This window comes from Chiloscyllium plagiosum, unplaced genomic scaffold (assembly GCF_037043375.1).
Source record: "Chiloscyllium plagiosum isolate Xiang-an unplaced genomic scaffold, Cpla_swu_hap1 HiC_scaffold_9, whole genome shotgun sequence".
In the NCBI taxonomy this organism is placed as follows: Eukaryota; Metazoa; Chordata; class Chondrichthyes; order Orectolobiformes; family Hemiscylliidae; genus Chiloscyllium; species Chiloscyllium plagiosum.
In genome coordinates this window covers 5,071,766-5,360,123 of record NW_028270147.1, presented here as the reverse complement: position 1 = coordinate 5,360,123, position 288,358 = coordinate 5,071,766, and the positions used below count along the sequence as shown (strand labels likewise).

The 288,358-nt window shown below is 45.7% G+C and overlaps 1 protein-coding gene and 1 pseudogene across 2 annotated transcripts; one reads left to right on the top strand and one right to left on the bottom strand.

The window, feature by feature from the left end:
- Positions 1-101,484: 101,484 nt before the first annotated feature.
- Positions 101,485-271,687, bottom strand: syde2 (synapse defective 1, Rho GTPase, homolog 2 (C. elegans)). 2 transcript variants are annotated; one of them, XM_043698583.2, is made up of 7 exons: positions 269,833-271,687; positions 252,201-252,905; positions 196,476-197,584; positions 171,010-171,136; positions 143,730-143,911; positions 119,621-119,852; positions 101,485-105,166 (listed from the first exon to the last, which is right to left on the bottom strand). In XM_043698583.2, exons 1-7 carry the CDS (start codon positions 271,637-271,639, stop codon positions 104,667-104,669), a joined length of 4,662 nt encoding a protein of 1,553 aa, XP_043554518.2. In that variant the 5' UTR covers positions 271,640-271,687; the 3' UTR covers positions 101,485-104,666. The 2 variants fall into 2 exon arrangements, with proteins under 2 accessions (XP_043554518.2, XP_043554517.2); XM_043698582.2 differs by having other exon boundaries at positions 196,476-197,587; positions 269,833-271,685.
- On the top strand, positions 111,886-114,016 carry LOC148149077 (uncharacterized; annotated as a pseudogene).
- Positions 271,688-288,358: the final 16,671 nt, after the last annotated feature.

Here is a 288,358-nt window from a genome sequence, read left to right as displayed (position 1 = left end):
ATGATGTAGGGTCAGTGTGGCGATGGATGATGTAGGGTCAGTGTGGTGATAGATGATGTAGGGTCAGTGTGGCGATGGATGATGTAGGGTCAGTGTGGCGATGGACGATATAGGGTCAGTGTGGCGATGGATGATGTAGGGTCAGTGTGGTGATGGATGATGTAGGGTCAGTGTGGCGATGGACGATATAGGGTCAGTGTGGCGATGGATGATGTAGGGTCAGTGTGGCAATGGATGATGCAGGGTCAGTGTGGCGATGGATGATGTAGGGTCAATGTGGCAATGGATGATGCAGGGTCAGTGAGGCAATGGATGATGCAGGGTCAGTGTGGCGATGGATGATGCAGGGTCAGTGTGATGACGGATGATGCAGGGTCAGTGTGGTGATGGATGATGCAGGGTCAGTGTGGCGATGGACGATGCAGGGTCAGTGTGGAGATGGATGATGCAGGGTGAGTGTGGCGATGGACGATGCAGGGTCAGTGTGGTGATGGATGATGCAGGGTCAGTGTGGCGATGGATGATGTAGGGTCAGTGTGGTGATGGATGATGTAGGGTCAGTGTGGCGATGGATGATGTAGGGTCAGTGTGGCGATGGACGATATAGGGTCAGTGTGGCGATGGATGATGTAGGGTCAGTGTGGTGATGGATGATGTAGGGTCAGTGTGGCGATGGATGATGTAGGGTCAGTGTGGTGATGGATGTTGTAGGGTCAGTGTGGCGATGGATGATGTAGGGTCAGTGTGGCGATGGACGATATAGGGTCAGTGTGGTGATGGATGATGTAGGGTCAGTGTGGCGATGGATGATGTAGGGTCAGTGTGGTGATGGATGATGTAGGGTCAGTGTGGTGATGGATGATGTAGGGTCAGTGTGGCGATGGACAATACCGGGTCAGTGTGGCGATGGATGATGTAGGGTCAGTGTGGCAATGGATGATGCAGGGTCAGTGTGGCGATGGATGATGTAGGGTCAATGTGGCAATGGATGATGCAGGGTCAGTGAGGCAATGGATGATGCAGGGTCAGTGTGGCGATGGATGATGCAGGGTCAGTGTGATGATGGACGATGCAGGGTCAGTGTGGCGATGGACGATACAGGGTCAGTGTGGTGATGGATGATGCAGGGTCAGTGTGGCGATGGATGATGTAGGGTCAGTGTGGTGATGGATGATGCAGGGTCAGTGTGGCGATGGACGATATAGTGTCAGTGTGGTGATGGATGATGTAGGGTCAGTGTGGCGATGGATGATGTAGGGTCAGTGTGGCGATGGACGATATAGGGTCAGTGTGGCGATGGATGATGTAGGGTCAGTGTGGTGATCGATGATGTAGGGTCAGTGTGGCGATGGACGATATAGGGACAGTGTGGCGATGGATGATGTAGGGTCAGTGTGGCAATGGATGATGCACGGTCAGTGTGGCGATGGATGATGCAGGGTCAGTGTGGCGATGGACGATGCAGGGTCAGTGTGGCGATGGATGATGTCGGGTCAGTGTGGCGATGGACGATGCAGGGTCAGTGTGGCGAAGGACGATGCAGGGTCAGTGTGGCGATGGATGATGCAGGGTCAGTGTGGCGATGGATGATGCAGGGTCAGTGTGGCAATGGATGATGCAGGGTCAGTGTGGCGAAGGACGATGCAGGGTCAGTGTGGCGATGGATGATGCAGGGTCAGTGTGGTGATGGATGATGCACGGTCAGTGTGGCAATGGATGATGCAGGATCAGTGTGGCGAAGGACGATGCAGGGTCAGTGTGGCGATGGATGATGCAGGGTCAGTGTGGCGATGGACGATGCAGGGTCAGTGTGGCGATGGATGATGTAGGGTCAGTGTGGCGATGGATGATGGAGGGTCAGTGTGGCGATGGATGATGCAGGGTCAGTGTGGCGATGGATGATGCAGGGTCAGTGTGGCGATGGACGATGCAGGGTCAGTGTGGCGATGGATGATGTAGGGTCAGTGTGGCGATGGATGATGCAGGGTCAGTGTGGTGATGGACGATGCAGGGTCAGTGTGGCGATGGATGATGCAGGGTCAGTGTGGCGATGGACGATGCAGGGTCAGTGTGGCGATGGACGATATAGGGTCAGTGTGGCGATGGATGATGCAGGGTCAGTGTGGTGATGGACGATGCAGGGTCAGTGTGGCAATAGATGATGTAGGGTCAGTGTGGCGATGGATGATGCAGGGTCAGTGTGGCGTTGGATGATGCAGGGTCAGTGTGGCGATGGATGATGCACGGTCAGTGAGGCAATGGATGATGCAGGGACAGTGTGGCGAAGAACGATGCAGGGTCAGTGTGGTGATGGACGATGCAGGGTCAGTGTGGCGATGGATGATGCAGGGTCAGTGTGGCGATGGATGATGCAGGGTCAGTGTGGCGATGGATGATGCAGGGTCAGTGTGGCAATGGATGATGCAGGGTCAGTGTGGCGATGGATGATGCAGGGTCAGTGTGGCGATGGATGATGCAGGGTCAGTGTGGCGATGGATTATGTAGGGTCAGTGTGGCGATAGACGATATACTGTCAGTGTGGTGATGGATGATGTAGGGTCAGTGTGGCGATGGATGATGTAGGGTCATTGTGGCGATGGATGATGTAGGGTCAGTGTGGCGATAGACGATATAGGGTCTGTGTGGTGATGGATGATGTAGGGTCAGTGTGGCGATGGATGATGTAGGGTCAGTGTGGCGATGGACGATGTAGGGTCAGTGTGGTGATGGATGATGCATGGTCAGAGTGGTAATGGATGATGTAGGGTCAGTGTGGCGATAGACGATATAGGGTCAGTGTGGTGATGGATGATGTAGGGTCAGTGTGGCGATGGATGATGTAGGGTCAGTGTGGCGATGGATGATGTAGGGTCAGTGTGGCGATAGACGATATAGGGTCAGTGTGGCGATGGATGATGTAGGGTCAGTGTGGTGATGGATGATGCTGGGTCAGTGTGGCGATGGATGATGCAGGGTCAGTGTGGCAATAGATAATGCAGCGTCAGTGTGGCGATGGACGATGTAGGGTCAGTGTGGCGATGGATGATGTCGGGACAGTGTGGCGATGGATGATGCAGGGTCAGTGTGCCGATGGACGATGCAGGGTCAGTGTGATGATGGACGATGCAGGGTCAGTGTGGTGATGGATGATGCAGGGTCAGTGTGGTGATGGATGATGCAGGGTCAGTGTGATGATGGATGTTGCAGGGTCAGTGTGGCGATGGACGATGCAGGGTCAGTGTGGCGATGGACGATGTAGGGTCAGTGTGGCGATGGACGATGCATGGTCAGTGTGGTGATGGATGATGCAGGGTCAGTGTGGTGATGGATGATGCAGGGTCAGTGTGATGATGGATGATGCAGGGTCAGTGTAATGATGGATGATGCCGGGTCAGTGTGGTGATGGTTGATGCAGGGTCAGAGTGATGATGGATGATGCAGGGTCAGTGTGGCGATGGACGATGCAGGGTCAGTGTGGCGATGGATGATGCAGGGTCAGTGTAATGATGGATGATGCCGGGTCAGTGTGGTGATGGTTGATGCAGGGTCAGAGTGATGATGGATGATGCAGGGTCAGTGTGGCGATGGACGATGCAGGGTCAGTGTGGCGATGGATGATGTAGGGTCAGTCTGGCGATGTACGATGCATGGTCAGTGTGGCGATGGATGATGCAGGGTCAGTGTGGTGATGGATGATGCAGGGTCAGTGTGATGATGGATGATGCAGGGTCAGTGTGGCAATGGATGATGCAGGGTCAGTGTGATGATGGATGATGCAGGGTCAGTGTGGCGATGGATGATGCAGGGTCAGTGTGATGATGGATGATGCAGGGTCAGTGTGGCAATGGATGATGTTGGGTCAGTGTGGCGATGGACTATGCAGGGTCAGTGTGGCGATGGATGATGCAGGTTCATTGTGCCGATGGATGATGTAGGGTCAGTGTGGCGATGGACGATGCAGGGTCAGTGTGGCGATGGATGATGCAGGGTCAGTGTGGTGATGGATGATGCAGGGTCAGTGTGCCGATGGATGATGTAGGGTCAGTGTGGTGATGGATGATGCAGGGTCAGTGTGCCGATGGATGATGTAGGGTCAGTGTGGCGATGGACGATGCAGGGTCAGTGTGGTGATGGATGATGCAGGGTCAGAGTGGCAATGGATGATGTAGGGTCAGTGTGGTGATGGATGATGCAGGGTCAGTGTGGCGATGGATGATGCAGGGTCAGTGTGGCGATGGATGATGTAGGGTCAGTGTGGCGATGGATGATGTAGGGTCAGTGTGGTGATGGATGATGTAGGGTCAGTGTGGCGATGGATGATGCAGGGTCAGTGTGGCGATGGATGATGTAGGACCAGTGTGGCGATGGATGATGTAGGGTCAGTGTGGTGATGGACGATGCAGGGTCAGTGTGGCGATGGATGATGTAGGGCCAGTGTGGCGATGGATGATGTAGGGTCAGTGTGGCGATGGATGATGCAGGGTCAGTGTGGCGATGGATTATGTAGGGTCAGTGTGGCGATGGATGATGTAGGGCCAGTGTGGCGATGGATGATGTAGGGTCAGTGTGGCCTTGGATGATGTAGGGTCAGTGTGGCAATAGATGATGCAGGGTCAGTGTGGTGATGGATGATGTAGGGTCAGTGTGGCGATGGACGATGTAGGGTCAGTGTGGCAATGGATGATGTAGGGTCAGTGTGGCTATGGATGATGCAGGTTCAGTGTGGCAATGGATGATGTAGGGTCAGTGTGGCTATGGATGATGCAGGGTCAGTGTGGCTATGGACGATATAGGGTCAGTGTGGCGATGGATGATGTAAGGTCAGTGTGGCTATGGACGACATAGGGTCAGTGTGGCGATGGATGATGCAGGGTCAGTGTGGCGATGGATGATGTAGGGTCAGTGTGGCGATGGACGATGTAGGGTCAGTGTGGCGATGGATGATGTAGGGTCAGTGTGGCGATGGATGATGTAGGGTCAGTGTGGTGATAGATGATGTAGGGTCAGTGTGGCGATGGATGATGTAGGGTCAGTGTGGCGATGGACGATATAGGGTCAGTGTGGCGATGGATGATGTAGGGTCAGTGTGGTGATGGATGATGTAGGGTCAGTGTGGCGATGGACGATATAGGGTCAGTGTGGCGATGGATGATGTAGGGTCAGTGTGGCAATGGATGATGCAGGGTCAGTGTGGCGATGGATGATGTAGGGTCAATGTGGCAATGGATGATGCAGGGTCAGTGAGGCAATGGATGATGCAGGGTCAGTGTGGCGATGGATGATGCAGGGTCAGTGTGATGACGGATGATGCAGGGTCAGTGTGGTGATGGATGATGCAGGGTCAGTGTGGCGATGGACGATGCAGGGTCAGTGTGGAGATGGATGATGCAGGGTGAGTGTGGCGATGGACGATGCAGGGTCAGTGTGGTGATGGATGATGCAGGGTCAGTGTGGCGATGGATGATGTAGGGTCAGTGTGGTGATGGATGATGTAGGGTCAGTGTGGCGATGGATGATGTAGGGTCAGTGTGGCGATGGACGATATAGGGTCAGTGTGGCGATGGATGATGTAGGGTCAGTGTGGTGATGGATGATGTAGGGTCAGTGTGGCGATGGATGATGTAGGGTCAGTGTGGTGATGGATGATGTAGGGTCAGTGTGGCGATGGATGATGTAGGGTCAGTGTGGCGATGGACGATATAGGGTCAGTGTGGCGATGGATGATGTAGGGTCAGTGTGGTGATGGATGATGTAGGGTCAGTGTGGCGATGGACAATACCGGGTCAGTGTGGCGATGGATGATGTAGGGTCAGTGTGGCGATGGACGATATAGGGTCAGTGTGGCGATGGATGATGTAGGGTCAGTGTGGTGATGGATGATGTAGGGTCAGTGTGGCGATGGATGATGTAGGGTCAGTGTGGTGATGGATGATGTAGGGTCAGTGTGGCGATGGATGATGTAGGGTCAGTGTGGCGATGGACGATATAGGGTCAGTGTGGCGATGGATGATGTAGGGTCAGTGTGGTGATGGATGATGTAGGGTCAGTGTGGCGATGGACAATACCGGGTCAGTGTGGCGATGGATGATGTAGGGTCAGTGTGGCAATGGATGATGCAGGGTCAGTGTGGCGATGGATGATGTAGGGTCAATGTGGCAATGGATGATGCAGGGTCAGTGAGGCAATGGATGATGCAGGGTCAGTGTGGCGATGGATGATGCAGGGTCAGTGTGATGATGGACGATGCAGGGTCAGTGTGGAGATGGATGATGCAGGGTGAGTGTGGCGATGGACGATACAGGGTCAGTGTGGTGATGGATGATGCAGGGTCAGTGTGGCGATGGATGATGTAGGGTCAGTGTGGCGATGGATGATGCAGGGTCAGTGTGGCGATGGACGATACAGGGTCAGTGTGGTGATGGATGATGCAGGGTCAGTGTGGCGATGGATGATGTAGGGTCAGTGTGGTGATGGATGATGCAGGGTCAGTGTGGCGATGGACGATATAGTGTCAGTGTGGTGATGGATGATGTAGGGTCAGTGTGGCGATGGATGATGTAGGGTCAGTGTGGCGATGGACGATATAGGGTCAGTGTGGCGATGGATGATGTAGGGTCAGTGTGGTGATCGATGATGTAGGGTCAGTGTGGCGATGGACGATATAGGGACAGTGTGGCGATGGATGATGTAGGGTCAGTGTGGCAATGGATGATGCACGGTCAGTGTGGCGATGGATGATGCAGGGTCAGTGTGGCGATGGACGATGCAGGGTCAGTGTGGCGATGGATGATGTCGGGTCAGTGTGGCGATGGACGATGCAGGGTCAGTGTGGCGAAGGACGATGCAGGGTCAGTGTGGCGATGGATGATGCAGGGTCAGTGTGGCAATGGATGATGCAGGGTCAGTGTGGCGAAGGACGATGCAGGGTCAGTGTGGCGATGGATGATGCAGGGTCAGTGTGGTGATGGATGATGCACGGTCAGTGTGGCAATGGATGATGCAGGATCAGTGTGGCGAAGGACGATGCAGGGTCAGTGTGGCGATGGATGATGCAGGGTCAGTGTGGCGATGGACGATGCAGGGTCAGTGTGGCGATGGATGATGTAGGGTCAGTGTGGCGATGGATGATGGAGGGTCAGTGTGGCGATGGATGATGCAGGGTCAGTGTGGCGATGGATGATGCAGGGTCAGTGTGGCGATGGACGATGCAGGGTCAGTGTGGCGATGGATGATGTAGGGTCAGTGTGGCGATGGATGATGCAGGGTCAGTGTGGTGATGGACGATGCAGGGTCAGTGTGGCGATGGATGATGCAGGGTCAGTGTGGCGATGGACGATGCAGGGTCAGTGTGGCGATGGACGATATAGGGTCAGTGTGGCGATGGATGATGCAGGGTCAGTGTGGTGATGGACGATGCAGGGTCAGTGTGGCAATAGATGATGTAGGGTCAGTGTGGCGATGGATGATGCAGGGTCAGTGTGGCGTTGGATGATGCAGGGTCAGTGTGGCGATGGATGATGCACGGTCAGTGAGGCAATGGATGATGCAGGGACAGTGTGGCGAAGAACGATGCAGGGTCAGTGTGGTGATGGACGATGCAGGGTCAGTGTGGCGATGGATGATGCAGGGTCAGTGTGGCGATGGATGATGCAGGGTCAGTGTGGTGATGGATGATGCACGGTCAGTGTGGCAATGGATGATGCAGGGTCAGTATGGCGAAGGACGATGCAGCGTCAGTGTGGCGATGGATGATGCAGCGTCAGTGTGGCGATGGACGATGCAGGGTCAGTGTGGCGATGGATGATGTAGGGTGAGTGTGGCGATGGATGATGCAGGGTCAGTGTGGCGATGGATGATGCAGGGTCATTGTGGCGATGGATGATTCAGGGTCAGTGTGGCGATCGACGATGCAGGGTCAGTGTGGCGATGGATGATGCAGGGTCAGTGTGGCGATGGATGATGCAGGGTCAGTGTGGCGATGGATGATGCAGGGTCAGTGTGGCAATGGATGATGCAGGGTCAGTGTGGCGATGGATGATGCAGGGTCAGTGTGGCGATGGATGATGCAGGGTCAGTGTGGCGATGGATTATGTAGGGTCAGTGTGGCGATAGACGATATACTGTCAGTGTGGTGATGGATGATGTAGGGTCAGTGTGGCGATGGATGATGTAGGGTCATTGTGGCGATGGATGATGTAGGGTCAGTGTGGCGATAGACGATATAGGGTCAGTGTGGTGATGGATGATGTAGGGTCAGTGTGGCGATGGATGATGTAGGGTCAGTGTGGCGATGGACGATGTAGGGTCAGTGTGGTGATGGATGATGCATGGTCAGAGTGGCAATGGATGATGTAGGGTCAGTGTGGCGATAGACGATATAGGGTCAGTGTGGTGATGGATGATGTAGGGTCAGTGTGGCGATGGATGATGTAGGGTCAGTGTGGCGATGGATGATGTAGGGTCAGTGTGGCGATAGACGATATAGGGTCAGTGTGGCGATGGATGATGTAGGGTCAGTGTGGTGATGGATGATGCTGGGTCAGTGTGGCGATGGATGATGCAGGGTCAGTGTGGCAATAGATGATGCAGCGTCAGTGTGGCGATGGACGATGTAGGGTCAGTGTGGCGATGGATGATGTCGGGACAGTGTGGCGATGGATGATGCAGGGTCAGTGTGCCGATGGACGATGCAGGGTCAGTGTGATGATGGACGATGCAGGGTCAGTGTTGTGATGGATGATGCAGGGTCAGAGTGGCGATGGACGATGCATGGTCAGTGTGGCGATGGATGATGCAGGGTCAGTGTGGTGATGGATGAAACAGGGTCAGTGTGATGATGGATGATGCAGGGTCAGTGTGATGATGGATGATGCAGGGTCAGTGTGGTGATGGATGATGCAGGGTCAGTGTGATGATGGATGTTGCAGGGTCAGTGTGGTGATGGACGATGCAGGGTCAGTGTGGCGATGGATGATGTAGGGTCAGTGTGGCGATGGACGATGCATGGTCAGTGTGGCGATGGTTGATGCAGGGTCAGTGTGGCGATGGACGATGCAGGGTCAGTGTGGCGATGGATGATGCAGGGTCAGTGTGGCGATGGATGATGTCGGCTCAGTGTGGAGATGGATGATGTAGGGTCAGTGTGGCGATGGACGATATAGGGTCAGTGTGGCGATGGATGATGTAGGGTCAGTGTGGCGATGGACGATATAGGGTCAGTGTGGCGATGGATGATGTAGGGTCAGTGTGGTGATCGATGATGTAGGGTCAGTGTGGCGATGGACGATTTTGGGACAGTGTGGCGATGGATGATGTAGGGTCAGTGTGGCAATGGATGATGCACGGTCAGTGTGGCGATGGATGATGCAGGGTCAGTGTGGCGATGGACGATGCAGGGTCAGTGTGGCGATGGATGATGTCGGGTCAGTGTGGCGATGGACGATGCAGGGTCAGTGTGGCGAAGGACGATGCAGGGTCAGTGTGGCGATGGATGATGCAGGGTCAGTGTGGCGATGGATGATGCAGGGTCAGTGTGGCAATGGATGATGCAGGGTCAGTGTGGCGAAGGACGATGCAGGGTCAGTGTGGCGATGGATGGTGCAGGGTCAGTGTGGTGATGGATGATGCACGGTCAGTGTGGCAATGGATGATGCAGGATCAGTGTGGCGAAGGACGATGCAGGGTCAGTGTGGCGATGGATGATGCAGGGTCAGTGTGGCGATGGACGATGCAGGGTCAGTGTGGCGATGGATGATGTAGGGTCAGTGTGGCGATGGATGATGGAGGGTCAGTGTGGCGATGGATGATGCAGGGTCAGTGTGGCGATGGATGATGCAGGGTCAGTGTGGCGATGGACGATGCAGGGTCAGTGTGGCGATGGATGATGTAGGGTCAGTGTGGCGATGGATGATGCAGGGTCAGTGTGGTGATGGACGATGCAGGGTCAGTGTGGCGATGGATGATGCAGGGTCAGTGTGGCGATGGACGATGCAGGGTCAGTGTGGCGATGGACGATATAGGGTCAGTGTGGCGATGGATGATGCAGGGTCAGTGTGGTGATGGACGATGCAGGGTCAGTGTGGCAATAGATGATGTAGGGTCAGTGTGGCGATGGATGATGCAGGGTCAGTGTGGCGTTGGATGATGCAGGGTCAGTGTGGCGATGGATGATGCACGGTCAGTGAGGCAATGGATGATGCAGGGACAGTGTGGCGAAGAACGATGCAGGGTCAGTGTGGTGATGGACGATGCAGGGTCAGTGTGGCGATGGATGATGCAGGGTCAGTGTGGCGATGGATGATGCAGGGTCAGTGTGGTGATGGATGATGCACGGTCAGTGTGGCAATGGATGATGCAGGGTCAGTATGGCGAAGGACGATGCAGCGTCAGTGTGGCGATGGATGATGCAGCGTCAGTGTGGCGATGGACGATGCAGGGTCAGTGTGGCGATGGATGATGTAGGGTGAGTGTGGCGATGGATGATGCAGGGTCAGTGTGGCGATGGATGATGCAGGGTCATTGTGGCGATGGATGATTCAGGGTCAGTGTGGCGATCGACGATGCAGGGTCAGTGTGGCGATGGATGATGCAGGGTCAGTGTGGCGATGGATGATGCAGGGTCAGTGTGGCGATGGATGATGCAGGGTCAGTGTGGCAATGGATGATGCAGGGTCAGTGTGGCGATGGATGATGCAGGGTCAGTGTGGCGATGGATGATGCAGGGTCAGTGTGGCGATGGATTATGTAGGGTCAGTGTGGCGATAGACGATATACTGTCAGTGTGGTGATGGATGATGTAGGGTCAGTGTGGCGATGGATGATGTAGGGTCATTGTGGCGATGGATGATGTAGGGTCAGTGTGGCGATAGACGATATAGGGTCAGTGTGGTGATGGATGATGTAGGGTCAGTGTGGCGATGGATGATGTAGGGTCAGTGTGGCGATGGACGATGTAGGGTCAGTGTGGTGATGGATGATGCATGGTCAGAGTGGCAATGGATGATGTAGGGTCAGTGTGGCGATAGACGATATAGGGTCAGTGTGGTGATGGATGATGTAGGGTCAGTGTGGCGATGGATGATGTAGGGTCAGTGTGGCGATGGATGATGTAGGGTCAGTGTGGCGATAGACGATATAGGGTCAGTGTGGCGATGGATGATGTAGGGTCAGTGTGGTGATGGATGATGCTGGGTCAGTGTGGCGATGGATGATGCAGGGTCAGTGTGGCAATAGATGATGCAGCGTCAGTGTGGCGATGGACGATGTAGGGTCAGTGTGGCGATGGATGATGTCGGGACAGTGTGGCGATGGATGATGCAGGGTCAGTGTGCCGATGGACGATGCAGGGTCAGTGTGATGATGGACGATGCAGGGTCAGTGTTGTGATGGATGATGCAGGGTCAGAGTGGCGATGGACGATGCATGGTCAGTGTGGCGATGGATGATGCAGGGTCAGTGTGGTGATGGATGAAACAGGGTCAGTGTGATGATGGATGATGCAGGGTCAGTGTGATGATGGATGATGCAGGGTCAGTGTGGTGATGGATGATGCAGGGTCAGTGTGATGATGGATGTTGCAGGGTCAGTGTGGTGATGGACGATGCAGGGTCAGTGTGGCGATGGATGATGTAGGGTCAGTGTGGCGATGGACGATGCATGGTCAGTGTGGCGATGGTTGATGCAGGGTCAGTGTGGCGATGGACGATGCAGGGTCAGTGTGGCGATGGATGATGCAGGGTCAGTGTGGCGATGGATGATGCAGGGTCAGTGTGGCGATGGACGATGCAGGGTCAGTGTGGCGATGGATGATGTAGGGTCAGTGTGGCGATGGATGATGCAGGGTCAGTGTGGTGATGGACGATGCAGGGTCAGTGTGGCGATGGATGATGCAGGGTCAGTGTGGCGATGGACGATGCAGGGTCAGTGTGGCGATGGACGATGTAGGGTCAGTGTGGCGATGGATGATGCAGGGTCAGTGTGGTGATGGACGATGCAGGGTCAGTGTGGCAATAGATGATGTAGGGTCAGTGTGGCGATGGACGATGCAGGGTCAGTGTGGCGTTGGATGATGCAGGGTCAGTGTGGCGATGGATGATGCAGGGTCAGTGTGGCGAAGAACGATGCAGGGTCAGTGTGGTGATGGACGATGCAGGGTCAGTGTGGCGATGGATGATGCAGGGTCAGTGTGGCGATGGATGATGCAGGGTCAGTGTGGCGATGGACAATGCAGGATCAGTGTGGTGATGGACGATGCAGGGTCAGTGTGGCGATGGATGATGCAGGGTCAGTGTGGCGATGGACAATGCAGGATCAGTGTGGCAATGGATGATGCAGGGTCAGTGTGGCGATGGATGATGCAGGGTCAGTGTGGCGATGGATGATGTAGGGTGAGTGTGGCGATGGATGATGCAGGGTCAGTGTGGCGATGGATGATGCAGGGTCATTGTGGCGATCGACGATGCAGGGTCAGTGTGGCAATCGATGATGCAGGGTCAGTGTGGCGATGGATGATGCAGGGTCAGTGTGGCGATGGATGTTGCAGGGTCAGTGTGGCGATGGATGATGCAGGGTCAGTGTGGCAATGGATGATGCAGGGTCAGTGTGGCGATGGATGATGCAGGGTCAGTGTGGCGATGGATGATGCAGGGTCAGTGTGGCGATGGATTATGTAGGGTCAGTGTGGCGATAGACGATATACTGTCAGTGTGGTGATGGATGATGTAGGGTCAGTGTGGCGATGGATGATGTAGGGTCATTGTGGCGATGGATGATGTAGGGTCAGTGTGGCGATAGACGATATAGGGTCAGTGTGGTGATGGATGATGTAGGGTCAGTGTGGCGATGGATGATGTAGGGTCAGTGTGGCGATGGACGATGTAGGGTCAGTGTGGTGATGGATGATGCATGGTCAGAGTGGCAATGGATGATGTAGGGTCAGTGTGGCGATAGACGATATAGGGTCAGTGTGGTGATGGATGATGTAGGGTCAGTGTGGCGATGGATGATGTAGGGTCAGTGTGGCGATGGATGATGTAGGGTCAGTGTGGCGATAGACAATATAGGGTCAGTGTGGCGATGGATGATGTAGGGTCAGTGTGGTGATGATGATGCTGGGTCAGTGTGGCGATGGATGATGCAGGGTCAGTGTGGCAATAGATGATGCAGCGTCAGTGTGGCGATGGACGATGTAGGGTCAGTGTGGCGATGGATGATGTCGGGACAGTGTGGCGATGGATGATGCAGGGTCAGTGTGCCGATGGACGATGCAGGGTCAGTGTGATGATGGACGATGCAGGGTCAGTGTGGTGATGGATGATGCAGGGTCAGAGTGGCGATGGACGATGCATGGTCAGTGTGGCGATGGATGATGCAGGGTCAGTGTGGTGATGGATGAAACAGGGTCAGTGTGATGATGGATGATGCAGGGTCAGTGTGATGATGGATGATGCAGGGTCAGTGTGGTGATGGATGATGCAGGGTCAGTGTGATGATGGATGTTGCAGGGTCAGTGTGGTGATGGACGATGCAGGGTCAGTGTGGCGATGGATGATGTAGAGTCAGTGTGGCGATGGACGATGCATGGTCAGTGTGGCGATGGATGATGCAGGGTCAGTGTGGTGATGGATGATGCAGGGTCAGTGTGATGATGGATGATGCAGGGTCAGTGTGATGATGGATGATGCCGGGTCAGTGTGGTGATGGTTGATGCAAGGTCAGAGTGATGATGGATGATGCAGGGTCAGTGTGGCGATGGACGATGCAGGGTCAGTGTGGCGATGGATGATGCAGGGTCAGTGTGGTGATGGATGATGCAGGGTCAGTGTGATGATGGATGATGCAGGGTCAGTGTAATGATGGATGATGCAGGGTCAGTGTGGCAATGGATGATGTAGGGTCAGTGTGGCGATGGACTATGCAGAGTCAGTGTGGCGATGGATGATGCAGGGTCAGTGTAATGATGGATGATGCAGGGTCAGTGTGGCAATGGATGATGTAGGGTCAGTGTGGCGATGGACTATGCAGGGTCAGTGTGGCGATGGATGATGCAGGTTCATTGTGCCGATGGATGATGTAGGGTCAGTGTGGCGATGGATGATGCAGGGTCAGTGTGGCGATGGATGATACAGGGTCAGTGTGGTGATGGATGATGCAGGGTCAGTGTGCCGATGGATGATGTAGGGTCAGTGTGGTGATGGATGATGCAGGGTCAGTGTGCCGATGGATGATGTAGGGTCAGTGTGGCGATGGACGATGCAGGGTCAGTGTGGTGATGGATGATGCAGGGTCAGAGTGGCAATGGATGATGTAGGGTCAGTGTGGTGATGGATGATGCAGGGTCAGTGTGGCGATGGATGATGCAGGGTCAGTGTGGCGATGGATGATGTAGGGTCAGTGTGGCGATGGATGATGTAGGGTCAGTGTGGCGATGGATGACGTAGGGTCAGTGTGGCGATGGATGATGCAGGGTCAGTGTGGCGATGGATGATGTAGGACCAGTGTGGCGATGGATGATGTAGGGTCAGTGTGGTGATGGACGATGCAGGGTCAGTGTGGCGATGGATGATGTAGGGCCAGTGTGGCGATGGATGATGTAGGGTCAGTGTGGCGATGGATGATGCAGGGTCAGTGTGGCGATGGATGATGCAGGGTCAGTGTGGCGATGGATGATGTAGGGCCAGTGTGGCGATGGATGATGTAGGGTCAGTGTGGCGATGGATGATGTAGGGTCAGTGTGGCGATGGATGATGTAGGGTCAGTGTGGCAATAGATGATGCAGGGTCAGTGTGGTGATGGATGATGTAGGGTCAGTGTGGCGATGGACGATGCAGGGTCAGTGTGGTGATGGATGATGTAGGGTCAGTGTGGCGATGGACGATGTAGGGTCAGTGTGGCGATGGACGATGTAGGGTCAGTGTGGCGATGGATGATGCAGGGTCACTGTGGCGATGGGTGATGTAGGGCCAGTGTGGCGATGGATGTTGCAGGGTCAGTGTGGCGATGGATGATGCAGGGTCAGTGTGGCGATGGATGATGTAGGGTCAGTGTGCAGATGGATGATGTAGGGTCAGTGTGGCGAAGGACGATGCAGGGTCAGTGTGGCGATGGCTAATGCAGGGTCAGTGTGGCGATGGATGATGTCGGGTCAGTGTGGCAATGGATGATGCAGGGTCAGTGTGGCGATGGACGATGCATGGTCAGTGTGGTGATGGATGATGCAGGGCCAGTGTGGCGATGGATGATGCACGGTCAGTGTGGCGATGGATGATGCAGGGCCAGTGTGGCGATGGATGATGCACGGTCAGTGCGGCGATGGATGATGTAGGGTCAGTGTGGCGATGGATGATGCACGGTCAGTGTGGCGATGGATGATGCAGGGCCAGTGTGGCGATGGATGATGCTCGGTCAGTGTGGTGATGGATGATGCAGGGCCAGTGTGGCGATGGATGATGCACGGTCAGTGTGGCGATGGATGATGTAGGGTCAGTGTGGCGATGGATGATGCAGGGTCAGTGTGGCAATGGATGATGCAGGGTCAGTGTGGCGATGGATGATGCACGGTCAGTGTGGCGATGGATGATGCAGGGTCAGTGTGGCGATGGATGATGCACGGTCAGTGTGGCGATGGATGATGCAGGGTCAGTGTGGCGATGGATGATGCAGGGTCAGTGTGGCAATGGATGATGCAGGGTCAGTGTGGTGATGGATGATGCAGGGCCAGTGTGGCGATGGATGATGCACGGTCAGTGTGGTGATGGATGATGCAGGGCCAGTGTGGCGATGGATGATGCACGGTCAGTGTGGCGATGGATGATGTAGGGTCAGTGTGGCGATGGATGATGCACGGTCAGTGTGGCGATGGATGATGCAGGGTCAGTGTGGCGATGGATGATGCACGGTCAGTGTGGCGATGGATGATGCAGGGCCAGTGTGGCGATGGATGATGCACGGTCAGTGTGGTGATGGATGATGCAGGGCCAGTGTGGCGATGGATGATGCACGGTCAGTGTGGCGATGGATGATGTAGGGTCAGTGTGGCGATGGATGATGCACGGTCAGTGTGGCGATGGATGATGCAGGGTCAGTGTGGCAATGGATGATGCAGGGTCAGTGTGGCGATGGATGATGCACGGTCAGTGTGGCGATGGATGATGCAGGGTCAGTGTGGCGATGGATGATGCACGGTCAGTGTGGCGATGGATGATGCAGGGTCAGTGTGGCAATGGATGATGCAGGGTCAGTGTGGCGATGGATGATGCACGGTCAGTGTGGCGATGGATGATGCAGGGTCAGTGTGGCGATGGATGATGCACGGTCAGTGTAGCGATGGATGATGCAGGGTCAGTGTGGCAATGGATGATGCAGGGTCAGCGTGGCGATGGATGATGCACGGTCAGTGTGGCGATGGATGATGCACGGTCAGTGTGGCGATGGATGATGCAGGGTCAGTGTGGCGATGGATGATGTAGGGTCAGTGTGGCAATAGATGATGCAGGGTCAGTGTGGTGATGGATGATGTAGGGTCAGTGTGGCGATGGACGATGCAGGGTCAGTGTGGCGATGGATGATGTAGGGTCAGTGTGGCGATGGACGATGTAGGGTCAGTGTGGCGATGGACGATGTAGGGTCAGTGTGGCGATGGATGATGCAGGGTCACTGTGGCGATGGGTGATGTAGGGCCAGTGTGGCGATGGATGATGCAGCGTCAGTGTGGCGATGGATGATGCAGGGTCAGTGTGGCGATGGATGATGTAGGGTCAGTGTGCAGATGGATGATGTAGGGTCAGTGTGGCGAAGGACGATGCAGGGTCAGTGTGGCGATGGCTAATGCAGGGTCAGTGTGGCGATGGATGATGTCGGGTCAGTGTGGCAATGGACGATGCAGGGTCAGTGTGGCGATGGACGATGCATGGTCAGTGTGGTGATGGATGATGCAGGGCCAGTGTGGCGATGGATGATGCACGGTCAGTGTGGCGATGGATGATGCAGGGCCAGTGTGGCGATGGATGATGCACGGTCAGTGCGGCGATGGATGATGTAGGGTCAGTGTGGCGATGGATGATGCACGGTCAGTGTGGCGATGGATGATGCAGGGCCAGTGTGGCGATGGATGATGCTCGGTCAGTGTGGCGATGGATGATGCAGGGCCAGTGTGGCGATGGATGATGCACGGTCAGTGCGGCGATGGATGATGTAGGGTCAGTGTGGCGATGGATGATGCACGGTCAGTGTGGCGATGGATGATGCAGGGCCAGTGTGGCGATGGATGATGCTCGGTCAGTGTGGTGATGGATGATGCAGGGCCATTGTGGCGATGGATGATGCACGGTCAGTGTGGCGATGGATGATGTAGGGTCAGTGTGGCGATGGATGATGCACGGTCAGTGTGGCGATGGATGATGCAGGGTCAGTGTGGCAATGGATGATGCAGCGTCAGTGTGGCGATGGATGATGCACGGTCAGTGTGGCGATGGATGATGCAGGGTCAGTGTGGCGATGGATGATGCAGTGTCAGTGTGGCGATGGATGATGTAGTGTCAGTGTGGCGATGGATGATGCACGGTCAGTGTGGCGATGGATGATGCAGGGTCAGTGTGGCGATGGATGATGCACGGTCAGTGTGGCGATGGATGATGCAGGGTCAGTGTGGCAATGGATGATGCAGGGTCAGTGTGGCGATGGATGATGCACGGTCAGTGTGGCGATGGATGATGCAGGGCCAGTGTGGCGATGGATGATGCTCGGTCAGTGTGGTGATGGATGATGCAGGGCCAGTGTGGCGATGGATGATGCACGGTCAGTGTGGCGATGGATGATGTAGGGTCAGTGTGGCGATGGATGATGCACGGTCAGTGTGGCGATGGATGATGCAGGGTCAGTGTGGCAATGGATGATGCAGGGTCAGTGTGGCGATGGATGATGCACGGTCAGTGTGGCGATGGATGATGCAGGGTCAGTGTGGCGATGGATGATGCACGGTCAGTGTGGCGATGGATGATGCAGGGTCAGTGTGGCGATGGATGATGCAGGGTCAGTGTGGCAATGGATGATGCAGGGTCAGTCTGGCGATGGATGATGCACGGTCAGTGTGGTGATGGATGATGCAGGGCCAGTGTGGCGATGGATGATGCACGGTCAGTGTGGCGATGGATGATGTAGGGTCAGTGTGGCGATGGATGATGCACGGTCAGTGTGGCGATGGATGATGCAGGGTCAGTGTGGCAATGGATGATGCAGTGTCAGTGTGGCGATGGATGATGCACGGTCAGTGTGGCGATGGATGATGCAGGGTCAGTGTGGCGATGGATGATGCACGGTCAGTGTGGCGATGGATGATGCAGGGTCAGTGTGGCGATGGATGATGCACGGTCAGTGTGGCGATGGATGATGCAGGGTCAGTGTGGCGATGGATGATGCACGGTCAGTGTGGCGATGGATGATGCAGGGTCAGTGTGGCAATGGATGATGCAGGGTCAGCGTGGCGATGGATGATGCACGGTCAGTGTGGCGATGGATGATGCAGGGTCAGTGTGGCGATGGATGATGTAGGGTCAGTGTGGCAATAGATGATGCAGGGTTAGTGTGGTGATGGATGATGTAGGGTCAGTGTGGCGATGGACGATGCAGGGTCAGTGTGGTGATGGATGATGTAGGGTCAGTGTGGCGATGGACGATGTAGGGTCAGTGTGGCGATGGACGATGTAGGGTCAGTGTGGCGATGGATGATGCAGGGTCACTGTGGCGATGGGTGATGTAGGGCCAGTGTGGCGATGGATGATGCAGGGTCAGTGTGGCGATGGATGATGTAGGGTCAGTGTGGCGATGGATGATGTAGGGTCAGTGTGCAGATGGATGATGTAGGGTCAGTGTGGCGAAGGACGATGCAGGGTCAGTGTGGCGATGGCTAATGCAGGGTCAGTGTGGCGATGGATGATGTCGGGTCAGTGTGGCAATGGATGATGCAGGGTCAGTGTGGCGATGGACGATGCTTGGTCAGTGTGGTGATGGATGATGCAGGGCCAGTGTGGCGATGGATGATGCACGGTCAGTGTGGCGATGGATGATGCAGGGCCAGTGTGGCGATGGATGATGCTCGGTCAGTGTGGTGATGGATGATGCAGGGCCAGTGTGGCGATGGATGATGCACGGTCAGTGTGGCGATGGATGATGTAGGGTCAGTGTGGCGATGGATGATGCACGGTCAGTGTGGCGATGGATGATGCAGGGTCAGTGTGGCAATGGATGATGCAGGGTCAGTGTGGCGATGGATGATGCACGGTCAGTGTGACGATGGATGATGCAGGGTCAGTGTGGCGATGGATGATGCACGGTCAGTGTGGCGATGGATGATGCAGGGTCAGTGTGGCGATGGATGATGCAGGGTCAGTGTGGCAATGGATGATGCAGGGTCAGTGTGGCGATGGATGATGCACGGTCAGTGTGGTGATGGATGATGCAGGGCCAGTGTGGCGATGGATGATGCACGGTCAGTGTGGCGATGGATGATGTAGGGTCAGTGTGGCGATGGATGATGCACGGTCAGTGTGGCGATGGATGATGCAGGGTCAGTGTGGCAATGGATGATGCAGGGTCAGTGTGGCGATGGATGATGCACGGTCAGTGTGGCGATGGATGATGCAGGGTCAGTGTGGCGATGGATGATGCACGGTCAGTGTGGCGATGGATGATGCAGGGTCAGTGTGGCAATGGATGATGCAGGGTCAGTGTGGCGATGGATGATGCACGGTCAGTGTGGCGATGGATGATGCAGGGTCAGTGTGGCGATGGATGATGCACGGTCAGTGTGGCGATGGATGATGCAGGGTCAGTGTGGCAATGGATGATGCAGGGTCAGCGTGGCGATGGATGATGCACGGTCAGTGTGGCGATGGATGATGCAGGGTCAGTGTGGCGATGGATGATGTAGGGTCAGTGTGGCGACGGATGATGTAGGGTCAGTGTGGCGATGGAGGATGCAGGCTCAGTGTGGTGATGGACGATGCAGGGTCAGTGTGATGATGGGTATTGCAGGGTCAGTGTGATGATGGGTGTTGCAGGGTCAGTGTGGCAATGGATGATGCAGGGTCAGTGTGGCGATGGACGATGCAGGGTCAGTGTGGCGATGGATGATGCAGGGTCAGTGTGATGATGGACGATGCAGGGTCAGTGTGGCGATGGACGATGCAGGGTCAGTGTGGCGATGGATGATGCATGGTCAGTGTGATGATGGACGATGCAGGGTCAGTGTGGCAATGGAAGATGCAGGGTCAGTGTGGCGATGGATGATGCAGGGTCAGTGTGGCGATGGATGATGCAGGGTCAGTGTGGCGTTGGATGATGTAGGGTCAGTGTGGTGATGGACGATGCAGGTTCAGTGTGGCAATAGATGATGCAGGGTCAGTGTGGCGATGGATGATGCAGGGTCAGTGTGGCGATGGATGATGCAGGGTCATTGTGGCGATGGATGATGCAGGGTCAGTGTGGCAATGGATGATGCAGGGTCAGTGTGGTGATGGACGATGCAGGGTCAGTGTGGTGATGGATGATGCAGGGTCAGTGTGGTGATGGATGATGCAGGGTCAGTGAGGCAATGGATGATGCAGGGTCAGTGTGGCGATGGATGATGCAGCGTCAGTGTGGCGATGGATGATGCAGGGTCAGTGTGGCGATGGATGATGCAGGGTCAGTGTGGTGATGGATGATGCAGGGTCAGTGAGGCGATGGATGATGCAGGGTTAGTGTGGCGATGGATGATGCAGGGTCAGTGTGGCGATGGATGATGCAGGGTCAGTGTGGCGATGGATGATGCAGGGTCAGTGTGGCGATGGATGATGCAGGGTCAGTGTGGCGATGGATGATGCAGGGTCAGTGAGGTGATGGATGATGCAGGGTCAGTGTGGCGTTGGATGATGTAGCGTCAGTGTGGCGATGGATGATGTAGCGTCAGTGTGGTAATGGACGATGCAGGTTCAGTGTGGCAATAGATGATGCAGGGTCAGTGTGATGATGGACGATGCAGGGTCGGTGTGGTGATGGATGATGTTGGGTGAGTGTAGCGATGGATGATGCAGGGTCAGTGAGGCAATGGATGATGCAGGGTCAGTGTGGCGATGGATGATGCAGGGTCAGTGTGGTGATGGATGATGCAGGGTCAGTGTGGCGATGGATGATGCAGGGTCAGTGTGGCGTTGGATGATGTAGGGTCAGTGTGGTGATGGACGATGCAGGGTCAGTGTGGCGATGGATGATGCAGGGTCAGTGTGGTGATGGATGATGCAGGGTCAGTGTGGCGATGGATGATGCAGGGTCAGTGTGGCGATGGATGATGCAGGGTCAGTGTGGTGATGGATGATGCAGGGTCAGTGTGGCGATGGATGATGCAGGGTCAGTGTGGCGTTGGATGATGTAGGGTCAGTGTGGTGATGGACGATGCAGGTTCAGTGTGGCAATAGATGATGCAGGGTCAGTGTGATGATGGATGATGTAGGGTCGGTGTGGTGATGGATGATGCAGGGTCAGTGTGATGATGGATGATGCAGGGTCAGTGTGGCAATAGATGATGCAGGGTCGGTGTGGTGATGGATGATGCAGGGTCAGTGTGATGATGGATGATGCAGGGTCAGTGTGGCAATAGATGATGCAGGGTCAGTGTGGTGATGGATGATGCAGGGTCAGTGTGGCGATGGATGATGCAGGGACAGTGTGGCGATGGACGATGTAGGGTCAGTGTGGCAATGGACGATGTAGGGTCAGCGTGGCGATGGATGATGCACGGTCAGTGTGGCGATGGATGATGCAGGGTCAGTGTGGCGATGGATGATGCACGGTCAGTGTGGCGATGGATGATGCAGGGTCAGTGTGGCAATGGATGATGCAGGGTCAGCGTGGCGATGGATGATGCACGGTCAGTGTGGCGATGGATGATGCAGGGTCAGTGTGGCGATGGATGATGCAGGGTCAGTGTGGCAATAGATGATGCAGCGTCAGTGTGCCGATGGATGATGCAGGGCCAGTGTGGTGATGGATGATGCAGGGTCAGTGTGATGATGGATGATGCAGGGTCAGTGTGGTGATGGATGATGCAGGGTCAGTGTGATGATGGATGTTGCAGGGTCAGTGTGGTGATGGACGATGCAGGGTCAGTGTGGCGATGGATGATGTAGAGTCAGTGTGGCGATGGACGATGCATGGTCAGTGTGGCGATGGATGATGCAGGGTCAGTGTGGTGATGGATGATGCAGGGTCAGTGTGATGATGGATGATGCAGGGTCAGTGTGATGATGGATGATGCCGGGTCAGTGTGGTGATGGTTGATGCAAGGTCAGAGTGATGATGGATGATGCAGGGTCAGTGTGGCGATGGACGATGCAGGGTCAGTGTGGCGATGGATGATGCAGGGTCAGTGTGGTGATGGATGATGCAGGGTCAGTGTGATGATGGATGATGCAGGGTCAGTGTAATGATGGATGATGCAGGGTCAGTGTGGCAATGGATGATGTAGGGTCAGTGTGGCGATGGACTATGCAGAGTCAGTGTGGCGATGGATGATGCAGGGTCAGTGTAATGATGGATGATGCAGGGTCAGTGTGGCAATGGATGATGTAGGGTCAGTGTGGCGATGGACTATGCAGGGTCAGTGTGGCGATGGATGATGCAGGTTCATTGTGCCGATGGATGATGTAGGGTCAGTGTGGCGATGGATGATGCAGGGTCAGTGTGGCGATGGATGATACAGGGTCAGTGTGGTGATGGATGATGCAGGGTCAGTGTGCCGATGGATGATGTAGGGTCAGTGTGGTGATGGATGATGCAGGGTCAGTGTGCCGATGGATGATGTAGGGTCAGTGTGGCGATGGACGATGCAGGGTCAGTGTGGTGATGGATGATGCAGGGTCAGAGTGGCAATGGATGATGTAGGGTCAGTGTGGTGATGGATGATGCAGGGTCAGTGTGGCGATGGATGATGCAGGGTCAGTGTGGCGATGGATGATGTAGGGTCAGTGTGGCGATGGATGATGTAGGGTCAGTGTGGCGATGGATGACGTAGGGTCAGTGTGGCGATGGATGATGCAGGGTCAGTGTGGCGATGGATGATGTAGGACCAGTGTGGCGATGGATGATGTAGGGTCAGTGTGGTGATGGACGATGCAGGGTCAGTGTGGCGATGGATGATGTAGGGCCAGTGTGGCGATGGATGATGTAGGGTCAGTGTGGCGATGGATGATGCAGGGTCAGTGTGGCGATGGATGATGCAGGGTCAGTGTGGCGATGGATGATGTAGGGCCAGTGTGGCGATGGATGATGTAGGGTCAGTGTGGCGATGGATGATGTAGGGTCAGTGTGGCGTTGGATGATGTAGGGTCAGTGTGGCAATAGATGATGCAGGGTCAGTGTGGTGATGGATGATGTAGGGTCAGTGTGGCGATGGACGATGCAGGGTCAGTGTGGTGATGGATGATGTAGGGTCAGTGTGGCGATGGACGATGTAGGGTCAGTGTGGCGATGGACGATGTAGGGTCAGTGTGGCGATGGATGATGCAGGGTCACTGTGGCGATGGGTGATGTAGGGCCAGTGTGGCGATGGATGTTGCAGGGTCAGTGTGGCGATGGATGATGCAGGGTCAGTGTGGCGATGGATGATGTAGGGTCAGTGTGCAGATGGATGATGTAGGGTCAGTGTGGCGAAGGACGATGCAGGGTCAGTGTGGCGATGGCTAATGCAGGGTCAGTGTGGCGATGGATGATGTCGGGTCAGTGTGGCAATGGATGATGCAGGGTCAGTGTGGCGATGGACGATGCATGGTCAGTGTGGTGATGGATGATGCAGGGCCAGTGTGGCGATGGATGATGCACGGTCAGTGTGGCGATGGATGATGCAGGGCCAGTGTGGCGATGGATGATGCACGGTCAGTGCGGCGATGGATGATGTAGGGTCAGTGTGGCGATGGATGATGCACGGTCAGTGTGGCGATGGATGATGCAGGGCCAGTGTGGCGATGGATGATGCTCGGTCAGTGTGGTGATGGATGATGCAGGGCCAGTGTGGCGATGGATGATGCACGGTCAGTGTGGCGATGGATGATGTAGGGTCAGTGTGGCGATGGATGATGCAGGGTCAGTGTGGCAATGGATGATGCAGGGTCAGTGTGGCGATGGATGATGCACGGTCAGTGTGGCGATGGATGATGCAGGGTCAGTGTGGCGATGGATGATGCACGGTCAGTGTGGCGATGGATGATGCAGGGTCAGTGTGGCGATGGATGATGCAGGGTCAGTGTGGCAATGGATGATGCAGGGTCAGTGTGGTGATGGATGATGCAGGGCCAGTGTGGCGATGGATGATGCACGGTCAGTGTGGTGATGGATGATGCAGGGCCAGTGTGGCGATGGATGATGCACGGTCAGTGTGGCGATGGATGATGTAGGGTCAGTGTGGCGATGGATGATGCACGGTCAGTGTGGCGATGGATGATGCAGGGTCAGTGTGGCGATGGATGATGCACGGTCAGTGTGGCGATGGATGATGCAGGGCCAGTGTGGCGATGGATGATGCACGGTCAGTGTGGTGATGGATGATGCAGGGCCAGTGTGGCGATGGATGATGCACGGTCAGTGTGGCGATGGATGATGTAGGGTCAGTGTGGCGATGGATGATGCACGGTCAGTGTGGCGATGGATGATGCAGGGTCAGTGTGGCAATGGATGATGCAGGGTCAGTGTGGCGATGGATGATGCACGGTCAGTGTGGCGATGGATGATGCAGGGTCAGTGTGGCGATGGATGATGCACGGTCAGTGTGGCGATGGATGATGCAGGGTCAGTGTGGCAATGGATGATGCAGGGTCAGTGTGGCGATGGATGATGCACGGTCAGTGTGGCGATGGATGATGCAGGGTCAGTGTGGCGATGGATGATGCACGGTCAGTGTAGCGATGGATGATGCAGGGTCAGTGTGGCAATGGATGATGCAGGGTCAGCGTGGCGATGGATGATGCACGGTCAGTGTGGCGATGGATGATGCAGGGTCAGTGTGGCGATGGATGATGTAGGGTCAGTGTGGCAATAGATGATGCAGGGTCAGTGTGGTGATGGATGATGTAGGGTCAGTGTGGCGATGGACGATGCAGGGTCAGTGTGGTGATGGATGATGTAGGGTCAGTGTGGCGATGGACGATGTAGGGTCAGTGTGGCGATGGACGATGTAGGGTCAGTGTGGCGATGGATGATGCAGGGTCACTGTGGCGATGGGTGATGTAGGGCCAGTGTGGCGATGGATGATGCAGCGTCAGTGTGGCGATGGATGATGCAGGGTCAGTGTGGCGATGGATGATGTAGGGTCAGTGTGCAGATGGATGATGTAGGGTCAGTGTGGCGAAGGACGATGCAGGGTCAGTGTGGCGATGGCTAATGCAGGGTCAGTGTGGCGATGGATGATGTCGGGTCAGTGTGGCAATGGATGATGCAGGGTCAGTGTGGCGATGGACGATGCATGGTCAGTGTGGTGATGGATGATGCAGGGCCAGTGTGGCGATGGATGATGCACGGTCAGTGTGGCGATGGATGATGCAGGGCCAGTGTGGCGATGGATGATGCACGGTCAGTGCGGCGATGGATGATGTAGGGTCAGTGTGGCGATGGATGATGCACGGTCAGTGTGGCGATGGATGATGCAGGGCCAGTGTGGCGATGGATGATGCTCGGTCAGTGTGGTGATGGATGATGCAGGGCCAGTGTGGCGATGGATGATGCACGGTCAGTGTGGCGATGGATGATGTAGGGTCAGTGTGGCGATGGATGATGCACGGTCAGTGTGGCGATGGATGATGCAGGGTCAGTGTGGCAATGGATGATGCAGCGTCAGTGTGGCGATGGATGATGCACGGTCAGTGTGGCGATGGATGATGCAGGGTCAGTGTGGCGATGGATGATGCAGGGTCAGTGTGGCGATGGATGATGTAGTGTCAGTGTGGCGATGGATGATGCACGGTCAGTGTGGCGATGGATGATGCAGGGTCAGTGTGGCGATGGATGATGCACGGTCAGTGTGGCGATGGATGATGCAGGGTCAGTGTGGCAATGGATGATGCAGGGTCAGTGTGGCGATGGATGATGCACGGTCAGTGTGGCGATGGATGATGCAGGGCCAGTGTGGCGATGGATGATGCTCGGTCAGTGTGGTGATGGATGATGCAGGGCCAGTGTGGCGATGGATGATGCACGGTCAGTGTGGCGATGGATGATGTAGGGTCAGTGTGGCGATGGATGATGCACGGTCAGTGTGGCGATGGATGATGCAGGGTCAGTGTGGCAATGGATGATGCAGGGTCAGTGTGGCGATGGATGATGCACGGTCAGTGTGGCGATGGATGATGCAGGGTCAGTGTGGCGATGGATGATGCACGGTCAGTGTGGCGATGGATGATGCAGGGTCAGTGTGGCGATGGATGATGCAGGGTCAGTGTGGCAATGGATGATGCAGGGTCAGTCTGGCGATGGATGATGCACGGTCAGTGTGGTGATGGATGATGCAGGGCCAGTGTGGCGATGGATGATGCACGGTCAGTGTGGCGATGGATGATGTAGGGTCAGTGTGGCGATGGATGATGCACGGTCAGTGTGGCGATGGATGATGCAGGGTCAGTGTGGCAATGGATGATGCAGTGTCAGTGTGGCGATGGATGATGCACGGTCAGTGTGGCGATGGATGATGCAGGGTCAGTGTGGCGATGGATGATGCACGGTCAGTGTGGCGATGGATGATGCAGGGTCAGTGTGGCGATGGATGATGCACGGTCAGTGTGGCGATGGATGATGCAGGGTCAGTGTGGCGATGGATGATGCACGGTCAGTGTGGCGATGGATGATGCAGGGTCAGTGTGGCAATGGATGATGCAGGGTCAGCGTGGCGATGGATGATGCACGGTCAGTGTGGCGATGGATGATGCAGGGTCAGTGTGGCGATGGATGATGTAGGGTCAGTGTGGCAATAGATGATGCAGGGTTAGTGTGGTGATGGATGATGTAGGGTCAGTGTGGCGATGGACGATGCAGGGTCAGTGTGGTGATGGATGATGTAGGGTCAGTGTGGCGATGGACGATGTAGGGTCAGTGTGGCGATGGACGATGTAGGGTCAGTGTGGCGATGGATGATGCAGGGTCACTGTGGCGATGGGTGATGTAGGGCCAGTGTGGCGATGGATGATGCAGGGTCAGTGTGGCGATGGATGATGTAGGGTCAGTGTGGCGATGGATGATGTAGGGTCAGTGTGCAGATGGATGATGTAGGGTCAGTGTGGCGAAGGACGATGCAGGGTCAGTGTGGCGATGGATGATGTCGGGTCAGTGTGGCAATGGATGATGCAGGGTCAGTGTGGCGATGGACGATGCTTGGTCAGTGTGGTGATGGATGATGCAGGGCCAGTGTGGCGATGGATGATGCACGGTCAGTGTGGCGATGGATGATGCAGGGCCAGTGTGGCGATGGATGATGCTCGGTCAGTGTGGTGATGGATGATGCAGGGCCAGTGTGGCGATGGATGATGCACGGTCAGTGTGGCGATGGATGATGTAGGGTCAGTGTGGCGATGGATGATGCACGGTCAGTGTGGCGATGGATGATGCAGGGTCAGTGTGGCAATGGATGATGCAGGGTCAGTGTGGCGATGGATGATGCACGGTCAGTGTGACGATGGATGATGCAGGGTCAGTGTGGCGATGGATGATGCACGGTCAGTGTGGCGATGGATGATGCAGGGTCAGTGTGGCGATGGATGATGCAGGGTCAGTGTGGCAATGGATGATGCAGGGTCAGTGTGGCGATGGATGATGCACGGTCAGTGTGGTGATGGATGATGCAGGGCCAGTGTGGCGATGGATGATGCACGGTCAGTGTGGCGATGGATGATGTAGGGTCAGTGTGGCGATGGATGATGCACGGTCAGTGTGGCGATGGATGATGCAGGGTCAGTGTGGCAATGGATGATGCAGGGTCAGTGTGGCGATGGATGATGCACGGTCAGTGTGGCGATGGATGATGCAGGGTCAGTGTGGCGATGGATGATGCACGGTCAGTGTGGCGATGGATGATGCAGGGTCAGTGTGGCAATGGATGATGCAGGGTCAGTGTGGCGATGGATGATGCACGGTCAGTGTGGCGATGGATGATGCAGGGTCAGTGTGGCGATGGATGATGCACGGTCAGTGTGGCGATGGATGATGCAGGGTCAGTGTGGCAATGGATGATGCAGGGTCAGCGTGGCGATGGATGATGCACGGTCAGTGTGGCGATGGATGATGCAGGGTCAGTGTGGCGATGGATGATGTAGGGTCAGTGTGGCGACGGATGATGTAGGGTCAGTGTGGCGATGGATGATGCAGGCTCAGTGTGGTGATGGACGATGCAGGGTCAGTGTGATGATGGGTATTGCAGGGTCAGTGTGATGATGGGTGTTGCAGGGTCAGTGTGGCAATGGATGATGCAGGGTCAGTGTGGCGATGGACGATGCAGGGTCAGTGTGGCGATGGATGATGCAGGGTCAGTGTGATGATGGACGATGCAGGGTCAGTGTGGCGATGGACGATGCAGGGTCAGTGTGGCGATGGATGATGCAGGGTCAGTGTGATGATGGACGATGCAGGGTCAGTGTGGCAATGGAAGATGCAGGGTCAGTGTGGCGATGGATGATGCAGGGTCAGTGTGGCGATGGATGATGCAGGGTCAGTGTGGCGTTGGATGATGTAGGGTCAGTGTGGTGATGGACGATGCAGGTTCAGTGTGGCAATAGATGATGCAGGGTCAGTGTGGCGATGGATGATGCAGGGTCAGTGTGGCGATGGATGATGCAGGGTCATTGTGGCGATGGATGATGCAGGGTCAGTGTGGCAATGGATGATGCAGGGTCAGTGTGGTGATGGACGATGCAGGGTCAGTGTGGTGATGGATGATGCAGGGTCAGTGTGGTGATGGATGATGCAGGGTCAGTGAGGCAATGGATGATGCAGGGTCAGTGTGGCGATGGATGATGCAGCGTCAGTGTGGCGATGGATGATGCAGGGTCAGTGTGGCGATGGATGATGCAGGGTCAGTGTGGTGATGGATGATGCAGGGTCAGTGAGGCGATGGATGATGCAGGGTTAGTGTGGCGATGGATGATGCAGGGTCAGTGTGGCGATGGATGATGCAGGGTCAGTGTGGCGATGGATGATGCAGGGTCAGTGTGGCGATGGATGATGCAGGGTCAGTGTGGCGATGGATGATGCAGGGTCAGTGAGGTGATGGATGATGCAGGGTCAGTGTGGCGATGGATGATGTAGGGTCAGTGTGGCGTTGGATGATGTAGCGTCAGTGTGGTAATGGACGATGCAGGTTCAGTGTGGCAATAGATGATGCAGGGTCAGTGTGATGATGGACGATGCAGGGTCGGTGTGGTGATGGATGATGTTGGGTGAGTGTAGCGATGGATGATGCAGGGTCAGTGAGGCAATGGATGATGCAGGGTCAGTGTGGCGATGGATGATGCAGGGTCAGTGTGGTGATGGATGATGCAGGGTCAGTGTGGCGATGGATGATGCAGGGTCAGTGTGGCGTTGGATGATGTAGGGTCAGTGTGGTGATGGACGATGCAGGGTCAGTGTGGCGATGGATGATGCAGGGTCAGTGTGGTGATGGATGATGCAGGGTCAGTGTGGCGATGGATGATGCAGGGTCAGTGTGGCGATGGATGATGCAGGGTCAGTGTGGTGATGGATGATGCAGGGTCAGTGTGGCGATGGATGATGCAGGGTCAGTGTGGCGTTGGATGATGTAGGGTCAGTGTGGTGATGGACGATGCAGGTTCAGTGTGGCAATAGATGATGCAGGGTCAGTGTGATGATGGATGATGTAGGGTCGGTGTGGTGATGGATGATGCAGGGTCAGTGTGATGATGGATGATGCAGGGTCAGTGTGGCAATAGATGATGCAGGGTCGGTGTGGTGATGGATGATGCAGGGTCAGTGTGATGATGGATGATGCAGGGTCAGTGTGGCAATAGATGATGCAGGGTCAGTGTGGTGATGGATGATGCAGGGTCAGTGTGGCGATGGATGATGCAGGGACAGTGTGGCGATGGACGATGTAGGGTCAGTGTGGCAATGGACGATGTAGGTTCAGTGTGGCAATGGATGATGTAGGGTCAGCGTGGCGATGGATGATGCACGGTCAGTGTGGCGATGGATGATGCAGGGTCAGTGTGGCGATGGATGATGCACGGTCAGTGTGGCGATGGATGATGCAGGGTCAGTGTGGCAATGGATGATGCAGGGTCAGCGTGGCGATGGATGATGCACGGTCAGTGTGGCGATGGATGATGCAGGGTCAGTGTGGCGATGGATGATGCAGGGTCAGTGTGGCAATAGATGATGCAGCGTCAGTGTGCCGATGGATGATGCAGGCTCAGTGTGGTGATGGACGATGCAGGGTCAGTGTGATGATGGGTATTGCAGGGTCAGTGTGATGATGGGTGATGCAGGGTCAGTGTGGCAATGGATGATGCAGGGTCAGTGTGGCGATGGACGATGCAGGGTCAGTGTGGCGATGGATGATGCAGGGTCAGTGTGATGATGGACGATGCAGGGTCAGTGTGGCGATGGACGATGCAGGGTCAGTGTGGCGATGGATGATGCAGGGTCAGTGTGATGATGGACGATGCAGGGTCAGTGTGGCAATGGAAGATGCAGGGTCAGTGTGGCGATGGATGATGCAGGGTCAGTGTGGCGATGGATGATGCAGGGTCAGTGTGGCGTTGGATGATGTAGGGTCAGTGTGGTGATGGACGATGCAGGTTCAGTGTGGCAATAGATGATGCAGGGTCAGTGTGGCGATGGATGATGCAGGGTCAGTGTGGCGATGGATGATGCAGGGTCATTGTGGCGATGGATGATGCAGAGTCAGTGTGGCAATGGATGATGCAGGGTCAGTGTGGTGATGGACGATGCAGGGTCAGTGTGGTGATGGATGATGCAGGGTCAGTGTGGTGATGGATGATGCAGGGTCAGTGAGGCAATGGATGATGCAGGGTCAGTGTGGCGATGGATGATGCAGCGTCAGTGTGGCGATGGATGATGCAGGGTCAGTGTGGCGATGGATGATGCAGGGTCAGTGTGGTGATGGATGATGCAGGGTCAGTGAGGCGATGGATGATGCAGGGTTAGTGTGGCGATGGATGATGCAGGGTCAGTGTGGCGATGGATGATGCAGGGTCAGTGTGGCGATGGATGATGCAGGGTCAGTGTGGCGATGGATGATGCAGGGTCAGTTGTTGCGATGGATGATGCAGGGTCAGTGTGGCGATGGATGATGCAGGGTCAGTGTGGCGATGGATGATGCAGGGTCAGTGAGGTGATGGATGATGCAGGGTCAGTGTGGCGATGGATGATGTAGGGTCAGTGTGGCGTTGGATGATGTAGCGTCAGTGTGGTAATGGACGATGCAGGTTCAGTGTGGCAATAGATGATGCAGGGTCAGTGTGATGATGGACGATGCAGGGTCAGTGTGGTGATGGATGATGTTGGGTGAGGGTGGCGATGGATGATGCAGGGTCAGTGAGGCAATGGATGATGCAGGGTCAGTGTGGCGATGGATGATGCAGGGTCAGTGTGGCGATGGATGATGCAGGGTCAGTGTGGCGATGGATGATGCAGGGTCAGTGTGGTGATGGATGATGCAGGGTCAGTGAGGCGATGGATGATGCAGGGTCAGTGTGGCGATGGATGATGCAGGGTCAGTGTGGCGATGGATGATGCAGGGTCAGTGTGGCGATGGATGATGCAGGGTCTGTGTGGCGATGGATGATGCAGGGTCAGTGTGGCGATGGATGATGCAGGGTCAGTGTGGTGATGGATGATGCAGGGTCAGTGTGGCGATGGATGATGCAGGGTCAGTGTGGCGTTGGATGATGTAGGGTCAGTGTGGTGATGGACGATGCAGGTTCAGTGTGGCAATAGATGATGCAGGGTCAGTGTGATGATGGATGATGTAGGGTCGGTGTGGTGATGGATGATGCAGGGTCAGTGTGATGATGGATGATGCAGGGTCAGTGTGGCAATAGATGATGCAGGGTCAGTGTGGTGATGGATGATGCAGGGTCAGTGTGGCGATGGATGAAGCAGGGACAGTGTGGCGATGGATGATGTAGGGTCTGTGTGGCAATGGACGATGTAGGGTCGGTTTGGCAATGGATGATGTAGGGTCAGTGTGGCGATGGCCGATGTAGGGTCAGTGTGGTGATGAATGATGTTGGGTCAGTGTGGCAATGGATGATGCAGGGTCAGTGTGGCGATGGACGATGTAGGGTCAGTGTGGCAATGGATGATGTAGGGTCAGTGTGGCTATGGATGATGCAGGGTCAGTGTGGCTATGGACGATATAGGGTCAGTGTGGCGATGGATGATGTAAGGTCAGTGTGGCTATGGACGATATAGGGTCAGTGTGGCGATGGATGATGCAGGGTCAGTGTGGCGATGGACGATGTAGGGTCAGTGAGGCAATGGATGATGCAGGGTCAGTGTGGCAATGGATGATGTAGGGTCAGTGTGGCGATGGACGATGTAGGGTCAGTGTGGAGTTGGATGATGCAGGGTCAGTGTGGCGATGGACGATATAGGGTCAGTGTGGTGATGGATGATGTAGGGTCAGTGTGGTGATGGATGATGAAGGGTCCGTGTGGTGATGGATGATGTAGGGTCAGTGTGGCAATGGATGATGTAGGGTCAGTGTGGCGATGGACGATATAGTGTCAGTGTGGCGATGGATGATGTAGGGTCAGTGTGGTGATGGATGATGTAGGGTCAGTGTGGCGATGGACGATATAGGGTCAGTGTGGCGATGGATGATGTAGGGTCAGTGTGGCGATGGATGATGTAGGGTCAGTGTGGCAATGGATGATGCAGGGTCAGTGTGGCGATGGATGATGTCGGGTCAATGTGGCAATGGATGATGCAGGGTCAGTGAGGCAATGGATGATGCAGGGTCAGTGTGGCGATGGATGATGCAGGGTCAGTGTGGAGATGGATGATGCAGGTTGAGTGTGCCGATGGACGATGCAGGGTCAGTGTGATGCTGGACGATGCAGGTTCAGTGTGGTGATGGATGATGCAGGGTCAGTGTGGCGATGGACGATGCAGGGTCAGTGTGATGATGGACGATGCAGGGTCAGTGTGGTGATGGATGATGCAGGGTCAGTGTGGTGATGGACGATGCATGGTCAGTGTGGCAATGGATGATGCAGGGTCAGTGTGGTGATGGATGAAACAGGGTCAGTGTGATGATGGATGATGCAGGGTCAGTGTGATGATGGTTGATGCAGGGTCAGTGTGGCGATGGACGATGCAGGGTCAGTGTGGCGATGGATGATGTCGGGTCAGTGTGGCAATGGACGATGCAGGGTCAGTGTGGCGAAGGACGATGCAGGGTCAGTGTGGCGATGGATGATGCAGGGTCAGTGTGGCGATGGATGATGCAGGGTCAGTGTGGCAATGGATGATGCAGGGTCAGTGTGGCGAAGGACGATGCAGGGTCAGTGTGGCGATGGATGATGCAGGGTCAGTGTGGTGATGGATGATGCGCGGTCAGTGTGGCGATGGATGATGCAGGGTCAGTGTGGCGAAGGACGATGCAGGGTCAGTGTGGCGATGGATGATGCAGGGTCAGTGTGGCGATGGACGATGCAGGGTCAGTGTGGCGATGGATGATGCAGGGTCAGTGTGGCGATGGATGATGCAGGGTCATTGTGGCGATGGATGATTCAGGGTCAGTGTGGCGATCGACGATGCAGGGTCAGTGTGGCAATCGATGATGTAGGGTCAGTGTGGTGATGGATGATGCTGGGTCAGTGTGCCGATGGACGATGTAGGGTCCGTGTGGCGATGGATGATGCAGGGTCAGTGTGGCAATAGATGATGCAGCGTCAGTGTGCCGATGGACGATGTAGGGTCAGTGTGGCGATGGATGATGTCGGGACAGTGTGGCGATGGATGATGCAGGGTCAGTGTGGCGATGGATGATGTAGGGTCAGTGAGGTGATGGATGATGCAGGGTCAGTGTGGCGATGGATGATGCAGGGTCAGTGTGGCGTTGGATGATGTAGCGTCAGTGTGGTAATGGACGATGCAGGTTCAGTGTGGCAATAGATGATGCAGGGTCAGTGTGATGATGGACGATGCAGGGTCAGTGTGGTGATGGATGATGTTGGGTGAGTGTGGCGATGGATGATGCAGGGTCAGTGAGGCAATGGATGATGCAGGGTCAGTGTGGCGATGGATGATGCAGGGTCAGTGTGGCGATGGATGATGCAGGGTCAGTGTGGCGATGGATGATGCAGGGTCAGTGTGGTGATGGATGATGCAGGGTCAGTGAGGCGATGGATGATGCAGGGTTAGTGTGGCGATGGATGATGCAGGGTCAGTGTGGCGATGGATGATGCAGGGTCAGTGTGGCGATGGATGATGCAGGGTCAGTGTGGCGATGGATGATGCAGGGTCAGTGTGGCGATGGATGATGCAGGGTCAGTGTGGTGATGGATGATGCAGGGTCAGTGTGGCGATGGATGATGCAGGGTCAGTGTGGCGTTGGATGATGTAGGGTCAGTGTGGTGATGGACGATGCAGGTTCAGTGTGGCAATAGATGATGCAGGGTCAGTGTGATGATGGATGATGTAGGGTCGGTGTGGTGATGGATGATGCAGGGTCAGTGTGATGATGGATGAGGCAGGGTCAGTGTGGCAATAGATGATGCAGGGTCAGTGTGGTGATGGATGATGCAGGGTCAGTGTGGCGATGGATGATGCAGGGACAGTGTGGCGATGGACGATGTAGGGTCAGTGTGGCAATGGACGATGTAGGGTCGGTTTGGCAATGGATGATGTAGGGTCAGTGTGGCGATGGACGATGTAGGGTCAGTGTGGTGATGAATGATGTAGGGTCAGTGTGGCAATGGATGATGCAGGGTCAGTGTGGCGATGGACGATGTAGGGTCAGTGTGGCAATGGATGATGTAGGGTCAGTGTGGCTATGGATGATGCAGGGTCAGTGTGGCTATGGACGATATAGGGTCAGTGTGGAGTTGGATGATGCAGGGTCAGTGTGGCGATGGACGATATAGGGTCAGTGTGGTGATGGATGATGTAGGGTCAGTGTGGCGATGGACGATGTAGGGTCAGTGTGGAGTTGGATGATGCAGGGTCAGTGTGGCGATGGACGATATAGGGTCAGTGTGGTGATGGATGATGTAGGGTCAGTGTGGCAATGGATGATGTAGGGTCAGTGTGGCGATGGACGATATAGTTTCAGTGTGGCGATGGATGATGTAGGGTCAGTGTGGTGATGGATGATGTAGGGTCAGTGTGGCGATGGACGATATAGGGTCAGTGTGGCGATGGATGATGTAGGGTCAGTGTGGCGATGGATGATGTAGGGTCAGTGTGGCAATGGATGATGCAGGGTCAGTGTGGCGATGGATGATGTCGGGTCAATGTGGCAATGGATGATGCAGGGTCAGTGAGGCAATGGATGATGCAGGGTCAGTGTGGCGATGGATGATGCAGGGTCAGTGTGGAGATGGATGATGCAGGGTGAGTGTGCCGATGGACGATGCAGGGTCAGTGTGATGCTGGACGATGCAGGGTCAGTGTGGTGATGGATGATGCAGGGTCAGTGTGGCGATGGACGATGCATGGTCAGTGTGGCGATGGATGATGCAGGGTCAGTGTGGTGATGGATGATGCAGGGTCAGTGTGATGATGGATGATGCAGGGTCAGTGTGGTGATGGATGATGCAGGGTCAGTGTGATGATGGATGATGCAGGGTCAGTGTGGCGATGGACGATGCAGGGTCAGTGTGGCGATGGATGATGTAGGGTCAGTGTGGCGATGGATGATGCAGGGTCAGTGTGATGATGGATGATGCAGGGTCAGTGTGGCGATGGATGATGCAGGGTCAGTGTGGCGATGGATGATGTAGGGTCAGTGTGGCGATGGATGATGCAGGGTCAGTGTGCCGATGGACGATGCAGGGTCAGTGTGATGATGGACGATGCAGGGTCAGTGTGGTGATGGATGATGCAGGGTCAGAGTGGCGATGGACGATGCATGGCCAGTGTGGCGATGGATGATGTCGGGACAGTGTGGCGATGGATGATGCAGGTGTCAGTGTGGCGATGGACGATGCAGGGTCAGTGTGATGATGGACGATGCAGGGTCAGTGTGCCGATGGACGATGTAGGGTCAGTGTGGCAATAGATGATGTCGGGACAGTGTGGCGATGGATGATGCAGGTGTCAGTGTGGCGATGGACGATGCAGGGTCAGTGTGATGATGGACGATGCAGGGTCAGTGTGGTGATGGATGATGCAGGGTCAGTGTGGCGATGGACGATGCATGGTCAGTGTGGCGATGGATGATGCAGGGTCAGTGTGGTGATGGATGAAACAGGGTCAGTGTGATGATGGATGATGCAGGGTCAGTGTGATGATGGTTGATGCAGGGTCAGTGTGGCGATGGACGATGCAGGGTCAGTGTGGCGATGGATGATGTCGGGTCAGTGTGGCAATGGACAATGCAGGGTCAGTGTGGCGAAGGACGATGCAGGGTCAGTGTGGCGATGGATGATGCAGGGTCAGTGTGGCGATGGATGATGCAGGGTCAGTGTGGCAATGGATGATGCAGGGTCAGTGTGGCGAAGGACGATGCAGGGTCAGTGTGGCGATGGATGATGCAGGGTCAGTGTGGTGATGGATGATGCGCGGTCAGTGTGGCGATGGATGATGCAGGGTCAGTGTGGTGAAGGACGATGCAGGGCCAGTGAGGCGATGGATGATGCAGGGTCAGTGTGGCGATGGACGATGCAGGGTCAGTGTGGCGATGGATGATGCAGGGTCAGTGTGGCGATGGATGATGCAGGGTCATTGTGGCGATGGATGATTCAGGGTCAGTGTGGCGATCGACGATGCAGGGTCAGTGTGGCAATCGATGATGTAGGGTCAGTGTGGTGATGGATGATGCTGGGTCAGTGTGGCGATGGATGATGCAGGGTCAGTGTGCCGATGGACGATGTAGGGTCCGTGTGGCGATGGATGATGCAGGGTCAGTGTGGCGATGGATGATGCAGGGTCAGTGTGGCAATAGATTATGCAGCGTCAGTGTGCCGATGGACGATGTAGGGTCAGTGTGGCGATGGATGATGCAGGGTCAGTGTGGCGATGGATGATGTAGGGTCAGTGTGATGATGGACGATGCAGGGTCAGTGTGGTGATGGATGATGCAGGGTCAGTGTGGCGATGGACGATGCATGGTCAGTGTGGCGATGGATGATGCAGGGTCAGTGTGGTGATGGATGAAACAGGGTCAGTGTGATGATGGATGATGCAGGGTCAGTGTGATGATGGATGATGCAGGGTCAGTGTGGTGATGGATGATGCAGGGTCAGTGTGATGATGGATGATGCAGGGTCAGTGTGGCGATGGACGATGCAGGGTCAGTGTGGCGATGGATGATGTAGGGTCAGTGTGACGATGTACGATGCATGGTCAGTGTGGCGATGGATGATGCAGGGTCAGTGTGGTGATGGATGATGCAGGGTCAGTGTGATGATGGATGATGCAGGGTCAGTGTGGTGATGGTTGATGCAGGGTCAGAGTGATGATGGATGATGCAGGGTCAGTGTGGCGATGGGCGATGCAGGGTCAGTGTGGCGATGGATGATGTAGGGTCAGTGTGATGATGGATGATGCAGGGTCAGTGTGATGATGGATGATGCAGGGTCAGTGTGATGATGGATGATGCAGGGTCAGTGTGGCGATGGATGATGCAGGGTCAGTGTGGCAATAGATGATGCAGCGTCAGTGTGCCGATGGACGATGTAGGGTCAGTGTGGCGATGGATGATGTCGGGACAGTGTGGCGATGGATGATGCAGGTGTCAGTGTAGCGATGGACGATGCAGGGTCAGTGTGATGATGGACGATGCAGGGTCAGTGTGGTGATGGATGATGCAGGGTCAGTGTGGCGATGGACGATGCAGGGTCAGTGTGGTGATGGACGATGCAGGGTCAGTGTGATGATGGATGATGCAGGGTCAGTGTGGCGATGGACGATGCATGGTCAGTGTGGTGATGGATGATGCAGAGTCAGTGTGATGATGGATGATGCAGGGTCAGTGTGGCAATGGACGATGCAGGGTCAGTGTGGCGATGGATGATGTCGGGTCAGTGTGGCAATGGACGATGCAGGGTCAGTGTGGCGAAGGACGATGCAGGGTCAGTGTCGCGATGGATGACGCAGGGTCAGTGTGGCGATGGATGATGCAGGGTCAGTGTGGCAATGGATGATGCAGGGTCAGTGTGGCGAAGGACGATGCAGGGTCAGTGTGGCGATGGATGATGCAGGGTCAGTGTGGCGATGGACGATGCAGGGTCAGTGTGGCGATGGACGATGCAGGGTCAGTGTGGCGATGGATGATGTAGGGTCAGTGTGGCGATGGATGATGCAGAGTCAGTGTGGCGATGGATGATGCAGGGTCAGTGTGGCAATAAATGATGCAGCGTCAGTGTGCCGATGGACGATGTAGGGTCAGTGTGGCGATGGATGATGTCGGGACAGTGTGGCGATGGATGATGCAGGTGTCAGTGTGATGATGGACGATGCAGGGTCAGTGTGGTGATGGATGATGCAGGGTCAGTGTGATGATGGACGATGCAGGGTCAGTGTGGTGATGGATGATGCAGGGTCAGTGTGGCGATGGACGATGCATGGTCAGTGTGGTGATGGATGATGCAGGGTCAGTGTGATGATGGATGATGGAGGGTCAGTGTGGCGATGGACGATGCATGGTCAGTGTGGTGATGGATGATGCAGGGTCAGTGTGATGATGGATGATGCAGGGTCAGTGTGGCAATGGATGATGCAGGTTCAGTGTGATGATGGATGATGCAGGGTCAGTGTGGCGATGGACGATGCAGGGTCAGTGTGACGATGGATGATGTCGGGTCAGTGTGGCAATGGACGATGCAGGGTCAGTGTGGCGAAGGACGATGCAGGGTCAGTGTGGCGATGGATGACGCAGGGTCAGTGTGGCGATGGATGATGCAGGGTCAGTGTGGCAATGGATGATGCAGGGTCAGTGTGGCGAAGGACGATGCAGGGTCAGTGTGGCGATGGATGATGCAGGGTCAGTGTGGCGATGGACGATGCAGGGTCAGTGTGGCGATGGATGATGTAGGGTCAGTGTGGCGATGGATGATGCAGGGTCAGTGTGGTGATGGACGATGCAGGGTCAGTGTGGCGATGGATGATGCAGGGTCAGTGTGGCGATGGATGATGCGGGGTCAGTGTGGCGATGGACGTTGCAGGGTCAGTGTGGCGATGGATGATGTAGGGTCAGTGTGGCGATGGATGATGCAGGGTCAGTGTGGTGATGGACGATGCAGGGTCAGTGTGGCGATGGATGATGCAGGGTCAGTGTGGCGATGGACGATGCAGGGTCAGTGTGGCGATGGATGATGCAGGGTCAGTGTGGCGATGGACGATGCAGGGTCAGTGTGGCGATGGACGATGTAGGGTCAGTGTGGCGATGGATGATGCAGGGTCAGTGTGGTGATGGACGATGCAGGGTCAGTGTGGCAATAGATGATGCAGGGTCAGTGTGGCGATGGATGATGCAGGGTCAGTGTGGCGATGGATGATGCACGGTCAGTGTGGCAATGGATGATGCAGGGTCAGTGTGGTGATGGACGATGCAGGGTCAGTGTGGCGATGGATGATGCACGGTCAGTGTGGCGATGGATGATGCAGGGTCAGTGTGGTGATGGATGATGCACGGTCAGTGTGGCAATGGATGATGCAGGGTCAGTGTGGCGAAGGACGATGCAGGGTCAGTGTGGCAATGGATGATGCAGGGTCAGTGTGGCGATGGACGATGCAGGGTCAGTGTGGTGATGGACGATGCAGGGTCAGTGTGGCGGTGGATGATGTAGGGTGAGTGTGGCGATGGATGATGCAGGGTCAGTGTGGCGATGGATGATGCAGGGTCAGTGTGGCGATGGATGATGTAGGGTCAGTGTGGCGATAGACGATATAGTGTCAGTGTGGTGATGGATGATGTAGGGTCAGTGTGGCGATGGATGATGTAGGGTCAGTGTGGCGATAGTCGATATAGGGTCAGTGTGGTGATGGATAATGTAGGGTCAGTGTGGCGATGGATGATGTAGGGTCAGTGTGGCGATGGACGATGTAGGGTCAGTGTGGTGATGGATGATGCATGGTCAGAGTGGCAATGGATGATGTAGGGTCAGTGTGGCGATAGACGATATAGGGTCAGTGTGGTGATGGATGATGTAGGGTCAGTGTGGCGATGGATGATGTAGGGTCAGTGTGGCGATGGATGATGTAGGGTCAGTGTGGCGATAGACGATATAGGGTCAGTGTGGTGATGGATGATGTAGGGTCAGTGTGGCGATGGATGATGCACGGTCAGTGTGGCGATATATGATGTAGGGTCAGTGTGGCGATGGATGATGCACGGTCAGTGTGGCGATATATGATGTAGGGTCAGTGTGCCGATGGATGATGTAGGGTCTGTGTGGCGATGGATGATGTAGGGTCAGTGTGGTGATGGATGATGCTGGGTCAGTGTGGCGATGGATGATGCAGGGTCAGTGTGCCGATGGACGATGTAGGGTCCGTGTGGCGATGGATGATGCAGGGTCAGTGAGGTGATGGATGATGCAGGGTCAGTGTGGCAATAGATGATGCAGCGTCAGTGTGCCGATGGACGATGTAGGGACAGTGTGGCGATGGATGATGTCGGGACAGTGTGGCGATGGATGATGCAGGTGTCAGTGTGGCGATGGACGATGCAGGGTCAGTGTGATGATGGATGATGTAGGGTCAGTGTGATGATGGACGATGCTGGGTCAGTGTGGTGATGGATAATGCAGGGTCAGTGTGGCGATGGACGATGCATGGTCACTGTGGCGATGGATGATGCAGGGTCAGTGTGGTGATGGATGAAACAGGGTCAGTGTGATGATGGATGATGCAGGGTCAGTGTGATGATGGATGATGCAGGGTCAGTGTGGCGATGGACGATGCAGGGTCAGTGTGGCGATGGATGATGTCGGGTCAGTGTGGCAATGGACGATGCAGGGTCAGTGTGGCGAAGGACAATGCAGGGTCAGTGTGGCGATGGATGATGCAGGGTCAGTGTGGCGATGGATGATGCAGGGTCAGTGTGGCAATGGATGATGCAGGGTCAGTGTGGCGAAGGACGATGCAGGGTCAGTGTGGCGATGGATGATGCAGGGTCAGTGTGGTGATGGATGATGCAGGGTCAGTGTGGCGATGGATGATGCAGGGTCAGTGTGGCGAAGGACGATGCAGGGTCAGTGTGGCGATGGATGATGCAGGGTCAGTGTGGCGATGGATGATGCAGGGTCAGTGTGGCGATGGATGATGCAGGGTCATTGTGGCGATGGATGATTCAGGGTCAGTGTGGCGATCGACGATGCAGGGTCAGTGTAGCAATCGATGATGCAGGGTCAGTGTGGCGATGGATGATGCAGGGTCAGTGTGGCGATGGATGATGCAGGGTCAGTGTGGCGATGGATGATGCAGGGTCAGTGTTGCAATGGATGATGCAGGGTCAGTTAGGCGATGGATGATGCAGGGTCACGGTGACGATGGATGATGCAGGGTCAGTGTGGTGATGGATGATGTAGGATCAGTGTGGCGATAGACGATATAGTGTCAGTGTGGTGATGGATGATGTAGGGTCAGTGTGGCGATGGATGATGTAGGGTCAGTATGGCGATGGATGATGTAGGGTCAGTGTGGCGATAGACGATATAGGGTCAGTGTGCTGATGGATGATGTAGGGTCAGTGTGGCGATGGATGATGTAGGGTCACTGTGGCGATGGACGATGTAGGGTCAGTGTGGTGATGGATGATGCATGGTCAGAGTGGCAATGGATGATGTAGGGTCAGTGTGGCGATAGACGATATAGGGTCAGTGTGGTGATGGATGATGTAGGATCAGTGTGGCGATGGATGATGTAGGGTCAGTGTGGCGATGGATGATGTAGGGTCAGTGTGGCGATAGACGATATAGGGTCAGTGTGGTGATGGATGATGTAGGGTCAGTGTGGCGATGGATGATGTAGGGTCAGTGTGGCGATGGACGATGTAGGGTCAGTGTGGTGATGGATGATGCATGGTCAGAGTGGCAATGGATGATGTAGGGTCAGTGTGGCGATGGATGATGTAGGGTCAGTGTGGCGATATATGATGTAGGGTCAGTGTGCCGATGGATGATGTAGGGTCAGTGTGGCGATGGATGATGTAGGGTCAGTGTGGTGATGGATGATGCTGGGTCAGTGTGGCGATGGATGATGCAGGGTCAGTGTGCCGATGGACGATGTAGGGTCCGTGTGGCGATGGATGATGCAGGGTCAGTGTGGCGATGGATGATGCAGGGTCAGTGTGGCAATAGATGATGCAGCGTCAGTGTGCTGATGGACGATGTAGGGTCAGTGTGGCGATGGATGATGTCGGGACAGTGTGGCGATGGATGATGCAGGGTCAGTGTGGCGATGGATGATGTAGGGTCAGTGTGACGATGGACGATGCAGGGTCAGTGTGGTGATGGATGATGCAGGGTCAGTGTGGCGATGGACGATGCATGGTCAGTGTGGCGATGGATGATGCAGGGTCAGTGTGGTGATGGATGAAACAGGGTCAGTGTGATGATGGATGATGCAGGGTCAGTGTGATGATGGATGATGCAGGGTCAGTGTGGTGATGGATGATGCAGGGTCAGTGTGATGATGGATGATGCAGGGTCAGTGTGGCGATGGACGATGCAGGGTCAGTGTGGCGATGGATGATGTAGGGTCAGTGTGACGATGTACGATGCAGGGTCAGTGTGGCGATGGATGATGCAGGGTCAGTGTGATGATGGATGATGCAGGGTCAGTGTGATGATGGATGATGCAGGGTCAGTGTGGTGATGGTTGATGCAGGGTCAGAGTGATGATGGATGATGCAGGGTCAGTGTGGCGATGGACGATGCAGGGTCAGTGTGGCGATGGATGATGTAGGGTCAGTGTGGCGATGGACGATGCATGGTCAGTGTGGCGATGGATGATGCAGGGTCAGTGTGGTGATGGATGATGCAGGGTCAGTGTGATGATGGATGATGCAGGGTCAGTGTGGCAATGGATGATGCAGGGTCAGTGTGATGATGGATGATGCAGGGTCAGTGTGGCAATGGATGATGTAGGGTCAGTGTGGCGATGGACGATGCAGGGTCAGTGTGGCGATGGACGATGCAGGGTCAGTGTGGCGATGGATGATGTAGGGTCAGTGTGGCGATGGATGATGCAGAGTCAGTGTGGCGATGGATGATGCAGGGTCAGTGTGGCAATAAATGATGCAGCGTCAGTGTGCCGATGGACGATGTAGGGTCAGTGTGGCGATGGATGATGTCGGGACAGTGTGGCGATGGATGATGCAGGTGTCAGTGTGATGATGGACGATGCAGGGTCAGTGTGGTGATGGATGATGCAGGGTCAGTGTGATGATGGACGATGCAGGGTCAGTGTGGTGATGGATGATGCAGGGTCAGTGTGGCGATGGACGATGCATGGTCAGTGTGGTGATGGATGATGCAGGGTCAGTGTGATGATGGATGATGGAGGGTCAGTGTGGCGATGGACGATGCATGGTCAGTGTGGTGATGGATGATGCAGGGTCAGTGTGGCAATGGATGATGCAGGTTCAGTGTGATGATGGATGATGCAGGGTCAGTGTGGCGATGGACGATGCAGGGTCAGTGTGACGATGGATGATGTCGGGTCAGTGTGGCAATGGACGATGCAGGGTCAGTGTGGCGAAGGACGATGCAGGGTCAGTGTGGCGATGGATGACGCAGGGTCAGTGTGGCGATGGATGATGCAGGGTCAGTGTGGCAATGGATGATGCAGGGTCAGTGTGGCGAAGGACGATGCAGGGTCAGTGTGGCGATGGATGATGCAGGGTCAGTGTGGCGATGGACGATGCAGGGTCAGTGTGGCGATGGATGATGTAGGGTCAGTGTGGCGATGGATGATGCAGGGTCAGTGTGGTGATGGACGATGCAGGGTCAGTGTGGCGATGGATGATGCAGGGTCAGTGTGGCGATGGATGATGCGGGGTCAGTGTGGCGATGGACGTTGCAGGGTCAGTGTGGCGATGGATGATGTAGGGTCAGTGTGGCGATGGATGATGCAGGGTCAGTGTGGTGATGGACGATGCAGGGTCAGTGTGGCGATGGATGATGCAGGGTCAGTGTGGCGATGGACGATGCAGGGTCAGTGTGGCGATGGACGATGTAGGGTCAGTGTGGCGATGGATGATTGCGGGTCAGTGTGGTGATGGACGATGCAGGGTCAGTGTGGCAATAGATGATGCAGGGTCAGTGTGGCGATGGATGATGCAGGGTCAGTGTGGCGATGGATGATGCACGGTCAGTGTGGCAATGGATGATGCAGGGTCAGTGTGGTGATGGACGATGCAGGGTCAGTGTGGCGATGGATGATGCACGGTCAGTGTGGCGATGGATGATGCAGGGTCAGTGTGGTGATGGATGATGCACGGTCAGTGTGGCAATGGATGATGCAGGGTCAGTGTGGCGAAGGACGATGCAGGGTCAGTGCGGCAATGGATGATGCAGGGTCAGTGTGGCGATGGACGATGCAGGGTCAGTGTGGTGATGGACGATGCAGGGTCAGTGTGGCGGTGGATGATGTAGGGTGAGTGTGGCGATGGATGATGCAGGGTCAGTGTGGCGATGGATGATGCAGGGTCAGTGTGGCGATGGATGATGTAGGGTCAGTGTGGCGATAGACGATATAGTGTCAGTGTGGTGATGGATGATGTAGGGTCAGTGTGGCGATGGATGATGTAGGGTCAGTGTGGCGATAGTCGATATAGGGTCAGTGTGGTGATGGATAATGTAGGGTCAGTGTGGCGATGGATGATGTAGGGTCAGTGTGGCGATGGATGATGCACGGTCAGTGTGGCGATATATGATGTAGGGTCAGTGTGGCGATGGATGATGCACGGTCAGTGTGGCGATATATGATGTAGGGTCAGTGTGCCGATGGATGATGTAGGGTCTGTGTGGCGATGGATGATGTAGTGTCAGTGTGGTGATGGATGATGTAGGGTCAGTGTGGCGATGGACGATGTAGGGTCAGTGTGGCGATGGATGATGTAGGGTCAGTGTGGCGATAGACGATATAGGGTCAGTGTGGTGATGGATGATGTAGGGTCAGTGTGGCGATGGATGATGCACGGTCAGTGTGGCGATATATGATGTAGGGTCAGTGTGGCGATGGATGATGCACGGTCAGTGTGGCGATATATGATGTAGGGTCAGTGTGCCGATGGATGATGTAGGGTCTGTGTGGCGATGGATGATGTAGGGTCAGTGTGGTGATGGATGATGCTGGGTCAGTGTGGCGATGGATGATGCAGGGTCAGTGTGCCGATGGACGATGTAGGGTCCGTGTGGCGATGGATGATGCAGGGTCAGTGAGGTGATGGATGATGCAGGGTCAGTGTGGCAATAGATGATGCAGCGTCAGTGTGCCGATGGACGACGTAGGGTCAGTGTGGCGATGGATGATGTCGGGACAGTGTGGCGATGGATGATGCAGGTGTCAGTGTGGCGATGGACGATGCAGGGTCAGTGTGATGATGGATGATGTAGGGTCAGTGTGATGATGGACGATGCTGGGTCAGTGTGGTGATGGATAATGCAGGGTCAGTGTGGCGATGGACGATGCATGGTCACTGTGGCGATGGATGATGCAGGGTCAGTGTGGTGATGGATGAAACAGGGTCAGTGTGATGATGGATGATGCAGGGTCAGTGTGATGATGGATGATGCAGGGTCAGTGTGGCGATGGACGATGCAGGGTCAGTGTGGCGATGGATGATGTCGGGTCAGTGTGGCAATGGACGATGCAGGGTCAGTGTGGCGAAGGACAATGCAGGGTCAGTGTGGCGATGGATGATGCAGGGTCAGTGTGGCGATGGATGATGCAGGGTCAGTGTGGCAATGGATGATGCAGGGTCAGTGTGGCGAAGGACGATGCAGGGTCAGTGTGGCGATGGATGATGCAGGGTCAGTGTGGTGATGGATGATGCAGGGTCAGTGTGGCGATGGATGATGCAGGGTCAGTGTGGCGAAGGACGATGCAGGGTCAGTGTGGCGATGGATGATGCAGGGTCAGTGTGGCGATGGATGATGCAGGGTCAGTGTGGCGATGGATGATGCAGGGTCATTGTGGCGATGGATGATTCAGGGTCAGTGTGGCGATCGACGATGCAGGGTCAGTGTAGCAATCGATGATGCAGGGTCAGTGTGGCGATGGATGATGCAGGGTCAGTGTGGCGATGGATGATGCAGGGTCAGTGTGGCGATGGATGATGCAGGGTCAGTGTTGCAATGGATGATGCAGGGTCAGTTAGGCGATGGATGATGCAGGGTCACGGTGACGATGGATGATGCAGGGTCAGTGTGGTGATGGATGATGTAGGATCAGTGTGGCGATAGACGATATAGTGTCAGTGTGGTGATGGATGATGTAGGGTCAGTGTGGCGATGGATGATGTAGGGTCAGTATGGCGATGGATGATGTAGGGTCAGTGTGGCGATAGACGATATAGGGTCAGTGTGCTGATGGATGATGTAGGGTCAGTGTGGCGATGGATGATGTAGGGTCACTGTGGCGATGGACGATGTAGGGTCAGTGTGGTGATGGATGATGCATGGTCAGAGTGGCAATGGATGATGTAGGGTCAGTGTGGCGATAGACGATATAGGGTCAGTGTGGTGATGGATGATGTAGGATCAGTGTGGCGATGGATGATGTAGGGTCAGTGTGGCGATGGATGATGTAGGGTCAGTGTGGCGATAGACGATATAGGGTCAGTGTGGTGATGGATGATGTAGGGTCAGTGTGGCGATGGATGATGTAGGGTCAGTGTGGCGATGGACGATGTAGGGTCAGTGTGGTGATGGATGATGCATGGTCAGAGTGGCAATGGATGATGTAGGGTCAGTGTGGCGATGGATGATGTAGGGTCAGTGTGGCGATGGATGATGTAGGGTCAGTGTGGCGATAGACGATATAGGGTCAGTGTGGTGATGGATGATGTAGGGTCAGTGTGGCGATGGATGATGTAGGGTCAGTGTGGCGATGGATGATGTAGGGTCAGTGTGGCGATGGATGATGTAGGGTCAGTGAGGCGATAGACGATATAGGGTCAGTGTGGTGATGGATGATGTAGGGTCAGTGTGGCGATGGATGATGTAGGGTCAGTGTGGCGATGGATGATGTAGGGTCAGTGTGGTGATGGATGATGTAGGGTCAGTGTGGCGATGGATGATGCACGGTCAGTGTGGCGATATATGATGTAGGGTCAGTGTGCCGATGGATGATGTAGGGTCAGTGTGGCGATGGATGATGTAGGGTCAGTGTGGTGATGGATGATGCTGGGTCAGTGTGGCGATGGATGATGCAGGGTCAGTGTGCCGATGGACGATGTAGGGTCCGTGTGGCGATGGATGATGCAGGGTCAGTGTGGCGATGGATGATGCAGGGTCAGTGTGGCAATAGATGATGCAGCGTCAGTGTGCTGATGGACGATGTAGGGTCAGTGTGGTGATGGATGATGTCGGGACAGTGTGGCGATGGATGATGCAGGGTCAGTGTGGCGATGGATGATGTAGGGTCAGTGTGACGATGGACGATGCAGGGTCAGTGTGGTGATGGATGATGCAGGGTCAGTGTGGCGATGGACGATGCATGGTCAGTGTGGCGATGGATGGTGCAGGGTCAGTGTGACGATGTACGATGCAGGGTCAGTGTGGCGATGGATGATGCAGGGTCAGTGTGATGATGGATGATGCAGGGTCAGTGTGATGATGGATGATGCAGGGTCAGTGTGGTGATGGTTGATGCAGGGTCAGAGTGATGATGGATGATGCAGGGTCAGTGTGGCGATGGACGATGCAGGGTCAGTGTGGCGATGGATGATGTAGGGTCAGTGTGGCGATGGACGATGCATGGTCAGTGTGGCGATGGATGATGCAGGGTCAGTGTGGTGATGGATGATGCAGGGTCAGTGTGATGATGGATGATGCAGGGTCAGTGTGGCAATGGATGATGCAGGGTCAGTGTGATGATGGATGATGCAGGGTCAGTGTGGCGATGGATGATGCAGGGTCAGTGTGATGATGGATGATGCAGGGTCAGTGTGGCAATGGATGATGTAGGGTCAGTGTGGCGATGGACGATGCAGGGTCAGTGTGGCGATGGATGATGCAGGGTCATTGTGCCGATGGATGATGTAGGTTCAGTGTGGCGATGGACGATGCAGGGTCAGTGTGGCGATGGATGATGCAGGGTCAGTGTGGCGATGGATGATGTAGGGTCAGTGTGGCGATGGATGATGTAGGGTCAGTGTGGCGATGGATGATGCAGGGTCAGTGTGGCGATGGATGATGTAGGGTCAGTGTGATGATGGATGATGTAGGGTCAGTGTGGCGATGGACGATACAGGGTCAGTGTGGCGATGGATGATGTAGGGTCAGTGTGGCGATAGACGATATAGGGTCAGTGTGGTGATGGATGATGTAGGGTCAGTGTGGTGATCGATGATGTAGGGACAGTGTGGCAATGGACGATATAGGGTCAGTGTGGCGATGGATGATGTAGGGTCAGTGTGGCAATGGATGATGCACGGTCAGTGTGGCAATGGATGATGGAGGGTCAGTGTGGCGATGGATGATGGAGGGTCAGTGTGGCGATGGATGATGTAGGGTCAACGTGGCAATGGATGATGCAGGGTCAGTGAGGCAATGGATGATGCAGGGTCAGTGTGGCAATGGATGATGCAGGGTCAGTGTGATGATGGATGATGCAGGGTCAGTGTGGTGATGGATGATGCAGGGTCAGTGTGGCGATGGACGATGCAGGGTCAGTGTGGTGATGGATGATGTAGGGTCAGTGTGGCGATGGACGATATAGGGTCGGTGTGGCGATGGATGATGTAGTGTCAGTGTGGCGATGGATGATGCAGGGTCAGTGTGGCGATGGATGATGCAGGGTCAGTGTGGTGATGGATGATGCACGGTCAGTGTGGCAATGGATGATGTAGGGTCAGTGTGGCGATGGATGATGCAGGGTCAGTGTGGCGATGGATGATGCAGGGTCAGTGTGGCGATGGACGATGCAGGGTCAGTGTGGCGATGGACGTTGCAGGGTCAGTGTGGCGATGGATGATGTAGGGTCAGTGTGGCGATGGACGATGCAGGGTCAGTGTGGTGATGGACGATGCAGGGTCAGTGTGGCGATGGATGATGCAGGGTCAGTGTGGCGATGGACGATGCAGGGTCAGTGTGGCGATGGATGATGTAGGGTCAGTGTGGCGATGGATGATGCAGGGTCAGTGTGGTGATGGACGATGCAGGGTCAGTGTGGCGATGGATGATGCAGGGTCAGTGTGGCGATGGACGATGCAGGGTCAGTGTGGCGAAGGACGATGTAGGGTCAGTGTGGCGATGGATGATGCAGGGTCAGTGTGGTGATGGACGATGCAGGGTCAGTGTGGCAATAGATGATGCAGGGTCAGTGTGGCGATGGATGATGCAGGGTCAGTGTGGCGATGGATGATGCAGGTTCAGTGTGGCGATGGATGATGCACGGTCAGTGTGGCAATGGATGATGCAGGGTCAGTGTGGCAAAGGACGATGCAGGGTCAGTGTGGTGATGGACGATGCAGGATCAGTGTGGCGATGGATGATGCAGGGTCAGTGTGGCGATGGATGATGCAGGGTCAGTGTGGTGATGGATGATGCACGGTCAGTGTGGCAATGGATGATGCAGGGTCAGTGTGGCGAAGGACGATGCAGGGTCAGTGTGGCGATGGATGATTCAGGGTCAGTGTGGCGATGGACGATGCAGGGTCAGTGTGGCGATGGATGATGTAGGGTGAGTGTGGCGATGGATGATGCAGGGTCAGTGTGGCGATGGATGATGCAGGGTCAGTGTGCCGATGGATGATTCAGGGTCAGTGTGGCGATCGACGATGCAGGGTCAGTGTGGCGATCGATGATGCAGGGTCAGTGTGGCGATGGATGATGCAGGGTCAGTGTGGCAATGGATGATGCAGGGTCAGTGTGGCGATGGATGATGCAGGGTCAGTGTGGCGATGGATGATGCAGGGTCAGTGTGGCGATGGATGATGTAGGGTCAGTGTGGCGATGGATGATGTAGGGTCAGTGTGGTGATGGATGATGTAGGGTCAGTGTGGCGATGGATGATGTAGGGTCAGTGTGATGATGGATGATGCAGGGTCAGTGTGGCGATGGATGATGCAGGGTCAGTGTGATGATGGATGATGCAGGGTCAGTGTGGCAATGGATGATGTAGGGTCAGTGTGGCGATGGACGATGCAGGGTCAGTGTGGTGATGGATGATGCAGGATCATTGTGCCGATGGATGATGTAGGGTCAGTGTGGCGATGGACGATGCAGGGTCAGTGTGGCGATGGATGATGCAGGGTCAGTGTGGCGATGGATGATGTAGGGTCAGTGTGGCGATGGATGATGTAGGGTCAGTGTGGCGATGGATGATGCAGGGTCAGTGTGGCGATGGATGATGTAGGGTCAGTGTGGTGATGGATGATGTAGGGTCAGTGTGGCGATGGACGATACAGGGTCAGTGTGGCGATGGATGATGTAGGGTCAGTGTGGCGATGGACGATATAGGGTCAGTGTGGCGATGGATGATGTAGGGTCAGTGTGGTGATCGATGATGTAGGGACAGTGTGGCAATGGACGATATAGGGTCAGTGTGGCGATGGATGATGTAGGGTCAGTGTGGCAATGGATGATGCACGGTCAGTGTGGCAATGGATGATGGAGGGTCAGTGTGGCGATGGATGATGTAGGGTCAACGTGGCAATGGATGATGCAGGGTCAGTGAGGCAATGGATGATGCAGGGTCAGTGTGGCAATGGATGATGCAGGGTCAGTGTGATGATGGATGATGCAGGGTCAGTGTGGTGATGGATGATGCAGGGTCAGTGTGGCGATGGACGATGCAGGGTCAGCGTGGTGATGGATGATGTAGGGTCAGTGTGGCGATGGACGATATAGGGTCGGTGTGGCGATGGATGATGTAGTGTCAGTGTGGCGATGGATGATGCAGGGTCAGTGTGGCGATGGATGATGCAGGGTCAGTGTGGTGATGGATGATGCACGGTCAGTGTGGCAATGGATGATGCAGGGTCAGTGTGGCGAAGGACGATGCAGGGTCAGTGTGGCGATGGATGATGCAGGGTCAGTGTGGCGATGGACGATGCAGGGTCAGTGTGGCGATGGACGATGCAGGGTCAGTGTGGCGATGGATGATGCAGGGTCAGTGTGGCGATGGACGATGCAGGGTCAGTGTGGTGATGGACGATGCAGGGTCAGTGTGGCGATGGATGATGCAGGGTCAGTGTGGCGATGGATGATGCAGGGTCAGTGTGGCGATGGACGATGCAGGGTCAGTGTGGCGATGGATGATGTAGGGTCAGTGTGGCGATGGATGATGCAGGGTCAGTGTGGTGATGGACGATGCAGGGTCAGTGTGGCGATGGATGATGCAGGGTCAGTGTGGCGATGGACGATGCAGGGTCAGTGTGGCGATGGACGATGTAGGGTCAGTGTGGCGATGGATGATGCAGGGTCAGTGTGGTGATGGACGATGCAGGGTCAGTGTGGCAATAGATGATGCAGGGTCAGTGTGGCGATGGATGATGCAGGGTCAGTGTGGCGATGGATGATGCAGGTTCAGTGTGGCGATGGATGATGCACGGTCAGTGTGGCAATGGATGATGCAGGGTCAGTGTGGCGAAGGACGATGCAGGGTCAGTGTGGTGATGGACGATGCAGGATCAGTGTGGCGATGGATGATGCAGGGTCAGTGTGGCGATGGATGATGCAGGGTCAGTGTGGTGATGGATGATGCACGGTCAGTGTGGCAATGGATGATGCAGGGTCAGTGTGGCGAAGGACGATGCAGGGTCAGTGTGGCGATGGATGATGCAGTGTCAGTGTGGCGAAGGACGATGCAGGGTCAGTGTGGCGATGGATGATGTAGGGTGAGTGTGGCGATGGATGATGCAGGGTCAGTGTGGCGATGGATGATGCAGGGTCACTGTGGCGATGGATGATTCAGGGTCAGTGTGGCGATCGACGATGCAGGGTCAGTGTGGCGATCGATGATGCAGGGTCAGTGTGGCGATGGATGATGCAGGGTCAGTGTGGCAATGGATGATGCAGGGTCAGTGTGGCGATGGATGATGCAGGGTCAGTGTGGCGATGGATGATGCAGGGTCAGTGTGGCGATGGATGATAGGGTCAGTGTGGCGATGGATGATGTAGGGTCAGTGTGGTGATGGATGATGTAGGGTCAGTGTGGCGATGGATGATGTAGGGTCAGTGTGGCGATGGATGATGTAGGGTCAGTGTGGCGATAGACGATATAGGGTCAGTGTGGTGATGGATGATGTAGGGTCAGTGTGGCGATGGATGATGTAGGGTCAGTGTGGCGATGGACGATGTAGGGTCAGTGTGGTGATGGATGATGCAGGGTCAGTGTGATGATGGATGATGCAGGGTCAGTGTGATGATGGATGATGCAGGGTCAGTGTGGTGATGGTTGATGCAGGGTCAGAGTGATGATGGATGATGCAGGGTCAGTGTGGCGATGGACGATGCAGGGTCCGTGTGGTGATGGATGATGTAGGGTCAGTGTGGCGATGGACGATGCATGGTCAGTGTGGCGATGGATGATGCAGGGTCAGTGTGGTGATGGATGATGCAGGGTCAGTGTGATGATGGATGATGCAGGGTCAGTGTGGCAATGGATGATGCAGGGTCAGTGTGATGATGGATGATGCAGGGTCAGTGTGGCGATGGATGATGCAGGGTCAGTGTGATGATGGATGATGCAGGGTCAGTGTGGCAATGGTTGATGTAGGGTCAGTGTGGCGATGGACGATGCAGGGTCAGTGTGGCGATGGATGATGCAGGGTCATTGTACCGATGGATGATGCAGGGTCAGTGTGCCGATGGATGATGTAGGGTCAGTGTGGTGATGGATGATGCAGGGTCAGTGTGCCGATGGATGATGTAGGGTCAGTGTGGCGATGGACGATGCAGGGTCAGTGTGGTGATGGATGATGCAGGGTCAGAGTGGCAATGGATGATGTAGGGTCAGTGTGGTGATGGATGATGCAGGGTCAGTGTGGCGATGGATGATGCAGGGTCAGTGTGGCGATGGATGATGTAGGGTCAGTGTGGCGATGGATGATGTAGGGTCAGTGTGGTGATGGATGATGCAGGGTCAGAGTGGCAATGGATGATGTAGGGTCAGTGTGGTGATGGATGATGCAGGGTCAGTGTGGCGATGGATGATGCAGGGTCAGTGTGGCGATGGATGATGCAGGGTCAGTGTGCCGATGGATGATGTAGGGCCAGTGTGGCGATGGATGATGTAGGGTCAGTGTGGCGATGGACGATGCAGGGTCAGTGGGGCGATGGATGATGTAGGGCCAGTGTGGCGATGGATGATGTAGGGTCAGTGTGGCGATGGATGATGCAGGGTCAGTGTGGCGATGGATGATGCAGGGTCAGTGTGTCGATGTGTGATGTAGGGCCAGTGTGGCGATGGATGATGTAGGGTCAGTGTGGCGATGGATGATGTAGGGTCAGTGTGGCGATGGATGATGTAGGGTCAGTGTGGCAATAGATGATGCAGGGTCAGTGTGGTGATGGATGATGTTGGGTCAGTGTGGCGATGGACGATGCAGGGTCAGTGTGGCGATGGATGATGCAGGGTCAGTGTGGCGATGGATGATGCAGTGTCAGTGTGGTGATGGATGATGCAGGGTCAGTGTGGCGATGGAAGATGTAGGGTCAGTGTGGCGATGGATGATGTAGGGTCAGTGTGGCGATAGACGATATAGGGTCAGTGTGGTGATGGATGATGTAGGGTCAGTGTGGCGATGGGTGATGCAGGGTCAGTGTGGCGATGGGTGATGCAGGGTCAGTGTGGCGATATATGATGTAGGGTCAGTGTGCCGATGGATGATGTAGGGTCAGTGTGGCGATGGATGATGCAGGGTCAGTGTGGTGATGGATGATGCTGGGTCAGTGTGGCGATGGATGATGCAGGGTCAGTGTGCCGATGGATGATGTAGGGTCAGTGTGGCGATGGATGATGCAGGGTCAGTGTGGCGATGGATGATGCAGGGTCAGTGTGGCAATAGATGATGCAGCGTCAGTGTGCCGATGGATGATGTAGGGTCAGTGTGGCGATGGATGATGTCGGGTCAGTGTGGCGATGGATGATGCAGGGTCAGTGTGGCGATGGATGATGTAGGGCCAGTGTGGCGATGGATGATGTAGGGTCAGTGTGGCGATGGATGATGTAGGGTCAGTGTGGCAATAGATGATGCAGGGTCAGTGTGGTGATGGATGATGTAGGGTCAGTGTGGCGATGGACGATGCAGGGTCAGTGTGGCGATGGATGATGTAGGGTCAGTGTGGCGATGGATGATGTAGGATGAGTGTGGCGATGGACGATGTAGGGTCAGTGTGGCGATGGATGATGCAGGGTCAGTGTGGCGATGGATGATGCAGGGTCAGTGTGGCGATGGATGATGCAGGGTCAGTGTGGTGATGGATGATGCAGGGTCAGTGTGGCGATGGATGATGTAGGGTCAGTGTAGCGATGGATGATGTAGGGTCAGTGTGGCGATAGACGATATAGGGTCAGTGTGGCGATGGATGATGTAGGGACAGTGTGGCGATGGATGATGCAGGGTCAGTGTGCCGATGGACGATGCAGGGTCAGTGTGATGATGGACGATGCAGGGTCAGTGTGGTGATGGATGATGGAGAGTCAGTGTGACGATGGACGATGCATGGTCAGTGTGGCGATGGATGATGCAGGGTCAGTGTGGCGATGGATGATGTAGGGTCAGTGTGGCAATGGATGATGCAGGGTCAGTGTGGCGATGGATGATGTCGGGTCAATGTGGCAATGGATGATGCAGGGTCAGTGAGGCAATGGATGATGCAGGGTCAGTGTGGCGATGGATGATGCAGGGTCAGTGTGGAGATGGATGATGCAGGGTGAGTGTGCCGATGGACGATGCAGGGTCAGTGTGATGCTGGACGATGCAGGGTCAGTGTGGTGATGGATGATGCAGGGTCAGTGTGGCGATGGACGATGCATGGTCAGTGTGGCGATGGATGATGCAGGGTCAGTGTGGTGATGGATGATGCAGGGTCAGTGTGATGATGGATGATGCAGGGTCAGTGTGGTGATGGATGATGCAGGGTCAGTGTGATGATGGATGATGCAGGGTCAGTGTGGTGTTGGATGATGCAGGGTCAGTGTGGCGATGGATGATGCAGGGTCAGTGTGATGATGGACGATGCAGGGTCAGTGTGGTGATGGATGATGCAGGGTCAGTATGGCGATGGACGATGCAGGGTCAGTGTGGAGATGGATGATGCAGGGTGAGTGTGGCGATGGACGATGCAGGGTCAGTGTGGTGATGGATGATGCAGGGTCAGTGTGGCGATGGATGATGTAGTGTCAGTGTGGCGATGGATGATGTCGGGTCAGTGTGGCGATGGATGATGTAGGGTCAGTGTGGTGATGGATGATGTAGGGTCAGTGTGGCGATGGACGATATAGGGTCAGTGTGGCGATGGATGATGTAGGGTCAGTGTTGCGATGGGCGATATAGGGTCAGTGTGGCGATGGATGATGTAGGGTCAGTGTGGTGATCGATGATGTAGGGTCAGTGTGGCGATGGACGATATAGGGTCAGTGTGGCGATGGATGATGTAGGGTCAGTGTGGCAATGGATGATGCAGGGTCAGTGAGGCAATGGATGATGCAGGGTCAGTGTGGCAATGGATGATGCAGGGTCAGTGTGATGATGGATGATGCAGGGTCAGTGTGGTGATGGATGATGCAGGTTCAGTGTGGCGATGGACGATGCAGGGTCAGTGTGGTGATGGATGATGTAGGGTCAGTGTGGCGATGGACGATATAGGGTCAGTGTGGCGATGGATGATGTAGGGTCAGTGTGGCGATGGATGATGCAGGGTCAGTGTGGCGATGGATGATGCAGGGTCAGTGTGGTGATGGACGATGCACGGTCAGTGTGGCAATGGATGATGCAGGGTCAGTGTGGCGAAGGACGATGCAGGGTCAGTGTGGCGATGGATGATGCAGGGTCAGTGTGGCGATGGACGATGCAGGGTCAGTGTGGCAATGGACGATGCAGGGTCAGTGTGGCGATGGATGATGTAGGGTCAGTGTGGCGATGGACGATGCAGGGTCAGTGTGGTGATGGACGATGCAGGGTCAGTGTGGCGATGGATGATGCAGGGTCAGTGTGGCGATGGACGATGCAGGGTCAGTGTGGCGATGGATGATGTAGGGTCAGTGTGGCGATGGATGATGCAGGGTCAGTGTGGCGATGGATGATGCACGGTCAGTGTGGCAATGGATGATGCAGGGTCAGTGTGGCGAAGGACGATGCATGGTCAGTGTGGCGATGGACGATGCAGGGTCAGTGTGGCGATGGATGATGCAGGGTCAGTGTGGCGATGGATGATGCAGGGTCAGTGTGGTGATGGATGATGCACGGTCAGTGTGGCAATGGATGATGCAGGGTCAGTGTGGCGAAGGACGATGCAGGGTCAGTGTGGCGATGGATGTTGCAGGGTCAGTGTGGCGATGGCCGATGCTGGGTCAGTGTGGCGATGGATGATGTAGGGTGAGTGTGGCGATGGATGATGCAGGGTGAGTGTGGCGATGGATGATGCAGGGTCATTGTGGCGATGGATGATTCAGGGTCAGTGTGGCGATCGACGATGCAGGGTCAGTGTGGCGATGGATGATGCAGGGTCAGTGTGGCGATGGATGATGCAGGGTCAGTGTGGCGATGGATGATGCAGGGTCAGTGTGGCGATGGATGATGCAGGGTCAGTGTGGCGATGGATGATGCAGGGTCAGTGTGGCGATGGATGATGTAGGGTCAGTGTGGCGATAGATGATATAGTGTCAGTGTGGCGATGGATGATGTAGGGTCAGTGTGGCGATGGATGATGTAGGGTCAGTGTGGCGATAGACGATATAGGGTCAGTGTGGTGATGGATGATGTAGGGTCAGTGTGGCGATGGATGATGTAGGGTCAGTGTGGCGATGGACGATGTAGGGTCAGTGTGGTGATGGATGATGCATGGTCAGAGTGGCAATGGATGATGTAGGGTCAGTGTGGCGATAGACGATATAGGGTCAGTGTGGTGATGGATGATGTAGGGTCAGTGTGGCGATGGATGATGTAGGGTCAGTGTGGCGATGGATGATGTAGGGTCAGTGTGGCGATAGACGATATAGGGTCAGTGTGGTGATGGATGATGTAGGGTCAGTGTGGCGATGGATGATGCACGGTCAGTGTGGCGATATATGATGTAGGGTCAGTGTGCCGATGGATGATGTAGGGTCAGTGTGGTGATGGATGATGCTGGGTCAGTGTGGCAATGGATGATGCAGGGTCAGTGTGGCGATGGACGATGTAGGGTCAGTGTGGCGATGGATGATGCAGGGTCAGTGTGGCGATGGATGATGCAGGGTCAGTGTGGCAATAGATGATGCAGCGTCAGTGTGCCGATGGACGATGTAGGGTCAGTGTGGCGATGGATGATGTAGGGACAGTGTGGCGATGGATGATGCAGGGTCAGTGTGCCGATGGACGATGCAGGGTCAGTGTGATGATGGACGATGCAGGGTCAGTGTGGTGATGGATGATGCAGGGTCAGTGTGGCGATGGACGATGCATGGTCAGTGTGGCGATGGATGATGCAGGGTCAGTGTGGTGATGGAAGATGCAGGGTCAGTGTGATGATGGATGATGCAGGGTCAGTGTGATGATGGACGATGCAGTGTTAGTGTGGCGATGGATGATGCAGGGTCAGTGTGGCGATGGATGATGCAGGGTCAGTGTGGTGATGGATGATGCACGGTCAGTGTGGTAATGGATGATGCAGGGTCAGTGTGGCGATGGACGATGCAGGGTCAGTGTGGCGATGGATGATGCAGGGTCAGTGTGGCGATGGACGATGTAGGGTCAGTGTGGCGATGGATGATGTAGGGTGAGTGTGGCGATGGATGATGCAGGGTCAGTGTGGCGATGGATGATGCAGTGTCATTGTGGCGATGGATGATTCAGGGTCAGTGTGGCGATCGACGATGCAGGGTCAGTGTGGCAATCGATGATGCAGGGTCAGTGTGGCGATGGACGATGCAGGGTCAGTGTGGCGATGGATGATGCAGGGTCAGTGTGGCGATGGATGATGCAGGGTCAGTGTGGCGATGGATGATGCAGGGTCAGTGTGGCGATGGATGAGGCACGGTCAGTGTGGCAATGGATGATGCAGGGTCAGTGTGGCGAAGGATGATGTAGGGTGAGTGTGGCGATGGATGATGCAGGGTCAGTGTGGCGATGGACGATGCAGGGTCAGTGTGGCGAATGATGATGTAGGGTCAGTGTGGCGATGGATGATGTAGGGTCAGTGTGGCGATAGACGATATAGGGTCAGTGTGGTGATGGATGATGTAGGGTCAGTGTGGCGATGGATGATGCACGGTCAGTGTGGCGATATATGATGTAGGGTCAGTGTGCCGATGGATGATGTAGGGTCAGTGTGGCGATGGATGATGTAGGGTCAGTGTGGTGATGGATGATGCTGGGTCAGTGTGGCGATGGATGATGCAGGGTCAGTGTGCCGATGGACGATGTAGGGTCCGTGTGGCGATGGATGATGCAGGGTCAGTGTGGCGATGGATGATGCAGGGTCAGTGTGGCAATAGATGATGCAGCGTCAGTGTGCCGATGGACGATGTAGGGTCAGTGTGGCGATGGATGATGTCGGGTCAGTGTGCCGATGGACGATGCAGGGTCAGTGTGATGATGGACGATGCAGGGTCAGTGTGGTGATGGATGATGCAGGGTCAGTGTGGCGATGGACGATGCATGGTCAGTGTGGCGATGGATGATGCAGGGTCAGTGTGGTGATGGATGAAACAGGGTCAGTGTGATGATCGATGATGCAGGGTCAGTGTGATGATGGATGATGCAGGGTCAGTGTGGTGATGGATGATGCAGGGTCAGTGTGATGATGGATGATGCAGGGTCAGTGTGGCGATGGACGATGCAGGGTCAGTGTGGCGATGGATGATGTAGGGTCAGTGTGGCGATGGACGATGCATGGTCAGTGTGGCGATGGATGATGTAGGGTCAGTGTGGCGATGGACGATGCAGGGTCAGTGTGGCGATGGACGATGCAGGGTCAGTGTGGTGATGGATGATGCAGGGCCAGTGTGATGATGGACGATGCAGGGTCAGTGTGGCGATGGACGATGCAGGGTCAGTGTGGCGATGGATGATGTAGGGTCAGTGTGGCGATGGATGATGCAGGTTCAGTGTGGCGATGGATGATGTAGGGTCAGTGTGGCGATGGATGATGCAGGGTCAGTGTGGCGATGGATGATGCAGGGTCAGTGTGGCAATAGATGATGCAGCGTCAGTGTGCCGATGGACGATGTAGGGTCAGTGTGGCGATGGATGATGTAGGGACAGTGTGGCGATGGATGATGCAGGGTCAGTGTGCCGATGGACGATGCAGGGTCAGTGTGATGATGGACGATGCAGGGTCAGTGTGGTGATGGATGATGCAGGGTCAGTGTGGCGATGGACGATGCATGGTCAGTGTGGCGATGGATGATGCAGGGTCAGTGTGGTGATGGAAGATGCAGGGTCAGTGTGATGATGGATGATGCAGGGTCAGTGTGATGATGGACGATGCAGTGTTAGTGTGGCGATGGATGATGCAGGGTCAGTGTGGCGATGGATGATGCAGGGTCAGTGTGGTGATGGATGATGCACGGTCAGTGTGGTAATGGATGATGCAGGGTCAGTGTGGCGATGGACGATGCAGGGTCAGTGTGGCGATGGATGATGCAGGGTCAGTGTGGCGATGGACGATGTAGGGTCAGTGTGGCGATGGATGATGTAGGGTGAGTGTGGCGATGGATGATGCAGGGTCAGTGTGGCGATGGATGATGCAGTGTCATTGTGGCGATGGATGATTCAGGGTCAGTGTGGCGATCGACGATGCAGGGTCAGTGTGGCAATCGATGATGCAGGGTCAGTGTGGCGATGGACGATGCAGGGTCAGTGTGGCGATGGATGATGCAGGGTCAGTGTGGCGATGGATGATGCAGGGTCAGTGTGGCGATGGATGATGCAGGGTCAGTGTGGCGATGGATGAGGCACGGTCAGTGTGGCAATGGATGATGCAGGGTCAGTGTGGCGAAGGATGATGTAGGGTGAGTGTGGCGATGGATGATGCAGGGTCAGTGTGGCGATGGACGATGCAGGGTCAGTGTGGCGAATGATGATGTAGGGTCAGTGTGGCGATGGATGATGTAGGGTCAGTGTGGCGATAGACGATATAGGGTCAGTGTGGTGATGGATGATGTAGGGTCAGTGTGGCGATGGATGATGCACGGTCAGTGTGGCGATATATGATGTAGGGTCAGTGTGCCGATGGATGATGTAGGGTCAGTGTGGCGATGGATGATGTAGGGTCAGTGTGGTGATGGATGATGCTGGGTCAGTGTGGCGATGGATGATGCAGGGTCAGTGTGCCGATGGACGATGTAGGGTCCGTGTGGCGATGGATGATGCAGGGTCAGTGTGGCGATGGATGATGCAGGGTCAGTGTGGCAATAGATGATGCAGCGTCAGTGTGCCGATGGACGATGTAGGGTCAGTGTGGCGATGGATGATGTCGGGTCAGTGTGCCGATGGACGATGCAGGGTCAGTGTGATGATGGACGATGCAGGGTCAGTGTGGTGATGGATGATGCAGGGTCAGTGTGGCGATGGACGATGCATGGTCAGTGTGGCGATGGATGATGCAGGGTCAGTGTGGTGATGGATGAAACAGGGTCAGTGTGATGATCGATGATGCAGGGTCAGTGTGATGATGGATGATGCAGGGTCAGTGTGGTGATGGATGATGCAGGGTCAGTGTGATGATGGATGATGCAGGGTCAGTGTGGCGATGGACGATGCAGGGTCAGTGTGGCGATGGATGATGTAGGGTCAGTGTGGCGATGGACGATGCATGGTCAGTGTGGCGATGGATGATGTAGGGTCAGTGTGGCGATGGACGATGCAGGGTCAGTGTGGCGATGGACGATGCAGGGTCAGTGTGGTGATGGATGATGCAGGGCCAGTGTGATGATGGACGATGCAGGGTCAGTGTGGCGATGGACGATGCAGGGTCAGTGTGGCGATGGATGATGTAGGGTCAGTGTGGCGATGGATGATGCAGGTTCAGTGTGGCGATGGATGATGTAGGGTCAGTGTGGCGATGGACGATGCAGGGTCAGTGTGGCGATGGATGATGTTGGGTCAGTGTGGCGACGGATGATGTAGGGTCAGTGTGGCAATAGATGATGCAGGGTCAGTGTGGCGATGGACGATGCAGGGTCAGTGTGGCGATGGATGATGTAGGGTCAGGCTAAATATAAGGCTAAGCTAGTTTGTAATATAAATGAAAGTTGCACAAGTTTTTTTTCGATATCTAACAGGTAAGAGACAGAGAAGAGTGGCCATTAAACCACTGGAAATGAGGCTGGAGAAGTAGTATTGGGGAACAAAGAATTGGCAGCGGAACTGAATAGGTACTTGGCATCAGTTTTCACAGGCAAGACACCAGTAGCATCCCAGAACTTTAAGAGAGTCAGGGGGGGTCAGAAGTGAGTGTAATGACCGTCACTAAGGTAAAGGTACTGGAGAAACTGAATGGTCTGACTATACCCAGGTGTCCTGAAAGAGATAGCTGAGAGGATTGGGGTGGTATTGGTGATGATCTTTGAGGAGTGACCGGAGTCAGGGAAGGTCCCAGAGGACCTCTGTCGTAGGAGCTCAGTGACATTCCCACTGTCCTGCTATCCCTGAGACATTTAAAAGGGGAACGAGATAGGCTGCATCATCCATTGAGTTTATCTCTTGTCATATTGTTTTCTGTGGAATACCTTTATTACAACAATCACATGTCAGCAATTTTTGATTTGTTGGAGTTTGGTTATGGGATGTGAACGTTACTGACCCTACATCATCCATCGCCACACTGACCCTGCATCGTCCATCACCACACTGACCCTGCATCATCCATCGCCACACTGACCCTGCATCATCCATCGCCACACTGACCCTGCATCGTCCATCGCCACACTGACCCTGCATCGTCCATCGCCACACTGACCCTGCATCATCCATCGCCACACTGACCCTGCATCATCCATCGCCACACTGACCCTGCATCGTCCATCGCCACACTGACCCTGCATCGTCCATCGCCACACTGACCCTGCATCGTCCATCGCCACACTGACCCTGCATCATCCATCGCCACACTGACCCTGCATCATCCATCGCCACACTGACCCTGCATCGTCCATCACCACACTGACCCTGCATCGTCCATCGCCACACTGACCCTGCATCGTCCATCACCACACTGACCCTGCATCGTCCATCGCCACACTGACCCTACATCGTCCATCACCACACTGACCCTGCATCGTCCATCGCCACAGTGACCCTGCAACTTTCATTTATATTACAAGCTAGCTTAGCCTTATATTTCATTTTCGCCCCCTTATGCTTTTTTTAGGTGTCCTCAGCTGGTTTGTAAAGGCTTCCCACAAATGTTCTTTAGGGAAGGAAACTGCCATCCTTACCTGGTCTGGCCTACATGTGACTCCAGACACGTAGCAATGTAGTTAACTCTTAACTATTCTCTGGGCAATTGGGGATAGCCAATAAATTCTGGCCGAGCCAGTGATGTGCTCATCCCATGAACAAATTAAAATTAAACTCTTCATCACGTTCTAGGCCTTTATTCCTTTTGCTCTAATGCTATCCCTGACTCCCTTTGTCAGCCACGGTTGCCTCATCTTCCCCTTAGTATGTTTCTTCTTTCTTGGGATGAATTTCATTGGGTTCACTAATGTCCTTTAGTGAAGCAAATCTGCCACCTTTGCCTGGTCTGGCCTCTATGTGACTCCCGACCTCCAGCGACGCGGTTGACTCTTAACTGCCCTCTGACATTGCCCAAGTGAGACCCCTATCTGAGAGTAAGGACATGCAAGGACACTTGGTTCAGTTGGTTATATCTTTCTTGCTAACTCAAGGGAGCTTGCAATGGAGTCTGACACCTCAGTCCCCCTGCAACCAGCAACATTCTCCCACACTGTCCACCACTCCACTGACTTTAGAGTCATCTGCACACTCACTAACCCATCCACCTATGCCTGTGTCTAAGTCATTTATAAAAATGAAAAACAGCAGTGGTCCCAAAACAGATCCTTGTGACACACCACTAGTAACCAGACTCCATGCTGAATACTTTCCATCAACTACCACTTGCTGCCTTCTCTCAGAAAGCCAGTTTCTAATCCAAACTGCTAAATCACCCTCAATGAGATGTATGAGATTATTAAAGGATTGGATACTCTGGAGGCAGGAAGCATGTTTCCGCTGATGGGTGAGTCCCAAACCAGAGGACACAGCTTAAAAATAAGGGGTAGACCACTTAGAACAGAGTAGAGGAGAAACTTCTTCACCCAGAGAGTGGTGAGTGTATGGAATGCTCTGCCCCAGAAGGCTGTGGAGGCCAAGTCTCTGGATACTTTCAAGAAAGAGTTGGATAGAGCTCTTAAGGATAGTGGGATCAAGGGTTATGGGGATAAGGCAGGAACAGGATACTGATTGAGGATGATCAGCCATGATCATAATGAATGGTGGTACTGGCTCGAAGGGCAAAATGGCCTACTCTTGCACCTATTGTCTATTGTCATCCTATGTCTCTGCATTTTCTCCAACAGCCTACCATGTGGAACCTTATCAAAGGCTTTACCGAAATCCATGTATACCACGTCAACTGCCCTACCCTCATTCCACATGCTTGGTTACCTTCTCAAAAAACTCAATGAGGTTTGTGAGCCTACTGCCCTTCTTGAACAAGGGCACAACATTTGCAATAATCCAGTCCTCTGGTACTAAATCTGTCGACAATGATGATGCAAAGATCAAAGCCAAAGACTCCACCTTCTCCTCCCTAGCTTCCCAGAGAATTCTCAAAAAAATCTTACCTGGCACAGGGGACTTATCTACTTTCACACTTTCGAGGATTGGTAACACCTCTCTTTACTAATCTCAATCCTTTCTAGTCTAAAAGCCCGTATGTTAATCTTCTCTTCTACAATATTCTCCTTTTCCTGAGGGAAAACAGAAGAGAAACGTTTGTTTAGCACCTCCCCGATCTCCACAGGGTCCACACACAACTTCCCACTTCTGTCTTTGACTGGTCCTATTCCTACCCTCGTCATCCTTTTATTCCTCACACACCTATAGAAAGCTTTAGGGTTCTCCTTTATTCTACCTGCTAAAGACTGCTCATGTCCCCTCCTTGCTCTTCTTAACTCTCTCATTAAATCTTTCCTAGTTAATCTGTAACTCTCCATCGCCTCATCTGAACCATCTTGTCTCAACATCACATAAGCCTCCTTCTTCTGCTTAACAGGAGATACAATTTCTTTAGTAAACCATGGTTCCCTTAACTTATTACTTCCTCCCTGCCTGACAGGGACATACCTATGAAGGACACCAAATTCCTCAAACGAGCTCCACATTTTGATTGTCCCCATCCCCTGCATTTTGCTACACCATTCTATGCCTCCTAAGTCCTGACTAATTGCATTATAATTGCCCTTTCCCCATCTATAACTCTTGCCCTGTGGCATGTACCTATCCCTTTCTATCGCTAAACTAAATGTAACTGAATTATGGTCACTCTCTCCAAAGTGCTCACCTCCCACAAAATCAAACACCTGGCCTGGTTCATTACCAAGCACTAGATCCATTGTGGCCTCCCCTCTTGTTGGCCCTTCAACATACTGTGTCAGGAAACCCTCCTGCACACATTGGACAAAAACTGATCCATCTGACATACTAGAGTTATAGCATTCCTGAAGAAGGGCCTGTGCCCGAAACGTCGAATCTCCTGTTCCCTGGATGCTGCCTGACCTGCTGTGCTGTTCCAGCAATAAAGTTTCAACTTATAGCATTTCCAGTCAATGTTGAGGAAATTAAAGTCCCCCATAATGACCACTCTGTTTCTTTCACTCGTACCCAGAATAATTTTGCATCTCCCTGGAACTCTGCTTAGACCTATTGAAAAAACTCCCAGCAATGTGACCTCTCCTCTCCTGTTTCTAACCTCAGACCACACTACCTCACTCGATGAGTCCTTGTCAAAAGTTCTTTCAGCAACCGTTATACCGTCCTAGACTAACAAAGCCACACCTCCCCCTCTTTTACTGCTTTGTCTGCTCTTAATGAAAGACCTAAACCCTGGAACCTGCAACATTCACTCCTGACCTTGCTCTATCCATGTCTCCAAAATGGCCACAACATCAAAGTCCCAGGTACCTATCCATGCTGCAAGCTCACCTACCTTATTCTGGATACTCCTGGCGTTGAAGTGGACACACTTCAAGCCAGCTTGCTGTCTCCCAGCACATTCCTGTGTACCTGAAATCCTGTCTATGCCCTCCCTACTCTCATCCTCCTGTGTACTGGAAAAACACCTCAGGTTCCCATCCCCCTGCTGAGCTAGTTTAAACCCACCCGAATAGCACCAGCAAATTTCCCATCCAGGATATTAGTACCCCTCTGGTTCAAGTGAAAACTGTCCTATTTGTAGAGATCCCACCTTCCCCAGAATGACCCCCAGTTATCGAAGTACCTGAAACCCTCCCTCCTGCACCATCCTTGCAGCCACGTGTTCAGCGGATATCTCTCCCTATTCCTTGCCTCACTATCACATGGCACGGGCAACAAATCAGAGATAACAACTCTGTTTGTGCTAGCTCTCAGCTTCCACCCTATCTTCCTGAAATCCTGCCTTACATCCCTATCCCTCTTTCTACCTATGTCATTGGTACCTACATGGACAATGACTTGAGGCTGGTCACCCTCTCCCATCAGGACCCCAAAGATACGATCTGAGACATCTCGGACCCTGGCACCTGGGAGGCAACGCACCAACCGTGAGTCTCATTTGCTCCCAAAAAACCTTCTATCTGAGCCTCTAACTATTGTGTCCCCAATGACTAACACTCTCCTCCTTTCCCTTCTTCCCTTCTGTGCAACAGGGACAGGCTCTGTTCCAGAGATCTGGGCCCCACTGAATACCCCTGGGTAAGTCGTCCCCCTCAACAGTATCAAATGGTATACTTATTTTTCAGGGGAATGACCACAGGGGATCCCTGCACTGACTGTTCCCCGCCCACCCCTCCCCCCCCCCATCTCGAACAGTCACCCAGCTTTCTTCATGCCTAGGACTAACTACTTCCCTGTAACTCCTATCTATCACAGTCTCTGAGCCTCTGCCTCCCGAATGGTCCAAAGTTCACCCAGCTCCCGCTCCAGTTCCCTAACACGGTCTTGGAGGAGCGAGAGTTGGGTGCACTTCCTGCAGATGGACTTGGATGGGACACTAATGGCGTCCCTCACCTCAAACATCATGCAGGAGGACCATTCAGTTGTTGAGAACAGAAGGCTGTGGTGGCCAGGTTGCTGAGTGAATACACGACAGAGTTTGATGTAGTTTTAGATTTTAACCATGTCAAGGGGTAAGCTGTGAAAGTGGGAAAATGGCCTTTAGGTAGATGGCAAGCCATGGTCATAGAGATTGATGGTGTCAGCTAAATGGGCTGAATGGCCTATTCCTGCTTCTCGTGTCTAAAATGTATCCAGAGATTGGGCGGCACGGTGGCACAGTGGTTAGCACTGTTGCCTCACAGCACCAGAGATCCGGGTTCAATTCCCGCCTCAGGTGACTGACTGTGTGGAGTTTGCACATTCTCCCCGTGTCTGCGTGGGTTTCCTCCGGGTGCTCCGGTTTCCTCCCACAATCCAAAAAGTGTGCAGGTTAGGTGAATTGGCCATGTTAAATTGCCCGTAGTGTTAGGTGAAGGGGTAAATGTAGGGGAATGGGTCTGGGTGGGTTACGCTTCGGCGGGTCGGTGTGGACTTGTTGGGCCGAAGGGCCTGTTTCCACACTGTAAGTAATCTAATCTAATCTAATCTAATCTAATCTAATCTAAAAAGCAATGCATAATTCTCCAGACAGTTTGTGTACCTGCAACTTTTTAGGTTATTGGGAGCCTAACTTTCTCAGGCCACTAAGGGATTTTGAGTGTTTCCTAACGTCGAATAGCATTCAACATATAAGGAACAGCTCTGTACCATCCATCAGCCAAAGGTGTGGCAGAAAGGGCAGTCCAAATGTTGAAGGGAGCTGTAGAGAAACAGCCTACAGCATCACTAGGTAGCAAATGGTCCCAAAACCTCTTTGATTATGGGATCATCCCTCATGTAACTACAGGGATAGTGCCAGCCTCTTATCCATGCCGGACCATTCCCGAGTGCCTACACCTGAAGTAATTTGTCTCTCTGAGGCTAATAGGGGACTCCATACCAGGTTGAAACTGTTGCTCCCGGACTGGGAGCAGGTTGGGGAGGGGGTGGGAGGGATATTGTGGGGAGGTGAAATGGTAATGCCAGACGCAAGACTTCTCTAAGCAAGAGAGCCAATTTATTTCAGGGGATGAGGTAGGAACCCCGGGAATGGCCCTGCATGGGTAAGAGGCATGGTCGACATGAGGTAAGGTGCAGTCACATATAAAGTTTGGGTAGGTGCGACAGTCCTGAAAAAGCATGTGGATCACATGAAAGCTGCAAACCGTGCAGGAGTAAAACATTCCCGGTTCCTCAACTGCCTTTCCGACTGTTTTGGAACCCGTGAGTTCTCCCTCTCGGTAAAGCATTGAAGATACTCGGAATCTGAGATGGACACAGTGGATGTTGCTGCCTCAATGCCTTTGCCGCCTTAGGAGGAGAGTAAATTTCTTCCAAGACACTCAGCCAGCTGATGAAGGAGCAGCGCTCCCAAAGCTAATTCATCCAAATAAACCTGTTGGACTATAACCTGGTGTTGTGTGATTTTTAACTTTGACTGTATGAGAGGCAGAGTTCGAGAAACCTGACCCGGTGCTAGAACGTTCCAGAAGGAGCTATATAAAAAAACAAATTTGTTTCTGTTCTTGGACTCAGAGGGAGAGGGATATAGAGATTGTAACGGGGTCAGCTGTGTAGACATATGAGTTCCCTGATTGGGGCTGTAAATCTGGTCCAATCAGGGAGCCCTGGCTGACAGATATAAGCAGGAGTGTGCACAGGGCTATGCTATCATAAGATATGTGACTGATAGTAGCCTGGGTGTGTGCAACAGCAGTTTTGTTTTGGGTGGTCACTGTATGTACTGTCCATCTTTTGGCAATGGTGGTTCAGAAGAATGGTCATGAATTTACTGCCTTTTGATCAGTCTCGTACAGGAGAATCTTGGGTGCGAGTCTGTTTGAGAACAAAGTCCTGTGTGTAACTGAAACTGAGAATATTAGTTGCAATTGCACTAAAATAAACAATAAAGTTCTGATTTTGGAAATAAAAAAACAAACAGGAATGTCTCTGTTCACTGAGAGCTGGCTCCGAGGGAGCTGGATCAGTATTAAGGACTTTCCCCGTGTAAATAAAGGGTGTCTTGGTCATATGATACCGGCCTCTGGGGAGTTATTTCAGAGGACGGTAGCACTAGTAAAGCTGGTGATTTTCATATGGACGTTTCTTAAAAGGGTCTAAGTGAACCAGGTGGGTTTTTACAATGAGAAATGATTGTTATAATGGCCACCATTATTGAGACTAGGTTTACATTTCCAGATCTGAAGAAGGGCTCATGCCCAAAGCATCGATTCTCCTGCTCCTTGGATGCTGCCTGACCTGCTGCGCTTTTCCAGCAACACATTTTCAACGACATTTCCAGATCTCCCATGATGGGATTTCAACCTATGGAACCCTCCCCCAACCTGAACATTAATCTGAGCATCTGCAACGAATCCACATTTCCACTCCGCCACAGTCTCCCCATGTTTACATGTCTGCAAGTTATTATCATACCATTGATATCATAGCCACATGCCTTCACCTTGTGTCATAGCCACTGCGGGCGCAGGGAGCAAACTGAAGCTGAGATATAACAGCAGCCACCAGCCGGGAAGGGAAATTGAATCAGTGGTTTCTTGGGGCCAAATATCTAAGGGCAGAGCTGCACAATAATAAACACAGACACAGGCCTGTGTTGCAGCTGGAATTGTTAAGCTCCATAGTGGAAATAATCTGAAATCCCTATGATGTGCAAGCAGGCCATTTGACCCATCAAGTCCACACTGACCCTCCAAAGAGCATCCCACCCAACTCCTGTAACCCTGTATTTCCCATGGTTAACCCACCCAGCCTGCATATCCCTGGGCACTATGGACAATTTAGCATGGCCAATCCACCCTAACCTGCACAGCTTTGGACTGTGGGAGACACGGGAGAATGTACAAACCCCACACAGACAGTCACCTGAGGGTGGAATTAAACCCAGATCCTTAGCATTGTGAGGCAGCAGTGCTAACCACTGAGCCACCGTGCCATCCTAATCACCTACACATCTCACTGAGGTGCAATGGGAGGGAAAGTGAGGAGGGACCTGATTGAGGTTTATAAAATCACGAAGGGTATAGACAGGGTGGGTAGAGACAAGCTTTTTCCCAGGGTGAAGGTTTCAATAACGAGAGGTCATGTTTTCAAGGTGAGAGGTGGAAAGTTTCAGGGGGATACACGCGGCAAGTACTTCACACAGAGGGTGGTGGGCGTTTGGAATGCATGAGTAGGTGGGGAGTAGAGGGATAGAGATGCTTAGGAATTGAGCGACAGGTTTAGACAGTACATTTGGATCGGCTCAGGCTTGTTTCTAACCCAGGTCATTAAAGCTGCTCCGTCAATCAACTGAATTGTGGCTGGTCACGAAATCAACTTTATTTACCCACCTTGGCTGAATAAACTGCGACAACATTGCTCCATTGAAACCTTTTAATGTTTTTATTGCAACTCTCTGTTCACCCTCAGTAGCATTTCAGAGAATTTCAGCTCCACTCCCGTCCGCATTGAGAGGTTTCTCCCCTCTCTCAGCTCTTACCCCAGCCTCTTGTTTCTAAAGCTCCTCGACACTCCATCTCCCCTCCCTGTCCCCCGAGATTCCAGAGGAAACAACTTTACTCAATCCTGATCCTGTCCTGTGCTACCTTCATCACCCATCATCAAATCAGGCATTGAAACAGTTCTGGGCTACATATGGTTAAACAATTTTGTGATATTGTACCACTGCATATCTCTTGTATACCTCACATGTTTTAGTTTTAGCTACTGCATATTTACAGATCGGAACGTTAGGGATTAAATAGCTTTCATTGTGAAATTGTATCTGTCGTGTCCCCACACATCAGTCATCTATAATGTCCTTTTCTGCATGTCACAATTTGTCCTTGAGTCTGAACTCTCAGTACCTGGGACAGAGCTGTTAAACAAATTTACGGGCTGTATATCAATCATTTATATAAGGGTTATCAAACTGTTGCTCATAATTCAGATCAGCTGAGGAACACAACTGGGTCAGAACTGAGTAACTCCAAACAAAATGAAATGGGGATCTTCCTGCAATCAAATAATCCACGCTTTCTCCCCAGAGAGAGGGTTAGAGTGACTGTCAATTCACAAACAATGACAATTAAGTTAAAAATCACACAACACCAGGTTATAGTCCAACAGGTTTAATTGGAAGCACACTAGCTTTCGGAGCGACGCTCCTTCATCAGGTGATAGTCACCTGATCACCTGATCAACGAGCGATGCTCCGAAAGCTAGTGTGCTTCCAATTAAACCTGTTGGACTATAATCTGGTGTTGTGTGATTTTTAACGTTGTACACCCCAGTCCAACACCGGCATCTCCAAATAATGACAATTAATGTTGACTTGACCTCAGGACTAACTACAATGAGTTCATCACAGGGAGAATATTTCCAATGAACACTGAAGCTCAACAGGATAGATAATGCTACACTAGCTGCCAGCTCTGAAGAAAAACTTCCCTTCACACAGGATTTTTCACAATTTCAGAACATCCCAAACTGCTTTCCATGAGCTCGGTCAAGTCCTCGCTCTCCTGAGGGATTGTAGCAGCAAATTTGCAAACAGCAACAGCCCAATCATCTGCTTTCATAGTGGAAGGAGGGACAGACATGGGGAGAACTCCCTAACATTTCAAACTTTCATTATGGGATCAGTTACCACCAGGTAAAGAACAGCCAGGGTCTCGATTTGAGGTTTCATGTATAAAACAAGCTTTGGACAGTGCGGCACTCCCTCAGTACTGACCCTCCAACAGTGTGGCACTCCCTCAGTACTGACCCTCCAACAGTGTGACACTCCCTCAGTACTGACCCTCCAACAGTGTGGCACTCCCTCAGTATTGACCCTCCAACAGTGTGGCACTCCCTCAGTACTGACCCTCCAACAGTGCAGCACTCCCTCAGTACTGACCCTCCAACAGTGTGGCACTCCCTCAGTACTGACCCTCCAACAGTGTGGCACTCCCTCAGTACTGACCCTCCAACAGTGTGGCACTCCCTCAGTATTGACCCTCCAACAGTGTGGCACTCCCTCAGTACTGACCCTCCAACAGTGCAGCACTCCCTCAGTACTGACCCTCCAACAGTGCAGCACTCCCTCAGTACTGACCCTCCAACAGTGCGGCACTCCCTCAGTACTGACCCTCCAACAGTGCGGCACTCCCTCAGTATTGACCTTCCAACAGTGTGGCACTCCCTCAGTACTGACCATCCAACAGTGCAGCACTCCCTCAGTACTGACACTCCAACAGTGTGGCACTCCCTCAGTACTGACCCTCCAACAGTGCGGCACTCCCTCAGTATTGACCCTCCAACAGTGTGGCACTCCCTCAGTACTGACCATCAAACAGTGCAGCACTCCCTCAGTACTGACCCTCCAACAGTGTGGCACTCCCTCAGTACTGACCATCAGACAGTGCAGCACTCCCTCAGTACTGACCCTCCAAGAGTGTGGCACTCCCTCAGTACTGACCCTCCAACAGTGCAGCACTCCCTCAGTACTGACCCTCCAACAGTGTGGCACTCCCTCAGTACGGACCCTCCAACAGTGCGACACTCCCTCAGTATTGACCCTCCAACAGTGTGGCACTCCCTCAGTACTGACCATCAGACAGTGCAGCACTCCCTCAGTACTGATCCTCCAACAGTGTGGCACTCCCTCAGTACTGACCATCAGACAGTGCAGCACTCCCTCAGTACTGACCCTCCAACAGTGTGGCACTCCCTCAGTACTGACCATCAGACACTGCAGCACTCCCTCAGTACTGACCCTCCAACAGTGTGGCACTCCCTCAGTATTGACCATCAGACAGTGCAGCACTCCCTCAGTACTGACCCTCCAGCAGTGCGGCACTCCCTCAGTACTGACCATCAGACACTGCAGCACTCCCTCAGTACTGACCCTCCAGCAGTGCGGCACTCCCTCAGTACTGACCCTCCAACAGTGTGGCACTCCCTCAGTATTGAACCTCCAACAGTGTGGCACTCCCTCAGTACTGACCATCAGACAGTGCAGCACTCCCTCAGTACTGACCATCAGACACTGCAGCACTCCCTCAGTACTGACACTCTGATAGTGCAGCACTCCCTCAGTACTGACCCTCCAGCAGTGCAGCACTCCCTCAGTACTGACCATCAGACAGTGCAGCACTCCCTCAGTACTGACCCTCCAACAGTGTGGCACTCCCTCAGTACTGACCATCAGACACTGCAGCACTCCCTCAGTACTGACCCTCCAAGAGTGTGGCACTCCCTCAGTACTGACCATCAGACACTGCAGCACTCCCTCAGTACTGACACTCTGATAGTGCAGCACTCCCTCAGTACTGACCCTCCAACAGTGTGGCACTCACACAGTACTGACCCTCCAAGAGTGTGGCACTCCCTCAGTACTGACCATCAGACAGTGCAGCACTCCCTCAGTACTGACCCTCCAACAGTGTGGCACTCCCTCAGTACTGACCCTCCAACAGTGCAGCACTCCCTCAGTACTGACCCTCCAACAGTGTGGCACTCCCTCAGTACTGACCATCAGACTGTGCAGCACCTCCTCAGTACTGACCCTCCAACAGTGTGGCACTCCCTCAGTACTGACCATCAGACAGTGCAGCACTCCCTCAGTACTGACCCTCCAACAGTGTGGCACTCCCTCAGTACTGACCATCAGACACTGCAGCACTCCCTCAGTACTGACACTCTGACAGTGCAGCACTCCCTCAGTACTGTTCCTCCAACAGTGTGGCACTCCCTCAGTACTGACCATCAGACACTGTAGCACTCCCTCAGTACTGACACTCAGACAGTGCAGCACTCCCTCAGTATTGACTCTCCAACAGTGCGGCACTCCCTCAGTACTGACCATCCGATAGTGCTGCAGTCCCTCAGTACTGACCCTCAGACAGTGCAGCACTCTCTCAATACTGACCCACTAACAGTGCCGCACTCCCTCAGTACTGACCATCAGACAGTGCAGCATTCCCTCAACAACAGTTACATGGACAGTCACCCGAGGCTGGAATTGAACCTGGGTCCCTGGTGCAGTGCTAACCACTGAGCCACTTTGGCCAATTAGCTCCATTGATCAGCGCAGCAGGTCAGGCAGCATCCAGGGAACAGGAGAATCGACGTTTCGGGCATAAGCCCTTCTTCAGGAAGAAGGGCTATGCCCGAAACGTCGATTCTCTTGTTCCCTGGATGCTGCCTGACCTGCTGCGCTATTCCAGCAACACGTTTTCAGCTCTGATCTCCAGCATCTGCAGACCTCACTTTCTCCTCTAGCTCCATTGATCAGCTGGAAAGCTGGCAGTCTGACCTTGACCCATCCCAGTAAACAAATACTAACCAGCTCCAGACTGACCATCATCAGGCCTTGCTAGACCTGACTGTCCTGGTTTCACTTGCTCCATCATTGGAGGTCACTCACTCATCTGGTTTACTCTAAGCTCTGGAATTGGTTTCCACGACTCTCAAACTTACAGTGTGGAAACAGGCCCTTCGGCCCAACAAGTCCACACCGACCTGCTGAAGCGCAACCCACCCAGACTCATTCCCCTACATTTACCCCTTCATCTAACACTACGGACAATTTAGCATGGCCAATTCACCTGACCTGCACATCTTTGGACTGTGGGAGGAAACCGGAGCACCCGGAGGAAACCCACGCAGACACGGGGAGAATGTGCAAACTCCACACAGTCAGTCGCCTGAGGCAGGAATTGAACCTGACGCTGTGAGGCAGCAGTGCAAATCACTGTACCACTGTGCTATCCGTCATTTTCGGAGACAAGGCTGGAAGTGGAATATGGGGTTTGGGGGCAGAGGTTTTGAGTTGAAGGATGAACAGGAATCGTCTCATTTGGAGAATGGGTGCACTGCAGAGGTGGAAGCTAAACGCCTTTCTGAAGGGACAGGATACAGATTGGAAGTTATATTGGAGGCAGAGGATTTGCACAGACCCCAAAAGAACTTCATAATGAGATGCCACAGATCTGAATCTTCTCTTCTTAGATGCTGTGTGACCTGCTGAGTTAGTCAATGCTTTAGTTTTCGATTAACAATAGACATCAAAGCAAGGTAGCAGCTTTATAAACAAAAAACTGTGAATACTGGAAATCTGAAACGGGTTCAGCTGGTGAGTCACATGGGACACGTGTCTGAGGGAGAGCACACTGTAACCGCAGTCATCGTATCCCAGTAATGGGGAAGTACAAGGAACAAGTTAACATGAGGATAATGGGGCTCCAGCCAGGGGGAGGTGACACTAACAAAACTGACAAGATAAACTCGGAAAGGACAAAGGGTGATCTTTACACGGGGTGATGGGGTGAGGACATTTTCAGATACAGGATAGGTGCATTCTAATAAGGCTAAAAGGTAAGTGAATCAAAATTAGTGGGGGGGGGGGGAAATCGGGGGATACAATGAAACTGAAACAATACAAGGATGCTGGGTGCAGTCTCCAAGTCAGAACCAGGACAAATATAATCATTTGATAGGGTAGGTGAACAGGAGAACGTGTATCTGGCAAGAAATGAGTATGAATCTGAATGGCAATTCACACCATTTGACCTCCAGGGAAATGGCCTGGGGTAGAGGGTGGAGTAAGGGAACCCAGTGTCCAGCTGGCAGTGAGGAACCCCATACCTGACTGCCTCCGTGCCCCCTCATCTTAGCCCGGGCTGAAACAGTTCTCCCCGTTTTGAAAGGCCTACTCCGAACATGTCCTCTCAATTAAACCTTCCCCTGCCCCCCTTAGCAGCCACTGCTTTAGTCCTTTGTCGAACACCTTGAGACTTTTATCTACATGAGAAAGGAGCTGTAAAACTGCAAAAACTTGCTGACAATCTGTCCTCAGTCACTCGTTCACAATCACTGATTCAACCAGCTGTTTAACTCCCTTTCTAGAAAAAAACTAAATCTGTTTAAATTGTCTGCAATCTGTAGTACTTCTGTTAATCATAAAAGTAAGTAACATTTGCCCAGCATTAACAGCATTGTCAAGTGAATTGTTTCTGCTTTTTGTTTAATAGCTGCAGCTGCAGATTCACTTTGTAATGGAGTTAATGACAAATGGAAGATGCAAGGCCATCTGCTTGGAGCTCACTATTGAAACAGATGTGGAACGTTTGTTTTACATGGGCTATAGAGACAGGGTAGGTGCAAATAAATTTCCCCAAACATTCAGTTCACACAATGATTATTGTCCTGTTGTTTGGGAGAGCAAACCTGGAGATTGATATCATCTAAACGGTGAAGGGAGAATTCTCGGTGTGGGCACAGTGTTGATCAGCAAGGCAATGCTTTGTTTTCTGTTGTGCCAGGTGAAGATCAGCAGCCACAAGGTGATCAGGATCCACTTATTTTTGCCACCTATTACATCCTCAGTCAGTGCAATGAGACCAAATTAGATTCAGTAGAATTGTTTTTGCATGCATATGAATCAAAACAGGAACAAGCGATGAAAGGAGGGAGGCTATCAGAGTTCCTTTGTACTCTGTTAGGACCAGGTTCCAGGTGAAGAGAGAATGGGAAGCCTTCAGAAATGAGATAACAAGAGTCCAGAGACAGTATATTCCTGTCAGGGTGAAAGGGAAGGCTGGTAGGTGTAGGGAATACTGGATGATTAAAGGAATTGAGGATTTGGTTAAGAAAAAGGAGGCATATGTCAGGTATAGACAAGATAGCTCGAGTGACTCCTTAGAAGAGTATAAAGGCTGTAGGAGTATACTTAAGAGGGAAATCAGGAGGGCAAAAAGGGGACATGAGATATCTTTGGCAAATAGAGTTAAGGAGAATTCAAAGGGTTTTTACAAATACATTAAGGACAAAAGGGTAACTAGGGAGAGAATAGGGCCCCTCAAAGATCAGCAAGGCGGCCTTTGTGTAGAGCCGCAGGAGATGGGGGAGATATTAAACGAGTATTTTGTATCAGTGTTTACTGTGGAAAAGGACATGGAAGATATAGAATGCAGGGAAATTAGATTAGATTAGATTACATTACAGTGTGGAAACAGGCCCTTCGGCCCAACAAGTCCACACCGCCCCGCTAAAGCGCAACCCACCCATATCCCTACATTTACCCCTTACCTAACACTACGGGCAATTTAGCATGGCCAATTCACCTGACCCGCACATCTTTGGACTGTGGGAGGAAACCGGAGCACGCGGAGGAAACCAACGCAGACACGGGGAGAATGTGCAAACTCCACACAGTCAGTCGCCTGAGGCGGGAATTGAACCCGGGTCTCTGGCGCTGTGAGGCAGCAGTGCTAACCACTGTGCCACCGTGCCGCCCACAAATAGCTGGTGACATCTTGAAAAAATGTCCATATTACAAAGGAGGAAGTGCTAGGTGTCTTGAAACACATAAAAGTGGATAAAGCCCCAGGACCTGATCAGGTATATCTTCGATAGTGTGAGGACTGCAGATGCTGGAGAGTCAGAGTCGAAATGTGTGGTGCTGGAAAAGCTCAGCCGATCAGGCAGCATTTGAGGAGCAGGAGAGTTGATGTTTCAGGCATACGCCTTTCATGAGAATGTGGAGGGGGGAAGGGGGCTGAGAGATACATCGGGGGGTGGGGTTGGGGGCAAGGTAGCTGGGAGGGCAATGGGTAGATACAGGTGGGGGGTGATGGTGATACGTCAGAGCGGAGAATGTTGTGCATAGGTGGAAAGAAAGATTGACAGATAGGACAGTTCAAGAGGGTGGTAACAAGTTTGGAGGGTTTGATCTGGATTGAGATGCAGGGAGGGGAGATGAAGAAACTGGTGAAGTCGATATTGATGCTGTGTGGTTGGAGCGTCCCAAGGTGGAAGATGAGGCATTCTTCCTCCAGGCATTAGGTGGCTAGGATTTGGCAGTGGAGGAGACCCAGGACTTGCATGCCCTTGGCAGAGTGGGAGGGGGAGTTGAAGTTGTCATCCACAGGGCACAAACAAAGCCATTATCCTCCAACCTATCACCATCACTCCCCCCAACCTGCATCTACCTATCGCCTTCCCAGCCATCTCAACCCCAACCTCACCCCCCTATTTATCTCTCAGCCCCCTTCCCCTATCCACATTCTGATGAAAGGCATATGCCTGAAACATTGATTCTCCTGCTCCTCGGATGCTGCCTGACCTGCTGTGCTTTTCCAGCACCACACTTTTCAACTCTGGCCCTCCAGCATCTGCAGTCCTCACTCTCTTCATAATGGATCGAATGGCCTACGTCTGCATCTGCATTTTATGGAGTTAACTCCTTTTCTTCTGCGATACGGTTCTGCTCTTCCAGTGCTGTCTTAACAAAGAAAGAATCTGCATTTTAGGCTCATCCATGTCTTCAGGATGTCCCTAACCAAAAGGGAGAGAATAATTAAAGAACACAAAATGTAGCCAAGTCACGTGGCATTTGGGGAGAGGGAAACCGAGCTGATGTTTCAGAACCTTTATGAAGGATCAGAGGGCCGAAATGCTAACTTTCTCACTTCACGATTGCTGGTCGTGATACTACGTCCCACTTTAAGGCGCTGAGATAACATTGTAATGTCAACCTGAGAATAACACAAATCAAACATTTCTCAAGTTGAATTTCATTGTGTTATTGGGAAATGTACACAAGGTCCTGAAAGTGTGAAGGATCAGTCACTCTATTTGTGGAGGGGTAAGTGAGAGTCAGACACTGATGGAGTTCCACTGTTCCTTCTCTGAACAGTATCAGAGATCGTTCATGTCCATGTGAGCAGTCATGACGTAGACTTGCTTCAAGGACTCATTCACCAGTCAGTACCTTTCTGACACTACAACAGGCAGTCAGTTTCGAGTGTCAGGGAGAAAGTGAGGACTGCAGATGCTGGAGATCAGAGCTGAAAAATGTGTTGCTGGAAAAACGCAGCAGGTCAGGCAGCATCCAAGGAGCAGGAGAATCGATGTTTCGGGCATAAGCCCTTCTTCAGGAATCATTTCTGAAGAAGGGCTTATGCCTGAAATGTTGATTCTCCTGCTCCTTGGATGCTGCCTGACCTGCTGCACTTTTCCAGCAACACATTTTTCAGTTTCGAGCGCCAGCCTGGATTACATGCTCAAGTCCTGGAGAAAGCCTCCAACAGGTTGGGGCTCCACTCACTGGAATTTAGATTAGATTAGATTCCCTACAGTGTGGAACAGGCCCTTCGGCCCAACCAGTCCACACCAACCCAGACCCATTTCCCTCTGACTAATGCGCCTAACACTATGGGCAATTTAGCACGGCCAGTTCACCTGGCCTGCACATCTTTAGATTGTGGGAGTAAACCGGAGCACCCAGAGGAAACCCACGCAGACACGGGGAGAACGTGCAAACTCCACACAGACAGTTGCCCGAGGCTGGAATTGAACCTGGGACCCTGGTGCTGTGAGGCAGCAGTGCTAACCATTGAGCCACTGTGCCACCCCAAAGAATGAGAGGTGACCTCATTGAAACATAGCGGATTCTTAAAGGGTTTGAGAGAGTCAATGCTGAGAGGATATTTCCCGTCATGGGAGAGTCTAGGACCAGAGGATATAGTCTCAGAATAAAGGGGCACGAATTTCAGACGGAGATGAGGAGGAATTTCTTCCCTCAGAGGGTTATGAATCTTTGGAACATCTTGCCACAGAGAGCTGTGGGGGCAGAGCCCTTGTGTATATTTAAGGCTGACAGAGATAATAGAGGTATCAAGGGTTCTGGGAAAGGGCAGGAAAGTGGATGTGAGGAATGTTGGATCAGCCATGATCCTATTGAATGGCAGAGCAGGCTTGAAAGGCAGAACGGCCTACTCCTGTTCCTATTTCTTCTCGCCAAACACACGACTCAGAGTAAGACAGCTAGGAGGGGACCAATAATAATTTAGAATTGTGACATTGGAAAGAGGATTTACTTGGGCTTGGAAAGCTCACATTGAAGGTTTGGTAGGACATCCTCAGTGGTGTTATGTCACAGTGACTATATCTGAACACTACAGTGTTTGTAACCCCTCTTCCTGGTGGTAAACATTTGTGCATTCCTTTGAGGGTACATCATGCATCTTCTTGCTTGTTAAGACAACTTTGCAGCAGTAATTGGGTTGCGTACTTGGTGTGCGGACGTGCCAATCTGCAGTTGGATCAAGTACAAAATCAATTGCACAGCGGGTGGTTTGTTAAAAGAGCTATTAAAAATTATTACAGCTCATGGTTCCTAACAGACACTGACAGTGATTGTCTGAGTAAGACTGAAGGAGGTAGTGGATATAGATGCCATTCTCATCATTTTAATCCCGTAGTTCAGCAGTGTTACTCTGAGAGGAAGATCGCTGTTGTATTATTCCTGAAGAAGGGCCTGTGCCCGAAACGTCGAATCTCCTGTTCCCTGGATGCTGCCTGACCTGCTGTGCTGTTCCAGCAATAAAGTTTCAACTTTGATCTCCAGCATCTGCAGACCTCACTTTCTCCTCGCTGTTGTATTATACATTAATGAAATAGGGTTTAAAGTAAGGCTCACTGGACTTGCGGCCCGTGCTACAGAGGTAATAGAAACCCCAGAAACTGAGCAACGTTATGGCCAGGTGAGGAGGGGGAAATTACCTTTCCTCCTATTGAAGTCAGTTGTGAATTTTCTTTTAGCATGCAGTTATCACACTGTAATTGCAAGTGATTAACAAGATCAAAATTAAGGAACCAAATTCTAAGGGTTTCTACAGTGAAAGAGAAATTTTGCTACCTAATAACCTCAAAAAAAACTTTTAGAAGTCAAACACAAGTGGAGGCAACGAGTTTAAAAAGAGACCTTTTCTGGCACAAACTGGAATAAATTACTTTTTTTTAGGAAAAAGAATCTCCATTCCTTGGAATAGTTAGATTTTAACCTTGAGACCAGTTGTTTATTGATTCAGTCAGGGAAGCAATGGCCTTGCAGTGATATGGTTTATGGTTTATAGAAGCAAATTAAACCTTAACGTGGGAGGGTTGATCAGTAAGCTCCCAGATGATACAAAAATTGGTGAGGTGGTAAATCGTGAACAGGATAGCTTTAAACTGCAGAAGGATACAGATAAGATGGTCAGACGGCCTGGTCAGGCGGCGTGTTCATATGGCCTGGTCAGATGGGATGGTCAGTAGCAAATGGAATGCAATGCAGATAAATGTGAGATGATGCACTCGTGCAGGACCAACAAGGCAAGGGATCCTGGGAAACACTGAGGATTAGAGGGACCTTGGTATCCGTCCACCGGTCCCTGTAGGAATTAGGGCAGATGGACAAGTCATTAAAAAGACATAGAGGGTACTTGCCTTTCTTAGTTGAGGCAGAGAGTTTAAAAACAGGGAGATTATGCTGGAACTGAACAAAACTCTGCTGTAGATCACATGACTCGCATGCAGATCCTGTAACTCAGAAACAAAAGCAAAAATTGTGGAACAGCTCAGCAGGTCTGGCAGCATCAGTGAAGAGAAATCAGAGTGAATGTTTTGGGTCCTCAGAATGGTTTTGACTCTTCTTGGACCCAGGTTCAAGTCTCACCATGGAAGGTTAAAAAAATCTGGAATTAAGAGTGGCAGCCATGAAACCTTTGTTAAATGTTGCCAAAATCCCACTTGGTTCATTAACGTCCTTTAGGGAAGGAAACTGCCATCCTTACCTGGTCTGACCTACATGTGACTCCAGACCCACAGCAATGTGGTTGATTGTTAACTTCCCTCTGGTCAATTAGGGATGGGCAATAAATGCTGGCCTAGCCAGTGAATAATTTTATTCTGTAGTAGTGGCAATGTTGTAGCTCTCAGAGAATGGCTCTCGTGACAAGTTGCTTTTTCACTATATACTAATAGGATAACAGAACATAGATCATAGAACATTGTGCTGACCTGTGGAACCAATCTGAAGCCCATCTATCCTACACTATTCCATTTTCATCCTTATGTTTATCCCTTAAAGTTGGTGAGTCTACTACTGTTGCAGACAGGGTGTTCCATGCCCTTGTCTGAGTAATGTTCCATGTCTGAGTAAAGAAACTCTCTCTGACATCTGTCCTATATCTATCACCTCTCAACTTAAAGCTCTGTCCCCTCGTGCTCGCCGTCACCATCCGAGGAAAAAAGCTCTCCCTATCCACCCTATCTAACCCTCTGATTATCTTATATATCTCAATTAAGTCACCTATCAATCTTCTCTCTAATGAAAACAGCGTCAAGTCCCTCAGCATCTCCTCATAAGACCTTTCCTCCACACCAGGCAACATCCTGGTAAATTGCCTCTGAACCCTTTCCAAAGCTTCCACATTCTTCTTATAATGCGGTGACCAGAACTGTACTTCAAGTGCGGCCACACCAGAGTTTTGTACAGCTGCAGCATGACCTCATGGCTCCGAAACTCAATCCCCCTACCAATAAAAGCAAACACACCATATGGCTTCTTAACAATCCTATCAACCTGGGTGGAAACTTTCAGGGATCTATGTACATGGACACCGATGTCTCTTTGCTCATCTACACTACCAAGAATCTTACTATTAGCCCAGTACTCTGCATTCCTGTTACTCCTTCCAAAGTGAATCACCTCACATTTTTCCACATCAACTTCCATCTGCCACCTCTCAGCCCAGCTCTGCAGTTAATCTATGTCCCTCTGTAACCTGTAACATCCTTCAGTTCTATCCACCGATATTAATATCATCTGCAAACTAACTATCCCATCCTTCCACGTCCTCATCCAGGTCACTTATAAAAATGACAAACAGCAGTGACCCCCAAAACAGATCCTTGTGGTACACCACTAGTAACTGGACTCCAGGATGAACATTTCCCCTCAACCACTACCCTGTCTTCTTACAGTTTGCCAATTTCTGATCCAAATCACCCTCAATTCCATGCCTCCATATTTTGTGCAATAGCCTAGCATGGGAAACCTTATCAAACCATCAGGGACAGTGGGGAGAAAGGTTTGCAGTGTCTTAGATGTGATCAGCCCGATTTAACTTGCTTTCTCTGCTTTGCTGTAAGAAGGATTACACCCAAAACATCGGCTTCTCCACCTCCTGATGCTGCCTGCCTTGCTGTGTTCCCCCAGCCTCCTGCCTGTCCGTCCTGATGCTGCCTGCCTTGCTGTGTTCCCCCAGCCTCCTGCCTGTCCCTCCTGATGCTGCCTGCCTTGCTGTGTTCCCCCAGCCTCCTGCCTGTCCCTCCTGATGCTGCCTGCCTTGCTGTGTTCCCCCAGCCTCCTGCCTGTCCGTCCTGATGCTGCCTGCCTTGCTGTGTTCCCCCAGCCTCCTGCCTGTCCCTCCTGATGCTGCCTGCCTTGCTGTGTTCCCCCAGCCTCCTGCCTGTCCCTCCTGATGCTGCCTGCCTTGCTGTGTTCCCCCAGCCTCCTGCCTGTCCCTCCTGATGCTGCCTGCCTTGCTGTGTTCCCCCAGCCTCCTGCCTGTCCCTCCTGATGCTGCCTGCCTTGCTGTGTTCCTCCAGCCTCCTGCCTGTCCCTCCTGATGCTGCCTGCCTTGCTGTGTTCCCCCAGCCTCCTGCCTGTCCGTCCTGATGCTGCCTGCCTTGCTGTGTTCCCCCAGCCTCCTGCCTGTCCCTCCTGATGCTGCCTGCCTTGCTGTGTTCCCCCAGCCTCCTGCCTGTCCCTCCTGATGCTGCCTGCCTTGCTGTGTTCCCCCAGCCTCCTGCCTGTCCGTCCTGATGCTGCCTGCCTTGCTGTGTTCCCCCAGCCTCCTGCCTGTCCCTCCTGATGCTGCCTGGCTTGCTGTGTTCCCACAGCCTCCTGCCTGTCCGTCCTGATGCTGCCTGGCTTGCTGTGTTCCCCCAGCCTCCTGCCTGTCCGTCCTGATGCTGCCTGCCTTGCTGTGTTCCCCCAGCCTCCTGCCTGTCCGTCCTGATGCTGCCTGCCTTGCTGTGTTCCCCCAGCCTCCTGCCTGTCCGTCCTGATGCTGCCTGGCTTGCTGTGTTCCCCCAGCCTCCTGCCTGTCCGTCCTGATGCTACCTGCCTTGCTGTGTTCCCCCAGCCTCCTGCCTGTCCGTCCTGATGCTGCCTGGCTTGCTGTGTTCCCCCAGCCTCCTGCCTGTCCGTCCTGATGCTACCTGCCTTGCTGTGTTCCCCCAGCCTCCTGCCTGTCCGTCCTGATGCTGCCTGCCTTGCTGTGTTCCCCCAGCCTCCTGCCTGTCCGTCCTGATGCTGCCTGGCTTGCTGTGTTCCCCCAGCCTCCTGCCTGTCCCTCCTGATGCTGCCTGCCTTGCTGTGTTCCCCCAGCCTCCTGCCTGTCCCTCCTGATGCTGCCTGGCTTGCTGTGTTCTCCCAGCCTCCTGCCTGTCCCTCCTGATGCTGCCTGCCTTGCTGTGTTCCCCCAGCCTCCTGCCTGTCCGTCCTGATGCTGCCTGGCTTGCTGTGTTCCCCCAGCCTCCTGCCTGTCCGTCCTGATGCTGCCTGCCTTGCTGTGTTCCCCCAGCCTCCTGCCTGTCCCTCCTGATGCTGCCTGGCTTGCTGTGTTCCCCCAGCCTCCTGCCTGTCCGTCCTGATGCTGCCTGCCTTGCTGTGTTCCCCCAGCCTCCTGCCTGTCCGTCCTGATGCTGCCTGCCTTGCTGTGTTCCCCCAGCCTCCTGCCTGTCCCTCCTGATGCTGCCTGCCTTGCTGTGTTCCCTCAGCCTCCTGCCTGTCCCTCCTGATGCTGCCTGCCTTGCTGTGTTCCCTCAGCCTCCTGCCTGTCCCTCCTGATGCTGCCTGTCTTGCTGTGTTCCCTCAGCCTCCTGCCTGTCCCTCCTGATGCTGCCTGCCTTGCTGTGTTCTCCCAGCCTCCTGCCTGTCCCTCCTGATGCTGCCTGCCTTGCTGTGTTCCCCCAGCCTCCTGCCTGTCCGTCCTGATGCTGCCTGCCTTGCTGTGTTCTCCCAGCCTCCTGCCTGTCCCTCCTGATGCTGCCTGTCTTGCTGTGTTCCCCCAGCCTCCTGCCTGTCCCTCCTGATGCTGCCTGGCTTGCTGTGTTCCCCCAGCCTCCTGCCTGTCCCTCCTGATGCTGCCTGGCTGGCTGTGTTCTCCCAGCCTCCTGCCTGTCCCTCCTGATGCTGCCTGGCTGGCTGTGTTTCCCAGCCTCCTGCCTGTCCCTCCTGATGCTGCCTGGCTGGCTGTGTTCTCCCAGCCTCCTGCCTGTCCCTACTGATGCTGCCTGGCTTGCTGTGTTCTCCCAGCCTCCTGCCTGTCCCTACTGATGCTGCCTGGCTTGCTGTGTTCCCCCAGGATCCTGCCTGTCCCTCCTGATGCTGCCTGCCTTGCTGTGTTCCCACAGCCTCCTGCCTGTCCCTCCTGATGCTGCCTGGCTTGCTGTGTTCCCCCAGCCTCCTGCCTGTCCCTCCTGATGCTGCCTGCCTTGCTGTGTTCCCCCAGCCTCCTGCCTGTCCCTCCTGATGCTGCCTGCCTTGCTGTGTTCCCCCAGCCTCCTGCCTGTCCCTCCTGATGCTGCCTGCCTTGCTGTGTTCCCACAGCCTCCTGCCTGTCCCTCCTGATGCTGCCTGGCTTGCTGTGTTCCCCCAGCCTCCTGCCTGTCCGTCCTGATGCTGCCTGCCTTGCTGTGTTCCCACAGCCTCCTGCCTGTCCCTCCTGATGCTGCCTGCCTTGCTGTGTTCCCCCAGCCTCCTGCCTGTCCCTCCTGATGCTGCCTGGCTTGCTGTGTTCCCCCAGCCTCCTGCCTGTCCCTACTGATGCTGCCTTGCTTGCTGTGTTCCCCCAGCCTCCTGCCTGTCCCTCCTGATGCTGCCTGCCTTGCTGTGTTCCCCTAGCCTCCTGCCTGTCCCTCCTGATGCTGCCTGGCTGGCTGTGTTCCCCCAGCCTCCTGCCTGTCCCTCCTGATGCTGCCTGGCTGGCTGTGTTCCCCCAGCCTCCTGCCTGTCCCTCCTGATGCTGCCTGGCTGGCTGTGTTCCCCCAGCCTCCTGCCTGTCCCTCCTGATGCTGCCTGCCTTGCTGTGTTCCCCCAGCCTCCTGCCTGTCCCTCCTGATGCTGCCTGCCTTGCTGTGTTCCCCCAGCCTCCTGCCTGTCTACTTTGGATTCCAGCATCTGCAGTTTTTTTGGTCTCGAACCTTGCTGCTCCCTCAGCAGCTGTTGATATGGGTCCATTTGTGTATTCCTGAGTCTGCTCCATTTACCTTCAAAGTTGACAGTCACTGGCAGCTCAATGTGTTCCTCTCATCATTGCAATTTGACAAACAGGAGATGTGAGTTTTACTGACACTGACTCCGCTAGTAGCAATCTTTCGATGTCACTGTTATCTCAGCAATCAGGCTTCATTTATTGTATATGGGTTGTCTTCATTCGTCTCAAGCTGTGCAGCTACAGTCTTATATTTGTATTTGCCGTTTGCATTGAGAAACCTTCCACAGATGCCAAAGTTAGCTGTGCGAAGGTAAGCCTACTGCACATTAACCCGGAAGTTTCTTACTTTCTCTTCAAACAAAATGACACACTTCACCCTAACATCTTCAACGCACATTAAGATTCAACCCATCTCCCTTCCATTTTCAGCACACAGGAGATCAGCTGCTCCGATATGTTTATCTATAATCGCTCTCAGGATGCGGGTATCACCAGCAAGGCTGGTACCTGTGGTGGTAAGGAGTTGGTGCAGCAGCTTTTTGAATAGCTGTTGTCCATGTACTGAAGGTGCTGCCACAGAGTGCTCTGCCAAGGATTGAAGCAGCAATCCTGCAGGAATGGGGTTGTATGTCCGAGTTGAGGTATGGTGTCACCTTGGGAGGTGAAAGCGTTTACCCTCCAAGTCATGCATCAGTCTGCCTTGCAACCATATCACCGCTCATTCAATATTTCAGAGTTAAAGCCCTGGAACTTGCTACCCAAAAGCATTGCAGCAGCTCACCACCACTTTCTCAACAGCAATTAGGGAAAGGATGGACAATATATTCATGCAGGTACAGATCTGCCAATTCCTGCTGTTCACGCAAGTTGTAAGGTTGGTCAGTGACACACAAGATGACTTGGTGCAATGAATCCACGGAATGGTTACAGCCCAGGAGGAATCCATTCAGCCCATCGTGCCTGTACCAATTCTATTACTGAGCACCAATCTCCAGCATTTTCCTCAAATCGTTGCACTCCTTTTCAATCTAAAAAAAAATCCGATATCCTGCAGACTGCATACAATGTAGCCATGGTAACACTTATGGAGGAGAGGTGGTGCATTATTACTGGAGGAAACAATCTTGTTTTGGTTGATATTGAGCTTTTGAGTATTCAGGACACAGCTGCATTCATCCCCACAAGCAGAGAATACTCCGGGCTCTTGTGGAGACTTCCATGGGTCAGGAATGGGCCCAGATTATCCTGCTCAACTTACCATGATGTTTGTGTGGCTGCATTTTGGATGAATGGTCTTCCCAAGGTGGGGGCGTTGACAGTGGGGGGGTTGACGGTGGGGGCGTTGACAGTGGGGGGGGTTGACGGTGAGGGTGGTTGACGATGGGGGGGGTTGACGGTGGGGGAGTTGACAGTGGGGGGGTTGACGGTGGGGGGGGTTGACGGTGGGGGGGTTGACGGTGGGGGGGTTGACAGTGGGGGGGGTTGACGGTGGGGGGGTTGACGGTGGGGGGGGTTGACGGTGGGGGGTTGGCAGTGGGGAGGTTTGACAGTGGGGGGGTAACGGTGGGGGGGTTGACAGTGAAGGGGGTTGATGGTGGGGGGTTGACAGTGGGGGGTTGACAGTGGGAGGGTTGACGGTGGGGGGGTTGACGGTGGAGGGGGTTGACGGTGGGGGGGGTTGACAGTGGGGGGGTTGACAGTGGCGGGGGTTGATGGTGGGGGGTTGACAGTGGGTGGGTTGACAGTGGGGGGGGTTGACAGTGGGGGGGGGTTGACAGTGGGGGGGGGTGGGGTTGACGGTGGGGGTGCCACCGATGGTTTTGGTTATTGAATGTTAGGAGATCAGTGTTTTAGGAAAATGGTCCCTCTCAGTCATTGAATGGCATACTTGTCACTAATCAATCCATCGCAGGATACTGTCCAGATCTTGCTTCATATAGGCAAGGCGTTTTCTCCAGTCTTTTATACAATGTGGACATTGTGACCATGTTGTTGCCCATCTATAGTTTCTCTTACGAAGGTAGTGATGAGCCACTGTGTATCTGTGGTCCATTTGTTGTCGGTGCATCCAGTGTTACTAAGTGAGTTCCAGGATTTTGACCCAACGACAGTGTGGGAATGGGGATACATTTCAGGTCAGGATGGTGAGTGGCTTGGAGGGAAACTTGCAGGGGGTGGTGTCCCCATGCATCTGCTGCCTCTCACTGTATCACAGAATCATAGAGTTCAGAAGAGGCCCTTCAGTCGATTGAGGCTGCACCAACAAAAATAAACACTAAATTATCTAATTGATTTATTGTCATGTGTACTGGAGTACAGTGAAAAGCTTTGTTTACGAGCTGTACAAGCAGATTGTAGGAAGCAAGGACATGCAGATAGTAGGGTGACCAAAAAAAACTTCGACAAAGGCAAATACAGATAACATCGCACAAGGTGTGCACTGGGCAAGTTCAGCATTATTTGAAGTTAGAGTGTGTTCATCAGGTTAATAACGGCTGGTAAGAAGCTGTTCCTGAACCTGCTGGTGCATGTGTTCAACTTTCTGAATCTTGTGCCTGACAGAAGAGGTTGTAGGAGAGCATTACTGGGGTTGGAGGGGTCTTTGATGATGTTGGCAGCCTTTCCGCATTGAGCTGTGTAAATGGAGTCCATGGATGGAAGATTGGCTTCTGTGATGGTCTGGGCTGTGCACACAACCCTCTGTAGACTCTGGAAACAACAAATGCTGGAGATCACAGCGGGTCAGGCAGCATCCATGGAGAGACAGCAAGCTACCATTTCAACGAGGTAAAAACAATGGCTGCAGATGCTGGAAACCAGATTCTGGATCAGTGGTGCTGGAAGAGCACAGCAATTCAGGCAGCATCCGAGGACAGGCAAAATCGATGTTTCGGGCAAAAGCCCTTCATCAGGAATAAAGGCAGAGAGCCTGAAGCGTGGAGAGATAAGCTAGAGGAGGGTGGGGGTGGGGAGAGAGTAGCATAGAGTACAATAGGTCAGTGGGGAAGGAGATGAAGGTGATAGGTCAGGGAGGAGAGGGTGGAGTGGATAGGTGGAAAAGGAGCTGGGCAGGTCGGACAAGTCCGGACAGGTCAGGGGATCGAGTTGCTGGAGGTTAGAAGCTAGATGAGGTGGGGGAAGGGGAAATGAGGAAACTGTTGAAATCCACATTGATGCCCTGGGGTTGAAGTGTTCCGAGGCGGAAGATGAGGCGTTCTTCCTCCAGGCGTCTGGTGGTGAGGGAGCGGCGGTGGAGGAGGCCCAGCACCTCCATATCCTCGGCAGAGTGGGAGGGGGAGTTGAAATGTTGAGCCACTGGGCGATTTGGTTGATTGGTGCGGGTGTCTCGGAGATGTTCCCTAAAGCGCTCTGCTAGGAGGCGCCCAGTCTCCCCAATGTAGAGGAGACCGCATCTGGAGCAACGGATACAATAGATGATATTAGTGGATGTGCAGGTAAAACTTTGATGGATGTGGAAAGCTCCTTTGGGGCCTTGGATAGAGGTGAGGGAGGAGGTGTGGGCGCAGGTTTTACAGTTCCTGCGGTGGCAGGGGAAAGTGCCAGGATGGGAGGGTGGGTCGTAGGGGGGCGTGAACCTGACCAGGTAGTCACGGAGGGAACGGTCTTTGCGGAAGGCGGAGAGAGGTGGGGAGGGAAATATATCCCTGGTGGTGGGGTCTGTTTGGAGGTGGCGGAAATGTTGGCGGATGATTTGGTTTATGCGAAGGTTGGTAGGGTGGAAGGTGAGCACCAGGGGCGTTCTGTCCTTGTTGCGGTTGGAGGGGTTGGGTCTGAGGGCGGAGGTGCGGGATGTGGATGAGATGCGTTGGAGGGCATCTTTAACTATGTGGGAAGGGAAATTGCGGTCTCTAAAGAAGGAGGCCATCTGGTGTGTTCTATGGTGGAACCGCTCCTCCTGGGAGCAGATACGGCGGAGGCGGAGGAATTGGGAATACGGGATGGCATTTTTGCAAGAGGTAGGGTGGGAAGAGGTGTAATCCAGGTAGCTGTGGGAGTCGGTGGGTTTGTAGAAGTTGTCAGTGTCAAGTCGGTCGTCACTGATGGAGATGGAGAGGTCCAGGAAGGGGAGGGAGGTGTCAGAGATGGTCCAGGTAAATTTAAGGTCAGGGTGGAATGTGTTGGTGAAGTTGATGAATTGCTCAACCTCCTCGCGGGAGCACGAGGTGGCGCCAATGCAGTCATCAATGTAGCGGAGGAAGAGGTGGGGAGTGGTGCCGGTGTAATTACGGAAGATCAACTTCTCTACGTAGCCAACAAAGAGACAGGCATAGCTGGGGTCCATACGTGTGCCCATGGCTACCCCTTTGGTCTGGAGGAAGTGGGAGGATTCAAAGGAGAAATTGTTAAGGGTGAGGACCAGTTCGGCCAAACGAATGAGAGTGTCGGTGGAGGGGTACTGTTGGGAACGTCTGGAGAGGAAAAAACGGAGGGCTTGGAGGCCCTGGTCATGGCGGATGGAGGTGTAGAGGGATTGGATATCCATGGTGAAGATGAGGCGTTGGGGGCCGGGGAAACGGAAGTCTTGGAGGAGGTGGAGGGCGTGGGTGGTGTCTCGAACGTATGTGGGGAGTTCCTGGACTAGGGGGGACAGGACAGTGTCGAGGTAGGTAGAGATGAGTTCAGTGGGGCAGGAGCATGCTGAGACAATGGGTCGGCCAGGGTGGTCAGGCTTGTGGATCTTGGGAAGGAGGTAGAACCGGGCAGTGCGGGGTCCCGGACTATGAGGTTGGAAGCTGTGGGTGGGAGATCTCCTGAGGTGATGAGGTTCTGTATGGTCTGGGAGATGATGGTTTGGTGATGGGGGGTGGGGTCATGGTCAAGGGGGCGGTAGGAAGAGGTGTCCTCGAGTTGGCGTTTGGCTTCAGCGATGTAGAGGTCAGTGCGCCAGACTACCACTGCGCCCCCTTTGTCCGCTGGCTTGATGGTGAGGTCAGGATTGGAGCAGAGGGATTGGAGGGCTGCGCGTTGTGAGGGTGAGAGGTTGGAGTGGGGGAGGGGGGTCGACAGGTTGAGGCGGTTAATGTCCCGGCGGCAGTTGGAAATGAAGAGGTCGAGGGCGGGTAATAGGCCAGCACAGGGTGTCCAGGTGGATGCAGTGTGTTGGAGGTGGGCGAAAAGGTCCTCGGAAGGTGGGCGGGAGTCCTGATTATGAAAGTAAGCTCGGAGGCGGAGGCGACGGAAGAATTGTTCGATGTCACGACGTGTATTAAATTCATTGATGCGTGGACGGAGGGGGACGAAGGTGAGTCCTTTGCTGAGGACTGATCGTAAAGTCTAATGACTCTTCATCAGAGCTGATGTGGAGGGACAGCATTTGTGCAATAGTTTGGGCTGGGTATGGTGGTGGTGGTGGGGCTAGTGGTTTAGGGTGCTGTGGAAAAAATATATTAGTTTACGTAACATAAACTACTAACATAATTTCTTCACCAGCACCGTACACCCACTAACGTCACCACCCCCGCTCCAGTTCTGATGAAGAGTCTTCGAGACTGGAGACGGTGGCTTGCTCAATCTCCATGGATGCCGCCTGACCCACTGGGATCGCCAGCATTGATTGTTTTCAGTTCAGGTTCCGCATCTGCAGTAATTTATTCCTGTTTCTGTAGTCTCTTACGGGCCTGGGCAGAGCAGTTGCCATACAAGACAGTATGCTTTCATTGGTGCGTCAGTAAAAGTTGGTGAGGGTCCTGATGGACATGCCAATTTTCCTGAGCTGCCTGGGGAAAGCGAGATGTTGTTGTGCCTACTTGACGGTCGCATCTACGTGGGAAGTCCAGGACAGGCTGTCGGTTAGTGTCACTCCTGGGAACTTGATGCTCTCCACTCTCTCAACCTCAGTTCAGTTTCTTTCTGGAGTCAATGCTCAATTCTTTCGTTTTGCCGGCATTGAGAGAGAGGTCATCAAGCCCTCTGTCTTCCTGCTGTATTCTGCTTCATCGTTGTTAGATATCCGTCCCACCACAGTGGTGTCACCATCAAACTTGTAGATGGTGTTCATTTGGAATTTGGCAACACAGTCATGAATTTACAGGGAGTACAACAGGGGGCTGAGCACACATCCTTGGGGGGGACTTCAATGTTGAGTGTTATCGTAAAGGGTGTGCTGTTGTCTCCTCACTGATTGCGGTCTGTGGGTCAGGAAGCTGAGGATCCAGTTACAGAGGGTGGACCCAAGACTAAGGTCTTGGAGTTTTGAGATCAGTCTGGAGGGGATGATGCTTTTGAAGGCAGAGCTGTAGTCGATGAGCAGGAGTCTGACGTAGGTGTCCTTGTTGTCCAGATGTTCCAGAAATGAGTGCAGGGCTAGGGAAATGGAATCCGTTGTGGATCTGTTACGTCAATAGGGAATGGGGTGGGGGAGGGAGGGGGCTGCAGAGGCTGGGAGACTGGAGTTGATGTGGACCATGACCAGCCTCTTGGTGCACTTCATGTTTATGGAGGTTAGAGTCCCGGGCGGTAGTCACTAAGGCACATTGCATGTAATTTCTTGAAACAGGTAGGGACTCCGGCTTGTAGGTGGGAGAGGTTGAAGATGTAGGTGAATACCTCCGCCAGTTGGTCAGCTCCGGACCTGAGTGCTCAGACAGGAACACTGTCCGGGCCCATCGCTTTCCTTTGGTTGACTCCCAGGGAAATCGATCTGACATCTGCAGCGGTGACCGAGGGAACAGGTGTGCCCGGGGCTGGTGGGGGCAGGTGGCACCATGCCACTGGCATTCTGCTCAAACCGAGCACAGGGAGCATTGAGTATGTCAGGGAGGGATGTGCCTGTGTCTGCTATCTGGCTGTGCTTCATGTTGTATCCTGTAATGCTGTTTAGGCCGTGCCACAGGCAGCTGAAGTCTGTATGGTTGGGTCTGGTCCTGCCTCCTGATGGCTTTGTGCAAATCATCTCTGGATTTCCTGCATGGGTCTGAGTCATCTGATTTGAATGCTGCCATGTTCATTAGGGAGTGGGTTTCCTGATCATCCAAGATTTCCAATTGGGGAACACTCGGATTGGTTACACAGTCCTCCACACATTTGCTAATGAGGTCGGTGATGGTGTGGCAGTCTTGTCTCGGTTTTCCGCTGAGTACATGAACATGGTGTAGTTCACCGTTTCCCAGCAGTCCCAGAGATGGTCTTCCATAGCCTCGGTCCAGCATCGTACTGCAGTCTATGAGGGGGCCTCCCATGTCAGCTTCTGTTGTATGGTGGGAGGAGGAACACAGCACTGTGATCGGATTATCCGAAGTGCGGGCAGGGAATGGAGCAGTTGGTGTCTTTGATGGATGTGCAGCAGCGGGGCAGACTGTTCGGCCCTCTGGTGGGGCAGAACTTGTGTCGGTGGTACTTTGGCAGCATTGCCTTGAGGGTGTCCTCTTGACACTAGTCCCACACTACAGCACTTAAACTTGAATATAATGAAATTTCAAATTCACATCCAAGTACTTTTTAAAAGGTTGGGAGGTTTCTCATCAGGCAGTGCATTCCAGATCCACACCACCCTGTGAGCGAGATGGTTTTCCTCAAGTCCCTGCTAAACATTCTGCGTTTTATTTTAAAACTATGCTCCCTTGTTATTGACCCCTTAGCCAAGGGGAACAGCAGCTTTCTATTCACACTGTCCATGCCCCTCAATGTTATACACAACTACCCCCTCAACCTTCTCTTCTCTAAAGAAAACAATCCAAGCTTACTCAGCCTTTTGTCATCGCTGAAAAACTCCATCCCAGGGAACATCCTGGTGAATCTCCTCTGCACCCTCTCCAGTGCAATCACATCCTTCCAATAATATACAGTATCCAGCTGTGGCCTAACCAAAGTCCTGTACAGCTCCAACATGATGTTCCCTGCTGTTAAAATCTATGCCATAACTGAAAGGCAGGTGTCCTGTATACCTTCTTAACACCTGAAGAAGGGCTCATGCCCGAAACGTCGATTCGCCTGCTCCTTGGATGCTGCCTGACTTGCTGCGCTTTTCCAGCAACACATTTTCAGCTACCTTCTTAACTCCCCTACTAACCTCCTTTGATGCCTTCTGGGATCTGGGGATAAGCACCCCAAAATTCCTCTGAGATTCCCCATATCTCGCCAGTCATTGTGGACTCCATTTATCCTGTTTCTTCACAAAAGTGCATCCCCTCACAGTTTTCGGGGTTAAATTCCATCTGCCACTGTTCAATCTGTCCTTTCTTCCTCCTGTAACCCAACATTTTCCTCATTTGTCAATCACCTGGCCAATCTTCATTTTAACTACAAACTTATCCTGCCCCTCAACATTTTCTCCTATGTCATTTATATACATCTTCAACACCAAGGGGCCCGCACCAATCCCTATGCTATACCACTGCACACTGGGCACCAGCAGTCTTACACAGCCTTCTGCCATTACCCTCTGTTTCCTGCTATTAGGTCAAATTTGAATCCAACTTGCCAAGTTACTCTGGATCCCACATTTTTTAACCTGGTAGTAGTCGTGGGTTTGGATTGTGGTATTGAAGGAACCTTGTTGAGTTCTTGCAATACCTTTGTTGGTAGTATAGATTGTTACCAATGTGCATTGGTAATGGAGTGAGTGAATGATGAAGGTTGTGTATTGGGTGCCAGGGAAGCCAGCTGCTTTGTCCTGGATGGTGTGCAGCTTCTTGAGTGTTGTTGGAGTTGCATCCATCCAAACAAGTGGGGAGCATTCCATCACACTCCTGACTTGCGCTTTGTCGATGGTGGGCAGGCTTTGGGGAGTCAGGAAGTAAACAACTCAACACTCGGAGGTAAAGTTTGCTCAGTGGGCAGTTAAGAGTTAACCATTTTGTTGTGGATCTGGAGTGGCAGGGTTTAGACCCTATATGATCGGCAGATTTCATTCCTTAAATGGCATTAGAGTTTTTACAACAATCCAATAGTTTCATGGTCACCATTACAGTGAGTAACTTCTGCATTCATGATTACCTTTTCTTTTGAATGTCACAGCAATTAAGGATATTTGGGCCAAAAGCACTGTCCTATAAAACTTTGGCAGCATTGGCCCCGGACTGAGATACTTGGCCACCTCTGCACTTCAGCAGATTTATTTAATATATTGTCACTTGTACCTAGGTACAGTGGAAAGTGGATAATGTCGCCAGGTTTCAGCACCATCTTGGATTACAGAATAAATTGTATAAATGGTAAAACGCTAAATTAAATTGATATTACTAAAACTGAAATAGCTTCAAAGGTTTATGTTCTATTGGCGACTTAATTAAGACATATAATGAGAGGGTTAGACAGGATGGACAGAGAGCCATCTTCCTCAGATGCTGATGGCTAGCACGAGGGGACATAGCTTTAAATTGAGGAGTGATAGATATAGGACAGATGTTAGAGGTAGTGTCTTTACTCAGAGAGTAGTAGGGGTGTGGAATGCACTGTCTGCAACAGTAGTAGACTCGCCAACTTTAAGGGCATTTAAATCATCATGGATAGACATATGGATGAAAATGGAATAGTGTAGGTTAGATGGGCTTCAGATTGGTTCCAACATCAAGGGCCGAAAGGCCTGTACAGCGCTGTAATGTTCTATGTTTTATCTTTCACTCTCCGTAGGCCTTACCCTCTCTGCTCCTGCGGTCGTCCCACCCCACTCTCCTCCTCATCCGTGGGGTGTGCCTTTCAGCCCAAGCCTGCTCATTGAACAAAGCTGTAAAGATATCCAGACTGCGTGACCCTCGCCAAGCAACGCACAGATTTGCCATTAGTGCCTCCTAATAGCACTTTGTGGGTGACTGGGAGTCAGTTGATGCTGTGGTATTTGGTCAGGTTGGTTGTGTGAACAGGACATACCTGGATAATCCTTCATAATGTCAGGTAGATACTCATCAGCCAGGGGTGTAGCAAGTTTAGGGACTTATCTCTTCAGCACCAAAACTTGTTAGGGTCCATACTTTTTACAGGGTAAAGAGTACACTCATTATTTCTTGATAAATTCCCTCCCTAAGGCCATTGTGAATCTAACGGCAGCAGTTCAAGAAAGCAGCTCACCACCACCTTCTCAAAGGGCAACATGGAATGATGATAAACGGTCGATGATAAATACTCACATCCCATGAGTAAATTTAGAAACGTCAAATTGGCTGAAGCTTCGCATTTATCATTGAGGGAAACTTAGCCTTATTCTAAGGAGGAATGTATACACACCCTTCCTGGCTGAAGGTAATTATAGGCTTTGAGACACGCTGGGGTCTACCGCCAATGAGTACAACCATGTCTACTATATCTCTCCTCCAATTACCAATTTAATTGGTTCATGGCTTGAATACAGCATGGCTGCAATGCTGTAAACTGATTTGCCATTAGGGAGACTGTTGCTCAGTTTCTTCTGTTGGTGGGTTTATGAAGGCCTGCAGTGCAGCTTCACATGGTTAGCACTTCATTGTCCAGAATTCCTGCTCCTGCTATCTGCCTAATTGCTGAAGGCACCATCAAAACTGATCCATCCACCCAGTCCGATCTCTTCTTTACCCAGCTCACTGAAGGAGAAAGTGAGGACTGCAGATGCTGGAGATCAGAGCTGGAAATGTGTTGCTGGAAAAGCGCAGCAGGTCAGGCAGCATCCAGGGAACAGGAGAATCGACGTTTCGGGCATAACCCATTCCTGAAGAAGGGCTTATGCCCGAAACGTCGATTCTCCTGTTCCCTGGATGCTGCCTGACCTGCTGCGCTTTTCCAGCAACACATTTCCAGCCCAGCTCACTGAAGGCAATCAAAAATAAGGAGGGCAAAGGAAGTGTTTCAGAGACTTCTTGAAATTTTCTCTGCTGTAATAAAAAATGAAGCAGAGGTCAGACTGCAGTTATGGGTAGAAAAGGCAAGGTAATATTACCCTTCACGATTAAACACATCAATGAAAAGTGGTCAGCATGGTTTTGTGAAGGGCAGGTCGTGCCTCACAAACCTTATTGAATTCTTTGAGAAGGTGACTAAGGAGGTGGACGAGGGGAAAGCGGTAGATGTGGTGTATATGGATTTTAGTAAGGCGTTTGATAAGGTTCCCCATGGTAGACTACTGCAAAAAATACGGAGGTATGGCATTGAGTGTGAGTTGGAGGTTTGGATTAGGAGTTGGCTGGCTGGAAGAAGACAGAGGGTAGTAGTTGATGGCAAAGGTTCATCTTGGAGTGCCGTCACTAGTGGTGTTCCGCAAGGATCTGTTTTGGGACCATTGCTGTTTGTCATTTTTATAAATGACCTGGAGGAGGGGTTAGAAGGTTGGGTGAGCAAGTTTGCGGATGATACGAAAGTCGGAGGAGTTGTAGACAGTGAGGAAGGATATGGCAGGTTACAGCGGGATATAGATAAGCTGCAGAACTGGGCAGAAAGGTGGCAAATGGAGTTCAATGTAGCTGTGAGGTGATTCACTTTGGTAAGAGTAATAAAAAGATGGGGTACTGGGCTAATGGTCGGATACTTGGTAGTGTGGATGAGCAGAGGGATCTTGGTGTCCATGTACATAGATCTCTGAAAGTTGCCACCCAGGTAAATAGTGCGGTGAAGAAGGCATATGGCATACTGGCTTTTATTGGTAGAGGAATTGAGTTCCGGAGTACTGAGGTCATGTTGCAGTTGTATAAGACTCTGGTGCGGCCGCATCTGGAGTATTGTGTGCAGTTTTGGTCGCCATATTATAGGAAGGATGTGGAGGCACTGGAACGGGTGCAGAGGAGGTTTACCAGGATGTTGCCTGGTATGGTAGAAAGATCGTATGAGGAAAGACTGAGGCACTTGGGGTTGTTTTCATTGGAGAAAAGAAGGTTTAGGGGTGACTTGATAGAGGTGTACAAGATGATTAGGGGTTTAGATAGGGTCGACAGTGATAATCTTTTTCCACGTATGGAGTCAGCTATTACAAGGGGGCATAGCTTTAAATTAAGGGGGCGTAGGTATAGGACAGATGTTAGGGGTAGGTTCTTTACTCAGCGAGTCGTGAGTTCATGAAATGCCCTGCCAGTAGCAGTGGTGGACTCTCCCTCATTATGGGCATTTAAGCGGGCATTGGATAGGCATATGGAGGATAGTGGGCTAGTGTAGGTTAGGTGGGCTTGGATCGGCGCAACATCAAGGGCCGAAGGGCCTGTACTGCGCTGTATTCTTCTATGTTCTATGAACATGTTGAAAAGTGACCAGGGCAAAGAGCAGGGAAGATGAAATGAGTTTAAAAGATTATAGTTGCCCAAGAAGCAACAGATTATCTTATGTGACCTCAACAAATCAGAATGCCACAACACCCTGTTTGAGATGAACATTGTAAGTGTCTATAAAGTATCCATACCTAACATCCCATCAGCCTGCTCCAGAGATCATCAACCATCGAGGAGGAAATATGTAGACTTCTTTGTGGGTGATAGATAACCTCCTGTAAAACCTTTCCCATCTGGGTATATCACTGTTCTAAAACAATGCAATGTTGGTTCAATTTACACAACACTATGGGAGCTCTCATAATGTCTGTGTACCAGAATTGTTTTTTACATAATCAATTAGCTAATATCCTGCAGATTTTAAGGGCATTCTTAAATCGCATTATATTAGACATACCAATATTTCAGGAATTGAGGTTTACAATGTTGATTGAAAGAGATATTGATCTTACATGGCAAGAGTAATAGCTTTGGTTAAAACCAACTGATAGTGAAGAGGGGGTAAAGGTAAATCAGAGAAAAATATTGACGCAGGTAGAACAAAGTTAGAAAAAGAAATGAGGGAGAAGATTATATATGAGGGAAAGCTAGCCAGTAACAAAGGGAGACTGTACGAGTTTCTTCAGATATATAAAGGGCAAAAGAGATGCAAAAATGGACATTGGGCTGCTGGAAAAAGACATTGGAGAGATTGTAGTGTGGAACAAGAAAATGGCTGAGAAACAGAATAATTACTTTGTGTCAGTCTTCATTGTGGAAGACATGAGTAACATCCCAAAAATTCACGAGAGTCAGGGACAGAGTTGAGTATGGTGGCCATCACCAAGAGAAGGTGCTAGAAAAAACTGAAAGGTCTGAAAGTGGATAAATCACCTGGACCAGATGGACTACACTGCAGAGTTAGAACATTGAAGAGTACAGCACAGTACAGGCCCTTCAGCCCTTGATGTTGTGTTGACCTATTATCTTACTCTAGATCAAACTAACCTACATATCCTTCATTTTACTCTCATCTTTGTACCGATCCAAGAGTCGCTTAAATCTCCCTAATCTATCTGACTCTACTATCACTACTGACAGTGCATTCCACACACCCACCACTCTCTGCATAAAGAACCTAGCTCTGACATCTCCGCTAAATGTTCCTCTAATTACCTTAAACTTATTCCCCTTTGTGAAAGACATTTCCACCCTGGGAAAAAGTCTTTGGCTGTCCACTCTATCTATGCCTCTCATCATCTTGTATACCTCTAAATGAAATAGCTAAAGAGATAGTGGAGATCTTTCATGGAGGGTGCCAAAGGACTGGAAAATCCCTAACATGACACCCTTTTTAAAAAGGGAGTAAGGCAAAAGACAGGAAGTTGTGGGTAAGATTTGGAAGTCCATTGTGAAGGATGAGATTTCTGAATAGTTGGAAGTGTATGGTAAAATAGGGCAAAGTCAGCATGGTTTCATCAAGGGGAGGTCATGCCTGACAAATCTGCTAGAATTCTTTGAGGTGGTAATGAGCAGGTTAGACCAAGGAGAGCCAATGGATATATTCTACCTGGACTTCAAGAAGGCCTTTGGCAAGGTGCTGCACAGGAGGCTACTGAATAAGGTAAGGGTTCACTATTGCCCTTCATGATGGAAATCTGCCATCCTTACCTGATCTGATCTACACATGACTCCAGACACGCAGCCCAGTGTGGTTGACTGTTAATTGCTCTGAGTGTTCCTAGCAAGCCACTCAGTTCAAAGTCAGTTACAGATTGGTCAAAATGCTGGCCTTGCTAATAATGCCCACATCCCATGAAAGAATAAAGACCTGCTCTTAATATCAATGAAAGCAAAACTACTAAAATCTTTGGCAAAGTACAAACAGTAAAAGTTCTCAGTTGAGTTTATAAAAGTGTATTTGAAACAATTGCTTAGAGCAGTATGTTCCAGAGCCAACTTGAGAGCAGGCTTTTTTTTAGACATGTTAATGAGCAATGAGACAGGGTTAATCAATAAACCCATGGTAAAGGAGCCTCTAAGTGACAGCAATCACTTGATAGAACGTCATGTTGAGTTGAAAGGGAAGCAAGATTAGTGCTTTAAACCTGAATAAAGCTAATTACGGGCTACAGTGAACTGCAAAACTTAATTAAAAGGCAGAGAAGAAGTCATGCATACTTTCAGATATATTTAATAATTCCCAACACAGCATTATCCCAGTGAGAACATCTGAGGAAGATGTATCATCCACTGCTTAAAAGGGGAAACAGTAAATGAAGGTCAGATTGGGGAGTCTAGAACCAGGGGCACAACGTAATAATAAGGTGGATGTCATTTCAGATCCGAATCAGGAGATTTCTTTGAAGGGTGTGAATCTTTGGAATCCTATACAGCAGAGGTATGGAAAGTCAGTCTTTGAGTATGATTACAATAGAAATTGATAGATTTCTGATTACTAATGGTGTAAAATGTTATGGGGTGGCATTGGTAAAAGGCACTTAGGTTTCTACCAGTCATGATCATATTAAACGATGGAGCAGCCATGATGGGCCCAATGGCCTATCCTGTTCCTTTATTCAAGCCTTGTATCCTTTATGAACTCCAGGATTTTGAGAAGCTGCAATATTTTGAAATTTGGCATTCTTGCACTTGTCCTGATGAATACAAAATGAAGACCTTCAGTAATATATTACTTTCCAGCAATATTCAAAGATCATGTTTGTTAGTCCACATTGCATGAATATTTAACTGATTGTTTGGAAAGCTATACTATTTTGTTAGTTAAAGTACAAACTTTTTTGTGGTCTAATATTAAAATAATAAAAAAAACCTAATTACCAATATGGATGGCATAGTGGCTCAATGGCTAGCACTGCTGCCTCACAACACCAGAGATCCAGGTTCGATTCCAGCTTTGGGTGACTATCTGTGTGGAGTTTGCACATTCACCCTATGTCTGTGTGGGTTTCCTCTGGGTGCTCTGGTTTCCTCCCACAATCCAAAGATGCCCAAGTTAGGTGAATTGGCCATGTTAAATTGCCCATCAGGGACATGTAGGTTAAGTGCATTTGTCAGGGGTAAACATAGGCTAATAGGGTAGGGGAATGGGTCTGGGTGGGTTACTCTTCAGAGGGTCGGTGCAAACCTGTTGAGCCGAAGCACCTGTTTCCACACTGTAGGGAGTCTATGATTCTAATATATGCTCAATAATATACTGATGCATATGGATGTATGTCAAACATTGTGGTGCTGGAAAAGCTTAGGCAGCATCAGAGGAGCAAGAGAGCCTATGTTTCGAGCATAAGCTCTTCATCATGAATGTTAATATAAATGTATGCCTCAATTTATTCTCAGTGACAAAATATTGTGCAAAAATTGTTGACCATAGTTAGCAGCATCAAAACAATTTGTTAAATATGCATTTTTAATATTGGTGTCACAGTAAAGCACAGTACTCAAATATCGGCATAAAGTCATATTTACATACTTAGTGATGCTTTATCATGTTCAAGGTAAGTATATGTTTGTGTAACAGATAATGAATATGGGATTACTAAAACATAAGAATAAAATTTTCAACAGATAAATTAGAGCCTGAAAACCATTTTACAAAGAATCTTTAAGCTGTGAGACGTGTTAATTAAAACCAAAACAATCCAATTCGTTCATATTATACACCAAATACACAGTCGTGGATCATTTTAGAAGTTAAGGAACAGATGAGCAACATTAATGCACTGGCAAATTTTTTTCCAGTTGATTCTGTTATGACAAAATTTAATATTTTCAATATATGTTACATCCAATTTTGCAGAAAAATATTTAAGGTCAAAATGATTGAAAAATAAAAGTATAGTATGTAATGGTTCTTGCATATGTGGATCTACCATATGTCATCTCTCACGTGCATAATACTTAATTTTTAGTTTTGTATTTCTTATTCTTCACATTAAATAATTTGTCACATACCACGTTATGGAACTAGAAACTTCAAGGCTACGATAAATATTTATTCCAGATATTAAACTACAAATGAAAACCGAGGTAATGCCAGAATGGCTGTTGGTATCGTGGACCCACTCAAAGGCAAGTGTGCTATTTGCACTCAATTTGAAATGGTCATCTTTTTTGCATAATTCTGGTTAAATATCAATAGATAGTGAAACCAAAAGCCATTTTACAAAGAATGTTAGCGCAATTTAAATTTAAAGGGGCTAGATCAATTAAAGGTGAGTATCACAGAAAAAGTCCTAAAAGCTGAGAGCCACAAAAGTCATCTCAATGTTTGCCAAGAGGCACAACTTGCTTAATCCGAAGGGGAAGAACTGAAACAAAGCCTACGAAAAACACTGACCAGCTCAACATCTCTCCCGATTACAGTGCTGCTGAAATTGAGATGCTTCTGCATCCGGACTGTTTGAATTGGACTCAAGAAAGTCTTTACCAGTGAGGCTAACGTCAGAATGAGACGATGCATAGATTACAAAGACTTTCAGCCAACAGAAATATTGGGGAGGGTAGGTGATATTAATATCCATTCAGCTAAACACATGACACATGACTGTACCTTTGCATTTTTCAAAGCAGCTATCACTTCCCAGCAACCCTGTACACCTGTTTCACATTTAACGTGTAAATGGAAAACGCACCTGTCTGAGCTGACCACTTCTACCACCTTACTAGTCATTACTATGAGATTTTTAATTCTAGTAAAATGGATGGGGGAAACTGATTAATAGTAATTGAATAAGTATAAAACTCTGGCAGTTGTATCTAGTGAATACCATCAGATATAGAGTCAGGAATACCACCTCTGGGATTTCCAAAATGCTACTGTGAACTAAATGGTGGAGCCAAAGGGATATCAGTTTAAATGACTAATGTCAGATTAAGTATTGATAACAGGGGGAAAAAAAATCTGATAGAATAATTTAAATTGAATGGACTTATGTGCATTGGCGCAAGCAAAAACCTTGGCATCAGTTAGAAACAGTTCAAAATTGTAAGAGTTGAGGGCACTGGGAATGGTTACAGTTAAGTAACTCTTAAATCTAACCCTATTTCGAGCAACTGTTACATTTCTTAATAGATATCATCCACACAGGAAATCCTTTAAAAAAAGTGTTTTAAGTATCCGCCAAGTTAAAAACTGAGACATAGTTCTCCTCGCCATTTATTTGTCTCTGGACTGAAAGTTAGGAGACCAACCTGAATGCCTTCAAGAGGACAACACAAGGATTTACATTTAGTCAGATATTCTTTGGATATTCTGTTCCTGTGACTCAGCTTTCTACATAGATTAGATTACAACAAATGATTAACTTGTAGAAAGAGTTTAATGGAAAATACCTTCTTCAAATGTAGAGTGTATTTGGTCTGAAGAGATTTCAAATTTAGTTTTTCACGTGCCCATTGTAATATTGTTAAAATCTGAACGTCAACATTTTTATTGTAATTTTTTGTAGATTTCCATATGACTGTCAACAAAACTGAAATTCAGTTAACATTACAGAAAGACGACTGGAAATAGATAAAAATGAATGTAAAATGTACCAACACTATACACAAATCAGTCTCTCTAAACAGGCTGACAGTTTTAACCGAGAGACATTATTCATTCACATTTCCTATCTGTGTAAAGATATGGACCATTTGAATATAAAACACCCGTTTTAATGCACTGTTAATAGTCTTCGTTATCAATACTGACATGACAAAAACATAATACCACACCAGATATTGCAAATGATCAGCCACATTATGTTAAGAAAAGTTCCTCACAGCTCTCATCATCATGCACTTTATATATTTATATATGCTACATTTCCCAGGCAGTACATTGAACAGTATTTGGCCTTCTGGTAGGTGCGTCACTATAAATGATGTGTCCACACTTTATCAAAAATATACTGGGTTAGAAAAATATACCATTTGTTTTGATTTGGGTTTAAATACAGTTACAGAGAAATGTTAATATTAAAGAAAGGAAACAGTTTACAATATTTCTCATCACCCAAAAAACGTGCAGGGTTTTTTGCGGAAATGGTCTCTTCATAGCAGCCTTGGTATTACATTGCAAATGGTAGGTGACCAGTGAATCACTAACTGGTATTTTTTGCTGAAATAAAAAATACTGTCACCTTACAGAAACATCTGCCAAGCAGCAACCATCCTCAAGGACGAGAATGATCAGAATTAAACACTTTTGCTTAAAGATGACTCAGGATTCAGTCCCCAGAGTGTCTGCTGAGTGGCAATGGCTAATCTCCTTCAAAAGTCCTTATTAAAAGCCTGCTTTGTAAGTGCATCAGTTAACATTCCTACCTGAACACAGTGCTCAGTCTACAGTACACCTTAAACAAAAATGCCTCTAAGGCACCGCATACCCCTAAGGGTCAATTCGCTGGATTCTTCCAATAAGAAGAAAAATGTTTACATACAAATGTCCTGGAATGCCTGAATAAGCCAGATAACCCAAGATGGTCCATGATACTTCTCTATCTCGAAGTGTGCAGCCATCATAAAACAGCTAATACAACTGTCGGGTCTGTAATGCTATTCCTTTATCCCAGAATGAAGCAAATTATTTCAACAAGTGACGTTCAGTTTGTTTTTGCTGAGTTCGCGTTCTAAATTCCCAATTAATGTGTCAATACTTTCCTGAAGATCTTTTAAGTTCACCCTATGTTCAAGTGCTGGATTAATCTTCTGCATCCTTACATAGGCCTCATATGTCTGCCCTTTGGATTTTGTCTCTGCATGCAGTTTCATCATACTACTGTTCCTGTCTGCTGCTGTACTCTCCTCTTCACTTCCAGTATCTTCTGAAGGAACATCATCATAGTCTGCCTCTGTGCTCTCATCCTTTGCTTTCAGAAGGTAACTTTCACCACAGCTGCTCCAGTCTCCAGCATAGCGGTTACTAGGACTATCAAGCCTGACCTGTCTGGGTCGCAACACCCCAGTCGTTTCAGTATTTGTCAAGCTTAGCACTGCAGGTCGTTGCTTCCTCCTCCTCACACAATTAATTGGCTCCAATTCAGGAGATCCATTGCTTTCCACATGCTCTTTGGTCCCCACATTTTGCACTGTAAGAGAAAATATGAAATATTGGTGCTCAGATGAACACAAGTTCCTCAGTTATGAGATGCCATGCAAATGAGCTCTTACATAGTTTAGCTGTGACTATTTCCATGTACATGAAATAGTCTAAATACTTTAGAATTATTCATTTTCAATTTTACAACTGGTTGTAATATTTAACTTTCTTGGATAGGCAACAGTCTTTTCAATTTACAATGTCTGCTTCATTTCTTCTCTTGCACACAACTCATCAATAATTCAGATGTTCTTAATGAGGAAACTCCTTATAATATTGGTTAACTGTACTGGTGCAACGAATGATCGAGTCTTTACCCTGGGAACTGGAAGGCCTGTCTTCAGCATGGTGCCTTCACAAATTAAAATCTCCCTGCCTTTTATCTTTGAATCATTTTAAATTTGTGTACAGATATTTAGATTTAAAGTAACTACAATGCTGAAGATTTCTGATGTAAAGCTAAATTTGGTTGCCACAAATACCATCATTAATTCAACAATGATGATTCAGTTTCAAGCTCCAAAAACACGCAGACCAGGATAACTACATCCCAGCACCAAACATTATTATAATGCCAATTTAATAACAGAGAAGTGAAAGTAGTTTTAAATTGCATTCATCCTTAACTGAAAGTGTTCCACACTATTATCTAAATGTACAGTTGGAAAAAGAGTTCATCAATATGGTGATCATCATACTGTGTAACTTATTTACTGAAACATGCAATATTAAGGAAGCTTTTTCCCTGTCGGCAGGTTACTCTCACTTCACAGCACTGGAACTACTGACCTTGAACTTAAATATGCAGTCCATGCATTGATTTTTTTTAAGCAAATGCTTACCATTAGTGCAGCAATTTTCCAATTTTGCTTTTGAAACTCGACAGTTTCATGATTCATATGTATTAATTCCAAAAACTAGCAAATCTAACATTCTTGCACTTTAGGACCATTTTAAATCAAGCAATCTTTGTAGCAGTCTGATAATCAAAAGGACAAGATTGCAAATGTAATGCAACAATATAAACACAGCACTTAACGTGTGCAATTTAACAAAAAAGTTATTTACTTTTTCAGAACAGAAGCACTGCAAAACAGAGAAATGTGTGCTAGAAAGTTGCTAAATGCAGAGAAAGTTCTGTTTGACAAGTCGTCAAAAATTGAGGTAATTGTGCAATTTGTTTTCAAAATTGTAAATCACACAAGATTTTGGTTTATAAGAATATAATGTTTTTACTTGAACAGGTGATCAACACAATACTTTTAAACAAAACAAAGAAGGGAGTTAAGCTTGCTAGTCGTATTGCACTGCAAAAGAGAATTTTTTTGTTAAGTAATAAATTCCCCATTCAATTCATTTTCATATTCAAGATACTTATGCGGGACAACAAATGTTTAAAGGGCAAAACTACTGTGTAACATGCAACCGCGGTTTGACCTTAAAACATTACAAAACATATTCTACCAGCATTGATTCTCAAGGAGGGTCACTGGACCCGAAACGTTAACTGATTTCTCTCCAAAGATGTTGCCAGACCTGCTGAGTTTTTCCAGCAATTTGTTTTTAGTGTTTCTATCAGCACGGATACAAAGGATCGAAAGAATCCACTTTGTCAAATGTGTGCTTCTGTACAAATGGCCCGATAAATTTATCAAAGACCCCACTTCACTACGAACACTTCAAAATCTCAAAAAAAGTTACAAAAAACCACCAACCCCACTGTCCTTGCAAACAATATGAACTCCAGCCTCTTTTTCCTCTTAAAATCTTGATCATCTTGTCTGCCAGAAATTGTACCAGCCTGCTTGAAAGTTTTGAAGTTATTTTAACCAATTTCTCCCCACTCCCTGCCACAGTATCAAGACAGTTCTTACAGGATGAAATCTGAGACTTCCATGTAACCTTGACAAAAGATCAACTTTCCTTCCTTAGTCTTTCAATCTAACGGCACGTCCAGTGCCTCACCCCTGACATCCAGCTGTGACCTAACTGCAGTCAAAGGACCAATTAAAATGGCTTCTCTTCAGGCTTCTGCACTGTACCACTCCCCTCTCCATGGCCTCCTCCTCATCTACATGCTGTCCATAAATGACATCATCTGAAAGCATTATGCAAGTTTTTACATTTACACTGCCATCATCCAGCTCTGTTTCACCAAGACTTTCCTCTAACTGAACTGTTGCTAAATGATCAAACTGCCTGCTTCACTTTAAGTACTGGAGGAGCAGAAAGTTCCTCTAGATAAATAGCACTACAAATCGAACCTACTATCAACTACATTACCAGCTGCTTCTTTTAAGACCCTAGGATGTGATTCATCAGGATCCAGGGACGTTTCAACACACAGTTCCAACAGTTTACTCAGTAGTCCCTCCCTGGTAACAGCAATTATCTTGAGTTCCTGCTTCGCTTTCAATTCTGATATACAGCTTTCTTTGGGAATTTTACTTGTCTCCTTTTTTAATGATGTAAAACATACCTTCAATTTGTCTGCCATCTCTTTATTCTTCATTATTAATCCCCAGAATCCTGTTCTATAGGACTAACACTTGGTTAACTTTTTTTAATATATCTGAAAAAGACTTGCTTTTATATTTTTGGTTAACTCTGTCTTACTCTAATTTTGCCCCCCTTATTAATCTTCCAATAATTATTTCTCATTTTATATTCTGTCATGTTAACTATATTTGCAAAACGATATGACTTTTCTTCGAGTTTGATAACATCTTTAACTTTTTTTTAAAGTCAATCTCAGGTGGCAGGTTCATCCTTTCAAATTTCTCTCATTTGTTGGAATATCCCCTTAAATGTTTTGTACTGCATCTGTATTTACCTATTCCTTAACCTAAATTGCCAGGTCATGTTCACCAGCTCTGCTTTTTAACCCTTGTTTAATTCAAAAACATCGTCTTGGACCAGCACTGCCCTCCCTTAAACTGCACATAAACTTCAATCATATGGTCGCTGCTACCCAGGGGCATTGCCACTCAAAGGTCAGAAAGTCCAATCTCTACTGGAGGTCTCTCAATGTCACAACCTTTACAATTTGCCAGAAATCTAAAACACTGAAAAGATAGCAGAGATTGATGAAGTTAACAAAATACTTAAGTTAAAGAGAAAATGCAGGAAAAACTTAGCAGGTCTCACAGTGTGTGGAGAGTTAAAGTTTCGAGTTGGATGACATCTTCTGAACAGTGCAATAATCCACTATTTGAGCTCAAGAATACAAAGACAAATGATCCACTGCAACACTGAGGGTACCATCAGCAGCAACAATCACTCACTAAGGAGTATGACTGCCACCTGGGAAATTCTGTGTCACTGGTCATGGGTTCTGTGGGTCCTTCCTTACCTCCTCTTGCTGACAGATGTTCTCAAAGAATTGTCTTCTTTCGTACAGGTCAGTTTCTTCTGAGAGAGAGTCTCACACATATTGGCATCCATGTTACACTTCTTAAAGGAAGACTTCATCGAGTGTTTGAAACACTTCCTTTGTCCACTCATTCAACTGCCTTCCTTAAGCTAGGAGAAGTTTATTTGCTTTGGCAGTCAGATTATCGGCATCTTCAGCACATGGTCAGCCCAGCGGAGTTGGTTTCAGATGATCAAGGCCTCAATGCCTGTGCTATTGGCTCCTTCAAGGTTGGTGCAACCGTACTCCCAACTGATGCAGGGAATTCATCTCAGCTTTGGCAACACTTCAAGGGCCTTGAAGTGGTATCTATATGTCGCCCAAGTTTCAAAGCCATACTGAGGCATCAGAAGGATGACTGTCTTATACTCAAGATGTCATTATCAGCACAGATGTCATGGATGAAGACTTTCGTCCTTATGCCTCTGAGGATTGGATGAGGGGTTGGATCTCTGCATTGATGAGACCTTTAGACAAGTAGCAGCTTCCCAAGGGGGGAGAAATGTTGCACATTTGGGATGATTTGTCTGTTGATCTTAGTGGAGGGATGGACCGGAACGTGCCCTGGAAAGGATTAGTAAAGGACTGGAGTCTTTTTGAGTTGTGGCTGAGACCAATTCTTTGGTGTGTTTCTACAAAGACATTACACAAGGCTTCAAGCTTATCTTTTGAGATCGCAGAGATGACATTGTCATCGCAGACTGAAGATCTATGAGTGGTGTCAGAATAGTTTTCTTCTCGAATTTCTTGTCTGCCTTGTCACAGATGGCATCTTTCAGACGAAATGTTAAACCATGTCCCTATCTGCTTGCTCAGGAGCACAAAGCCACTATTTATCCCTTAATCAACATCACAAAAACAACAGATTATCCGGTCGTCCTCATCTTGCTGTTCGAGTTGGCTGAATCCAAATTAGCTGCCATATTTTTTAATTATAAGTGACGACACTTAGGCTCGAAGGGCCAGATGGCCTACTCTTGGTCCTAGTTCTTATGTTCGAGAAAGCACTGAGACATTTATTAGTTGAAGCTAAATGCAATTGTATCTTTTTAAAAACGCATGATCATGATGCAATTTTCTGGCCCCAAATGCAATAATCCGAATACAACTTCATACCATGTTTACTATTTGGTAAGTTTCCAATCTTATCTGCGTTCATCTCACATAGAATCCAAAAACAACTTATTGTATTTATGGAGCATAATGTATCAAGGTGTTTCACACTGGCTTTAACATTAAGCCACATGTTTGGGATGCTTTCCTTTATTGGTCAGCGTATTGAGTACAGGAGTTGGGAGGTCCTGTACAGCCGCAACATGACATTGGTTAGGCCACTGTTGGAATATTGCGTGCAATTCTGATCTCCTTCCTATCGGAAAGATGTTGTGAAACTTGAAAGGGTTCAGAAAAGATTTACAAGGATATTGCCAGGGTTGGAGGATCTGAACTACAGGGAGAGGCTGAACAGGCTGGGGCTGTTTTCCCTGGAGCGTCGGAGGCTGAGGGGTGACCTTATAGAGGTTTACAAAATTATGAGGGGCATGGATAGGATAAATAGACAAAGTTTTTTCCCTGGGGTCAGGGAGTCCAGAACTAGAGGGCATAGGTTTAGGGTGAGAGGGGAAAGATATAAAAGAGACCCAAGAAGCAACTTTTTCACGCAGAGGGTGATACGTGTATGGAATGAGCTGCCAGAGGAAGTGGTGGAGGCTGGTACAATTGCAACATTTAAGAGGCATTTGGATGAGTATATGAATAGGAAGGGTTTGGAGGGATATGGGCCGGGTGCTGGCAGGTGGGACTAGATTGGGTTGGGGTATCTGGCATGGACGGTTTGGACCGAAGGGTCTGTTTCCACGCTGTACATTTCTATGACTCTATAACTGTTTTGCTTTCTGTCCACAGATGCTACCATTGTGGTTTATTGGGTCAATGAATTAGCTGCAATGCATGTGAATTTCAAATTCTCTGCAAAGAAATGACCATAAAAAAAGGCTCCTCCCCTCCCACAGGTAAAAAGTAAGGTTTGGTGTTTCGCCAGGCGAGGGATGATAGACTTGGTCTTTTAGTATTAACAAGGACTCCTTAGCCAGACAGAACAGACAACAGCAGAGTAGATAAATTTGCTTTTATTCGGATCCAGCATGCCTAAACCATAACTGAAGAACAATTGTCACTGCAGCATGAAAGAAAGTAAAATAAAGACTTGCATTTATGTACTATGAGAAGCCTCAAGATGTTTCAGTACTTTGCAGTCACACAAAGGACTTTTAAAATATCGTCACTGTTGCAATGCGGGAGGTACACCAGTCAATTTGCACACAGCAAGACCTCAAAGATAAAAATATGTTTTAGTGATGTTGATTAAACAACAAGTATTGAGCAGGATATTCAGAGCTATTCAGTCCATGTTGGATCTCTGCACATCAATCCAGTCAGTCTATTTCTGATGCTCTGCAAGTTTATTTCCTTCACAGGCCCTTCAATGTCTTTTTGAAATCATATTGTTTCCATTTCTACCACACTTCCGACCAGTGACTTTCAGGGCATTATTAATCGCCTAAAACTAAAATTCCTCCACTCATTCCCCATCTCACTCTTGTCCAAAACCTTTAAACCAACATTTTCTGATGTTGGTTATCACAGTGGGCTGGTCAGCTTGCTTCCCACAGCTGACTGGATGATTAGAACCCTGTTGCACACTCAAAGCACGGCAGGTTGTGAAACAAGCTCCTACTAAAGGGTATTTCCTTACATATTTTGTGTGTGCGTGGGGTGGGGAAGAATGAGAGACAGTGGGAAAGAAAGAAGACGACAGAATTCCTTGGACTCTCCATTTAAATTTACTTTTGGTTATTGAGCAGAATTGCAAATAGAATGAGACTTTCTACTAAATTATGGGCTATACTTTGTTCTGAACCAAAGTTAAAGATGTCCAAATCTTCTCATATAGTAGGTTCACGTACGGCAAAACAGAAGGCAATTCATTCCCACAATTTGGCCTGAATTTAGAATCACAACACACACAAAAATTGAAGGACGAGTACTTGCAAGTGACTTGTTCCTCGAATCAGACAAAAATGGTAAATTGAACACTTGATACCAGAGTAACTAACAGAAATTTGTTGACTTAGCAAGATTTCTGACCATATGCACAGAAAAATCAATCAAACGTTGACGCTGTCTTGTACTATTTAACTAAGATCACGAGAACAGGAAATTAAATAGGCTATTGAGCCCAAATCTTAAAAAGTAGTGTTGTTGAAATCTCAAATAGAATCATTATTGAATTAGACATGGTAAACAGCTCCTGCATCGCCAATCTTTTCATTAACAAAAATAGTAATGAATTTCTTTTTCTTGAAAGCAGTAACTTCAAATGTACATCATTCCCTTCAGCCAGCCTTCAGGAAACTTTCATCAGAATTCAACACCTGGTATGTCGGTCTTGCTATGTCCTTACCAGAACATTCAGAAGATGAGGCAGATTAAATAAATTCAAAAATAGGAATCAGCATTAGCTATAAAATTATTTCAGGTTATTAAGACAGTATGAAATAACTGAGCCCCAGGAAATGTAACTTCAATTCAAAGCTTCATTGGGAAATGTACAACTGCAGGAAGTCTGCAGTATCCTTTCCCCATAGCAAATGCTAGGGTCGAAATTCCTTCTGTGCACTAGGGTGAGGATATAATGGTATTGCAAATAATTTAAGGGAAGTGCAGCTTTTGGAGTAATGACAAGAATAAATTCCTTCAGGATAGTTCAAAAACACTTCTCAGTATAAAACTTGAAAATGTGCACTTTGACCCTTAAACAAGGTTGAATGACAATACACACTATCAGATTTAAAATAAAGATTAATTATAACCAAATTTCATTGAACTCTCAATATACTTTGATTAAACTGTACATTAATGCCAATATATGGAGTTACTTACTCTTTTCCAACATACATAAATTTCATTGAACATGTTCATAGATATAATCTTGTGTTAGGAAGTAAGTATCTACCTCATTGCATGAAGCGAAATGAATTTCAAGGCAAAATGAAATTTTGGGGTCCCAAATTGTACTTACTTACCAGTGGCTAAATTCAATTTGACCTCTATTGAAATTTGGTTCAAAAATCCATAGATTGTTCCATAGAATAGAAAGACTTCAATAATCAATTGGCAATTTGCCTTCCGACATAATGGGTCCACAGGGGATCCATTTCCCTAGCCTTGCACACATTCCTGGAACATCTGAGCAACAAGGACATCTTCGTCAGAATCCTGCTCATTGACTACAGCATTATCCCCACCAGAGTGATATCAAAACTCTGTGACCTTGGTCTCAGCTCCGTCCTCTGCAACTGGATTCTCAGCTTCCCGACCCACAAACTGCAATCAATCAACCAGTCAAGATATACAACTGCATCTCCACCACAATAACATTCAACACTGGAGCCCCCAAGAATGCATACTCAGCCCTCTGCTGAACTTAAAAATATGTTGCTGGAAAAGCGCAGCAGGTCAGGCTGCACTTTTCCAGCAACACATTTTAAAGCTCTGATCTCCAGCATCTGCAGTCCTCACTTTCTCCCTCTGCTGAACTTCCTGTACACCCATGACTGTGTCACCAAATTCCAAATAAATGCTGACGACACCACCATAGTTGGACGGCTAACTAACAATGACGAGTCAAAATACAGCAGGGAGACAGGCAAAATTAGAGAACTGATCATTGACTTCAGAAAGAAAGGAAGAGAACATCTACATCAACAGAACTGAGGTTGGGAGAGTGGAGAAGGTCAAGTTTCTCGGAGTGATGATGACTGACAATCTATCCTGGACTTCCCATGTCGATGTGCCAGTCAAAAAAGCACAACAACACCTCTTTTTCCTCAGGCGGTTCAGGAAATTTGGCATGTCCAAAAGGACCTTCACCAATTTCTACAGATGCACCATTGAGGACATATTATCCAGGTGCTTAAAAGCCTGGTACAGCAACTGCTCTGCCCAGTGCTGTAAGAAACTATACAGGGTTGTGTGGACAGCCCAGACTATCATAGAAGCCAATCTTCCACTCACGGTCACCATTTACATGGCTCGCTGCTGTGGAAAGGCTGCCAGCATCATCAAAGACCCATCGCACCCTGGTAATGATCTCCAACAACCTCTTCCACCAGGCAGAAAATACAGAAGCCTGAACACACGCATCAGCAGGTTCAGGAACAGCTTCTTCATGGACATTAGTAGACTGATGAATGGACGCTCTAGCCTCGAATAATGCTGATCTTGCTAATGTTGATCTCGTCTAGCACACATCTGTGCGATGTAATCTGTATGTCTCTAAGTCTTTTCGATCTGTACATCTTTGCTTATTATGACCTGCTTGTATTTCTCATAAACAAAACTTTTCACAGTACCTTATGGCAATAAATCAATCAATGTAAGTTCAAGCACTGGCTGTGATCATGTTTGTTTGAAATTAATACACAAGAGCCCAAATGCAAATGCTGAGATTTCCATATGTTTTAACATATTTATTCTAACTTTGGGTTTTGGGTTTTTGAGTTCTTAACATGTCGGCTTTTTTGTGTCTGCAGTTAATAATCAACTTTTAAGTAATTCTTGAGTCATGGTGATTGCTTTCAAAATAGATTTTGTGGTCTAGCTTTAGAATTAAATGGGGTTTTGTGCACCATTAATAGATTTTCATTTATCTTGGATTGTTTTGTGTCTCCACAAGGTAAATAATTGGGCCTCAACGTTTGTAACAGCTGTCTGGAACTTTGTTTTAAGCTAAGGGATGCTCCCATAGTTTAGACAGGGAGATTTTACTTTTAGTTCTATTTTTATTGAGTTTTAAAGAGTCCCAGGATGAAGGTGGCTGCACAGACCAGCATTCTCGAGAAGGGAAGGAATATGTATAGGCTACCTGAGAATGAAGAGTTAGTGTCAGTCTCAAACAAAAAGTGTTGGAATAAAACCCTGAAAAGGTTACTTAAAGTTGAGTATGTTTATGCTGAGGTGTACAACAGCTAAGGGGAGGTAATGGCACGGTGGTAATTTCACTGGAACAGAAATCCAGGACCTCTGGCGACATTGGGTTCAACTCCTACTATGGTCGATGATAACTTCCTTAGGCTTGGTTGAAATTTATGGCTTCAAGTATATATGTCTGTTGAAGCTGTTGGATCAGGTAGGTAGTCAGCATTTTGCAATTCAACAATAATCTGAAATAAAAAGCTATCCTAATGGTGACCACAAAACCATCAATTTGTTATTTTAAAAAAAAAGTCTTTTTGTGACAGAATCTGCCATCTTTACCTAGTTTGACCTACATCGTACACACCAATATGTTTAACTCCTCTGGTATGGATATCCCAACCAGCACACCCATTTCCCATGAACAAATAAACAAAAGTTCCAGGAAATTATTACCTGCAGTTACAGTCTATATGTTAAAGTCACAGTGACTTAAATTTACCATGGTGTTAAAGACAGGGACACTGGTGTGAGTACGATATGACTGGTGTTGTGGTGTTCCAAGTCAGATTTGGATACTGTACCAGAGCTGTCCAGTACTTGTGCTCTATATCACAGCTGTTATTTTTCTTTTCAATTTGTAAATATGTATTTTGAGATTAATGGGACTATACACATGCTGTGTATAAAAAGATCTTTGAAGTTGTGCTATGAGTACATAGCTTGGTTATTCTATGTTCACTTCTTTCATTAATAAGTTTTATTAATGCAAAATATGCAGGATAGCATTTTTATGCTTCAACATGGAGCCAACTTTGTTAAAATCAACACAAATCAAACACAATCCATCAAGCCAGGTTTCAGTCTAGGATGTGGCTAGTGAAATAATAACACAAGCCGGGTTCACGACAGTAGTAACAGAGAGATGTGTCATGAATGCTGTAAGGCCTGTGAACCAACTTAATGACACAACTTGGGAAGTTTGAATGTCAGAGTGGCATCTGATCCTGATGAGATCCAGCACTGAAATTCCGAAACTTTTCAATTCCTCTTCTTGATGCCCTAATCAAATCTGAATAGGTACTGACCTGACAAACCTTCCTGATCTGACTACTCACCAGATCTAACAGGTTGAACTGGAATATATACTTGAAGCCATAAATTTCAATCAAGCCTAAGAAAGTTATAATGCAAATTTGCAGCAGTCTCTTAGAAAAGCATTTTCTACTTATGCACCTCAGCTATAATCTTAAGCATTCACTCCTTTCAGAGTGGGAACATAAAATTAGCAGTATGCACTATCCATAAGATCATCCATAACGTGCCAGATCTCCATCAACAGCACCTTAGTGAGCCGTGACCTCCATCACCTATAGACAGGAGGGCGGCAGCAGCATGGAAACACCATCAGCATTTCCCTTCAAGCCATAAGCTATTGTGACTTGAAATTTCATTATTGCTATTTCATTTTCACGGTGTCAAATTGTGGAATTCTTTTCTTAATGATATACTGGATGTACAATCACTCAGCCTGCAACAGTACATCTATATATACATATATATGCTTTATATATGGTGGTAGAGCTCACCATCACATTGTCAAGGGTAATTAAGGATTGACAGTAAGTAGTGGCCTTTCTGGCAACATATTCCATAAACAAATGAAACAAAAATTTCTTGACATTGAAAATATCACTGAGGTTGACATTCTTGAAAAGAATATGCTGCTGAGCATTTTATTTGGCTGAACATCTTCAGAATTTGATCCTTGTCTACACTTCACAGATTAGCATTGTCCATCTGTGCATTCTGGACTTAATTAACTAGGGCCTGGGGCAAGAAGAAACAAATGCTGAGACAACTTTGAGAGAAATATAACTATGGGCAGCTGTTACTGTTGCAGACTGGGATTAATAGCAGAATAATGGGAAGTAAGAAAGAGTTATGTTTAGTGGTTTATTTCTGCCATACCAAGGTTCATTTCAGTTTCACAGTCCCCTACTCCCACTTTCTCTCCTTACCCTTTGATCCCTTTAGCCTAGCAAATATATCTAATGGCTTTTTGAAAACATTCAATATTTTGGTCTCAACCACAGTGACAGAGAATTCCACAGACTCAACACTCTCTGGGTGAAGAAATTTCTCTTCATCTCTGTCCTAAATAGCCTACCTCATATCCTTAAAGTGTGATCCCTGGTTCTGGATTCCACGGTCACCCTGCATTAACCCTGTCTAGTTCTGTAGAATTCCATAGGTCTTCATGTTCTCTCCCCTCATTTTTCTACATTCCAGTGAATATAGTCCTAATTGATCCAGTCTCTCTCCATACATCAGTCCTGTCATTCCAGGAATCGGTCTGGTCAACTTTCACTGCATCCCATCCATAATCAGGACACTCTATCTCAAGTAAGGAGACTAAAACTACATACAACACTTTAGGTGTGGTCTTGTCAAGTCCCTGTAAAACTGCAGAAAAACATATATCCCTGCTCGTGTCATTGAATCCTCTCGTTATAAAGGCCAACACACCATTTGCCTTCCTCACCACCTGCTGCACCTGCATGCTTATCTTCAGCAACTGGTAAGGACATCCAGCTCTTGTTGTACCTGCCCTTTCCCAGTCTATTGCCATGCAGATACTAAATGGCCTTCCTGTTTTTGCTATCAATGTGGAAAGCCTCACATTTATCCACATAATACTTCATCTGCCATGCCCCTGCCCACTCAAACTGTGAAAAATCACAGTGAATCATCTCTGCATTCACCTCCCAGCTTTGTGTCATCTTCAAACTTGGAGATATTAAATTTAGTTCGTTCATCTAAACCATTAGCATATATCATAAGTAGCTGGAACCAAGCACTGATCCTTACAGTACCCACTCATCACTGCCTGCCACTCGGAAAGTAACCCATTAATTCCTGCTCTTTGCTTCCTGTCTCCCTGTCAGGTCTCTATGCATGTCAGTACCCTATCCCCAATATTTTGCGCTTTAATTTTACATGCTAACCTCTTATGAGGGACCTAATCAAAGGCCTTATGAAAGTCTAATTAAACTTATCCAATCTATTAGTAGCATCCTCAAAGAATTCCAGTAGATTTGTCAATTATGATTTCCCTTGTGTTGATTCCATCTGATCATGTAACTGTTTTCCAAGTGTGCTTTTATTAAATCTCTTTTAATGAACTCTAGAATTTTTCCTATCATCAATGTAAGACTAACTCTTCTGTAATTCCCTGCTTTCTCCCTACCTCCTTTCAAAAACAAAAGGGGTTTCATTAGCTATTCTCCAATCCACAGGAACTGTTCCAGTCTCTACAGAATCATGGAAAATGACTACCAATGCATCCCCACAATTTCTAGGGCCAATTCCTTAACTATTCTGGGATGCAGATTATCAGACTCTACAGGGATATAACAGTCTTTAATCCTATCAATCTCCCCATTTCCCTACTAATGCCGATTTCCTTCAGCTTCTTCCCCTCTTAGACCCTGAGATCCCCCAATATTTTTGGGACATTGTTTATGTCCTTCTTTGTGAAAGCAATAACCTAAATAGTGGCACACCAGGCGGAACAACGGTTAGCACTGCTGCCTCACAGCACCAGGAATCCGGGTTTGATTCCACCCTCTGGTGACTGTCTGTGTGGTGGTTGCATGTTCTTCCCACGTCTGCACGGGTATCCTTCAAGCAGTCTGGTTTCCTCCCACAGTCCAAAGATTTGTAGGTTAGGTGGATTGGCTGTGGTAAAAATTGTCCTGTAGTGTCCAGGGATGTGCAAGTAGGTGGGTTAGCCATGGGAGAAACCACATGGAAGTGTTACAGGGATGGAGTGGGCTGTGGGTCCAAGTGGGATGCTCTTCAGAGGGTCATTTCAGACTCAATGAGTCGAATGGCCTCTTTCTGAACTGTAGGGGTTCTTTGATTTTAAATATGTATGTAATTAGTCTGCCATCTTTGTTCTTCATTATTAACTTTCCCTGTTTGACACAAGGGACCTCAATTTCTCTTCTGTTCACATATCTATAGAAACATTTACAAGCAGCTTGTATGTTAATCTTGTACACTATTCTCCCCTTCTTAATCAATTCCTTTGTCCTCCTTTGCTGAAATCTAAACCAAATATATGTCCACATTGTTAGTGGTTCTATTATTCCATGACCCAGTATGACACTGTATGAAACATCTTTTGGAGGTATTTTCTTGTCAACCTGTTCTGAAATGTTATCTCACACATTTCTGAAGCAGGTGGGACTTGAACAGAGGCCTCTTGGTTCAGAAGTAGGGACACGATCACTGCGCCACAGAGTCCTCCTATATTTAGTTTTGTTTTTAATGTTCATAATGATTTCATTTGGAAAACAAAAGAAACTAAGCAAACTGATCCAAGTTAATTCGTTTCAGATGTAGAAGTAGTGATCTTGTCAAAGTGGGCGTTACAATCCCAGGGCTACAGTAGGGAAGAATCAGCCAGTTTCATATGGATTGTGCTCATCCAGTCACTGTTGGATAAAAGGCAGAACCTGGCCTTACTGTTACGATCTGCCTCCCACACAGCCTGCCAACACTTCTTTTGCATAATGAATTGGGGTCACTTGGGTAAGGCACTGGAGCATATCATTTCACAGGAACAGAACAGGCTGAAACCACACAACACAATATTTGACTATTTCTTCAGGCTGTTTTTGCTCACACTCAGGAACGTGCCCAATAGCTGCAAAATATCTGAGTTAGATCAATGTAAAGTGCACTAAAAACCTTAAAAACACAAAAAAAGTTAAAAAAAAATTCCATCAATGCCTTCCAACACCATACTCCCTGATGTAAATACTAAAGTTTAAAGAGTTAGCTATCTGCATTATTTTGTGATAAGGCTCAATAATACAATATTTAGAAATTTCATGTTGAGGTACAGTATTGATAGAGATTAGAAGATGGTACGTCCACAGAACCATCTCCACAGAACATAGCTAACCTACTTCGTTTTTCAAGACATAGTTTGTTCAGAAAGGAATGTTGCAGCAACACACAAAAGCATTGAAAAGTTTCTCTTACCTGGCCAAAGTTGAAGTAGATAATGCAACACTTCTATATGTTTCTTGAAGTCCAGTGCATTGGCCAATTCCTCAGAGTCTGTAAAAACCCTATGGCTATGGTTGGAAGTCTCCTGGCGCTGACTTAAAAGTACAGGCCCAAAACATACAGCCAAGTTCTGGCAGGTCATCTTATTTACCTCATGGTACGAAGCTACAAGTTTCAGGTGATCGAGCAGCATCTTCAGGGTTGCCTAAGACAGAAAGTACACAGAGATGAGCAATGTACAATAGAAGAAAAGCAGAAATCCTGGTGTTTAAAAAAAAGGTTATGGCTTAAAGTTTTGAAATCAGAGCAGCAAACTGATGTTCTTAATAATGGTCGAGACACTCAGCTATGCTTGGTGGGATTACAGCATTGAATCAGTCTCACCATTCAGAGATTACAAAGGCCCCAAATATTGCACACCACTCCCTGATAAAGACCAATTTCATTCAGTCAATACCTTCTATGTTGCAGGTAAAAACATTCCTGATGAAGGGCTTTTGCCCAAAATGTCGATTTCGCTGCTCCTTGGATGCTGCCTGAACTGCTGTGCTCTTCCAGCACCACTAATCCCTTCTATGTTGCAGGCAATTGTAAGACTACCCTCAAAGTGCAGCCTGTGATGGCACAAACAACTGGTTGTTGAAATGGAGAACTCAAAATGACAATAGATAATAGGTGCAGGAGTAGGCCATTCTGCCCTTCGAGCCTGCACCACCATTCAATATGATCATGGCTGATTATCCTTAATCACTATCCTGTTCCTGCCTTATCTCCATAACCCTCGATTCCACTATCCTTGAGAGCTCTATCCAACTCTTTCTTAAATGAATCCAGAGACTGGGCCTCCGCTGCCCTCTGAGGCAGAGCATTCCACACAGCCACCACTCTCTGGGTGAAGAAGATTCTCCTCATCTCTGTCCTAAATGGTCTACCCCGTATTTTTAAGCTGTTCCCTCTGATTCAGCACTCACCCATCAACGGAAACATGTTTCCTGCCTCCAGAGTGTCCAATCCTTTAATAATCTTATATGTCTCAATCAGATCCCCTCTCAGTCTTCTAAACTTAAGGGTATACAAGCCCAGTTGCTCCAGTCTTTCAGTGTAAGGTAATCCCGCCATTCCAAGAATTGACCTCGTGAACCTACGCTGCACTTACTCAATAGCCAGAATGTCTTCCCTCAAATTTGGAGACAGGAACTGCACACAGTACTCCAGGTGTAGTCGCACCAGGGCCCTGTACAACTGCAGAAGAACCTCTTTGCTTCTATACTCAATCCCTCTTGTTATGAAGGCCAGCATGCTATTAGCCTTCTTCACTACCTGCTGTACCTGCATGCTTACCTTCATTGACTGGTGTACAAGAACACCCAGATGTCTCTGTACTGCCCCCTTACCTAAATTCATTCCATTTAGGTAGTAATCTGCCTTCCTGTTCTTGCCACCAAAGTGGATAACCATACATTTATCCACATTAAACTGCATCTGCCATGCATCTGACCACTCACCTAACTTGTCCAGGTCACCCTGTAATCTCCTAACATCCTCATCACATTTCACCCTGCCACCCAGCTTAGTATCATCAGCAAATTTGCTAATGTTATTACTAATACCATCTTCTTTATCATTAACATATATTGTAAAAAGCCACGGTCCCAGTACTGATCCCTGCGGTACCCCACTGGTCACTGCCTGCCATTTCGAAATGGAGCCGTTTTTCACTACTCTTTGTTTCCTATCAGCCAGCCAACTTTCAATCCAAGTTAGTACTTTGCCCCCAATACCATGCGCCCTAATTTTGCTCACTAACCTCCTATGTGGGACTTTATCAAAAGCTTTCTGAAAGTCCAGGTACACTACATCTACTGGATCTCCCTCATCCATCTTCAGAGTTACATCCTCAAAAAATTCCAGAAGATTAGTCAAGCATGATTTCCCCTTCATAAATCCATGCTGACTCTGACCAATCCTGTTACTACTATCCAGATGTGTCGTAATTTCATCCTTTATAATAGACTCCAGCATCTTTCCCATCACTGAGGTCAGACTAACTGGTCTATAATTTCCTGCTTTCTCTCTCCCACCTTTCTTAAAAAGTGGTACAACATTAGCCACCCTCCAATGTGCACGAACTGATCCTGAATCTATCGAACTCTGGAAAATAATCACCAACATCAATATCCACGATTTCTCGAGCCACCTCCTTCAGTACGCTGGGATGTAGACCATCAGCCCCCAGGGACTTATCAACCTTCAGACCTAACAGTCTCTCCAACACCAATTCCTGCAAATATAAATTCCCTTAAGTTCAGGTCCTCCAGCCACTGTTACCTCAGGGAGATTGCTTGTGTCTTCCCCAGTGAACACAGATCTGAAGTACCGATTCAATTCTTCTGCCATTTCTTTGTTCCCCGTAATATATTCCCCTGTTTCTGTCTTCAAGGGCCCAATTTTAATTCTTAACCATTTTTATGCCTTTCACATACCTAAAAAAACTTTTACTATCCTCCTTTATATTATTGGCCAGTTTACCTTCGTACCTCATTTTTTCTCTGCGTATTTCCTTCTTAGTAAACCTCTGTTGTTCTTTAAAAGCTTCCCAGTCCTCAGTTTTCCCACTTATCTTTGCTATGTTATACTTTTTCTCTTTTAACTTTATATGTTTCTTAACTTCCCTCGTCAGCCACGGCCACCCGTGGACGGATCCTAACAGCAACTTCCTCAATAAAGGACAGCTTGTTTATCCTGACTTAACATGACGAGCTTCACACCTCTAGCCTCATGTGCATACACAGACTTCTAACCGAGCTTTTTCATGTTAAGCATTCACAGAAAGTGCAAGAAATAGGTTCTATTTGATGTAAATCTAGTTCAGTGTAAGCTTTTAAAAATTACCTTGTAAAAGCATTTAGCAATCAGAAATTCAAAAGAAAATCCTACAAGTAGAAATAACATATTTGTTAAATAAAACAACCAAAGGAACTGTGGATGTTGCAAATCAGAAACAAAAACAGAAGTTGCTGGAAAATCTTAGCAGGTCTGGCAGCACCTGTGGAGAGAAATCAGAGTTAATGTTTCAGGTCAAGTGACCCTTCCTCAGAATCGTTTCAAAGAAGGGGTCACTGGACCCAAAATGTTAACTCTGATTTCTCCCCACAGATGCTGCCAGACCTACTGACATTTTCCATCAATTTGTTTTATTTTGTCATATATTTGTCAATTGTTTCTTAAACCTATGCAGGATTGATGAAGGGCTTATGCCCGAAATATTGATTCTTCCGCTCCTCGGATGCTGCCTGATCAGCTGTACTTTTCCAGCACCACACTTTTTGACTCTGATCTCCAGCATCTGCAGTCCTTACTTTCTCCCAGAATAGTTTCAAGCCAAATAACCTTCAAAGATAAAGTTAAATATGGAATAAAATCTCCATCATGCACTTACAGAAAAAGTCCTCAGTAATAACAACGTTTCTAAAAGATCTGTATTACCTTTCTCATAAGTACTTTAATAAACAGTTTGAGATGCATATGAAAGGAGCACAGCTGCAAGACAGAAGTCATCGGAAATAACTATTTGATGCTCTGCAACAAACTTCCTTTATAAGGTTCCCAATTAGATCTCAGTCTCTAATATAAAAAGCCACTATGAGCTCTCACAAAGAGATAGTCACTATTAGACGCCCTCCATGGTTTTTGAAGTTAGCTACTTAAAAGGGAGTTCACTGCATGTCCAAACACAGAGAAGTCATTCTCAGAACTGGCAATCTCTGACCGCACTTATTTCAAGTACTTCTAATTTTAGAAGCCTGGGTTAAATAAATTGTGCAACTTTGCATTTAGCTAGTTAAATTCACTGTATAAAGCAGACTGACTTTCAAATTTGAGCAGGGATGCAAGTTAAATATAATACCCAAATATCTGCAAATTTCTCAGGTCGGATAGTTCCCCCATTTAATTTTAGATTATTGCTGGCATCTAAAGAATGCAAAAGGAACAAAACCCAGTGATAAGAATGTTTGTGCTGCACCAATGTAAAGCACATCAATAATATGGCATTACAGCACTGCAAACACACTCCAGACCTCCTGGATTCAATAACAGCACAGCCCCAACTGCAAACTAGGTAGCTCATACTTCAGAATTGCTATTTGGTCCAAGAAAGTCTCTGAATTCAAAACCTTCTACCTTTTAAGTTTTGAAATGTGAATCAATGTTCTCCCAATAACCAAGAAATCTTACAATTGCTGACCACATTTTTCAGATTCTCATCAATCGTTGTCCATTATTCAAATGAAAAATAATCAAACAATTTGGAGCTAAAGAGCATGAAGGATTTTTACAAATAAGTTACTAGCTGTACATTACTTCAGAGCCTGCGTTAAATATTGTTAGAAATAGTCTACTATTTATAATGGATAATAAACACTTAGAGCAGGAGAGCAACTGAAACAGGACAAAACTCTTATCTAAAATTCCCAAGAGAGTTAAACCAGGAAAGAGGGCAAATCTGAAAAGAAATCACAAAGTCAGCCACATGGGTAGACAGCAGCTTGCTTAAGTGACCGGAACACAACAACACCATCTATCCATACTAGCCAACACAGAAGGAACTGTAGGGATTTCTCTTTTGTTCACTGTAATTCTGCACTGCACTGTTATCCCCTTCTCTATCCAGTTTCCAATACGGTCCACCATGACCTTCTCCAATCTGGAGAACACAGTTCTTTCCTCATGTTTCATCTCCTACTGTCGTCAACACCATATCTTTTCCAAAGGTTGCACAATCCCAACTTCAACATCATCACTTCAGCTTCAAGTTGACTTTCCTGTGAAGAAATCTGTTGGTTCCTTGCTCTGCTCAGCTGATTCTAAAGATCTCCTGTCAGAGCAACACTTCAAAATATGTAATCATCTTCTCATCAGTCTTGTTGAAAGTCCAGCTGTGCTCCACAGCAAAGGTTTAGCAAATTGCCTTTTCAAGTACAGGCCATTGTCAGATACCTTCATATTTCATCCAAATGACAGGCTGTACAGCAGATAATTTTTAACTACATTTGATTTCAATGCAGCTATACTCATTTGAGGTTACATGCAATGCCAGAAAGTAAAACTGATTTACATTCAAAATTGTTGCAAGCTAAGTTTTCACACTGTCCTAAGCATAAAATGTCAAGCCTGCCTCATTACAGTGTAGGACAGGAATTGTAACGTTTTGGAGATGATATCACATGGATGAATGGACAGTGTTACAGAGGTGAAGCAGGATTTAATCTAATGGGAGAGAATATGTAGTCAAAAGCTCAGTCTGGGATTTAGTAGGACATGGCGGTTACAACCAAGTTGCAGCAGGTGATTAAGAATGCAAATAGAATATTTTCCTTCATTGCTACAGGGATGGAGTTTAAAACAGGAGTGTTATGTTGCAACTGTATAGGGTGCTGGTGGGGCCACACCTGGTGTACTGTGCACAGTTTCGACAGCCTTACTTGAGAAAGGACGTACTGGCACTGGAAGGGGTGGACAGGAGGTTCTCCAGGTTGATTCCGGAATGGAAAAGGTAGCCTTTTGAGGAAAGATTGAGTAGACGGGGACTGTACTCATCGAAATTTAGAAGAATGAGGGGGGAATCTTATAGAAACATTTAAATTATGAAGGGACTAGATAGGATAGACGCAGGGAGGATGTTTCTACTGATGGGTGAAACTAGAACTAGGGGGTGTAGCCTCAAGATAGTGGGGAGCAGGTTTAGGACTGAGTTAAGGAGGAACGTCTTCACCCAAAAGGTTGTGAATCTGTGGAAATCCCTGTCCAGTGAAGCAGTTGAGGCTACCTTGTTGAATGTTTTAAAGGCAAAGACAGAGTTTTGAACAGTAAAGGAATTAAGGTTCATAGTGAGCAGATGAGTAGATCTGCCATCATCTTATGAAATGGGAGAGCAGGCTCGATGGGTCAGATGGCCTACTCCTGCTCCTATTTCTTCTGTTCTTATATTCAATCTGTCTGGTTCAGTCTGAGACAGTACGACATTGAAGTTGATAAGGTTATGGAGTGTTTAGCTTGAGGAAATTGCAACTCATCTAATATAGCTTGTCAAACTAGCAGAATGACAGCAAATTCCTCAAGACAGGTGATGGAGTGGCAGAGCTAGACATTGTAACTGGAAACATGGCAGCTGGCTCCATCTCCATGTTGCCAAAGGACAACATGTAGAGTTTGCTTTTCTCGGGGCTTGGATGGAGCAGTAAAGGAAATATTCTTTAGCATTTCCAGATGTAATGGTGAAGGGGCAAGAATGGAAGCCAATCCAAGCCAGTGAAGATTGGACAGTTACAATTTAAATTACCTTGTAGTATACTATTCTGCTTCACTTTAGAAAGTTACGGTATAGGCATTTAGAATAATTTCTTCCCAATTAGTAAAAAACCTTTACCTTTGGCAAGTGAGGTAGCTTTTTGGAGGATATTTATAACGAATCTAATATTCTGTTCCCAAGGGAGATCAAGAATAATACACACATCCATCCACCAAGTGTTATACAGTCAGGATTTAGTCATCAAATTTACTGAGTGAGTTTACAGCATCACAATGCAAGCAGAAATGTAAATTTAGTCTAACTAGCAAAATTAATTTTCTTCTGACATTTGAACGTTTTATCTAATTCTGAGAAGAGTTCACTGAGGTGGTGGAAACGATGCAGAATGGGGCTTTTGTACTGAACATGCTGCACAAGGTCTTTGGAGGACCAAAAAAACTGAAGACTGGGAACATTAAAAAAAAGTTGTATAGTTCGGGCAATTGGGTTTAGAGGCAAGGGATAGAACACAAATTAAAGGCAGTTTTGCAGACTGGTTGAACTTGGGTAGTACTATTCCACAGGATTGTTTACTGGGATATTTTATGCACAATATCATGTAATCATAGAATCTTTACGGAGTTGAAACAGGCCTTTCAGGCTATTGAGTCCACACTGATCCTCCAAAAAGCAGCCCATCCAGACATGAGGACAATGTGTAAACACCACACAGGTCCATACACCCAGGTCCCTGCCACTGTGAGGCAACCACAGAACCACTGTAAAGCCCTAGATATAGATCATGGATTTGGATCTAGAGAAGCAAGAATGCATATCTACAATTTGCAACTACACTGAAAAAGAAAAAGCAACTAATATTTGAGGATCAAGGGAGGATCATAGGGGTGGCACTGTGGTTTGGTGCTTAAAACTTCTGCCTCACAGCGCCAGGGACCCAGGTTTGATTCCAGCCTCGGGTGACTGTCTGTGTGGAGTCTGCACATTCTCCTGTGTCTGCGTGGGTTTCCTCCAGGTGCTCCGGTTTCCTCCCACAATCCAAAGATGTGCAGGTTAGGTGAATGGCCATGCTAAATTGCCCATAGCATTCAGGGATGTGTAGGCTAGGTGCATTAGTCAGGGGTGATTATAGGGTGACTTCTGAGTTGGGAGGGAAGGGAAAGTGAAAGCGACAGGGAGTATGGAGTTAAATGGAAAGATAAGCAGGAGGATAGCATGTATGCAGGTGGATGTAACCCCGAGGCAGATTAGGAATGCAACAAAAAGGAAGGATAACTTAGGACATCTTATGACTTCCAATATCTCTAATGATAAGAATGTTAGCATTAAGGCACTTTACCTGAATGCTCATAGCATTCATAACAAAGTAGATGAACTAACAGCACAGATCATCGTGAATGATTATGATGTGGTAGGCATCAGAGACATGGTTGTAGGGGGTTCAGGACTGGCAGTTAAACATCCAAGGATTTACAACTTATCGAAAAGACAGGGAGGTGGGCAGAGGGGGCGGGGTGGCCTTGTTAGTTAAGAACAAAATTAAATCTATGGCACTGAATGACATAGGGTCGGGTGATGTGGAGTCTGTGTGGGTGGAATTGAGGAACCACAAAGGCAAAAAAACCATAATGGGAGTTATGTACAGACCTCCTAACAGTGGTCAGGACCAGGGGCGCAACATGTACTGGGAAATAGAAAAGGCATGTCAGAAAGGCAAGGTCACGGTGATCATGGGGACTTCAATATGCAGGTGGACTGGGTAAATAATGTTGCCAGTGGATCCAAAGAAAGGGAATTCTTGGAATGCTTACAGGATGGCTTTTTGGAACAGCTTGTCATGGAGCCCACAAGGGAGCAGGCTATTCTGGACCTAGTGCTATGTAATGAACCAGACTTTATAAAAGATCTTAAAGTAAGGGAACACTTAGGAAGCAGCGATCATAATATGGTAGAGTTCAGTCTGCAGTTTGAAAGAGAGAAGGCAAAATCGGATGTAATGGTGTTACAGTTAAATAAAGGTAATTATGAGGGCATGAGAGAGGAACTGACAAAAATCGACTGGAAGCAGAGCCTAGCGGGGAAGACAATAGAGCAAAAATGGCAGGAGTTTGTGGGTATAATTGAGGACATAGTACAGAGGTTCATCCCCAAGAAAAGAAAGATTATCCGGGGAGGGATTAGACAGCCATGGCTGACAAAGGAAGTCAGGAAATATATCAAAGAAAAAGAGAGATCCTATAAAGTGGCCAAGAGCACTGGGAAATCAGAAGATTGGGAAGGCTACAAAAACAAACAAAGGATAACAAAGAGAGAAATAAGGAAGGAGAGGATCAAATATGAAGGTAGGCTAGCCAGTAATATTAGAAATGATAGTAAAAGTTTCTTTCAATACATAAGAACCCGATGGGCTACATCCTAGAGGTCTGAGGGAGGTGGCTGAGGAAATAGTAGAGGCGTTGGTTGAGACCTTTCAAAAGTCACTGGAGTCAGGGAAAGTCCCGGATGATTGGAAGACCGCTGTTGTAACCCCACTGTTCAAGAAAGGATCAAGACAAAAGATGGAAAAATTATAAGCCAATTAGCCTAACTTCGGTTGTTGGTAAAATTCTAGAATCCATCGTTTAGATTAAATTACTTACAGTGTGGAAACAGGCCCTTCGGCCCAACAAGTCCATACTGACCCGCCGAAGCGCAACCCACCCAATACCCCTACATTTATCCCTTACCTAACACTACGGGCAATTTAGCATGGCCAATTCACCTGACCTGCACATCTTTGGACTGTGGGAGGAAACCGGAGAACCCGGAGGAAACCCACGCAGACATGGGGAGAACATGCAAACTCCACACAGTTAGTTGCCTGACAAACCTTTGAAGAGGTGACAAATAGGTTAGACCAGGGAAACCCAGTGGATGTGGTCTATCTAGACTTCCAAAAGGCCTTTGATAATGTGCCACACGGGAGACTGCTGAGTAAGGTGAGGGCCCATGGTGTTCGAGGTGAGCTACTGGCATGGATTGAGGATTGGCTGTCTGACAGAACGCAGAAAGTTGGGATAAGGGGTTCTTTTTCGGAATGGCAGCCGGTGACAAGCGCTGTCCCACAGGGTTCAGTGTTGGGGCCACATATATTAATGATCTGGATGAAGGGACTGGGGGCATTCTAACGAAGTTTGCCGATTATACGAAGATAGGTGGACAGGCAGGTAATACTGAGGAAGTGTGGGCGGCACGGTGGCACAGTGGTTAGCACTGCTGCCTCACAGCGCCAGAGACCCGGGTTCAATTCCCGCCTCAGGCATCTGACTGTGTGGAGTTTGCACGTTCTCCCCGTGTCTGCGTGGGTTTCCTCCGGGTGCTCCGGTTTCCTCCCACAGTCCAAAGATGTGCAGGTTAGGTGAATTGGCCATGCTAAATTGCCCGTAGTGTTAGGTAAGGGGTAAATGTAGGGGTATGGGTGGGTTACGCTTCGGCGGGTCAGTGTGGACTTGTTGGGCCGAAGGGCCCGTTTCCACACTGTAATGTAATCTAATCTAAGTGGGGAGGCTGCAGAAGGATCTGGACAGTTTGGGAGAGTGGTCCAGGAAATGGCTTATGAAGTTCAATGTGAGCAAATGTGAGGTCTTGCACTTTGGATAAAAGAATACAAGCATGGACTACTTTCTAAACGGTGAGAAAATTCATAAAGCCAAAGTACAAAGGGATCTGGGAGTGCTAGTCGAGGATTCTCTAAAGGTAAACATGCAGGTTGAATCCGTGATTAAGAAAGCGAATGCAATGTTGTCATTTATCTCAAGAGGGTTGGAATATAAAAGCAGCGATGTGCTACTGAGACTTTATAAAGCTCTGGTTAGGCCTCATTTGGAGTACTGTGTCCAGTTTTGGGCCCCACACCTCAGGAAGGACATACTGGCACTGGAGCGTGTCCAGCGGAGATTCACACGGATGATCCCTGGAATGGTAGGTCTAACATACGAGGAACAGCTGAGGATCCTGGGATTATACTCATTGGAGTTTAGAAGGTTAAGGGGAGATCTAGTAGAAACTTACAAGATAATACATAGCTTGGAAAGGGTGGACGCTAAGAAATTGTTTCCGTTAGGAGGGGAGACTAGGACCCGTGGACACAGCCTTAAAATTAGAGGGGGTTAATTCAGAATAGAAATGTGGAGACATTTCTTCAGCCAGAGAGTGGTGGACCTGTGGAATTCATTGCCGCGGAGTGCAACGGAGTTCAAGGCAGAGATTGATAAATTCTTGATGTCACAAGAAATTAAGGGTTACGGGGAGAATGCGGGTAAGTGGAGTTGAAATGCCCATCAGCCATGATTAAATGGCGGAGTGGACTCAATGGGTCGAATGGCCTTACTTCCACTCCTATGTCTTATGGTCGGGGAATGAGTCTGGCTGGGTTACTCTTCGGAGTGTCGGTGTGGACTTGTTGGGCTGAAGGGCCTGTTTCAACGCTGAGATTCTAATTCTAAACTCGATGATGATGATTGTAAAATCAGAATCAAAAATAACTGTAAATCATTTTGAAGAATATATTATACACACCAACTACTAATAGGGAAAGCTTTGATGATGTGGAAGGGCAAAAGGATTTGGCCAAATTAAATGCCTTATTTACAGGCAAGACAAATACATTATAATGGTTATGGAGGGTGAGTTAGCTTAACCGGGTGAACAGCTGGTTTGTGATGCAGAATGATGCCAACAGTAATTCCCACATCAGCTGTGGCACCATGAATGACTCTCCTTCTCAATCTCTCCACTTACCTGAGGCATGGTGACCCTCAGGTTAAACCATCACCAGTCATCTCTCTCTCTCTCTCCATAATGGGAGAGCAACCTTTTGATCTGATAAGACTATGGCAACTATACCTTTAATAGTTAAGACACAATGGTGGCTCTACATAATAATAACAGCACAGTTTGAGTTACATATACAATTTTGTGGTTCAGACTTTAGGCAAAATATTGAGGCAAGACAACACTTAGTTCAAGATACTTTCTGACTTATACCATAGATCTTGTGTTGGATGAGAGACTGTCCAAAAATTAACTTAGAGTGAGCATCTGCAGCAGCTATGGCTCACTATTGTTTTTACAGAACATTTGATGTCAAGATTTCAAAGGGTTAAATATTAGGTTACTCTTCACTTTGCCTCTCAATCAGTCAGCACATTCGTTTATCAACTTATGTAGCAACACGCATAGTTAGAAGTCATTAAACCACGCACATGTTTTGACATCAAAGAAGTTTTAAAGCTTTGATCATGTTACTTTCATTTGATTGTGGTCCTGGAAATCAACCATCAGCCAAGGCTTCAAATGAAAGCACAATGGACTTGCATTTTATCTGAATCTTTGACCACATTTTCATAAATACATTTAAGAATGTGGATAAAGTTAATAACTCCAATTCAGCTCCTTACTTCTTTCAAAATTGTTCAATCTTTGTATTGAATAGTCAAGTTTAAAGGTTTTATTATCAAACATTCACAGAGCATTTATTTTAGCTCACTAATCATAACGAAGGAATTTATCTCGAGTAAGATTTTCTTTAGCCGCTTGTAACACGAAGCATGTTACAAAAGGAGGATTGAAATGTACCGTTTTGCTTCCAATGTCAATTTATTCAGTCAGAAAACACAGCTTAAGATGGCAGTGCCCAACATTCAGGCAGAATCATGGATACCAGAAATCTCATTTATAGATTAGGTATCCAATAACGCAGCTCCATTTTACAGACCAAGCGATAGATGATCCCAGAAATGAGCTCTAAAGATTTTGCAAGGAAAACCATTGGCAAGGAAGAGCTTCACAGAATTAACACATCTGGTCTCTCCAGAGTCAATGAGGAAAATCTAGAAAGGATCTGGAAAGTTCTCAAAGACCGGATCAACAGAAGAGTTACCTTCAAGGGTAACCGACTCTGACACGCATTGAGACAGAATCCCCAACAGTGTATTGACCATTATTGGAAGATGCTACAAAGGGCATGGCTGGGACTTCTCTGCAAAGGAACTGTTATAGGTTCCATGAGTTAGTCATCAGCTTTACCACATCCCAGGGACCAAGCCATGCTGCAAGTTCACCCATCTTATTCTGGATGCTCCTGGCGTTGAAGTAGACACACTTCAAACCAACTTCTTCCTTACCGGTACACTCTTGTGACCTTGAAACCTTATTTCTAACCTCACTACTCTCAATCTCGTGTACCCTGGAACTACAATTTAGGTTCCCATCTCCCTGCTGAATAGTTTTCGTCGAATTCACACTGGAAAAATACATATGTTGTAGAGGAAAATACTGAAATACAGGCTACTAGATGGGATTAAGGTTAGCAATTTTGATTAGATTAGATTAGATTAGGAAGGTAAGTGATTAGTATTTGAGTGGGTGTGTTCTAGACCCCAGGTCCTACTCCCGTAGGGCCTCCCTCCCACCCTCCTCCTCTAACCTAACTTTAAAGTCCACAGGTAAGTGACTCAGTGTTATTGACTCAGTGTTCTTGTTTTTTGGAGAAAGTGTACAGTCATGGCAGCGCAGGCGGTGGAATGTTCCTCCTGCAGGATGTTTGAGGTAGGGGTGACCACCGATACTCCTGCCGACTTCGTCTGCAGGAAATGCAGTCAGATCCTGCTCCTCACCGAACGAGTTAGGGAACTGGAGCTGTAGTTGGATGAACTGAGGATTATTCGAGAGGCTGAGAGGGTGATTGATAGAAGCTACAGGGACATAGTTACGCCGGAGAACCGAGGTAGCTGGGTAACAGTTAGAGGTGGGAAGGGGAAGAAGCAGGCAGTGCAGGGTTCCCCTGTGGTCGTTCCCCTAAAAAATAAATATACAGCTTTGGAAACTGTTGGGGGGGACAGCGTTGCAGGTGTAAGCTGCAGTGAAGGGGTCTGTGGCTCTGAGACTCAGAAGGGAAAGGGGGAGAGGAGGAGAGCGCTAGTTATAGGGGACTCTCTAGTTAGAGGGACGGACAGGCGGTTCTGTGGACATGGGCGAGACTCACGGATGGTTTGTTGCCTCCCGGGTGCTAGGGTCCGAGACGTCTCAGACCGTGTCTTCAGAATCCTTAAGGGGGAGGGTGTGCAGCCAGAAGTCGTGGTGCACATTGGCACCAACGACATAGGTAGGAAGAGGGGTGGGGAGGTCATTCAAGAGCTCAAGGAGTTAGGCTGGAAGCTAAAAGCTAGGACAGACAGAGTCGTCATCTCTGGGTTGTTGCCGGTGCCACGTGACAGTGAGGCAAAGAATAGGGAGAGAGTGCAGTTGAACACGTGGCTGCAAGGCTGGTGTAGGAGGGAGGGCTTCAGATATTTGGACAATTGGACTGCATTCTGGGGAAGGTGGGACCTGTACAAACAAGACGGGTTGCACCTGAACCAGAAGGGCACCAATATCCTGGGGGGTAGGTTTGCTAGCACTCTTCGGGGGGGTTTAAACTAATTTGGCAGGGGGATGGGATCCGGACTTGTAGTCCAGCAAGTAGGTTAGCTGTTTGTCAGGATGCCCAAGACTGTAGGGAGGCTGTGGAGAAGGTAGCACTGACAGGGACTACTTGCGGACACAGAGACGGGCTCAAGTGCGTATACTTCAACGCAAGGAGTATCAGAAATAAGGTGGGTGAACTTAAGGCGTGGATCGGTACCTGGGACTACGATGTTGTGGCCATCACGGAAACGTGGATAGATGTGGGACAGGAATGGCTGTTGGAGGTTCCTGGTTACAGGTGTTTCAGTAAGATTAGGGAGGGTGGGAAAAAAGGAGGGGGGGTGGCATTGCTAATTAGAAATGGTATAACGGCTGCAGAAAGGAAGTTTGAGGGGGATCTGCCTCTGGAGGTAGTATGGGCTGAAGTCAGAAATAGGAAAGGTGCAGTCACCTTGTTGGGTGTTTACTATAGGCCCCCCAATAGCAGCAGAGATGTGGAGAAACAGATTGGGAAACAGATTTTGGAAAGGTGCAGAAGCCACAGGGTCGTAGTCATGGGCGATTTCAACTTCCCAAATATTGATTGGAAGCTCTTTAGATCAAGTAGATTGGATGGGGCGGTGTTTGTGCAGTGTGTCCAGGAAGCTTTTCTAACGCAGTATGTAGATTGTCCAACCAGAGGGGAGGCCATATTGGATTTGGTACTCGGTAATGAACCGGGACAAGTGGTGGACTTGTTAGTGGGTGAACATTTTGGTGATGGTGACCACAATTCTGTGACTTTCACCTTGGTTATGGAGAGAGATAGGTGCGCACAACAAGGTAGATTTTATAATTGGGGGAAGGGAAATTACGATGCTGTAAGGCAGGATTTGAGGAGCATACGTTGGGAGCTTAGGCTCAGGGAAGGATGTGGTGGAAATGTGGAACTTTTTCAAAGAGCAGATACGACGTGTCCATGATATGTATGTACCTATCAGGCAGGAAAGAAATGGTCGTGTGAGGGAGCCTTGGTTGACGAGAGAGGTTGAATGTCTGGTAAAGAGGAAGAAGGAGGCTTACATAAGGTTGAGGAAACAGGATTCAGACAGAGCAGTGGAGGGATACAGGATAGCCAGAAGGGACCTGAAGAAAGGGATTAGGAGAGCTAAGAGAGGGCATGAAAAATCGTTGGCGGATAGGATCAAGGATAACCCCAAGGCATTTTATGCGTATGTGAGAAACCTGAGAATGACGAGAACGAGGGTAGGTCCGATCAAGGACAGTAGTGGGAGACTGTGTATTGAGTCGGAAGAGATAGGAGAGGTCTTGAACAAGTACTTCTCTTCAGTATTTACGAACGAGAGGGACCGTATTGTAGAAGAGGAGAGTGTGAAATGGACTGGCAAGCTAGAAGAGATACCTGTTAGGAAGGAAGATGTGTTGGACATTTTGAACAACTTGAGGATAGACAAGTCCCCCGGGCCTGACGGGATATATCCTAGGATTATGTGGGAAGCAAGAGAGGAAATTGCAGTACCGTTGGCAATGATCTTCTCGTCTTCACTGGCAACGGGGGTGGTACCAGGGGACTGGAGAGTAGCGAATGTTGTGCCCCTGTTCAAAAAAGGGAATAGGGATAACCCCGGGAATTACAGGCCTGTTAGTCTTACTTCTGTGGTAGGCAAAGTAATGGAAAGGGAACTGAGGGATAGGATTTATGAGTATCTGGAAAGACACTGCTTGATTAGGGACAGCCAGCACGGATTTGTGAAGGGTAGGTCTTGCCTTACAAGTCTTATTGAATTCTTCGAGGAGGTGACCAAGCACGTGGATGAGGGAAGAGCAGTGGATGTAGTGTACATGGATTTTAGTAAGGCATTTGATAAGGTTCCCCATGGTAGGCTTATGCGGAAAGTCAGGAGGCATGGGATAGAGGGAAATTTGGCCAATTGGATAGAAAACTGGCTAACCGGTCGAAGGCAGAGAGTGGTGGTAGATGGTAAATATTCAGCCTGGAGTCCAGTTACAAGTGGAGTTCCGCAGGGATCAGTTCTGGGTCCTCTGCTGTTTGTAATTTTTATTAATGACTTAGATGAGGGAGTCGAAGGGTGGGTCAGTAAATTTGCAGATGATACGAAGATAGGTGGAGTTGTGGACAGTGAGGAGGGCTGTTGTCGGCTGCAGAGGGACTTAGATATGATGCAGAGCTGGGCTGAGGAGTGGCAGATGGAGTTCAACCCTGCCAAGTGTGAGGTTGTCCATTTTGGAAGAACAAATAAGAATGCGGAATACAGGGTTAATGGTAGGGTTCTTAGTCAGGTGGAGGAACAGAGGGATCTTGGGGTCTATGTACATAGATCTTTGAAGGTTGCCACTCAGGTGGATAGAGTTTGTAAGAAGGCCTATGGAGTATTATCGTTCATTAGCAGAGGGATTGAATTCAAGAGTCGTGAAGTGATGTTGCAGCTGTACAGGACTTTGGTTGGGCCACAGTTGGAGTACTGTGTGCAGTTCTGGTCGCCTCACTTTAGGAAAGATGTGGAAGCTTTGGAGAGGGTGCAGAGAAGATTTACCAGGATGTTGCCTGGAATGGAGAGGAAGTCGTACGAGGATAGGTTGAGAGTTCTCGGCCTTTTCTCGTTGGAACGGCGAAGGATGAGGGGTGACTTGATAGAGGTTTATAAGATGATCAGAGGAATAGATAGAGTAGACAGTCAGAAACTTTTTCCCCGGGTACAACAGAGTGTTACAAGGGGACATAAATTTAAGGTGAAGGGTGGAAGGTATAGGGGAGATGTCAGGGGTGGGTTCTTTACCCAGAGAGTGGTGGGGGCATGGAATGCGCTGCCCGTGGGTGTGGTAGAGTCGGAATCATTGGCGACCTTTAAGCGGCATTTGGATAGGTACATGGATGGGTACTTAATCTAGGTTAGAAGTTCGGCACAACATCGTGGGCCGAAGGGCCTGTTCTGTTCTGTATTGTTCTATGTTCTATGTTCTATGTTCTATTACTTACAGTGTGGAAACAGGCCCTTCGGCCCAACAAGTCCACACCGACCCGCCGAAGCGCAACCCACCCATACCCCTATATGTACCCCTTACCTAACACTATGGGCAATTTAGCATGGCCAATTCACCTGACCTGCACATCTTTGGACTGTGGGAGGAAACCGGAGCACCCGGAGGAAACCCACGCAGACACGCGGAGAATGTGCAAACTCCACACAGTCAGATGCCTGAGGCGGGAATTGAACCCGGGTCTCTGGCACTGTGAGGCAGCAGTGCTAACCACTGTGCCACCGTGCCGCCAAAACGCTTCACTTCCTGTCAGTCAACTAATTCTCTATCAGCGCTAATAGTGTGAAAACAGATAAGTACCCTGGGCCGGATGCGATTTATCCTAATAATCTCTGGGAAGCCAGGGAGGAGATTGCAGTGCTTTTGGCTTTGATCTTTATGTTGGCATTTGTCTACAGGAATAGTGCCAGAGACTGGAGGATAGCAAATAGAACATAAGAACAAAAGAACCAGGAGCAGGAGTAGGCCGTCTGGCCCCTCGAGCCTGCTGCACCATTCAATAAAATCATGGCTGATCTTTTCGTGGCCTCAATTCCACTTACCATATCCCTTAATTCCATTATTTTTCAAAGAAGTATCTACCTTAGCTTTAAAGGTGATTACTGAAGGAGCGTCAACTACTTCCCTGGCCAAGGAATTCCACAGATTCACAACCCTCTGGGTGAAGAAATTCCTTCTCAGTTCAGTTCTAAACCTGTTCCCTCTAATCTTCAGGCCATGTGCACTTGTCCTAGTCTCACCTACCAACGGAAACATCCTCTTTATTTCTATTTTATCGAATCCCTTCATAATTTTATATGTTTCTATAAAATGTCCCTCATTCTTCTGAATTCCAATGAATATATTCCTAATCTACTCAGCCTCTCCTCATAAACCAACCTCCTTAACTCTGGATGGAAATGTGTTGCTGGAAAAGCGCAGCAGGTCAGGCAGCATCTAGGGAACAGGAGAATCGACGTTTCGGGCATTAGCCCTTCTTCTAATGCCCGAAACGTCGATTCTCCTGTTCCCTAGATGCTGCCTGACCTGCTGCGCTTTTCCAGCAACACATTTCCATCTCTGATCTCCAGCATCTGCAGACCTCACTTTCTCCTTAACTCTGGAATCAACCCAGTGACCCTCCTCTGTAAACCCTCCAGTGCCAGTACATCCTTTCTCAAGTAAGGAGACCAAAACTGCACACAGTACTCCAGGTGTGGACTCACCAGCACCTTGTACAGCTGCAACATAACCTCCCTGCTTTTAAACTCAATCCCTTTAGCAATGAAGGACAAAGTTCCATTTGCCTTCCTAATGACCTGTTGTACCTGTAGACCAACCTTCTGTGATTCATGCACAAGGACACCCAGGTCTCTCTGCATAGCAGCATGCTGCAACTTTTTACCATTCAAGTAATAATCCTTTTTACTGTTACTCCGACCAAAATGGATGACTTCATATTTACTAACGTTGTAGTCCATCTGCTAGATCTTTGCCCACTCACTCAATGTATCTATGTTCCTCTGTAAAGTTTCACAATCCTCTGCACACTTTGCTCCGCCACTCATCTTGGTGTCATCAGCACATTTTGACACCTTACATGTGATCTCCAAATCATCCATAATTGTGGTCCCAACACCGATCGCTGAAGCACACAATTAGTCACTGACTGCCAGCCAGAATAGCACTCAGTTATTAGCTTACTTAGATTAGATTACTTAGTGTGGAAACATGCCCTTCGGCCCAACTAGTCCACACCGACCCTCCGAAGAACAACCCACCCAGACCCATTCCCCTACATCTAACACTACAGGCAATTTAGCATGGCCAATTCGCCTAACCTGCACATTTTTAGACAGTGGGAGCACCCGGAGGAAACCCACGCAGACACGGGGAGAATGTGCAAACTCCACACAGACAGTTCCCTGAGGTGGGAATTGAACCTGGGTCTCTGGTGCTGTGAGGCAGCAGTGCTAACCACTGTGCCACCGTGCCGCCCAAACGCTTCGCTTCCTGTCAGTCAACCAATTCTCTATCAGCGCTAATACTCTACCCCTAACACCATGCATCCTTATCTTATGCAGCAGCCTCTTGAGCGGCACCTTGTCAAAGGCCTTTTGGAAATCTAAGTATACTACATACACTGGGTCCCCATTGTCCACCTTGCTTGAAATGTCTTCACAGAATTCCAAAAGATTTGTGAAGCATGACCTGCCCTTCATGAACCCATGCTGCGTCAGTACATTGGGACAATTTATTTTGAGATACCCTGCTACCTCTTCCTTGATAATAGACTGAAGCATCTTCCCCACTACAGAAGTTAAGCTCCCTGGTCTTTAATTCCCCATCTTTTCCTTACTTCCCCTTTTAAATAGTGCCGTCACATTTGCTGTTTTCCAATCTGCTGGGACTGCCCCAGAGTCCAGAAAACTTTGGAAAATCTTCCATAATAATAATTGTTTCCAGGTCCTCACCTACCTTTGTCTCTGTCACTTACTGGCATGTTATTAGTTTCCTCCCATGAGAAGACCCCTGTTACCCCTGACTAATGCACCTAACCTACACATCCCTGAACACAATGGGCAATTTAGCATGGCCAATTGACTTAACCTGCACATCTTCAGATTGTGGGAAGAAACTGGAGCACCCAGAGGAAACGCACGCAGACACAGGGAGAATATGCAAACTCGACAGACAGTTGCCTGAGGTTGGAATTGAACTCTGATCCCTGGCGCTGTGAGGCAGCAGTGCTTACCACTGAGCCATCATGCTATCCCAAAATTAACATATCACTGCTATACAGGGGAATAGTTAGCTTGGTTGGCTGGATGGCTAGTTTACGATGCAGTGATACCAGCAGGTTCCTTTTCTGTACCGGCTAAGGTATATAATGAAGGGCTCTCCTTCTCAACTTACCCCCCTCACCTCAAATGTGGTGACCCTCAGGTAATCCAGCACATCTGAGCAGCACGGTGGCACAGTGGTTAGCACTGCTACCTTGCAGTCCCAGGGACCCGGGTTCGATTCCACTCTCAGGTGACTGTCTGTGTGGAGTTTGCACATTCTCCCCGTGTCTGCGTGGGTTTCCTCCGGGTGCTCCGGTTTCCTCCCACAGTCGCAAAGATGTGCAGGTCAAGTGAATTGGCCATCGTAAATTGCCCATAGTGTTAGGTGCATTAGTCAGAGGGAAATGGGACTGGGTGGGTTACTCGTTGGTGTGGGCTTGTTGGGCCAAAGAGCCTGTTTCCACACTGTAGGAAAGCTAATCTAACCTCTCTCAGAAAGCAAATAAGGCTATGGTACCTTTATCTATCACTATGGATTCTGAAAAAACATGAACCTCAGCAAGTGGCACTCCATGTTGTAAGCTCCAAGAGACTGTCAGCATATAACAGATCACCGATTCATACATTGATAGAATCACGTATCAGTGTCAATTTGTAACCGCATCTTAGCTTCCCAAAATCTACCTGCTTGAAGATGAAACTACCAATAGTTCAGCAATGGCACCAGTATGAAGAAATCTTGGTACAGTCAATTCAAATCACACTCACTATGGTAAAACAGACCACACAAGAATCAGTCAACAATCTCCAAGAATATGAATTTGAAGTGATATATACACCTGATACCAGGACGATTGCATCTGATATTGCCCAACTCGCACAAAGACAAAAGATATCCCTTTTGATATGTACATATGCTCTAAACCATAAAATTGAAGACATTCTCAAGATTGTATGACTCGACAGATCTGTTACACATTGGCCAGAGACAATGTGGCTAGTTACAATTGGAAAGTGCAAAGATAAACATCTACAAAATTAGCAAAAATGCACTCCCTACAGATGGCCTGACAGTATTAAAGAAGTACCTGAGAAGATTTTGTTAATTTTGGCCATTCAGAAATTTCCTTGGTATAACAGAGTCACTTTCAAAGATAATGAAGTCCTGTTACAAAAAAGCATTGCACCAAGATATTATGTCCAGCTCAAACCTGGCACACGGGTATTGAACAAATAAGACAGCTGGTACAGGAATCAGATAGCGGTCGTAACAGGCGCATTCACTGTGCACAGAGAAGATTACTTCTCTAAATTTCTCATTGCTCAGCAACTAAACTGCACAAGAATGACTATCATTGACATGAGTGCTACCTTGTTTATAAGGTGTCACAGATTAAATTGTGAACGGACCACAATTCACTGGTAAACCAATTTCAAGACGTGTACTAAGTGGGTTATGAGCCATTTCACATCATCATCCCACTATCCACACTGAAACAGCTTAGCAGGCATATGACATGTACAAAAAACAAATGATCATTAAGTGTTGAGTGACACAGCAAGATGTTGGCACTGGACGGCTGCATCTTCGCACATCAATGGAAAAGGGATTACCATGTCTCGTGTTTGGAGGGCAAGTGAGCATTTTGTCCAGCAACTAAATGTCTCATTATTCTGAGACACAAGATATTCTTCTTCAAAGACAGAGGCAAATGAAAAACACACTTGACATACCAAGAACACGCATTGCAGACTGCGTGCTTGCAATGCGAATATCAATAACTTGGACACAAGCACAGGTTCCAAGAATATGCAACCAGCCCGGATTGTACAAACTCATTGCCGCTCATGGTGGTACATTGTGAAGAAATAGAAGTCAGCTCAGACCAAGGAAGATACACCAATCATGCACAACCAGAGCAGGAATAACACACTGATGATTACAATTGTGCAGTGATGTTGAGGGACAGCAATCATCAGAATGATAAGCAAGGTGTCAAAAAAGTACAACAAAGTACAACATGTATCTCTGCACTCTGGTATACAATTATAAGATCAGGGCGAGATGTCAGACCTCAAAAGCATTACACTAACGCGGGAAATTTGTTTCACCTATTCACATAGACAACATATGCCTATGTACAACCGAGTATATGTGTCTGGAATAATTTAGCATCTTTTGAAAAGGGGAATGTTTAAATGTGTGTTATGGCATACTTTCAAGAGACATGCACTGTATCATAGCATGTTACCCATGCTGTATAAAGATCTCATATCTTTCAACTGGGAGCAAGCTCCTGTGTTATGTCATAACAATTTAATGTTAGCTCAAACACCTGTGCCCAATGTTTAAAGATAATAGTTAGTTGTACAGACATAAAAAAGCAAATTCCTGCAGCTTTTCCGTTCTTCATATAGCAAATAGTGGTTTCAACGTCTGCCAAACTAGGTGGGAGTCTGAGATCATCGCCGATGGGGAGTTGGGGTACATCCTCAAACATGTCCTTGTTGACAACTGCATTGCATTGAAGGCCGACGTTTTCTGTCTCTCTAAGGGGTCCCATCTTACTCTGCACTGGTTTGAAGCAAGAGTGTTAGGTCTCAGAAGAGTAGCTTTCAACTTTGCATAATGCCAGTAAGGAAACATGCTGAAGAAGTGTTTTCTGCCTCAACCTCAAGGAGACTCAAATCTGTTACTAAACTGGCCCAGGACAAGTTCTGGCCCATCCCCCCCATTATGATTAACAGAGAAATCCTCACAAATGCACAACATTTTGCCTACCGGCATAGCTACCTCTCATCTAAGACTGACATCAATGTGGAGATTCAACGTCATATACAATCTGTCAACACTGCCTTTGGACACCCAAATGACAAGTATCTTTGACAACCATGACATCCATGCTGACACCAAGACCCTGTCTATAAGGCAGTCATCCTTTTCACTCTTCTGTACAGCTTCAGAAGTAAGATTACTTATAGATGTCACCTCAAGGCCTTTGAGAGACAGACAGATTATTGGAACAGCTAGTACAACAGATGTGGTAATATCAGAGTCCTTGAAGGAGCTAAATAGCATCAGCACTGAGGCCATGATCATCCAAAACCAACTCTGACTGGCCAGCTAGATGTTTAAGATGCCAGAGTTCCAGTTGCCAAAGCAACTCACATTCGCCCAGTGCAAGGAAGGCATTTGATTGAAGGAGGAACATAAAGAAGTGTGTCAAACACTCCCTGAACACTTCCCTCAAAAAATACAACACAGGTGCTAATGCATGGGAAACCGTCATGAAGAAGAAGAAACCAACTTGGAGGAAGCCCCTGTGTGAAGGGACACAATCCTATGAGAATACCCATCAGCAAGAGGAAGGAATGTCAACAATGTCAAGGCCAAGGACCAACGCCACATCCCCGAAACACTTGACAACCATGTGATTGGAGATGCAGTTCCAGGATTGGTTTCATCAGCCACATAAGGACCCACAGAACGCATGACCAGTGACATTGAATGTCCAAGGTATGCAATCATACTCATGAGTGATTGTTGACGACAACAATAAAAGCTGAATACAGTGGATGCTGGAAATCTGAAACAAACACAGAAAATGCTCGAGAAACTCAGGTCTGGCAGCATCTATGGAAAACACATTACGTTTTGGGTCTATTGTGATTCTTCTTCACTTCTATGATAAATGTATGTTGGATTCTTCAATACTATAATATCCAGTCCTAGTTTCTTATGTAAAGGAGATAATATGATCATTAACACATCAGATAAAACACCTCGCTGAAGAGAAACTCACACCAAATACAACATCTGAATGGGCTAATTATCACCACCTCGATATTCAGCTGCAATAAAACCAAACAAAAACCCACTTGTTATCATTGCGAACATTAAAAATCTCCATACTGAATCAAAACGAAAGGGAGCAGAGGAACATTGTAGCTACAATCTGATAGTGCTTGTTCCAATAAGGCAGAACACCGGGAGCACAGATCACCAAATTTAATCAGAACTTTACATCATCCTCACTAAAACAAACTATTCTGCTAAATTATTTCATGGTTTTAAGTGTACATACTACATATTATAGCAATGATTGTAACAGCAAGAAATTAACAATACAGAGCAGAATCATATTGTAATCCAATTTATTAAATAATGTTAAAAACCCAACCTCACTCCACAACAGACTTGTTTTCACAAATCGTAAAATTATGATTAACTAATTCACATTTGGAATAATGTTTTGAGGCTCAATGAAGAATATATTACTTACTTACAGATCAAACAAAGAATAAAAATGATGGAAAAAAGAAAACATGTCTGAATGCTGTGTGTGACAACAGACTAGACGGGACAAGTAGCTGGTTTCACAAAACTCACCATTTACTTTTTTTTTCCCAAATTATAATCAATTCTAAAAAGTGTTATACATAAGAAAGAAATGGGTTATATTAGTAATAGAGGTTTGATCAGACATAGGCTCTTCATTCATACCTTCTCCACCTCAGGCAGGCAGTCCAAGAGACCAACTGTATATTCAGAGTCGCTGTGATCATTCTCACATCCAGAAGATGTAATCTTGAGGGGCTGCTTAGCCATGGCATCGAGAACTGTTTCATACAATTCCTTTGTTATTAAAGGAGATGGCAGTTCCCTCAGATAATCCTTGAGGACACCTATAGGTGTTGAGAAAAGATTTAATGAAGCCATCTGTCTTGTACACATCGGTTTTAAACATTTAGGAATAACAAGCAAGTTTTTAGAATCCTTTCACAACTCTCTAGTGGTAAAACGTAAAGACGAGGCAATTATGGGGAAGAATAACAACCAAACTGACAGTGTGCAAATTTCATGCCCAATACTGAACAAAATCTTTGTAAGAAAACTCAGCTCAACATGTGTTTATAAACAAATTACAAAATATTGTCATATATCAATAGGTAATTCTAACCAACAAATATAGAGTCAGTCTGGATAGGGAGAAAATCAAATGCAAAAATAGAGTCATAGAATCATACAGCAAGGAAACAGGCCCTTTGACCCAACTTGTCCATGGATTCCAAAACTTCATATCCATCCAGAGTCAAAAGCAGGTCGTGAAGGTTATGACATGAGAATGTCACAACTAAACTACTAGTTAACTATAATCTGCAATAGTGTGCATCTGCTACCACTGTTGGAAAGAGTTTAAACTGATTCAGTGGGAGAAGGTTGACAGCATTAGTTCAGTAGGGACACTGCATAATGATTTACAGGAACCAAGGCAGAGGGAGTTCAGCCATATTGAGTTTCAAGGAACAAGGTGAAGCTGGATGGCCTCTAATTTAATGCTGGGAGTATTACAGACAACCAGATAGACATGCTGAATGCAACGTTGTTGCCATCGTAGAGACATGGTTGAGGGAGGATCACGACTAACAATTCAACATTCCAGGGTATAGGATTTCACATAGCACAGGGTAGGGTATAAGAAGTAGTGGTGTTGAATTATTAATTCAGTCACTGCAATGAGAAGGGATGATATCTTGGAAGGGTCTTCAAGTAAGGCTTTATAGGTAAAACTCAGGAAGGAAAAGAGGGCAATCACACTGTTTTAAAGAAAACAACCTGAAATAATCCAGCCTCTATCTCAGGCAACATCTTGCTGAAAATTCTCTGTACCCCCTACAATTCTCCCTGGCCACAGGAAGATGACAGAGGACTGGGAAACAGCTAATGTGGTTCCACTTTTCCAGAAGGGTTGTAGAGATCAACCAGAAAATTACAGCCCAATTAGTGATACATCAGTGATAGGGAAACAATTGGAGAAAATTCTGAAGAAAATGATTCATTTCCACTTGGAGACACAAAGTTTAATCAGTGGTCATAAGGATTGGCCAGAGGGAGGTCATGCCTAACAAATTTGATAGAATTTTTCAAGGTGACCAGGTGTGCAGTTGATGTCATTTATACGAATTTCAGAAAAATGTGGGAAGGAGGTAACAATACATGGGATCCAGAGTAACACGGCAAGTTGGATCCAAAACATTCTTAGTGGGATGAGACAGTGTTGGTAGAAGTTTTGTGTGGAGTCTAGTGTCCAGTGGCATACCACAAGATTAATGCTGGGTCCGTTATTGTTTATCATTTATAAACAATAGAGAGAAAGTGTGGAGGGGAAAATGATAAGTAAGTTTGCAGATGACACAAAGATTGGCTGGGTGGTTGACAGTGAGGAAAACCTTACAATACAAGAGGATAGATGGATTTGTCAGATGAGCAGATCAGTGGCAGACAGAAGTTAACCCTGAAAAGTGAGAGATGATGCACTCTGGAAGTGGTACCACCACACGGGAATATTCAATGAACAGCAGGACACCAAGAAGTTCAAAGGTACAGAAGTAGCTTAGAGTGCTGGTCTACAGATCCCTGAAGGAGGAAAACAGGTTAATAGGGTAGTTAAGGAAGCATACAGAGCACTTAGTTTCATCAAATGGTCACAGCAGCCAACATAATCAAATATCCCTCCCACCCCCAGTTATACTCTCTCTCACCCTCTTCCATCGGACAGAAGATACAAAAATTTGAAAACACGTACCAACAGATTGATGTACAACTTCTTCCCCGTCGTTAGCTGACTTATGACTGGAGCCCTCACATATCAGAGTTGATCTTTCTCTGCACCTTCACTGCAGCTGTAGCACTATATTCCGTAATCTGTTCTATTACCCTGATAGTCCAGCCTCAGATGACTGTGTGAAGTTTGCACATTCTTCCTGTGTCTGTGTGGGTTTCCTCCAGGTGCTCCAGTTTCCTCCCACAATCCAAAGATGTCTAGGTTAGGTGAATTGGCCATGTTAAATTGCCCATCGTGTTCAGGGATATGTAGGTTAGGTGTATTAGTCAGGGGTAAATATAATAGGGTAGGGGAATGGGTGTAGGTGGGTTTCTCTTCAGAAGGTCGGTGTGGACTTATTGGGCCAAAGGGCCTGTTTCCACACTGCAGGGATTCTATTAAAAAAAAACTGCTCCATCTTTCAATGAGATCGAATGAGAGTTTCAATTTGAATCCTCAACTCCACTTTCCTGCCTTTTCCCTTCAACCTTGATACACTTCGTGGGCGGCACGGTAGCACAGTGGTTAGCACTGCTGCTTCACAGCGCCAGAGACCCGGGTTCAATTCCCGCCTCAGGCGACTCTCTGTGTGGAGTTTGCACATTCTCCCCGTGTCTGCGTGGGTTTCCTCCGGGTGCTCCGGTTTCCTCCCACAATCCAAAAATGTGCAGGGGTTAGGTGAATTGGCCATGCTAAATTGCCCGTAGTGTTAGGTGAAGGGGTAAATGTAGGAGAATGGGTCTGGGTGGGTTACGCTTCGGCGGATCGGTGTGGACTTGTTGGGCCGAAGGGCCTGTTTCCACACTGTAAGTAATCTAATCTAAACTTGATTCCTGAAGAAGGGCTTATGCCCGAAACGTCGATTCTCCTGTTCCCTGGATGCTGCCTGACCTGCTGCGCTTTTCCAGTAACACATTTTCAGCTCTGATCACCAGCATCTGCAGTCCTCACTTTCTCCTTGATACACTTACTGATTACAAAATCTCTCAGCCCCAAATATCAACTAGACCACCACCATCCCATTACCAAAGAAAACATGCACAATGGGCCTTAATGACTACTACCTAATGGCTCTAACCTCCATAATCATTAAGGGTTTCGAGGGATGTCATAACCCACACCAACTCCAGTCCCCCAAAATGTGCCTACTGACGTAACAGGTCCAGAGCGGATGCCATTTCTCCAGTTTTGCACTCATTCCTGGAACACCTGGACAACAAAGACACCTATATCAGACCTCTGCTCATCAACTACAGCTCCACCTTCAACACCATTATCCCCCCCCAGACTGACTTCAAAATCCTAAGACCAAGGTCTTGGCTCTGTCCTCTGCAACTGGATCCTCAACTTCCTGACCCACAGACCGCAATCAGTGAAGATAGACAACTGCATCTCCACCACAATAACACTCAACACTGGAGTTGCCCAAGGATACAAGAACATCACCTACAAGTTTGCTGATGACTCTACCATGGTAGGACAGATATCTAACAAATACAAGGCAGAATACAGAAAGGGAGATAGAGGATTTGGTGTCACAGTGCAATGATAACCTTCTTTCGTAACAATCTTTCTTAACGTCGGCAAAACTAAAGAACTGATCATTGACTTTAGAAGGAAAGGAAGAGAACACCCCCCCATCTACATAAACAGCACTAAGGTTGAGGGGGTTGGGAGTATCAAGTTCCTCGGATTAATGATAACTGACAGCCTGCCCTGGACTTCTCACATAGATGTGATAGTCAAGATGGCATAACAATGTCTCTTCTTTGTCAGGCAGCTCAGAAAAGCTGGCGAGTCCACAAGCTTTACAGATGCACCATTGAAAACATACTGTCCGGGTGCACAACGGTCTGGTATGGCAACTGCTCTGACCAGGACCACAAGAAACGACAGAAGATTGTGTGCACAGCCCAGATTAACATGGAAGCCAATCTTCCATACAGACTACATTTACATGGCCCATTGCTGTGGAAAGGCTACCAATACCATCAAAGACCCCTCCCACCCCAGTAATGCTCTCCTACAATTTCTTCCGTCAGGCAGAAGACACAGAAACTTGAACACACACACTAACAGGTTCAGGAACAGCTTCTTCCCAGCCCTTATTAGACTGATGAATGGACTCTCTAACTTCAAATTATGCTGATCTTACTAATGTTGATCATGCCCTAGCGCATGCCCCGTGCAATGTAACCTGTATGGATAGGCTCTTGATTAGTAAGGGGATCAAGGGTTACAGTGAGCAGGCAGGGAAATGGGGTTGAGAAACATATCAGCCATGTCTGAATGATAGAGCAGACTTGATGGGCTGCATGGCCTAATACTGCTCATTGTGATCTATACCTGACCTCATAACAGTAAGCAGGAAATTCAGAAACAAATTTGTAAGGAGATTTCAGTTGTCTGTAAGAATAATAGAGTGGTTGTGGTAAAGGATTTTAAGTTTCCAAACATAGACTGGGACTGCTATAGCATTAAGGGTATAGATGGAGAGGAATTTGTTAAGTGTGTACAAGACAATTTTCTGATTCAGTATGTGGATGTACCTACTGGAGAAGGTGCAAAACTTGACCTACTCTTGGGAAGTAAAGCAGGGCAGGAGACTGAGGTGTTAGTGGGGGAGCACTTTGGGATCAGGGACCATAATTCTATTAGTTTTAAAATAGTGATGGAAAAGAATAGACCAGATCTAAAAGTTAAAGTTCTAAATTGGAGGAAGACCAATTTTGATGGTATTAGGTAAGAACTTTCAAAAGCTGACTGGGGGCAGATATTTGCAGGTAAAGAGATGGCTAGAAAATGGGGAGCCTTCAGAAATAAGATAACGAGAGTCCAGAGATAGTATATTCCTATTAGGGTGAAAGGAAAGGATGGTAGGTGTACAGAAAGCTGGATAACTAGAGAAATTGAGATTTTGTTTAAACGGAAGGAAGCATATATTAAGTATAGACAGCAGATATCGAATGAATCCTTAGAAGAGTATAAAGGCAGTAGGAGTATACTTAAGAGGGAGATCAGGAAAGCAGAAAGGGGACATGCAATAACTTTGGTAAATAGGGGAAATGAGAATCCAAAGGGATTTTGTAAACACATTAAGGACAAAAGGGTAACTTGGGCGAAAATAGGGCATCTCAAGATCAGCAAGGCAGCCCATGTGTGCAGCTGCAGGAGATGGGGGAAAAACTAATCGAGTATTTTGCATCAGTGTTTACTGTTGAGAAGGGCATGGAAGATAAAGAATGTGGGAAAGTAGATGGTTACATCTTGAAAAATGTCCAAATTACAGAGGTAGTAGTGCTGGATGTATTGAAACACAAAGAACAAAGGACATTTACAGCCCTTCGGCCCTTCAACCTGAGCCGATGCAAATCTACTGTCTAAACCTGTCGGTCAATTCCTAACCATTTGTATCCCTCTGTTCCCCACCTACTCATACATTTGTCCAGACGCATCTTAAATGAATCTACCGTGCCTGCCTCTACCACCTCTGCTGGCAATGTGTTCCAGACGCCCACCACCCTCTGTGTGAAGTACTTACCACGTGTATCCCCCTTAAACTTTCCAACTCTCACATTGAAAGTGTGACCTCTCATTATGGAATCCTTTACCCTGGGAAAAAGCTTATCTCTATCCACCCTGTAAACCTCATGATTTTGTAAACCTCATTCAGGTCCCTCCTCAATCTCCTTTTTTCTCATGAAAATAAATCTAACCTACTTACCCTCTTGTCATAGCTAGCACCTTCCATACCAGGCAACATCCTCGTAAACCTTCTCTGCACCCTTTCCAAAGCGTCCACATCCTTTTGGTAATGTGGCCACCAGAACTGTACACAGTGTTCCAAATGCGGCCGAACCAACGTCCTGCACTATTTTAACATGACTTGCCAGCTCTTATAACCAACACCCCGTCCAATGAAGGCAAGCATACTATATGCCTTCTTGACCACTCTATCCACCTGTGCAGCAACCTTCAGGGTACAATGGACCTGTACTCCCAGATCTCTCTGCCCATCAACTTTTCCCAAAGCTCTTCTGTTTATTGTATAATTCGCGCCAGAATTATTTTTGCCTAAATGCATCACCTCACATTTGTCTGGATTGAAAGCCATCTGCCACTTTTCCGCCCAACTCTCCAGTCTATCTATATCCTCCTGTATTCTTTGACAGCCCCTTACTTTTTCTGCTACTCCACCAACAATGCCCTCTTCTAGGTCATTTATGTATATCACAAACAACAGTGGCCCCAACACTGACCCCTGTGGAACACCACTGATCACCTTTCTCCATTTCGAGAAACTCCCTTCAACTACTACTCTCTGTCTCCTGTTGCTCAACCAGTTCTTTACCCACCTAGCTAGAACACCCTGCACACCATGTGACTTAACTTTCTCCATTAGTCAACTTGGATAAAAGTGGATAAATCTCCAGGACCTGATCCAGTGTATCCCAGAGCTCTGTGGGAAGCTGGGGAAATGATTGCTGGGCCCCTTGCTGAGATATTTGTATCATCGATAGTTATAGGTGAGGTGCTGGAAGACTGGAGGTTGGGTAACGTGGTGCCACTATTTAAGAAAGGTGGTAAGGACAAGCCCGGGAACTATAGACCAGTGAGCCTGACATCGGTGGTGGGCAAGTTGTTGGAGAGAATCCTGAGGGACAGGATTTACATGTATTTGGAAAGGCAAGGACTGATTTGGGACAGTCAGCATGGCTTTGTGTGTGGGAAATCATATCTCACAAACCTGATTGAGTTTTTTGAAGAAGTAACAAAGAGTATTGATGAGGGCAGAGTGGCAGACTTGATCTATATGGACTTCAGTAAGGCATTCGATGAGATTCTTCATGGGAGACTGATTTGCAAGGTTAGATGTCATGGAATACAGGGAGAACTAGCTATTTAGATACAGAACTGACTCGAAGGTAGAAGACAGAGGGTGGTGGTGGATGGTTGCTTTTCAGACTGGTGGCCTGTGTCCAGTGGTGTGCCACAAGGATCGGTGCTGGGTCCATTGCTTTTCATCATTTATACAAATGATTTGGATGTGAACATAGGAGGTATAATTAGTAAGTTTGCAGATGACACCAAAATTGGAAGTTTAGTGGTCAGCAAAGAAGGTTACCTCAGAGTACAACAGAATCTTGATCAGATAGCCCAATGGGCAGAGGAGTGGCAAATGGAGTTTAAGGTGCTGCGTTTTGGAAAAGCAAATCAGGGCAGAACTTATACACTTGATGGTAAAGTCCTGGGGAGTGTTGCTGAACAAAACGACCTCGGAATGAGGTTCATAGCTCCTTGAAAGTAGAGTCATAGGTACATAGAATATTGAAGGCAGCATTTGGTATGCATTCCTTTATTGGTCAGAGTATTGAGTACAGGAGTTTGGAGGTCATGTTGCAGCTGTACAGGACATTGGTTAGGCCATTTTTGGGATATCACGTACAATTCTGGTCTCCTTCCTATCGAGGGATTTTGTGAAACGTGAAAGGGTTCAGAAAAGATTTACAATTATGTTGCCAGGTTTGGAGGATTTGAGCTATAGGGAGAGGCTGAACAGGCTGGGGCTGTTTTCCTTGGAGTGTCAGAGGCTGAGGATTGATCTTATCGAGGTTTATAAAATCATGAGGACCATGGATAGGATAAATAGACAAGGTCTTTTCCCTAGGATGGGGGGGGTCGAAAACTGGAGGGCATAGGTTTAGGATGAGAAGGGAAAGATATAAAAGGGACCTAAGGGGCAACGTTTTCCACACAGTGCTGTGTGGGTATGGAATGAGCTGCCAGAGGAAGGGGTGGAGGCAGGTACAATTACAGCATTTAAAAGGCATCTGGATGGATATATGAATAGGAAGGGTTTAGAGGGATATGTGCCAAGTGCTGGCAAATGGGACTAGATTAGATTAGGATATCTGGTTGGCATGGGCAAGTTGGACCGAAGGATCTGTTTCCATGCTGTACATCTTTATGATTCGATGATTCTATAATGATTTGTTGTTAACTCAGCATTATAAATATTCCATCCTTTCAGACTACAGGTTCATCTATAGTCACATGCTTTTTTGGAATTGATGCACTTCCATCACTTTCTGACCTGTTTTAATAAATCACCTTCACAGAACTGACCTAGATCCACGTGCCTCTATTTAAAATCCAAATTCCAACACATATTCTGCACACATCTTTAATCAAAATATGCAAATCTCTGAAGGTGGCAGGACAACTTGATAACACTTTAGAGACACCTCAAAAAGAAATCTCTGTGTAATCATTGATTAGACTGCAGTAGAATGTGATCTCCAAATTCTTAACATGCTGTAGGAAAGATGTTAAGGTCTTTCATATGGTGTTGGAGTAATTTACTACCATGGAAGGTAAGAATGGAAAGAATGTTTCAGGGAAATTTCATTGAGGTATCAAAATTATGAGCACGCCTCTATATATGGCGTTTGCAATTAGAAGTTTTAAATCAAACTCTCAAGCAGCTGTTGTTTCAATGTTCTGGCATATTTGCAATGTGCTGAGCACCCATATTTTGATTATAAAAAGGGCAATAAATTCAAACTAATTGCAACTGGAATAAGTACTATCAAACCATATTAAAATATCGATCACTATAGGTCACCGAAGCCAAAAAAAAAAATTGGTGAGCAGATTAAAGAAAGTGTTTTGCAACTTTAACGAAGTATTGTGATTTCAGTATTAATAACAAATTAAGATCACAATCAATTTTCTCCTTATTTGATCAAGAAACTTGCTTCTGGTCCCAAGTAAAAGATTAACAATATCAGCTTGTGGAAAGAAGCTGCCAGTTAAAACATATCTGCAAGTTCAAATCAGACTAATGAGTAATGCTAAAGTACAAGAACCACAATGAACTCTGACTCTAGTAGAGAGTCTCTACCACACTGGTAAAATTAGCCCTGTGAAAAGCAAGTTGCTGTTTTAAGTTCCACTTTCACTTTTAATGCCCCAGTTGCTCAGCCCTGTGCTTTACCCTGAATCTGCACCAAATAAATTTAGAGAGCAAACTAAACCCAGAGTTCACTTCATTGGTTTCACTTTTTTCTTACTCATTGAACTGTTAGCACACATGCTTAACTTTGACATGCAAACTTACACGAATGAATGCAGGCACAATGCAAGAACATTGCTATGGGACTGCTCCCAAAATCAGCACTGGGCAGCAAAATGCAGGCAGCCAGAGTATTTGATTATAAGTAAACCAATAGCAGCACAGTTGTTTTCTGGGTCAAGATTTGCTGCATTAATACCCATGCCTGAGCTATTATAAATCTGTCAAAACAAACGACTATCAGCTTCCCACATCATTGATACGCTCAGTTTTTCATTTTGTAATACAACCATCGCAGTGTGTTTGAAAATTGCAACATTCTTTCTGTTCAAGCTCAATTTCAACAGATTAGATAACATACATCAAACAGAGCCTTCAAGTTGCCACAAATACTCTTAAAGCAATGTTAAAATTTGCTGAAGTTTAGTTAAGTCATACTTATGGCAGCTCAGGTTATGATTATTCATAGTCAACCTGGTGTAGCACATTTTTAAAAATCTCAAGCACAGGAAGCTCGAATATAGGCGTAGGCCATTCAGTCCTGTGAGCCTACTCCACCATTCATATTGATTATGGCTGATCATGCAAATCAATAGCTTGCTCCCACAGTCCGCCCCAAACCTTTGATCCATTTAGTCCCAGGCGAGACAATGCTGAAAATTCCTGCTTTCTATTTATTTATGTGCTTCGCCTGAGGCCCACTGAAGGTGTTACCTAGTAGGGTAACGAAACATCTGGAAATGAACCTTCCAGCTCAGCGAGCAAACCTACATCCAAAAGTGCTATGAAGGTTTCCTCAACCTGAATACCATATAGAAATTCCCAACTGTTTCAATAATAAGTTACCCTTAAGCAAATTTATGCCTCGTTGGTTTGTATCAGAAATTACATTTATTCTTAAACTAATACAGTTCAGACGAGGGCCTTAGGCCCACCAAGTTTGTACAACCAAAAATATATTAAATCTACAAATCACATTTCTTCATTGTGCTGTCTCATGTTAACAAGATATTTGATCTTTTAGCTTCATGTCTTAAGATTCCGAATTACTTAATGGCATTGAGTTAGACCACCCTTCACAGAGAGGGACTTCCAGAGAGTATGCTATGGTGTTCAGAAGTTTTATGTAAATGGATCTTTGTCAAGTACCCAGCTACAACTTGATAGTATCTAATTCTGTAATATACCTCAAACCTTTGAAACACATTATTGCCTTTTCCTTTATGTACATATGGGATATAGAGGGATCTGGATGTCCTGGTGCTTGAATTATAAAAGATTTGAATACAATATAACAAATACCTCGGAAAGCTATTACAGCATCATTCACTATAAAGGGAATTGAAAACAAACGTAGGAACATTATGCTTCAGTTACGCAGGGCTCTGGTGACACTGCATCTGGAGTACTGCACAAATATTGGTCATCTTATTTAAGGATGGATGTAAATGCAATACTGGCAGTTCAGATTTATTCAAAGTTTATTTGACGGATACCTAGAATGGGTCAATTGTCTTGTGAGGAGAAAGTGAGGTCTGCAGATGCTGGAGATCAAAGTTGAAACTTTATTGCTGGAACAGCACAGCAGGTCAGGCAGCATCCAGGGAACAGGAGATTCGTCTTGTGAGGAATGGTTGGACAGGCAAGGCTCGATTCCACAAGCTTTTTAAAAATTCACTTGTGGGACAAGGTGTTGTTGGCTGGCCAGCAATTAACGCCCATACCTAGTTGCCCTTGAGAAGGTAGTGGTGAGCTGCCTTCTTGAACCACTGCATTCCACGTGCCATTAGGTTGACCCACAATGCCATTAGGGAGGGAATTCTAGGATTGTGGCCCAGCAGCGTGAAGGAAAGGCAATACATTTCCAAGTCAAGATGGTGAGTGGCTTGGAGGGAAATGTGCAGGTGGTGGGTGTTCCCATATCTGCTACTCTTGTTCATTCAAAAGGAAGTGGTCATGGATTTGGAAGGTGCTGTCTGAGAATCCTTTGAATTTCTGCATTTTCTAGATACACTGCTGCTACTGAGCGTCAGTGGTGGAGGGACTGGATTTTTAACAACGTGGTGACAATCAACCAGGCAGCTTTGTCCTGGATGGTGTCAATCTTCTTGAGAGTTGTTGAAGTTGCACATAAACAGGCAAGCTGAGGGTATTCCATCATCATACTTTTGACTTTTGTTATGACACAGGGTAAACCCCTCTGCTAATTTAAACCGGTCACACAGAGAAGCTCAGTTCGCGCCATAATCTGTTAAATTTCAAAAGGCAAAGAACTATCCCAGAGATCACTATTTAAAGTAAAAATTATCAATTTTATTCCTGAAGTCCAACAGAGAATATTAAAACCAACAACTATTTACAACTCCTTTATCTTAAACCTATCTTTTGCCTTGCACTCTACAATACTGGTCCAATAAAAATCCTGAGTAAGATTTACAAAAAAAATTCATGTTTCAAAAACCAGTCAGCTTTGTCGATTCTCCTTTGTAAATTTTCTCGAGGTCAATTTTGATGTTCTTCTGCGCAAACTTCTTACAGGCAGGTACCTTTCAGAGAGCTCCTCAACTAGCAATCTACATTTGTGGATGTCCTTTGCAGTTCTCCTTCTAACAGTTCAAAATATCCAGTTTTATACGCCAAAACATCACATCGTTTCATAGGTTTTAATATTATCAAAATACTAAATTCAAATTTGATTGGATTTTGGTATCTTGAAGCATAATTTAAACCGATTGGGTGAATTTGAATTTATTTTTGTTTCATGGCAACTCATCGGCAGCTATTTGTTTCCCGAATGTTACAGTCTTACTTTGTTCAGGACTCTCTGTGCTTTGTCAGTCTTTGCTAGTTTTTCAACTCTCTTAAAGGTACAGTACACCTTTATACCTTCATAATACTTGTGCCTTGTGGATAGTGGATGGGCTTTGGGGAGTCAGGAAATGAATTATCTGTCACAGTATTTCTAGTCTCTGACCTGATCTTGTAGCCATTGCATTTATATGGTGAGTCTAGTTGAGCTTCTGGTTAATGGTAAAGTTAGTTTTACAATAAACACAAATAAAATTCACTTTTTCACAACACTACAAAGTCCATTCGCTTCAGATTTTTAAAATTTATGCAGAGAAAACTTAAACCACGAGGTCATGCCATACCAATCAATAACTAGGTACATGATCTTGGGTCCCTTACAATACAAACCAAATGTGGCCAAGAGATTGGCTGAAATGATGTGTAAAATCATAGATCCCACAAAGTCTGACACAGACACTGGAGCCAAAGTACAACTACATTAAAATATCTGGGCTACATATCCTTTTCAATAGTGTCTTGCACTGATCTAAAAACAACTCAAACATTTCATAATTTAGTTGTACTAAAGCAGAGAAGGGCTAAAAACACCCATATTTTCATATGAGCACTCCTTTCAAATCACGACTGACAGGCTATGCTTGTGACGTATGCTAGTTTCTAACCAGCCTACACTCTAACCAAAGCCATCCCCATATCAAAGAAATTATTTCCCTCTAAAATTCTTGTGCATGTTTCAATAGCCCTTGAGTGCAGCAATACTAATGCCACCCCATATATATTATCCAATCCTCTTGATATCCAACAGGATTAATGGCTCACCTGACAATGATACCTCGCAATGATCCATCTGAGCACCAATAACTCTCCTACTTCTGAATAACAGAAGCAGCTGTCAATTGTTCACTCTATGACCAATGGCATAATTCAAAGTCATTTTCATGATGCACTTTACCACTAATGTGCCAATAAGAATGAGAGTCAAACTGCATGGAAACAGAGCTTCAGTCCAACCAGTCCATGCTGACCATAATCCCAAACTAAACCAGTCTCATCTGCCTGCGCTTGGCCCATATCTCCCTCTTATTCATGTTCCTACCCAAATATCTTTTTAAATGTTGCAACTGTACTTGTTCATTCTACACACAAACCAATCTCTGTTTAAAAAAAATTTTTTAACATGTCTTATTAAAATCTTTTTCTTCTGACCTTAAAATTATGCCGCCTAGTCTCGAAATCCTCCATCTTAGGGAAAGGATACCCCTTATTGTTTTATAAACCTCTATAAGGTCACCCCTCAACACCCTACCCTCCAGTGAAGGCAGCCCCAGGCTATCCAGCCTCTCCTTATAACTCAAACCCTCCATTCCCAGCAACATTGTAATAAATCTTTTCTGAACTTGATTCAGCCTAATAATATCCTTTCTAAAACAGGGTGACCAGAACTGCACACAGTATTCCAAAAGGAGCCCTCACCAACGTCCTGTACAACCTCAACATGACTTCCCAACTCCTATACTCAAAAGACTGTGCAATGAAAGCAAGGATGCTAAATGCCTTCTTAACCACCCTGTCTACCTGCGAGACAAACTTCAAAGAATTATGTACCTGAACCCGTAGTTCTCTCTGTTCTACAATACTACCCAAGGCCCTACCATTAACTGTGTAAGTCTTGCCCTTGTCTGTATTATCAAAATGCAATACCTCACACTTATCCAAACTAAACTCCATCTGCCACTCCTCAGCTCATCAACCCAATTGAACAAGTTCTCTTTGTAACCTTAGATAACCTCTTTACTATCCATTATACCACCAAGTTTGGTGTCATCCGCAAACTTACTAACCATGCCATCTAAATTATTTATGTAAGTGACAAATAAAAGTGGACCAGCACTGATCCCTACAGAACACCGCTGGTAACTGGCCTCCAAACCAAACCAACCCTTAATGCCAGGAAACTGTGGTGATGAAGTCAATTTTGTATCCAATCAGTAAGCTCACACTGAACCCCATGTGATCTAACTTCACTAATTAGTCTACCTTGTGGAACCTTGTCAAAGGAGCTACTGGCAACTCCTTCAGCAGCCAGACCTCAAGGATGGATTAGTTGCAAAATATCCTGGCTCCTTAAGTTTTAATCTCAGAACAACAGTTCCTTATTTTCATTGGCACAGTGGCAGTGCCACTGCCCCTGGACCAGAGAAGCCTGGGTTCAAGTCCCACCTGCTCCAGACTGTGAAATAACACCTCTGAACAGGCTGATTAGAAAAATTAGTTCACCAACAGATTTATCTGAGCCACTGTGGTGCAATGGTAGTTTCCCCACCTGTGGGCCAAGAGGCATGGGTTCAAGTCTCAAGGCGTGACCCACTCTCACTAGTATTCTTACATACAGATGAGGAAGAACACCACTTCAACTCGGACAACACATCCATATTAGGACAAGCCAAACAGAGACACACACGAGAATACCTAGAAGCATGATTTGGAGATGTCGATGTTGGACTGGGGTGTACAAACTTAAAAATCACAACACCATGTTATAGTCCAACAGGTTTAATTGGAAGCACACTAGCTTTCGGAGCGATGCTCCTTCATCAGGCGATCAGACTATCACCTGATGAAGGAGCGTCGCTCCAAAAGCTAGTGTGCTTCCAATAAACCTGTTGGACTATAACCTGGTGTTGTGTGATTTTTCACCTAGAAGCATAGTATTCTAACTGGAACTCTATCAACAACACCATCATCAGGTGGTTGACAACCACCTGATGAAGGAGCAGCGCTCCGAAACCTAGTGCTTCCAATTAAATCTGTTGGACTATAACCCAGTGTTGTGTGATTTTTTAACTCAGCACAGGTGAAGCTCAGTGTGGTGAAGCCAGCATGTGAAATGCTTGCCTTCATTTGCCAGGGCATAGAATATAGGAGTCAGAAAGTCTTGTCCCAACCTTATAAAACATTGGCTAGGCCACAGGTGGAATACGGTGTCACCACACTACCAGAAGGATATGATTGCACTGGAGAGGGCGCCGAGATTCATCAAGATGTTGCCTAGGACGGAAAGTCTCAGTTACGAGAAGAAACTAGATAGGCTGGATTGAGCAAAGGAGGCTGAGGGGGAGCTGATTAAGGCATACAAAATTATGAGAATCACAGATAAAGTAGATTGTAAGAATTTCTTCCCCATGGCAGAGGGCATATGTTTAAGGTGAGGAGTAAGAGGTTTACAGGAGATCTGAGAAAGATGTTTTCAGCCAGAGGGTGGTAAATGTATGGAATGTGTTGCCTTACAAGATAGTGGAGGCAGGTACTCTTGCAACATTTAAGAAGTATCTTATGAGTATTGAAAATGACAGAACATAGTAGGCTATGGACCAAGTGCAGGTAAATGAGATTAGTGTAGTGTGCTGTTTATTAGTCAGGCCAAAGGGCTTCTTTCTATACTGTGTGATTCTCCATCATTATAATGAATCGCTTTTGAGTGTACCGGTTCAAGACTAATTAGTAACATGATTCAGGGGGAGCTTCCTAATTGGATACAAAATTAGCTTAACAGCAGGAGACAGAGTGGTAGAAGGTTGCTTTTCAGACGGGAGGCCTGTCACCAGCAGCGTTCCAGAGGAATTGGTGGCATAGTAGTCGGTGAAGGTTTTCTAAGATTACAAAGGGATTTTGATCAAATGAGCTGAAAAATGCAGATGCAGTTCAATTTGGAAAAATGCAAGGTATTGCATTTGGTACAACAAACAGGGGCAGGGCTTATACAATTAATGGTAGGGCCCTGGGTGGTAGAACTAGGGGTTCAGGACATAATGCTTTGTAGTTTAAAAAGGCATTTAGCATGCTTGCCTACATTGCTCAGTCCTTTGAGTATAGGAGTTACGATGTCATGTTGAGGTTGTACAGGAGGTTGATGAAGCAAAAGTGAGGACTGCAAATGCTGAAGATTAGAGTCAAGAGTGTGGTGCTGGAAAAGTACAGCAGGGTCAGGCTGGAATACTGAGCAGCTCTGCTTGCCCTGCTATAGGAAGGATATTATTAAGCTACAAAGGGTTTAGAAAAGATTTACCAGGATGTTGCCAGGTATGGAAGGTTTCAGTTATAAAGAAAGGCTGGATAGGCTGCAACTTCTTTCACTGGACCGTAGGAGGTTGAGAGGTAACCTTACAGAGATTTGTAAAATCATGAGGGGTATAGATAGGGTTATGATAGGTGTATTTTCCCTAGGATGGGGGATTTCAACACTAGGGGGCATATTTCTAAGAGGACAGGAGAGAGATTTAAGAAAGGGGCTTTTTTTTTACACAAAAGGTGGTTTGTGTATAGAATGAACTTCCTGAGGAAATGACCGATGCGGGCACAGTTACAATGTTTAAAAGAATAAGCCAGGTTTGGAGGGATATGGGCCTAGAGTAAGCATGCAGACTAGTTTAGTTTGGGATTATGTTTAGCGTGGACTAGTTGGACTAAAGGGTCTGTTTCTATGCTGTTTGACTCTATGACTTTGTTACAGAACTTAAACGTTGCCAAAATGAGACAAAGTTGAAGGCAAATGCACCCAAGACTGAAATGCCAAAATTAAAAAATTAAAAACAAAGCAAAATTTCCACAGCATGAGAAGTGGCTGTTGAAATATATTGGCATAGATGCAGCAAGAAGGTAAGTGTCTTTGTTAAATTCAAAGCAGGCAAATTGACTGATTGCATTCCCATGACAATGCCCTGACCAAAGATTGGCTAGCTCCATAGACCTTTCCTTCAAAATCTGATGAACGAACATATTCCTTTTACCCAGAAATAACAGAAACAGGTGAAGCACAAATGAGTAACACTGCAAAGTCAACTGATAATCTTAAATTGGTAACTCTTAGTGCAGTAAGAATCATTTAGTAAACACTGCCCTAATAACAATCATCTCTAATTTTGGACACAAAGGGTGGAATATACCCCTTTCAGGTTTGACTTAAGAAATGGCAAGCAAGGTGGAAAAGCACATTGACCTTTTTGGTTCTCATTCTCAACACAGCATCATATCTAAGCTGGTGAATTGGCTATTAATATCAAAAGAGGCCACACACAGTATTGCCACTATTATGTCCAGGTTCCCCAATGTGTTCTAGGTCCAGATGGGTTACCCAATCATTAAAGCTCCTGTGCTAGAAGGGATAAAGGGAAACATCTAGCCCCTCCGCTCGTTGCAGTAAGGGGTTCCTTGCCTTATGTAAATGCCTTTCTCTCAGACCAAGTGAATTTTAGCATGAGCCTATTTAGTTAGGCTTTCTTGAGTTAACAAAATAGTGAGTTCATTAGCCACCACTTGAGCAGAAATAATAATGCAACATAGATTAAGAAAAAGAAGTCCAAAAAAAAATTTAAAATACCAGATTTATTTGTTAAGTGTAGATAGTATAAAATTCTTTTGTCTTGGTTCCTTTCAACAATGCCTGGCTGTTAGCTTTATGACTGTGCATCTTTTGTAAAGACACCTTTTTCTTTATACTGGATGTTAGACTAAAATGGGAAAAGCTCTGCTTTAAACCAAGGACCGTGGAAGGAGCTGCTGAACTTTTAAAGCAAGTTATTGAAACACACGGTGAGTTATGTTTATTTCGTTCATGCACTCGGTGAAGATATCCAATGTGCCTCAGTGTGTGCAGAGCAAGCTTCATCCAGGAACAGACTGCTGATTGTACAAACTAATTAGGTTAAGTTGCAGAGGCCAGGAGCCAGCAGCATGACAACAACTCTAATTGAATTTTGGAGATGAGGACAGTACCTGCATGAACAGGATGGAGGCAGAAGTCTCTAGACTACAAGAGAGTCAGTCTGTTTGTCTCTCTTTCTCTCCAAAAAGGAGTTTGGAGAACAGATGATTATGGTAGAAGCAAAAGGAATACCTCTTTGAATCCTGTGGACTGACGCTATTGTACTTTTTTAAAATTTCCCTTTTAACCATAATATCCATGTTTGCTTATTTGCCTGTGTGGATATTTAAAGAAGGGGGTTTGTGTTTCATCTAGCAGAGCTGTGATGACAATTTATACATTTCTTTGCCTGCAGTTAAAACAAATGTAATAAATAACAGCTCAGGTTCAGTGCAGAAGCATGTTTAATGACTGTTCCCAAGCTGTGGCCTACACACACACACTAACATATCACACCACAAACACATGGGCAGACAAACAAGAAATTTGCAGTCGGTTTTTAGCCCCCTTACTTGCATAACTCTGAAAGAGTAAAACAAACATAACTCTGCAAGAAATGCCTGCCTGCTAAGAGGGGTGTGGGTAGTCAAACTCTTTTGTCTTCCTGCTTAATCTATTTGAAGTTTCCTGACACTGCATGGGTACGACATTCCATGGATCCACACAAGATTCTGTCAGTCACTGAATTTACATCCCAAGTCAGCTTTTGGCTGCAGCTGTCCTTTCTTAAAAGTATATTGCTTTAAGTTCAAAATTCAACATTTCCATATGTACTTCAAGGTTCCGATCGATCATCTTAAAAGATTTTTGAGAAAAATTATAGATTTCCTTACAGTTTAAGTGGATAACACACTTAAAACTGAATGCACCAGCTTGCTCAATCATTTGGTCAATTCATGCTGTGCAGAATCAGTCATGGTGAAAAGACGACTTAACGGGAAATAGATTTTTTGTACCTTTTAGTGGCCCACATGTGAACATAGTAAGGAAGGATGATGTCTACCACACAGACTGCCAGACAGGCCCACTGGCTGAGAAAAAGGACAATTTACAATTTTGATTGTTCTTTTCAATTTCTGTTGAAGTGCATTTTTCATAATGTTTTACTTAAATATGCACAATATGTAAATTAAACCTTAAGGTGCAGAACTGACATGTAAGAAAATTGATTACCACTTCAAAAATTACCATCACCAATGCCAAGACGAACAAGAAAGGAAATAGATGAAAGGTATAAACACAGATTGCTGCGCTCTGTTTGTCCATCACCATCCTACCTCTCAATACTCCTTTCTAAACCTATTTACTCAGTACGTAGACCTGCTGAGGATCTAAAGGATTTGTTTTGAAAAAAAAATGCAATTTTTAATTACAAGATCAACACCTAAGAAATCTTAGAATAATTAATCCATGAACTGTAGTATATGGCTGCTTGCTATTTTTGCAAAACAGCTAACATAGCCAAAGATAAGACAAGACATTTTAAGTACCACCAAATGTGGTGACCTCTCCAAAATTTTGAATGGTTTCTTTCATGCTAAACAATTGAAAGACTAGAAAACATTGAGTCCTCAAAACGTAAGTACAAGTACAGCACTGTTTGCAGAGTATCAGAGATGACAGTAAGCTTTCAGTCAGAGATATTGCTGTCTACTAGCATTAACTGGTCCCTGTTGTGTTTAATGATATCGACTCACATTCCAGGGTCATGACTGGCAAGCACCCTGGGGGTCATACATTTGGATGGCCAATTACCTGAACAATGCCCTAAGTGTACAAGCGGCGCCAAAACGTAGTGTTATACATTTTTTAAAAACTGAATTTCATTACTGCTACTGGAATGTCAAAGAACCAATGTTATTTTTAAATAGCGACATAACATACATGCAAAGGTCACAGTAGCTAGGTGAACATATTAACCCTTTGCTCAAGCTGTTCAGTAATTTATTAAGGAAATACATGAATGCAGAGTGACTGCAAGCTCATCACAATTACTGAACTTCCAGTGTATTTAAGTGCAATGCTAATATTGTACATAAAAGATTGAGGACTAAGTTTCTAAAGAAAGTCAATAAGTAAAAAGCATATTGCAAATTTATAAACTGACAGCAAATTAAATGTTCCAAAAAAATGGGAGGGGAGAGGGAGAAACACAAAAACATAGTTCAAACGATACATTTATGCAAGTTTGACTCCAGTTCAATAAATTGAAAAACCCTTCAATGTTAAAACATTCTTGACAGCATCAATTCAATAAATATAGATCGAAATCAATCGTGTCCTTTTCTCTGGCTAAAAATGCTGCAAAGAGTCTAACAATTTAAAATTAAGGTTTGACCCATAATGTAAAATGAAATTATTGGTTTCTACGACATGCAACTTTGAGAGCAATTTAACCTTGCAGGTTTTCTGCATGATTAGATAATCTAAATAGAAATAAATTTTAAATTATTACTTTGCTCAAGGGAATTAACCCTTCCAGATTTTGTGCTGATGGCCAAAGAAAAGCAAAAACTTGATTTTAACAAAAGTCCAGAGGGTTAAAGGACATTATTTCCCAGGAATGAAATTTATACAATGCTTTCCATTCTAAACTAAAACTATCAGTTGTTGTTCAGGGCTGTCTCTCTCACCTCCGTCAGAAACTGTGTGCTCCAAGTCCCACTCCAGAGATTTCAGCACTATATCCAGGACAAAACCTGAGGTACAGCAGCAAGGGAGAACTGCACTGTTCCATCCATCAACAATGCTTTTTAAAGTGGGCGGCACAGTGGCACAGTGTTAGCACTGCTGCCTCACAGCGCCTGAGACCCGGGTTCAATTCCCACCTCAGGCGACTGACTGTGTGGAGTTTGCACGTTCTCCCCGTGTCTGCGTGGATTTCCTCCGGGTACTCCGGTTTCCTCCCACAGTCCAAAGATGTGCAGGTCAGGTGAATTGGCTATGCTAAATTGCCCGTAGTGTTAGGTAAGGGGTAAATGTAGGTGCATGGGTGGGTTGCGCTTCGGCGGGTCGGTGTGGACTTGTTGGGCCGAAGGGTCTGTTTCCACGCTGTAATGTAATCTAATCTAAAAATTGCTAAAATGGATTATCTGATCACTTATCTCATTCATATGTTTGAGTGCTTTCAGTATTCACTGCAGTCGGTCACATTTCCTACATTAGAACTGTCGAAAGGATGTTGTGAAACTTGAAAGGGTTCAGAAAAGATTTACAAGGATGTTGCCAGGGTTGGAGGATTTGAGCTATAGGGAGAGGCTGAATAGACTGAGGATGTTTTCCCTGGAGCGCCAGAGGCTGAGGGGTGACCTTATAGAGACTTCTAAAATCATTAGGAGCATGGATAGGGGAAATAGACAAGGTCTTTTCCCTGGGGTGGAAGAGTCGAGATCTCGAGGGCATGGGTTTAGGGTGAGAGGGGAAAGATACAAAAGGGACCTAAGGGGCAACTTTTTCCACACAGAGAGTGGTGTATGTATGGAATGAGCTGCCAGAGGAAATGGTGGAGACTGGTATAATTACAACATTTAAAAGGCATCTGGATGGGTTTATGAACAGGCAGGTTTAGAGGATAATGGGCCAAACGGAGCTAGGTTAGGTTAGGATATCTGGTCGGCATGGATGAGTTGGACCGAAGGATCTGTTTCCATGCTGTACATCGCTATGAATCTATAACTGTCACAACGCCTCAAAAAGTACTTAAGTGACTGTTGTGCTTTGCATCCCAAATATGGTTACACACTTTGTTCATTCTTCATTAAGTTTATTTTGGCAAATTATTCAACATTCCAATTCCACTACAATTTCACTCCTCGATGTGGAAAATTACCAACAGATCACGTAAATGAAACAAATTATGAAAAATTTAGAAAAACTTCTTGCAAAATCTCAATTTTGCTATTTGAAAGTTTATACTTTAAACTGACCTTACAGCTGACGTGGAAATATAACAGACTGTTATTGAGACATGCATGGAAACTTAAGTTATGTTTTTTAAAGTGAAAATCGCAGCCACAACATTACTCATCTTCTATAGTTGAACAATGCAGAAATGATTAGCTTCCTCATTTATTAATTTATTCTTTACTCATGATCAATCACACAAGATCAATCACACAAAACATTATTCAAGATCTTTCGCTTTGTGATCAAAGCTTCTTCCATGCATAATGGCCCTGTATGATTAGCGTACAAGCATTTATGGAAGGAAATCTAAAGGGATCAAAAAATAAGAAATACAGATACAATCTGCTGCATGAGAAAATAAATTTCTTGGGGGATTACAGTCAGCCATTTACTTTCCAAAACAGCTGTTCCATAATGAAATCCAACAAATAAGTCAATGTGTCTTTTTCAGAGGTCTCAGGTGACACTTGAAACTCATTTATTGTGATTGCTCATAAAGTGAAGCACAGCATTGACACATCTCTGAACCAAGAAATCTTTCTTAAGTTTTGTCCAAGATTTAAATGCCACAGAGACAGGTGGGGAGAGAATTTTGTGACATTCCTACTTCTCCCTACACGGTAACAGAATAATGAAAGCACTCTTCAAGCATACATAAAAAGTCTGCCCACCGAGACTGCAAAGATATTGCTGCCATCAGCATCAGCTCTTTGAAGTAGGTTTTGCCACTAATCTTGGCTGAAAGGAAACAACATTTGATCCCTCTCCCAGGAAACATGCCCACCAGAAAGAAGAGGCCAGTTTTTCAATTGTCACCGGAGTTGGGAGCAGTTGCAGGTGTGAATTTAAATTAGAGTTCCAGAAGGTGACATTATTTCTGTCATTTTCAAAAGGAAGGGGAGGGTGTTCTGAATATCAACACACATAACTCCTTGAGAAACTTGTAACAACAGGCTGAGGGCAAGAAACAAAAATGTTGAAAATGCCAAACTTGAACAGTTTACTGCACAGCTGCCAGATTCATGGCAGGCAGAAGTTAAATTTATTTTTAAATCTAAGGAACTTTCAGGAGCTGGATTTCTTGGGTGGTATCATGCTGGTTACTCTCCAGTTTGCCACTTCTCACAGGAGTGTTAAAATGAATATGTAACACCAAACTACAGAAAGGTCTAGTGGGGTGGGGGTAGACAGCCATGACAGAATAGAGAATGTGACGCTGGAAAAGGATAGCAGGTCAGGCAGCATCTGAACAGCAGGACAATCGATGTTTCAGGCACCCTTCAACAGGAATATGCATTCCTGATTAAGGGCTCTTGCCCGAAACGTTGATTCTCCTGCTCCTTGGATGCTGCCTGACCTGCTGTGCTTTTCCAGCACCACACTCTCTATTCTAATCTCTAGCATCTGCAGTCCTCACTTTAGCCAAGATTCAAGGTGAGGGAATTTGGGCAGTTCAAAGAGGACCTGACAGAAGCCAGATGCAAGTATAGTCTCTCCCATAAAAGGAGCAGTTAAGAAAATACATTATTTCAGTGAAACAGTGTGGTCCATGAAACTTCCAGACTACAAGTGCTTGATAAGAACTCTGCAGATTATTAAAAGACCGAGAAAGTCTAAGCTCTTAATTATATGTACATTTGAGGAATAGGTTTCACAGCCCTTAAGACAGAAACTGAGAAATAGTTGAGTCAAACCTACAGGTTCAACTGGGAAAGTAAAGTACAGTTAATCAAAAACCCGAAGGCAATAAAAAAATGACGTTGGAGAGTAAATTGGATTTTTTTTGCTGTGTTTTTATATCCTTAAATCTGTTATCTGCAGATAAGTTGGTTTGGTTTATTTTATTTTTATTTTTCTGTCATAAACTTGTTTCACTGTTAAAATCAAATCTGTAGCCTTGTGTGCTTCTGTTTCGGTGACCGACCACCATGATTTAATTCTGGATTCCAACATTACATCAGCTGAGATCATGACTATGGAACTATGCAGCTGAAGCAAAGACACCAATGGTGCAGCCATTAAAACCAGGTTGCTCCAAAGAATCAAAATTAGAGCCATGATGTGGAGGTCTCCATGTTGGACAAGGTCAAAAATCACATGTCACCAGGTTATAGTCCGACGGGTTTATTTAAAAACACTAGCTTTCAGAACTCACTAGCATGTGATGAAGGAGCAATGCTTTGAAAGCTAATGTTTTCAAATAAACCTGTTGGACTATAACCTGGTGTTGTGTGATTTTTGACTTCAAAATTATAGTGCAGATGTTTGAGAGTTGTTCGTATAGGGCAATATTACCAAGTTAGGAAAGGGCTGGTGTAGGGAAGGATTTGAAAACAAATTCATGTTTTAAACCAAGACACTGGGAGCTAAATGTAGGTCAGTGAGCAAGAGTGAGGTGGTGAATGGATCTGATGCATGGAGGTGGGTAGATAAATTTTGTGTTACTTCAAATTTCGAGAGCAGAATTTTTGAGAGCAGGAGGGGTTGAAATAGTCAAATCAAGAGGTATCAACGACATGGATGAAAGTTACGGCAGCAGCAGATGAGCTAAGGAGTGGAGTCACAATTTTGCCCCGCCGGTACAGTGTAGCAAAGACTGCCTGCAATAAAAACTTTTGTTTGCCTTTTTAATTACTCCCGAAACCTGAATGCTCACTTTGTGCAATTCATGAACCCAGATTCCTCTGCAATTTCTCACCACTTACATAAAAGTTTAATTTCCTATTCTTCCTGTCCATACTCGACAACCTCACATTCCTGAAGGGCTTATGCCCGAAACGTTGATTCTCCTGTTCCCTGGATGCTGCCTGACCTGCTGCGCTGTTCCAGCAACACATTTTCAACCTCACATTTTCCCCACATTCCCCAACGTTCAATATCATTCATAACTCTTCAGATACTGAAGTAGGCCATTCCAACAAGCAGCAAGATTTGGAAAACATTCCAGCTTTGACTGGGAGGTGGCAAATAAATAACATTCACACCAGAAAAATGTCAGGCAATGGCGATCTTCACAAAAGAAAGTAACCATCTCCCCCATGACATTCAATGCCATGCCATCATAGAATCCCTCACCAGCAACATGCTGGGGACATTTTGTTGACCAGAAATGTACATAGACAGCCATGTAAATAATAGGTTCTCTAAGCTGTGTCTGAGGACAGTGTGGCAAATAATTCACCTTCCAATTCCTTAATGTCCATCATTTAGAAGGTATACACTAGCAATGGACTGAAAATGGCATGAGGTCACAGTGAAACATCTCGAAGAAGCATACCTAGATGCTAGGAAATACCATACCTTCATAGAAAGCTGGTTTGCTCTGGTGTATGTTATTTCCAGCAGGTGTAATTAAAATAAGTTGAACAAGCTCCTATGTCTGGCATATATCTCTAAGAGAAAGGCAAGTGGACAAGTCATTGTGGGATCTTAATTTTGCCAAAAACTGGTTTGGTCATCTTAGTAGGTGGAAAGATATTTCATGTATCTTTCATTTAAATTAGCCTATGCCTTTTTCTTTGCAACTTTGTATCTCCCTGAATTTGCATATTAACTAACCTTTCGCAGACCTTTAAGAGTATATGCGCTCTCTGCCTTAGAACAAAGCATCATACAGTGTGGAAGTTCTCTGTGGGTCTGTGACAAAAGCTTTACATCCCTAGTGTTTTATTTTAACACCGAATGACATTAAATAATTTGCTAAAGGCAACACAAAAATACAAGCCTTGTTGTGTTGGAGATAACTTTTGTCACTTTTATCTCTTTTCGGGAATTTCCAAAATTGCTGTTAAAGAGAAACGAACTTTTTAAAATGCATTGCAGCAGACATTACGTGAAAGCTCCAAACATATCAACCCTTGAATAGTGTCAATGTTTAGGAGTTCTTCACAAGGGCAGCTAGAACTCTAACCAAGATAGATTTATCTTAAACTGACAGAAGAACTGCTGAACTGAAGTCTTAAGTGATAGCTATACCCAGCACCTCACCTGCAGTTCAATGATTAACATACATGATTGGACATTTGATTGTTAAAATAAAAGAAATAATGGCATTGATGAAGTTCATTTGCAAGGAATGTTTATTAAACTGCATAATAATAGGATTACAGATTTGCGTTTTCAGATGTGATTGCGCCTGGTAAGATCGCTAAACTTTATAACTAGTGAAATACGGTGAAAGGGAAGTTCTTTGTTGACAGTTGCAAAGTAACTGCATGGCTAAGTGCATTTCTAACTGAACTTAAAACAAAACTTCCTGAATACAAAGGGGGTTCTGCCCCCAGGCTCTTTTCTAACTGTATGACTCAAAATGGAACAATGGAGAGGATAGTCACGTGAGAACACTAATACATATCTGCACAGAAATAGAAGGCTCATGAGGACTTAAAGTCACTCCAAAAATGGTATTAATCAAAAGGCAGCGCTTCTCATTTCATCTTCTGCTGCAGTAATCTTACTATTGGCACAGCAAAGGTAACTAATAAAAAAGTTACTGCTCAAAAACAACAGATTTAAGGTCACCATGAGAAGTTTATTACTAATAAAATGCTGCAGGCAACTCCATCATTACCAGGAAACCATCATACTTTAAATTAAGACTTCTACAGTTTGAAGATGCCAATACTTGGGATGGGTTGCAGAACCAAGAACAATCCAGGCAGAACAGCCAATGTTTTCTTTCAGTGAGAGAAGTTAATATGATCGTAGCCACGTTGAGATGGTTAGAATGGATACTGAATATAAAGCTTATAAAATTGCAAGAGAGATCATGAATGAAATTTGTTTTTATTTTGGATTATACCCTTCTGCTGCTGACCATGAAGTACAGTTCACCTTGAAAGTGATCATACAAAATGTTTTTTTGCAGTTCAATGATTAACATACATGATTGGACATTTGATTGTTAAAATAAAAGAAATAATGGCATTGATGAAGTTCATTTGCAAGGAATGTTTATTAAACTGCATAATAATAGGATTACAGATTTGCGTCTTCAGATGTGATTGCGCCTGGTAAGATCGCTAAACTTTATAACTAGTGAAATACGGTGATTACCAACCTTGCAGTGATGATGGGATCACCAATTACCTGTTATAAAGGTCTGAGTTCATTGGGCTGTCACTGGGAATCGAGTGGTAATTGATGAGTGATGAGCTAACACTCAAGTATTGTGGAAATCACAAAAGCAAACTAGCTTAATTTGAAGTTTTCAGAGAGCATTAGTATCAGCTCAAGAAAGCCCAATGCTAATATTCTTTTCACACATAGTTGAAATAGCACAAAGATTTTTGTTCTTTGTAAGTCTTATTTATGCTTTTATGTACTGCTTTCTTTAGTATTGTTGCATTGAGGAGATTTTGATATAAACAGCCATCTACAATACTTGGACTGTAGACTTTTCCACTCACAACGTATATTGTTATTGGAATGCTAAAGAAAAGTCAAGAAACTGTTCTGACATGATATATATAATTCAGATGTTTAACAATCAACAGAATGTATCAATTGTGTTGTGTTAAATACAATTAATTCTATATTACAGAAATGTAATCATAATAACACTAAGCTTATGGTAACAAACCATGGACTGGGCATTTCAGAAGCCCCTTATTTTTGCAACAAACCACTAGAAAGCGTACACTAATATTATTCAAACACAAAAGCAGTGAATCTGCATTACATTTACCTGTAATGACATTGATATCTGGATACAGATTTTCAGATAAGCCAACAGCTTTACTATCACGTTCAAAAGCTTCACGAAGTTCTTTCTTAACCGCTGCAGAGCCACAAAGACGGTAAAGGCCCACAACCTAGAAAGAGTCAAAGAATAGTAAACCACAGCTGCTTTAGATTTTAAAGTAGTACACATGACATTATAAGTACTTCTGCCAGAACAGTAAAGCAATCTCAGGTTTTCAAAAATTACATTCGTCAAGCTCCAATCATTGTTATTTTGAGCTTTTTGAAGAATGCTGGCAAGAATAGGAAGTTAAGCAGAGTAAGTTCAGAAAATGGGGAGTTATTAATAAAATTGTGGAAAGATTATAAAATTATGGTCAATATTCATTTCCATTCACCTATAAATACCACACATTTCCAGTGTAATAAATATTTTCATTAGTTGTAACTGCAACTCCATGTTTTCCAATTGAAGTGCAGCATAATAACACCGGAGTTGGAGTAGGACATTCCAGCCCCTCAAATCAGCACCCACATTCGAGGTGATGGCTAATGATCAAGGTTAATATCATTTTCCCACCCTAGCTTGTACATCTTTATGGCATAAGTATCTGGAAATCTAATCAGTTTCTATCTTGAATATATTCTATGACTGAACTTCTACAGCCCTCTGGAGTAGAGAACACAAAAGATTCGCCATCCTCCAAGTAAAGAAATTATTCCTCATCTCAGTCCAAAATGGCTTGCCCCTTATACGGAGACTGTGGCACCTGTAGTTCCGAGAGGGTTATCCTTTTTGCAGACAGCTTTTAAGAATTTTCCAACTTTCAATGAGGCAACCTCTCTAAATTCTACAGGAATCACAAAAAAAGGGTAGAATAAGAAGCAATATTTCCAGAAAGTAGTTTCCAGAAATTATAAAGGCATCTTAAAGTACTCCAAATTTCCTTTCACCCTGTGTGAAATAGCAAAAATGTTACACTAATATAAGACGACAGTTTTTCCAAGCCAAGAAAATAGTTGTTTCACCCAACTTTAACTTAATTTACATGAATCACTTTGGCATTGTTTTCTTCAATTATAGCTTAAAATGCTTGAATGGAGTGTTGCTTAACACTGATATGGATGTCAACCCAACTGCTAAGCTACAGCGGGCAGAATGACAGTCGAATTTTCCTGTGAAATGTGGCCTCTGCTTGTGCCCTTGTTTCTGCAATCAGAATTACTATTCATGCTTTTCATCTAGGTCACACAAAAGGAATTCACAACCACATAACCTCGAAGCTCCATCGATTCTGCACCTGGAAATAAGTCGGCCATGCCTTTACCAGACTCTCTCCATATCCCCTCCCGGGAGGATCAAGCAATAAATTAACAGTTTGTTAAGATGGAATTTGGCAAAGTCCTCCAAGAAATTCAAGAATGAAGCAAATGGGAAAGCATATAAATTTAGAGGTCATTGAATAGTTCTATACTAATTGGATCCTATACAACCAAGCATCCCTCTAGAGCTAAGCTTGTCAATTGTCATTAAAAGGTCATGGCGACCTGGATCATTAGGTTAGTCATTCTCAGATTACAATGCAACATTTTAAAATAATTTTCAGAACATTTTCTACAGAATTAACAAATCATATTCTGACTCAAATTTCATCAGAATTGGCTAGCAGTAACTCAGCAATCCACAAAATTGTTCCTCGCTTCCAGAAGGTCAAGCTCATGTCATCCAGTAGACACATTCTTTGAATATTTCACTTAGTTATGTGTGGATGTGGTGTACATGCCAGAAGCTCAGAAATTTAAATAGTTTCTCAAAATTTTTAAAAATGTATTCACATGATGCAAATATCACAGGTCAACCAGCATTTGTTGCCCATCATGAATTACCCTGAAGGAGGTAACGGGTAGACCACATTTTTGAACCCCTGCAGGTCATCCTATATAAATACATGCATAGTACTGTCAGAAAAAGAGTTCCAGATTTTTGAACAATGAACTGTGATCTAGCTCCAAATGAGAATGGAGAGAAACTTGCAGGTTCCCTTGCATCTGCAGTCTCTGTCCTTCCAGGTGAAAGGGATTACAGATTTGGAAGATTTGAAAAAGGTTGGCAAATTGCTGCAGTAGACAATACACACTGCGGCCACCTTGCACTTGTGCTGCAGGAACTGCCACTGAAAGCACTCTGTCCTGATTGATGTTGAGCTTCAAATGCTGCTAGAGCTGCTCTTATCCAGTTAAGTGGAATGCATTCCATCACACAAACAATTTCTGCTTTGCAGGTCATCAAGTTTCTGGGTTGAAACTTTATTGCTGGAACAGCACAGCAGGTCAGGCAGCATCCAGGGAACAGAAGATTCGACGTTTCGGGCACAGGCCCTTCTTCAGGCCCTTCTCCTGTTCCCTGGATGCTGCCTGACCTGCTGTGCTGTTCCAGCAATAAAGTTTCAACTTTGATCTCCAGCATCTGCAGACCTCACTTTCTCCATCAAGTTTCTGGGGTCAATAGCAACCCCCAAGGTACTGATGGAACGGTTAATCTGTGATGGTGACACCATTGAACATAAAGGAGATGTTTATGTTTATGTTTATGCTGAAGACGATCATTGCCTAGTGATGTATGAACGTTACTTGTCACTTTGCAGGATGAAGCCTAAGTATTGCCCAATATTTGCATGTGGGCACAGACTTTTTCATTAGCTGAGAAGTGACTCTAAGTCACGAATGGTACAGAGCACTATGCAATCATTCATACTTCTAATTTGTGATAAAGGAAGGTCCCTAATGAAGTTGCTGAAGACAATTGGACCCAAGACATTATCAAGGAACTCTCAGGGTGATGTCCAGGGATCAGGCTGATTATCTTCCAACAACACAAACCATTTTCCTTCGTCCTAGGCATGACTTGAGCCATTGAAAGAGTTTCGGCTCAACTCCAACTGACTTCAGTTTTGCTAGGGGTCCTTGATACCACATTTTGTCAAATGCTACACTGGCGTTAATAGTGTACACTCACACTTTTAATTTTGTACCAAGGTTGAAATAAGATCTGCAACCAAGCACCTCCAGCTTTACACAAATTTAGCATCAATAAGTAGGTCATTGCTATGAAGTACTATTTCCTCAGCAATGTCAATGAAACACTTTCAAAGATTTTCTGATGACTGAGGGTGGAATGCAGTTGCCAAGATTGGATGTCCTGCTTTTTACATTAGGACATGGGGGAAACGACCATGGCGATTCATCGTATCTCTACCTCTCATGATTTTATAAATCTCTATAAGGTTACCCCTCAGCCTGCTATGCTCCAGAGAAAGAAGTCCCAGCCTATCCAGCCTCTCCTTATAATTAAAACGCTCACGTCTCGGTAACACCCACGTAAATCTTTTCTGCATCCTTTTCAGTTTGCAAAACTCAGCAGATGGAGCACAAGATGGGAAAATGCAAGATTATGCACTTTGGCAGGAAGAATACATGAGCTAAATATTATTTTAAGGGGAAAACTGTAGGAACCTGAAGCACAGTGGGATTTGGGGATCCTACTGTATGAATCCGAAAAATAAATTGCATCCAAGTTTAGAAGGGAATAGTAAAGATAATGGAATGTTGGCTTTTATTTCAGGGCGTATTCAGGGTAGATGTGGATAGGTGGTTTCCCACTGTGGGAGAGTCTAGGATCAGGCAGCATCATCTCAGGAGCAAGGAGTTGCCCATTGAAGGAGCATCATACCAGACTTGACTCTTTTACTCTCCACAGATGCTGTCACTTTCTCAAGTAATGTGTGTTTGTCATAGGTTTCTTTTCCTTTCTCCTCAAAGTATAAAAATTAGACATTTCCCTTTCATAAAACACTGACTCTGCCTGATCCAAGAGTATCCTACAAACTGTTTAATGCTTACTGTCATCATTCTTGGAGGGTATCTTCTAAGATTAATCTGATTACATTCATTCACATCTGTACTGCCCATTTCGAAGGTAACTGTCTTTTACATTGGAAAGAATTTGTCTTTGATGTTTTGAATGCAGTTCCAAATTTTAAATTTTAGTTCAGAGTGAGGAAAGTGGTATTAAAATTGCAAAGCTTAAAAGCTGGTAGGCATTTTTGGATTGAGTTAGACTTTGACAATGGTTTGACAGAGCAACAACAGCATATGCATGCATGCTCATTAAGTGTCCAGTAACTATATATCCAGCTTTGTAAAAGCTACATGGAAAATGTCACTGAGAAATTCAAAATTGACTTGGGTGATTTCAATGCTTAGGCTAAGCACTTTGTTTTCCTATCAACAGGGAGAACATTCTCAATATATTAGGAATCACTTTCAAATATTATAATTACGTGCTGAATGACTTCTTATACCAGCATGTAAGCCCTTATTCTTTTGAATTGTTGAATGGCAATGATGCTGGTAGCATGAAGAGAACAGAAGGGATGGAGCAATGCATAAACTCACACTGCACATAATGTTGACAGCACTATCAAAAAAATAGAACATAGAACATTACAGCGCAGTACAGGCCCTTCGGCCCTCGATGTTGCGCCGCCCTGTCATACTAATCTGAAGCCCATCCCACCCACGCTATTCCATATATGTCCATATGCCTGTCCAATGATGACTTAAATGCACTTAAACTTGGCGAATCTATTACCGTTGCAGGCAAAGCATTCCATACACTTACTACTCTCTGAGTAAAGAAACTACCTCTGATATCTGTCTTATACCTATCTCCCCTCACTTTAAAGTTGTGTCCCCTCGTGTTTGCCGTCCCCATACTTGGGAAAAAGGCTCTCCCTGTCCACCCTATCTAACCCTGTGATTATCTTATATGTCTCTATTAAGTCACCTCTCAACCTTCTTCTCTCGAATGAGAACAGCCTCAAGGCCCTCAGCCTTTCCTCGTAAGACATTCCCTCCATACCAGGCAACATCCTAGTAAATCTCCTCTGCACCCTTTCCAAAGCTTCCACATCCTTCTTATAATGCGGTGACCAGAACTGTACACAATACTCAAGTGTGGCCGTACCAGAGCTTTGTACAGCTCCTGGTTCCGGAACTCAATCCCTCTATTAATAAAAGTTAAAACACTGTATGTCTTCTTAACAACCCTGTTAATCTGGGTGGCAACTTTCAGGGATCGGTGAACATGGACACTGAGATCTCTCTGCTCATCTGCACTCCCAAGAATCTTACCATTAGCCCAGTACTTTGCATTCCGATTACTCCGGCCAAAGTGTATCACCACACACTTGTCCACATTAAACTCCATTTGCCACCTCTCAGCCCAGCTCTGCATCCTATCTATGTCTCTCTGCAACCTACTACATCCATCGTCACCATCCACAACTCCACTGACCTTAGTTTCGTCCGCAAATTTACTAACCAACCTTCTAAGCCCGCTTCCAAGTCATTTATAAAAACACCGACCCAACACAGACCCTTTCCGAATGCCGCTAGTAACTGGACACCAAGATGAACATGTTCCATCAACCACCACCCTCTGTTTTCTTTCAGCAAGCCAATTACTAATCCAAAGAAATGGCAGAAGAATTGAATTGGTACTTCAGATCTGTGTTCACTGGGGAAGACACAAGCAATCTCCCTGAGGTAACAGTGGCTGAAGGACCTGAACTTAAGGGAATTTATATTTGCCAGGAATTGGTGTTGGAGAGACTGTTAGATCTGAAGGTTGATAAGTCCTCCGGGGCCTGATGTTCTATATCCCAGGATACTGAAGGTGGTGGCTCGAGAAATCGTGGATGCGTTGGTGATTATTTTCCAGAGTTCGATAGATTCGGGGTCAGTTCCTGCGGATTGGAGGGTGGCTAATGTTGTACCATTTTTTAAGAAAGGTGGGAGAGAGAAAACAGGAAATTATAGACCAGTTAGTCTGACCTCAGTGATGGGAAGATGCTGGAGTCTATTATAAAGGATGAAATTACGACACATAGTAGTAACAGGATAGGTCAGAGTCAGCATGGATTTATGAAGGGGAAATCATGCTTGACTAATCTTCTGGAATTTTTTGAGGATGTAACTCTGAAGATTTACGAGGGAGATCCAGTAGATGTAGTGTACCTTGACTTTCAGAAAGCTTTTGATAAAGTCCCACATAGGAGGTTAGTGAGCAAAATTAGGGTGCATGGTATTGGGGGCAAAGTACTAACTTGGATTAAAAGTTGGCTGGCTGATAGGAAACAAAGAATAGTGATAAACGGCTCCATTTCGGAATGGCAGGCAGTGACCAGTGGGGTACCGCAGGGATCAGCACTGGGACCGCAGCTTTTTACAATATATGTTAATGATAAAGAAGATGGTATTAGTAATAACATTAGTAAATTTGCTGATGATACTAAGCTGGGTGGCAGGGTGAAATGTGAGGAGGATGTTAGGAAATTACAGGGTGACCTGGACAGATTAGGTGAGTGGTCAGATGCATGGCAGATGCAGTTTAATGTGGATAAATGTATGGTTATCCACTTTGGTGGCAAGAACAGGAAGGCAGATTACTACCTAAATGGAACCAATTTAGGTAAAGGGGCAGTACAGAGAGATCTGGGTGTTCTTGTACACCAGTCAATGAAGGTAAGCATGCCGGTACAGCAGGTAGTGAAGAAGGCTAATAGCATGCTGGCCTTCATAACAAGAGGGATTGAATATAGAAGCAAAGAGGTTCTTCTGCAGCTGTACAGGGCCCTGGTGAGACCACACCTGGAGTACTGTGTGCAGTTCTGGTCTCCAAATTTGAGGAAAGACATTCTGGCTATTGAGGGAGTGCAGCGTAGGTTCACGAGGTCAATTCCTGGAATGGCGGGATTACCTTACACTGAAAGATTGGAGCGACTGGGCTTGTATACCCTTGAGTTTAGAAGACTGAGAGGGGATCTGATTGAGACATATAAGATTATTAAAGGATTGGACACTCCGGAGGCAGGAAACATGTTTCTGCTGATGGGTGACACCGAACCAGAGGACACAGCTTAAAAATACAGGTTGACCATTTAGGACAGAGATGAGGAGAAACCTCTTCACCCAGAGAGTGGTGGCTGTGTAGAATGCTCTGCCCCAGAGGGCAGTGGAGGCCCAGTCTCTGGATTCATTTAAGAAAGAGTTGGATGGAGCTCTCAAGGATTGTGGAATCAAGGGTTATGGAGATAGAGCATTGGAAGGATACAGGATTGCCAGAAGGGAGCTGAAGAAAGGGATTAGGAGAGCTAAGAGAGGACATGAAAAATCTTTGGCGGGTAGGATCAAGGATAACCCAAAGGCATTTTATGCGTATGTGAGAAACATGAGAATGACGAGAACGAGGGGAGGTCCGATAAAGGACAGTAGTGGGAGACTGTGTATTGAGTCGGAAGAGATAGGAGAGGTCTTGAATGAATACTTTTCTTCAGTATTTACAAATGAGAGGGACCGTATTGTTGAAGAGGAGAGTATGAAACGGACTGGTAAGCTAGAGGAGGTAATTGTTAGGAAGGAAGATGTGTTGGACATTTTGAATAACTTGAGGATAGACAAGTCCCCCGGGCCTGACGGGATATATCCTAGGATTATGTGGGAAGCAAGAGAGGAAATTGCAGAGTTGTTGGCAATGATCTTTTCGTCTTCACTGTCAACGGAGGTGGTACCAGGGGACTGGAGAGTGGCGAATGTTGTGCCCCTGTTCAAAAAAGGGAATAGGGATAACCCCGGGAATTACAGGCCAGTTAGTCTTACTTCGGTGGTAGGCAAAGTAACGGAAAGGGTACTGAGGGATAGGATTTATGAGTATCTGGAAAGACACTGCTTGATTAGGGACAGCCAGCACGGATTTGAGGGTAGGTCTTGCCTTACAAGTCTTATTGATTTCTTTGAGCAGGTGACCAAGCATGTGGATGAGGGTAGAGCAGTGGATGTAGTGTACATGGATTTTAGTAAGGCATTTGATAAGGTTCCCCATGGTAGGCTTATGTGGAAAGTCAGGAGGCATGGGATAGTGGGAAGTTTGGCCAGTTGGATAGAGAACTGGCTAACCGGTCGAAATCAGAGAGTGGTGGTAGATAGTAAATATTCAGTCTGGAGCCCAGTTACAAGTGGAGTTCCGCAGGAATCAGTTCTGGGTCCTCTGCTGTTCGTAATTCGTATTAATGACTTGGAAGAGGGAGTCGAAGGGTGGGTCAGTAAATTTGCAGACGATACAAAGATTGGTGGAGTTGTGGATAGTGAGGAGGGCTATTGTCGGCTGCAAAAGGACTTAGATATAATGCAGAACTGGGCTGAGGAGTGGCAGATGGAGTTCAACCCTGTCAAGTGAGAGATTGCCCATTTTGGAAGGACAAATAAGAATGTGGAATACAGGGTTAACGGTAGGGTTCTTAGAAAGGTGGAGGAGCAGAGGGATCTTGGGTCTATGTTCATAGCTCTTTGAAAGTTGCCACTCAGGTGGATAGAGCTTGGAAGAAGGCCTATGGTGTATTAGCGTTCATTAGCAGAGGGATTGAATTCAAGAGTCGTGAAGTGATGTTGCAGCTGTACAGGACCTTGGTAAGGCCACATTTGGAGTACTGTGTGCAGTTCTGGTCGCCTCACTTTAGGAAAGATGTGGAAGCTTTGGAGAGAGTCCAGAGTAGATTTACCAGGATGTTGCATGGAATGGAGAATAGGTTGTACGAGGATAGGTTGAGAGTGCTAGGCCTTTTCTCATTGGAATGGCGAAGGATGAGGGGTGACTTGATAGAGGTTTATAAGATGATCAGGGGAATAGATAGAGTAGACAGTCAGAAACTTTTTCCCCGGGTGCAACAGAGTGTTACAAGGGGACATAAATTCAAGGTGAAGGGTGGAAGGTATAGGGGGGATGTCAGTGGTAGGTTCTTTACCCAGAGAGTGGTGGGGGCATGGAATGCACTGCCTGTGGGAATGGCAGAGTCAGAATCATTGGAGACCTTTAAGCAGCAATTGGATAGGTACATGGATAGGTGCTTAAGCTCGGACAAATGTTCGGCACAACATCGTGGGCCGAAGGGCCTGTTCTGTGCTGTATTGTTCTATGTTCTATTTGAAGATCAATGCCAAAAGCTCGGCAATCTCTTCCCTTGCTTCCCAGAGGATCCTAGGATAGATCCCATCTGGCCCAGGGGACTTGTCTATTTTCACACTCTGCAGTATTTCTAATACCTCTTCCTTGTGAACCTCAATCTCTTCTAGTCTAGATGCAAGTATCTCTGTATCTTCCTCGCCAACATTTTCATTTTCTATAGTGAACACTGTCAAAAAAATAGCATTTAATTTTTCTCGAACATTGCATAACTATGGCTCTTGTGAACCAAGGTGGAGGCCGTCTGCCTCTGCTGGAAATAAATTCATTTCTAATTCGGGAAACCACCATAAAGCACTGCCTTACTTCTCGTGTGGCAGGAAGCAACAAACATTAATATCGCAAACAAGACTCCCGAATGGTATGTTGCCTCCTGGGTGCCAGGCTCAGGGATTTCTTGGATCAAGTCTACAGGATTCTTAAGGGGGGTAGAGCCAGAAGTCACGGTACACAATGGTTCCAATGACAAGCTAGGAAAAGGGAGGAGGACCTGAAAAGTTTTTTAAAATTCATTTGCGGGACTTAGGTGTGGCTGGCTGGCCAGCATTGATAGCCCATCCCTACTTGCCCTCGTTGAATCGAGGCGGTCCACTTCCTCAGGTTTTAATTTCTTTGTTGTGACTTTCTCGCAATTGATACAACTGTGTGGCCATTTCAGAGGGCAGTGGAGAGTCAACCACATTGCTGTGGTTCTGGAGTCACGTGTAGGCCAGGCCAAATAAGGATGGCAGATTACCTTCCCTAAAGGATATTAGTGAACCAAGTGGGTTTTTCTGGCAATTGACAATGGATCCATAGTCATCAGTTGACTCTTAATTCCAGATTTCTTTTTATTGAAATCAAATTTTACCATCTGCCATGGCAGGATTCGAACCCAGGTCCCCAGAACATTATCCTGGGTTTCTGGATTAATAGTCAAGCAATAATACCACTAGGCCATCACCTCTCCTAGAGAATATAGGGAATTAGGTTGGAAGCTAAAAGGCAAGATGAGCAGAGAAGTAATCTCAGGATTGCTACCAGTGCCACGGGCTAGTGAGGCAAGGAATAGAGAGTGAGTGCAGATGAACACATGGCTGCAGCGCAGGTGCAGGAGGGAGGACTTCAGATATGTGGATCAGTGGGATACCTACTGGAGACAGTGGGACCTGTACAAGATGGATGGGTTGCACCTGAACTGGAGGGGCACCAATATCCTGGGCAGGAGGTTTACTAGAGCTCTTTGGGAAAGGTTTAAACTAAATTGGCAGGGGAGTGGGAACCGGAGCTATGGATCAGATGATGGAGTAAGTAGTGAACCGCCGGATACAGCCTGCAGACAAACCAAGAGAAAGGAAAGACCATTGATAAGGCAAAGGTGCAGTTAGTATGATGGGTTGAAGTGTGTCTATTTTAACGCAAGTAGGAATAAGGGTGACGAACTTAGAGCGTGGATCAGTACTTGAAGCTACGATATTGTGGGCATTACAGAGACTTGGATATCACAGGAGCAGGAATGGTTGTTGAATATCCCAGGGTTTAGATATTTCAAAAGGAATGGGGGGGCGGGGGTTTAAAGAGATGGGGGAGTGGCATTGTTAATCACAGATATAATTACAGCTGCAGAAAGGGAGGTCAAGGAGGGTCTGTCTACAGAATCAGTACGGGTGGAAGTCAGGAACAGGAAAGGAGCAGTCACTTTATTGGGAGTTTTCTATAGACTTGCCAATAGCAAGAGAGATGCAGAGGAGCAGATTGGGAGGCAGGTTTTGGAAATGTGTAGAACTAACAGAGTTGTTGCCATGGGTTTCTTTAACTTCCCTAACATTGATTGAAACCTCCATGGTTCAAATAGTTTGAATGAAGCAGTTTCTGTCAGCTGTGTCCAGGAAAGGTTCCTGACTCAATATGTAGATAGGCTAACAAGAGGGGAGGCCATATTGGATTTGGTGCTTGGCAACGAACCATGCCACATATCAGATCTTTCGGTGGGAGAGCATTTTAGTGATCACAACTCTTATGACCTTTACTATACTCAAGGAGAGGGATAGGAGCAGAGGATATGGGCAAGTATGTAATTGGGGAAGGGGGAATTGCAATGCTATTAGGCAGGAACTGGGGTGCCTAAATTGGGAACAGATGTTCTCAGGGAAATGCATGACAGAAATATGGACGTTGTTTAGGAAGCAATTGCTGACAGTACTGGTCAGGTTTGTCCCACTGAGGCAAGGAAGGGATGGTAGGGTGAAGGAACCTTGGGTGACAAGAGATGAGGAACATCTAGGCAAGATGAAGGAGGAAGCTTACTTAAGGTTGAGAAGGAAAGGATCAGACAAGGCTTTACAGGATTAGAAGATGGCCAGGAAGGAACTGAAGAATGAACTTAGGAGAACTAGAAGGGGACATGAAAAAGTTTTAGTCGGTAGGATTACGGAAAACCCTAAGGTGTGAGGCACAAGAGGATGGCCAGAGTGAGGGTAGGGCTGATGAGGAATACTGGAGGGAACTTGTGCCTAGAGTCGGTAGTAGTAAGGGAGGTCCTTAATGAATACTTAGCTTTGGTATTTACTGCTGAGAGGAACCTTGATGTTTGTGAGGTCAACATGAAAGATGATATGATGATAAGATGACGACAGTAGATGATAAGAAGGAAGACATGTTGAAAATTGTGAAAAACATAAGGATAGGCATAAACATAGACATAAAGACAAATCCCCTGGGCCAGACAATATATACTCTAGGTTACAACAGGATGCGAGGGAAGAGATTGCTGCACCTTTGGTAATGAGCTTTAGATCCTCATTGTCCACTGGAGTAGTGCCAGATGATTGGAGGGTGGCAAATGTTATTCCCTTGTTCAAGAAAGGGAATAGGGATAATCCTGGGAATTACAGATCAGTCAGTCTTACATCTATGGTGGGAAAATTATTGGAGAGGATTCTGAGAGACAGGATTTACAATTACTTGGAAATAAGTAATAGTTTCATTAGAGATAGTCAGCATGGCTTTGTGAAAGGCAGGTCATGCCTCACAGGCCTTACTAAATTATTTGAGGATGTGACAAAACACATTGATGAAGGTACAGCAGTGGATGTCGTATACTGGGATTTTAGCAAGGTGTTTGAAAAGGTTCCCCATGGTAGGCTCATTCAGAAAGTAGTTGAGAGTGTGGTGCTGGAAAAGCACAGCCGGGCAGGCAGCATCTGAGGAGCAGAAGAGTTGACGTTTCAAGTATAAGGTCTTCATCAGGAAGTGCTTCACCATTCCTGATGAACAGCTTAAGCTCGAAATGTTGATTCTCCTGCTCCTCAGCTGCTGCCTGACTGGCTGTGCTTTTCCAGCACCAGACTCACGACTCTGATCTCCAGCATCTGCAGTCCTCATCTTTTCCCTCATTCAGAAAGTAAGGCGCATGGGATACAGGAAAATCTAGCTGTCTGGACCAGGATTGGCTGACCCATAGAAGACCGAGGGTGGTAGTAAATGGAAAGTGTTCAGTCTAAAGCTCAGTGCTCTTTGTGATTTTTGCAAATGACTTGGATGAGGAAGTGGAAGCGTGAGTTTGTCAATGATACTAAGTTTGATGGAGTTGTGGATAATGTGGAGGGCTGTTGCAGGTTGAGCTGATAAGTGGCAGATGGAGCTCAATCTGTAAAAGTGTGAAGTGATTCATTTTGGAAGGTCGACTTTGAATGCAGAATACAGGGTTAAAGGCAGGATTCTTGGCAGTGTGGAGGAACAGAGGGATCTTGGAGTCCATGTCCATAGATCCCTCAACGTTTAAACCTAAGCTGATAGGATTGTTAAGAAGGCTTATAATTTGTTGGCTCTCATTAGCAGTGGGATTGAATTTAAGAGCCGCAAGGTTCTACTGCAGATGATAACTGGCAGGTGGAGTCCAACCTGGAAAAGTGTGAAGTGATTCATTTTGGAAGGTTGAACTTGAATATAGAGGAACTTCAATTATCCGAATGCCTCGGGCGGGGAGTATTTTGTTTGGATAATCGAACATGCGGATAATCGAATGTCGGATAACACAGCTTAGCCAAGCAGCAGGACCCTGCGATTTGTTTGGATAATCTGAAATTCGGATAATCAAATGCCAGATAATCAAGGTTTCTCTGTACAGGGTTAAAGGCAGGACTTTTGGCAGTGTGGAGCAACAGAAGAATCTTGTGCTCCATGTCCACAGACCCCTCAACGTTGCCACCAAATTTGATAAGGTTATGAAGAAGGCATATGGTGTGTTGGTTTTCATTAGCAGCGAGATTGAGTTTAAGAGCTGCGAGGCTATGCTGCAGCTCTATAGAACCCTGGTGAGATCACACTTGGAATAGTGTGTTCAGTTCTGGTCGCCTCATTATAGGAAGAATGTGAAAGCTTTAGAGAGGGTGCAGAGGAGATTTACCAGGATTCTGCCTGGACTAGAGGGCATGCCTGATGAAGAAAGCTTGAGTGAGCTAGGGCTTTTCTCATTGGAGTGAAGAAGGATGAGAGGTGACTTGATAGAGGCGTACAAAATGATAAGAGGCATAGACTGAATGGATAACCAGAGACATTTTCCCAGGGCAGAAATGGCTATCACAAGGTTTAGGGGAGATGTCACAGCTAGGTTCTTTAAACAGAGTCGTGGATGCATGGAATACACGGTCAGCAGTGGTGGTAGAATCAGAGACATTAGGAGCATTTAAGCGACTCTTGGACAGACAAATGGAAGATTGTACAATGAAGGGTATGTAGGTTAGCCTGATCTTTGAGGAGGATAGAAAGCCAACACAACATCGAGGACTGAAGGTCCTGTACTGTGCTGTATTGTTCGATGTTCTAATATGGAATCAACTGCAGGTTATAGAAGAGAAAAAAAGCAAAACCATATTTTATCTGGAAAATAAGCTACTGGTATTAGAATAACATCTCTTAATTGTACGGGCTGGTCTATAAAATGTCTATTTGAACACAAGCAAGAATTCATTTCCACTGGACAGATTGCTTGTTATCTGCACAATAGGCTACATTTAAGTGTAACCAGATTAGGTGATATGACACCAAGTATCAATATCAATTTCCATGCAAGCAATAGAAGACTGCAGACAAGAGAGGCAAAATACATCATAGAACATAGAAAAGTACGACACAGAACAGGCCCTTCGGCCCACGATGTTGTGCTGAGGATTAATCCTAATTTAAAATAAAATAACCTAACCTACACACCCCTCAATTCACTGCTACCCATGTGCATGTCCAGCAGTCCACCGCGGGCAACGCATTCCATGCATTCACAACTCTCTGTGTAGAGAACCTACTTCTGAAGTCTCCTCTATACTTTCCTCCTAACACCTTAAAACTATGACCCCTCGTGGCAGTCAATCCTTTCCTGGGGAAAGGTCTCTGGCTATTGACTCGATCCATGCCTCTCATTACCTTGTAAACATCGATCAGGTCACCTCTCTTCCTCCTTCTCTCCAGAGAGAAAAGTCCAAGCTTAGTCAACCTGTCTTCGTAAGAAAAGCCTTCTAGTCCAGGCAGCATCCTAGTAAACCTTCTTTGCACGCTCTCCAAAGCCTCTGCATCTTTCCTATAATAGGGTGACCAGAACTGGACACAATATTCCAAGTGTGGTCTCACCAGGGTTTTGTAGAGCTGCAGCAAAACATTGCAGCTCTTAAACTCGATCCCCCTGTTAATGAAAGCCAATTTCTGGACAACCCTATCCACTTGGGTGGCAACTTTGAGGGATGTATGCACTTGAAAACCAAGATCTCGCTGTTCCTCCACACTGCGAAGAATCCTGTCTTTAATCCTATATTCCAACTTCCAAAATACATCACTTCGCATTTATCCAGGTTGAACTCCATCTGCCATTTCTCAGCCCAGCTCTGCATCCTGTCTATATCACGCTGCAGCCTGTAGTAGCCCTCAATACTATCAACGGCACCTCCAACCTTTGTGTCATCCGCAAATTTACTAACCCAACCCTCAACCAAGCCATTTATAAAAACTACAAAGAGCAGAGGCCCAAGAACAGAACCCCAACGGGACTCCACTCACCACTGATCTCCCGGCAGAATACTTTCCATCTACAACCACTCTCTGCCTTTTGTGATTCAACCAATTCTGAATCCACACAGCCAAATCTCCCTGTATCACATATCTCCTGACTTTATGAATGAGCCTGTCTTGGGGTACCTTATCAAATGCCTTACTGAAGTTCATATACACCACATCCACGGCTCAACCTTCATTAACTTGTCTCACCGCCTCCTCAAAAAACTCAATAAGATTTGTGAGGCATGACCTGCCCCTCACAAAGCCATGCTGATTGCCTTTAATCACATTATGCTTTGCCAAACTGTCATAAATCCTATCCCTCAGAATTTATTCCAAAACTTTGCTGACGACAGACGTAAGACTGACTGGTCTATAATTCCCAGAGATTTCCCTATTACCCGTCTTGAAAAGAGGAACAACATTCGCCTCCCTCCAATCCTTTGGTACGACTCCTGTGGAGAGTGAGGAAGCAAGATCTTTGCCAGCGGATTAGCAACCACTTTTCTCGCTTCCCGGAGCAGCTTAGGATAAATCTGGTCTGGCCCTGGGGCCTTATCAATCTTAATATTTGCCAAAATTTCTACACATCAACTTCATCAATCTTGATCTGTTCAAGCCTGTTTCCCAGCTCCTCAAAGTTCTCATTCACAACAAGGTCCCTTTCCTTAGTCTGGATCAGAGTGGTGTTGGAAAAGCACAGAAGGTCAGCATATGCTACTTTCTCCCCATTCCCACCCTCCTCTCATTTATCTCTCCACCCTTCAGGCACTCTGCCTCTTTCCTGAAGGGCTTTTGCCCAAAACGTCGATTTCCCTGTTCCTCGGATGCTGCCTGACCTGCTGTGCTTTTCCAGCACCACTCCAATCCAGAATCTAGTTTCCAGCATCTGCAGTCATTGTTTTTACCCTTTTGAAAACCAAAGCAAAAAACTCATTTAGGGCCTCCCTTATCTGCTCAGACCCCACACACAAGTTCCCTACGCTATCCCTGACCGGCCCTACCTTCACCCTGATCATTCGCTTATTCCTCACGTATGAGTAAAATTACTTTGGGTTCTCCCTAATTCTTCCCACCAAGCCTTTTTTGTGCTCCCTCCTGGCTCTCCTCAGTCCATTTCTGAGCTCCTTTATAGCAAGCCTGTAATCCTTTAAAGCTGTGCTAGACCCTTGCTTCCTCCACCTTACGTAAGCTGCCATCTTCCTTTTGACAAGAAGCTCCTCTGTTCTCGTCATCCAAGGTTCCTTAATCTTACCCCTTCTTGCCTGTCTCAGAGGAACAGATTTGTGCATCACTTGCAACAACTGCTCCTTAAACAGTCTTCACGTGTCTGTTGTGCCCTTTATGTGGAACAATTGTTCCCAATCTGTACTTCCCAACTCCTGTCTGATAGCGTCATAATCTTTTCCCCAATTAAATATTTTCCTGAGGTAACTGCTCCTTTCCCTCTCGATGGCTATGGTAAATGTGAGGCAGTTTTGGTCACGTTCACCAAAGTGCTCTCCCACAGCGAGATCTGACACCTGTCCTGGCTCATTGCCGAGCACCAAATTCAAAATGGCCTCTCCCCTCGTCGGCCTGTCTACATACTGAGTAAGGAAACCCTCCCGAACACACCTGACAAAAACAGCTCTATCCAAACCATCTGCACTAAGGAGGTTCCAGTCAATATTGGGAAAGTTGAAGTCACCCATAACAACAACCCTGCTACATCTGCATTTTTCCAAAATCTGCCTGCCTATCAGTTCTTCAATCTCCCTACTGCTATTAGGTGGTCTGTAGAAACCCCCCCCCCAATGAAGTGGCTGTCCCCTTGCTGTTCCTAACTTCCAGGAGAAAGTGAGGACTGCAGATGCTGGAGATCAGAGCTGAAAATGTGTTGCTGGAAAAGCACAGCATGTCAAGCAGCATCCAAGGAGCAGGAGAAACAACGTTTCGGGCATGAGCCCTGAAGAAGGGGTCATGCCCGAAACGTCGATTCTCCTGCTCCTTGGATGCTGCCTGACCTGCTGCGCTTTTCCAGCAACACATTTTCAGTTTCTGTTCCTAACTTCCACCCATACTGACTCAGTAGACAAACCTTCCTCAACAACCTTCATTTCTGTCGCTGTGATGCACTCTCTGATTAGCAATGCTACACCCCCTCCTCTTTTTCCACCCTCCCTGTTCTTTTTAAACTAACCATGCAAGGAGACTCTAGGTAAATATTTCCACCAACTGAAGAATCAGTCTACTTTACTAGCAAACCAAGTACATTACTTTTGGGAAAGCACTGGCCTAAATAAATTGCTGGATTTGTTTTTTTAAATTATTCATTTAAAGGCTGGGACTGTCAGCCAGCATTAATTACCCTCTGGACGATTAGAGATGGATGATAAAGCCAGACCAGGTGAGGATAGCAGTTTCCTTCCATAAAGGGCATTGGTGAAACAGATGGACCTTTCCCAAAAATCAATGTGATCATTGAGATGTACAGCATGGAAACAGACCATTCGGTCCAACCCGTCCATGCTGATCAGATATCCCAACCCAATCTAGTCCTACCTGTCAGCACCCGGACCATAGCCTTCCTATTCATATACCCATCCAAATGCCTCTTAATTGTTGCAATTGTACCAGCCTCCATCACTTCCTCTGGTCACTCATTCTATATATGTACCACCCTCTGCATGAAAAGATTGCCCTGAAGGTCTCTTTTATATCTTTCCCCCTCACCCTAAACCTATGCCCTCTAGTTCTGGACTCCCCGACCCCAGGGAAAAGACTTTGTCTATTTATCCTATCCTTGCCTCTCATCTTTTTGTAAACCTCTATAAGGTCACCTCTCAGCCTCCAACGCTCAGGGAAAACAGCCCTAGCCTGTTCAGCCTCTCCCTCCAACCCTGGCAACATCCTTGTAAATCTTTTCTGAACCCTTTCAAGTTTCACAACATCTTTCCGATAGAAAGGAGGTCAGAATAGCATGCAATTTTCCAACAGTGGCCTGACCAATGTCCTGTACAGCTGCAACATGACCTCCCATCATCATTAGATTCTTCATTCCAGATTTTTATTGAATTTAAATTCCCACATCTGCCATGTTAGGATTCAAATCTGGGTTCCCAGAACATTACCTGGGTCTTTGGATTAATAGTTTATCAATACTACCATTAGATATTGATTTTCCCTGAGCTTCGATTCAAATACTCTCTCCCGAGTATTTTCTTGTGGTTATTTTAAATTAGATAATTTAGTTTTGTTCAAATTACTTTTCCCTGTTAAACACAAGCAATTCAAAAGTCTTCCTAATTTAAATAGCTTCTATTGATCACAAAACAAACCATTAAGCTTATTTTGCTGCATTTGTATAAAAAGATTTGAAGATTTTCATCAGAACAATTCTACAAGAAATGCCAAGGTTAAAAACAGGGAAACAATATTTATGCTGTACAATAATTCAGGTTTACTGTTAGAGGCATTGCCATGATAAATACATCAGCTAATGACAACTGACAATTAGCTGCCAAACAATATTTAAATTTTAAACCAGGCAGTTTGGCTTTGATTTGTCAAGGCACTGCCACGAGGAATGAACTGAAGAATGGCTGTCATCTATTTTAAACAGGCATTGAGGATGTGTATGTTTTGTAAAGAATAGAGTCCTACATATTAAAAACGTAGCTTCCAGAACGAGGAGGTACCTCCCCCAGAGAGCCCAACTGATGATTCTAAATTGGTTGTCAGTCTAATGCTTTGAACACTGGATAATTTAGCAAATGCTGTCCAATTGCAGAGTCACTTCTAATGTTGGAAACTGTTTTGAGTATTTTGTAAGCTGTCCCAATGAACTCACAAGCAGGCAGACAAGTCCAGAAAAATCTCAACACTCTTGGAGTGCAGATTCTAATGATCATGAACCAAAATGGCACCAAAAATTTACTTAGCTTGATTTGCAATTTTTAAGAATCGTCCATTAGGTATGGGCATCATAGGCTAGGGCAGAAGTTATTGCCTATCCATAATTGCCCTGAGGGTGGTTAAGAGCAAACCACATTGGTGTGGTTCTTGAAGGCTGCACCATTCTGAAGAATCATCACATTGAACTCAAACTGTTCACACAATTTGCCTCTCCACTGATGCTGCCAAATCTCCAAAATTTTCTTTTTTTCTTCCAGCATCCACAGTATTTTGCATCTGTTAAAGCGAAGTACTTCTGATTTGTTCAAGTTTAGTCAACTGAATTCCTCATGACTGAACTGGCAACAAATTTCAGCACATTCAGACCACTGTACAATAACCTCATAAAATGCAGTCAGCATGGTTTTAGATGGTAGATCTTGATGACCAATCTTCTTGAATTTGCTAGGGCTAGTCTGGCAGAGGGTGAGACGCTAAGCAGTAATGGGATAAGAGAGACAGGTGAGGCTATTGCAGAAGAGAGTAAGTTAAATAGACAAGGCAGGCAAGAGCATGGCAGAGAATGAGGGAAGACTGGTGAATCAAACTGCGTTTATTTCAAAGGAAGAGGCCTGACAGGTAAAACAAATGAACTGAGGGCATGGATGGGAACATGGGATTGGGATATCATAGCAATTACAGAAATATAGCTGAAGGAGGGGCAGGATTGGCAGCTCAATGTCCTAGGTACAGATGCTACAGGAATCACAGAATGGGAGGCAAGATAGAAGAAGTGGCATTTTTGATTTGGCAAAACATCATGGCAATACTTAGAAAAGGACATTCCTGAGGGATTGTCCAATGAAGATTTATGGGTGGAAGTGATAACTAAGCAGGGGTGATCACTTTGATGAGAATGTACTATAGGCCCCCTGAACAGTCAGCAGGAAATTGAGGTACAAATATGTAGAGAGATCGCAGATAGCTGTAAGAATTGTAGAGTTGTAACAGTGGGGGATTTTAACTTTTTAAATATAGACTAGGACTGCCATAGCGTTAAGGATTTAGATGGGGAGGAATTTTCAAGAAAACTTTCTCTATGAAAGAGTAGGCAAAACCTGACCTCTTGGCAAATAAGGCAGGGCATGTGAGTGAGCTATTAGTGGGAAAGCATTTCCACCAGCGACCATAATTCTATTAGTTTTAAAATAATTATGAAAAAGGACAGACCTCGTCCATAAGTTAAAGTTCTAAACTGAGGCAAGGCCAATTTTGTTGGATGAACAAGAACTTCCAAAAGTTGATTGTGGGATGGTGTTTGTGGTAAAGGGGTGTTTGGCAACTGGAAAGCTTTCAAAAGCAAGATAACAAGAGTTCAGGGACACCATGTTCCTGTTAGTGTGAAGGATATGGGTGGCAGGAGTAGGGAACAGTTGATGACTATAGATATTGAAATTCTAGTCAAGAAAATGGAGGCGGTATATGTCAGGTAGGTTACAACTGGGATCAAGTGAATCCTTAGACGATTATAGGTGGTGTAGGAGTACACTTAAGCGGGAAATCAGGAGGGCAAAAAAGGGATATGAGGCAGAATTGGAAGTTAAGGAGAATCCAAAGAGATTTTACAATTATATCAAGAGCAAAAGAGTAACTCAGGAGAGAACAGGATCCCTTAAAGACCAATAGGGCCATCCATATGTAGAAACACAGGAGATGGGTGAGATACTAAATGAATATTTCACCTTAGTATTTACTGTGCAGAAAGACATGGAAACTAGGGAACTTGGGGAAATAAACAGTGATGTCTTGAAGGGTCCACATTACAGAAGAGGTGGTGTGGAGGACTTAAAACGTTTAATACGGTAGATAAATCCTCGAGACCTGATCAAATACATCCCAAGACATTGTGGGAAGCTAGGGAAGAAACTGTTTGGCCCGCTGACAGAGATATTTATAACACTGACAGCCATGGGTGAGGTGTTGGAAGACTGGAGGGTGGCAAATATTGTGTCATTATTTAAGAAATAAGGAAAATCCAGGGAACTACAGAGCAGTGAGTCTCACATTAGTGGTGGCTAAGTCGTTGGAAGGGTTTCTGACAGTAAGATCTACATGGATTTGGAAAGGCGATTAGGGATAGTTAGCCTGGCTTTGTGCGTGGGAAAGTGCATCTCTCACAAAGTTTTTTGAAGCGGTGTCAAGGAGGTAGATGAAGACAGAGGAGTAGACATTATCTACATAAACTTTAGCAAGGCCTTCAACAAGGTTCTACATGGGAGATTGATTAGTAAGGTTAGATCACATGGGATCCAGGGACAGCTAGCTAAATTGATACAAAATTGGCTTGACGGAAAAAGACAGTGTGGTACCGGATTGATTTTCAGACTATAGGCCCATGACCAAAGTGTGCCCCAAGGATCAGCGCTGGGTCTACTGCTGTTCATTATTCATGTAAATAGTTTGGATGAGAGTATAGCAGACATGATTACTAAGTGTGAAAATGACACCAAAAATAGTGGTATCATGGAACAGTGAGGAAGGTTATCAAAGGGTACCAACTGGATCTTGAACAACTGGATCAGTGGACCAAGGAATAGCAGACGGAGTTTAGATTAGATTAGATTAGATTCCCTACAGTGTGGAAACAGGTCCTTCGGCCCAACAAGTCCACACCGACCCTCCGAGGAGTAACCCACCCAGACCCATTTCCCTCTGACTAATGCACCGAACACGACGGGCAATTTAGCATGGCCAATTCACCTGATCTGCACATCTTTGGACTGTGGGAGGAAACCCACACAGACAAGTGGAGAATGTGCAAACTCCACACAGACAGTTGCCCGAGGGTGGAATCTAAGCTGGCACTCTGCAGCTGTGAGGCAGCAGAGCTAACCACTAAGCCAACGTGCCGCCATTCTAATTTAGTTAAATGCGAGGTGTTGCGTTTTGGTAAGACAAGCACATGGATAGGAAAGGCTTAGAGGGATATGGGCCAAATGCAGACAAATGGGACAATTTCAGTTTACGAAATTTAGCCAGCATGGACAGGTTGGACCAAACAGTCTGTTTCCATGTTGTATGACTATGACTCTAATTATTTAAGAAAAGGGCAACCCAATGGAATTTGGGTAGCCACTGAATGTGATTAATCAAACTTTAAAATACATTTGACAAAGTTTCACCTAAAAGACTATTAGTTAAACTCAAACACTAATTATCTAGTGGAGATGCTGTATGTGGTTGAGAAATCCAAAACGTAGATAGCAACAAGTACAGACATATACCAAAACAAAGAAAAGGATAAGGTAAAGCAGAGGCGAAGGGCAACTACACATTTCTACATAAATAACTTATGTTGAGAAACAATTCAAATAGCCAAATTTGAAAATACTGAACTAGAAAGGGGCTGCAGAATTGGAGCTTAAATTAATATAAGAACTAGGAGCTGGAGTAGGCAATTCAGCCTCTCAAACCTGCTCCAATCATGGCTGATTTAACCTCAGCCTCAACTCCACTTTCATGCCAACTTCTGATGACCCTTTTAACCTGTTACTAATTAAAAATTTGCCTATCTCCTCAAATTTATTCAGTGTTGCAGTACCCAACACAGCCTGGAGTAGTGAATTCCACAATCCTTTGAGAGTACTAATTTCTGTTTTAAACCTGCTCCCCCCTTAACCTAGGACGATTTGGATTGCCTCATCGGTAAACATTCTAAGTTCACTTCGTCAATCCTCTTTATCATCTTACCTATCCCACTAAAACTCCTCTCACTCTTCTAAACTCTAGACAGTACAGGCCTAAACTGCTCGAACTGTGTTCATTAGACTCATCCCTGGAATGAATCTCGTGAACCTCTCTGAAACACCTCTAATAAAGTAGTCACCATAGTCTCGGAAGACCGTTGTTCACTTCTCTCAGAGAGACAGCTGATGGTGAATTTAACCTGAAGGTCACCATGCCTCAGGTGAAGAGAAAAGTCAAGAAGGCAGGACTTTCATGGCAACCTCAGCTAGTATGGGCACTGAACCTGCAGTATGGTGTCACAATGCATCACCAACCAGCTGTACAGCCAACTGAACAAACCAACCCCAATTAATGTGTTGAATAAAGTATATAAACGGACTGATCCAGAAAATATTAAATTTAATGACTTCAGAAGAAGAAAATAAATAACCAGGATATACCATGAAGGGGTTGAAATCGATGACTATGCTGAAAGATTTCTTAAATAAGGAAATCAAAACAATACCAGGGTAATCAAAGCCAGTCGAATATTGTACAATATTTCTTGGCTTGTTTTCTGCTATTTTAGGAAAATTGTAACCAAATTGTAAAATCCTCTGATAAGACCACACCTCAAATCCTGCACAAATTTCTATCCATCAATACTGCAAAGAAATTGAAATACTTAAGAAAAAGTATAAAGACACTGAATGATCGCCAACATTAATGGTAAAATACAAACACCGACAAGCTTAATATTTTTCATCTTGGAAAGAAGGTATTTGATTGTTTTCCAGCCTCTAAGTTAATCTAATTATGGTTTAAGACAAGAGAATGTAAAATCAAATGAGTAATCGATAAATTGAAGGTTCAAAAGGCTCTATACCTCTGTCAATGTGTATTTAACAGAGCATCTCCTTGTCTTAATATATCACAAATATACTACTAACTGCTACCTAATGTTTGTATCACCTATGGTAAGGTACATACAGTATGACATAATTTTTAAATGACTTGCAAAAAAGGAAGCTTCACTGAAGGGTGTATGGTATTAATCAGAATAGTGAAGGTCACCATTGTCCTTCAAATAACATTTCATATCTTTACTCAGAAATGAATGAAGCATTGTTTGTGCTTTAGTTGTTCTCATTTGCATAGCAGTGATGTCCCCCACCCCCACTTTCCCTTTAATGTAAAAACAGTCATACTGCATGTAAACATGCCCTTTGGTCCAACTAGTCCACACCGATCATGTTCCCAAACTAAACTAGTCCCACTTGCTTGCATTTGGCCCATAACCCTCCAAAAGATTCCTATTTCAGCTGTACACAAGATCTTCATACAGAAATAATGTGAGACATCCATGTCCAAGTAGGACAGAGGGCAGAATTGCTTTCTGCTCCCTTCATGCCTCTTCTCTCCCTTTCCATGAACGAAATAAAGCGTTGTGCACAAGACAGATCTCACCTTGATTTACTGCACTGAGTGTCTTCCATGCTCCATATGCAAGTGATACAATTGTCTGTTTGGGTACAAAAATAACTTGGGCATACATGGACAGCACCAATTCAGGGACAAAGGGACCCATTTTTGTGCTCATGTCCCTAATGTGTAAACTTTATAGTTTCTTTGAAAGATGTAGGAACTTAGAATCATGCAACATGGAGGGAGGCTATTCAGTTACCTTTTGTCCTGATTTTGAAACAGCTATCCAGTTAGTTCTGTACCCATTCTTCCATTAGTCTACAATATTACACTCAAATAATTATCTAATCCCCTTCACAGGTAAGTAGTGAATTTGTTTCTGCAAACCTTACTAAGCTGGACAAAATCTAACTTTTCTGATGTTTTCTAAATGTGAGTCTTTGAGTTGCCAATCATTTTGCCAGTAAGAGAGTTGCATGCTGCCAATTCAGTCACAACTCTTTATATAATTCTTAAATTTTCCCTTCTCCTTCTCTGCTCCAAGGAGAACAAGCCAAGACCCTTCATTTTTCATGGAATCCGGGTAAAGCTGGCAAGGCCAACAGGAGCGGCATAGTAGATAGTTTCAAAGGGCAGTTAAGATTGACCACATGGCTGTGGACTGGATTCACATGTAGTCACCAGGACAGCAAGTTTCGTCCCTAAAGGAAATTAATGAACCGGGCGGGCTTTCACAACATTGATAGCTTCATGACACCAATGCTGAAACTAGCTTTCAATCCAGATTTAATTAGTTGAACTTAAATTCCACTATCTGCCGTTGTGAGATATGAGCCCATGTTTGCAGAGCATCAATTAAGGCTGACTGAATTGCGAGTGTATTATCATTCTATCATCACCTCAAACTGCATTTACATATCAATTTTCACATCCTCAGGATGTATCAAAACATTGCAAAATTATTTAAGATTTTTTGAAGTATAATGTCTGTTACAATGTATGGAAACAACAGATTTCCATAAATCGAGCCTTTTTGCGCAGTTTTATTTTTTGGAAAACTTTGATTAAAACCAGGGCACTGGGAGAACTTCAAGGCTCCTTTAAAGAGTGCTGTAGGATTTTTTTTAAACTGTCCTAGATAGTTGACATTTGACATTAAACCCAACCTTCAATAAGTACAGTACTCTCAATGTTGCACTGATATGTCCAGCCTTGATATCATACTGATGCTTTGGGATGAATCATAAACTCCCAATTTCTCCAAGTGCACAGAACTGATCAAGTGTCTTTACAAAACCAAAACTTTGCAACAATATTTTGAAAAGAGACTATGGACTTACCTGACAGCCTCGCTTTTCTATTTCCACAATACATTTCTGCATCAACAATGGCACCCTCAAGCCCATATTTTCCTTCTCAACTACTTTCCGTGCCTCAACACCAAACATCACTGGCTCCCGCTCTCCGTCTGGGCTGTCCAATGAGTTCTCCCATTGCTCCATCAGAGTCAGTTTCACATAAATGAGCCCTCTGGGCTCGAGTTTAACAGCTAATTGATGCATCTTGGAGACCCTGAAGAGCGTGGGGAGCACAACAGTGCCATGGCAGCACACACGGTTCCGACGCGGCGTTGGCTCCCAGCTGAAAACTACGAGTTTGAGATGCTGTGCATTCTCTAGTTCAATATTAAACGTGTGATCCATATCCAAAAATGTGGTTCTGCACGTCAATAAGGCTGTCCTGGCTTTGTTGACTGAATCTACTTGAATGGCACAGAATACATCTCTAGAATCAATTCTTGGTGGCTTTAAATCCTCAGCACCATAAAAATGTACACTCATTAGTCCTGAAATATATTGAGAACACTTAGGCTGATCCACAAAGCTGTAATGCCTGAAAGCATCAATATCAATCTCTGTACTGTGTGTTTTATGAGAGGCTGAAGCAATGTTCCCCTTCACAGGTCTGTTTTCGCAGGAGTGCTTACTCGATTTAGCTACGAGTTCTGGTGAATCGCCGTCACTAAGGTAGCCACCCTTGCTAGCTGATTTGGAGTTTCCTGAACTTTTTTTCTTGTAGCTCTGCGATGCTACACTTGTATCCAGATGGTAACGGCTGATGACATTCCTACTAGCAGCATTAGTTGTAATCCCAGGTGATATCGAGGAGCCATGGTTGCCTTTGGGTGATGAGTTATGATTATCATTACAGTTATGGCTTGAAGTCCCTTTAACACTCAATTTTCTGCTGAGTTCAGGAAGTTTCTTCATTTTCATCGAAAGCTTCCTCACAGTCCGTGGAGATTTTATCTTTTCAGGAAAGGGCCAATTAATTGCAGTTCCCTTTTTCGAAGGGTTGGGGCTGGAGGGCGGAGAAAACTCAGTCGTTGTTGCTGCTGTCGCTACTACTGCAACTGCACAGACAGGACCATTGGAGGGATCAGTGGCAGCTACTAAAACCAAAATTAATGAAGATTATATTAAACTCAATTTAAACAGTACAATGATTCTTTGAAAATCTAAAAAGATTAAAACTCTATAGCAAGGCATTAACATTGGTAAAATTTTATTCAAATAAAATCAAGCTAGCTTTTTCCAATAGTTCAGCCTGTATATCTAACAAGCAGATGAGCCATATAACCCAACAGCTACCCCAGGCCATATTTCTTGGTCAGTTGCTGTATGGGTACTGCAATTGATTTCAATAACCACAGGTTTAAGTGGGGCGGGGGGGGGGGAAACAACCACATGTTGGGGGGCAAGTGCAGGTATGTAGAAGATATTGGTGGTGACTCACATGTCTGACCATATTAGTTTGAGGTTACAAATTTGTGATGACATCCGATTCATTTTTTAAAAAATTATCCTATCATTTTTAACTCAATGGAATCATGATATGATTGGTTTCCAAGAAAGTTAAGGAAATTTAGTGGATGTATCAAACCAAACAAAGTTTCTGACAAGTAAACTTGGTTAACAAAATTGAGTCACATGGAATAGTTGTCAGCCTAAATAAAAATTTGCCTTCAGAGTGAAAAACAGCAAGTCACAGCAGATGGTTCAGTCTAGAGGACAGTAGACAAAGGTGTTTGCTGAGGGTCCATGTCAGGAACGCATCATTTATTGATACGAAAAATAATTTGGATATTGGAACAGTAAAATGTGCCAATAATGACAACCTTTGAGTTATGCAAATAGTAAAGATGGTACCAATCCACTCCATCTGAAAATAAACTCGAAGAATTGGTGGTTAAGTCACAGATGGAATTTAACACCAAGTAACTGTGAGGTGAAGCGTTTTGGAAGAAGGGATCAAAAAGGCCAATGTAGACATAATGGCATAATTCTAAAGGGAAAAAAACCTGGGTATTCAACTGCATCGCACTTTGAAAATGGCAGGATATATTAAGAGTTGCTAGCATGGGATTTTTGATTTCATAAATAGCAGCAATAAACACAAAAACAGTTCAGTCATAGATTCATGTAGCATGGAGGCAGACCCCTTCAATCTGACTCATCTGCGCCGAACACACATCCCAATCTGATCTTGTCCCACTTGTCAGCATTCGGCCCATATCCCTCTAAACCCTTCCTATTCATATACCAATTCAGGTGCCTTTTAAGTGTTGTAATTGTAACCACCTCCTCCACGTCCACTGGCAGTTCGTTCCATTCATGCACCACTCTCTGCGTGAAAAGGTTACCCCTAAGGTCCCTTTTATATCTTTCCCCTCTCACCCTAAACCTATGCCCTCTAGTTCTGGATTCCCCCACCCCAGGGAAAAGACCTTGGCTATTTACCCTATCCATACCAGTTGTGATTTTATAAACCTCTATAAAGGTCACCCCTCAGCCTCCAGCAGTCCAAGAAACAAGCCCCAGTCTATTCAGCCTCTCCATATGACTCAAACCCAAATGGCGTTGCAGGTAGACAGGGTGATGAAGAAAGCATTTGGCATGCTTGCCTTCCTTGATCAGTACATGCGGCTGTACAGGACATTGATGAGTCAACTTTTAGAATATTGCGTACAATTCTGGGCGAAGTTGCCAGATATCTTGCATGCATACAATTAAGGAAGAAGCCAAAGTAAATGTCAAAAATCCTAAAGGAGTTGTTACTTCACATCTATGTGGAGATTAATTGAATGAAATGATACATATACAATTCATTGTCTTAAGAGTAAACATTAAACGGGTTGGCACTCTCTACTCATTGGAGTTTAAAAGAATGAGAGGTGATCTCAATGAATTCTCAAGAGACTTAACAAGGTACATGCTGAGAGCATGTTTCACCTTGTGGAAGAGTCTAGAACCACAGGGCACAGTCTCAGAATAAAGGGGTGTTAATTTAAGACTGAGATGAGGCATTATGCTGAATCTTTATAAAACTCTTGTAGTGTCAAAATTAGAGCTCTGGTCACCAGAATTTTAGAAGGATGAGGGTGCAGAGGAGAAAGACACCTGGGACGAGTGACTATATCTGAAGGTTGGATTGAAGCAGGGGGTTTTCCCCTGAAACAAACGAGATTCAGGGGAGATTTGATTGAGGTGTGCAACCTTTGTTTTGGTTAAGATAGATTTAGGACCAGGGCGCACAGATTTAGTGTTATAGGCAATAATTATAACCAACATTAGATGAACTACCCATTTTTTAAAAAATTGTAATAATTTGTAGCTTGCTGCACACGAGGATTGTAGAAGCAGAAATAATTTTTAAAAATTCAAAAGGAAATGGGTTATTGGAGGGAAATAAATTTCAAGACTATGGGAATAAAATGGTGGAATAGGGCTTCGATCACTGTTCGAGAGCCAGCATGGACTGAATGGTCCAAATGGCCTCCTTCTGTTCCACTTTCGCTGGCACTCCTCTTCCCCACCCACAGAAGAAGTTTGCTAGGTGTCAGTAAGGGCTCATTCATAAATAATAATAATTTAAATAAAACTAAAAGGTGCTCATATTACAGCATGTCAATAAATTGTCATTGCTTTCAGCAATTTTGGGAAGGAATGCCCAAAGTATGAAATTATGCTACTTATGTTCCAATTTATAAATTTCATAACAATTCTCCTTTGGAAAAAGAACTTTCAACTTTTGAACTGTTTTCATTTTAAATTGAGTGACAAGCTTGAAGCATACTGCAGACTTCAATACATCAACTGTTCAATAAATAGCTCATCGAAGCAGCTACAGAATGGAGGCACTACTTAACCTGACAGCTGCATTCAGCCCTACAAGAACCTATTATTGAGAAGCTAATCTCATCAGCATCATTTAGCACAGCATCAAGGTATTTCAAGTATTGTAACTGTCCATATGCACATAGATCAGCGTATGGAAGCAACAATTCAATAAGTTAAATCAATCATAGCCAAGGTCTGTAAACGTACAGCTAGCTGGATACCATATTTAATTTCTAGCATCCTATTTAGTGCAAGTAGAATATGAAAACTGATGCTAGCTGTGCTTTTATATTTGAAACTAAGACTGCATCACAGATATACGCATTGAGTGCTTACTTAACTGTTATGTTCCTAACTCCAAATAAGACAAAATACAGAGGCTGGCTTTTTTTTTTAAAAACAAAGGGACAGAGCGCAGAATTTTCTTCTAATCTGTATCTCTGCACTGGACCTACAGAACTTCCGAACAGTGAAAGGCTTATACTCCAGCTGTTTGCTGTGTAGTTCTGGCAAGAATCTCTTCCAAAAAAAAGACATCTGATAAATTCAGACAATGCAACTATTTGTACTGTAAATTACAGAAATCCCATTGCAAAATTACATCACGGCATCCAGTAGTTCATGCCATTTTTAGACCATGCAATATTAGTCTTTCCTCTAGTAGCAAATAAAGCAAAAGTGCTGGGTGGTGGGGGCAAACACAATTAAGTAAATTTCCATTAGAAAACCTAAAGCTCAGATTGTATAAGCAAGTTTTGCACTGAAAACTATCCTAAAACTTTTTAATCTAGGTTTACTTTATGGTAGAAAAACAGCTTGCAACTCACCAACTATAAGGTGCTCATTCAGATAATTTACAATCAACATGACTGCTTCTAATCTGGCAATTTTTCAGCAGCTTCAAATCCACTAGATGCATGAATAGGTGATGAAACCTGCTGAAGCAATACGCTGAAAAGCATTCTCCCCCACAATCCTCACCATCCGCCCATCTCCTTCCAAACAATGCTAACATTAATACCAAATGCAATATGTAAAGCAAAGAGAAAGCACAGCTGTGATAAATGTATTATACGAAATGCTTAAAAAGCCCGAAAATACCCAGTGATAACTATCTTTACTCTCTCCCATGTGACATTTGCACACAGCATGAGCAGCTGTAAGTGTGATTTCCACACATCAACAGGGAATTAACAAACAATGTGGAAGTTAACAAATTCAACAAAGCTATTCTTCAAAAGTCCAACAATATCAGCAGCAGCAAACTAGACCATTTGCACTTTATAACAATCTGCCAAATAAGTTTGAGATTCTTAAATGGATAGGACAATTGAGCAGCACACCAGTGCGCCATTTCTGGCATCTCGTTCCAACTGAATGCAAAAGGATATAAATTTATTAAAGGAATCCTATATAAAATAAATTGGATTGCTTCAATCCAGTTATTAACTCTTGGCTCTCAATTTTGTTTAAATTAAACCATAAGATGCTGTCATTGCGAGATGGGCAGCATTCATTGCCTAGTCACCCGTGAGAAAGTGGTGGTGAGGAGTTGCATTCTTGAATCACTGCAGTCCATTTGGTGTAGGTAGACCCACAAAGCTGTTAGGGTCTGACTTCCAAACTTTTGACCCAGTGACATTGAAGGAATGGTGATATATTTCCAAGTCAAGATGGTGAGTGGCTTGGAGGGAAATTTACAAGGGATAATGTTCCCATGTACCTGCTGTCCTCGTCCTTCCAGATGGCAGTAGTCTTGGTTTTCAGAGGTACTATTTCACACTGCATCTTGTAAATGGTACAAAGCATAAGTGGTGGAGGAAGTGGGTGCTTGTGGATATGGTGTCAATCGAGCAGGCTGTGTTGTGTCAGATGATCAAGCTTTGAGCGTTGCTGGAGTTGCACGCATCTAGGCAAGTGGTGAGTATTCAATCACACTGCTAACTTGTGCCTCGTACATAACGGCAGGCTGTGGGGAGTCGGTGACAGTCAGTCACTTACTGCAAAACTCCTAAATTCTTACCTGCTCTTGCATTCACTAAATTTGTATGACCAGTCCAATTTAATTTTTGGGCCATACTAACCCCTCAGGACATTGTTTGCGGGGGATTCAGTGATGGCAATGCCATTGAATGTCAAAGGGCAATGGCTAGACACTTAATTGAGACACAGTCAGAGTCATACAGAATGTAAACAGACCCTTCTGCCCAACTAATCCACAGTGACCAGTTTTTGCCCGTGTTTGACCCATATCCCCCTAAACCTTTCTTATCAGTTACCTATCCAAATGTTTTTTGGATTTTGAAACTGTACCCACCTCTACCATTTCTAAATATGCATCACCCTCTGTGTGAAAACATTGCCCCTTTTAAATCTTTCCCCTCTCACCTCAACCTATGCCTCTAGTTTTGGACTCCCCCCTACCCCAGGGAAAAGACCTTGGCTATTCACCTTATCTATGTCCCTCAAGATTTTATGAACTTCTATGAGGTCACCCCTCAGCCTCCGATGCTCTAGGGGAAAATAAGTCCAGTCTATCCAGCCTCTCCTTATAACTCAAACCCTCCAGTTTTGGTAACATTTATGCAAACATTTTTTGCACCCCTTCCAGTTTAACAGCATCCTTCATCACTGCCTGGCATTAATCTGGCCTAAATTCTACTTGCTGCTTGTCAGCCCAAGTCTTAGTATTGACCAGGTCTTGCTGCGTTTGGACAGAGATTGCTTCATTATCTGAAGAGTCGCAAATAGTGCTGAACATTAATTATCAGCAAACATCCCCATTTCTGAACTTCTGATGCAGGAAAGATCGTTATGAAGCAGTTAAGATGTTTGGGCCAGGGCATGACTCTTAGAAGCCAATGACATGTCCTGGAGCTAAGATGAGTGACCTCTAAACACCATAGCCTCCTTTGTGCCAGGTAAGACTCCATCCAGAGAGTTTCCCCCACATTTCCATTGACTCTAATTTTGATAGAGCTCTATGATGTCAGTCTGTCAAGGGTAATCACTCACTTCCTCTGGAATTCAGCTCTTTTGCCCAATGGACTAGCTTTCTCTGAGGTTTGGAGCTGATTAGCCCTGGTGGAACTCAAACTGGGTCAAGCAGGTTACTGCTGCTTAATAACACTGTTAATGACACTTTCCAACACATTACTAATGATCAAGATCATTTTAGGTGGTAATTCGCAGATTGGATTTGTCTTGCTTTGTCTACAGGACATGCAATGATGAGGTGGATGTCAGTTTTGCAACTAGAATGGGTCAATTTGGCAGGGATGCAGCAAGTTCTGGAGCACAAGTCTTTAATACTGTTGTCAGAGTGCTGTCAGGGACCATAGCCTTTGCAGTATTCATTGCTTCTAACTGTTTCTTTTATATCACATGAAGTATATCAAATCTGCTGAAGACTGGCATTTATGACACTAGTGACTTTTGGAGGAGGCAATGATGTATCCATCTACTCTTCTGGCTGAAGATTGATGCAAATATTTCAGCCTTATTTTGGACTGATGTGTTGTGCTCCCCATTAAGGAAAGGAATGTTATGGAGCTTTCTCCATCATGATTCACACGATGTGGTCGGACTGCAGAGATTAGTTCCAATCCATTGGGTATGGAATCACATAACTCTATCACCTTCTACTTATGCTGTTTGGCACGCAAATAGTCCTGTGATGTAGCTTCACCAGGTTGACACCTCATTTTTCGGTATGCCTGATGGTGCTCCTGCCATGCCCTTCTGCATTCTCCATTGAACCCAAGTTGATCCCCTGGCTTGATGGCAGTAGTAGAGTGGGAGATATGCTGGGCAATGAGGTCACACACCCTTCTGAAGCAGGGTCACTGGGCTCAAAATGTTAGCTGTTCATCTTTTCATAAATGCTGCCAGACGTGCTGAGTTTCTCCAGCAATCTGTTTTCATTTGTTTCAGATCTCCAACATCTGCAGCTGTATTTAACTTTAGGTTGCAGATTGCATTGGAGTACGATTCTACTGCTGCTGATGGTCCACAGAGCCTTATGAATGCCCAGACTTCAGTTGCTAGATCTGTTAGAAGTCTGTCTCATTTAGCACAGTGACGGTGCTACACAGCATAATGAAGGGTATCCTCAACGTGATAATAGGACTTAGTCTCCACAAGGACTGGGCAGTGGTCACTTTTACCAATCTGGTATGAACAGATGCATCTGTGACAGGCATACTGGTGAGGATGAGGTCAAATAGGTTTTCCCTCTTGGTGACTACCTCACCACCTGCCGCAGATCCGGTCCTGTAGCTATCTCCTTTAGGACCCAGTCAGCTCGATCACTAGCGATGCTGCCGAGCCACTTTTTTAAAGTGGACATGGAGGTTCCCCACCCAGAGTACATTCTGCATACTTGCCACCCTCAGTGCTCCCTCCCTCATGATGGACACAAGAATAATTTTAAAAAAAACAATTTTTTTTTTTTTGCCTTGCTGAACTTTGTCATCTCTACACCTCTTATGAAGATTCTCCAAATTCTTTATCTTCAGAACTTTTTGTTTTACTTTTCCTTTGAGAGAACAATTACTTTTAATTACTATTCTAAGAAAGGATGCACTCTTTACTTATGAGGAAACTCAACCATCCTCAACAATGAGCTTACTTCTAACATTCCTCCAACATGTCCAGCAAGCTAGTCAGATATAGTCAAGAGAATGGCTCATCAGCCACCTTAACGACCCTTCTCAGTTGGGCAATAAATGCTTAGTTCACCAGAAATACATCCTGCAAATAAAAATAAATAGTGCTCCAATTCCTCCTGAAGAAAATGTCTCGTGACTTGTATCACTAGATCCAAACTCTGCATGAATGTTCGACTGTCCTGGATTACATGCTAGATTTGATCATGCCACTAATTCTAGATCACACTGGGTTTAATACCTTACAAAAAAAAAGCTTAAATTAACAAATTGGTTTCCACAAAGTGTTTTTTTTTGGTAACCGAGTATGAAGGCACCCCCCCCACAACAAAAACACACAAACCTTGAGAATAGAATGGGTTTTGATTATACCTTAGGCCTCCAACAAAAATATGCTAACCACAATTCACAATAAGTGAAACCAGAAATTAACATTTCCAATTACATAATTACAAACCACAAATGCATTCCGGAGGAGTTGGAGATGTGTACCTCAGACAATTCTATCCTCGAGACAATCAGATATAGAAGAATTAGGCCGTGAAGCCCATTGTGTCTGCTCCATCATTCAATTCGCTGATATGTTTCTCAACTTGATTCTCTTGTCTTCTCCCCATAAGCCTTGATATCATTACTCATCAAGAACTATCTCTGTCTCAAATACACTCAACGTCTTGGCCTCCACAGTCTTCTGTGGCAATGAGTTCCACAAATTCACCACCCTCTGGCTTAGGAAGTTCCTCTTCATCTCAGTTCTAAAAGATTGTTCCTTCACTCCGAGGCAGTGTCCTCAGGTCTTCTCCACGTCCAGTCTATCCAGGTCTCTCAATATTCTGTAAGTTTCAATTAGATTTCCATCCTCATCAAGTATAGACCCAGAGTCCTCAAACGCTCTTCAAATGACAAGGCTCTTCATCCCAGAAGTCATTCTTGTAAATTGCTTCTGGGCCCCCTCCAACACCAGCACATTCCTCCTTAATTACAGGGCCCAAAATATGTATGCAATATTCCAAATATGGTCTGATCAGAGCCTTATCCAGCCTTAGCAGTGCATCTCTGCTCTTGTATTCTAGCCCTCTTGAAATGAATGCTGGTATTGCATTTACCTTCTTAACTGCCAACTCAACCTGCACATTAACCTTGAGAGAATCCTGAACGAGAACTTCCTTTGTGCCTCACATTTCTGAAGCTTATCCCCATTTAGAAAATAGTATTTGCCTCTTCTTCCTATCAAAGTGTATAACATCGCAAACAAAAACTGAAGTTGCTGGAAAAGCACAGCAGCTTTGGCAGCATCTGCAAAGAGAAACCGAAGTTAATCTTTTGAGTCCAGTGATCCTTCCTCAGAACTGATGGCAGCTAGGAAAATGTCAGTTGACATGCAAAAGATAGAGTGGGGGGAGGGGTTAAGGAGTAAATGATAGGTATGGATAAAGCCCAAAGAGATAGAAGAAGAGTTGAACAGACAAAGCTAAAAATCACACAATCACAGCTGTATCAGGTTATAGTCCAACAAGTTTATTTGGAAGCACTAGCTTTCGGAGCCCTACTCCTTCATCAGGTGGTTGTGGAGTACAAGAACATAGGACACAGAATGTATGGCAAACATTTACAGTGTGATGTAACTGAAATTATATATAGAAAAAGACCTGGATTGTTTGTTGTCTCTTATCTTTTAGAATTGGCATGTTGGTTTCAGTTCTTTCATAAGAAAATTCCAAAACTTTCTTACAGTTATATTCTCAAGTTCAAAATGGTGTTGGGTGGGGACACTTCAGGCCTTTGTTCCAGGAAGACGCGGAGAGCCCTGAGACCATCCTGATGGGGGATAGACATGTAAAGGGATTGCTCCTCCATGGTAACGCAGAGGCAGATGGAGCCCGCAAACTGGAAATTCCCAAATTGGCGTAAAGCATAAAAGGAATCTCAGATATAAGTAGGCAGGTATTGGAGTGGGGAGAAAAGACCAAGTTAAGATGGGAAGAGATGAGTTCTGTGGGACAAGAGCAGGCTGAAACAATGGGTCTGCCGGGGCAATCCTGTTGGTGAATTTTTGAAAGGAGGTAGAAACAAACTTTGTGGAGCGAGGGGACAATCAACTTGGAGGCAGTGGTTTGGGGGAGAAATCGCCATCGCCATCAGTTTTGATGGTTTTTCTGATTTTCAGCATCTGCAATCCCTTTGGTTTTTATTTCGTGCATAACATCTCACTTTCCCACATTGTAGTCATTTGCTAGCCTGTCCAAGTGCATCTACAGCCTAAATAAAAACTGTGGATGCTGTAAATCAGAAACAAAAACACAAATTGCTGGAAAAACTCAGCAGGTCAGGCAGCATCTGTGAAGGGAAATCCCTTGTTGAGCTTCCAAAATGTTCACCTTCTTCCCCAACCAAGTTAAAAATCACACAACAATAGGTTATAGTCCAGTCCAACAGTGGCACCTCCAAATTATAACTTTCTCAACCAAGGATTCCGCATTGTTGACAGGGCCCTCTGTCAGGTCCAAACCATCTCCCGCACTTTGGCCCTCCTACAACTGCGATAGGGACACCGTGTCCTCACCTACCATCCCACCAGTATCCACATCTAGAGGATCATTAGTCGCCATCTCCATCACCTTCATCAAGACGCCACCAACAGTCACATTATTTCCCACCCCTCCCTTGTCAGCCTTCCACAGGGACCATGCCCTCTGGGACAACTTGGCCTACTCTTCCTTTACTCACAACAGCTCCCCTTTGCAGCCTCACAGCACCTTCCTCTGCAACCGCAGAAGGTTTAACACCCATCTGTTCACTTCCTCTTCCTCAACATCCAAGGAGCTACACACACCTTCCAGATGAAGCAGTGCTTTACCTGCACTTTACACAATCTAGTCTACCAAGTTCGCTGCTTACAATGTTGTCTCCTCTACACAGGGGAAACGAAGCAGAACACCAACATTCTGTCTGCAAAAATAACCCTGGGCTTCTAGTTGTCTACCACTTCAACACATCAGGTTAGAGACAAAAAACTGCAGATGCTGGAATCCAAGGTAGACAAGCAGGAGGTTGGAAGAACACAGCAAGCCAGGCAGCATAAGGAGGTGGAGAAGTCGACTTTTCAAGTGTAACCCTTCTTCAGGACGGGTAGTGAGTGTAAGGGGAGTTGCAGATAAAGGGGGTGGTGGGGCATGGTGGTGAAGTAGGGATAGGTAAAGACAGGTGGATGGTATGACCCGACTGGTCACTGGGAGGAATGAATCCGGTAGGTGGCTGGGTGGAGTGGAAAGGAGGGGGAAGAGGCTGGGAAGGGTGTGGTGGGGGGAGGGAAGGGACGTTATCCGGGCTGTTGGCTGTTCAGGTGGAAGAGGAAGTGTTGTTCCTCCAATTTGCAGTGTGGTTCATTGCGGCAATGGAAGAGGCCAAGGATGGTCATGTAAGAAGGGGAATGGGAAGGGGAATTAAAATGGCAGTGACTGGGGGGGTCCGACCGGTCGAGTTCAACAACTTTAGGGCTTGAGCTCTCCCACAACCATAGCCCAACCCCCATACACTAGGCCTTGTTATCACAGTCTGCTATTACACACAACCCATCGTTCACCTTTAACAGCCCCCATTAATAGCTATTCACCCTCAGCCAGATGGTTATCTACTGCTTTGTCCAACTGTTGTCTCTCTGGGCTCTATCCCCACCTATCGTTTACTCCTTATCCCCTCCCCCCTCCTATCTTCTGCATATAAACGGTCATTTTCCTAGCTACCATCAGTCTGAGGAAGAGTCACTCGACCAGAAATGTTAACTGATTTTTCTCCACAGATGCCGCCTGATCTGCTGACCTTTTCCAGCAATTTATGTTTTTGTTCCTTCTACAGCCTCCCCATTTCCTCAACTTTTCCACTACTCCCTCCACCTGTCTTTGTGTCATCTGCAAACTTAGCAACAATGTCCTCAGTTCCTACTTCCAGATCATTAATGGATAATGTGAATAGGTGTGGTCCCAATACTGACCTCTGCAGTCACTGGCTACCATCCCAGGAAAAAAACCTTTATTCCCTACCCTCTGCCAGTCATCCCCAGGTTTGGTCAATGGTTCCTGGTACTGATATTCAAGATCATAACTTCTCCACCTCATCTCACTGGACTTCAAGGAATGAGCATTCTGTGATTTAACATGAATGCTGTCAATACCTGCTGAGTTGTTAAAAGTCATTTTCAACCATAGGTAAAACCACTGGAACTAGAAATCAGGTTCAGATGGTCTTTCAGCTCTTCAAACCAACCCACAACCACAACAGTCAATTTACTTCTGCATTTCATTTACTTTGGAAATTTGCCAAAACATGCTACTTCTTCAAAAGCCAGACCACTTCAACCTCATCCACTCTCACATATCGAGCCAGCACATCCATCAATTCCAGCAGTTAAGTCCTAATGGAATTACGAAACACAACCATCTCACGCTTACATTTCAAAGCCATCAAATGGAGCATGAGCAACAGTTCATGATTCCAAGCTATTATGCTCAGTGAAGATCTGAAATAATGTAATGGCTGCAAACAGGAGAAGCAAGAAACTAAAATGTTAGTTGCTAAACATCTATAGACATCTATCCTGAATTTTAGAAGAGTGACATTTGCTAAATTTGCTAAGATTTCAGCTATACACATCTGATAGATTTTGATGAACCACTCATATTGGCTTTATCTACTGTTAATACAGTATGGAAATAATATGGAAATACACAAATGTACCCTACAAATTTAAAGTATGCAAATTCAATGTTTATGAATTCATGGCAAGTCATACATTATTCTTTAATCACATTGCTAACCACAGAAAAAAAGAGATTTGCAAAACAGGTTTTCCGATTACATCATCTATACATTTTAATCAGTCTTAACTAAATATGTTGTCAATCCAAAATTCGTAACAATTCACCAAGGAGATCAAAGACTACATGAAAGTAGTTCCCTAGCATACCAAGAGCAACAAAAAATTATTCTGATGTCAATAAAAATTACGTGATGCAGATGTAACATTATTGGGAGCAGACACATCAGTCTTATTCGCCCAAAATGAAGGCATAGCACAATAAAAATTCTTTGAGGAGGTAACAAGCATGCTGGTGCCTCACAGGAGGCTACAAAATAAGAAAATAGCCCATGGTGTTAGGGGCAAGGTACTGGTATGGATAGAGACAAAAACAGAAATTGCTGGAAAAGCTCAGCAGGTCTGGCAGCATCTGTGGAGAGAAATCAGAGTTACTGTTTCGGGTCGAGTGACCCATCTTCAGAATGGATAGAGGATTGGCTGACTGGCAGAAGGCAAACAGTGGGGATAAAGGGGCCTTTTTTAGCATAGCAGCTGGTGACTAGTGGAGTCTCTCAAGAACTCGTATTGGGACCACAACTATTCACGTTATACATTAACAATCTGGATGAAAGAACTGAAGGCATTGTTGCTAAGTTTGCAGATGACACAAAGATAGGTGGAGGGATAGATAGTGTTGAAGAAGCAGAGAGGCTGCAGGAGGATTTGGACAGTTAGGAGAATGGGCAAAGGAGTGGCAGATGGAATACAATGTGGGAAAGTGTGAGGTTACACACTTTGGTAAGAAGAAAGAGGTGTAGACAATTTTCTAAACAGGGAAACACCTTGGAAATCTGAAACACAAAGGGATTTGTGAGCTCTAGTTCAGGATTCTCCTCAGGTTAACTTGCAGGTTCTGTTGGCAGTTAGGAAGGTACATGCAAAGCTAGCATTCACATCAAGGGAGATAGAATACAATAGCACAGCTGAGGCCCTCATTCAGCATTGACCTATTTGTGGAAAGATCAATGACAATCTGCTGAGCCCACAACAAATACAAACAAATGCTAAAAAGTACAAATACATCCTACATCCCAATTTCATCACCTCCCCAAATGCTAATTTAGGCTGAAAGCCAACATGACACAAGTTTTAAGTTTGTTCAAATCTGAGCTGAACTTCCGACCCAGATCTCAGCTATTACTATGGTCTTTTGGTCCCTACTCCACACTACTGTTTGCAGAATCACCAAACTGTTACTTGATGCAGAAGGTGGCAATTTGGCCCATTGTGCCTGTGCTGCTTCCCTCCACCCATCAAGACAGAGCAATTCTTCTACCCTTTCTCAAAAAACCTGCACGTGACATTTCTGTTTAAATTTTCATCAACACTCACTTGAATGCCTCAAATGAACCACTCAGCCAATTTGGTATCCATGTTGCTGCTAACCTTTTTATTCCACGAGCTGATGTTTCTTAAGTCTGTTGTGTGATACTGTATCACATAATGCCATTACTCTCAACAATCCTCTGTTACATCTTCAGAGAATTCCAGGTGCAGCTATGTACACAATGTCATGTCTCATAATTCTTCCTCATTAGATCTATTTTCATTTCATTGCACATCGGTATCTACAAATCCATCCATACCTTCACTACTCCCTATGACTGCAACTGCTGTGTCCTTTATGACGGTATTTACCTTCGATTCTGACTTTACTTCTCCATTGTTTTGAAGCATTCTTCAGTGAGAATGTACCTACGTCAATTACACACTTGAATTTTCTCACTAAACTTCTCCAGCTTGCTACTTCTCAAAATAAAATAGTAAATGCCATCATTTACCTCTTGATTACTCCAGTCAGTTTTCAGAATCAGAAACAATGGCATTCATCAAACCAGGAGTCTGACTACTAGAAACGGTTAACAATTTTGCTTCATAGTATCAGCCATATCCTCCAAGGTCAAATTAGAAATCAGTAGTCATTTTGATTAATTGTCCTACAACACGAATGTAAAACCTGTCTGGAAGTCCAGGAACATCCATTATAAACAATCACCGAATCGAATTGGTAAGACTTAAGGTAAAGCACTCAAATTCTCATTTCTTTTTTGAATAAATGCTCATAAAAAAGGTATAACACAACTATCTTCCAGAAATTTTACATTATTGCACAGCAGGATTAAAGGATAATACTCAAAGATTTTGCGAAAAAAGAAAAGCTCAAGTTTAATGAGAGAAATTGATAGATAAATATTCTTTCTGAAGGTGAAACAAAAAGGCAAAGGATATAAAGGTCACCAAAATCTAAGCAAAATTATAATGAACAAAATCTCTAAGCTGACAAGTCTGTACCCATCTTTAGTTTTCTTTGAACTAATACTACAATTAACATTCTTAAATTACAGAAAAAAATATCAGCACACAGTAAAACCACATCCAAGATAAGAGTGGCGATGAAAGGAATGAGAATACATGTGATATAATGGTGCCAATCATCACTAAAACCCAATTTAGTGTTCATATTTTCAATGTACATTCTGTATTTCCCTTCTGTAGCTTATTGTAAGCTAACAAATTATAAATTCATACACTGCAGAAAAGGCCGTTCAGTACATCAAGTTTGTACTGATATTACTACTAGTGAAAGCATGCTAATCCGAATCTCCTGCACTTGTCCTATATCCTTGAAAGTGCTCATGCAAATTCTTTTTGAAGTTTGTAAGGTTTCCCGCCTCCACTACCTTCCCAGGCAGTGCATTCCAGGTTCCCACCACCTGCTGAGTGAAAAAGCTTTTCCCCAAATCCCCTCTGAATCTTCTGCCTCTTACTCTAAAACTATGCCTCTCGTGATTAACCCGTCAACCAAGGGGAATGGTTGCTCTCTATTCACCCTGTCCATATCCCTCAATCATGACCCCCCTCAGAATTCTCTGCTCTGAAGAAAACAATCCAAGCCCATCTAGTCTCTCTAGTTTTCCTAAAACGCCATTATTGTGTTCCAGAGAAACCTCACTTAATAGAAATAATGGGGCTTATGGGAAAAGTGGGGTTAGGGGCAGACCAGCAACATATATCACCCATGATCACTCAAAAAATCACCTAAAAGTCAAACACAAAGTAAAGCACAGCCTGAATGAAGGTTGAAATCATATTTATTAATGGAACAAAAGTAAAATTAACAGTACATTTTTAAAAAAGTAAGAAACCTGATCTTTGTACAGTACCTCTCAGCAAAAGCTGCTCTATCCGCTGCTGACATCGGTGCATGTGCAGTATGGCACAAAGATTGACACTGACATTGCGCATGCGCAGAACAGTGCGGACTCTTCGGCTCGGATATCAGCTCATGTGTAGGACAGCGTGGACATTGGCGCATGCACCGAATAGCGTGGGGATTTCAGCCTGGATATCGGTGTGTGCATAGAACAGCACAGAGATTTCAGTGCAGACATCAGCCCATGCGCAGAACAAAGTGCACGAACTGATCACAATACTGCGATTCCAGCAGGGAACAGAGGTAAACATTCTTGAAAATACCATTCCCTAAATCCTCAGTGATGTTATAGCCAAATCATGCTGTGGAATGCACATTATCCAAGAACTACCTGTAGCTCAATTTCTCCATCCCAGTCAACATCCTGATGAATCTCCTCTGTACCCCTTCTAATGCTATCACATCCTTCCTGTAGTGAAGTGACCAGACCATATATTCCAGCTGTGGCCTGACCAACGCTATGTACAACTCCAACATTACCTCCTTGCTCTTATACCCTATGTCACGACTAATGAAAGCAAATTATATGCTTTCTTAACTATCCTATTCATGTGCTCTGCCAACTTCAGGGATCTGTGAGTAATTACCCAAAGATCCCTCTATTCCTCTAAGCTACCCAGTGTCCTGCCCTTCATTAAGTATTCCTCATCTTGTTTCTTCTTCCAAAGTGCCTCTTCCAATGTGAAGATCAGCTTCACATCAGCTCTGAAGAAGAGTCATCGAGATTGAAACGTCAGCTTGCTTTCTCTCCATGGATGCTGCCCAACCTGCTGGGATCTCCAGCATTTTCTTTTTTGTAATACAGATTCCAGCATCTCCAGTAATTTGGTCCTACCTTGAATACCATCTATCACTGATCTGTCCATCTGACCAACCCATCTATATTTTTCTGTAATCTACAATCATCTTCTTTGCTATTCTACTAATCTTGGTGCCATCGGCAAATTTGCTTAACATTCCTGCCACATTTTCATTCATATCATTTATTCAAATAACAAACAATAAGGGTCCTAGTACTGATCCTTGTGGTATACCACTGGATTCTAGTCACTCAAATAGCCTTCTACATCTACCCTCTGTATCCTATTGCTAAGCCAATTTCTGATTCATCTTGCCAAGCTTCCCTCAATTCCACGTGCTTTGACCTTCTTAATCTGTCTCTCATATGGAACCTTGTCAAAGGCTTTGCTAAAATCCATACTAAATACAACATTTGAACTCCCCTCATCTACACACAATCACATTTTCAAAAACTTCGAGCAAATTTGTCAAGCATGGCCTCCCTCTGACAAAGCCAAGCTGACTATCCCTAATTAACCCATGTCTTTCCAAGTGGGTGTTAATTCGCTCCTTCAGAATTCTCTCTAATAGTTTCCCTATCACTGACATGAGACTCACTGGCTTGCAATTTCGTGGCTCATTTCTACCAGCCCTCTTAAAAAAAGTAGAACCACATTAGACCGTCCTCCAATCCTTTGACAGATCCTCTGTGGCCAGAGAGGAATTAAATATTTGTGTCAGAGCCCCTGGCATGTCTGCCCCTGGGATGTAATACATCCGGGCCAGAGATTTCGCTCTTGTTAAGCCCAACAGAATGTCTAATACCTCACCTTTCCCAAGTCAAACCGTGCAAGTTTTTTCCAGACCCTTTTCCTGAATTCCATATCTACACTGTCTTTTTCCAGAGTGAAGACTGAAGACAAGTATTCATTCAACACCCTTCCAATATCTTACGGCTTCACACACTGATAATCTCTTCTTTCCCTGGTTAACCATTCCCTTTATTCTATTTTTTAAAATACCCTATGATTCTCCATAATCCTGTTTGCAAGTACCTTTTCATGCCCCCTTTTTGCTCTTTTAATTGCTGACGTTCCCTCGTGTATTTCCTGTATTCATCTAGGTCTGCAGCTCTATTCTTCTTTACCCAGTCGTGAATTGTCTTAGACACCCAGGTTTCTCTGAACTTGTTGCTCCTATATTTCCCTCCAAAGGGATTTGTACTCTCCCCGGCTCCTTAAAATTAGTTTTGAAAGAATACACAATAAAAAGATTAAGGTATACATGACACATTCTTGCAATCTGTGTTGTAAAATACCCTTCAAACTCATCATTAACACAGAAAAGAACAAACAAAATTAAATAAACTAATATGGATGCAATTTGGTATGTAATGTTTATCTGAAGAGTGTATTTTCAGCCAGTTCATTATAAATTCTCTGCATTTCTGCAGTGGCCAGTTGTCTGTGGTGACTGTCACCTTGCAATTAACAGCTGAGTTCAGGCCCTATTACAAACAATACCAGCAAAGAGAGAGAGTCAGAGAATACTAGCATGCTCAACCAATTAAGTAACTTGTTTATTTTGGTCCCCTAAACCATCTTAAAGGCTTTTCATCTGTGACTGCAGCTTTCTTCAGAGAAGGTGGCCCAAAGTTAAAAGACACAAGGAAAAATCACTTCAACAGCTCTTTGCCCCTTAAGAAGTCAAGGCACGTGCAGAACCACAACAGACAGACTGTTCATTCTAACTCTAACTTTATGTCCTGAAGTCGATAAATAGCTGTGGTTTCAAAATGTCACATTGGACTTGATATATTAACTGTTTTCTTGCTGGGTTTCTCTAGCATTGTTTTTATTTCAAATTTCCAGCATCCTCAGTCCTTTGCTGCTTTTTATATGCAAGTCTATCCTTCTTGTTTTCTGCCTCCATACCTCATTTTTTTCCTTACTACTTCATTTTTATTTATTCATAATGTGTCTGTGTGTTGCCAGAAAGACCAATCTGCCAACCTGAATTGACCGTCAGAAGGTGTTGCTGAGTCACCCTCAATCCAGAGTTGCTTGCTAGGTCATTTCTAGAATCAACATCAGCCCGATGCATTTGGAGTCAGAGGCCAGACTGGGTAACGATAACAGGTTCTCTTCCTCAAGTACATAATTTCTTTTACAACAGTAGTTCATGATCACAACTATTAATGCTTTAATCCCAGTTTAATTAAATGTGTAATTATTCAGCAATAAGCACCGAGAATGCTGGAGAAACTCTTTCCATGGATGCTGCCAATCCTGCTGAGTTTCTCCAGCATCCTGTGTTTCAGATTTTCAGGATCCACATGTTTTACTTTTATTCGAACAATTAGTTCTTCTGTAGAATTTATTCTCTCTTTGATTTCTTAATCATGGCCTTTGGATTATTAGTTCAATACCATAACTAGTATGTTAGCACACTTGTAAGTTATCATAAAATCACTGAATCCTTTTCGTGCAGAAAGAGGCCATTCAGCTCATAGAGTCCACACCAATTTTCCAAAGAACATTCCACCCAGACTTGAACCTTCAACTCCATAATCACAGATTAATGGTGAATCACATATTTCACTAATAAATACTTGAAGCAATGAAACTAAAGCTAAGTATTGGGAAAAAAATCAGGAAGACTCAATATGCTATATCTGAGGACAACAATAATAATATCTGCCCTTATATTTGAAGTTCAAATTGGAACTTAAGAGCTAGCCTTTAATATATACACAAATAAGTGAGGAACAGACAGCCACTTGGCCCATCAAGCAACATCTGATAGATTATGGTCTGACTTCCATTTTACTGCCTCTCCCTGAAACTCTTAGATTCTTAACTAATAGTGGAGTCCATCAATCCCTACCTTAAAAATATTCAATGCTTCCATTTCTCTGGGGAACAAAATCACAGATACTCAGCCCTCAAAAAAAAATTGCATCTCCATTTTAAAAGCGAAACTCTTTATTTTTATTAGAAAAGAGAAAGCACAGGAGAAACTCAGCAGGTCTGGCGGTATCTGTGATGAAAGAAACAGAGTCCAACAAGATTCTTCTTTGTAATTGAACTTCAGACTCAGTGTTTTCAAAGCTTGTGTTATTTTGTGAAACTAATTTAAATCTGTAGCATTAACACTAAAGTTTTGATTGTGTACATTCAAAGTTGTCAAATAACAATGCAGATTTCCAGTTAATCTGGTACAGTAGTTCTCCAGAGTAATGCTGATGAATAACAAACCAGAAAGATTTACAAATGAAAACTGAAAGGTAAACATATCACTGCAGTGTTATTGGCCTTGCACTCTTCCAGACAAGATTAGATTAGATTAGATTACCTACAGCGCAGAAACAGGCCATTTGGCCCAACAAGTTCACATCGACCCTCCAAAGAGTAACCCACCCAGAACCATTCCCCTACCCCATTACCATTCATTTACCCCTGACTAATGCACCTATCCTACACATCCCTGAACAAAAAGGAAGGATAACTTAGAACATCTTATAACTTCCAATATCTCTAATGGTAAGAATGTTAGTATTAAGGCACTTTACCTGAATGCTCATAGCATTTGTAACAAAGTAGATGAACTAATGGCACAGATCATCGTGAATGATTATGATGGGATAGGCATCACAGAGACATGGCTGCAGGGGGTTCAGGACTGGCAGTTAAACATCCAAGGATTTACAACTTATCAAAAAGACAGGGAGGTGGGCAGAGGGGGCAGGGTGGCCTTGTTAGTTAAGAACAAAATTAAATCTATGGCACTGAATGACATAGGGTCGGATGATGTGGAGTCTGTGTGGGTGGAATTGAGGAACCACAAAGGCAAAAAAACCATAATGGGAGTTATGTACAGACCTCCTAACAGTGGTCAGGACCAGAGGCGCAACATGTACCAGCAAATAGAAAAGGCATATCAGAAAGGCAAGGTCACGGTGATCATGGGGACTTCAATATGCAGGTGGACTGGGTAAATAATGTTGCCAGTGGATCCAAAGAAAGGGAATTCTTGGAATGCTTACAGGATGGCTTTTTGGAACAGCTTGTCATGGAGCCCACAAGGGAGCAGGCTATTCTGGACCTAGTGCTATGTAATGAACCAGACTTTATAAAAGATCTTAAAGTAAGGGAACACTTAGGAAGCAGTGATCATAATATGGTAGAGTTCAATCTGCAGTTTGAAAGAGAGAAGGCAAAATCGGATGTAATGGTGTGACAGTTAAACAAAGGTAATTACGAGGGCATGAGAGAGGAACTGACGAAAATCGACTGGAAGCAGAGCCTAGCGGGGAAAACAGTAGAGCAAAAATGGCAAAGGTTTGTGGGTATAATTGAGGACACAGTACAGAGGTTCATCCCCAAGAAAAGAAAGATTATCCGGGGAGGGATTAGACAGCCATGGCTGACAAAGGAAGTCAGGAAATGTATCAAAGAAAAAGAGAGATCCTATAAAGTGGCCAAGAGCACTGGGAAATCAGAATATTGGGAAGGCTACAAAAACAAACAGAGGATAACAGAGAGAGAAATCAGGAAGGAGAGGATCAAATATGAAGGTAGGCTAGCCAGTAATATTAGAAATGATAGTAAAAGTTTCTTTCAATACATAAGAAACAAACGACAGGCAAAAGTAGACAGTGGGCCACTTCAAACTGATGCTGAAAGGCTAGTGATGGGAGATAAGGAAATAGCAGGAGAACTTAATAAGTACTTTGCATCAGTCTTCACAGTGGAAGACACGAGTAATATCCCAATAATTAAAGGGAGTCAGGGGGCCGAGTTGAGTATGGTTGCCATTACAAAAGAGATAGTGCTAGAAAAGCTAAAAGGTCTTAAAATTGACAAATCTCCTGGCCCCGATGGGCTACATCCTAGAGTTCTAAGGGAGGTGGCTGAGGAAATAGTGGAGGCGTTGGTTGAGACCTTTCAAAAGTCACTGGAGTCAGGGAAAGTCCCGGATGATTGGAAGACCGCTGTTGTAACCCCATTGCTCAAGAAAGGATCAAGACAAAAGATGGAAAATTATGCCAATTAGCCTAACCACGGTTGTTGGTAAAATTCTAGAATCCATCGTTAAGGATGAGGTTTCTAAAGTCTTGGAAGAGCAGGGTCAGATTAGAACAAGTCAACATGGATTTAGTAAGGGGAGGTCGTGCCTGACAAACCTGTTAGAATTCTTTGAAGAGGTGACAAATAGGTTAGACCAGGGAAACCCAGTGGATGTGGTCTATCTAGATTTCCAAAAGGCCTTTGATAAGGTGCCACACGGGAGGCTGGTGAGTAAGGTGAGGGCCCATGGTGTTTGAGGTGAGCTACTGGCATGGATTGAGGATTGGCTGTCTGACAGAAAGCAGAGTTGGGATAAAAGGTTTTTTTTCGGAATGGCAGCCGGTGACAAGCGGTGTCCCACAGGGTTCAGTGTTGGGGCCGCAGCTGTTCACGTTATATATTAATGATCTGGATGAAGGGACTGGGGGCATTCTAACGAAGTTTGCCGATGATACGAAGATAGGTGGACAGGCAGGTAGTACTGAGGAAGTGGGGAGGCTGCAGAAGGATCTAGACAGTTTGGGAGAGTGGTCCAGGGAATGGCTGATGAAGTTCAATGTGAGCAAATGCGAGGTCTAGCATTTTGGAAAAAAGAATACAAGCATGGACTACTTTCTAAACGGTGAGAAAACTCATAAAGCCAAAGTACAGAGGGATCTGGGAGTGCTAGTCGAGGATTCTCTAAAGGTAAACATGCAGGTTGAATCCATGATTAAGAAAGCGAATGCAATGTTGTCATCTATCTCAAGAGGGTTGGAATATAAAAGTGCTACTGAGATTTTATAAAGCTCTGGTTAGGCCCCATTTGGAGTACTGTGTCCAGTTTTGGGCCCCACACCTCAGGAGGGACATACTGGCACTGGAGCGTGTCCAGCGGAGATCACACATGATCCCTGGAATGGTAGGTCTAACATACGAGGAACGGCTGAGGATCCTGGGATTATACTCATTGGAGTTTAGAAGGTTAAGGGGAGATCTAGTAGAAACTTACAAGATAATACATGGCTTGGAAAGGGTGGACATTAAGAAATTATTTCCATTAGGCGGGGAGACTAGGACCCGTGGGCACAGCCTTAGAATTAGAGGGGGTCAATTCAGAATAGAAATGCGGAGACATTTCTTCAGCCAGAGAGTGGTGGACCTGTGGAATTCATTGCCGCGGAGTGCAGTGGAGGCCGGGACGCTAAATGTCTTCAAGGCAGAGATTGGTAAATTCTTGATGTCACAAGTGATATCTTGAAATGTCAATATTACAGATGTGGTGACATTGTGCATCAAAATGTATAAAGGGGATAAATCCCCAGGACCTGATCAGGTATATCCCAGAATTTTGTGGGAACCTAGGGAAGTGACTGCTGGGCCCCTTGCGGAGATATCTGTATCAGTGAATAGTCATGAGTGAGGTGCTGGAAGACTGGACGGTGGCTAACTTGGTGCTATTATTTAAGAATGGTGGTAAGGAAAAGCCACAGAACTACAGACTAGTGAGCCTGACATCAGCTCTGGGTAAGTTGCTGGAGGGGATTCTGAAGGACAGGATTTACATGTACATGGAAAGTAAAAGCTGAGCATGGACAGTCAATCTCGGTTTGAGTGTGGGAAAATATGTCTCACTAACCTGACCGAGTCTTTTGAAGTGACAAAGAATATTGATGAAGGAGGAAAGATAGATGTTGTCTACATTGAATTCAGCAAGGCATCCAACAAGGTTCTGCCTGGTAGACTGATTAGCAAAGTTAGATCACATGGAATACAGGGAAAGCTAGCCATTTGGATACAAAATTGGCTTGATAGTAAGAGAGAGAGTGTGGTGGTGGAGGGTTGCTTTTCAGAGTGGAGGCCTGTCACCAGTGGTGCTCCACAGGGATCAGTGTTGGGTCTGTTTTTTGTCATCTATATAAATGATCTTTGTGTGAAGATAGGAGATGACACCAAAATTGGTGGAGTAGTGGACAGTGGAAAAAGGATATCTCAGGGCACAACGGGACCTTGATCGGATGGACCATTGGACTAAGGAATGGCAGATGGAGATCAATTTAGGTACAGGTGAGTTGTGACATTTTGGTAAGGCGAATGAGGGCACACTTAACGGTAAGGTCCTGGGGAATATTGCTGAACACAGTAGGAGTTGGGATATCATATTGAGTTCCTACAGCACATTGGGTTGGCCATTTTTGGAATACTGCGTTCAGTTCTGGTCTCACTGCAATAGGAAAGGGTTCAGAAAAGATAATTAGTATGAAATGAAATTAAATCAACAGTAAGAAATATGTCAAATAGTATAGAATCTGTGTGGGTAGAACTCAGGAACCACAAAGGTTTTAAAAAAAAAACAAAGTTGGAGTTATGTACAATCTCCAAACAGCAGTCAGGAACTGGGGGGCAAGTTGCAACATGAGATAGAAAAGACTGTAGGAAAGGCAAAGTTACAGTAACCATGAGGGATTTCAATATACAAGTGGACTGGGAAAATCAGGTTGGCAGTGGATTGCAAGAAAAGAAATTTGCAGAATGTCTACAAGATGGCTTTTCAGAGCAGCTTGTGGTGGAGCCAACTAGGAGCAGGCAATGCTGGATTTAGTGTTATGCAATGAAGCAGACTTGATAAGGGAGCTTAAGGTGAAGGAACATTTAGGAGGCAGTGATCATAATATGATTGAATTTACTCTGCAATTTGAGAGGGAGAAGATAGAATCAGAGGTAACAGTATTACAGCTGAATAAAAGGCAACTACAGAGGCATGAGGGAGGAGCGGGGTAGAATCGACTGGGAGAGGAGCCCAGCAGGAAAGACAGTGTAACAGTAATGACTGGGGTTTCTGGGAATAATTCAGGAGACACAGCAGGGATTCATTGCAAGGAAAAAGAAGCATGGTACAGGAAGGATGAGGCAACCGTGGCTGACCAGGGAAGTCAGGGATAATATAAAAGCAAAAGAGAAAGCATGTAATGTAGCGAAAGGCAGTGGGAAAACAGAGGATTGGGAAGCTAACAAAGACCAACAGAGGGCAACAACAAAAGAAATAAGGAGAGACAAGATTAAATATGAGGGTAAGCTAGCTAGTAATATAAAGGAAGACTGTAAGAGTTTCTGTAAATATATAAAGGGCAATACAGAAACAAAAGTGGATATTGGGCTGCTGGAAAATGACGCTGGAGAGATAGTAGTGGGGAACAAGGAAATGGCTGAGACACTGAATAATTACTTCGCGTCAGTCTCCATGGTTCAAGGCACAGGTAATATCCCAAAAATTCAAGAAATGAGGGGGCAGAGCTGAATATGCTCACCATCACCAAGGAGAAGGTGCTAAAAAACCTGAATGACCTGAAGGTGGATAAATCACTTGGACCAGATAGACTACACCCCAGAGTTCTAAAGAAGATAGCTGAAGAGATAGCGGAGGCATTAGCGGTGAACTTTCAGGAATCGCAAGAATTAGGGAGGGTGCCAGAGGAGTAGAAAATCGCTAACGTGACATCCTTGTTTAAAAAGGGAGGAAGGCAAAAGACGGAAAGTTACAGACTGATTAGCCTGGAATGCATTGTGAAGGGTAAGATTTCTGTTTACTTGGAAGTGTGTGGTAAAATAGGGCAAAGTCAGCATGGTTTCATCAAGGGGAGGTCATGCCTGACAAATCTGCTGGAATTCATTGAGGAAGTAACAAGCAGGTTAGACTAAGGACAGCCAATGGATGTTATCTATCTGGACTTCAAGAAAGCTGTTAACAAGGTGCCACACAGGAAGCTACTTAGAAAAATAAGGTCCCATGGTGTTAGAGGCAAGGTGCTAGGATGGATAGAAGCCTGGGTGTCTGGCAGAAAGCAGTGAATGGTGATAAAAAGGTCCTTCTCAGGATGGCAGCCGGTGACAAGTGGTGTTCCGCAAGGGTCTGTGATGGGACTACAACTTTTTACTTTATACATTAATGATCTGGATGAAGGAACTGAGGGCATTCTGGCTAGGTTTGTAGATGATGCAGGTAGAGGAACAGATAGCATTGAGGAGGTGAGGAGGTTGCAGAAGGATGTGGACAAGTTATGAGAGTAGGCAAAGTGGCAGATGGAGTACAACGTGGGAAAGTGTGAGGTCATGCATTTTGGTAGGAAGAATAGAGCAATAGACTATTTTCTCAATGGGGAGAAAATTCAGAAGTCTGCAGTGCAAAGAGACTTGGGAGTTCTAGTCCAGGACCGTCTCAAGTTCAACTTGCTGGTTGAGACAGTAGTTAGGAAGGCAACTGCAATTATGGCATTTATTTTGAGAGGACTTGAATATAAAAGCAGGGATGTACTTCTGAGGTTCTATAAGGTTCTGGTCAGACTACATTTGGAGTATTTATGCAGTTTTGGGCCCCGAATCTCAGGAAGGATGTACTGGCCCTGGAGCGTATTCAGAAGAAGTTCATGAGAATGGTCCCAGGAATGAAAAGCTTAACATATGATAAACATTTGAGGATTTTGGTCTTTACACGATGGGAGTTTAGAAGGATGAGATGGAGGAGGATCTAATTGAAACATACAGAATACTGAATGGCCTGGGCAGAGTAGATGTTGGGAAAATGTTTCCATTGGTAGGAGAGACTAGGACCTGGGGGCACAGTAAAGAGAAGACCTTTTAGAATGGAGATAAGGAGAAACTTCTTCAGCCAGAGAGTGGTGAATCTATGGAAATCATTGCCATAGAAGGCTGTGGAGACCAGGTCATTGAGTATATTTAAGACTGAGATAGATAAATCCTGAGTATCAAGGGAATGAAGGGTTACGGGGAGAAAGCGGGAGAATGGGGTTGAGAAATGATCAGCCATGATTGAATAGTGGAGTAGACTCAATGGGCTGAATGGCCTAATTGCTGCTCCTATGTTTTATGGTCTTATTTAGAAGGATGTTGCCAGGGTTGGAGGGGTTGAGCTATCAGGAGAGGCTGGATAGGCTGGGGCTATTTTCTCTGGAGCTTCAGAGGCTGAGGGGTGACCTTACAGAGGTTTATGAAATCATGAAGGGCATGCACAGGGTGAATAGCCAAGGTCTTTCACCCACATAGAGGTGTCCAAAAAAGATTTAAAAGGGACATAAGGAGCAATTTTTTCACACGGAGTGTGGTGCGTGTATGGAATGAGCAGTCAGAGGAAATGGAGGTTGATACACTTACAACATTTAAAAGGCATTTGGATGGGTACATGAACAGGAAGGGTTTCGAGGGATATGCATCAAATGGGACTAGATCAGCTTAGGGTATCTGGTCAACATGGACAAGTTGAACTGAAGGTTCTGCTTCTGTGTTGTATGTTTCAGGGCTATAACAAAGAACCATTCAGCCAACACATGACACCTTTCTAAACTAAAAACCTTTCGCCTCTAGCAGTCTGTATCTCACATTCCCTGCTCATTCTGTCAAACTGTCTTTTAAACATTGCAGTTGCATTTACTTCTGTCTTTTGCCTTACCACCTCCTCCGGAAGCACATCCCAAGCATACCACACTCTTTCCAAAAACAAAACTTTTCTCTCATCTCCTTTTAACTTTCTCCCTTTTACCTTAAACTTACGTCCTCTAGTAACTGGCATTTCTACCCTAGAAATAAAGACTCCGACTATCTATTCTATCCACGCCTCTCAACTTTTTAAACCTCTATCCAGTCTAACTTCATCCCTCAGCCTTTGACTTTCAAGTGAAAACAAACCAAGTTTGTCCAATCTATCTTCATAATTAAATTAGGCAATGTCCTGTGAACCATTTTCTGTACCCTGTCCAAATCCTCTACATCCTTCTGGTAGTGCGGTGCCCAAAACTGTACATACTATTTCAAATGTGGCCTAACTGAAGTTCTATCTAGCTGCAACATGACTTGCCAATTTTTATATTCTATGCCTCAGCTGAAGACAAGCATGCTATGAGCCTTCTTGACCACCCTATCCACTTGTGTTGCCATTTTCAGCGAACTGCAGACCTGTATGCCTGGATTCCTTTGTATGTCGATGCTAGTAAGAGTTCTGCCATTTATTCTATACTTCCCTCCTGCATTAGATCTTTCAAAATGCATCACCTCACATTTGTCCGGATTAAACTCCATCTGCCATTTCTCCACCCAAGTCTCCAGCCTACCTGTATCCTGCTGTATCCTAACAATCTTCCTGGCAGCCAACCCCAATCTTTGTGTCATCTGCAAACTTAAGAATCAGGCCACCTGCATTCTCCTTCAAATCATTTATATGTCCCACCATTGGTCACAGATCCCCAGTCAGAAAATCAACCTCCCACTGCTTCTGTCTGTCTTCTATGATGAAGTTAGTCCTGATTCCTTCTTACCAACTCACTGCAGGTCCCACTTGAGTTCAGCTTCTGTATCAGCCTGCCATGAGGGATGTTGTCAAAGGCCTTGCTAAAGTCCACGTAGACAATATCTACTGATCACCCTCATCAATCACCTTTGTTACTTCTTCATAAAATTTCAATCAAGTTTGAGACACACCTCCTTCCCCACACAAAGCTATGCTGTCAATCACTAATAAGTCTATATTTTTCCAAAAAAGTGAGAAAATGCTATTCCTAAGAATCTTCAATAAATTTCCTTACAACTAATGTAAGGCACACCAGCCTGTAATTTTCCAGATTATCCCTGTTGCCCTTCTTAAATTGAGAAATGGTGGCTATTCTTATGCGAATATTGAGACAAAATATTTGTTAAGAATCTCCCCATTTTCTAAGGCTTTATGCATAAATTTTCATTATGTTTGAATGGACCTACCCTTTCCCTCCCTATCCTCTTGCTCCTTAGACAAGTGTAAAACACCTTGGGAGTTTCGTTCCCATTTCCCTGGTGAGTGCAGTTTTTAAGCTTCTTCCTTTCAATTCCTGATTCACTTCCAGGATAATCACTTGTACCCTTTAGTTTAATCCTTTATGGAAATGGCTGTCGCTAGCCAGATCAGTATTTATTGCCTACAAGGTGGCAGTGAACTGCTTTCTTGAACCTGTGCATTCCAATGGTGTCGGTAGATCCTGAGGAGAAAGTGATAGTTACTCCAGCTAACAGCTAGGAGGACGACAACTTGCAGGTGATGACGACAATAGACTTTACAAAGAACAAAGAAAATTTGCCGCCCAGGAACAGGCCCTTCGGCCTTCCATGCCTGAGCCGATCCAAATGTACTGTGTAAACCTGTCGGTCAATTCCTAAGCATTTGTATCCCTCTGTTCCCCACCTACTCATGCATCTGTCCAGATGTATCTTAAATGAATCTACTGTGCCTGCCTCTACCACCTCTGCTGGCAATGTGTTCCAAATGCCCACCACCCTCCGTGTGAAGTACTTGCCGCGTGTATCCCCCTTAAACTTTCCACCTCTCACCTTGAAAGCATGACCTCTTGCTATTGAATCCCTCACCCTGGGAAAAAGCTTGTCTTTATCCACCCTGTCTATACCCTTCATGATTTTGTAAACCTCATTCAGGTCCCCCCTCAATCTCTTTTTTCTAGTGAAAATAAACCTAACCTACTTAACCTCTCTTCATAGCTAGCACCTTCCATACCAGGCAACATCCTCATAAACCTTCTCTGCACCTTCTCCAAAGCGTCCACATCCTTTTGGTAATGTGGCGACCAGAACTGTACACAGTATTCTAAATGCGGCCGAACCAATGTCTTGTACAATTTTAACATGACTTGCCAGCTCTTATACTCAATACCCTATCCAATGAAGGCAGGCATACTATATGCCTTCTTGATCACTCTATCCACCTGTGCAGCAACCTTCAGGGGACAATGAACCTGCACTCCCAGATCTCTCTGCCCATCAACTTTTCCCAAGACACTTCATTGTATAATTCACTCTAGAATTAGACTTGCCTAAATCCATCACCTCACATTTGTCTGGATTGAAAGCCATCTGCCACTTTTCCGCCCAACTCTCCAGTCTATCTGTATTCTCCTGTATTCTCTGACAGTCCCTTATGCTTTCTGCTACTCCACCAATCTAAGTGCCATCTGCAAACTTGCTGATCATACCAACAGTGCCCACTTCTAGATCATTTATGTACATTACAAACAACAATACTGACCCATGTGGAACACCACTGGTCACCTTTCTCCATTTCGAGAAACTCCCTTCAACTACTACTCTCTGTCGCCTTTATAATGAAAACAGGTGCAAAATATCCATTCATTTCAAGTGTCATTTTCCATTATTAATCCCTAGATTCACTTTATTGGACTGATGTTCACTGTGTTAACTTTAAGTTTCTATAAAAATGCTTACTGCTTTCATGCCCTCATAATTTACCTTTAAGTTTAAAATAATAGTCTTGCAACATCTTCTCTGCCCAAACAGTTTAAAACTATGATGGTGGCGTAAGTAAACAATGGTAAACATGTTGTTAGTGTAATTATTTAGCAAACACTAGCCAGAGGAATAGGTTCACAAGCTGCATTTTATTGTTGTTTTTTGGGAAACCTTGGAACCCAATAACTCCCAGCTGCCTTATCCATAGCAATGCCATGGTGTATCAGAGCTGAAAATGTATTGTTGGAAAAGCACAGCAGGTCAGGCAGCATCCAGGGAACAGGAGAATCGACGGTTCGGGCATAAGCCCTTCTTCAGGAATGAGGAAAGTGTGTCCAGCAGGCTAAGATAAAAGGTAGGGAGGAGGGACTTGGGGGAGGGGCGTCAGAAATGCGGTAGGTGGAAAGAGGTCAAGGTGAGGGTGATAGGTCAGACTGGGGTGGGGGCAGAGAGGTCAGGAAGATGATTGCAGGTTAGGAAGGCGGTGCTGAGTTCGATGGATTTGACCGAGACAAGGTGGGGGGGAGGGGAAATGAGAAAACTGGTGAAATCAGAGTTCATCCCTTGTGGTTGGAGGGTTCCCAGGCAGAAGATGAGGCGCTCTTCCTCCAACCGTCATGTTGTTGTGGTCTGGCGATGGAGGAGTCCAAAAACCTGCATATCCTTGGTAAAGTGGGAGGGGAAGTTGAAGTGTTGAGCCACACTTCAACTCCCCCTCTCACTCCACCAAGGATTTGCAGTAATCTCAGGATTACTCCCAGTGCCAGGGCAGAACGGCCTACTCCTGCACCTATTGTCTATTGCCACATGCTAATGAGGATAGATCAGTCAATAAGCAGCTAGAGAAGTGGTGGACAAGTGTTTTAGATTAGAGGCAGTAGGTCCAGCTGGGGCTGGATCGTGGAAAGGGCTGTTCATTCTAACCGCTACATAATTGCTTCTGCTAAGAGTCCTGATATAGGCGATCCCATAGGCATCCCGCTAATTTGTTTGTAGATCTTGGCACTGAAGGTGAAGTGGGGTATGAGGCACAAGTCTATTAGTTTGAGGATGCTGTCCTTGTTGGTGGAGTTGGTGCTGTCAGGTGCTTGTGTCCTTGGTTCATCTAGCAGGGAGGCTAGTGTTTCTTTGGCTTGGGTGATGTTTATTGATGTGAATAGGACCATCACATCAAAATAAACCATGACCTAGTCATTCTCTACCTTGGTGTCTTTGATGAATTGAATTGAATTGATTGTCAGATGTACCGAGGCACAGTGAAAAGCTTGGTCTTGCGATCAATACAGACAGATCACAGTTAAGCAACATTATAGTAAATAATAGGTAAACAGTGGCAAAAACAAAGACACGGGTACAGGCGAATGTTAAGAGTTTGAGAGTCCATTCAGTATTCTGTTCAGGCATGTGTTCAGGCTTCTGTACCTTCTCCCTGATGGTAGAGGTTGTAGAAAAACATTGCCAGGGTGGGATGATCTTTGGGAATGCTGGTAGCCTTTCCTTAACAGTGGGCCTGGTAGATGGATTCTATAGATGGGAGGTTGGCTTTTGTGATTGTCTGGGCCGCGTTCACCACTCTTGTGAATGGTACAGTTGCTATACCAGGTAGTGAGACATCCAGACAAGTTCCCAGAATTCCTCAGCTGCCTGAGGAAGAGGAGACATTGTTGGACCTTTGCAACCAGTGCATCCACATGAAGAGCCCAAGAAGCTAGTTGTGGATGACCACTCCCAGGAGCTTGACACTCTCCACCCGTTCCACCTCCATGCTGTTAATGTGTAGGGGGGCATGAGTAACATCCCACCGAAGGTCAATGAGTTCCTTGGTTTTGTTGGCATTGAGAGCTAGGTTGTTCTCAATGCACCATTGTTCCAGGTCTTCCACCTCCTGGCTGTAGTCCTTTTCGTCACCATGTGAGATTCGACCGACTATGGTGGTGCTATCAGCGAACTTGTAAATGGCATTAGTCTGGTATTTAGTGAAACAGTTGTGGGAATACAATGAGTACAGTTGGGGACTGCATACGCACCCCTGGGGGGCACCAGTGTTGAGAGTTAGTGAGGATGAAATATTGTCCCCAGTCTTCACCGACTGTGGTCTGTGGGTCACGAAACCGAGGATCCAGTTGCAGAGTGCGGGGCTTAGTCTGAGATCACTAAGTTTGGTAATCAGTCTCAAGGGGATAAGTGTTGAAAGCTGAACTGTAGTCAATGCGTAGGATTCTTACGCTGCTGTTTTTGGTGTCAAGATATTCAAGGGAGGAGGGAAGAGCAAGTGATATAGCATTTGACGTGGATCTGTTGGTCTGATAGGCAAATTGGAGTGATTCAGGAGTAGTGGGGAGGCTGGAGTTGATTGAAAGGTTGGTCATGGCATTAAAGCACTTCATGCCCAAAGTTAGGGCCACTGTGCAGTAGTCATTGAGACATGCTGCATGAGTTTTTTTTAGGCTGATGTTATGGAATTCCTAGGTGGAGAGGATGGAGTGGCTCGAGTCTTCTACTAGGTGTTTCAGTTTGCATTGTAGTTCCTAGGCTAGTCTGTATGTCGGTGTACTGGGAAGTGAGACTATGAGTGGGAGGGTGGGGGCTTGTTTATGTACCTTTGGTAATCCATAGAAACAGGGTGTGTTGGATCCTTCATGTTTTATTCTTCAGGAGGAGTGTGTTATTAATTTCTCCTGTGCAGTGAAGGTTTGCTTTAAACAGTTTTCTAACTATGGAGTTGGGTCCATCGCTACCTGTTGGTAGGTGTCAGTATCTACGAGTAGCACGTTTGCGTTTTCAACATAGTGTCCTGTTCAGGATGACGGTCATGCGTGCTTTGTCTACTGGTAAGATTACAATAATTGTCTTTTGAGTCCTTCCAGTGCTTTCCTTTCCTGTGTGTTGCTTTCTTTCTTTCTGCTTGATGTTGTTGCTACTGTCTGTCAGATGGCCTGCTGGGTTTCTTCCGTAGTATGTTGTCTCAGGGTGGATTCCAGTGCTGCTAGGAAGTCCTTTTTGCCCGCGTCCCTGTGGTTGAAGTCCATCTCTCATAAGAGGACTGCTTTTTCCTTGTATGAACGCGGTCGGTCTCACAGGTTCTTTGTCAAAGTCTCTGAATTGTCAGTGTCATTGCTGTGCGTATACGTTTTTCTTATAGGGCTAGTCTTTTCATGGTCTTGGCTTGCTGTTTAGTGTTGATGGTTCGTTCTAGCATATTTGTCCATTCACAGTTGGTCACGTTAGTGTACAGAGTTTTTGGCGTGAAATTTCTCATTCGTATTTGTGGAGTCGGTTGTGGGCATCATTTATCATTTCTCGTAGCATCCTGCGGCTGTTCCATTCTGCTGGTTTGTGGGGCGTTGAGAGGTGGTTTGTATTTGACAAATCTGAATAATAACTGTTTTCTGAGGCACTCGTGTAGGAAGTAGTGCTTAGTCAAATGGCATTGATTTCCCATCTTCGGGGTAATTTGAGTATATCGCACCCATTGGTTTGCGCGATTTTGGTTAAATGCAATAAAACTCATCCTTTAAAAGACTGAAGAAAACCAGATTGTATTTATGATCATAGCACAAACAGTTAAAACAGTGAAAGGTAATCAACTGGCAATTGTATCATTTTCAAATGTATAGCAAACCAGTGACACCAAATGCCCCAAATGCCACCAAATGCTGCAATCAAATAAGCAGTGGGAAGAGCAAACAACCATTCAGCTCCCCTTCACCAGATTCTAACAGTTTGAGGCGCTGGGCATCATTTGCACTCCATGCAACTGAATCTCAAGTTAGTTTGTACCAAATGCAAGTGAGAAATTATCCTAAATATAAGAACCTCTACTTAAAATATTAGCATATTAAGTTTGAAATGAAGAACAAATACCAATTTTGACAAATAATATCACTGTCCTACTTTAGTTTGTAAAAAGAATTCAACTTGCCCTCATGACACACCTTTAACTGTTTCAGATTTTTGCACTGAAAGATTAAAGTGCAGTGCCGTCCAAATGGTCATCCCCTGAGACAATGCATCATGTTCCACTACTGTCACTGAACAGTATTGGTTGCGATAGCAATAGCTTCTGCAATAGTTGGTATATCAAATACGACCAGCACATATTGCACATCATTTCCACACCATTTGTGAGTTGAGTTTATAAATTCAAAAAAGGAAAGAATGTGCAAGGTTATGGGAGAAGGCAAGAGAGTAGCACCCACTGAGATGCAAATTTGGAGAGCCAATTCAGACACAATGGGTCAAAGGTCTTTCTTCTGTACTATAAGTCTCCTTCTGTAACAATTCTGCAGTTCAGAGAGGGGAGATACCAGGTGGAGGGAAGCAACTGAAGATGGCTGGGACAAGGACTCTATCCTGAAGAATTCCTGCAGAATGTCCTGGAGCTGAAATGACTAACAGCCACAACGATCTTCCTATGTGCCAGGTATGACTCCAACCAGCAGAGAGTTTGCCTCTATTACCCATTCATTCCAGTTTTGCTAGTTTGTTGAAGCCACTCCCCTCCCCTCTGGTATTTAGCTCTTTTGTCCATGTTTGAATCTAGACTGTAATGAGGCCAGGAGCTGAGTGGCCCTGGTGGAACCTAAACTGGGTGTCACTGGGCAGGTCATTGCTGAGCAGGTGCTGCATGGTAGCATTATTGAAGACCCCTTCCATCACTTTACTGCTGATTGACAATAGATGGATGGGATAGTAATTGGCTGGGTTGGATTGGTCCTGCTATTTTCACGTACAGGACATACAGGACAATCTACATTGTCAAGCAGATACCACAATTGTAACCATACTGGAAGAGCTTGGCTAGGGGAGCAGCATGTTCTGGAGCACAAGTGTCCAGTACTACTACTAGAATGTTGGCAAGGCATATAGGTTTTGCACCATTTAGTATCTCCAATGTTTATTGATATCATGTAGAATGAACTAAATTGTCTTAAGACTGGTATCTGTAATGCTGGGGACCACTGGAGGAGGCCCAAGATGGATCAGTCACTTGGCATTTCGTGCTGCAAGTGCTTCAGCCTTATCGTTTGCACTGATATAGAGGGATCTTCCATCATGAAGGATGGGGATAATTGTAGAGCCATCTATCAGTGAGTTGTTTAATTGCCCATCACCATTTACATCTGGATGTGACAGATCTGATCCATCGGCTGCGGGATCACTTAGCTATATGTATCACTTGCTCCTTATGCTATATGGCACGCAAGTAGTCCTGTTTGGTGGCTTCACCAGGTTGACACCTCATTTTCAGATTATGCCTGGTGCTGCTCCTGGGAAGCCCTCCTGCACTCTCCACTGAACCAGGGTTGATCGCCAGGCTTGATGGTAACGGTCAAGTTGGGTATATGCCAAACATGAGGTTGCAGGAAGTGCTGGAGTACAGTTCTGCTGTTGAAGGCTCACAGCATCTCATGGTTGCCCAGTCTTAAGTTGGAAGATCTGTTCAAAGTGTGTCTTATTTAGCAGTGGTAGTGCGACACAGACAATGGAGGTTAAATTACAAAAATAAAGAGTAAAGACAAATATACAAAATATTTTTTTTTCTTTTTAAAAAACGATGCCAGAAATGTGAAGTTCCACCAATCAATAGATAATTAACCTACAGCATTTCTTTTCTCTTGAAAGGTGAAGAGGCGATCTAATATAGATTGAGATTTAAATTTAGAGTAGACACAAAGCAGAAGAGGGGAAAAGTCAAAAGATCAGTGTCCTGAAGAGTTATGCCCGAAGCATGACTCTCTTGATCCTCAGATGCTGCCTGACCTGCTCTGCTTTCTCTAGTGCTACATGTTATCAACTCTGACTCTTCAGCATCTGCAGTCCTCGTTATCTCCAAGATTGTGGAACCCTCTATTTCAGATAATGGTTCAGCCAAACAGAACATTAAAGGATGAATATACAAGAGGCTGAATAAGTGCAGGAAGGAGAGAGCAGTGGGTTATATCGATGCAGTTTGAGGAGGAATAATGGAATGAGACTGAAGTGGAAAATAAACATTGGCATGATCCTGTTGGACTGAATGGTGTTCCTGTGCTGCAAGTGACACATAAATCTCACTCCCATCCATCTCAGGGGAATGTCTGATCTCTCAGTACGATTCCAAAAGGAACAACATTCTCCCCGTGTGCTGGCTGATTTTTGTTCAACCAACGTTATCAGAACAGTGCTGTGAGCCACTGATATTCAGCAATTGTTGTTCCCTCATTACAAAAGTGACATCGGAAAAGTATTTAATTCACCATGAACCACTTGGAATGCACAATGCTCCGCATAAAGGAAAGTATTTCCTTTACCAAAATGATTAATAACATAGCCCATTAAAAGTGACAGCAATAACCAGGTGTAAATGTAAACAAATCAGCTATACGCTAAACACTATGAGATGACAGTTCCCTATAGAGTGATTCAAAAAAGATTTGCAGTTTTGAATCAAAGTTTGCAGGTACAGCAGGTTGTTAGGAGGGCAATAGAAGATTATTGTTTATTGCCAAAGAAGGCCGGCAAAAATAGGGAAGCTTTGCTACCGATGCACAGAGTTTTAGTGAGACCACATCTGGAGTACTATAGGATTTTTAGAACATAGAATATTACAGTACAGTACAGACCCTTCAGCCCTTGTTGTTGCGCTGACCTGTGGAACCAATCTGAAGCCCATCTATCCTACACTATTTCATTTTCATCCATGTGTTTATCCAATGACCATTTAAACGCCGTTAACATTGGCAAGTCTACTACTGTTGCAGTCATTGCATTCCATGCCTCTACTGCTGAGCAAAGAAACTACCTCTGACATCTATCTATATCTATATCTATCACCCCCTCAATTTAAAGCTAAGCCCCCTCATGCTAGCCATCACCAGAGGAAAAAGGCTCTCACTGTCCACCCTATCTAACCCTCTGATTATCTTATATGTCTCTATTAAGTCACCTCTCAACCTTTTTCTCTCTAAGAGCAACAGCCACAAGTCCCTCAGAAGACCTTCCCTCCATACCAGGCAACATCCTGGTAAACCACCTCTAAAGCTTCCATATCCGTCCTATAATGCAGTGACTAGAACTGTATGCACTACCCTATGTGCACACCAGAGATTTGTACACCTGCAGCATGGCCTGGTGGCTCTGAACCTCAAACCCTCTCTTAATGAAAGGGAACACTGTATGGCAACTTGCAAGGATCCAAGTACGTGGACACCGAGATCTCTCTGCTCATCTACACTACCAAGAATCTTACCATTAGCCCAGTACTCTGCATTCCGAATACTCCTTCCAAAGTGAATCACTTCACACTTTCCCACATTAAACTCCACTTGTCACCTCTCAGCCCAGCTCTGCAGCTTATTTATGTCTCTCTAACCTGCAACATCCTTTGGCACTGTCCACAACTCCACTGACCTTAGTGTCATCTGCAAATTTACTAACCCATCCTTCTACATAGTCATCCAGGTCATTTATCAAAATGACAAACAGCAGTGGACCCAAAACAGATCCTTGGGGTGCACCACTAACAACCGAACGCCAGGATGAATATTTCCCATCAACCACCACCCTCTCTTCTTTTAGCTGGCCAATTTCTGATCCAAACCACTAAATCACCCTCGATCCCATGCCTCTGTATTTTGTGCAATAATCTACTGTGGGGAACCTTATCAAAGCCTTACTGAAATCCATATACACCACATCAACCGCTTTACCCTCATCCACTGTTTAGTCACCTTCTCAAAGAACTCAATAAGGTTTGAGAGGCACAACCTACCCTTCATAAAATCGTGTTGACTATCCTTAATCACTTATTCTTCTCAGGATTATCAATCCTATCTCTTATAACCCTTTCCGCACAACCAAAGTAAGGTTCACTGGTCTATAATTACCAGGGTTGTCTCTATTCCTCTTCTTGAACAAGGGATCTGCTATCGAGTTTTGAGAAGATTTGTAGCTCAGGTTGAGGTTCTGGATGTAGGTTTGCGCGCAGAGCTGCAAGGTTTGTTTTCAGACATTTCGTCACCATACTAGATAACATCAGTGAGCCACTGGATGAAGCACTGATAGTATAGCCCACTTTCTAAGTATGTTTGGGTTCCTTGGGTGGCTCACTGATGTTAGTTAGTGTGGTGATGAAGCATCTGAAAATGAACCTTCCAGCTCAGTGAGCAAACCTACATCGACAACATTTGCTATCCTCCAGTCTTCTGGCACCATTCCCGTATTAAGTGTAATTTTGGTCTAGTTACTTAGAGGAGAACATAATCACATTCATTACCAGAATGTCAAAGAAGCTTTTTCCGAATGATATCTGGGTTTAGGAGAATGTTGCCTTATGAGAGAAGGCTGAACAGGTTCAGGCTATATTCACTGAACTTTAGAAAAATAAAATATGATCTTATTGAAACATACATCCTGAAGAAACTTGAAATGGTAAATAACGGAAAAAGGTTCCTGGTGTTTGAGACTAGAACTAGGGGTCACAATTTAAAAAAATAAGGGGTCTCCTATTTCAAATAATGCCGAGAAGAAATTCTCTTTCAAGGTAATGAGTCCATGGAACTCTTCCTCAGAGTGCAGGTGAGGGGAGGCTTAAATATTTTTAAGGCAGAAATAGATAGCTGCCAATGAACAGGGAGTCAAATGGCATTGGGATACAAGAGTATGGAGTTGAGGCCACAAATGATCCACGTTGCAAAACTTGAAGTCACCCAAAACTCTGCTGCCAGTGTCCTAACTCTCACTGCCCTGCTTTCCATCACCTATATGGTTGCTGTGCTCCACTGGCTCCTAGTTATGCAACGCCCCAATTTAAAAATCCTCAATACCTCAGTGACCTCGCCCTCATTTCTGTAATCTGCACAAACCTTCAAGATCTTGTGCTCCTCTAATTCCATATTCAAATTCTGCACTTTAAATTCACTCCAATGTTGGTGACTACACTTGTTGCTATCTGGGCCCCAGACTCAGTAATTCCCTCACTAAAAACTTTTCCATCTCTCTATCTCCAGTTTCTAAAATAAAATGGCCAAAAGCTTGGTTAATCTTAATATGACCTTATGCATCTCTAAAATTTGTTTTGTAACCCTACAGAAACCTTAGGATATCTAACGGTCATGAAAATATTATCACTGTTGGAGCAAAGCGGTTAGCACTGCTGCCTCTCAGCGCCAGGGACCCGGGTTCGATTTCACTCTCAGGTGACTGTCTGTGTAGAGTTTGTACATTTTCCCTGCGTCTGCGTGGGTTTCCTCCGGGTGCTCCGGTTTCCCCCCTGCACAAAGATGTGCAGGTTAGTTGAATTGACTATGCTAAATTGACCATAGAGTTAGATGCGTTAGTCAGGGGTAAATATGGGGAATGGTTCTGGGTGGGTTAACTGTTCAGAGGGTCAATGTGGACTTGTTGGGCCAAAGGCCTGTTTCCACACTGTCGGGAATCTAATCTTATTGGATAGTCTTATATCATGTGTGAAACTTCATAGTGTAGCTTCAAGTTAGGTGTTAGTATTCATAAGAATCACTGGGGCCACCTCACTGATTTCTGTATTTATATGCAATTCAATTATTATGTGACAGTATCTGTATTATGTTAATATTCCAAAATTAATTGCTAGGTGTTCTGCAAAAGCATGTAAACAGTCTCAATTCTCTTCTGAACAACAGAATTCAAGTTTCACCCAGGAAGCATACTATTTGAAATAGTATTCTGAATGTAACAAAGTCAATTTGCATTTCAAAATTTCAATCAGAAGCGTTGTAATGGTCTTTATTTTAAAGTTCATCCTAGCTATCACAGAGATTGTCCTATCAAAATACATATTTGCATGCCTAAAATTAACGTGGTGTCCTTAACTGGAGCTTGTGCCAAGCCTACAACTTTGAATCCATATACATGCATCTAGATTAGTCACAGGAGAAAGCCCAACAACTTCCTTCTATAGGGGGGAAAGTGAGGACTGCAGATGCTGGAGATCAGAGCTGAAAATGTGTTGCTGGAAAAGCGCAGCAGGTCAGGCACATCCAAGGAGCAGGAGAATCGACGTTTCGGGCATGAGCCCTTCTTCAGGAATGAGGAAACTTCTTTTTAAAACGGTTACTTTTAGAGGGATGGCAGTGAAGGCACTGCAATGTTCCTCTTGCAACATGTTTGAGGTGAGGGATGCCATGGTCGTCCCTGCTGAGCACACATACAGGAAGTGCACCCATCTCCAGCTCCTCCAAGACCGTGTTAGGGAACTGGAGCTGGAGTTCGATGAACTTAGGATCATTCGGGAGGCAGAGGGGGTCATAGATCGGAGCTTTAGGGAAGTAGTAACTCCAAAGATTGCAGACAAATGGGTGACAGTGAGGGGGACTGGGAGGAAGCAGCCAGTGCAGGGACCTCCTGCGGCCGTTCCCCTCAAGAACAAATATACCGTTTTGGATACTTGTGGGGGGACGACTTACCAGGGGTAAGCAATGGGGTTCAGGCCTCTGGCACAGAGCCTGTACCCGTTGCTCAGAAGGGAAGGGTGGAGAAGAGCAGAGCAATAGTTATTGGGGACTCGATAGTTCGGGGCACAGATAGGCGGTTTTGTGGGGGCGAGAGAGACTCACATTTGGTATGTTGCCTCCCAGGTGCAAGGGTATGTGATGTCTCTGATCGTGTTTTCCGGGTCCTTAAGGAGGAGGGGGAGCAGCCCGAAGTCGTGGTCCACATTGGCACCAACGACATAGGTAGGAAGAGGGATGAGGATGTTAGGCAGGCTTTCAGGGAGCTAGGTTGGAAGCTCAGAGTTAGAACGAACAGAGTTGTTGTCTCTGGTTTGTTACCCGTGCCACGTGATAGAGAGTCGAGGAATAGGGAGAGAGTGCAGTTAAATGCGTGGCTACAGGGATGGTGCAGGAGGGAGGGATTCCGGTATCTGGATAACTGGGGTTCTTTCTGGGGAAGGTGGGACCTCTATAAACAGGATGGTCTACACCTGAACCTGAGGGGCACCAGTATCCTTGGGGGGAGGTTTGCTAGTGCTCTTTTGTGGGGGGGGGGGGGGGTGTTTAAACTAACTCTGCAGGGGCATGGGAACCTAGACTGTAGCTTTAGGGTGCAGGACCTGGAGTGTAGGGAGGTTAGGAACATGGCATCAATCTTGAAGGAGGGTGCCTGTAAATAGGAAGGTGGCTTGAAGTGTGTATACTTCAATGCGAGAAGTATACGAAATAAAGTAGATGAATTTGCAGCGTGGGTTGGTACCTGGGATTTCGATGTTGTGGCTATTACGGAGACATGGGTAGAACAGGGACAGGATTGGCTGTTGCAGGTTCCAGGGTTTAAATGTTTTAGTAGGGTCAGAGGTGGGGGTAAAAGAGGGGGAGGTGTGGCATTGCTTGTCAAAGATAGTATTACAGCGGTGGAAAGGACGATGGATGAAGACTCGCCTATCTGAGGTAGTTTGGGCTGAGGTTAGGAATAGGAAAGGTGAGGTCACCCTGTTAGGAGTTTTCTACAGGCCTTCTAATAGTCCTAGAGACTTAGAAGAAAGGATTGTGAGGATGATTCAGGAGAAGAGTGAAAGTAATAGGGTGGTTGTTATGGGGGACTTTAACTTTCCAGATATTGACTGGGAAAGCTATAGCTCGAGTACGTTAGATGGGTCGGTGTTTGTCCAATGTGTGCAGGAGGGTTTCCTGACAATATGTAGACAGTCCAACAAGAGGTGAGGCCATACTGGATTTGGTTCTGGGTAACGAACCAGGCCAGGTGTTAGAATTGGAGGTAGGTGAGCACTTTGGGGACAGTGACCACAATTCGGTGACTTTTACTCTAGTGATGGAGAGGGATAAGTGTGCACTGCAGGGCAAGAGTTATAGCTGGGGGCAGGGAAATGATGATGCGGTGAGGCATGACTTAGGATGCATGGCTTGGAAAAGTAGGCTTCAAGGGAAGGGCGTAATTGATATGTGGAGCTTGTTCAAGGAGCAACTATCGAGTGTCCTTGATAAGTATGTACCTGTCAGGCAGAGAGGAAAGGGTCGTGTGAGGGAGCCATGGTTTAATAAGGAATTGAATCCCTTGTTAAAGGGAAGAGGGCGGCCTATGTAAAGATGAGGCGTGAAGGTTCAATTAGGGCGATTCAGAGTTATAAGGTAGCCAGGAAGGATCTAAAGAGAGAGCTTAGAGCAACAAGGAGGGGACATGAAAAGTCCTTGGTTGGTAGGATTAGGGAAAACCCAAAGGCTTTCTATAGGTATGTCAAGAATAAAAGAATGACTAGGGTAGGAATAGGTCCAATCAAGGATAGTAGTGGTAAGTTGCGTGTGGAGGCTGAAGAGATTGGGGAGACACTGAATGAATACTTTTTGTCAGTATTCACTCAGGATCAGGACATTGTTGCCAATGTGAATATGGAGTCACAATTAATTAGAATGGATGGCTTTGAGGTATGGAGGGAAGAGGTGTTGGAAATTCTGGAAAGGGTGAAAATAGATAAGTCCCCTGGGCCTGATGGCATTTATCCTAGGATTCTCTGGGAAGCAAGGGAGGAGATTGCAGAGCCATTGGCCTTGATTTTTATATCCTCGTTGTCTACAGGAATAGTGCCAGAAGATTGGAGGCTAGCAAATGTGGTTCCCTTGTTCAAGAAGGGGAGTAGGGATAACCCTAGTAACTATAGGCCGGGGAGTCTCACTTCTGTTGTGGGCAAAGTCTTAGAGAGAATTGTAAGGGATAGGATTTATGAACATCTGGATAGGAATAATGTGATCAAGGATAGTCAGCATGGTTTTGTGAAGGGCAGGTCATGCCTCACAAACCTTATTGAATTCTTTGAGAAGGTGACTAAGGAGGTGGATGAGGGTAAAGCGGTAGATGTGGTGTATATGGATTTTAGTAAGGCATTTGATAAGGTTCCCCATGGTAGGCTACTGCAAAAAATACGGAGGTATGGCATTGAGTGTGAATTGGAGGTTTGGATTAAGAATTGGCTGGCTGGAAGAAGACAGAGGGTAGTAGTTGATGGTAAAGGTTCATCTTGGAGTGCAGTTACTAGCGGTGTTCTGCAAGGATCTGTTTTGGGACCATTGCTGTTTGTCATTTTTATAAATGACCTGGAGGAGGGGCTAGAAGGTTGGGTGAGCAAGTTTGCGGATGATACGAAAGTCAGTGGAGTTGCTGACAGTGAGGAAGGATGTGGCAGGTTACAGCGGGATATAGATAAGCTGCACAGCTGGGCAGAAAGGTGGCAAATGTAGTTCAATGTAGCTAAGTGTGAAGTTACTCTTACCAAAGTGAATCACAAGATGATGGGGTACTGGGCTAATGGTCGGATACTTGGTAGTGTGGATGAGCAGAGGGATCTTGGTGTCCATGTACACAGATCTCTGAAAGTTGCCACCCAGGTAAATAGTGCGGTGAAGGCGGCATATGGCGTACTGGCTTTTATTGGTAGAGGATTGAGTTCCGGAGTCCTGAGGTCATGTTGCAGTTGTATAAGACTCTGGTGCGGCCGCATCTGGAGTATTGCTGGTTGCCATATTAAAGGAAGGATGTGGAGGCACTGGAACGGGTGCAGAGGAGGTTTACCAGGATGTTGCCTGGTATGGGAAGAAGATCGTATGAGGAAAGGCTGAGGCACTTGGGGCTGTTTTCATTGGAGAAAAGAAGGTTTAGGGGTGACTTGATAGAGGTGTACAAGATGATTATGGGTTTAGATAGGGTTGACCATGAGAACCTTTTTCTACGTATGGAGTCAGCTATTACGAGGGGGCATAGCTTTAAATTAAGGGGTGGTAGGTATAGGACAGATGTTAGGGGTAGATTCTTTACTCAGCGAGTCGTAAGTTCATGGAATGCCCTGCCAGTAGCAGTGGTGGACTCTCCCTCTTTATGGGCATTTAAACGGGCATTGGATAGGCATATGGAGGATAGTGGGCTAGGGTAGGTCAGGTGGGCTTGATCGGCGCAACATCGAGGGCCGAAGGGCCTGTACTGCGCTGCATTTTTCTATGTTTCTTTGTAAGATAAAAGGTAGGGAGGAGGGACTTGGGGGAGGGGCGTTGGAAATGCGATAGGTGGAAGGAGGTCAAGGTGAGGGTGATAGGCCGGAGTGGGGGTGGGGGCGGAGAGGTCAGGAAGAAGATTGCAGGTTAGGAAGGTGGTGCTGAGTTCGAAGGATTTGACTGAGACAAGGTGGGGGGAGGGGAAATGAGGAAACTGGAGAGCTCTGATTTCTCACCAAATCCTCCAACCCTGGCAACATCCTTGTAAATCTTTTCTGAACCCTTTCAAGTTTCACAACATCTTTCCGATAGGAAGGAGACCAGAATTGCACACAATATTCCAACAGTGGCCTAACAATTTCCTGTACAGCCGCAACATGACATCCCACAACTCCTGTACTCAATACTCTGACCAATAAAGGAAAGCATATCAAACGCCTTCTTCACTATCCTATCTACCTGCGACTCCACTTTCAAGGAGCTATGAAATTGCACTCTAAGGTCTCTGTTCAGCAACACTCCCTAGGACCTTACCATTAAGTGACAAAACATCTGAAACCAAACCTTCCAGTTCAGCGAGCAAACCTACATCCAGGACCTCAACTTGAGCTACAAATCCTCTCAAAACTCACTATCAAGGAACCCTAGTAAAACTGGAACCAATGGGAATTAGGGAAAAAAAACCTGTCTCGTGGTTGGAGTCATACCTGGCACACAAAGATGTTTGTGGTTGTCAGAGGTTAGTCATCTCAGGTTCAAGATATCTCTGTTGGAATCCCTCAGCACAGTGTCCTCAACCCAACCATCTTCAACTGCTTCAATGACCTTCCCTCCATCCCAAAGTCAGATATGGGAATGCTCTCAGATGATTGCAAATGTTTAGCACCATTTGTGACTCCTCAGATACTGATTCAGGCCATATTCAAATGGAACAAGATCTGGATATCTAGGCTTGGGCTGACAAGTGGCAAGTAATATTTGCACCACAAACACCAGGCATTGACCATCACCAATAAAGAGACAATCTAACCACTGCCCCTCGACATTCAATGGTGTTCCCATCACTGAATCCCCCACTGAATCAAAATCCTTATGGTTAACATTGATCAGAAACTCAACTGGACTCAACAGTGGCCACAAGAGCAGGTCGGAGGCTAGGAATACTGCGGGAAGTAGCTCACCTCCTGACTCCCTCAAACCTGTCCACCATCTACAAGACACAAGTCAGGTATGAGATGGAATACTCCTCACTTGCCTGGATGGAGGCAGCTGCAACAGCACTCAAGAAGCTCAACACCATCCTATTTGGCTGGCATCACATCCATAAACATCAACTGTCCACTACCTCAGTAGCAGCAGTAATATGTATTATCTAGATGATACACTGCAGAAATTCGCTAAAAGATCCTCAGACAGCACCTTCCAAACCCATGACCACTTCCACTTTGAAAGACAGGGGCAGCAGATCCATGGGAACACCTGCAAAGTTCCCCTCCAAGCCACTCACCAAGCTAACTTGGAAATACACTGCGGTTCCTTCACTGTAACTGGGTCAAAATCCTGGAATTCCCTGCCTAAAGGCATTGTGGGTCAACTCACAGCAGGTGGACTGCAGCAGTTCAAGGAGGCAGCTCACCGCCACTTTCTCAAGGACAACTAGAAACAGGCAATAAATGCTGGGCAGCCAGCGATGTCCACATCCCATGATGAAATAATGAAAAAGCATATGGACCAGTTTCACTGAACAGGTTATCAGCAGTCAGCAGTAATGATCCAGTTCTACTGTCAGTAATAATTGGACTTCAGTGCCTCATGCCTTTGGAGTGCACACAGTAAAGCAACACATGCCTTTCTAGCACTGGAATACATGCAAGTTTAAGGCTTAAATATCCCAGCTGGTTAATGTCTTATAATCTTGATTTCAACAAGGGAGGCTGGATGGAATTTTAAAAATGTCTAGTTTCCTGTTTGACTGCTTCTCAAAATTATTTCCACATGACTGTCAAGTGCTCAGTATGACTGCTTTTAAAGTTACATCCTGTTATCTGATTTCAATGCACTCTTGACAACGAACAAACACACCAACCCATCTGTCAAATTAAAACCAACTAACCACTGCAAGCAAAACAAATTAGCACTGTGTTAATACTGATGAGTTTGCATCTCACTCAATTAAATATAATTTTAATTCAAAGATAGCCAGTGGAAGAAAAGTTCAAACCTTACAGAATGGCAGAAGGAACAATGTAGATCTCATACTTCCACTACATTCAATTCATGCTTCACGTGCACTACAAGATACTGAAAAGCTCCACAAAATTGGTAAAAAAAAAAATCTGTGCAAGTGAAATTAATTGCAAAGGGACCCAATTCAGAGAAGATTCAAATATATCATGGTATTTTTAAAAACAAAGCTGCTATTTTTTTGTTAAAAGAAAAACTTTTTTTTTTTAAAAAAAAAGCTGCTATTTAAAGACAACCAGAGAGAAATATTTAGAACAGAGTGACAGGCTATCCAAATTTTATGGCCTTTAGCCTTCTCATTCATGTTAGACTTCACTCAAATAAGTGTGTGCAATTTATACATATATTGCTTACTGGTATAACGTCCAGCTACGGAGAAGCAGAGCAAGGTCAAATATCTCAAATGTGCCATGATGATTCCTGTGGTCAGAGTCAAGCAGAGGGAAAAGTACCAGATTACATCCTATCATCCAGGATACCGCAACTGTATCCACAATAAGAAATTGGAGAAGCTATTAACCCTATCAGTGAAGTATACAGTATCTTCAATAATGGTGCAAATAAGTCATTGAAATTACCGTTGTAACTTGTACTGAGCGGCAGAAATTAGAACTGCCTGCATTCAAGGACCCTTGCAGAGTTGTCTTTAACAGCAATTAAAATCTCTAATTTCAAAAGCAGCACAAAATAGCTTTGCCATCCATTGAAATTGAAAAGCTGAAGAATAGTATTAACACATCCCTTAATACAAAATATAATCCTGAAGATAATTTTCACCTTGACTTAAATTGCAAAACCTGGGGCTAAATTACCTGACAATGTAAATGTTTCTAATTACTTTTGAATCTGTACAAACATCAATACCAACACAGTAAATCATAGCACAATTTTGAGACATTTGTCTTTCCTACATGTGTGCATTTGACAAGGTGCCACATAAAAGACTGATCCAGAAAATTAGATCCCAGGGGTTTAAGGGTATTGGCTTAGGATTGACTGACTGACAAAGCAGAAGGGTGGAATAAATGGGCCCTTCTCTGGATGGTGAACTGTAATTACCTAGCAGGGCTGAGTTCCTAGACCTCAACTATTTATACTCCATATAAATGATCTGCAAGCAGGGAGAGAATGTAGCGTAACAGAATTTGTAGATGAAACTAAACTAGGCAAGAAAGTAGGTTCTGATGAGGAGTTAGAGAGTTTATAGATGGATATTGATAGGCTAAGAGAATGGGCCAGAATCTGGCAGATGGAGTTTAATATGGATAAGTGTGAGCTCATCCATTTTAGCCAGAAAATTAAAAGGCAAATTATTTAAATGGGAAGCAGATTCAAAGTGTGTCAGTGCGCCCTTGTGCATGCGTCACAAAATGAGAATCCAAGTAAATGAAATCATGGCATTAATTGCAAAAGGACTGGATTATAGAAGCAAAGTTGTGTTGTTACAATTATATAAGGTGTTGGTGAGACCAGGTCTGAAGTAATGTGCCCAGTTTCAGTCTCCCCACCTAAGGCATGGGAGGCAGTGCACCAGATTGATTCCAGGGATGAAATGGGTGTTGCACGAGGAATTGAAAACCTTGGGTTTGTACTCACTGGAGTTAAGAATGATTTGTGGGTTTGGGGGGGGGGGGGGGGGGGGGGGGAGGGGGAAGGAGAGGAGGAGGAGAAAGAGGAGAGAGAGAGAGTCGGACTGAAGTACAGAAAATGCTGAAAGGGTTTGATAACATGGATGTTGAACAGATGCTCCCTGTTGCGGGACACAGTCGAAAACAAGAGATCATAGATATAGAGTGAGAGGAAGTTAAGTTCAAAACTGAGATGAAGAGAAACTACTTCTCTCAGAGGGCTGTGAATCCATGGAACTTACTGCCACACTGCAGCGGAGGAAGAATCAAAACAACAGATGCAAGAAGGAAATAGATAAGTGAATGGGCAAAACTATGGCAGATGGAGTTCAAAGCCAGCAAGTGTGAGATTATCCATTTCGAACCAGAAAAAAATAGATAAAGGCACTTTACAGATGGTTGGAAGTTAAGTACAGTGGATGTCCAAAGAGACTTGAAGGTTCACGTGCATAGATCTTCAAAAAGTCACAAACAGGTGCAGAAAATAATCAAGGCAGCTAACAGAATGGCCTTTATATCTAGGGGACCAGTGCGAGGATGCAGAAATTGTGCTGCAGTTACACAAAATCCTGGGTAAATCCCACTTGGAGCAGAGATCTGAGCACCACACCTTAGGAAGGATAGAATGACCTAGAAGACAGCACAACATACATTTACAAGAATAATACCTAGACTTCAGGGGTTAAGTTATGAAGAGAGATTACACACATTAGGTCTGTTTTCTCCAGAATTTAGAGGGTTAAGGGGGAATCTGATCAAAGTCTTTAAGGTATTAACAGGAAAAGACAAGGTGTATAAATAAACTATTTCCATTGGTTAGGAATTCTAGAACTACGGGCACAGTCTGAGAATTAAGGTCAGATTGTTGAGAGGAGATATTAGGAAGCACTCCTGTAAAGGGTAATAAAACTCTTGCACAAATGCAGGATCAGTTGTTAATTTTAATTTAGAGATAGATTTTTGTTAAGCATACTGTATTAAGTGATATGGGCCAAAGGCTAGTATATGCAGTTAAGCCACAGATCCAGCTATGATCTAATTGAATGGTGGAACCACCTTAAAGGGCTGAATGATCGACTCCTGTTCTTATACTCCTATAGGTCTATTAAAATTGGGACAGAAGTCATAGCGTATAAAGCTATTTTAAAAATCAAATTAGGATGGATCATATGCTTTCGCCAGCTTGTATCACCATTCAACAGGATCACTGCTGATTGACAGTTCACATCTACACTCCCACCATATATACACATTTTGATTTTTATTTCTGAGAGTACGATAGGTTAGAAAGTTAATTCTGGACAGTATTGGCAAGCAATCCTAAATAGTATCAGGGTCCTCTAACCTGCCCCAAAGACATGATCCTGATACACAGGTAACAAGAACATTATAACATTTCTACTTGCAATCAGTCTGCAATATCACTATACCAAACAACCAAATATCAAAAAGGAATTAAAACTATGAGTAAGAAATGGAATTGAGACTGACAAATCTATGATACTTCAGTCTGATCAATAAATTCTAAAAGTTAAGGATAATCAGCTAACACATTGACAACTTGTCTGAAAATAATGGCAACTGAGGTAGAGATTAAGTCAATACTAGGATGATAATTTTTAAAAAAAAATTTCAATCCTCCATTATGTTAAATAACTACTCATTTGTGACTACTACTTTGAAAGAGTGGGCCATGATCAGTCCTTTATGAATCATTCGAGAGGTGAGTTTGAAAACGTTTTGCAATAACCTAGCCTCGATACTGTTGGGAGGGAGTTCCAAAAGTGGCTCAACATCACCTCTGAATGGCCTGGCTCTCATTAAGATTTTACCCCTTTGTTCTGGACTTCAATGAGAGGAAACTTTCCCTCTATCTACCCACCCAATGAAATCATTCAATCACCTTAAAACAAATCCACAAGATCACCTCTTTTATCTTTACTCAAATAAACAGAAACTAGTTGATACAAATGTCCTCAATTTAAACATATTGCTCTGGGTCTGGAGTCACATATAGGCCAGACCACGTAAGGGATAATTTCCTTCCCTAAATATTATTCTCTGAAATTTGATTATATAAGGCAGTAATAGGGGATTTTAACTACTCATTAACTGGAATTAATTGTTTCCTCCATATCTTAAACACCAATGTTCTTAAATTGCATCCAGGAGAACTTTTAAATCTGAAAGCCGGACAAAGGAAGGGACAGTTCTGAATCTAACATTCAGAAATGAGCTTGGGCAGCATCAGGAGAGGAGGGCATTTTGGAGATGTGACCATAACTCAGTTTTGTTTAAGATCATTATAGCAGAGGATAAGGATGGGCTGGGAATAAGCATTCTAAATTGGGGGAAGGCTAATTTGACTGAGGTTAGATCAAGTAGACTGGGTGCAGCTACGAGCAGATAAAACAGTGTTGGAGCAATGGGAGGCATTCACACAGAGGAAGTATCAACAGTACAGTGCAAAGGATGAAACCAGAAGCAGAGAAGCCTGGGTGCCAAGGGGCATAAAGGTGAGGATTAATAAAATAAAATTTTGCAGATACTGATGCATCAACGCACCAGAGTCCCTAGAGGAGCATAAAAGTGCAGTGAAAATATTAAAAAGGAAAGAGATTGCACCAGAAAGCATTCATGGTTAGATTCAAGAAAAACCCAAAGGAGTTTCTTAAAAGTATAAAGAACAAGAGAATAAGGAGGCAAAGAATAGGGTCCATTAGGGACTACAGAGAGAATCTGTGTTTAGACCCAGAACATGTGAACACAGTCTTCAGTAAATAATGTGTCAGTCTTCACAATGGCTACAGGGATAGACATCAGGAAGGAGGACAGAGAGATTAACTTAGAGAGTGAAGAGGCACTAGTGGGTTCAGCAACCTGCATGATGGATAAACCCACAGGCCCAGATGTGATGTCTCCCAAGTTGTTGAGGGATTCAGAGAAGATACAAGGGACCCATGCAATAATTCTCAGATTCATTCTGAGCACAGATGTGGAAATTCCTCACATGATCTCATCACTTAAAAAACAGAACAAAGGATAGACCAGGAGATAATAGCCCAGTCATTTTAACCTCAGTGGTAGATAAGTTATTAGAAAGAACTCAGAGGGACAGATTATATTAGAGTTTTGAAAAAACACATTTAGGGAAATTCAGCATGGACTTGAGGGAAGGTAATCTTTCAAAATTTTAAACAAACATTTGAAGAGCTAACAGGAGTACTGATGAGAGTAATTGTAGTCCACATGGAATTTTGCTAAGCTTTTTATAAAATCACTCCTGACAAACTGGTCAAGCAAGCAAGAACCCAAGACAAAAATGAGAAGTAATGCATTTGGGAGGCCTACCAAGGCAAAGGACTACAATGTGACTGGTACAACTCTGGGAAGTACTGAAGCTCAGATGGACCTTGGTGTTGCATATTCACAGATCCCTGAAGGTAACAGAGCAGTCAATAAGTGATCAAGGAGGCAAATGGGATCCTGGTCTTTATTAGCCATGTCATAGAATACAAGAGCTAGGAATTTGTGATGAAACTGTAGATGATAACAACCAACAGCTGGAGTACTCTGAGCAGTTCTGGTCACCACATTACAGGAAGGATGTGAATACACTGGAGGGGGTACAGGGGTGGTTTGTCAGGATGTTGCCCGGGCTGCAAGATCTGAGCTGGGAGGACATATTGGGTAGGCTGGAGTTGTTTTGCCTGGAGCAGTGAAGGTTGAGGGCAGATCTGACAGAGGTGTGTAAGATTATAAAGGGGCAAAGACAGGGTGGATTGTAAGGCACCTTTCTTGATTAGGAGAGGGATCAGTAACCAGGAGGCGTTGATTTTGGATAAGAGATGGAGGCTAAGGGAAGAGTTGAGAATTTGCCACTACCCTCTGGGTGAACAAATCTGAAACACTGTCTGAAAGGGTGGTTGAATCAGGAACTCCTGTAACATTTAAGGAGGTATTTACTTGCATTGCCATGGCCTCGAGGGCTTTGGGCCAAGAACTGGAAAATAGGATTAGTACGGTCACATCTTTGACCAGCATGGACACAGGGTGGCAATGGCTTCCTTTTGTACTACAAATGTTCTGAATCTGATGTCTCAACAATAATTCTATTAGTTTTAAAATAGTGATTGAAAAGGATAGACCAGATCTTAAAGTTGAAGTTCTAAATTGGAGGAAGGCTAATTTTAACAGTATCCGACAAGAACATTCAAAAGCTGATTGGGGCATATGTTTGCAGGTAAAAGGACAGCTGGAAAATGGGAAGCCTTCAGAAATTAGATAACAAGAGTCCAGAGATAGTATATTCCTGTCAAGATGAAAGGAAAGGCTGGTAGGTATACGGAAAGCTGGATGACTAAAGAAATTGAGGGTTTGGTCAAGAAAAAGAAGGAAGCATATGTCAGGTATAGACAAGATAGATCGAGTGAATCCTTAGAAGAGTATAAAGGCAGTAGGAATATACTTAACAGGGAAATCAGGAGGGCAAAAAGGTGACATGAGATAGCTTTGGATTCTCCTTAACTCTATTTGTCAAAGGGTTTTGCCAAATACATCAAGGGCAAAAGGTAACTCGGGAGAGAACAGGGGCTCCTCAAAGATCAGCAACGCAGCCTTTGCGTGGAGCTGCAGATGGGGGAGATACAGGTGCACAATCCTTTTTCCCGAAATGCTCAGGACCAGCTGGTTTTCGGAATTCAGAATTTTTCGAATTTCAGATTAAGTGGCAGTTTGATGATAAAAGTTTGAAAAATCTTATCCAACAGCAGACACAGAGTAAAACGGGCTGTGAAACAGAATGGAGGCCTGTCGGTGCTGAGCCACACCCCCACGTCACATCTGAGTAACACTCATCGAGTGTGTGGGGAGTTGGGTTAACTTTGCACGCCAAACAACCTTGTTAATGAGAAAACACTTCACAAAAAACTTCTGATTTCAGAGCTTTACGGATTTCAGATAAAGACTGATCTACTTGTACTAAACAAGTATTTTGCATCAGTGTTTACTGTGGAAAAGACATGGAAAATATAGAACGTAGTAAATAGATGGCAACACCTTGAAAAATATCCATATTACAGAGGAGGAAGTGCTTGATGTCTTAAAACGCATAAAAGTGGATAAATCTCCAGTACCTGATCAGGTGTACCCTAAAACTCTACAGGAATCTAGGGAACTGATTGCTGGGCCTCTTGCTGAGATAGTTGTATCATCGATAGTCATAGGTGAGGCACCGGAAGACTGGAGGTTGGCTAACGTGGTGCAATTATTTAAGAAAGGTGTTAAGAACAAGCCAGTGAATTATAGACCAGTGAGCCTGACGTTGGTGGTGGACAAGTTGTTGGAGGGAATCCTGAGGGACAGGATGTACGTGCATTTGGAAAGGCAAGGACTGATTAGGGATAGCCAACATGGCTTGGTGCATGGGAAATCATGTTTCCCAAACTTGATTGAGTTTGTTGAGGAAGTAACAAAGAGGATTGATGAGGGCAGAGTGGTAGATGTGATCTATATGACTTTAATAAGGCGTTTGGCAAGGCACCTCATAGGAGACTGGTTAGCAAGGTTAGATCTCATGGGAATACAGGGAAAACTAGCCATTTGGATACAGAACTGGCTCACAAGGAAGAAGACAGAGGGTGGTGGTAGAGGGTTGTTTTTCAGACTGGAGGCCTGTGACCAGCGGAGTGCCACAAGGATTGGTGCTGGGTCCACTACTTCCACTACTAAATGATTTGGATGTGAGCATAAGAGGTGTATAGTTAGTAAGTTTGCAGATGACACTAAAATTGAAGGTGTAGTGGACAGCCAAGGAGGTTACCTCAGATTACAATGGGATCTTGGGGTCAATGGCATTTAATTAAGATAAATGCGAGGTGCTGCATTTTGGGAAAGCAAATCTTAGCAGGACTTATCCATTTAATGGTAAGATCCTAGGGAGTGTTGTTGAACAAAGAGACCTTGGAGGTTCATAGCTCCTTGAAAGTAGAGTTGCAGGTAGATAGGACAGTGAAGGTATTTGGTATGCTTTCCTTTATCGGTCAGAGTGTTGAGTACAGGAGTTGGGAGGTCATGTTGCGGCTGTTCAGAACACTGGTTCAGCCACTTTTGGAATGCTGCGTGCAATTCTGGTCTCCTTCCGATCAGACGGATGTTGTGAAACTTGAAAGAGTTCAGAAAAGATTTACAAGGATGTTGCCAGGGTTGGAGGATTTGAGCTATAGGGAGAGGTTGAATAGGCTAGTGCTGTTTTCCCTGGAGTGTCAGAGGCTGAGGAGTGACCTTACAGAGGTTTACAAAATGAGGGGCATGAATAGGATAAATAGACAAAGTATTTTCCCTGGGGTGGGGGGAGTCCAGAACTAGAGGGCATAGGTTTAGGGCAAGGGGGGGGAAAATATATAAAAGAAGCCTAAGGGACAACTTTTCACAGAGGGTGGAGTGTGTGTGTGGAATGAGCTGCCAGAGGAAGTGGAAGAGGTAGTATAATTGCAACATTTAAAAAGGCATCCTGATGGTATACGAATAGGAAGGGTTTAAAGAGGGATTTGGACCGGGTGCTGGCAGGTGGGACGAGATTGGAGTGGGATATCTGGTCGGCATGGACGGGTTGGACCTAAGGATCTGTTTCCATGCTGTATATCTCTATGACTGAGACTAATCCTTTTAAAACCCAGTACTATTCTAGCAGATTAGCGCATTACCTGCTCCAAAACCTATATGCCCTGAATGCAGTACCAAGTATGCAATGCCTAAAGTAGTCATCAGGTTTAAATGCTGCCTCAAGAAACTTGCTTAAATGTTTGGTGTGCATCCTTTTGTTGCTACACATTTCTAGCCAAAAATTGATATTGCAGCAAACGTACATTATTGATATACAGCAGCTTAATGTTGCATGATCAATGACAATGGGAATTCAATACACCTCTAACAAAACAGGTTATTGAAAAACTAGCAAATAATAGTCAGTTAAAAAGGTAGTGCTAACACCTCACTAAGAAGCAAAGCAGATTTACACATGCAAAAACCAAAAAGAGGTATATGCGTTACCCATTTTCCCAAGCTCAAAGTAGATGCTTATAATGCCCAAAACAAATTTCAAGGGTATAAATAGCAATTATAACTAAAATTATTTGATAATTTATTATCCATACATTCTACAAGAGCTTCCTGAGACAATACAAACAGCTTACCTGAAACTGGAGGCCTGTGGACACAGATTTCCTCCATGGTCGCCTCACTCTTAAACTTGCATACACAGGTCTGCCTATGCAGCTGCCCACTGTTTGTGGGATTTGTAGAATTCACAGAATTTCCCTGATTCACATCAATCACTGGAACTATCTGGGTTTCTTGCACACTTTCAGAACAATTTTCAGAGGTCCCCAAGATAATTTGTCCCTTTAACAAATCACCACCAGGTAATAAACATTGCTTCATCTGCAAGCTGCTGACAGGCTTATCAACTTTAGCCACAGAAATCCTCGGGGCAACTGCAAGTTTTATATGTGACAGATCGACTTCTTCATCTTCTGGAATAGGGTTGTACCATATTTCCCCTTCATCATCTGCATCATTTTCTTCATTATGATCCAGAGAGTTCCCTTCAGTATGCCTTCGATCATTTTGTTGGATATGTTCTCTTGGCAGAACTGCAGGCTGCTGCTTGCTTTCGTGTAAGGGATTTGGACTACTCATACGATTTGTTAGCTCTACTGCTACAGAGGCATTGGTCTCTTCGTTCATTTGAGGGTTGAGCGTGCATTGTTGCAGCCAGTTTCGTTTTTTGGACACCGTAATGTGGTTTATGTGTGGCCTGTGGTTGTTGAGTTCAGTAGCTTCAGTGACTTTCAATTCTCTCTTGATAACAGAAGAAGCATGAATTGTTTCAATGAAGTCTTCATTGGGAGGGAAGAAAAAGGAAAAGCTTATCAATTTTGCAGAAAAAAAAGTACACTCAGATACAATAAAACAAGTCTCATTAAACCTTTCAAAAAGATGACTTCCAAATCCTGAAATTCATAAGTTAACAAAGTACAAGTAATTTCAGTAACCAAAAATGTCTGAGTACTGTATGGAATTAGATTTGCCAATAGCTACAGGCTCAACTGCTTCCAGCTCAAATAGAAAGAGTCATCACCTTCAAAATGCTTACTTTTACAATTGTTACATATTTATGGAAGTTCACACACAGTGAATCTGTCTACTTTTACAATTCTTGCAATGCCTTGGATTTATAATCAATCCTATACCTTGGGCACCATCTCGAGATCATAGTTACCATCTTCAAAATTGAACCTAACATCTTTAAGGTCGTAAGTACATATCCACTTTGAGACATGAAAGCCAGCCCAATCTACAAATAGCTTAAGTGGCTAAATCTTGTCCTGTAGCAAGAAACTGCACAGTCCTGAACTAGTTAAAAGCAAGAACCACCAGTATACGCTATTTCTTGAAAAGTCTGGACCACGCTATAGTTGGTCCTTAATAAGTTAGTTAAATTGTGTTGTACATATTTAGCCTGGAACCAATACTTAAGACTTCTAATCTTTGGGCTAAAACGCTGCAATTTAATGTGAAAATAACATGTCCACTTGTCCCTTGCAAAACAGGCAACGCAGACTGTCTTGTTCTAGTGTAAATACAGCCAAATCACTTTAGCAAAGATGTGTTTACTACCAGTCTTCAGTCGTGGCTGGCCATACTGCATAATATTGCCTTCTAGGCAAATACTTTCATAGGAATGCAGTGGTCACAAAACACGCAAGCACTGCAACATGCTGGTATATTGCTACTTTTCAGGGACTACAAATAATGAGCATGTTTATACTTGCACTACATTCCAACAGAAGTCAGATAACAGATTCAACTAGTTGTTGATTGTTTCTCAATGCTGATAGCATCAGGTAAGTTTTCCTAAACAAGTGCTTTAGAAATTAACCCACAACTGAATCACTTTTCAACTGGAAACTTTTTTTTTAAAAAGTGCATGTACCTCATTCCGGATGGCATTCTGTTCATTCACATACATGTCTGAACTCATCAACTATGAAACAAGCACATTTTGTAATACTAAACATTTTATTCATAATCCAACATATTACTTCACATCAGCAAGTTCACACGCAAACCTACGTAATTTCTATACACTTGCCCAAATTCTATTTAAATGCTCAAACAGTCCTATTTTCTGTCATAAGTATTTGACCTCAGGGAGAAGACACATTTAGATCAGAGTTTTCAGGATGAGAGGTTTCTCAGCACTCTGAAGCCAACATAGTACTTCCTTAAAGTACAGTTGTTGTTTTGTAGTAAACACAATTACCAATGTACACACAAACTCCCACAAATGTAATCATGGCAAGATAATTGTTTTATTGATGTGGATTGAGGGATAAATATTGATACCAATATTAGCACACAACAAGATAACTCCCATGCTCTTATTTGAAATAGTGCCATGCCGCAGGCTTAATGTCTCATTTGAAAGACGACACCAGAGCAGTATTCTCGACATACTGCACACTTGAGTGTCATTTTTGTACTGAACTCAAAGTGGGACTGGAATCTATTCTACCCTCACGCAAGGCACAATAGTATATTTAGAAAGAATAAATTACGTTGGTTCAGTAGCACCAGGAATGCATTTACAGATTCTGAAGTAAAACAATAATTCTCATGCCACTGAGCTTTTCTACTGTCTAATTAACTATCAAGCAATTCGCATTCCTCTTTGAAGTGGCAAACTATGAAATACCAGCAAGGATGATTCTCCCTTGACAAATTTCTGCCAAATAAGACCAAAGTTTCCAACAAAAATTACTTTCTGTAGATTAATATTTTAAGATAATACTAGCAAAAAAATCTTTCAGCCTTCCAAAATCAAAGCATACATAGCAATTGTTAATTGGAGGTAAATTTCCACTCCTTCACTGTTACTGGGTCAAAGTCCTGGTGTCCCCAAAAATCCACCTAATGCATCATCGTCCCACGGTGACTGCAATATTACTGTCAGTACAAAAACTGAATATTCACATAGCCAGGTTACCCATTGCACGTAGACAAACAGGAGGTTGGAAGAACACAGCAAGCCAGGCAGCATCAGGTGATGCAACATTTCAGGTATTAACCCTTCTTCAGAACTAGATGTGGGGTGTAAGGGAGCTACAGACCTTCCTCCTGGACAGTTTACAGCCCGGAGGACTTAACATTGAGAGCCCCATTTCAAATAACCTTCCCACCCACGCTCCAGCTCCCTCTTTCCATTCTACCTACCGAACTTCCTTCCCTCTCATCACCCAGGTTGCACCCACCCATCACCACCTCACCATTCTGCTACTCTCCTCCCCCACCACTATCTATAGCTTCCCCTGCCCTACATCTAGTCCTGAAGGGTTACACCCAAAATGTTGACTTCTCCATCTGCTGATGCTGCCTGGCTTGCTGTGTTCTTCCAGCCTCCTGTGGATTCCAGTACATGCAGTTTTTTTTGTCTCTACCCACTGTACATACTGGGTTTGTGTTTCATTGTACATGGGATTTATACATTGCTGGGTTTCCAGTTTCTTTAAGAAACACCACTAAAATGTAAAACAAAAGGCCCTAAAGGTGCCTTCCACATCCAAAGTTTTACCTGCACATCCACCAATATCATTTATTGTATCCGTTGCTCCCGATGCAGTCTCCTCTACATTGGGGAGACTGGATGCCTCCTAGCAGAGCGCTTTAGGGAACATCTCCGGGACACCCGCACCAATCAACCACACCGCCCTGTGGCCCATCATTTCAACTCCCCCCCTCCCACTCTGCCGAGGACATGGGCCTCCTTCACCGCCGCTCCCTCACCACCCAACGCCTGGAGGAAGAACGCCTCATCTTCCGCCTCGGAACACTTCAACCCCAGGGCATCAATGTGGACTTCAACAGCTTCCTCATTTCCCCTTCCCCCACCTCACCCCAGTTCCAAACTTCCAGCTCAGCACTATCCCCATGACTTGTCCTACCTGCCTATATTCTTTTCCACCTATCCACTCCACCCTCCTCCCTGACCTATCACCTTTATCGGAGAGGAGAAAGTGAGGTCTGCAGATGCTGGAGATCAGAGCTGAAAATGTGTTGCTGGAACAGCGCAGCAGGTCAGGCAGCATCCAGGGAACAGGAGAATCGACGTTTCGGGCATAAGCATTCCTGAAGAAGGGCTTATGCCCGAAACTTCGATTCTCCTGTTCCCTGGATGCTGCCTGACCTGCTGCACTGTTCCAGCAACACATTTTCAGCTATCACCTTTATCCCCTCCCCCACTCACCTATTGTACTCTATGCTACTTTCTTCCCACCCCCACCTTCCTCTCACTTATCTCTCCACCCTTCAGGCTCTCTGCCTTTATTCCTGATGAAGGGCTTTTGCCCAAAACATCAATTTTACTGCTCCTCTGATGCTGCCTGAACTGCTGTGCTCTTCCAGCACCACTAATCCAGAATCTGGCTTCCAGCCCCTGCAGTCATTGTTTTTACCTACTGTAAATTTAGATCATCCATAATGAAGGAAAGTGCAATTTACCCAGCATAAGTGAGAAACTATTAGTGCATTCACATGGAGCAGAACAAATCAACTAGTAAAGAATACAAGCAGATGGTTATCTGGAGTTCATTTTCATTTTCACTAGGAAATGGTATTAAATTCCCCTTTTCTCCCACCCCACTTCTGACTGAGGAGAAAAGACACCTCTTATTGTCTAGAAAAGATTTAAATCTAGGTTTTCCAGGTGACAGGGCTCTTTATGTAATTAAACAGATTACAAAAATTTTATTTTCCCCTAGTTTAGAATCCCCAGAGAGTGTGGAAACAGGTCCTTCAGCCCAACAAGTCCACACCAACCCTCAAGAGTAACCCACCCAGACCCATTTCCCCTAGCCTATATTTACCTCTGACTAATGTACCTAACCTACATATCTCTGAACATTATGGGGCAATTTAGCATGGTCAATTCACCCTAACCTGCATATCTTTGGACTGTGGGTGGAAGCCTAACACAGACACAGGGAGAATGTCTATGTGGTATTTGCACACTCACATGAGGCTGGAGTCTAACTTGCGTCCCTGGTGCTGTGAGGCCACTGTGCTGCCCCTAGCTTTTCCTGGATCTTTTCATTAGAAGAAACATTTGCATTTCCTGTATTAGCATGTGCTAACTTACCCAATTTTAGCTCAAGTCTCAAAGAAGCACACTAGTAAAAGCTAAATACCATGGATTCTGCAAATCTTAAACAGAATATTACAGCAACTTGGCAAATCTAGCAATATCTATTGGCGAACAAAACAGAATTAATGTCAAGTCTGGAATATCTCTTCTTTAGAGTTCTGAAGAAGAGTTACATGAAAGTTGAAACAATAATGCTATTCCTCTCTCTAAAGATGCTGCCAGAATTGCAGAGTCTCTTCAGCATTCTGTTTGCTCCAAACACACTCTTGTGCATACTACAAAACCAAAGTTATCTCTGGTTTTATATTTTAACACCATCTAGGAAATAACTGTGCTTGAGAGACAAGTTCTCAACTTGTTTGCTTTCTTCACTTCAGTGTTTCTGGCTTTGCCAAAGTAAGGTATACAGGAATCCTGTACTGAACACCATCATTGTTTTGAAAGCACAAATGAGATCATCAGAAAACAATCAATTCAACGGGGCTGGAAAGCACTGTGATTAGTCTATTGATAAATAAAGTTAAGAACCATAAATAGGTACTTCAGTGAGCTAAGGAAGACAACTGTTATCACCAGATCTACCTTCTAGCACATGAAATGAAGAAACTAGTTAATCAAATTGGCAAGAAACAGAAAAATGAAATCAAGAGATTAATGTTGAAGACATGAATCAAATAGTCTCACTCGCTGTACTGACCTTTCAGTTAGCAATCCCTTACTGCAAATAGAACCAAGCACAAGTGAGACTATTTGTCATGGAGTTGAGGTAGTAACTAAATAGGTAAAAGAATTCAATAACAGTTATCTATACTTTAGTTAAAAATAAGCATCAGTACCATGAACCTGATTTTTAAAAATTTTATCTATTTTTTCTAATCAAGTTGTTCAGAAATATATCTCACTTCTGCAGCAGGTGGAACTTGAACCTGGGCCTCCCCTTCCAGGGGTAAGGGCACTATTTCATTGCTACTCAACTCCACAGAGTTATTGATGTGAAAGTGCTGATGTTGAACTGGGTTGGACAAGGTCAAAAATTATAATGCCAGGATGCAGTCCAACAGGTTTGTTTGTAAACAGGATTGTGGAGAGCCTCGCTGCTCCTTCAGGTGCTAGTCAAAGAGCAGCACTCCAAAAGCTTGTTTTCAAATAAACTTGTTGGACTAAAACCTTGTATTGTGCGATTTTTGACAGTTATTTGAAATATTCATACCAATAGAAAATAAACCAAAAATCGCAATTAAGAACTCCATGAATAATAAAATGGTTTATCAAGGATTCATCCTTTAATCAAACTGCATGCTTGCAATTACAATCTTCCCAAAATCCAATCATTAGTCATGCTTGCGGTCTGTAAGTTTCATTGGGCAATGCCTTAGCTAAGCTACATGTGGATGAAAATGGAATAGTGTAGGTTAGATGGGCTTCAGATTGGTTCCACAGGTCTGCACAACATCAAGAGCTAAGGGCCTGTACTGTGTTCTAATGCTTTATGTTCTAACTCTTTTGCACACCAGTTAAGTTTTCATACAGTACAAAATTAAATGCTTTGATTAATACCCTTGACACATGGGTTTTCAAACTTACTCATATTTCTGCAGGGCTGGGGCAGGAAAAAGGAAAGGAAAGGGGGGAAAAAGAAGGGAATTTGTAGCCTGAGGCTCACCCTAAGACAAGTAATTCAACCAACACATACACTCATGGAAGAGATATCGACAGAATGTTCCACATACCAGAGTCAACAGACCATACACGACTGGAATCAGTGCCCAAGGCTACCAATTCTTCTCATGCCCAGTTTTTAGTGTGGCAGTAACTACAACAATCTTCGTGGCAATATTTTTATGTACCCACACCTGATTAATTAAAGATCTTATGATCAATCTTGAAAAAGATCAAGATTTGTACCAGGAATTCCACATTATATTTTAATGGTCAGGAAATCTTTCACACAAAAAAAACTAACTACTCTAAAAGTATTAAAGTCACTTCATGAAAGAAAAATTATGGACCTATTATTAAAGCATGAAACCCTTGAAGACATGAATACCAGTTACTTTGGTAGTCCTGCTTTTGCAATGCAACATTGCTCAACAATGTTTATCTTCATCAAATGCAGTATTCACATGAAAAGATCGACATAAAGCCTTATCTTGGTTTCTTGCCCAAACAGGGGCCATTTTCCAGTATTTTGTTTTAAATCTAGATTTTACTTATCTGCAATTTTCTTCTGTTTCAGTATTCAGAGTTAAACCTTGTAGGAACAGTCAACGTTTATTGGCAAGTGATAATGATACTACTGCAGATTCCCTTAAATTATATACCTGTCAGATCAGCATTTTCAAAGAATTATAGCATTTACACTAATTTCTACCCAAGAATGTTTCGCATGTTACATATCAGGGAATATAGCATCACAAAGGAAGAATGCGTTGGTGTTTTTATGATTTCCTCAGAAGGAACTAGAAAATAAATGCAGGATGTTATGCAAATGGGATGAATACATATTGCTAGGATTTGAAAGAACATCATGAACACTATTCAGCATTTGTTGCAACACAGAAGCAGTGATATATTTTCTAGCAAAGATTCAAGCCCTCACAGAACAGGATTTGGAGATGCTGATGCATTGCTTTACTTAGACCAGAGTACTGTAAGTAAGTGGCAGACTGAGTCTTGGGGTGGGTGGGAAGAGTGAGTAGTACGTTAAAAGCATCCACTTAATTCTGCAAAGTGATCCTCATGCCTCGTACACTGCTCTCCAGTAAGCGGCTCAAGAAAGAAACTAAAAGAACGAACCCTGCAGAAATCATCCCATATACCAATTGTAGCTTCATCTATCAAACCAAGAACAATGATAAACATGCGCTTATTTTCCCATGGATATTTATTTTATTAGAAGGAATATTAATCCCTCTTTTTTTTCAGCTTAAGCTAAGTTACCCAATTTTTAAGCTCTGGTAAGCTTCCCCGATTAAACTTGGTTGGCTTATGGTTAGCACTGCTGCCTTACAGCACCAGGGACCCATGCTTGATTCCACCCTTGGGTGACTGTGTAGAGTTTGCACATTCTCCCAGTGACTGCATGGGTTTTCACCAGATACTCCAGTTTCCTCTCATAGCCGAAAGATGTGCAGGTTAGGTGGATTAGCCAAGGTAAACATAGGGGTATGGGGATAAGAGAGTGGGCTGGGTTTGGGTGGAATGCTCTTTGGATGGTCAGTGCAGACTTGATGGGCCAAACAACCTCTTCTGCATCGTAAGGATTCTATAATAAAACTTCCAATTCCTGGAGCTCATTTCCTGAATAGTAGCTACAAATTCTCCTATGTTAGGATTGGCACTAAGTACAGGTGGGTTATGGGGGTGAGAGGTAGTCTTTGGAGGGTCAATCTAGACTTAATGGGCTTAATAGCCTCTGATTTTAGAATACTGCACAGCTACAAACTTTGGAATGGTACTCATCACTAATCATTATCTTCAGAGGTGATACAACAAAGTTTGAAGGAGGTGGTGGCGGCGGGGCACAAGAGAGCAAAATCTCAGGCAACCATAAGACCATAAGACATAGGAGTGGAAGTAAGGCCATTCGGCCCATCGAGTCCACTCCGCCATTCAATCATGGCTGATGCGCATTTCAGCTCCACTTAAGGCAACTCACTAAGGCAACACACCCATGAATTCTCTTCTACAATACCATCTCTGCGATTCCTTGAATCAAGTATTCTCGATAACGGTCATGCCATCAGAATGGAGCGGGGGACATTACTGCATATTCACAAACCAAACACCTCACCAGAAAAAAAAGTTCCAATGAGGGCAACACAATGCACAACAACTGAATGGAATGAGAGACTAAATCCCAACTAGACGTTAAAACTTTAATTGTTTATTTAGCAATCTACAAGAATCCCAGGCCATTTTGAAAATGTTCACCCTCATGCACTATTGAAGTTAATAAAGTATTTTATGCCACTAGCAGCTCCGACTGGACATTGTGGAGGTGTAGTAAAATCAAGAACACTTCAGGTAGTGTTGGATTGCAGATAGACAATAATATGGCCAGGACATTTACAGGCTGTTCTGTAATTTTCATATATTTGGATCCAATATTGAATAAAGTAACAAAATGTAGGAAACAACAGATCTTGCTGAAATACAGCTCTTTCTCTATTCAGCTGCACTGGGAAAATGCATAACTCAAGTGCTGTTGTATCACCACTGACGTGGTTGCAATTGGAGTGAAAAATTAATGCAGTAGGTTTTTATTATAATGGCTAAGTTCATAATAGAAAGTTCAACACTAAAAATTAAAGGTTGATAGACAGTAAATGCACAGGTATAACAAGATATTATATTTTCTTACACTAAATGAAGTTAATGCCTTGCTCTTAAATACTGCTCAACTTGCATTTGGATGAGAGACCTTTTCATTTAAATTTGCTCATGGAATGTGGGTGCTGATGGATAGGCAACATTTGTTGCTCATCTTAATTGTCCATTGGGCAGTTACATGTCAACCACATTGCTATACAGCAAGTCACATGTCGGCAAGACCAGGTAAGGAAGGCAATTACTTTTTCTAAGGAACATTATGGAGCTGTGTATTCTACCCAACAATTGACAATGGTTTCACAATCATCATAAGACAATTCCTGACTTTTACAGTTTCAAATTCCATCTGTCATAGTATATACAACTGAACACAGCATAACTAGCCATACAGTCAGCATGGATTTGTTAAAAGTTAAAAATCAAACACCAGTTTATAGTCCAACAGGTTTAATTGGAAGCAAACGAGCTTTCGGAGTGACGCTCCTTCATCAGGTGATTGTGGAGGGCTCGATCGTAACAAGAATTTATAGCAAAAATTTGCAGTGTGATGTAACTGAAATTATACATTGAAAAATTGATTGCCTGTTAGGCCTTTCATCTGTTAGAATACAGTGATAGTTTCATTTCTTTCATGTGTAAATCACAAAACCTTTTTTTTTTTAAAAGTTGCATTCTCGGGTTAGCTGTTAACAATGGTGATAGCTAGACAATATGTTGAAGGCGTTAGCCCCCTATGTTCTCTGTCTATGACCCGATGTTTAGATAGATTCTAATCTAAAAAGTGAGATAACAGAATTTTACATAAATTCATGCAGTTTTTGAGCCGAGTTCTATATGAATGTATGGAGTTTTTGAGCAAAGTGCAATGTAACTCTGCAAGTACAAATTCACCACACAAAATATATGTGTGCATGTGTGTCTTTGTCTGTGTGTGTGTCGCTGTCTGTCTGGTGTGGGGGTTGTGAGTATGAGAAAGTGTGTGTGTGTGTGTGTGTGTGTGTGTGTGTGTGTGTGTGTGTGTGTGTGTGTGTATGTATATATAGTGAGTGCAGAGTGTCTTAAGTTTGAGAGGGGGTGCATGTCCGGAGTGTGGGAGTGTGTGTGTCTATAAGGGTGTGTGTGGGTGTCTGTGTACTTGTGTCCATGTGTATGTGAGAGTGTGTGCGCGCGTGTGCGCGTGTAGTGCAATGGTGATCACCTGTAATGTGACATGAACCCAAGGTCCCGGTTGAGGACCTCCCGACGGATACCGAACTTAGCAATCAGCCTCTGCTCGGCCACTTTCCTCTGCTGCCTGTCCCAAAATCCACCTTGGAGGATGATCACCCAAAGGTCCGAGGTTATAAATTCTGTGTTACAATCTAGCCCTCCACAATAACCTGAAGGAGTGTCGCTCCGAAAGCTAGTGTGCTTCCAATTAAACCTGTTGGACTATAACCTGGTGTTGTGTGATTTTTAACTTTGTACACCCCAGTCCATCACCGGTATCTCCAAATCATGGATTTGTTAAGGCAATGTTGTGTTTGACAGCTTTATTTTAATATTTTGCTGTGATAACCGGGAACATTGATGAAGATAATGCTTTGGGCATATGGTCTACATCAACTTTAGCAAGGATTTTCACAAGGTCCCTTGTGGTAGACAGGTCAAGAAAGAAAAGAGCCTGCGGGATTGAAGATAAAAGTGGCATACTGGACCTTAAACTAGTTGAAAGGCGGAAAGCTGAGGGTGATGGTACAGCAATGTGTCTGTGACTGCAAGGCTGTTTCCAATCGTCTTCCACATGGCGCAAAGCTGTGGTCCTCACGGTTTGTAGTTTTCATTAATGATTTGGGTTTAAAATGTAGGGTTATGATCAAGGAGTTTGAGAGTGAGATGAAAATGGTAGAATGATAAATAGTGACAAAAGGTAGCTGCAAAATGTGGGAGGACATTAATGAATTGATCAACTGACAAGTGTAGTGCAAATGGAATTCAACTGGAAAAGTGAGAGGTAATGCATTTGAGGGCAAACAAAGCAAGGGACTATACTACAATAAAGAAAGCCAACATCCAGAGAGAAAAATCACAGCCAGCACTTCAAGTCCATTGATCCTGTCCAGGTGTTACTTTAAGAATGTTAGAACCTTGGACAATACTGATATCAGAGGGACATTTTGTTCATATTCACAGCCTGCTGAAGACAGATAAGGGAATTAAGACCGGATTTAAGAATACTTGCCTTAATTAGCCAAGCTACAGAACACAAGCACTGAGGTTACACTGGACTACATAAAATGCTAATTAGGCTGCAACCAGAGTATTGCTTACAGTTCTGGTCACTACCTTGTTCAGAAAGGCATGACTACACTAGAAAGGTTGCAGAGGAGATTCACAAGGCTGCTGCCTGAACTGAGTTCTCAGCTATGAGGAAAGATTGAAGAGTCTGGGTTTGTTTGCCCTTCAAAAAATAAAGATTGAGAGGGGACCTCATTATGTCTGGTTATCTCTGGTTTGTTGCTTGTGCCACACACTAGCAAGGCAAGGAATAGAGAGGGGGAGAAGTTGAACATGTGGCAGCAGGGATGGTGCGAGAGGCAGGGTTTTGGATTCCTGGATAATTGGGGCTCTTTCTGAGATTGGTGGGACCTCTACAAACAGGATGCTCTTCACCTGAACCAGAGGGGTACCAATACCCTGGGGGCGGAAATTTTGCTAATGCTGTTTGGGAGGGTTTAAACTAATTCAGCAAGGGGATGGGATCTGATCATGTAGTTTGATCATACAGGAGGTTGAGAATAGTGAAGTCCAAAATAAGGGTTTAAGATTGCAAGAGGGCACCAGCAAGCAAGAAGTTGGCTTGAAGTGTGTCTACTTCAACAGCAGGAGCCTCCGCAATAAGGTGGGTGAACTTGCAACATGGGTGGAACCTGGGATTTCGATGTTGTGGTCATTTCGGAGACATGGATAGAGGAGGGACAGGAATGGTGGTTGCAGGTTCCAGGATTTAGATGTTTCGGTAAGAACAGAGAAGATGGTAAAAGAGAGAAGGTGCGGCATTGATAGTCAAAAACAGAATACAGTGGCAGAAAGGATGTTTGACGAAGACTCGTCTACTAAGGTAGTTTGGGCTGAGGTTAGAAACAGGAAAGGAGAAGTCATCCTGTTGGGAGTTTTTTTTTTAATAGGCCTCCGAATAGTTCCAGAGATTTAGAGGAAAGGATAGCAAAGATGATTCTTGATAGGAGCAAGTGTGACAGGGTAGTTGTTATGGCATCTTTAACTTTCCAAATATTAACTGGAAATACTATAGTTCAAGTACTTTAAAATGGGTCAGTTTTTGTCCAATGTGTGCAAGAGGGATTCGTGACAGTATGTAGACAGGCCAACATGGGGGTGAGGTCACATTAGATTTGTTACTGAGTATTGAACCCAGCCAGGTGATAGATTTGGAGGTAGAACATAGAACATAGAACAATACAGCACAGAACAGGCCCTTCGGCCCACGATGTGCCGAACATTTGTCCTAGCTTAAGCACCCATCCATGTACCTATCCAATTGCCGCTTAAAGGTCACCAAAGATTCTGACACTACCACTCCCACAGGCAGCGCATTCCATGCCCCCACCACTCTCTGGGTAAAGAACCCACCCCTGACATCGCCCTTATACCTTCCACCCTTCACCTTAAATTTATGTCCCCTTGTAACATTCTGTTGTACCAGGGGGAAAAAGTTTCTGACTGTCTACTCTATCTATTCCTCTGATCATCTTATAAACCTCTATCAAGTCACCCCTCATCCTTCGCCGTTCCAACGAGAAAAGGCCTAGCACACTCAACCTATCCTCGTACGACCTGTTCTCCATTCCAGGCAACATCCTGGTAAATCTTCTCTGCACCCGCTCCAAAGCTTCCACATCTTTCCTAAAGTGAGGCGACTAGAACTGCACACAGTACTCCAAATGTGGCTTAACCAAAGTCCTGTACAGTTGCAACATCACTTCACGACTCTTGAATTCAATCCCTCTGCTAATGAACGCTAATACACCATAGGCCTTCTTACAAGCTCTATCCACCTGAGTGGCAACTTTCAAAGACCTATGAACATAGACCCCAAGATCCCTCTGTTCCTCCACCTCACTAAGAACCCTACCGTTAACCCTGTATTCCGCATTCTTATTTGTCCTTCCAAAATGGACAACCTCACACTTGGCAGGGTTGAACTCCCTCTGCCACTCCTCAGCCCAGCTCTGCATCATATCCAAGTCCCTTTGCAGCCGACAAGAGCCTTCCTCACTATCCACAACTCCACCAATCTTCGTATCATCTGCAAATTTACTGACCCACCCTTCGACTCCCTCATCCAAGTCATTAATAAAAATTACGAACAGCAGAGGACCCAGAACTGATCCCTGCGGAACTCCACTTGTAACTGGGCTCCAGGCTGAATATTTACCATCTACCACCACTCTCTGACTTCGACCGGTTAGCCAGTTTTCTATCCAATTGGCCAAATTTCCTTCTATCCCATGCCTCCTGACTTTCCGCATAAGACTACCATGGGGAACCTTATCAAATGCCTTACTAAAATCCATGTATACTACATCCACTGCTCTACCCTCATCCACATGCTTGGTCACCTCCTCAAAGAATTCAATCAGACTTGTAAGGCAAGACCTACCCTTCACAAATCCGTGCTGGCTGTCCCTAACCAAGCAGTGCCTTTCCAGATACTCATAAATCCTATCCCTCAGTACCCTTTCCATTACTTTAGGTAGGTGAGCACTTTGGAGATAGTGACCACGATTCAGTTATGTTTACTTTAGTGATGGAAAGGAATTAGTATATACTACAAGGCAAGTGTTATAGGTGGGGGAAAAGGCAATTATGTTGTGATTAGGCAAGATTTTGGATGCATAAGATGGGGAAGGAAACTGCAGTGGATGGGCACAATTGAAATGTGGAGCTTTTTCAAGGAACAGCTACTGCGGGTCCCTGTTAGGCAGGGAGGAAATGATTGAGCGAGGGAGCCGTGGTTTACTAAGGAAGTTGAATCTCTTGTCAAGAGGAAGAAGGCGATTTATGTTCGGATGAGATTTGAAGGCTCAGTTAGGGCACTTGACAGGTTAGCCAGGAAAGCCTAAACAGAGAGCTAAGAGGAGCCAGTATGGGACATGAGAAGGCGTTAGTGGATAGGATCAAGGAAAACCCAAAGGCTTTATATAGGTATATCAGGAATAAAAGAATGACTAGAATAAGATTAGGGCCAATCAAAGATAGTAACAAGAAGTTGTGCATGGAGTCAGAGGAGTTAGGAGAAGCGCTAAATTAATATTTTTCATCAGTATTCACACAAAAAAAAAAACAATGTTGTCGAGGAGAACACAAATACGAGCTACTAGGCTGGACGGGATCGAGGTTCACAAGGGGGTGGTGTTAGCAATTCTGGAAAGTGTGAAAATAGGCAAGTCCCCTGGGCTGGATGGGATTTAGCCTCGGATTCTCGGGGAAGCCAGGGAGTAGACTGCCAAGCCTTTGGCTTTGATCTTGACGTTGTCATTGTCTACAGGAATAATGTCAGAAAACTGGAGGTTAGCAAATGCTGTTCCCTTGTTCAAGAAGGGGAGCAGAGACAACCCTGGTAATTATAGACCAATTAGCCTTACTTCGGTTAAGGGTAAAGTGTTGGAAAAGGCTATAAGAGATAGGATTTATAATCATCTAGAGTGGAGTAAGTTGATTAGGGACTGTCAACATGGTTTTGTGAAGGGTCGGTCATGCCTCTCAAACTTTATCAAGTTCTTTGGAAAGGTGACAAAACAGGTGGATGAGGGTAAAGCAGTTGATATGATGTATATGGATTTCAGTAAGGTGTTTGAGAAGGTTCCCCATGGTCGGCTACTGCACAAAATACAGAGGCATGGGATTGAGGATGATTTTGCAGTTTGGATCAGAAATTAGCTAGCTGAAAGCCAGAGGGTGATGGTTGATGGGAAATGTTCATCCTGGAGTTCAGTTACTAGTAGGGTACCACAAGAATCTGCTTTGGGTCCACTGCTGTTCGCCATTTTTATAAAAGAACTTGGATGAAGGGATAGAAGGATGAGTTCGTAAATTTGCAGATGACACCAAGGTCGGTAGAGTTGTGGACAGTGCAGACGGGTGTTGTAGGTTACAGAGGTACATAGCTAAGCTGCACAGCTGGGCTGAGAGGTGTCAAATGAGTTTAATGCAGAGAAGTATGAGATGATTTACTTCGGAAGGAGCAAGAAGAATACAGAGTACTGGGCTAATGGTAAGATTCTTGGTAGTGTAGATGAGCAGAGGGATCTCTGTGTCCACATGCACAGATGCCTGAAAGTTGCCACCCAGTTGATAGGTTTGTTAAGAATGCATATGATGTGTTAGCTTTTATTGATAGAGGGATTGAGTTTCAGAGCCATGAGGTCACGCTGCAACTGTGCAAAACTCTGGTGTGGCTGCACTTGAAGTATTGCCTACAGTTCTGGTCACCGCATTATAGGTGGAAGTTTGGAAAGGGTTCAGAGAGATTTACCAGGATGTTGCCTCTTCCAGAGGGAAGTTCTTACGAGGAAAGGCTGAGGGACTCGAGGCTGTTTTCATTCGAGAGAAGAAGGTTGAGAGATGACTTAATTGAGACTTAGAAGGTAATCAGGAGATTAGATAGGGTGGACAGTGAGAGCCTTTTTCCTCAGATCATGGTGGCTAGCACAAGGGGACATAGCTTTAAATTGAACAGTGATTGATGTCGGAGGTAGTTTCTTTACTCAGCACCACCTGAAACCATAGTAGATTCACAAACTTTAAGGGCATTTAAATGGTCATTGTATAAACATATGGACGAGAATGGAATAGTATAGGTTAGATGGGCTTTAGATTGGTTTCAAAGGTCAGCACAATATCAAGGGCCGAAGGGCCTGTACTGCGCTGTAATGTTTTATATTTAAGGAGAAGCATAAATATAGTAGATTAGTAGGCACTCCTTTTGAAGAGTAGAGAGGTCAATGACCAGGGATCACAGATTTAAGGTAAGACAAAGGCTAAGAGGAGAGTTGAGAAGTAACATTTTTCACCAAGGGTGGTAGGAGTCTGAAACTTACTGCCTGAAAGAGTGGACGAGTCAGAAATTCTTGTAATATTTAAACAATAATTACGTATTTACTTTCGCTTCCATAGCCTCCAGAGTAGTGGGTCAGATTAGTGGAGTCAGATATGTTGACTAGCATGGAAATGTACCAAATGCTCTAAACATCTGAAAGAAATGTGTGCTTAAACTGATAAAGATCCGATGCACCTCTAAAGAAGGCTGATAAATTACAAAGGTTCTTGAAAACATCCTAGTTAAATACTCATCTATCCGTTGAGCATGGTATTTTAATCACATATCATATGACCAGCCTACTCAAGGAGAACAAGGTGACATTGCAAGACCAAACCTGGCTCAGCGACAGAGGGAAAGCAGTGCTTCATTGTGTTATGAACCAAATAAGCTTAGCTTTACAAAGCAATTCATGAGTTTACACTTGTTCTAAAAGGTACCTCAACTGAACTATAAAGCTAGACCTTACCTGTTATTACTCAAACATACCAAACCAATTTATTTGATTTATTCTACATGCTCTATTCAAACCAATACTCAACTTTTCTTTCACAAAATGTTTTGTGGCCAAATCACGTAGGGTGCAAATTAACCAAGGAAATAATACAAAAGCATTCTAATTTCATCTGTCAAATAGAAAGCAATAGATGGTACCCAAAAATACAGCATTGTGAATGCAAACAGGAGCTTGCAAATCGTAGAGGGTGGGGGCAGGTGGCAATATCACCTAATCTTTAACAGATTTATACTTTGTATGAATCTTGCCATCAATAAATATTTTAAGTGTTTATGAACCTAAGTATGGATTAAGTGCAAAACTAACACCATACAGTACTTCTACCATGAAATGTCAACTGATTTTTAAAAATCAGTATGTGTGATATCTATTCGATTAAGATCGAATTATAGATTCACCATTTAAATCACAGGTGTATAAAGTTAACACATCATGCACCTATAACCAGTACAGATTAGTGACAGCCTACTATCAGCTTTAAAATTCAAAATCAATAGTCCGAGGAAAGAGAAAGCCTCCACCAGTGTTAGTCACCAAAGAGGCAAGAGGTGGAATCCCATTTGCAGACAGCCTGTTCTGGAGAGTAAGACACCAGCCGGACACTTCACGCTGGACGATAGATCCACGCATAAGGCCCGATGAAGGAGTGATCCAGTTGCCGCAGCAACTGCCTACCTGTCAGCAAGAGACTCTGGCTGGGAGGGAGCGGCGCTGCTTTGTTTCCTTGTACTCTTACAGGAGCAGGGGAGCTGGTCTTCTGTACGTCTACTTCTTTGCTGGTTGCCTGACCTGACAGTGAACCAGATGGCACACTGACTCTGACAGAGCCACTAATACGCTCTTTCATCTCCAAGGACAGCATGCGTCCCCTGTGCATCCATTCTTGCATTTTGTTGACCGTCACCGCAGGCGGCTTTAGAAAGCATCCCTGGCTATCATCCTGCTTGTCACATGACCCACAGAGCAAGTCACTGGGATTTCTAAACTTTGTCACTTCACAGCTAGAGTCACCGACCAACACGGGGCTACCCTCACAAGGCTGCGCCGCCCCCTGTGCACACTCTGAGGGGTGAATGGCACAGGGCGAGGTGCTCCCGGCATCGCAGGAGGTCTGGCCCGCCTCTCCCAGGCGGAGGAAGGCAGGACCGTGTCCTGACTGTTCACGTTCCAGGTCAGAGTCAGCGAGGCAGGACACGTAATTAATAACCCCATCGCTTACTGAGCGTGGCAAGGGCGCTCTAGCTACCCCACTGACCAGGTTGGCAATGCTGCCGCTGGCAAATCCTTTCCTGCGTTTACCTGACAGAGAATCCGCATCGGATACCTGTGGCTGCGGGCTAACCTCATCAGAGGACCAGGCGTCACTGTCTAAAGCCCTGACTGAGGACTGGCTGCAGACACTATCCTGGGACTGGCGGCTGAGAGCAGCCAGGCGGCCCCGGCGGGCAGGGCTCTCCATCTCCACCGGCATGCCGTGCATGGCGTGGATCAGCAGGTAATAGGCTTCGTGCAGGCGGCTCCTGAGCCTCTCCTTCTCCTGGGCACTGTCCAGGCTGTGCTTCCTGTGCCTGCTGCGGTCACAGCCGTGGGGGGAGAGGGCAGCGGCGGGCGCGGGGGCGGGCGCGGGCACCGGCCGCTCGCAGCCCCCCAGCCACGGGTTGTCGTAGTAATCCTCCTCCTCCTCCTCCTGGCTGTCCAGCGACTGCCTGCGGCCGGGGGAGAGGAGGAGGAGGTGGAAGGGGGGGTCGGCGGTGGAGTTGGGGAGGGGGGAGGAGAGCTGACCCCCTGCCCCTCCCCCCACCCCCACCACCCCGCCGACCCCCTCCGCGGCTTCCAGCCGGCGCTGCTCCGGGCTCTGCCAGCCCCGGCCGCTGGCGGTACCCGGGCGCCGGTTCATCCTGACGGTGCCCTCCTCCTCTTCCTCTTCATCCTCCTGCTGCTGCTGCTCTCCTCCTCCTCCGCTGCTCCCCGACCCCGCTAAAACTTTCACACCGCCAACCACCATTACCCCGGGCCCGGCCTCTTGTTGTAGCCGCCGCTGCCGACGCCGCCGCTGCTCCTCGGGAAGCTTCGCTTTACCTTCCTGACTCCTCGTCCCGACGCCCGCCGACTTCTTGGACTTCCTGCCCCTCAGTTTGGCGAAGAGAGTCCGGCGTAAAGGATCGGCCATCGCTCTCGAGGGGGGCGCGCGTGTCTCCCACCACCCTCCCCTCCAACTCCACTCAAGGATTTCCCTTCCCTGCCCGGCCGGCCGGCACGGAGACCGCCGCCGCTCTGGCCGCGCTCCTGCGCGATCTGACGGGCTGCGGGGCTCGGAGCTGGCTCCTGGTCCTCTGCCTGGCCGTGCGCGCGCGCGCGCGTGTGCGTCGGCCATCCCCGCCCCCTTTTCGGTTTGAAGCTCAGGCCCCTCCCCAACAGCCGCGGCGCGAGGCGGCCAGCACGCAGGCGCAGAGCCCCCCATCTCGTTAACGGTACCGCCCATCGCGACCTCGGAGCCAATTGGAGCGTGGGGGCGGGGACAAACCCGGCCGACGCCAGGTAACAGCCCCGCCTTCTCCCCACCCTCTGAACACACCTGGACTCACCTGGACCGTGAGGAAGAAAAGCAAGATGGCTTGAAGACCAGGTAGGGCTGTCAATGTCCACGTGGACAGTCAAGCAATTGAAGATTGAATGTGTTGATTCTTTGACGTATTTGTTTTATGAAAGAGAGATTGAGCATTTTAGGCCTGTATTCATTTGTGTTCTTAGACAGACCAAACTCCCTTAAAAGATATCAAGGAGATAGCCTTGACCCTAACTTTATTTAAAGGCAAGTGTTAGGTGCTGCATTTCAGACGTGATTTAATAGGTCCACAACTAGGTTTTGAGCAAAACACACTTTATTCTTACAACATAGTAAAAATACAAACCACAAAAAAATTGACATGACTTTAATTCTGTTGAAATATTTAATAAAATAATATATTTTAAACTATTATTTAACTACTTATCACCAACTGTTCCAGTATAATAACATCCTGTAAACACACCTTGGGCAAAGACAAATTCAGCAAAACAGATTTTCCTCACATGCTATCTTTCTTCTAGTTCAGGAACACCAAAAGAAACAGTCTAGCAGCATAGATAGAATCGAAGCTTTCTGCTGCAGCAGAGAGAGAGAGCTGTATCTATCAGCTTCACCAACCAACTCCAAACACCAACTGAAAGCAAAACAAAAACCCTGAGTCTGACTCCATCCACTCATGCTTAGAGTCAGAGTCACGGAGATGTACAGCACAGAAGCAGACCCTTTAGTCCAATTCATCCATGCTGGCCAGATATCCTAACCTAACCTGGTCCCATTTGAGAGCACCCCAGAGGCTCCCTGCCTTCATTCCTGATGAAGGGCTTTTGCCCGAAACATCAATTTTCCTGCTCCTCAGATGCTGCCTGACCTGCTGTGCTTTTCCAGCACCACTCTAATCTAGACTCTGGCAGTCCCAGTCTATGTTAGGAAAACTAAAATCCCCTACCATGACAACCTGATTGTTCCCACAAGTCTCCACAATCTCCCTGCATATTTGTTCCTCTAATTTCCGTTGACTATTTGGGGGCCTACAGTACAGCCCCAATAATATCACCAGCCCCTTCTTACTTCTTAATTCCATCCACAAAGTTTTGCTGGATGATTCTTAAATTATTTCACCTCTGATTACTGCTGTGATACTTGCCTTAATCAAAAATGCAACTCCCCCTCCCTTTTTTCCAACACCCCTGTCCTGTGTAAAGCACCTGTACCCTGGTACATTAATTAAGCTGCCAATTTTGTCCCTCCGTTAGATCAGACCAGGTACAGATAACAGTTTTCTTCCCTCAAGGGCATTTATCCTGATAATTGACAACAACATTATTTTAAGTGCAGATTTTGTTTCATTGAATACAAATTCTACCATGGTAGGATTTGAACCCAGGTCTCCACAACATTACTTGGGTCTCTGGTTTAATAGTCTAGCAATAATACCACTATCACCTCCCATTAAATGATTTGGACAGTTCTATTTCATCTCCTCTCAAACTGTACTAAGGGAAACAAATTAAGCTACTCCAATATATTCATGTTGCTGAAGTTGTGTAATCACAGATGAATAATTGGCCCATCAAGTTTGCACCAATCCTCCGAAGAACAATGCATTCAAGCCCAGCCCCACCCTATCCCCAAAACCCCTTATTTTTGACCATAGCTATTGTACCTAGCCTACACATCCCTGGACACTACGTGGTAATTTAGCATGGCCAATCTCCCTTAGCTACACATGTTTGGACTGTGGGATGAAGCCAGAGTACCCAGCCAAAACCAACACAAACACTGGGAGAATGTGCTAACTCCCCACAGACAGTCACCCAAGGCTGGAATCCATCCATTGTCCCTCACCCATTGAAGCAGAGATCCTGAATCTATATTTTGACTTCTTCCTAAAATCTTCATATCTCCCCTAAAGAAGAGTGCACAGAATTTGATAAATGTTCGAAGTGAAGCCAAACTAGCTTTATAAAGAAGCCTCATTACTTAGATTTCAACTTAAATCCCACCCTTTATGTTACAGTTATAGATCTCTCCAAGAAATCCAAAACGCTTTGCAATGTTATTCTCATTCCTAAGATGGATTCTCATTGCCATGCTTTGTCACTTGCACACTCTCAACCTCTTTCTTAAAGAACACAAACTCACCTTGTCTTAAATCTCGTCAAGTCATTGAGACGTACAGCAGGGAAACAGATCCTTCAGTTCAACTCGTCCATGCTGACCAGATATCCTGAATTAATCTAGTTCAATTTCCTAGCACTTGGCCCATAACCCTCTAAACCCTTCATATTCATATACACATCCAGATCCCTTTTAAATGTTGCAATTGGACCAACCTCCACCACTTTCTCTGGTAATTCATTCCATACACACACCACCATCTGCGTGAAAAAGTTGTCACTTTTAAATCTCTCCCCTCTCATCTGAAACCTATTTTTCCCCACCCTAGAGAAAAGACCTTATCCATTTACCCTATCTACTCCCCTCATGACCTTTTAAACTCTATAATGTCACCCCTCAGCTTCCCGACACTCCAGGGAAAATAGCCCCAGTCTATTCAGCCTCCTATAGCTCAAACCCCCCCCCTCCCAACTTGGCAACATCCTTGTAAATCTTTTCTGAACCCTTTAAAGTTGCACAACATCTTTCCTATATCAGGGAGGCCAGAATTGCACACAATATTCCAAAAGTGGGCTAAAAAGATGTCCTGTACAGCTGCAATATGGCCTCCCAACTCCAATACTCAATGCACTGACCAATAAAGGCAAGCATACCAAATGCTTTCTTCCCTATCCTATCTACCTGCAACTCCAGTTTGAAGGAACTATGAACCTGCACTCCAAGGTCTCTTTGTTCAGCAACACTTCTCAAGATCTTACCATTAAGTATGTAAGTCCTTCCTCTGATATGCCTTTCCAAAATGCAGCACCTCACATTTATCTAAATTAAACTCCATTTGCCACTCCTCAGCCCATTGTCCCATCTAATCAAAGCTCTGCTGTACCTTGAGGTAACCTTCTTTGCTGTCCACTACACCTCCAATTTTGGTGTCATCTGCAAGTTTACTAACCATACCTCCTATGTTCACATCCAAATAATTTATATCAATGACAAAAAACAGTGAACCCAGGACCGATCCTTGTGGTCACAAGCTTCTGGTCTGAAAAGCAACCCTCCACCACCACCCTGTCTTCTTTGAGCCAGTTCCATATCCAAATGTCTAGTTCTCCCTGTATTCCATGTGATCTAACCTTACTAACCAGTGTACCATGAGGAATGGCATGGTGGCTCAGTGGTAGCACTGCTGCCTCACAGCACCAGGGACCCGGGTTCGATTCCAGCCTCGGGCAATTGTCTGTGTGGAGTTTGCACATTCTCCCCATGTCTGTGTGGGTTTCCTCTGGGTGCCCCGGTTTCCTCGCACAGTCCGAAGATGTGCAGGTTAGATGAATTGGCTGGTGCAAAATTGCTCATAGTGTTCAGGGATTGTATAGGTTAGGTACATTAGTCAGGGGTAAATATAGGGTAGGGGAATGGGTCTGGATGGATTATTCTTCAGAGAGTCAGTGTGGACTTGTTGGTCTAAAGAGCCTGTTTCCACACTGCAGGGATTCTAATTTCAAAGACAAGCCTTGTCGAACACCTTACTGAAGTCAACGTAGATCACGTCCACCGCTCAGCCCTCATCAATCCTCTTTGTTACTTCAAAAAACTCAATCAAGTTAGTGAGACATGATTTCTCAAGCACAAAGCCATATTGACAATACCTAATCAACCTTGTGTTTCCAAATACGTACAAATTCTGACCCTCTGGATTCCCTCCAACAACTTCCCCATTACCAATGTCAGGCTCACTGGTCTATAATTCCCTCGCTTTTCCTTACCACCTTTCTTAAATAGTGGCACCATGTTATCCAACTTCCAATCTTCCGGCACCTCACCAGTGGCTATCGATGATACAAATATCTCAGCAAGGAACCTAGCAATCACTTCCGTAGATTCACACAGGATTCTCAGTTGCACCTGATCAGGTGCCAGGGATTTATCCGCTTTTTTGCGTTTTAAGCCATTCCACACCTACTCCTCATAATATGGACACTTTTGAAGGTGTTGCTATCTGTTTCCCTATGTTCTATATCTTCCATATCCTTCTACACAGTAAACTTCGATGCAAAATACTTGTTTAGTATCTCCCCCATCTCCTGTGGTTCCACACGTAGGTGGCCTTGCTGATCTTTAAGAGGCCCTCTTCTCTACTTTTATTCTTTTGTCCTTACTGTATTTGTAAAATCCCTTTGGATTCTCCTTAATCCTATTTGCCTAAGCTATCTTGTGTGTCCTTTTTGACCTCCAATTTTCCTTCTTAAATATACTCCTACTGCCTTCATAATCTTCTACAGATTCACTTGATCTCTGCTGTCTCTACCTAACATATGCTTCCTTCTTTGTCTTGACCTAAACCTCAATTTCCCTGGTCATCCAGCATTCGCTACACCTACCAGCCTTGCCTTTCACCCTAACAGAAATGTACTGTCTCTGGACTCTCATTTTCTCATTTTGAAGGCTTTCCATTTTCCAGTCCTCCTTTTACCTCCAAACTTCTGCCCTCAGTCAAATTTCGTAAACTCTTACCTAATATCTCAGACCACATTTAGAGTATTGTGAGCAATATTGGGCCCTATACCTCAGGAAAGATGTATTGGCCTTGGAGTGGGTCCAAAGGAGTTTCATGAGAATGACACCAGGAATGAAAGGCTTAACACATGAGAAACATTTGAGAACTCTGGGACTATACTCAATGGAGTTTCGAAGGACGAGGGGGGGGGGATCTGATTGAAGTGTCCAGAATACTGAACAGCCTGGACAAAGTTGATGTCTGGAAGATGTTTCCATTGGCAGGAGAGGCAAGGACCCAAGGGCACAGCCTTAGAGTAAAGGGAAGGTCCTTTAGAATGGAGGTAAAGAGAAACATCTTTAGCCAGAGAGTGGTGAATCTATGGAATTCATTGCCACAGAAGACTGTGGAGGCCAGGTCATTGAGTATATTTTAAAACAGAGTTCTTTATTGCCAAGCGGATCAAAGGTTACAGGGAGTAAGCAGGAAAATGAAAACCCTACAAGCCATGATTGCATGGCAGAGCAGACTCAATGGGCCAAATAGCCTAATGTCTACTCCTATAACACCAATATTGGCCTTTCTCCAATTTAGAACTTTAACTTTTAGATCCAGTCTATCCTTTTCCATCACTGTTTTAAAACTAGTAGAATTATGGTCATTGGGCCCAAAGTGCTCCCCCACTGATACCTCTGTCACCTGCCCTGCCTTATTTCCCAAATGTTGGTCAAGTTTTGCACCTCCTCCAGTAAGTACATCCACATTCTGAATCAGAAAATGTTCTTGTGCACACTTAACAAATTCCTCTCCATTCATGTCCTTAACACTATGGCAGTCCCAGTCTATGTTTGGAAAATTAAAATCCCCTACTATAACCACCCTATTATTCTTACAGATAACTGAGATCTCCTTACAAATTTTTTTCTCAATTTCCAGCTGATTACGGGGAGGTCTATAGTATAATCCCAATAAGATAATCACCCCTAAAGTATAGCACAATAAGGTGTTCATCCCTTTCTTATTTTTCAATTCCACCCAAATAACTTCCCTGGACATTTTCCCTGAACTATCCTCCCTAAGTACAACTGTTATGTTATCCCTAATCAAAAACGTCACTCCCCCTCCTATCTTGACTCCTTTCTATCCTTCCTATAGCATCTACACCCTTGAATGTTAAGCTGTCAGTCCTGTCCATCCTTGAGCCATATCTCTGTAATTGCTATGATATCCCAGTCCCATGTTCATCTGAGTTCATCTGCCTTACCTGTTAGGCCTCTTACATTGAAATAAATGCAATTTTATTTATCATTCCTTCCTCGATCTCTGCTTTGTTCCTGAATGTCTTGACTGTTTGACTTGTGCCTTTCCCCAACTATATCAGTCTCAGACTGACCTCTTTCCTAACTATCTCTCTGGGAACACCCCACCTTGCAATGCTTACTAGTTTAAATTCTCCTGAGCAGTTCTAGCGAATCTCCCCACCAGTATATCAGTTCCCTTCCAATCCAGATGCAATCTGTCCTTCTTACACAGGTAACCTCTACCCCAGATGAGATTTCAATGATCCAAAAATGATCCTTCTCCCCTGCACCAACTCCTCAACCATGCATTCATCTGCTCTAACCTCCCACGCCTACCCTCACGAGTTGGTGGCACTGGGATATTACTGCTCTCGAGGACCTCCTTTTTAACTTGCTGCCTAACTTCCTGCATGCTTTTCCTATGTCATTAGTTCCAAGGTGCACAATGTCCTCCTGCTGATCCATCTCCCCTTTGAGAATATTCTCCACACTGTCCAAGATATCTTTGATCCTGGCACCAGAGAGCTGACGCATCATCCTACCCTGCAGTTTCATGTCATCCTTTACCTTATCTTGTGCTTGGATACCAACTTTATTTTCCATACAACTGTGCAGGATTGCAAACTTCACTAACTCATGGGTGACAACACTACTCTAGATTCTTCCTCATCTTCCCTTTCTTGAACCAATCTCTTCCTCAAGTTTTGCCCTTGCATGCATTTATAATACCTTCTGGCCTTTCCCTCTCTGACTCTACATGAGCCTTCTCTGACTTTATATCCATAGCCACTGCTGCAAAGTTTAGATCACCCTATTTGAGAATGAACCCATGGAAAGCAATAGGCTCGGATGGAGTCTCTGGCTGTGCACTCAGATCCTGTGTGGACCAGCTGGCGGGAGTATTCACAGACATCTTTAACTTCTCACTGCAATTTGAAGTCCTCCTACAAGAAGACCTGGTTCCAAAGAAAAATCATGCAGCATGCCTCAATGACTACTAACAGGTGGCTCTGACCTCCATAATGATGAAGTGCTGCAAGAGGTTAGTTATGGCTTACATCAACTCCAGCTGACCAAATTGCCTTGATCCTTTGCAATTCACTTACTGGTGCAACAGTTACTAACTTTGTATGATTTATTTCTTTGTATAATTGACGTAATTAAAAAGATGCTGTATTATGACGGCTTATAAGCATTTTATTGTCTGTTCATAAATATATGTAACAATAAATTACAATACCAAACTATGGTGTGAAGTTAGCTGAGTGACAGGAAATAGAGAATAGTGGTATTGTTGGAGAAAATTGTGATATTGGTCATTTTTCAGTTTGAAGGAAGCAAACCTCTGGTTTATGGCCTTCTAGACTGATCATTTTTATTAGATTACTAGATTAGATTACTTACAGTGTGGAAACAGGCTCTTGGCCCAACAAGTCCACACCGTCTCTCCGAAGAGCAACCCACCCAGACCCATTCCCCTACATTTACCCCTTCACGTAACACTATGGGCAATTCACCTAACCTGCACATTTTTGGACTGTGGGAGGAAACCAGAGCACCCGGAGGAAACCCACACAGACACGGGGAGAATGTGCAAACTCCATACAGACAGTTGCCTGAGGCAGGAATTGAATCCGGGTCTCTGGCGCTATGAGGCAGCAGTGCTAACCACTGTGTCACTATGCTGCCCTAATCATCAAGCTCAACAATTTTCGATATGCCTCTATCTTGTTCTATGTGTCTTTTTTTTTCTCCCTTTCTCCTTGTTTTGCTGATTGTTCTTGATTTCCTAGGGGTTGGTTTAAGGACAACTGTTTTTCTTGATGCATGTCAAAAATATAGACAGGTACTCCAGGTAAAATTTGCACATGATATTAAACTTGTAATAATTGTGAACTGTGAGGATATAGCCAAACTGGGAGACTGGGTAGACACATTTCAGATCAATTCAATGTAGAGAATTGTTTAAAAAGTAGTTAAAGGCCTAAGGAATCCTGTTCTCTTTCATTGAAGGATGGTAAGAAAGGAAAGGGACTAACGATGAAACAAAAGCTAAAAACTGTGGATTCTGGAAATCTTAAATAAAAGTAAAATGTGGTGAAAATATTCAGCAGGGCAGGTAGCATTTGTGAAGAGAAACAGAATTGATGATTCAGATCAAATGACTTTTCATCACAACTGGAGAAAAATAGAAATGCAAGAGTTTTCTTTAAACCAGGATAATGGTAGAGGAGGCAGGAAGAACAAAAGGTCTGTAATAGGATAGAGACCAGGGGAGATTTTCGAACAAAAGATAACAAACAACTTCACAATACATCAGCCAAGTAGAGTGGTCGTGGGCATAGTGAAAAATCAAGGATTGTGTGAAGTGTGAATTGCTGCATACCTATCATGAAAAGATAAAAAATGCAACATGAAGGGATATAAAAAAACACAAGAACAATCCAGCAAAACAAAAGGAGAAAGGGTGAAAAAAAATACACATAGAACAAGATGGAGGCCGATCGAAAATTGTTGAGCTTGATAATGAGTCCAGAAGGCCATAAACCAGAGGTTTTAAATCAGTTTCAATCAGTGTGCCATGTGTACCATGAAGTTTTGTACAAAAGTAACGAAAATTAAAATTAGCCAGAAGACTGTCGCAACTCTTGAGGACTGGGGCCCATCTTGACTACCGAGAACAGATTGATGGTCCAAATTAATTTCTGATGGCCAAGAGATCATTACATTGAGAGATCACTCACTCTGCCACTGCTGCAGATGCCACCAAAACATCAGAGGAAGAAAATGGAATTCATCACTGGAACAGTTGCTCAAGCCACAGCTGCCATTGCCATGAAGAATGGACCAGATCTGCTACTCAACAGCTCCTGCAACCTCTTTTCACCACCACTGCTGCAGAAGGAGAAAAAGATGAATTTGATTCAAAAGTTAAATTACGAAAACAAAATAAAAGAAAAGAAAGGCGGGATGCGGTCGGTAATGTGAGAAGGTGCCTCCGCCACCTGTACAAGACTCCGGTGCGGTCGCACTTGGAGTATTGCATACAGCTCTGGTCACTGCATTATAGGAAAGATGTGGAAGCCTTGGAAAGGGTTCAGAGGAGATTTACTAGAATGTTGCCTGGTATGGAGGGAAGGTCGAATGAGGAAAGACTGAGGGACTTGAGGCTGTTTTTGTTGGAGAGAAGAAGATTTAGAGGTGACTTAATTGAGACATATAAGATAATCAGAGGGTTAGATAGGGTGGACAGTGAGAGCCCTTTTCCTCAGATGATGATGACTAGCACGAGGCGGCAAAACTTTAAATTGAGGGGTGATAGATATATGACAGATGTCAGAGGTAGTTTCTTTCCTTAGAGAGAAGTAGGGGCGTGGGACGCACTGCCTGCAACAGTAATAGAGTCGCCAACATTAAGGGCATTTAAGTGGTCATTGAATGGTCATTGGATAGTTATATGGACAAAATTGCTATGTGTTAGAAGTTACATTCAGGCCAGACCTTCAAGGATGGCAAACTTTCTTTGCTACAGGAGATTGGCGAACCAGGAAAAAGGAACAACTTGGCAGTTTCATGGTGACTATTACTGATACTTCAATCAATATTACTGTCCCTCTTGCTTTCTTTCCTTTCCTATTTTACCAGATGAGTTTTTACAGCAATCTAATTGTTCCTTGATCAAAACCATGAAACTAGCCATTTATTCCAGATTTACTTAATTACAGCAAATGTTTTATCAACTGGCATCAATAGGACCAGGAGTGTGCCAGTTGATCAAATAGTCTGGATAATCAAGAGGCACGCATAACCACTGTTAACCCTGACCAAGCAAAGCTTCAAGACATCAACATCCATTAAAACACTATTAAAAACATCAACACATCTCCTAAAATTAATCTAAAACATACAATAAATAAAAGGAGTGTAATGCAGGGGGTATACACATCACTGTTATACTTTACTTACAGTATAAATACTCGGACATTGTATTAGATCACAGTGTTTGAGGGTTTTTTTGCCAGTTTATGAAGAGTGCTGGTTGATAAGGCACTGATTAAAACCTTTGCTGTAGCTGCAATTAAATTTCTCAGCTGCCGTTGTCAGATTTGATATCATAATATCAATAGACCAGACTCTCGATTTAATGGTCCAGTATACCCCTGTTCGCATAATCAACACAATTGAGTAAAATTGTCTATTTTTAAGCTGCCAACCTAATGTAAACAAAGCAAATTTTTGTCAATGTTTAACATCCTGGACAGAACTGAGGTGAACATTCACTCCATTTCCAAATCCGGTGAGTATATGATATATTTGCCTTTTTTGATTCTATGATAAAAAATGAATTCCTCACTATCAACATTTGTACATTTGAGTTAAAAGTAACAAGTCATTATCAAGTTTCATATTCCTCCGGTCCTTTAGGACCAAAAAGTCATTTATAACTAAATTCCTTGGGTTGACTTTACTCTGAGTAGCTAAACAAATATTCAGGTCCTCAGATAAGGTTTCTTATGAAAAGGAGCCATTCATCAAGACTCTTGGTTTAATGACCATAGCACCTTTGGCACTGCTGACCAATTCCTGCCCAGTAGCTATTTCTGGGATCATATTTTTACATTGCTTAAAGAGAATTCCAGTTGTGTTCCTGAGATTGGCTAAGCTATTAAAATAAGCTTTAGACATTAGTTTTTAATAAATGGTTTCCAAATTGTACTAAGTGCCAGTGAATTGCCCATACTGCATAATAGGTAATCTCAAAAATGCCTTGAGAGTGCATCACTCCTTCGGTGTTGGCAGCATATGAACATTAGTCTGAGTTGCTCTCTTCACAGATGCTGTTAGTTAAAAATCACATAACACCAGATTATAGTCCAACAAATTTATTTGAAAGTATAAACTTTTGGAGCACTGCTCCTTCACTAGGTAGCTACCTGATGAAGGAGCAGCGCTCTGAAAATTTGGACTTCCAAATAAACCTGTTGGACTATAACCTGATGTTGTGTGATTTTTAATTTTGTCCACTCCAGTCCAACACTGGCACTTCCATTTCTCAGTTGCGGCGAGACCTGCTGAGATTTTCCAGCACCTTCTGTTTGTGTATCCAGTTTCCACCATCAGAATTGTGCTACAGTTCATGTTATATCAAGTTATATGTTGACCTGCGAGGGTTATGCCTCTGCAATAGATACCATTACAGTAACAATAGTTGACATTCATCATCTTTAGCATCACTGCAAAGTCTGTGCTGCAATATTAACGACTCAACGGATCAGGCAGCACCTTTGAAGAGAAACAGAATTGAATTTCAGGTTTATATATTAATGTGTAGGAGCTAAGCCATTTGTTTATTTTCATCGTAGCCTTAGTGAGGCCATTGGCATCGTCTTGTTCCTCTTCCATGACTTTCCTCAAGCCTCCCATTTTGCAATGTTATCCACCCATCTAATTTTTCTTCTACCTATTCTGTTTTTACTTATTCCCATGCCAAGGCTATCAGGTCTTTGTTACCAATGCCTGTAATTGTCCATCTGCTCTCTTTAATTGTGCATAGCAATGCTTTTGATTTGTGAACTTCTTGAAGTTCTACTATTGATACAATTCACTCATTTGTCTTTCAGTTTTTCTATCCATCTAACTGATTGTGAGCAACCAATGCCAAGCTCAAATTTCAAAAGAAAAGAAAGAACTGCGGATGCAAGCATGAAAACAAAATGCCAGAGAAACTCAGCAGTTCTGGAAGCAGAGAAAAACAGAGCTAATGTTTCAAGTCATTTATGTAAATGATTTGGATGTGAACATAGGAGGTCTGGTTAGTAGGTTTGTAGATAACTCCAAAATTGGAGGTGTAGTGGACAATGAAGAAAGTTACCTCAGATTACAACAGGATCTTGATCAGATGGGCCAATGGGCCGAGGAATGGCAGATGGAGTTTAATTTAAATAAATGTGAGGTGCTGCATTTTTGAAAGTCAAATCAGGGCAAGGCTTATACACTTAATGGTAAGGTCCTGGGGAGAGTTGCTGAACAAAGAGACCTTGAGTGCAAATTCATAGTTTCTTGAAAGTGGAGTTGCAGATAGATAGGACAGTGAAGAAAGTGTTTGGCATGCTTTATTGGTTAGTGCATTGCGTATAGGGTAAACAGGCAAGGCCTTTACTCTGGGGTGGGGGAGTTCAGAACTAGAGGGCATAGGTTTAGAGTGAGAGGGGAAACATTTAAATAGGATCTAAGGGGCAACGTTTTCATGCAGATAGTGGTGCGTATATGGAATAAGCTGCCAGGGAAGTGGTGGAGGCTGATACAATTACAACATTTAAAAGGCATCTGGAGGGGTAAATGAATAGGAAGGGTTTAAAAGGATATTGGCCAAGTGCTGGCAAATGGGACTAGATTAATTTAGGATATCTGGTCAGCATGAACGAATTGGACCAAAGTGTCGTTTCCGCACTGGGGGGATGTGGGAATCGAGGTGGAACAGTATCAGAAACTCCAATGCCGGACACAATACTCCACTAAGCAAATGAGACAGTTTACTTCAGGTGAATAAAGTTAAAAATCACACAACACCAAGTTATAGTCCAACAGGTTTATTTGGAAGCACTAGCTTTCGGAGCAATGCTCCATCATTAGGTGGTTGTGGGTCTTCAGGTGAAGAAGTATGTTGTAGGAACAATGGGAATGGCCCTGCATGGGTAAGAGGCATGGTCAACATGATGTAAGGTCCATTGACATATAAAGTTTGGGTAGATGCGACAGTCCTGAGTAAGCATATGGACCACATGAAAGCTACAAACTTTCAAACAGTGGAGGAGCAAACATGCCCGGTTCCTCAACTGCCTTTCCGATTGTTCTGGAACCCATGAGTTCTCCCTCTCGGTTAGGCATTGAAGATACTTGGAATCTGAGATAGACACAGTGGATGTTGCTGCCTCAATGCCTTTGCTGCCTGAAGAGGAGAGTAAATTTCTTCCAAGATGCTCCAGATACAAGAGGCAAGCTACTGTGTGTTATACCCCATCCGTATCGGACAGAGTTGGAGGAACCTGACCCGGTGCTAAAATGTCCCAGGAGGAGCTACAAAAAAGAACTGGTCTATGTCCTTTGACTCGGAGACGGAGGAATGTAATGATTGTAACAAGGTCAGCCAGATGGACCTCATAGAACATGAGTTTCCTGACTGGGGCTGTTAATCTGGTCCAATTAGGGAGTCCTAGCTGACAGATATCAACAGGAGGAGCAGAGGTTCTGTTCACTCTGAGAGATGGTTTTGAAGGAGCTGAATCAGTATGGAGGACTCTCCATGTGTAAATAAAGGGTGACTTGGTTGCGGAATATGTGCCTCTGCAGCGTTAGTTCACTGTTAAGTAGATCATTCCCATTAATTTCACCAGTGCTACTTCAGTACTAATACTTAGGCCTTTCAGATTCTTATTTTCACTCGCTCCTTGGATCATTCTTTAAGTACTGAAAAAAAGAGAAAAAAAAGAGAAAAAAATAAACAGGAGGATCAGAGCTTCTGCTCACTCTGAGTGAGTGGATCAGTGTTACACTCACCATGTGTAAATAAAGGGTGACATGGTGATGAGATACTGGTCCCTGTTGAGTTATTTTACTAGGGATATTATTGTAGAATCTCCACAAGCCCTAAAGTCACTCCAAGACTCACAACGTGAATAATGGCTACTTGGACAATATGCAGATGATGACAGCAAAGTCCAGAAAGTCATCAATTCATGGAAGGTGGCTATGCAGAAGAAAATAATGAAGAAATGGTGAGAAGAGAGTCTAAAAAAAGCACTGATTAACATGGGAGCAATATTACTTTTTTCATTAAGGCTTAATTTTATTCCACTGTAGTTCAGTAACAGGCTCACCTTCAAGCCTAAAGGTTCAAGTTCCATTCAACTGATTTGAGACAGTGCAGTATCAAGGAAGTGCTGTAGTCAGAGGTGTCATCTTTCAGACAAGACATTAAACCAAGGCCCATCTGTCTATCTAGATGGGCTCCAGAAATTCCACAACGCCATTTCAAAGAACAGTAGGAATGTTCTCCCTAGTATCTTGGGCAATGTTTATTTCTCCAGCAACCTAAATAAAAAATACAGCATACCCCATCTCCACTGTTTCTCCATTGTTGTTCATGGATATCTGCAAATTAGCTGGCCCTGTTTCCTACATTACAAAATTACTGTTTTAAAAGTCTTTAATAAATTTCATGATTTGTTGTAAACCATTTTTGGACATCACAAGGTAGTGGAAGATGCTGTATAAATGCAAGTTTTCTTTCTGCTTGAAACATGGAGAATTAGAAATAAAAAGGAAAATATTTTAAAATCCATGAAACAAAGACAAGTTACAATAACGAAGAAGGTGTGTGCTCATAGGTCTTAATGCACCCTGATACTCTTCAAGTTTCATTTCTTGCCTGAACAATGCCTCCTGAACAAATTCTTGATCCTAATGTACAGTTTCCTGTTAGTTATTGCCTAATTCACTGAACAAGGCTCTGCATTTGTTACCATTTGATTGCTAGCTCTGGTGGTAAGTAGATCATGAGCAGCTTAGAATTAAAAAAAAACTGCTTGACTGGTCAGGCATGCTTTAGGTCAGGTCATAAGTTCTGCTCAGTGAAATCAAGTCAAGCAGCTATCGCAGATGCACACATCAAGTAAACCTTGTCTCCTTTAATTGTGTTCAGCAATTAAACTGTTAGATCCCTGAAGTCAGCTTCCAGCTCAGTTAAAAAAGCATGTTAGGTTCACTGCTCATTATGTTAGGTTAATGTACAGCTCTGCCTGGAGCTAATTCAATCTAAGACTGCAGAGATGTTCTTCAAATTAAGCACATGATACAAATGAAGTAGACTAATGCAAAGTTACCACATTCTGGGTGCACAGCAAAAAGTCTGCATTTAAGGCTATCTCTCAAATGATATGCCTTCTGGGCTTTTCATTATTGAGACCAGCCAAGTGAGCTGGGGTCAAATCTCATACTGCAGTACCCAGGCGTACATTTTGTTAAATTAACAAGAGTTATTCCATGGAAGAGGAAGTTCAGATGTAAGGATCGATTGGAGAACTGTTTTCCTTGAAAAAGAGAAGGCTAAGAGAAGACAGGATAGAAGTGCTCAAAATCTTGACGGATGTGGGCAAAGTAGAAAAAGAGAAAGAATAGGACAGATTTTAAATATTTATAAAAGAAGCAATGACAACATGAGGAAAATTATTTCACGGGAAGAATCTGGAATGTTCAGTCAAAGACTATGCTGGAGGCAGAATCAATGGAAGCATTCAAAAGAGTATTGGACTGTTAACTGAAAAGTAAAATGGTGTCATGTAATGGGGAGAAGATGGGAAAATGACACTAAATGAATTACTTATTTGGAGAGCTGGTGCAGATATGATGGCAAATAGGGGCCTGAACGACATGGGCTTTTTCAAGATTTATGGCAGAATCACATGAGAAATCTGGCAAAGCCTAGCTTGATGTCAGGAGCAACCAACTACATTATTTTTATGTACTTGCTGTATGTTGAGGTGAGTTTCTTGCTGGATAGCAATAAGTTGCCTATTAAGAGGGAATTATTGTTTGTTAACCACCTAATTAATGATATATTTCACCTTGTTAATAATACAGCTTCCTGTCTTATCAAATGCTTTGAACAAACTAGATATCATAGATTCTTGACATGAAAGTAGAATGTGTACTGGTGACTTAACAGCACACTGCTGACTATAAAAAGGCTCCATGTTGTCGAGCACAGAGCAGCATCTCAGGGCATGATCCATGGGAACCAGCTGCATGCATCCCTCATCCAGAGTCTTACAAGGGGACATAAATTTAAGGTGAAGGGTGAAAGGTATAGGTGGGATGTCAGGGGTAGGTTCTTTACCCAGAGAGTGGTGGGGGCATGGAATGCGCTGCCTGTGGGAGTGGCAGAGTCAGAATCATTGGCGACCTTTAAGCGGCAATTGGATAGGTACATGGATGGATGCTTAAGCTAGGACAAATGTTCGGCACAACATCGTGGGCCGAAGGGCCTGTTCAGTGCTGTATTGTTCTATGTTCTATGTATTGCACAATGGCATCCAAGATTTATCAACCACTCAGGATCCTCATACCCTGCAATCCACATGCAGGATGCTTAGGAAGAACTGACCAGCAATGTTGAGCAGAACAGCAATTAACATTGAAAGACTGCTGCCACCAGTCAGGAGTCTGGACACTTCTCTGTGGCTATCTGGTAAAGTCGCTCAATGGAGTGGGCCACTTTCAGTCTATCATAGAAAAGGGATTGCGAGTGTGGGGGAAGAACAACATGCGGTTTGTGTTACTAGAAAAAGATTTGGGAGCTACATGTGGGAATTAGGGAATGCAGACTGGGGAAGACAATTTGAACAAACTAGATATCAGTGGGAAGACAATTTGATTTGATTTATTATTGTCACATTTACTGAGACAGAGTGAAAAATACTGTGTTGCATGCAATCCAGACAGATCATACCTTACATAAGTACATTAGGGTAATGGAACAGAATGTAGAATATAGTGTTACAGTTATAGAGAAGGTGCAAAAAAAGATCAACTCTGATATCTGAGAGGTTCATTCATAAGTTTGCTAAGAGCAGGAAAGAAGCTGTTCTTAAATCTGTTGGTAGGTTGTGATGGGGCCAACTGTATTTGTAAAGGGGGTATGGTAAAGCATGGATGGGACAG

What these genes read in the sequence shown, in the direction of transcription:
- syde2 (XM_043698582.2), bottom strand. Translation starts at nt 271,639, where the DNA reads ATGGGCGGTACCGTTAACGAGATGGGGGGCTCTGCGCCTGCGTGCTGG. An exon ending in GCCTGCCTGAGGTGGAGAAG is followed by an intron (nt 119,853 to 143,729) that starts GTATGAATGAAG and finishes TTTCTGTCTTAG; the next exon opens with GCAACCCTGAAGATGCTGCT. An exon ending in TCTACTTCAACTTTGGCCAG is followed by an intron (nt 105,167 to 119,620) that starts GTAAGAGAAACT and finishes TTTCTCTTACAG; the next exon opens with TGCAAAATGTGGGGACCAAA.